Source organism: Coffea arabica, chromosome 4e, assembly GCF_036785885.1.
Source record: "Coffea arabica cultivar ET-39 chromosome 4e, Coffea Arabica ET-39 HiFi, whole genome shotgun sequence".
NCBI classification, from domain to species: Eukaryota; Viridiplantae; Streptophyta; class Magnoliopsida; order Gentianales; family Rubiaceae; genus Coffea; species Coffea arabica.
Window position 1 is genome coordinate 5,006,036 of NC_092317.1, and position 275,107 is coordinate 5,281,142.

The 275,107-nt window shown below is 36.9% G+C and overlaps 34 protein-coding genes, 5 long non-coding RNA genes and 1 other non-coding gene across 64 annotated transcripts; 25 read left to right on the plus strand and 15 right to left on the minus strand.

Annotated features, from left to right (window-relative positions):
* The first annotated feature begins 3,289 nt into the window (after positions 1-3,289).
* Positions 3,290-4,710, plus strand: LOC113742488 (probable transmembrane ascorbate ferrireductase 4). The gene is made up of 3 exons (XM_027270320.1): positions 3,290-3,332; positions 4,251-4,285; positions 4,384-4,710. Exons 1-3 carry the CDS (start codon positions 3,290-3,292, stop codon positions 4,708-4,710), a joined length of 405 nt encoding a protein of 134 aa, XP_027126121.1.
* Positions 4,711-9,841: 5,131 nt separating this feature from the next.
* LOC140005949 (actin-interacting protein 1-2-like) lies at positions 9,842-15,068 on the plus strand. Its single transcript, XM_072047329.1, has 6 exons — positions 9,842-10,337; positions 10,738-10,899; positions 11,521-11,707; positions 12,447-12,866; positions 13,761-14,168; positions 14,697-15,068. The coding sequence occupies exons 1-6, from the start codon at positions 9,943-9,945 to the stop codon at positions 14,952-14,954; spliced, it is 1,830 nt and encodes a 609-aa protein (XP_071903430.1). The 5' UTR covers positions 9,842-9,942; the 3' UTR covers positions 14,955-15,068.
* A 3,991-nt stretch (positions 15,069-19,059) lies between these two features.
* Positions 19,060-22,539, plus strand: LOC113742317 (beta-glucosidase 44). The gene is made up of 11 exons (XM_027270139.2): positions 19,060-19,400; positions 19,565-19,623; positions 20,317-20,392; positions 20,484-20,555; positions 20,639-20,726; positions 20,838-21,090; positions 21,179-21,294; positions 21,458-21,675; positions 21,791-21,822; positions 21,910-22,012; positions 22,098-22,539. Exons 1-11 carry the CDS (start codon positions 19,109-19,111, stop codon positions 22,370-22,372), a joined length of 1,584 nt encoding a protein of 527 aa, XP_027125940.2. The 5' UTR covers positions 19,060-19,108; the 3' UTR covers positions 22,373-22,539.
* Positions 22,540-23,908: 1,369 nt separating this feature from the next.
* LOC140005951 (exonuclease 1-like) lies at positions 23,909-29,282 on the minus strand. Its single transcript, XM_072047331.1, has 12 exons — positions 29,106-29,282; positions 28,959-28,995; positions 28,664-28,838; positions 28,493-28,571; positions 27,521-27,565; positions 26,982-27,131; positions 26,760-26,874; positions 26,365-26,465; positions 25,547-25,644; positions 25,354-25,446; positions 24,577-24,800; positions 23,909-24,370 (listed from the first exon to the last, which is right to left on the minus strand). The coding sequence occupies exons 1-12, from the start codon at positions 29,181-29,183 to the stop codon at positions 23,955-23,957; spliced, it is 1,611 nt and encodes a 536-aa protein (XP_071903432.1). The 5' UTR covers positions 29,184-29,282; the 3' UTR covers positions 23,909-23,954.
* A 512-nt stretch (positions 29,283-29,794) lies between these two features.
* On the minus strand, positions 29,795-34,868 carry LOC140005950 (alpha-dioxygenase 2-like). Its single transcript, XM_072047330.1, has 10 exons — positions 34,431-34,868; positions 34,064-34,324; positions 32,945-33,094; positions 32,503-32,636; positions 32,028-32,241; positions 31,538-31,683; positions 31,059-31,286; positions 30,577-30,779; positions 30,220-30,463; positions 29,795-30,127 (listed from the first exon to the last, which is right to left on the minus strand). Exons 1-10 carry the CDS (start codon positions 34,521-34,523, stop codon positions 29,902-29,904), a joined length of 1,899 nt encoding a protein of 632 aa, XP_071903431.1. The 5' UTR covers positions 34,524-34,868; the 3' UTR covers positions 29,795-29,901.
* A 1,285-nt stretch (positions 34,869-36,153) lies between these two features.
* LOC113742068 (uncharacterized) lies at positions 36,154-38,531 on the plus strand. Its single transcript, XR_003460790.2, has 3 exons — positions 36,154-36,604; positions 36,693-36,756; positions 38,267-38,531. It is a non-coding gene; the product is annotated as an uncharacterized lncRNA (long non-coding RNA).
* Positions 38,532-42,788: 4,257 nt separating this feature from the next.
* Positions 42,789-50,614, minus strand: LOC113742489 (uncharacterized). 3 transcript variants are annotated; one of them, XM_072047332.1, is made up of 15 exons: positions 50,424-50,614; positions 50,257-50,305; positions 49,691-50,115; positions 49,478-49,562; positions 48,983-49,369; positions 48,614-48,711; positions 48,265-48,326; positions 48,061-48,131; positions 46,797-46,873; positions 46,567-46,645; positions 46,087-46,483; positions 45,734-45,834; positions 45,348-45,412; positions 45,169-45,248; positions 44,567-44,806 (listed from the first exon to the last, which is right to left on the minus strand). In XM_072047332.1, exons 1-11 carry the CDS (start codon positions 50,597-50,599, stop codon positions 46,115-46,117), a joined length of 1,878 nt encoding a protein of 625 aa, XP_071903433.1. In that variant the 5' UTR covers positions 50,600-50,614; the 3' UTR covers positions 44,567-44,806; positions 45,169-45,248; positions 45,348-45,412; positions 45,734-45,834; positions 46,087-46,114. The 3 variants fall into 3 exon arrangements, with proteins under 3 accessions (XP_027126122.1, XP_071903433.1, XP_071903434.1); XM_027270321.2 differs by adding an exon at positions 42,789-43,099 and having other exon boundaries at positions 44,532-45,412; XM_072047333.1 differs by lacking the exon at positions 45,169-45,248.
* Positions 50,615-53,075: 2,461 nt separating this feature from the next.
* On the plus strand, positions 53,076-59,619 carry LOC113741432 (uncharacterized). 3 transcript variants are annotated; one of them, XM_072047334.1, is made up of 11 exons: positions 53,076-53,615; positions 54,392-54,547; positions 54,620-54,852; positions 55,073-55,272; positions 55,860-56,030; positions 56,602-56,916; positions 57,109-57,267; positions 57,344-57,493; positions 57,597-57,803; positions 57,908-58,132; positions 58,233-59,619. In XM_072047334.1, the coding sequence occupies exons 1-11, from the start codon at positions 53,228-53,230 to the stop codon at positions 59,038-59,040; spliced, it is 3,012 nt and encodes a 1,003-aa protein (XP_071903435.1). In that variant the 5' UTR covers positions 53,076-53,227; the 3' UTR covers positions 59,041-59,619. The 3 variants fall into 3 exon arrangements, with proteins under 3 accessions (XP_071903435.1, XP_027124761.1, XP_071903436.1); XM_072047335.1 differs by having other exon boundaries at positions 53,137-53,615; positions 54,392-54,516; positions 54,702-54,852; XM_027268960.2 differs by having other exon boundaries at positions 54,392-54,852.
* Positions 59,620-60,858: 1,239 nt separating this feature from the next.
* LOC113742155 (small ribosomal subunit protein RACK1) lies at positions 60,859-63,204 on the plus strand. The gene is made up of 2 exons (XM_027269895.2): positions 60,859-61,850; positions 62,892-63,204. The coding sequence occupies exons 1-2, from the start codon at positions 60,960-60,962 to the stop codon at positions 62,991-62,993; spliced, it is 993 nt and encodes a 330-aa protein (XP_027125696.1). The 5' UTR covers positions 60,859-60,959; the 3' UTR covers positions 62,994-63,204.
* Positions 63,205-69,840: 6,636 nt separating this feature from the next.
* LOC113743031 (peroxisome biogenesis protein 3-2-like) lies at positions 69,841-75,983 on the plus strand. Its single transcript, XM_027271088.2, has 7 exons — positions 69,841-70,121; positions 70,487-70,648; positions 70,800-70,999; positions 71,114-71,244; positions 74,044-74,171; positions 74,897-75,124; positions 75,446-75,983. The coding sequence occupies exons 1-7, from the start codon at positions 70,117-70,119 to the stop codon at positions 75,675-75,677; spliced, it is 1,086 nt and encodes a 361-aa protein (XP_027126889.1). The 5' UTR covers positions 69,841-70,116; the 3' UTR covers positions 75,678-75,983.
* A 2,692-nt stretch (positions 75,984-78,675) lies between these two features.
* On the plus strand, positions 78,676-82,574 carry LOC113741326 (pre-mRNA-splicing factor SPF27 homolog). Of its 2 annotated transcripts, XM_027268837.2 has the most exons (7): positions 78,676-78,978; positions 79,533-79,708; positions 80,429-80,512; positions 81,518-81,587; positions 81,679-81,812; positions 81,907-81,962; positions 82,207-82,574. In XM_027268837.2, the coding sequence occupies exons 1-6, from the start codon at positions 78,730-78,732 to the stop codon at positions 81,959-81,961; spliced, it is 768 nt and encodes a 255-aa protein (XP_027124638.1). In that variant the 5' UTR covers positions 78,676-78,729; the 3' UTR covers position 81,962; positions 82,207-82,574. The 2 variants fall into 2 exon arrangements, with proteins under 2 accessions (XP_027124638.1, XP_027124640.1); XM_027268839.2 differs by lacking the exon at positions 80,429-80,512.
* A 2,108-nt stretch (positions 82,575-84,682) lies between these two features.
* LOC140005952 (uncharacterized) lies at positions 84,683-86,157 on the minus strand. The gene is made up of 2 exons (XR_011813491.1): positions 85,789-86,157; positions 84,683-84,923 (listed from the first exon to the last, which is right to left on the minus strand). It is a non-coding gene; the product is annotated as an uncharacterized lncRNA (long non-coding RNA).
* Positions 86,158-88,309: 2,152 nt separating this feature from the next.
* LOC140005953 (uncharacterized) lies at positions 88,310-98,366 on the plus strand. 4 transcript variants are annotated; one of them, XM_072047337.1, is made up of 19 exons: positions 88,310-88,519; positions 88,626-88,667; positions 88,768-88,848; positions 88,996-89,064; positions 89,252-89,347; positions 90,101-90,212; positions 91,838-91,883; positions 92,112-92,183; positions 93,190-93,252; positions 93,357-93,511; positions 93,603-93,667; positions 93,895-94,045; positions 94,667-94,772; positions 94,888-95,023; positions 95,607-95,671; positions 95,785-95,949; positions 96,469-96,541; positions 96,632-96,707; positions 97,960-98,366. In XM_072047337.1, the coding sequence occupies exons 1-18, from the start codon at positions 88,516-88,518 to the stop codon at positions 96,688-96,690; spliced, it is 1,560 nt and encodes a 519-aa protein (XP_071903438.1). In that variant the 5' UTR covers positions 88,310-88,515; the 3' UTR covers positions 96,691-96,707; positions 97,960-98,366. The 4 variants fall into 4 exon arrangements, with proteins under 4 accessions (XP_071903438.1, XP_071903441.1, XP_071903439.1 ...); XM_072047340.1 differs by having other exon boundaries at positions 88,364-88,519; positions 88,765-88,848; positions 97,960-98,117; XM_072047338.1 differs by lacking the exon at positions 88,768-88,848 and having other exon boundaries at positions 88,385-88,519; positions 97,960-98,117.
* Positions 98,367-100,058: 1,692 nt separating this feature from the next.
* LOC113741199 (uncharacterized) lies at positions 100,059-102,230 on the plus strand. Its single transcript, XM_027268688.2, has 4 exons — positions 100,059-100,359; positions 100,616-100,798; positions 100,902-100,961; positions 101,678-102,230. Exons 1-4 carry the CDS (start codon positions 100,102-100,104, stop codon positions 101,966-101,968), a joined length of 792 nt encoding a protein of 263 aa, XP_027124489.1. The 5' UTR covers positions 100,059-100,101; the 3' UTR covers positions 101,969-102,230.
* Positions 102,231-102,364: 134 nt separating this feature from the next.
* LOC140005954 (uncharacterized) lies at positions 102,365-105,148 on the minus strand. Its single transcript, XR_011813492.1, has 2 exons — positions 105,056-105,148; positions 102,365-104,430 (listed from the first exon to the last, which is right to left on the minus strand). It is a non-coding gene; the product is annotated as an uncharacterized lncRNA (long non-coding RNA).
* Positions 103,204-104,683, plus strand: LOC113741198 (loganic acid O-methyltransferase). The gene is made up of 3 exons (XM_027268687.2): positions 103,204-103,345; positions 103,457-104,116; positions 104,217-104,683. Exons 1-3 carry the CDS (start codon positions 103,277-103,279, stop codon positions 104,541-104,543), a joined length of 1,056 nt encoding a protein of 351 aa, XP_027124488.1. The 5' UTR covers positions 103,204-103,276; the 3' UTR covers positions 104,544-104,683.
* A 401-nt stretch (positions 105,149-105,549) lies between the features above and the next one.
* On the plus strand, positions 105,550-112,858 carry LOC140003900 (uncharacterized). The gene is made up of 5 exons (XM_072047341.1): positions 105,550-105,928; positions 109,335-110,349; positions 110,463-110,618; positions 112,303-112,335; positions 112,420-112,858. The coding sequence occupies exons 3-5, from the start codon at positions 110,505-110,507 to the stop codon at positions 112,804-112,806; spliced, it is 534 nt and encodes a 177-aa protein (XP_071903442.1). The 5' UTR covers positions 105,550-105,928; positions 109,335-110,349; positions 110,463-110,504; the 3' UTR covers positions 112,807-112,858.
* Positions 109,427-110,501, plus strand: LOC140005828 (uncharacterized). The gene is made up of 4 exons (XM_072046790.1): positions 109,427-109,713; positions 109,894-110,038; positions 110,158-110,349; positions 110,463-110,501. Exons 1-4 carry the CDS (start codon positions 109,427-109,429, stop codon positions 110,499-110,501), a joined length of 663 nt encoding a protein of 220 aa, XP_071902891.1.
* A 717-nt stretch (positions 112,859-113,575) lies between the features above and the next one.
* LOC140005955 (cyclin-dependent kinase D-3-like) lies at positions 113,576-117,265 on the plus strand. Its single transcript, XM_072047342.1, has 7 exons — positions 113,576-113,816; positions 114,079-114,377; positions 114,473-114,581; positions 114,933-115,058; positions 115,926-116,161; positions 116,228-116,542; positions 117,017-117,265. The coding sequence occupies exons 1-7, from the start codon at positions 113,715-113,717 to the stop codon at positions 117,078-117,080; spliced, it is 1,251 nt and encodes a 416-aa protein (XP_071903443.1). The 5' UTR covers positions 113,576-113,714; the 3' UTR covers positions 117,081-117,265.
* Positions 117,266-118,017: 752 nt separating this feature from the next.
* On the minus strand, positions 118,018-121,773 carry LOC113741230 (protein DETOXIFICATION 16). 2 transcript variants are annotated; one of them, XM_027268721.2, is made up of 8 exons: positions 121,096-121,773; positions 120,058-120,602; positions 119,836-119,922; positions 119,643-119,699; positions 119,221-119,459; positions 118,790-118,908; positions 118,613-118,699; positions 118,018-118,485 (listed from the first exon to the last, which is right to left on the minus strand). In XM_027268721.2, exons 1-8 carry the CDS (start codon positions 121,387-121,389, stop codon positions 118,426-118,428), a joined length of 1,488 nt encoding a protein of 495 aa, XP_027124522.1. In that variant the 5' UTR covers positions 121,390-121,773; the 3' UTR covers positions 118,018-118,425. The 2 variants fall into 2 exon arrangements, with proteins under 2 accessions (XP_027124522.1, XP_027124521.1); XM_027268720.2 differs by having other exon boundaries at positions 119,598-119,699; positions 121,096-121,537.
* A 9,622-nt stretch (positions 121,774-131,395) lies between these two features.
* Positions 131,396-134,555, plus strand: LOC113742092 (alpha-1,3-arabinosyltransferase XAT2-like). 2 transcript variants are annotated; one of them, XM_027269795.2, is made up of 5 exons: positions 131,396-131,676; positions 132,141-132,227; positions 132,414-132,488; positions 132,867-132,938; positions 133,206-134,555. In XM_027269795.2, the coding sequence occupies exons 1-5, from the start codon at positions 131,538-131,540 to the stop codon at positions 134,408-134,410; spliced, it is 1,578 nt and encodes a 525-aa protein (XP_027125596.1). In that variant the 5' UTR covers positions 131,396-131,537; the 3' UTR covers positions 134,411-134,555. The 2 variants fall into 2 exon arrangements, with proteins under 2 accessions (XP_027125596.1, XP_027125597.1); XM_027269796.2 differs by having other exon boundaries at positions 132,417-132,488.
* Positions 134,556-137,874: 3,319 nt separating this feature from the next.
* LOC140005829 (alpha-1,3-arabinosyltransferase XAT2-like) lies at positions 137,875-139,797 on the plus strand. Its single transcript, XM_072046791.1, has 3 exons — positions 137,875-138,019; positions 138,245-138,331; positions 138,626-139,797. The coding sequence occupies exons 1-3, from the start codon at positions 137,875-137,877 to the stop codon at positions 139,795-139,797; spliced, it is 1,404 nt and encodes a 467-aa protein (XP_071902892.1).
* Positions 139,798-142,337: 2,540 nt separating this feature from the next.
* On the minus strand, positions 142,338-152,985 carry LOC140004525 (DExH-box ATP-dependent RNA helicase DExH3-like). Its single transcript, XM_072047343.1, has 19 exons — positions 152,114-152,985; positions 150,818-150,972; positions 150,644-150,731; positions 150,270-150,506; positions 149,718-149,813; positions 149,081-149,269; positions 148,826-148,985; positions 148,595-148,725; positions 147,863-148,030; positions 147,511-147,783; positions 146,891-147,085; positions 146,545-146,748; positions 146,295-146,364; positions 146,005-146,153; positions 144,331-144,636; positions 144,085-144,144; positions 143,784-143,936; positions 143,560-143,670; positions 142,338-143,422 (listed from the first exon to the last, which is right to left on the minus strand). Exons 1-19 carry the CDS (start codon positions 152,504-152,506, stop codon positions 142,952-142,954), a joined length of 3,609 nt encoding a protein of 1,202 aa, XP_071903444.1. The 5' UTR covers positions 152,507-152,985; the 3' UTR covers positions 142,338-142,951.
* A 733-nt stretch (positions 152,986-153,718) lies between these two features.
* LOC113742550 (T-complex protein 1 subunit delta) lies at positions 153,719-155,745 on the plus strand. The gene has a single exon (XM_027270405.2). It carries the CDS (start codon positions 153,855-153,857, stop codon positions 155,469-155,471), a length of 1,617 nt encoding a protein of 538 aa, XP_027126206.1. The 5' UTR covers positions 153,719-153,854; the 3' UTR covers positions 155,472-155,745.
* A 2,832-nt stretch (positions 155,746-158,577) lies between these two features.
* LOC113742493 (WAT1-related protein At3g18200-like) lies at positions 158,578-160,843 on the minus strand. The gene is made up of 7 exons (XM_072046792.1): positions 160,636-160,843; positions 160,445-160,507; positions 160,232-160,348; positions 159,909-160,152; positions 159,142-159,300; positions 158,867-159,018; positions 158,578-158,743 (listed from the first exon to the last, which is right to left on the minus strand). Exons 1-7 carry the CDS (start codon positions 160,827-160,829, stop codon positions 158,578-158,580), a joined length of 1,095 nt encoding a protein of 364 aa, XP_071902893.1. The 5' UTR covers positions 160,830-160,843.
* A 1,946-nt stretch (positions 160,844-162,789) lies between these two features.
* LOC140005956 (probable protein phosphatase 2C 8) lies at positions 162,790-167,501 on the minus strand. 2 transcript variants are annotated; one of them, XM_072047344.1, is made up of 10 exons: positions 166,999-167,495; positions 166,778-166,886; positions 166,604-166,640; positions 166,429-166,473; positions 165,793-165,845; positions 165,075-165,236; positions 164,549-164,632; positions 163,854-163,943; positions 163,714-163,761; positions 162,790-163,098 (listed from the first exon to the last, which is right to left on the minus strand). In XM_072047344.1, the coding sequence occupies exons 1-10, from the start codon at positions 167,328-167,330 to the stop codon at positions 162,988-162,990; spliced, it is 1,071 nt and encodes a 356-aa protein (XP_071903445.1). In that variant the 5' UTR covers positions 167,331-167,495; the 3' UTR covers positions 162,790-162,987. The 2 variants fall into 2 exon arrangements, 1 of the variants encoding a protein (XP_071903445.1); XR_011813493.1 differs by lacking the exon at positions 162,790-163,098 and having other exon boundaries at positions 163,608-163,761; positions 163,854-164,290; positions 166,999-167,501.
* Positions 167,502-168,667: 1,166 nt separating this feature from the next.
* Positions 168,668-176,050, plus strand: LOC113742151 (nuclear poly(A) polymerase 1). Of its 3 annotated transcripts, XM_072047345.1 has the most exons (14): positions 168,668-168,894; positions 169,009-169,109; positions 169,366-169,712; positions 169,822-169,899; positions 169,994-170,101; positions 170,925-170,987; positions 171,081-171,242; positions 171,723-171,836; positions 171,925-171,987; positions 172,084-172,413; positions 173,168-173,332; positions 173,431-174,375; positions 175,269-175,336; positions 175,873-176,050. In XM_072047345.1, exons 3-14 carry the CDS (start codon positions 169,596-169,598, stop codon positions 175,922-175,924), a joined length of 2,265 nt encoding a protein of 754 aa, XP_071903446.1. In that variant the 5' UTR covers positions 168,668-168,894; positions 169,009-169,109; positions 169,366-169,595; the 3' UTR covers positions 175,925-176,050. The 3 variants fall into 3 exon arrangements, with proteins under 3 accessions (XP_071903446.1, XP_071903447.1, XP_071903448.1); XM_072047346.1 differs by lacking the exon at positions 169,366-169,712; XM_072047347.1 differs by lacking the exons at positions 169,366-169,712; positions 169,822-169,899; positions 169,994-170,101 and having other exon boundaries at positions 168,669-168,894.
* Positions 176,051-179,507: 3,457 nt separating this feature from the next.
* LOC113741729 (uncharacterized) lies at positions 179,508-182,269 on the plus strand. Of its 3 annotated transcripts, none has more exons than XM_072047349.1 (2): positions 179,508-179,945; positions 181,494-182,269. In XM_072047349.1, the coding sequence occupies exons 1-2, from the start codon at positions 179,784-179,786 to the stop codon at positions 182,058-182,060; spliced, it is 729 nt and encodes a 242-aa protein (XP_071903450.1). In that variant the 5' UTR covers positions 179,508-179,783; the 3' UTR covers positions 182,061-182,269. The 3 variants fall into 3 exon arrangements, with proteins under 3 accessions (XP_071903450.1, XP_027125133.1, XP_071903451.1); XM_027269332.2 differs by having other exon boundaries at positions 179,519-179,945; positions 181,503-182,269; XM_072047350.1 differs by having other exon boundaries at positions 179,812-179,945; positions 180,289-182,269.
* Positions 182,270-191,040: 8,771 nt separating this feature from the next.
* On the minus strand, positions 191,041-196,148 carry LOC140005958 (uncharacterized). 3 transcript variants are annotated; one of them, XR_011813495.1, is made up of 3 exons: positions 195,954-196,137; positions 194,915-194,998; positions 191,041-194,696 (listed from the first exon to the last, which is right to left on the minus strand). It is a non-coding gene; the product is annotated as an uncharacterized lncRNA (long non-coding RNA). The 3 variants fall into 3 exon arrangements; XR_011813496.1 differs by lacking the exon at positions 194,915-194,998 and having other exon boundaries at positions 195,954-196,148; XR_011813494.1 differs by having other exon boundaries at positions 191,041-194,998; positions 195,954-196,148.
* Positions 196,149-221,114: 24,966 nt separating this feature from the next.
* LOC140005691 (lipid phosphate phosphatase 2-like) lies at positions 221,115-223,151 on the minus strand. The gene is made up of 7 exons (XM_072046720.1): positions 222,909-223,151; positions 222,702-222,789; positions 222,493-222,602; positions 222,309-222,402; positions 221,767-221,955; positions 221,615-221,674; positions 221,115-221,349 (listed from the first exon to the last, which is right to left on the minus strand). Exons 1-7 carry the CDS (start codon positions 223,125-223,127, stop codon positions 221,195-221,197), a joined length of 915 nt encoding a protein of 304 aa, XP_071902821.1. The 5' UTR covers positions 223,128-223,151; the 3' UTR covers positions 221,115-221,194.
* Positions 223,152-226,565: 3,414 nt separating this feature from the next.
* LOC140005959 (uncharacterized) lies at positions 226,566-229,574 on the plus strand. Its single transcript, XM_072047351.1, has 2 exons — positions 226,566-227,855; positions 228,359-229,574. The coding sequence occupies exons 1-2, from the start codon at positions 226,666-226,668 to the stop codon at positions 229,206-229,208; spliced, it is 2,040 nt and encodes a 679-aa protein (XP_071903452.1). The 5' UTR covers positions 226,566-226,665; the 3' UTR covers positions 229,209-229,574.
* Positions 229,575-229,951: 377 nt separating this feature from the next.
* Positions 229,952-232,974, plus strand: LOC113741336 (uncharacterized). 3 transcript variants are annotated; one of them, XM_027268849.2, is made up of 5 exons: positions 229,953-230,212; positions 230,316-231,176; positions 231,325-231,433; positions 231,965-232,157; positions 232,483-232,974. In XM_027268849.2, the coding sequence occupies exons 1-5, from the start codon at positions 230,154-230,156 to the stop codon at positions 232,593-232,595; spliced, it is 1,335 nt and encodes a 444-aa protein (XP_027124650.1). In that variant the 5' UTR covers positions 229,953-230,153; the 3' UTR covers positions 232,596-232,974. The 3 variants fall into 3 exon arrangements, with proteins under 3 accessions (XP_027124652.1, XP_027124650.1, XP_027124651.1); XM_027268850.2 differs by having other exon boundaries at positions 229,956-230,212; positions 231,965-232,100; XM_027268851.2 differs by lacking the exon at positions 232,483-232,974 and having other exon boundaries at positions 229,952-230,212; positions 231,532-232,051.
* A 1,625-nt stretch (positions 232,975-234,599) lies between these two features.
* LOC140005961 (uncharacterized) lies at positions 234,600-238,979 on the plus strand. Of its 5 annotated transcripts, XR_011813498.1 has the most exons (10): positions 234,600-234,886; positions 234,978-235,055; positions 235,654-236,067; positions 236,193-236,401; positions 236,588-236,690; positions 237,396-237,496; positions 237,603-237,777; positions 238,202-238,374; positions 238,466-238,566; positions 238,652-238,979. XR_011813498.1 is itself a non-coding variant. In XM_072047353.1 (8 exons), the coding sequence occupies exons 3-8, from the start codon at positions 236,315-236,317 to the stop codon at positions 238,472-238,474; spliced, it is 648 nt and encodes a 215-aa protein (XP_071903454.1). In that variant the 5' UTR covers positions 234,600-234,886; positions 234,978-236,067; positions 236,193-236,314; the 3' UTR covers positions 238,475-238,979. The 5 variants fall into 5 exon arrangements, 1 of the variants encoding a protein (XP_071903454.1); XR_011813500.1 differs by having other exon boundaries at positions 234,978-236,067; positions 236,193-236,406; XR_011813497.1 differs by having other exon boundaries at positions 234,978-236,067.
* A 202-nt stretch (positions 238,980-239,181) lies between these two features.
* On the minus strand, positions 239,182-243,420 carry LOC140005960 (uncharacterized). The gene is made up of 5 exons (XM_072047352.1): positions 242,322-243,420; positions 241,424-241,579; positions 239,873-239,971; positions 239,616-239,771; positions 239,182-239,508 (listed from the first exon to the last, which is right to left on the minus strand). The coding sequence occupies exons 1-5, from the start codon at positions 242,973-242,975 to the stop codon at positions 239,374-239,376; spliced, it is 1,200 nt and encodes a 399-aa protein (XP_071903453.1). The 5' UTR covers positions 242,976-243,420; the 3' UTR covers positions 239,182-239,373.
* Positions 243,421-249,906: 6,486 nt separating this feature from the next.
* LOC113743010 (uncharacterized) lies at positions 249,907-251,046 on the plus strand. The gene is made up of 2 exons (XM_027271066.2): positions 249,907-250,200; positions 250,633-251,046. The coding sequence occupies exons 1-2, from the start codon at positions 249,966-249,968 to the stop codon at positions 250,827-250,829; spliced, it is 432 nt and encodes a 143-aa protein (XP_027126867.1). The 5' UTR covers positions 249,907-249,965; the 3' UTR covers positions 250,830-251,046.
* Positions 251,047-252,759: 1,713 nt separating this feature from the next.
* LOC113741193 (uncharacterized) lies at positions 252,760-256,568 on the plus strand. Its single transcript, XM_027268678.2, has 4 exons — positions 252,760-253,084; positions 253,727-254,125; positions 255,312-255,723; positions 256,033-256,568. Exons 1-4 carry the CDS (start codon positions 252,850-252,852, stop codon positions 256,232-256,234), a joined length of 1,248 nt encoding a protein of 415 aa, XP_027124479.2. The 5' UTR covers positions 252,760-252,849; the 3' UTR covers positions 256,235-256,568.
* An 838-nt stretch (positions 256,569-257,406) lies between these two features.
* Positions 257,407-259,774, minus strand: LOC140005962 (uncharacterized). The gene is made up of 2 exons (XR_011813501.1): positions 258,334-259,774; positions 257,407-257,974 (listed from the first exon to the last, which is right to left on the minus strand). It is a non-coding gene; the product is annotated as an uncharacterized lncRNA (long non-coding RNA).
* TRNAL-CAG (transfer RNA leucine (anticodon CAG)) lies at positions 258,291-258,371 on the minus strand. Its single transcript has one exon. It is a non-coding gene; the product is annotated as a tRNA-Leu (tRNA).
* Positions 259,775-260,863: 1,089 nt separating the features above from the next.
* On the minus strand, positions 260,864-262,557 carry LOC113741867 (reticulon-like protein B9). The gene is made up of 5 exons (XM_027269513.2): positions 262,258-262,557; positions 261,881-262,061; positions 261,536-261,677; positions 261,376-261,445; positions 260,864-261,292 (listed from the first exon to the last, which is right to left on the minus strand). The coding sequence occupies exons 1-5, from the start codon at positions 262,358-262,360 to the stop codon at positions 261,123-261,125; spliced, it is 666 nt and encodes a 221-aa protein (XP_027125314.1). The 5' UTR covers positions 262,361-262,557; the 3' UTR covers positions 260,864-261,122.
* Positions 262,558-265,183: 2,626 nt separating this feature from the next.
* Positions 265,184-269,850, plus strand: LOC113740560 (L-Ala-D/L-amino acid epimerase-like). 2 transcript variants are annotated; one of them, XM_027268106.2, is made up of 7 exons: positions 265,184-265,797; positions 266,891-267,001; positions 267,183-267,399; positions 267,636-267,969; positions 268,267-268,328; positions 268,457-268,529; positions 269,446-269,850. In XM_027268106.2, coding segments are annotated over exons 1-7 (1,299 nt in total). In that variant the 5' UTR covers positions 265,184-265,296; the 3' UTR covers positions 269,447-269,850. The 2 variants fall into 2 exon arrangements, with proteins under 2 accessions (XP_027123907.1, XP_071903455.1); XM_072047354.1 differs by lacking the exon at positions 269,446-269,850 and having other exon boundaries at positions 265,186-265,797; positions 268,457-268,533.
* Positions 269,851-275,107: the final 5,257 nt, after the last annotated feature.

A 275,107-nucleotide genomic window follows, 5' to 3' on the forward strand; every position in this document is an offset into this window, starting at 1 on the left:
TGCTGAGTTTTCCATGCCTGAGGGAGAGAAATTTAGGCTCTTAAAGGGAATGATATTTGCAAATGTTGATACTTTTAGAAGGGTGCTATATGAATATAAAATTCAGTGGGGTTTTCCTCTAATTTTTTATAAAAATGAAAAGTCTAGAGTTACGGCGCATTGTGGCAATCAAGGTTGTGATTGGAGAGTACATGCTTCTCCAGCACCTGATAAGATGACATATATGGTAAAAACATGCACACCTGATCATACTTGTGTCATGAGTGAAAAAATTGTTGCTTCTGCCAAGTGGATTGCAAGAAAAATAATTGACCTATTGAGGGCAGATTCCACTGTTAAACCTGAGCTATTAAGGCATGAATTGGCTAAGTATGGTGTTTTTCCTACTGATATGCAGCTTTATAGAGCAAAGCAAAAGGCACAGGACATTATTGATGGTAGCCATGGTGATAGCTATAGCTTGCTGCCAAAGTATTGTGTCATGATTATGAATACAAATCCTGGTAGTATAGCTAAGATTCAATTTGAAATGACTTTGGCATCGGCTGTTCCTTCAGTTAAAGGAATGTTTGTGGGGTTAGATGCACTAAAGAAAGGATTTTTTGATGGCTGCCTTCCTTTCATAGGATTTGATGGATGTCACTTGAAAGGGCCGTATGGAGGGGTTTTACTTTCTGCAATTGGTCTAGATGGAAATAATGGATTGTATCCTATTGCTTATGCCATTGTTGAGAGTAAGAATAAAGAAAGCTGGATGTTTTTCTTTGAATGGTTAGCTGCAATGCTTGATGACTTTCCAAGGGATAGGCCTTGGACTTTCATGACTGATAGGCAAAAAGTAAGATCTTAACAACTCATTCAATTAATCAATCACTGATTTTGGGATTTTAACACATGTATTTTTTGACGTTTGTAGGGACTGATTGAAGCCATTAACTCTAAGGTACCATGGGCAGTGAACAGAAAGTGTTGCAGGCATATATATAGCAATTTTAGAGGCCGTTTTCCAGGAGTTATGCTTAGGCAATTATTTTGGCAAGCTTCAAGGGCTTACACTGAAGTAAACTTTAAGGAGGCTATGGCCAAAATTAAGGATTTAAAACCTGCAGCCCACGAGTGGCTGGAGAAAATTCCTTATCACTTGTGGTCTAGGCATGCTTTCCTCACAGATTTGAAGAATGATCACATCACAAACAACATTGCTGAATCTTTCAATCATTGGATAGGAGATCTAAGGGGTAAGAATGTGTTAACATTGCTGGACAATATTCGATCTAAGTTGATGAGTAGGCTGCTAAAAAGATTTGAAAAAGGCTGTCTTTATAAGAATAATGTGGTTTCAAATGTGAAAAACAGACTTAATGTACTTGCTAATGAATGTAGAAAGTGCACTATACTGCTTGCAAGTGGTAACGAATTCCAAGTGAAGGATTGTAATGTTTCTTACATTGTGAACATCAATGAGAGAACATGTGATTGCAAGGTATGGAACTTGTCTGGAATACCATGCAAGCAAGCAACAGCTGTTCTTATTAACAAGAGAGCAGATTTGGAAAGTTATTGTGATTTTAGCAAGACAAAAGAATTTTACATCAGAGCATACAATGAAGTCATTCATCCAATCCCAGATGTAAAGTTTTGGCCACCTATTGAAGTGAATCCTTCAAAAGTACTACCACCAGTACTTAGAAGAAAAGCTGGCAGGCCAAGAAAGGCCCGGAGAAGGGAGCAAGGAGAAGCACCAGCTGTAGGCCAAGGAAAAAGATCATCCACGCTGAAGTGTAGTTTGTGTCAACAATTTGGGCACAATAAAAGAGCTTGTGAAGGTGGTCCAAAGAGGGATAGAAAAGGCAATTTCAAGAGAAGAAATGTGGAGTGCACTATTCAAACTCTTACATTCTTACGTACCATGGACTGTAATCTTAAGCATTTTCTAACCTTGTTTTCATTCTTACTGAAGTTACTTGGTCAGACCAGTGGAATGGAACCTCGTGTATCTACTGGAACTAGCAGACCAACATCTACTTATTGTCCCACACAAGAATCAGTTACTCTACCTGCTGGAAGTACACAACCTCCCATTGAAGTCTCTCAGGTGACTTCTAATGTCATGTACTCAAATTCTCATATTTGTAGATTTTGCTAACTATAAACATGCATGAAATTGTAGGGAGAAAGCAATACTAGACATGTTGCTTTATCTCAAACACATGAAGAAATGTTTGGGAGTTCAAGAGCTTCAAATCTACTGGGCAAAAATCTTGCTGCTATGGTCATTGGAAGAAGATCAGTTGCTGGCAACAACAATGGAGGGTCAATATCAGGATCTATTCCTACTTCAGCACAACCAGGGCCTACATCAACATTGCCAGCAACTTCTGAAAAAAATTCTCAATCTAAATATGCAATGTTCTAGCCTTCAGGCTTTGTTTACATATGCTTTTTGTTGACATGGTTGCAAATGAAGATAATTAGGATTCTCAGTCTATTGTGCTTGTACTTATTAGACTTTATGGCCATGTTATGGTCTTGTTGTTCTGTTGACGGTTCATAGCACATATGTGGTGCTGATACTGATAAAACTCTGTGACCAGTGTATGGTCTTTTTGTTCTTTTGATGATTCATAGCACAATGGAACTAAGTTTTGCTTGTTTCTCTGTTTGTTTTCACTAGCTCTTTTCAAGTGCTTGGTATGAGATATTTTAGATTTTATGCAAACTGTTGAGTGCAGCTGAGTGGTCACATATTGCATGATTTTCCAGCCGGATTAGATACAATTTGGGTTACCATTGAAATAGGAGAAATATTTTAGGAGAAAGCCAGAGTGAGTCGAGAGGCAGCAGCCAGGGTTATGCGGAAGAGACTCAGGTTATTTTGCTGAAATGGAGTACGGTCTTGTGGGGCTTGTTATTAGCTTATGATAACATAAAGAAGAAAATAAAACATAAACGTCACTTTATAAAGGCAAGTGGTACTTGCTGTCTGTGTATATACCACAGTCTCATTTGGATTCCGTCCTCCTTCTCAACCTAAATTCTCAGCTTAGATTTTTATTCCAAACCCCTCAATTTTCTGATCTACGGCATCCAAACCAAGCCCCTCAAGATAACCCGACTCATGTCTTCAAGCCCCTCAAGCCCTTCAAGTCCCTCAAGCCCCTCAAGTTTCTGATCAGATATTGCTAGTGTTAACCCGACCCACGTCTTCAATGCCGCCGGCGTCACGGGTTGTCCCAACGTCGACTCACAGGTTGTCCCACAAAGTTGAGACGATCCGGACAAGTCTTCAATGCCGCCGGCGTCACGGATGGAACCAACGTCGACTGGTGCGGGTGAATTTTTGAGTATGATGCGGGTCGTCCACTCGGGTCGGGTGTTGGATTCAAGGAGAAGGAAAAACCTGCAACTTTTTGGATCTTTCTATTCCAAGATCAAAGCCATGGTGGGTTCTCTTTCCTTTTATCTTTTCATTCATTTTTGGTTTCCTATCTGAAATTCTAATAATTTATGTTTTAATTTTTTTATTTTTGGAAATTGTGATTAACTGAACTCAAGTTGTTATTTGGGTGTTTTCTTTTCTTTATATGGGATATTATTAATCTGTTTCATTAGATAGTGGATAGGCTGAATGGTTGTCAAGAACAGCATGCAATATGGTTTAATCCGAAAATGAGAAAGAATTGCGAATTGTGAATTTGTTAAGCTGGTGCCAATTTGATTATTGAAGAATTGTGAAGAATTGTGGTTTAATCTGTATCATTTGATTATTGAAGTTTGAGTTTGGAACTGAAAGATGAGACTGGGAAGAATGTATTTCTGTATCCGAAAATGTTTTTTGTCACTTTTTTTGTCACTTTTTCTTTAAGAATTTCCGGGATTGAAATTTACTCTTCTTGTACCTTTGGTGATAGACATTCAAGTCATCTGAGGCTTTTAGTCTTCTATATTTCAGATGTGGTCTACTGTGCTCTCAATATAGTGCTTGATTATGTTGATTATGTTGATTAGTGGCGCTTGCTACTGCTTAGATATACCTTTTCTTGGAGCAATAGGCACTGATTTAGAAAGAATCTAGTCCTGCTGCATATCTCTGCAGGACATGAGGAAACTGATTCCAGCTATGTAGTTGTTTTCTTTAGAGGATGTGTGCTTGTTTTCTCCTTGATTTAGTGGGAACAAGAGTATCTAAGTAGCTATCCTACAAGTCATTAATATGTACCATTCTCCCTAAATTGTATTTTGGTTTTCAGGTTGGGAAGCAAATGCTGCTAAAAAGACTACTAGGGTAAAAAGACTACTGGGGTAACTATGGCTCCAGTAGGAGTGGTAAAAAGACTACTGGGGTAACTTTGCTTGTTATAGACGTCCTGATCTCGTTTGCAGTGGTTGCTGGGATTTCTGAACTTCTGGCATAAAGGAGAGGTGCGAACCACAAGGGTGAGAGTCTTGCCATGGCATGTCTTTCTTGGCCACTACACATATGCTTTGGCAGTGGTAACAGCTGAGACAGGGCTTCTGGAAAAATTGACATTCTTGCAAACCAGAGGAGATGTATTGAGACGTTGCACCGAGTCAATGGTTGTGAACGGTTTAGGACTTGGATTGGCCCTTCTGAGTGGTATTGTAATATTAGCAGCAGTTTTACCAAAGCATGAAGCTCCACACTTTAAGATGATGTACACAAACAACAAATGCTTGTCTTCTCAGTAACAATTATCCAAGTCTTTGTTATGAATAATTATTTTAATTGTTTGCATGAAATGAAGTAGACTATAAACAACTCGAAACAACCAAACGTTATACCACTGAAATAACACTAGAGGTTCCATTTCATCCAAGAACATTTACAACAAATCTTTGTAGCATTTTAAACTAGACACAAAAGACATTTCCATCAGCTAACACATATGAGCCGTGAAAATCTAGAAAGCCAGAGATATTTCATTTGCGAAGCAGAGAGATATTTCCGAAAACTTCACTCTCTACTCAAGATGTTTACATTTCATCATTCCCTTATGAATGAATTACTATCTCATCATATATTAGCCAATTTTCATGGCAATCGATGTTGTACCAGCTTATTCACAGACCCAAATGCAAGCTTCTCTAACTTGTCTAATCTCATTTTCTCAAATTTCCTTTGAAAGATAGTTCATTGCTTTCCATTTTCCTCCTGCCACCAAATGGTCAGGATCAACTGATGTAACCCAAGCAGCGGATAAACTCTTGCAGCAATCTGGGCCAAGAAGGTTGTATTAAGAACATTGATCTGAGGATTTATTTAAGTTCCTTGCACAAAACAGGAGTGGATACACACCAGGAAACCTAGCTTTCCTTTTAGCTGCCGTAGTAAACATCTCTCTTCATATGTGAGATCACAAGAAGAAAGAGTGCTGAAGGAGCTGGTCCATCATTTAAAGATTCTCTCCCTTTCAAGAGAATAATGAGTAAAGAGAATCTGCAGTTGAAGCAGCTGATTTGCTGTCATTTGAAATTGGAAGTAAAATCAAATACTACAGTGGTAAATTACATACCGACGCTAGGCAACAATAATAGCAGGCGCAAAAACAGGTTCCCCTAAGTCTTATTCTAACAATTGCACAATAAATGCTTGGAAAAGTTGGAATCCAAAATCTATTGTACGTTAGATGCTTTGAGTGATTCTGGCGCTTTACTCTGGAAGACAGAATTTCCAACGTGTAAGAAATGGTTGAATGAAAAATCTCCAGAAAGCTTACCAAGAATGATACGAGTAACCATAACTCCTCTCAGACAGTAGGATCACCCCATCAACAGGCCATAATTCTGCTCAGCACCAAGGCTCTATAGACGACTTCTGTTGTGGGTGATGCTGCAGTAGTTGCAGTAAGTAAGTTGCTCTGTACCTAAAAGATAACAAGCACAGTAGACACAATGCATATTTGGTAGATGCAACAATCTGAGAATTTGCCCCTTTTTTTTTCATTTACCACTCAGATTTCCACATAATGAAGTAATAGGCTTAAATATCAACGCAAGTTAACTCTGAGATCTGAGAATTCTATGCTGTCCAATCTGTAAACTATGCAAGTAACATTGCAACATGTCTCGTGCTCAACCATTTTGTGCCAGTTCAAATGCAAGTAATCCAGATATATAACATCGCCAGGTCACGTTTCTACTTATGTTAACTCACCATTACATTATGATTCGGAACCAGCACATGCTTACCTGATGTAGCGGCAAGTTGATTTTTACGCAAGTAGCTTGATTCTCTCCAAGTTTTGTTGTTGTTGTTCTCTTGAAGTTTTTGCTCGTTAAACTTGGGGAAAATGGGCTCTCTTTTTGTCCAGATAAAGGTAGGCAATGGGGATGTGTTTTTCTTCTCAAGTCAAACGTGATTGGGATGTAAATTATATATTTTTAATGAAAAGGGTATTTTCGGAACTATAATTAATCTTCATGACAGCTGGATACAATAAATGGCAATTTCGTCATTCCAAGTTTTCTTTTTCCTGATGTCAAGTACAATGACTAACGTCTCTTAACAGTAGGCGGGTGATTGTTAAATGTCTGTTTATTCAAAGGGGTGAACTGTTATTTGGTCAAATCTCAGGGATCAATTCGTTATTTGGTCAAACCTCAAGGGAGGTAAATGTAATTAACCCTTAAACGTACCCTGAAGTGCGAAAATGCAGATAAAAGGGAGATTTGGAATAGAGATCACGGTTGACTTGGGAAAATACTTGGGTGTGCCTCTAATACATGGGAGGGTAACGAAAAGTACCTTTCGACCAGTTGTGGAGAAAGTCAAAAAATGACTAGTAGGCTGGCAAAAGCAAATACTGTCATTTGCAGGAAGGGCAACTCTGGTAAAGTCAGTGCTAGCTGCAACTCCATTATATATCATGCAAACGGCTATGTTGCCATGTTCAGTTCTAGATGAAATAGAGAGATGTGCAAGGGATTTTTTATGGGGGACCTCAATAGAGTACAGGAAAATTCATCATGTGAAATGGAGTACTGTGACAAGGGACAAAGAGGAAGGAGGACTTGGGATACGAAAAATGAGGGAGACCAATAGAGCAATTCTTGCTAAGTTGAACTGGAGAGCTCTGCAACACAAGGAGTCGTTGTGGGTAAGGGTTCTTCGAAACAAATATAAAGAACCGGGAAGGAATGGGAGAAAATCCTTTGTTTGGAGGAGTATGGAGGAGGGGCAGAAGGTTTTGAGCAAAGAAGTAAGGTGGAAAGTGGGAAATGGGGTGGATGTTAGATTTTGGAAGGACATATGGTTAGTAGAAAAGCCGTTAGTGGAAATGAGCGAAAGGGAAATTCCACCAGGAGAGATGCATAAGAGGGTCAGGGACTATTGGGTACTTGGGGAGGGTTGGAGTATGGATGAATTGGAGCTCTTCTTACCTATCCGAATGTTAAGTAGGCTCAGGGACGTACATTTAGAAGAAGAGGGGACCAACAGGGATTTGCCAGTTTGGACTCTGGAACCCGGGGGAGTGTTTTCAACTAGAACTGCGTATAATCTGGAAAGCAATGAAGAAGCAGTCCCGGATCAAAAAGGTTGGGATCAAATTTGGAAGCAAAGAGGACCGGGCAGATTGCAGTTCGTAATGTGGTTGGCTAGACACCAAAGACTCTTAACTAATGCAGAAAAGAAGAGAAGACATCTCCAGAAATGTAGTTATTGCAAGATATGTGGGCAGGACCCGGAAACGCAGCTCCATGCTTTAAGAGACTGTCCTTGGGCTAGAAAGATATGGTACACTCTAGTTCATCCAAAATTTTGGGCGGAATTTAACAGCAATAGTGGAGAAGACTGGAACCTGAAGAGAGGTAATAAAGGCAAATGGGATCACTTCGACAGGCAGGCAGTTTTCCAACAGGTGGTGTACTCAATATGGGGGGGCAGGAATAATTTTTGCATTAATATGGACAGCAGTAAGCTTGATAATCTAGATAAAATGATAGTGACACTGTTGGAATCTAATCAAAGAATGTTAGACAGGGAAGCTAGGAGCAGGGAAAGACAAACTATAAATATCGGATGGACTAAACCGGAGAGAGGTTGGATAAAGGTTAATGTAGATGGGGCGTATAGTTCCAGGAGTGGTGTTGCAGGGGCTGGCGGGCTCTTAAGAGATGAGTACGGAACATGGATTGGTGGTTTTTGGGCAAATCTGGGCCAGAGGACCAGTATTGGAGCTGAACTGTGGGCTATCTGGTTTAGAATGAAGACAGCCTGGGACAAGGGGTATAAGAAAGTAATCATTGAAACGGATTCTAAAGTTAGTTTAAAGCTTATTGACCGGGAGCCAAATGAGAGCCCGCTCTTGGAGCAGATCAACCAGATTAGAGGGTTAAAGGGGCGACGATGGGAATGTGAGGTAATACACCAATGGAGGGAGGGTAATCTGTGTGCGGATTGGTTAGCCAAGAGAAGCTTGAGTCTAGAGCCAGGAATTCAGGAGATTGCGTCCCCACCTGAGGAGTTGAGGAAGTGGTTAGCATATGATGTAGTAGGTGTTACTATGCCTAGATTAGTTACCTTGTAATGGGTCTAAAGCCCTCCTATCTAACCAAAAAAAAAAAAAAGAATTCCACAGACCTCTTTTTGAATTCAAAATCTCTCATTTATGGTTTTGAATTCAAAAATTTCCACTTACACTAAAAAAAATAAAATCCATAGAATATCCTCGAGACATCAAAATTAACTATCACATTGAAAAGACGCATTCAAGCGCTGCTCCATCCCACCATAGTATGCATATATCAAGTTTAATTAAAACTGTGAGAAGCTGATGGATACAAGTGAAGCTTCAAATATCAAGTACAAAATGTGAATATCATTTTATATACCATCGTTTAAATTGCTTAAACACTCTAAATTATGGACCTTGATCAATTATGAAACCAACATACGAGCTTAAAAACTTATTCTGTAAAATGAAATGTCTTATGCAATAAACCGGTTAATAATTATTTTAAAAAATGCTACTAGAAGAGAATTGGCAATGGCCAATAGGCAGTAAAATCCTTGCATGTTATTGGATAAATATGTCTTCAACATTTTGTGAATCCTTAGTTGTTCTACATCGGATAGAAGAATCAGAAACATGGTCCTTTGAGAATAGATCGGTAGGAAAGTATTCAAAATTGCATCATAAATTTCCGGTTTTGAATTTTGTTATTGTGGTTAATTGTGTTCTTGAGATGACTAGCCATTGATTAGAAATATAGAGTACATCAATTCATCGTGCACTCACTCACAGTGACGAGGACTAGATTTCTCTTCATTGTATTCTTTATAATACAATTCAATGAAATTAGTTTAAAAATTATTTTCGAAAATCAACATCATTCATAATATATTTCATCACATGTATTAGTCACGTACAAAGTTTTGTATGAAATTGACTAAGTTTTACCATCCAATTAATCATTACTAATTTTATTATATTATCAGTTCATTTTTCATCATTCAAATGCTCTGTATAATTGATTGTCAAAATATTTTTTAAAAATGTGAATTTTTAGTATGTTAATTTAGAGATCAAAAGAAAAGTAATAGGAGTAACATAATTGGATGATTTCATAAAATTATAATAATTTAGACATAAATAAATAGAGAGGTTTCTAACGGAGAAGAACAATAGGAAAGTACCACCATTTCAATCCAAAAAGGCCAAAAAAAAAAGAGAGAAAATTATAAAGAATAAATGTTTTGCAATAATTGCAAGTTAATCAAACGTAATAATTGCAACATCAACCCCTACACTAAGCACATGTATTGGTCCACGTGGCAATTCCTCAAAGCGAAAGAGAAAGTTAAAAAAAAAAAAAAAAAAAAAATTTGGTGGGGTTCTCAACATTCCCCTTTTCCCAGCTCAAATCTTCCTCAGACAGACTTTTCAGTTTTCACCATCCCAAACAAAAGCCAGGAAAAAGATGGCAGCTCAGCTCACCGAAACGTATGCATGCGTACCCTCAACAGAAAGGGGTCGGGGCATCCTAATATCGGGTGACCCGAAATCCAATTCCATCCTTTACACAAACGGCCGATCCGTTATTATCCGGTACCTTGACCGCCCGCTTGAAGTCGCCGTTTATGTCGAGCACGCTTATCCGGCTACCGTCGCTCGGTACTCCCCCAATGGCGAATGGATCGCCTCTGCTGATGTTTCGGGTGTGGTTCGGATCTGGGGGACCCATAACGACTTCGTCCTTAGAAATGAGTTCCGGGTTCTTTCGGGTCGGATTGATGATCTTCAATGGTCACCTGATGGGTTAAGGATCGTTGCCTCTGGCGAAGGCAAAGGAAAATCTTTTGTTCGAGCTTTTATGTAAGTGGGTTTTCGAAAAAGTTCTAATTTTTTTTTGGTCGTTTGAGCTTTGTTGATGGAAATTTGCCAAAGCTCTTTTGTCATTTATGCGAAATGTTTAATCTTTTGCACTCTTTCTTAATGTACTGTGGCATATACTTGTACCAGTTTTCTTGCATTGCTAAATTTGATAAAGAAGAAAGCTACTCTTGCAAAACTTTGTAGGAAATCGGTTAACGGATCATGTATTTTGATATATTTAGCAGGACCCTGAAATTTAATCCCAAACATAGTTGCTGGTTTCGCTCATGCGTTCAAGTCAGTGCCTTTGTTTGTATCTTATTTTTATGGTGTTTGTGAAGGTGGTCTCGAATATGTATGTGTTAAGTTGTAGTAATAAACGCTGAACTGACTTGTGCAGGTGGGATTCTGGAACTAATGTTGGAGAATTTGATGGTCATTCAAGGAGGGTTTTGAGTTGTGATTTTAAGCCAACAAGACCATTCCGCATTGCAACCTGTGGAGAGGACTTCTTGGTGAACTTTTATGAAGGACCACCATTTAAATTCAAGCTATCGCACAGGTTCTTATCATTACTGTTATTAAGTGTTAGAATCAGTGAACGGCTCTAGCCTTCTAGATAACTTTAGAAATGATTGGGGGCATTGTTACTGCTACATGATGCATCTGATCAGGTGATATCCGCTAATCTGGGACAAGAGGAATTTGCAATCATTTTGGTACAGACATTGAGGTTATACATGTAATAGCTCAACACTGAGGTAGGCACATAGAAGGGTGTAGAAGCAGGTCCCTCCTGTGCAGGAGGCCATAGTGAAACAGAAGTTTGATGCTAACTAGGGGTCCATACTAGAGTTGACCACAAATAAAGGCAAGGGGGAAATCAAATCATCTTAACTTTTTTGAAACAAAGCCATTTGATAAAGAGCTTTTGTGCTGAAATTAATGAACTTGTATCCATTACAAAATTTGTGAAGTTCAACATTTAGGATTCTCACATACCACTCTGGCAAAAATCTCCAACACAGAAGCCTGTAGGTGTGTATTATGTTTCTGACTGATGAAGACCTTTTGCTAATGCATTTTAGCATATAACGTGCTTGAGCATTTCATCAAATAGCTCTTGGTGGTACCACAAAAATGAGTATGCTTTTCATGTATTGGTCATCTTCCTAACCTGCAGGGATCATTCAAATTTTGTCAACTGTATAAGGTTTTCTCCAGATGGCAGCAAATTAATTAGTGTCAGCTCTGACAAGAAGGGCATACTCTATGATGCCAAAACTGGGGACATTTTAGGAGAGCTGTCATCTGAGGATGGTCATAAAGGTAGTATATATGCTGTAAGCTGGAGTCCTGATAGTAAGCAGGTAAACCTTTTCTCCATTTTCAATTGCTTTATCTTGCCTGTTGAAACTACAGCAGTCCCCCCGTGAACATTGGGAAGACAAAAAGATACAGGGATTATTAGTTTCAACTTAAAATGAAGCTCACTAACATCCTAAAATATTTTAGGTTTTTCAATATTAGTTTCCAAAATTAAATCTTGGAGCAAAATACTTGCTATTTCTTTGCACTCCACCACTCTCCCCCCTTAAAAAAAAACCAAAAAAAGGTCCCTTTCTCCAGGACTTCCCAGATTTAATCCTGGAGAAGGGTAGAAAATGTGGAAATTGATGGTTCTGCTGCCCAGTTAATTGGTCTTTGATGCTTGCATCAGCTTCCATCATGGAAGACTATGGCATGAACTTGATCTATCAGGTACTTCGTCATGTGGATTGACAGGCAATTTATTTGGAAGAGGGTAGTTTAGAGTCAAGGGTCAATAATTCGTACATCATTGAACTGCTCCCATTAGTGTTTTATGTTCTTATCAAGGATGTTGGACAAATATGCTTTTCTGATGAAACAAATCCACAATTGACTTGAGCTACTCCTTCATGCCTTTTCTTTTCAAAATATTTTGGTTTATAAAATGGTTGTCAGGAAATACAGACTTTTAAGAGAGTCTAAGGTTCTTGCATTAGTAAAATTTTGCAGTTTTTCTATTCTAAATTTAATTTTTCTTTCATTCTTTCGATGTACTAACTGATCTTGCTTGCATTTCAGGTACTAACTGTGTCTGCTGACAAGACTGCCAAAGTATGGGAGATTTCTGATGGTGGTAATGGCAAGGTGAAGACGACGTTGACTTCTCCTGGATCTGGTGGAGTTGAGGACATGCTAGTTGGATGTCTATGGCAGAATGATCATATTGTCACTGTTTCTCTTGGGGGGACCATTTCTCTGTTCTCAGCTAGTGATCTTGATAAAACTCCAGTCTCATTTTCTGGACACATGAAGAATGTCAATTCATTAGCTGTGGTTAAGAACAACAAAATCATATTGTCTAGCAGCTATGATGGTTTAATAGTTAAATGGGTTCAAGGCATTGGATATTGTGGTAAATTAGAGAGGAAAGTGAATGCTCAGATAAAATGTTTTGCAGCAGTTGAAGAACAAATTGTTACATCATCATTTGACAACAAGGCAATCTCTCTCTCTCTCTCTCTCTCGCTATTCCTTCTGTCTTAATATGGCCCTATTTTGCGTTTGGATGTTTTTCTGCGTTACTGTTTTTGCTTTTTTGGGCATGGAGCAGGGGAAGTGTGTTTGTACAAGTAGTAATAGGCCCAAATTTAAGGTTTGCCTGCACTCTAAAAAGGCTTTCCAAATGTTTTAAGCGGACACTTTTTTTTTTCCAAAGAAATTATTTCCTGTCACGTCAAGAAATTACTTTTTTGATCATCAGGCATATTGTATGGCTTTACTTGTTGATTTAACAGGTTCATTTATTCTGGTAGCATCCTGTCATTCTTTTGATGAGTTACTACTAATAATGGTACAAAAAAAAATCTTTTAATATTCCTCCACAATTTCGAAAATCAAGTATCATACTTGTTGGCGACATATCTGCTTACATGTGTCATAAATTCAAATTTCTATCCCCGTGTTCTCTCACTTGTGCTATTGTTACTTCTTTAGATTGATTTTTCGACGTATTTCATGCACACTTTGAGTTTTCATCTTTCTAGTCAATTGTTTAGAGAGCTGAGCTGAATATGAGGACGAAATAGACTAGCATCTCACTTAAGAGATCAAATCTTGACCCTATTTCCTTTTTCTACATTAGTATTGTTCAACAACATATATTCTAAACCCTTCCATTTCTGCCTTCTGAAGTTAATATTCTGGTAAACTTTGATTACAGACTTTCTTGATTGTTCAAAAAATATAGTTTAAAAAACTGGAACCTTGATTGTTGTAATCTATGATTTGACTACTGGGAAGAAAGTCAGGCATCTTTGTGATTAAATTAAACGAATTAGTGATGTTAGAGGGCATATAGGTTCTTAATGCTTACTATTCTACTTTCTGGTGTAGATTTGGAGAGTTCCTTTACTCGAAGATCAGTGCGGAGATGGAGATTGTATTGATGTTGGCAGTCAACCGAAGGACTTGAGCATTGCCCATCTATCTCCTGAAGTGGCCTTGGTCTCAATTGATACAGGAGTAGTCCTCCTTCATGGTACGCAGGTGGTGTCAACTGTTAATCTTGGGTTTCCTGTAACAGCCTGTGCAATATCACCTGATGGTACTGAAGCCATTGTGGGTGGTCAAGATGGTAAGCTGCACTTGTATTCTGTAAATGGCGATAGTCTTGCAGAAGAGGCTGTTCTTGAAAAGCATCGGGGGGCTATTACTGTCATTCGTTACTCTCCAGATGTTTCCATGTTTGCTTCAGCTGATGTTAATCGAGAAGCTGTTGTGTGGGATCGTGCTTCCCGTGAGGTACTAAATTGGGATCTTTTTCATCAGTACATAGTTTGCTAAGCATGATCTAATTATTGCAGGATCTTAGCAACTTTGAGTTGAAGTTAGAGCTCTGATATTTTTGTTATTAACTTCAGGTCAAAGAAAACATCTTGAATGCTTGAGCTTTTTCTAATGATAATTCACTGAGGCTAGTATCTGAAAATGATTTAATTACATCTTCATTTAGGTTCATTTTGATGCCTTGAGTTTCATGCTCTGCTAATTTAGGCATTGGATAGCAACTAATGTTGAGTGTGAAAGTTTAGAGAGTGAAGACATATTTAGTGTAGAGAGATTTTTTCTAATAAGTTGCTATTGTTCATGCTTGATACTGGTTGAAACATAAGCTGTTAGCTCCTGACTAACCAAATAATTTGTTTCATATGTCTTTGTGTCATTTGAGATATCCAAATTTTTCATTCACGGAATCATCTTAAATTTACAAAATTTCTTATTGTATCGAATATCTGATGTGAATGCTATTGGGCTTTCTATTTTTTACAGGTAAAGCTTAAGAATATGTTGTATCACACTGCCCGTATAAACTGCTTGGCATGGTCCCCTGATAGCAGCGTGGTTGCTACTGGATCACTTGATACCTGTGTTATTGTATATGATATAAACAAGCCAGCATCGAGCAGGATAACCATAAAGGGAGCTCATTTGGGTGGTGTGTATGGATTAGCATTCACAGATGAACGGACTGTGGTTAGTTCTGGAGAGGATGCATGTGTTCGCATGTGGAGGATAACTCCACAGTAATCGACATGGTTTAGAAGTTATACAGATGCCAAAGTAGCAGACGGTGTTCAGTGTGCCGCTTTCTATTTTCCTTCTGGGTTTTCTCTAGATGCTTGGCTTTGTGGTCAAAGAAAATTGAAATTGGAAATCCAACTGGGCCGAAGGTTTGATATAGCATGCTACTTCAGTTGTTTCATGCTCTATTAACAGCCTTTATAGTGATACAATTGTTTGCTTGAGGTGTGCCACGTTTGCTGCGTGAAGATGGGGAAGATTTCGGTACCATTTGAAATCAATCTCGCAGGTGAAGATTTTGGACACAGACAGAAAAATTGCTGAGTTAATGGCTTGCAGAGATGTTAGAGGTGCAGCACTAAAACCAGTTGCATGATACCTTCGATGAAATGGACTTCAGGTTGAACAATGTAGAACCTCTGGTGATGCAAGGATTTGTATTTCTTCATTTGCTTTTGCATTTCCTTGGGAGCTGCCTCTCAAAATCTCTAGGATTCTGAATTCAAGTTTTCTGGCGTGATTTTGCTTCTTTCGGTCAATTTGTAACTAGCTTCTGGAAAATTGTTGGTAGCGTAATCAAGTATGATCATAGAGTCGTTGCTTAATGCTCAAGTGGATTTCTGGTGCTCCTCGTATCTGAGGCGATCTTGTGTAGTTATGGTTTCTCTTTGGTTTCTTGAAATTTTGATTGAAACTTGCCGATAATCGCAGCCAAATTTTATGGGTTGTTATTTGCAAACTCACCATTTGTTATATCATATAGTCTAATAAATGAAAATTATATAATAAAAATTACAGTGGGAGTGCAAATAAGAAAAGTGTATGTGGTGAAAATTCAAGTACATATCTGGTGGTTGATTTCTATCTTCATCCGTCTGACAAAGGATACTAATTTGCAGAAGAACCTCTCTAAATTTAGAGTACCATCCACCATTCAATGTTGGTGATGGTACAATGTCTTATCTATCTCTGGCCAGCTCTAAAACTTATCTATAATGCTCACTTTCCAGATTAAGTGAAATTTTCATTGTATAAAACAAAAACTACTAATTCAGAAATTCCTTGCCTATTTTTCTGAAGACTGTTTCTGGGTTTATTTTATTTGGTGATTTCTTGAAATCATGAATTGGGATCAGAACTTGCAGCAAATGCAGACCCTGAGTCCCGTCCCGGGCCCCACTCTTCTCCTTTTGAGGCTCTCAAATCTTACCAAAACGGGTTGCAGCATATCTGCCAAGAGGCTTCTAACATGGACAAAAATCCTGTTCATGAATGGACCAATCCAAGCTGCATTATTGCATCTACGCCTAGAGATGATAGAAGGACCATGATCACGAGACCACCACTTTTCGTCCCCTGTCCAAAGCCAGGACCAATTTGTACTCATTCTTCCTATGGTCGAGTCCAGAAGAGTTCATCATTAAATACTGCAAGCTTAAAGTCTTCCCCGGGCTTGACTTTATTTCTTTTTCTTCTTCTTCTTCTTCTTTTTTTGGGTTAATTTGACCTTTACAAGAGCAGAAAGAGGTTTTATTAGGTTTTAATTCTCAAACTTCTTTTAACATGGGATGAGAATTCGATCACCAAACTATGAATACCAATTGACAAATAATTCCATTGTTACCACTTCCCAAGCAAACTCAAGGTCACAAATGCCACACCGCCAAACAGGTTTTTCTACTTGTGTGTTTCATTTTCTAAGAGCAAATGTAACTGAGTGAATCATCCCATCTCTCTAGAATGAAGTGGAACTGAACTACAACATGCTAAACATCACTTGTATATAAATATCTGTTATGATTTCTATTAATATATTTCTTCTATTTTGTGCCCTTAAACCACCAGATAGATAGATAAGCACACACACACAAAAAATGATACCGTTCTTATTTGGTGTCCTTTAAACCATTACAAGCATGGTTCAAAGTCGTGGTCATGGTCCGGACCGTTCCACATCGGTATTGGTATATCAGTCGCGATCTTAGTAAGACGCAAATTTTGAAATATTTAATATTCTAAAAATTGTGAATAATATAAAAAATTATGATAAGCAAAAATAATTAAAATTTAGTAAAAATAATAAAAATTCGAGTTGATTCGAAATGATTTGGAATGACTCGATCGTTTCTATCTATCTATCTAAGACATGTCTCGGCCGTGTTCCCAATAACTCAATCGAGTTCTTTGAACCATGATTACAGGAGCACTAAATGGACAAACCCTTTCTATTTTTATCCAATCTACATGTTTTTGAGGGGAGGCAAGAAACAAGATTGCTCCTACCCTCTACTAGTTCCAAACTCAAAGTTGTTGGGATCAACAAAGCGTTACCCCATAATTGCCTTCGTTTTCTTATGACCAGACAATTATTTCACGTATCCTCAATCAGCTGACTCAAGTCAGTTGGATCATCTATCGGTCAAAAAATGAGGGCCGTTATGCTTATGCACCCCCTTTTTCCTTTGTCGTCCAAAAAAAAAAAAAAAAAAAGGAAGAAGAAGAATAGCGAAAAGCTAATCACCAGAACGACTTTTGCATCAGAGTGAAAATCAAGCTGTTGTCATTATTATTGTTTGTTTTCTTGGGTGGTAAAAGCCATCAACCCAAGTTGGCTAAGCTGATGCTTCTTGTCCTCAAGAATCTCATGACTTCTGTTAGAGACTGAGACGATTGCTACTGGCGGAGGCAGACCATGGCCATGGACAACCCCGCAAAACCGGGCCTAGCCACCAAGTTGCAGAGTTTTACAGGACCAAATGACGGCCGATAAAGTGGAGGACTCAAGATTGATGATGTAGGTGCGGTGCAACGTTAACGAACATGATCATCCATTAGGCCGAAATTGGATAAGCTCAGTAGTACATTGTGATGTGAGACTGCGACTTAGCATTGGCAGTTAAAGGCATTATTCATTCATGCTACTGCGAATTGATGTCATTCTTGAATGCTAAATCTAAATGCATAAACAAGATTTTTTTTTTTTTTAAAAAAAAAACTTAAACACAATAGTCTATTTTTTTTCTGGTGAGCCTCACACATATTACAGTATTAGAATGGATGTACATTTCGTAATCCGAGCCATGCGTGTGTGTATGTATATATATATATATATATATCGTAATCCGAGCCATGCGTGTGTGTATGTATATATATATATATCAACTCAAGGTCATAAACCTTTCAGAAATTATTATTGCTACTATAGTAGTTCTTGATCCAAATTTACTACGTACCAGTACCAGATAAGATTAGATTAGATTATCTTTTTTGATTAAGACTTCCTAAATTTTCCTTTATTTTTTTAAGACATATATTTTGAAGAAAATAATCTGTGTACGTACATATATTTGCAGGTCGCTATACTTTTGGTGTTTTCTAATTAATTATTTTCCTGATAACAGCAGGTTCAGTTAATTATCTAGTCCTTTTCTTTTATTGTTATTTTCTGCGTTTCAACGTTGCTAGGGTCGAATGAATATTGACCTTTGGCAGCTTCCCTACGAGTTTTTGTCCGTTTTCATCAAAGAATATAATGCACAGACAATGAAGTTTGTGAGGAATTATGATCTTTCCTCAACTCTTTCCTCCAAGATTTTACCCAAATATTCAAATAAGTGTATTGACAAATTGTAGAAAAATTTGTCTTTCTAGATGTTTTTGTTTGGATCGTGAATTATTTGTCAAAATTTATCTATTTGCATCGTCAATACATTTTTTTTTAAATCTTACATATATCGTATCAAAAAAATATTATAATATTTTTTCAAAAAAATTATTTCAAACAATCTACTATTCAAAAATGCATGAAACCAAAATCTAATACATGCACATACTTCGTCACATTACCTTTAATTGCCTTTTCAATTAAAACACTTTTACTAAGGGAGGGAGTATTTTTTTAATAAAAACCAAATCTGTAGTGTTAATTTTATTCCAATTTTGAACTTAAGAGACAAAAATCTTTATGTGCTTATCCATGTCTTGTACTATTTTCTTACCCAAAAGAAAAGGAGAAAAAAAAAAAAAAAAAAAAAGGCTATCTTTTTTTAAGGCAAATGCAAGTTGCCCGCTCTGTCATCATCATCATCTATAAATAAGGGACCTCTCACTTCACTTACTTCTCAGTCACACACTTAAAACATTTTGTTTGTGATAACAAAATGAAGATGATGAGTAAAAGCTGTAACGGCAAAATTCTGCTTTTGCTGCTAATAACTACTTCTTTAACGTCAATAATATCGAAAGGTGCTGCTTCTGCTAATAATGCAGACCAAGAGTTGGAGTTTCTGAATGAGGAGAAGCACCACTTTCAATCCCCAAAAGGGATGCTAAGAAGGACTTTTCCAAAGGGTTTTGTCTTTGGAACTGCAACTTCTGCCTACCAGGTTGAAGGCATGGCTGATAAAGATGGCCGTGGACCTAGCATTTGGGATACATTCATCAAAGCTCCTGGTACATAATTCTACTAGGAGTACTGTTTACTGATGCAGAAGAAAAATTTTACTTGCTCTCTGTCCATGAATTATTCAAACCTTTCTTGCCAAATTCTTTCTTTCTTCTCTTGGTTGATCTCTTGATATATATATATATATATGATGTTTTAACTTGATAAACAGGACGTGAACCCAACAATGCTACTGGGGAAGTGACAGTCGACCAGTACCACAGATACAAGGTGGGTTAACAATTTCATTCTTTCTTCTTTTGAGTTTTTTGGCATGCCAAAAAAATAAAGATTAAAAGAAGTGAAGGAATCAGTAAAAGATATCCCCTTGATTTTCTTGGTTACAAGACGTGAAGGAATCAGTAAAGGACATCCCCTTGATTTTCTTGGTTACTACTAGGACTGTTTGCAGTTATCCATTAGTCTAAAGAAGTAGATAAATTTAATTACCTTTAATGCAGTTGGAGATAACATTGCTTTCACAAATATACGAATAAAGTAGACAATTAGAATGTGAACGCCAGCGAAACATGATGGTAGATTTTGCTATTCTGAAAACAACAAAAAATGTGTTTGGTAAAGATACTCTTGGAAATAATTGTGGGAGTGGATTCTGGAAGATTTTTTCATTAAATGGGAGGAGGTTGGTATGTCACTTGTCACACCTAGCAGACAAATTAATATGAGGTTTCATATGTTCATGTTCATCTGGTATTCTTTTCTGCGTGAATAAACCAAAAACAATGCAGAATTGGCATTTCTATTTTCCAAATTGTTTGACTGCGTACAGGCGAATTAATCAATAACATCTTTCTCAACCGACAAATGACTGAGGAAGGAAAACTAAATGTGAATTTACTTCTGATTCTTGTGCTTCTATTTCCTGGAATCTAGTATATATTAAAGTGTCTTCCTTGTGAACAGAGAGATGTTGATCTCATGAAGAGGCTGAATTTTGATGCTTACCGATTCTCAATTTCCTGGTCAAGGATTTTTCCAAGTAACTTTTACTTCTTATAATTCTGCAATTTGAGGGATTTAATTTGTTTGCATTTGGTATGATATTTCTGACACATGTTTATCCAATGTAGATGGAACTGGGAAAGTAAATTGGAAGGGAGTTGCTTACTACAATAGGCTGATAGACTATATGCTTAAACAAGGTAAATGTTGTGACTGGCTTATTACATAGACGAGGAAATAAAGATTGTATTGCATTTGATATGTGGAATTCCCAAATTTGTAGGTATTACACCTTATGCCAATCTTAATCACTATGATCTCCCCCAAGCACTTCAGGACAGATACAATGGGTGGTTGGGCCGCGAAGTGGCGTAAGTTCGAAATTGATTGGCCATTTCATCTATCTCCCAATAGCATACAAGGATAAATGGCCTTGGCACTTGAATATGTTGCCTTTTCTTGCACATTCTAAAATTTTGCAGGAAAGATTTTGCTGACTATGCGGAGTTCTGTTTCAAGACATTTGGAGACAGAGTGAAGAATTGGTTTACATTTAATGAGCCTCGAGTCATAGCTGCTCTAGGATATGATAATGGATACTTTGCACCAGGAAGGTGCTCCAAAGCATTTGGAAATTGCACAGCTGGAAACTCTGCAACTGAGCCTTATATTGCCGCCCATAACCTCATCTTGTGCCATGCATCAGCAGTTCAGAGATATCGCGAGAAGTATCAGGTTAAATCCATGTTATTTCCTGTGATTTGGAATTGATGTTTTGGAATTAGATGAGCAATTATTTGCAGAAAATCTTGTGCAATTACAGAAGCAGCAGAAGGGAAAGATTGGCATTCTCCTTGATTTTGTCTGGTATGAACCTCATACCTACTCAAAAGAAGACAATGATGCAGCTCAAAGGGCAAGAGATTTTCATATTGGATGGTAAGAATTTCTTCTTCTAAAAAAATCTGTGTATTGTGTAGACAAGAAAAGCAAGTCATTTGGATTTCTCATATGCATAAACCACAGTAAGCCTAGCTGATTGCAAAAGGCTTCTGTTGAGATTTGAGACATAGAAGATCATGGCCTTTTATCATCCATACAGGTTTATGCACCCACTTGTATATGGTGAATACCCAAAAAATTTGCAAAACATAGTAGCAGATCGGCTACCCAAGTTCACTAAAGAAGAGGTGAAGATCGTTAAAGGCTCATTTGATTATGTGGGGGTAAACCAGTATACCGCCTACTACATGTATGACCCGCATCGAGGACAGCAAAAAGATCTTGGCTATCAACAGGATTGGAATTGCGGATTTGCTTGTAAGATGCCCATCTTTTCACGCTTTCTGGTCCACGCTTAAGATTTTTCCTTTTAATAAACTTCTGCTTTATTGTCTCTAACTATAAACTGTGTCTTCCCCATTGAACTACATAGATGATCGTAATGGGGTGCCAATTGGTCCAAGGGTAAGTTTCTGCAACATGGTAAATGGTTTTGCGGTATTCTCTTGAATGACGAAAGAATTAATCAGTGTTTTTTTTTAACACCTATAGGCTCATTCTGACTGGCTTTATAAGGTACCTTGGGGACTCTACAAAGCTGTCATGTATGTGAAGGAGAAGTATCAAAATCCAACCATTATACTAGCAGAAAACGGTACGAGTAGGACTTCTGAGAATTCTTTTACAGCCTATTACTAGTTCATGAAGTTTGTGTCAGCAATGGCTGAATGTACGTGCAGGAATGGATGATCCAGGGAACCTGACCCTCCCTGCAGGCTTGAAGGATACAGCAAGAATCAGCTATTACAAAGCCTATTTAGCTCAACTCAGGAAGACAATGGATGATGGAGCTAATGTGATAGGTTACTTTGCCTGGTCATTGCTCGACAACTTTGAATGGAGATTGGGTTACACTTCCCGTTTTGGCATAGTATACGTCGACTTCAAAACCCTCAAGAGGTATCCAAAGATGTCGGCTCGTTGGTTCCAGAAATTACTTCACCGACAGCCCTGAATAGTTTTACTTTTCTTCTTTGTTTTGGTTGGTTAGAAATTGCCTTGTCATAGAATAAACTTTGATTGGTATCCGAGGGTGCTTTGTTGATTACCAACCCGTGACTATGCCTCTTCACCAGCCGTTATCCTTTTAGTAATAAATAATCACGAGGATTTTCTTCTGCATTGTTACTATCTATCTTGCCAAGTTTGACAGCTATTATAATAATAATAATAATTAAGCAATTGATATTTATAATTAAGAAAACTAATAAAGGCACTGCTTTTAAAAAAAAAAAAAAAAATCCCATCTGGTAAGGATTTTCTTCACTATGTACGACTCAGTTTAGCTTTCTTCCTTCATATGGACAAAAAAACAAATTGAGCATATGACTTCAATCTTTAAGCACTCAAGAAATTGATGCTAATTTTAGTGACAGAAAAACAACGGTGATAACTGAGGAAACTGAGCCATTTGCTCGCTAGTAAGTATTTTGGAAGCAAAATGGGTTAAAAACAAAAAAGTCCCCTGTAGTATACCTAATATACAGAAAAATTTCTCGCGGTTTCAAAACCTACAAAACGGCACCTCATATTTTGAATTAAATTGTAAACTAACAGAATCCGATAAACTTAACGAAATTCGATAAATTTAACGGAAAATTTAACGGAGTCCGATAAACTTAATAGTAAACTTACGGAATCCGGTAAATTTAACAGCCGAGACCATCATTTTCGTTAAATTTACCGAATTCTGTTAGTTTACAATTTAATTTAAAATATAAGATATTGTTTTGTATGTTTTGAAACTACGTGGAGCTTTTCTGTATATTAAATATAACACATCAAGCTTTTTTATTTTTAACCTAAGCAAAATTTAATGACAAGAATTACTGTATACAAGTCAAAAAGAAGACAAAAGGACTACATGCCACAATAATCTATCATTCGGGTATGAAGTGGTCTGACATTCATCATGAATGCCTGCTGACAGACAGGACTCAATTACCTGTCCCAAGGATAATTTATATCAGCAACTCTTTAACTATTTTGACCCCTGAAAATGAAACAGAACAGAAGCAATTATTCTTCGGCTATGTTTCTCCTGCTCCATGTGCTCAGTACAGTCGGAAGATCAGGCTTAATTTTTTTTTGCCGAAACGATAGATGTCCTGTAACCTAATTTAGCCTAGTCTAAGGGGAAGGGGAGGGAGTTCGATGTGAGTACAGACTCCATCGATGAAGGTCAATTAAGACCACCACAAATTGTGGCAAATTTATGAAAAGCAGGGATTGAACCTCTGACCTCCAGCATCACCTTTAATGTTGATGACCACTGGACCAAATGACCGGTGGCAGATCAGGCTTATTTGCTTACACACAATTGTTATCGGTTTTGAAATGATACTCTATGGTTTGTGAAACTTTTAGTTCGGTTAACATTTTTACACAAGTTCATTAACCGATGATATCCAGAAAGCACCAGTAAGAATAGTTCTTGTTAGTTGTCATCAATTGAGTTGCGAGTGTTGCATCTTGACTATGGGCGTCAGTCTACTAGAACTAAAATCAATTAATATATTCAACAACGAAAGTGAGAATTAAACTCGGGAAAAGAAGTTCAAAATACTGCTCTTTTGAACAGAACTATGGCAATTACTACTTCTCTTCATTTTCTTCTCTCTATGAACACTTGTGTCCTCTTCAGTAGTCTTGACAGGCTTAGAATCCACACTTTGCTGTGAATCCGGAGTCGGGTACAACATTTCTGAACTTTCAGTCTCAGTAAGCACTGACACTTGTTTAATTGTACTTTCTGTCTGCTTTAGCAGAATATCTTCCATATTTCTTTTCTTGAATGGATTGTTCTCTGGAAGCTTGGGAACTTCTTTCTGGATAATAATTATGCTTTCTTCCTCGCAATCATTCATCAAAGGGAGTTTCAGCTTTTCAAGCTCTACAGCTCCATCTATGTGCTTCCTTCCAACAACAAAAGGCGCCTGCTTATGCTCAGATACTGAAAACAGAAAGATTATAGCATTAGAGACACAATAAAAGTATTAACTCTGTTGTCTGTCCTTGTTGAAAATCATTAACATAGCATCCTATCAACCAGAAGCCAAGTCTGAAAGTGTTTCTGGGTAGTCTTAAAAGGGAATTTTTTGCATGGAGGATTTATGTATCAATGGGGTTTTAACTGGACGTGTGAAGCTGAAAACTTGCCTCTTTTTTCATCTTTTCTGGATTTACATGAGGTAACTGCGGCAAAGCAACCATCTTCTGAAGATAGAGATTGTTTCTCTTGCTTCTGCTTCTTCAATCGATCACATCTGACCATGTTGGTGGAATTCGTTTGACTTGAGGTTGGAAAGTAACTGAATGCCTCCATTGTACAGGGATTCAGGTTACCTTCAGCAATAGCGGTTGCTATTGACCGAGGCAATTCTCTGGTGTCATTCAAGGAGAAAATGCAAACACACTTTTGGGTCAAGAATCATGACTTGTGTTGGCCAGTGTTGCCCAACTGCTTTTGAAAACAATATGCTATCTTCAAATAAGCACAGGATTCCACACTGATGAAAAGCTAATTGTCTTGAAACAAAGCTACATCAACTCAGACAAATCATGCTGAAGTGAAGGGGTATGAAGGGAAGTTTATGATGAAAAGCTAATTTTCTTGAAACACAGCTACATCTACTCAGACAAATCATGCTGAAGTGAAGGGGTAAGAAGGGAAGTTTTTGACCATAGCATGTCTGTGCATTTCTTTCAGCACAAAGAAATGGGTAACAGAATGAGGAAGAACCTAGAGACAATGTAAATATATTCCAACTCCATCACAACAGAGTCTGCGGGTTAAGCTACTAACAAGCACATAACCTGGACCAACCTACGTCTTTGATAGCAGTAGTGAACAGCTGATTTTCATCATAAACAGAACAAGGACACATAACAATCAGGTTGATGTCAGTCAGAATAAATAAGTCAGATTAAGGATACGGCCCTAAGAAGTCAAGTTCTTCATCAAAACTCTTTAAAAGATCTTCTGGTATGGGTTTCATGTGTTTAAGTTGCTTCAAGGCAGCATCATATCTGCAGAGGTAAAAGCGGATGAAGAACAGTAAAGTGCAGTCTGGAAGCAAGAAAGAAATAGATGACAGAACAAATAAAATCGATATTACATTTCACATACATATGGGCATGATGGAAAACTGCAACTGCTTCTCTAAAGGATTTTGAGTATTGTTCAGGCACTTGACTTCCTTTCCCAAACTTTAAAACAGAAAGAACCTATAAATGAAGAGTGAATGTGAATAAAAATTCAAGGTTGCTTCATTTAATGACCTATAAAGCAGCCTTGCAAGGCCACAACTGCTCTTTCTTCTTTTCTATTTACATTTGAAAAGAGTTTCATGACATTGTTTTCTCCTTAAGGACAGGAAACATTGGCTGATTTCAGAATAGTCCAATTGGATTGATCTTATCGTTCTGGAAATAAGCAAGCGATCTCTATATCAGTTTCTAAGTACATTTCAAACTTAATCAGAATACAAGCACTCGTCAGTTTTTATGACTGATGGTTATGGTGGTAAAGTTTATCCTTAAGAACACAAATAAACAAAGCTGCGATCACAAGATGGTATCTATTAGCAAACTTGATCCATGTCCCCAATTTTCTGCTTTAATATACCAGTATTCAGATTTCTCCCTCTAGTAACAACTCTCAGAAAAAGTTAAGGGTGACAGTCAAAATGCAGAAGTTAATTGTTGAATCAATATTTAGGAATTATGTACTCTACTCCCACAAAATGATGCTCTGAAGAATGTTAACTATCTCCCACTGAAATATTTTCATTGGATTTGCAGCTAAGTAAGCATGAAGAAATTAATCCGTTACTAAAAATGCCAAGCAAGTAGTTTTCTTTCTTTTCCTTTATTCAACTAAGTTAAGGGAGGGGTGAGAAGGGTGAGTGGGGTGGGGTTGATGCATGATGAGGATGATTATCTTACACGATCTAAGTTACGATACTTGGAAACCAAACTATGAGCCTTAACAATGCCAATTCCAGGGATAGATGGAAGGAAATCGCAGCCAGCTAAAACACACATACCTGCAAAGAACCAAATCCAGTGACTTTTAGGTGAAATAACAGCAAGATCCTACCTGAAAGATGTCTTCTTTCAAGTTTCTAAAATATAGCACATAAATTGCTCAAGCACACGTTCCCACAGTCCAATGATATGGAGGATCACATATACAACTAGGTTCTGTTATTGCCATTATGCTGAAGTTCATTGTTTTAGTTACTACCTTTGGCTTTTGGCCTCAAGTTTTAGGAGCTTTTGCTTTTACACTCGGTAACTTCTAAAAAAAATAATGAGAAAAGCTTGTTTAAATAAGCCACCTGTGAACAGGTTTTTGTCAAAATTCCTGAAGGAAGGTACACGATCAGAGGAACCTAAAACCTTGTCTAGAATTATCTCTTGACCATTCCCATACCGGTCCATCTTAAAGATGACCTACAAGAAACAGGTGCATATCAAACCAAAACAACTCTAGATTCCGAAAATTAATTGAGTAGAAGCATGATTTAATATTCTATATGACCGTTTGTATAATTTCTTACAGCAGGGCATCCGTAAGCCAGTAAGTCACTATCCTCTGAAACAACAGCCACAATTCCACCTTTTTCTGCTTCAAGGCTTGACAAATATGCCAATTGTGCATCAGCCTCGTATGGAGCCACAACAAACTCAATGTCTTCTGATCTCAAAACCTAAACAAAGACTGCCTTTGTTCATAATCTCAATGATAACTTCAACACAGTTAAGACAGTTGGTGCATCAAATAATACAAAAATCAGTGATCAAGTACTAGACCACAAGGAATTTTATTATATTTTTGGCGTGGCATGACAAGATAAATTTAGTAATGGCATTAGAAATTGCATCATCCATATGGGCAAAGAAGTTATGTGAAGGTTTTAGATTTCACATACAGAAGCAGGATGCAATCACAGAAGTCCGGGGTATGTAAGAACTGTGTGTGATTGTAGCAATAAGACCACGTTTTAGATTTTTGAAAAATCCTTATTATTCCCACTACCTGAAGTTGCAGAGAAATATACAATTCAAAACTATATAGATGAGAGAATTTTGGCAATACCTGAATCAGTTGGTGCGCCATAGAAGGGGAGATAGTAACTGCCCTCTACATGTGAAGGAGCAAAATCACAATATCAATTGGTATCGACTCCCTCAATTTTGGATTTCAAACAAATGTAGCAATCAAAGTTGAGATACTGAATGATGACTCATGCACAATCCATGTTATTGTGATGGCACTAAATGATTGCAATACTGAATGGTGATGACTAGTGCATGATCCATGATAATATTCAGACGGCAATAAATGACCTAGTTAAGGACAACATATTTACTCAATGACTTGTTGCATTAGAGCATATCTCACAGCCTGCTTAGCTATAATACTAGATAACGAAATTCCCATCTTTTGCATCAAATTTCCAAATCTGATGATGGTGGCTCATAATGTTTGATTCAATGACTAATTCTTGAATAGTAACCACTCCAACTCTACAAACTCAATCATTGAGGAAGGCCATCTATAGTGTGAAAAATTAACAAAACACAAGGAGCAGAGTGCTTTGATCATTAAAAAGAGTTTGTAACAATTGGAAGCGCTCTAATTGAGCTACATACCAACATGTTCTGAACTAATTCTATTACCAAATGTAAAGGTTGATTAGAGAAGAAATTTCAGACAACAGAATTCACTAGAAACAGCAAAAAAGACTATAAATTTTTAGTACTCATGACAGGGATCAACTACTAATAGTACTCGACTATATACGCCTGAAGATGACTGTAGCACAGTGAAAATCTTTTAAAACGCTTTAGCTAACAATAAAAGCCCATCATATGCAATTTAGAATTTTCACAAATAAGTGTCATCTTTTTAAATGCTCGTGCATTTGCGTGATTTTACATATTTGGCAAACTTAAAGAATCAAAGAGTACTGTTCATCCAAGTAAGAACTAAGTACTAAATGCTGTAAGTTGAAGAAACAGCAACTGACAAACTTAAAGTTCGAGTAGACTGGTTGTACGATAGTACCTGAAAGAGCTCAGAGGCAGCTGAAACATCACCTTCTTTCAATTTCTCCATTGCTAATTCACGATTTGCTTTTCTCTTCCTGAAGAACCAGTGATTACACAAAAATCAAAACTTTTACTCAAGAAAAAAAAAAAGATTGCAAATGGTGTAATAGAAGTTGCAAAATGGTACCTTTCCCTCTCATCCTGTGTCACCGCCTTACATGGGATGTTTCCTCCATCAAAAACAACAATAGGGGTGATTTTATGGTGCCGAAGTAGATTTATTCGATGCATGAAATATTTCAAATACTGCAATTTCTTGTCACCCTCCATATTAAGGCTTAGCTCCATACTACAAGAATAAGCTGAAAAAACCCAGAAAAAGTCCCAGCATTTCGTTATCCCACTTAAAATCTCTATTTTTAGGGAAAAAAATTAAAATGAAATCACTGAAAATGTGATTATGTTTAGAAGCTCAGAGATACCTCCTTTGTGAAGCCATGAATAAGCATCAATGCCCACCTGTGACAAAGTGAAAAAAAAAAAAGAAAACATTTTAAAATTTCATAAGGAAGAGTTTCATAAATGAGAAAAAAAATTTACTTGGGGTAGATGAAAGAAATGATCTTTACACGCTTGCCGGCATATTTTTTGATGTGAATGGATTCAGTGTGGGGTTTCAAGAATTTTAGAAGATCTTTGATACCCATTTCCTATTTTTCTTGCGAACTTTTCTGGGTTTTATTTTTTTTTTTTCCCCTCTATTGGTTGAAAAGAAGGATTTTGATTTGGTTTCTTGATAAGCAAAAAATGGAGATTGGAGCAGCAGCTGGGAGAAAATGGCGGGAAGAAAAGAAAGAGCTTTGACGAGGTCCCAAGTTTATGCTTACCGTAACTAAAATTACAGCCGAAGCTTAACATATCCGTAACAGCGCTGTGATGGAATTCTCGTAAAAGTCCGATAGTGAGAAAGGTAAGACTCTCAATCTGTGGTCACGTGGCATTTCCCAATCCGTTGTTGTTTTTAATAGCTCACCTCTTCACTATAGGAGCAAACTGTACTTTTACCGCGGGATTTAAAATTTCGAGTCACGTGGGAAAACTCCCGCGAGTATCATCCGCTGGGATGATGAAATGTGAAGGCGTGTAGGTTTAGGAGTGAATATAAATAGCCAAAGATCACGCCTTTGTCTTTTTAACACTAATGCGTGACAACACCAATTCCGAACGTAGTAGTATTTCTACAGAAGTCACGCCTTCATATATACCTCACTTGACCTTAAACTTTCTCGAGTTGACTAAGAAGATTGCAGGAATCAGATACACAAAGGAAACAGGACAGTTTGATTGCATAGATTTAAGCACATTATACAACATTTAGTTCCTGTTTTACTTACATAAGTACAATGATTACTGGCACAAACTAAATCAGGTTGCAGGTCTAAGATAGAGAGGTAAATAGTTCTTGGGATTTGGCTCTGAGTGCCACACTGAGAATGCACTTGAACTAGTCATCCATTTCTTTGTCATTTCAGGAAAGTGTCTGTCGATAACATCTTTCAATGTCTCTGTGCTGTTAACCCATTCCAAGCCCTTCTCTGTATAGGCTTCTTTGTTAAAATTAGTCGTAAAGAACCTATCAACTTCCAGCCTCCTGAAAATATTCAGAGTATGTATCAATGAGGCAGAAAACCTGCTGACTTTGAATAGAATATGGCTGGTGTATTTCAAGGAATTGAGATATACCTTGATGCAATGAGGAGAAATATGAAAAAAGCACTTTCACTGATGGCAAAGCCTTTGATTTTCCGCTCTGCATGTAAACCAACTTGGAGATCTAGCTTCTCTACATCATGTCCGTAGACTTCCCTGAGTGCTTCGATTACTTTTTCATCATCAGTTAAATCTTCCCATTTGCTTATTGGTATCATAAGCAAGTTCCTCCTGAATTCGTTGTATCGCGCAACTCCCCTCTCTCTATCTCTGTAAACTGAATAAATAATGTGTCAGAAGTTAGTTTGACCTTAGATATATAAGAAATATGTTCCGCATGTAATGTAACAAGGGGAAAAAGAAGCTAGAAATTAACTAATAGATGCATACTCTCCAATGCAGCCATGTCTACTGGATCTAGCCTCTCTTCTCCATTGATGTCATGAGCAATGAGGTTCCTCATCCATGATGGAAAATTCCACAATGTGAGAGCTCCTGAGGCCTGATGACCCAATGACAATATCATCTGCTCCATACCAATCTTTGACAGCCTTCCTTCCCCTTCTTTCCCTATCAATTCCCTCATAGGGACCCTGATTAAAGTCGCATACATGGAAATGAGTTATTTAGTCTAAAGATGCAAATTAATCGTGTACACCTTCAAATGCATGTTATTTCTGTTCGTTTCAAACATGGAGCGTCTTATAACTTACTCACTATTGCTGTAGTGCAACCACCAATTTGACCATTACGCATTGCCTCTCAATAATTCAATGATTAATGCTAAAAATAATTGTATTAAAGCTTAAATGAAGATCACTTCCATCTGCAGTAATGTGTACATGACAGCATTCATCAAGAGAAAGACATACTCTTCTTGAATTGGCGGGCATTTGTCTTCTGAGGTTGCTGATTTGACATCCCTGAGAAGAATTTTATCTGGTAAAAGAGAATGTATTCTGTAGACACTAACAAACTCTTCAGTCAAGGAGTAGGGAGTTCCATGATCCCTTGGTTGTCTGAGGCCTACCAATCCACTAAGTACTGGTCCAAACTTGGGTCCAAATAGATCCTTGACTTTCTTTCCCAGAAATCCATACCTGCACCAACCATAACTCACTAAGTTCTTGCTCTGGATGCAGTCAAACCTCATAGTTTGACCTATCAAAACCATTCTAGGAAAATAATCACAATTTAACTGCTGTTTTTCAATGGCAGGTCCAAAACTTTAACAGTCTGCATTGCAGGTTTTATTTCTTCATACATCCAACTCTTTCTTTTATCTCCTTTTGTGAAGGGGAAGTGACAATTTTGATGATTCCCATTGCCTCCATATCAAACCTTGTCTTACCAGTTAATCCTCATTCCTGCTAACAATGTGTCAGTCTTTAGAAGTTCAACTGTCCAATCAATAGTGTGAATTTTTGCAATAACTGCTGAAGTAACCAATCTTGCGTGTTGGTAGAGCTTCTCATCATCCAAGTCAGGGTAATGTTTCTGGGAGAAGTAAAAAACTCCAGGAAGATTACTATATAAGGAAACATGACATTGATCTTACAGAAATGTGAAGAGACTCTAGCTTTTGCTGCTAAATGTGAAGTATTATACGATGTCCTATCTCACTCTAAGAAAAAAGTAAAAAGCAGACAGTGAAAAGCAGTAAGCATTCAATTTTCCTGTCACAACAGAAAGGCCTAGGTGCATAATGTGATATTATTGATTGGCAAACCCGATTATGATATGTAAAGTGTCAATACGAACTAGTTAAGAAGGAGAGACCAGTTTCTCTCACTATATGTGTGTCATGCACTGATGTAGGCATAGGAAAAAGTTCAACTTACTTTGAGCATATCACAAACAGCATTATGCTCTTTGACAAACAAGGCCTGCAAGAGTGAGAAGCCTGCCCATCCATTTCGGACGTCTCCAGATATGGGGATATCCTTAGCATCATGTTCAAGGAGTCCATTACTGGAGATCTTTAATTTTCCATCTCTGAATGTTCTCACCCTAACCATGCCTTCTGTATTGTTCCCATAAATCACACTTCCATCCCTGATTGAGTCAGAGGAAAAAGTCAGAAGGCATTTGTATGGGAACAAGATACTGAAAAAAAAAGAAACTACCTATGCTTGTTTAGTCACAAACTAGATTATAATATAGCATAAATAAACATGATCTATTACTTCTATCATTCCTCTAAATTCTAATACAAGTGCAATATTTCATACTTTTAGTTACCCATTTGCAAAGATTTTCAGTAGCATTAGATTTGATAGAACGTATCATGTAATTAGCCAAAATGGTTTTGCTTACCACCATGGAGTCCTCATATTTAGAAATCCAAATTTGGGATCAGGTGAACCTGTTGGAAATCTTTTGCTCTTCAAGAATCTAAACGACTTCAGTGGACACCTTTCTGCAACTTCATCAGGGGCCCTAAGTTCCATCTATCAATAATTTTAGTTACCATCAGCTTCGCTATCACGACATTACAAAGCACACATGCGTGCATCTTCATCGTGATCTCTATCAGTACCACACCATATATTTCAGAAGTTCATTTAATGAAGAACACAAGTCAAAGCTTTTTGGACCATGTACCTTTTCCGTGCACCTAAGCGATACTGCTTTAGTGCTATTGGAGGTACGAGAAATATTGGAGAGTAAGAATTGCTAAACAGAGTCAAATATGATCCTAGGAAACATTGTGGAAATATTATGTTGTAGTCCACCAAACACTTGCAGTATTTTATACCTGTTTAGTGTCCTCCATGTGGTCAATCCAATCGTGAATCATAAATTGTATCCATGAGCATGCTATCATGTTAAATTGCTTCCCACACTCTATGTACTCTCTTCTCTCAAAGAGCTTTGTGGCTACTATTGTAGGGTGAGGATCCATCAACTGCGATGATTTAATAGTGCTTCTGAGTAAGTGAAAAACAAGTGCAACTAGAGATTAAGAAAAAAGTATAATAATGTCTGTAACAACTGAAGCATATGCATGATATCCAGGAGTCATATATTTGAGGTACGCCTAGAGAGAAACATCTAGGCCCCTTAGAGGGCAAGTCTTAAAGGGTATTGACATCAAGCTTCCTTTGCTTTAACAGAAGAATTCTTCAGTAGATGCCAAACCAACTTGCATCTCATATTTAGCATAACAAGCTGAAAATTGTACACCATGCTTTACAAAAGGAACCAATCAACCAAGAAGGATCGAAGCATGAATCCTCCCAGGAAATAAATTAACCAACAAGATTATCAATGATAAGTTCTGACACTAAAATCATCTGTTGGAGGTCCATGCATATCAAGTCTCAATTCAATGATTGAGACATTTGTTGATGACAAAGTTCCCATCTATTCCAACAGAAGTATGAACAAATTATAGTAGTAAATTTCTCTGTTACCTTTAGCAGAATCAAAAGGCTACAGCAGGCAAAGTCAGAGAAATAAAAAGCGCAGTGCTACGAACTTGACAGAGGGTTGCTTTCAGGGACAAAGTTAAACATAGTAAGACTTAACAGGCGATAAACCAAATGTCCGTGAAGAAAAGGAATCTCGGTATTGAAGTCTAAGACAGCTATCTTAAATGCTTCGCAACAATCATAACTGACCACGTCCACCCCCCAACCCCACCCCAAAAGAAAAAAGAAAAAAAAAAACATAAACCTCCTGTTAAGTTTGCTGCAGTACTGGGGCTTATAACAGACAAACCTAGGCTGACTCCAGGCAAAGTCAAGTAATACAAATCTAGCAGCACTTATTTCCTTCAAATTTCGTCAGGACTGAGTTCAAACTGCAATCTATTGTGCAGCCAACACATATAGTATAAGCAGGAGTAATGGTCAAGTAAAGATGCTAAACTTACAGCATAATCTGAACTTGATGGAGGCATGTTTCGACCAAAAAATGTTCCCTGACTTCCAACCTTATCATCTGTAGGATGATTACACGTTCCATCGGCAGTCCGATACACAAACTTTCCAGTATCATATTTGCCGCCATTACTGCTTCCAACACGCAGGAGATTGTACCTCTGGTGCAAGTGCCTTCTTATACCCAAATAAGCCAATCCAATTAACACTGGCAACCTATGCCATGGAAGATACTTGTCCAAGAAATGTATTATCTGAAAAAAGGGGACAAGAATCATCAGAAGTACATAAACATGGATAACTACAAAATTATGCTCGGAAACAAAAATTAAATGCAACAAGAAAAGAAAAGGAACTTACGCAGAACAAGATTTTGTCAAACAGACACATGTTATCCATAATTTGCCTGAGTTGAGGATGAATGAAGGATGAGAAAAATTGAGAGGAAGCCATAGCAACAAACTTGGAAGCTGCTGCTCAAAGTGGGGTGAGATGAAGTTTAAGCTTGGGGAAGTACTTGAATAAACGTTTGGGTTTGATCCTCTGCACTTCACACACTATCACTCAGTGCTTGAGGGCCATCACAGTAATTGAGTAGCTGATAATACGCACTAAAGATATCATACAACATGGCAAAATGGAAAAGCTAAAGTTCCAAAGCGACAGGGCCGTGAGCCCATATAATTGATAACATGTTGTCTCTATCCTCTAGCTATGTCAATTCCATCCTCGTCAATCATTTTGCCAGCATCATGACAGAAAAATCGGGTAAAAATCTTACCGGACAATTATAAGCTGTCTCTTGACTTTCTTTGGCTACCGTCAAGATATGATAAGACTTTTACTGCACTCTCTAGATATTTTTTTTTTTCCCAAAATGCATACTAATCAAAAGGGGTTCACTATTATTAATGCTTTTAAAATTATTATTCAGTATTCGCCCCTGTAAATTGCAATAGTTTCACGAAAGAAAAAAAAAAGTCAATCCTTCAATGAAAAATTAAAAATTGCAATATTTTCACGGAAAAAACAAATCTACCCTTCAATGAAAAATTAATGCCGGACTTAATTCTTTCTTATAATGCGTCCTTAGAGTACCAAATAGACAAATTCTTCAAATATTCATCTTAGGGAATGTCTAGATTTGGTCTCATTTATCTCTTTTCCCAGCTCCAAAATTAAAGAATGAAACACACTATAATTAAAGAATCGATAATTTGATCTTAATACGGGTTTTTATTCTTTAAGAGGGGCAATTAAGTTGAGATTCTTTAAATTTAAGACGGAATTTATTTATTTTCCTCGCAAAGAAAACATGAGAAATGACATGATGATAAACACGCACGCAAAAGCTTACGTGAGCCATTTATACACTATGATCGAACAAATTTTGCCTCGGGAAACTCTGAGGACCGGAGCCGTTGGGGGTTGAAGAAGCATTTAATTATAAGCAAGTACAAGGCAACGATGGCATGAATTTTCTTGACAATTCTTCTTGATTAGCCTCCTTGGCTTGTTTTTAAGAACAATTCAGTTAACGTAACGAGTGTCCAATTAGTACAAGGGTTCAAGTTTTAATTCGGAAAAATGTCTAAATGCAACGGCTGCGTTAGTACTAGTGTAAATTAGACATTATTTAGAGTCTGATAATGAAAATGTAAAAATTCTTTTTTTAAGAATGCATCATTTATTTAATCATCAAGAGGACACAGATTTTCGTACTCTGGCCCATAAATGTTCAACAACTCAATCTTCAATGACCACGTGTTCCATTTACAAAATGGATATGAGCTTAGCTCAGTGGCCACCGTCAAAGTTGGTAGGATGAGAGGTCAAGGGATCAAAATGTGACAAGCCACTTTTAAGTGGCTTTCAGACGAGTGTGTAGTGTACTCATCTGGATTGGTAAGTGGTTCAATCCTCTCCGATTTTTTCTCGACCTCTTTGGGTGTCGATAAAAAAAGAAGAAGAGTGGATAAGCTTTTTTTTTTGGGGATAAAAATAGTTTATTTAAAGAATGTATATAAACCGGGAAGAGGATGCCAAAACATGGTCGTCCTCCATGTGCATTGCACGTGATTTTGTGTGAGAATTTTTTTGTTTTGATGAATATTCGTGTGTTGGAATCCAAAAGAGACTAATAGAAAGGCTCTTCTTTTGTTGTCTTGGAAGTTGGAACGAAAAAGGTTTTGCATGTATGTATGAAAAGCATAAAAAAGCAAAGCATGCATCTGTTCGGACTCTCTGTCCAATGTGCCAAGTAACACGTTTCACCGCCTCCCCTCTCAGAAACTTTCTCAAAGTCTCTCACTTCTCAAATTTTTTCCCCTGCTCTTCGGTTGCCCACCAGAACAGAATAGAAAAAAGGCAGATGACTCCTTTGTCTCACCCATTTCTCCTCACTTCTTCGTTAATGGTCGATTCCTCTCAAGCTCTCTATTCAAATAATAGTAAAGAGGAAACAAAGATGAAGGGGGAAGATGTTTGATTCATCTCAGTCATCTGAATCATTTTTTTCCCCAAATGTAATCATGGTAAACTTTCACCCTTTTTGCCTATGTTTAATGTCCCTGTTTTCTTTCTTTTTTTTCGGTAACATTTTCCTTCTTTGTTTTGATTCAGTCTCTCCAAACGCAGGAGCAAGAACCATTGTCCCTCTACTAAGATGTGGAAAAATCTGATATAGGTACCCATAATATCTAGAATTTTTTCCCTTCATAAACAATTTTGTTGACAGATTTCATTTTTTGTGGGTTTTGTTGGAACTTTTTTTTCAGAAATATGTGCCCATTTATTGTTTATTTAAAGTTTGCGATTTAGGTTTGAGAATTTATTAAAAGGTAAGGTTTGTATGACCTCATTTCTTATTTTATTGCGCATATATTTTATCTATTTTTTTCTTTCTTCTACTTTCTCCTGAGCTTAGAGCATTTCAAACCATTAATGAAAAATTTTAGGAGGTCTAAAAGGAAAAAAGGGAAAAATTTGAAAGGTTCTTCTCACGTGAGTTGTTTACTATTTTTAATTTCCAATGGTAAAATTCAAGCTGAACAAATAATTTATTGTTTGACAAGTAAATATGAAATGCAAAATTTTTTCTTTCCATTATGCCCTAATTAGTTACTCTCTTGCAGTATGTTTTATATGTCCTTTCTTCCTAATATTTCTTTGGCACATAGCATCTCAGACCATTATTGACAAATTTTAGATAATTTCTTCTCACGTGAATTTCTACCCTATTCTTATATATCAATGGTGGAATTCAAGTTTAAAACGTAATACCTTAACCTTTCAACCAATATTTTTTCTTCAGCAAGAATAACATGCAAATGTCTCGCTGTTGGAGATCCTGTTTTCTTGGCACCTTTTTTTTCCTTTTAGATTTGTTATTAGTTTTTTTTTCCAGTGTTGTAGTTGCATGTTTGAAGATTTTGTCATGGATTACTAACATTCCTTAGTGGATGAATGGTAAGTTTTATGGAACTGAAAAGTACTTGTTATATATTTTCTTTTGATCGATAAAGAAAATAGTTAGCCATCTTTCTTTAAATTTGAGGGATTTCTAAGGCTGTAAATTTTGGCTCTTGTGCAATATAGCAGAAGGTTACTCTATTCCCTAAGTTTGTTCTTGAGCATGGTAAATGTTCAATGCATTTTGGTTGGCTTTGCTTTAGGTGGTTTTACTCCCTAGCTCTTTGGAATGATCAAGAACAAATGGTCGTTTTTGCAAGGGGGCGAGGACCTTTTTGCTTGCATGGTGCTAGATAATTATCCCATTTACCAAGCTTTTATTGTCTCCAAACGAGGCTAGAATCATTGGAGTTCATAGTCAGCTTTCCTAATACAACCTGAGAACCTATATTGTATCCTACCCTGTTTCTTTAGCAAATGCTCTCTCTACCTCTCTCTACATCAGAGACACACACTACATCCTGTTTTTTTTTTTTTTTTTTTATTTCCTTCTATAGTTTCCTTTTTTCTGTTTTTAAATAGACTAATAGGTCATCTGCATGGTTTTCTAAACACCATCAAATGTTCAAACATGTTAGAGATGCTACTTCGATTTTGTTGACTTGATATATGATGAATCAAGAAGCCAATTATATTTTAAGAGATGCTATGCACCTACTTAGATCAGAAGTTGTAGTGGTTTTACTGAAAAATGTTGTTCACATTTTGGTTGTTGATTATTATAGAAATTGACTACTGTCACATTGGCTAAGGCCCTAAGGATGACTTGAGACGTGGTGAAGAGGAGGATGATGATGATGTTGCTATTCAAGAAAAGGCAAGGCAGTGAGATGATTGGAAAAATGATAACCTACATCGAGTTGGCAATAAGAAGCTCAATTCTTATAGAGATTATTTTCATGTGGATGGTAATTCTTGTAATGTTAGTCTTGTATCTTAAAGATAAATAGATAATTTTAACTTCAGTAGCAGTGAAAGTCTAATTATCCATTTCTTAGCTTTTATCATACATTTGTTTTAGTAAATAATAATTCAAATACAACAAACTTATTTCTTTTCTGTGAATATCAAAATTGACCTGTGTCCAGCTATTATTCAATTGTGGACTAACCCTACTAAACATCCTATAACAAAAAATATTATTCTAATTTATGACTTAGTTTTTGTTAAAAGATTAACACATTAACACACTTAAAAAATATTATGCAATTTTTTTCATATATAATATTTATAACTATTAGCCAAAACTGGGTTGGGCATAATTATGATTTTCCACCATGCGCAAGCATGGTGAACATCTGCTAGTATGATTTAACTTTTTGACGGAACTAGAAAGTTACAAGCTGGGACTATATAGTTGGGAGTTGAGGACGGTGGACCATTTATCGTCCTTCTTGCTTCCCTTTTTTTTTTTTTTTTTTTTTTTTTGTCAAGACCTATTTTCTTGCTTCCCATTTGATGACCTATTAATGCACAAGACAAGAGTTTTGATTGTTTGATAATATCACCTTGGACTTTAAAAACGAGCTTAGAAGCAATCAATTTTATGGTTGTTTGAGCGTATTTAGATGCAGCACTTTTCAGTAAATATGTATGTGAAATTTATAAAAAGAAAAAAAAATGTGGAGGATCTTAGTTAGAATATTAAGAAACAAGTTTCAGAAAAGAGTCACCTTCCAATATAACATTTACGTCCAGCATCAAAAGGATTTGGCACATTAAACTTGATGCAGTCCCGTTTGGATTACTATTTCCCGAAATTTTTGTAAATAAATATACTATAACAATTTAATGCATGTGAAATAATTAAAAAGTGTACTCACGAAAGACGTAAAAATTTTTTGACACAAAACTATAATCCGAACACCAAATTTCTTGAGTTAAAAAAAAAAAAAATGCTGTAAATTGGATAGCCATAACTGATTATGCAACTGAAAATTTGGATTAGAATGCAAGTAAATTTGTGATTGACTTTGGTACAAGCCACTATTAAATGGCGGCATCCTTCCCAGATTGCGGTCCGTGACCATCTCATACACGTACTGGTTAAATTATGGTTAGAATTGCCTCAGCACAATAGCAAATTACACTACACCAACTGCATTCTGAATCATGACTCGGAAAGCAACATGTATTCAATGTATTGGGTTTCATCACCGTCCCATCAAGATGATCAAATAATTTTGGGCTATATTTGGTAACACATGCTCCAAAATTATATATACAAAAAGGAAAAAAGGTTTTATTTCATACTTTGATGCATGTACATTTGTTGTGCTATTGCATGCACGCAATGCGTTGCGTTGACATCCCACCAAACATGAAAAATTTTATCCTAAGTAACATACGAGCGACATCGAAACAAATAATTAAAGAATAACTCACTTTCTTGATGTTAGAAATTTTCATATTGATACCTATCGCATAGAAATGCTGTGATCGACAGAAATAAATTAAAGAATGACCGTCTCCTTGATTTTAGAAATTCCCGTGTTTATACCTTTGATATAGAAATGCCGTGATTAGTTGCTTTTTATAAGTGAATTCATCAAACAGGGGCAGAAACCATATACTGCTCGAGAAACACTTCTCCATTCTTGTTTGGTGGATTGTACAGCAAACAGGAAAAAACTTTCGAGCATTCCAAATTACAATTTCATGGATTAAACATATTTTATTCTCGTCTTGAAAAATGAAAAAACTGCGGGCCATTTCCCATTGAAACTGATACCAGGCACACGCAACTCCCTCTTGTTGCATGGTATGACTACTGGAGGACCAGAGGAAGTGCTGAGCATGAATGCAAATCTAGACTTCAATCGCTCTGATGTGTTAGACATCTGAACTGTAGAGGAGGAGAAGCCTTGCTTTCCATTGAGAGCTCGTGCAAAACCTGATCTTCCTTCGTTGTCCAACATCCTCACTATTGCCTTTCCAGGCCCCGTCTGCGACAGAAGTTAATATAATGACTTCATTGGATGACAGGAACTCAGAAAAGAAGAAAGAGAACATGTGTAAAAAGAACCAGGATAAGTTCTCCACAAGCAGATCCAAATTTGCTACCACATGCAAGTAAAAAGTACAAGATGGACAACAATGCATTAACAATTTTGTGAAGCAAATTGCCATGGCTGTGTCTAACTTGATTATCTTTCTTTAATCCTTGAAACTGAATTGATTGATTCTTGTCAACGTCGTCTTTTTCCCACCTGTGGGCGCTGATCAGCCCATAGTCAGGGTGTTGGACAATGTCAATGGACACGCGACTGGTTTTACTCCATGGAAGACAAGGCTTCTCCCCTGCTGCGCAAGCTTTTCATACATCCGGCATGTATGCCATATCAATGGCTGCTGAATCAATGAAACCAAGCCAAAAGAGGGAACTGCAGGTACCAAGTTTCAGTTTCAGTAAGAAGTCGCCCGTCTTGGTTTCATTTATCGGGAGAGGCTTATCTGCTTATTCAGGGAATCATGGCTTTTTGTCCTATAATTTACGAGCGTGCTTCTGACTACATGTTTGGCTTAGTAGCATACTTGTGCTTCTTTATTCCTTCAGCTAACAAGAACAGAAAAGCTGTAAAATCATGAGTTTCTATTTACTGAAAATCACCCGTATCATTTCTACTTGAGTTCTTTTATTTTTGCTCAAATTTTACTGTTCTTATCAGCTGCTTTGCGTCTTTATGTATTAGATCATGTCCTTGAATTTAGATTTCCTTCTTCTTTTTGCCTTCCGTATCTTCAATCAGGTAGAAATTTTGACTCGTCAAACTAGAACGTTGGGCATTTGCTCACTCTTTGTAGCGTCCGTTTTGCAGTGTGGCTGTGCCTTGGCGGTTGCATAAAGAGCACCTATCTTGTTCAGATAGTGAATTCATCTTGGCAAAGGTACGGGAAGTACCAACTGGGGTTGGGCCAAGTGGTAAGCAGCTTGGTTCCGCTTAAGCAGGTCTCGGGTTCGAAACCTGGCGTATGCAGCTACCCTTGTTGGGAGACTCACCCACCATAGCCAGGTGTGCGACCCGGATCGACCAACGAATTAGTCAAGGCAAAGCCCTGGATACCGTGGCAGGCAACCAAAAAAAAAAAAAAAAAGGTACGGGAAGTCAATCAAATACATTTGCCATTTTGTGTTTCCTGATCAAATTGGACTTGTAAACACACTTTTTTGTAGCTTTTTTCAACAAAAGCATCAAAGTAGTGGCAATTGCCCTCATATATCTACCTGTGCAGTTTCCTTGAGCTACAGGGGGAAGACCACAACTCACTCTACATATTCTAACTAGTTTCACCACAAACTTGGCCAAGCTGTGGCAAACTGGATTTCCAAAAGGAAAAGTGCTTTCTTTACATGTACATTAAGACTAAAGTAAAAAGTAAAAGATGCAAAGCTGATGATTTCAAAAGATCACAATGAAAAAACTATTCAGCCAACTTGTAACAATGCAATAAAGAAAAAAGAAAAGGTTTAATGTCACACGAGTCTATCTAAATGGAGTGCAACATGTGCAGTTAGCTAACAATACTTCAGATTCCAGTCGGTGTAATTGAAAACATGCACAGTAGTATACAAATTAGGCAAACACTTGGGTAGACCCAATCTATGTGAACCTAGTGGCTCAAAATTTGCTCCTCACCAATTCAAGTATTGAAGACGTGGCAAAATTTGAGCCACTAGGTCTACAAGACCAGGTCTACCCAAGTTTTTGCCTACAAAAGCTAAGAACCTGCAACAATCAAACGGTTTGTTTGGACAGTGACCATCCAATGTCATACATCCAAAGCAAACAAAGGCATATTGTGCACAATGCAGGTTTTCCAATACCGTTATTTTAATTACTAAGCAAAAGCTCTGTTGGTAGATACATCAGGCATGCATGATGCTTACCACTGTGTTATATAGGCAGTGTGGCTGTATGAATTTCGGCAAGTTGCCCAATGGTTCTTCAACTCCCAAATCTCAACGAAGGGTAGATTTACATTATAAGGCAACGATTTTTTTTTTTTGGGTTGGGGGGGGGGGGTGGTGTGTGTGTGTGAGAGAGAGAGAGAGAGAGATGAGCAAAGGATCATGCTTAACTCTAAATAATGAATTTGCAACTATTGAATTAATCTATGAGATGCCTGCTGCCCACCATTCTGATGATCTGGAAACGGAAATCAGAAGATAAATTTTGTCGCATGAGGCAAGAAATATTGAGACACGTCAATACTAACAGTTGAAAGGTCCAAGAAAGTGAGAAGAAATTGAAAAATAAATGTGTGACTGTGAACTAACAATTGGGTTTTCCATCTGAGTCAACTTGCCATTGTACTTGTGTAATACTAGAACGCAAAGGAACTCACAGATCTAATATTCTGAAATGAGAATTTAGATGGTCATGCAGATATTCCTCAAGTTCCACCAGCTAACTACTAGTGATAAGCCAAAAGTAATTGCCACATATTTACAAGCTACGTACTCCTGACTTTTGCAAACCTGCAGATAGACTAAATCCCTAAGTTGTGTAGCGCATCCTTGATTCATCCTACCGACCAAAAATCTTCGAACTTTACACCTGAAATGACATATTCAGAAGAGATGAGTTGACATCAAGCGAAACAATGTGACATATGCTAATAAGCAAGTTTATATCCTCCCTGTACATCATGTTTGGTGACAAACAACTCAATGCAATGACAGCAATTTTCAAACAACAATCTGCATCCAGCAATAAATAACAGTAACAGTACGTATTACAACTGAGACAAAGTAAGTTCAACAAAAGAGTATCCAGTGAAAGAAGTACAGTGGCAGCATAATCCATGATATGGGAAAACTATTTTGCCATTGCCATGCCAAATGTGGCAGCGACAATCTTTTCTTAGTTCCAATCCCTTGTATGAGAAAAGGTAAAATCCAGAACACCAAAATATCAATAGCAGCTCCAGATACAAGCATTCGAAGTAAAAACGAAGATTCTTCAAATATTTCAAATCCTTCGGTTCTTAACACTTTCCGTTGCCTCTTCTTCCTTTGCTTATTGTTTTCAGCAACCAATACCTTTAGGTGCAGCAACCAGAACCAGTAGCTTTTTTACCAACCAAAACTACAGCCTAATTTCTTTTGATGAGTAGGTATCAGTTTTGAGATCCAAAATTGCACAGAAATGACTGAAAGACGCCAAAATTGGCATGCATATGAAAAAAAAAAAATTTACCTCAACAAAGTTCAGCAAACACTGGAACTTGTTTCACAAAACTAAATATAGTTAGCAACAAAGCAGGAAGCTATTTGGGCATATACCTGGAATGCAAGTGCCAAATTGAAATTGAGATATAAATGAGTTTCCTGGATTCCTAGGAAAACCTAGAAACTATTAGACCTGTAAAAGCTCGGCACCACCATATCCCTACCAGCTACAATGACCAGTGACCAAATCCTTGTCACCCTGCCTAGTTTCTTTACAAACTCTACAGAGAATTTATCATTTCAATCCTTAGAACTTCCTCTGATGACAACACTACTAATTAAGGGAGATCAAACAATATCCAGAAGGTCTCAAGGTGTTAGACTCTATTCATGGCACACAATGTCATCGTTATTTTTGTCCCATGCACGGAATTTGACAACACTGCTCTTAAAAAACTTATGGACCAACCAACTGCTGAATTAACTTCAGAAGCTTCAAACATTCTGAATTTGATGTAAAAATAGCTTCTAGATTACACATATCTGCCCCAAAAATTTGCAACTAGGTACCCTAATTAAAATGAAACAATGCCCTACATGTGAAACAAGTCCTAGCTGGACATCACACGACTTGCATGATAACTACAAGCAACAATTTCTAGACAATAGTATATCGGGGAAGAAGCGAGAATATATAAACAGGCTACTAGCTGCACAAAGCCAAGATGCAATGAACAGGAGAATCCAACATTCATGCATGCTAAAGCTCTGCCATAAGCACTAAGATTAAAAAAGAAAAGCCCAAGATTCGAACTTACCAACTTAAGAGCAGGGAGAATCATAAGCATTTAAGCCCCCTCTTGACTAATAATACAAAGGCGGACAACCATTTTGTTGAAACTTTCTGCATGTTCTGTTCTGCTTGGGCAATTTTGTGCTGCCTCACCTCCCACGGTTTGGCTAAACCAAATGACAAGCTGGCCTTTGTTGAGCATGTGTGAAAGTGCTGAATGTTTGAGGAGAAAGCAGAGGGACGCCAACGGTTTTGAGCAAAAATAAACCTTTGCAGGTGATTGTTCAACCCAAGCATTGACTTTCACCCAAACAAACGAATTTATGGGTCAGGGTTTTTTTATTTTTGGATGGGGGGAGACACAGCAGATTTTATCAGTCAGTCCCACGCAACTATGAAATTAAATTTGAAAACAAGCAAAATAATTCTAAACGTTCAATCAATAACATATGTAGAAGAAAAGGACAATAGCATAAAAAGGCCATGAAACACAAAATAAAGAAACTGTCCCTAAGGGTTTGCAATAAATCACGGGATGCGTATGACTTGAACACCTATCTACTTCAGTTCAATATAATAACTTCCACACATGGTAAGATAAGCACTTCAAATGGTAAAATATGGTTATCTGACGCACGGAAAATTCTCAAGTTTACTCTTACATAGGTATCAGGAGAACCACCTAGTTGTGAATAAGGTGGCATGGTGCAATTTATTTTAGAAACACCCTCTGTTCTCTCTACTGCATCAAAGAAAAGCATAACCAGCCAGAACAATTTCTCAATTACTTTTAGTTTAATGAAATGGAAACTAAGCACCAAAGCATTTAAGAACTAAGCACCATGGTTATCCTTTGAAACTTGAACAGGATGGTCTTGTTGATCCAAGAGCACCTTGTCTGATGCACTGCAAATACAAAAGCCACAACAAAAGATCAAAAGTTAGGCATGATATAGCATCACTTTCATACTGCTCTGCTTAATTTGTACAGCAAGCTTTAGTAAAATTTCTTGACCTATTCCAGGAAGGACATTTCCCTGATTTAGGAAGGCTAAAAAGGACTGATACAGATCCAATCTATCTTGTTTGTCTCGATATAAGTAAATCATTTGAATTTCTATACATTTTAGTTGAATACTCCTCTATTAATCCTGAACCACGAAATTCTTGCATAGATGATGCATTTATGCATATAATCATAATGCCCATAGTTGAAGAATCTCTAACCTGTGTGCTGTACTGCTAAGGTTGATGTCTTCAGACTTCAACTTGTAACCTGCATCAGCAAACAGCCTCTCCATGTCTTGGACTACTTGTTCCTCAACCACCTGAGAGAATACTCCACAGGTTAGTGTTCCACAATTCAGTATAAGAATTTTCACAGAGAAAAGCAACAAAAAGTGACTTCTCTGCTGATAAATGACAATTACAAGGAATGAATGGAGCACATTTCACATGGTGCATCCGGCTGTAACTCCCCAAGTTACCAGAACTTCAAAATTGCCAGAATGCATCTATTATAGACTAAAATCTGACTTTTGACAGTGATCATATCACAACAACAAACTATAGCAACTTACGCCATCAGGCCTTGATTGAAGGTACACCTCAATAGCAGCACCTGCCCCTCTCAAACACATCAAGCAATGGTAGTGTAGGTAGCATTGCCTGCTCCCTTTCCTCACACAAGTCGTCTAATCTTACCAACTCTGGATCTTTTCGGCCCATTAAACAGAATCCTAAATCGAGCAACCCTGCCAATTCTCTCCTGACAAATTGACGAAAGGTGATTGCAGTTTCTGAGCTTGAATGATTTTCAAACCCATAAGCACATACAGGACCCAAAGACTTCTCTCTTGCCACCATCAATAGAATGGCCAGTTCGATAATTTTACCCTTCATTGCAAAATAGCAAGCAGCTTCACTGATATCTTTTTGGTTCAACTCAAGCAAGCGAGCAGTTTCCAGCACTTGTTTCTGTCATGAAGGCAATTTACCTCACATAAATACCTAGCACAAGAATACAATAGCAATTTATCCAAGAACAGCCAAAAACGAACCATTTCAGGGAGGCAAAGCATGATAATCAACTTGAATATAGATTGCTGTGGGGTCCACTGTCGCAATCTTTTATATGTACTACACAGAAACAAAAAGAAAAACTCAAATGTAAACAATGGAAGAAGAAGAAACAAGAACACGAAAAGACAAAATGGTGACATGACAAAACATTAAGGGTCTCTAAGCTAGCAACATTGAAGACCCAGGGAGAAACAATATCACCGCGCACCTTAGTTTTTCAAGTGCTGTAATTAGAGGTGTCATCTTTAGGAGCTCCAAGTCAAATGTATTCCCTCTGAAGTCAGTCTGCATGTCATATACAAGACATCAATTAAACAATGAAGGAGGAAGCTCCTTCAAGACCAGGCAAGCCAAAAAAGGTTTGCGATATCTGCTACAAAACTACTTCAAAAATCTTTAGAAATGTCAGTTTCTTCTTAAATACTTAGATGAGAAAGCAATAAAGGACTGCATCCTGATCAAGGTGACAGTCTCTACTCACACATTCATTATGACTAATAAAACACACCAGGAGCTCCTTTCCTTCTTTTTCCATGGACAAGGACAGCATAGTTGTCAATAACCTTCTCCAATGGCTAAAAGTGCATGAAGCACATATTTAAGCTACAAGTGAAGCGAAGTGCAAGTCTAGTGCTTTTTCTTGTCTGAAGTGGGTCCAGGGCAAATACAAGGCATGGTTCCTCAAGTTCTTCCTTTTATTTGGTTTTGCATTTTTTACAAAAATATTGGATCTCTTCTTCTCTTGTCTAAACCCTTGATAAAAGAGTAGGTTAACATATGTGTGATTGCATAATTATAGGATTCACAGATGAAAAAATTACTATATACATAAGAGCACTGACTTTCAATAAAGCATAATTTAGCATTGTGCTTAAGCACCGGAATGAATTGTTCAAAGATGTACCAGGAAGGACCCTGACAGTTCTACTTAGCTGATTGCTTTAACCAAAGATCCCCTACTTCCATTTGTCTCATATTTGACAACATAACATATTGCTCTCAAAAAGATTAAAGAATAATGAACAATTTTATGTCTAGGAAATTATTTACCTTGAGACTCAAAGTGCCACTGCAGGAAAAGAAACATTTTAAAAATTTCTAAATGACAGTTCCAAATGTTGCTACTAGCAGGCCCTAAATTTTGGTAGAATTAACAAGAATTTTATATTTTCTGACAGAAGTACCTACATACCATCAATATCAATGAAGTTATTGCTTATAACATGAAAAACATAGTGATCTACAATGACAGTTCTCTTTCCCTTTACTTAATGAGATTGCAATCTAGACGCCTTTAAGCTTCTCCAATTACTTCTTTCTTGAAGAAGCATGAATAAGTATTTGGATCATGGCCATGACTGAGTCACTTACAAGATATGACACCGATAAACTTAACTATTATGCTGATGAGGAAGAAAATAAAGAGGCAAGGACAACAAGATCTAAACTTTCCAACTTCAAACTTCTCTTACATCAGTGCGAGTAGAGGTGTCCTCCTTTGGGAACAATGGATTAAGAGGAGTCTCTCCTCTGGATTCAATTCCTGAAATGAATTAAGGATCAATTAGCAATCACACAAGTCAACAACATCTCTGTGGATTAGAGTCCCTTCATAATCTTTTTTAAACAAAAATAGACCAGGATGATGTGTCTGAATAAGCAAATAAATACATTACCCAGGTTGTCCTTTTTTTCTTCAATCGATTCAGTTTGTTCTTCCAAGATAGCATCCTTAGCACTATACCAAATAGAGATTCCACATGTCAATAGTGATGAGCATTGAATTGCTTTAATCTCTTCCCTTCCCCCACCCCTTGAAAAAAGGAGGAAACAAAAGAAAAGAATCCAAGGTGCTAGCTGGTCAGTAGTAAAACGAGCACTCCTTGGAATTATTCCTTTGTCCTTGACTACACCTTCTAAATTTTACTATTTGATTTGTATAATTCTAATTTCATCTATTAGGCAGTTCTGTTGCACATGTATACATTTGATAAAATAAGACACATGAGTGCAGGAATGACAAACCTTTTCATAGTGACTAATCTATTTCCTTGAGAGTTTGGTCTGAAACCTGCTTCTCTAAATAGCCTTGTAACATCTTCGGCAACCTGTTCATCTTGGATCTGCAAGAAAACTACAAGTTTGGTGTTGCAGATTCAAGTTGGTATAATAGTTAACAGAAAATGTTATGTATAAGCATGTCCACCAGGCAATAAACAAAACTGCAACTCAAAAGAAGAAAGCTCACATCCACAACAATGTGCTATCATGGCCCTGTTAACATGTTAATCCCTGAATGAACCAATTAATACAAAGCATCCCACCATAACAAACTTAACCTCAATTCCCAGTTCGGTAAAAAAAGAATGCGCAACAAAATTCATCACAACTTACATTTACGTCCCTCGATTGAACATATTTTCCAATAGCATCACCGGCCTTTTCAAACACTTCAAGCAAAGGTAGAGTAGATAGCATCGCTGACTTCCTTTCCTTGGACAACTCATACAACTTTTTCTCTTCCTCTCCTTTTCTGTACATTAAGTAGTGTTCTAGATCCAATAATGCAGCCATTTCGCTTCTGATAAAATGGCGTAATGGAACTTGTACTTTTGAACCATCCACACATAGACATGAGACGGGGCCCATAACCTTTTCCCAATTGGCCATCAATAGGATGGCCAGTTCAATAAGTGCACCCTTCAGGACATAATAGCAGACAATCTCATCAAGCAATTCTGTGTGAGCCACAAGCAGCCTGACAGTCTCAAGTTGATCTTGCTGTAACAAGGCATTATTGCGTATGCATTAGTCACACTTCAAACATGAGAAACACATTTCAACAATCTACAGATACAAATTAGACAAAGCTACTGCAAAGAACCAAACCAATCTGGGGAAGCAAAGCATGATGATCAGGTCGAAGACTGATTCTTTTGTATTTGGCTTCCATTCCGTCAGAGTGTTGTCACAACTAGAGAAATCCCACAGAAGGGCAAGTCAAACATTAGTAAACAGAACAAGAACCAAGAGATAGAGAGGAATATGCTTTCAACGAAGTTGTGCAGGCTCAAGAAGCAGATGATGAAATGTAAATGGTACCTTAACGTTTCAAGTGCTATCTGGACAGGAAGCAGTTCCCTTTTATCCGAATCAATAGCATGAAGTCTACGATTAGCTTCAGCTCCATGCCGAAGAAACAACTTAACTAAGGAAGAAGACAATGAGCAGGCAGCTTCATGAAGAGGGAAAATACCATCCCTTTTTGCAACATTAAGGTCAATGACCAAACCATCATTTCTTTCCAGCAATAATGCACCACACCGTGCAGCACGATGATAACAAATCCAGTGCAACAGCTCAAATGGGCAGAATTCAGATTCACCAAACTGTAGTTTCACAATGTATCCAAAATATTGAACTATGACTGCACCCTCTAAAGCAGATTGAAATTCATCTCCATCATCGCGTGCAATTATTTCGTAAATGCGCTGATCTTCGTCTGAAAAAGCGTTTTGCTGCACTTCCTACCATTGTTTCAGAAAGAAAATAAAAATTTAAACTTGATAGTTGTCGTGATAAAATCTCTCCAAGATAACAAAGAAACCACTCTATCATACAAAATTCCACGAGGACAGTGGAAAAACAAAGAATCTGCATATGCATACCTTTTCCATTCTCGTTTCAGACAGAATCTCTGTGCAGCAGATATAAACCCTGTGGAGTTTGAAAATCAAATAACTTGCTTAACAACAAATTAAACCACTCCTACTAAATGCATGGTTCAAAGCACGAAAAATACACCTAAAAAACAATAAAAATGTAATCTCCATACCAATCTTTAGCCAAATTTGTCTCCTCAAAAGCCCTTAAAAGAACAGCGAGCTGGTGGACAAGAAGAGAAGGGGACTGACGCTTGCACGAGCAAGAAGAAGGTGAAGGGGGACGGACCTTGGGACTTGGTTTTGTGTTCTTGACGAGGTGGCCGTTGGGTTGGATTGGATTTGGCATTGGGTTGGCGGACTGGACTTGTTTTGCGAACGTTGGCTAAGAAGGCTTGTTGGGCGGGGTGAACAACACAGGCCCGTGTTTGGATTAGCTGTTTTTTTTAGAACGTTTTTAAAAAATCTTACTATAGTAGTGTATATAAAAACATTTTACTATAAAATGATGGCCTCAATTTGAGTTGCTTTATAATTTGAAAAGTCTAGTTATAGAAAATAATTTTAGAAAATACTTAGCAAAGTTATTATTTGATAGATTATGAATTTTAACTTTTTCTAGTATAAAAATTATTATCTAAAAACAAAAGCAAATAATCAACTCAGAAGAAGCTTTGATATGTATTGGATCTTTTTTTTTTTTTTCCTGATTTTGGGTAGATCTGCAACTAAATGCATAAAAATACTCCAATATACTAGGCGAAATATTTCATATTATTGGATTTTTATAGATTCAAAAATTTGTAATGGTGTTGAAAATATCATCATAAAATTTATTCTTTAGTTTTTAAATAAATTTGTTCTTGTTAAAAAGAATAATTGCAAATTTGTCACTTTGAGAATCCATTTGCAATTAGGATCTTAATTGCTTGAAGTAAAAGTTGCTATCTTATCACAAAACCCATGAGTTTTGAAGGCCGAAGTAATATTTTACCCGAACAATGTGGTTGCATAAGACTTTTGTATGCATTGCAGTTTAAAAAGCAGTCAACTACTGTCATAGTGCACCATGTTTATAATTGGATTATTCATTCGCTAATACGGTCATCATGGTGTATGTACTATCAATGAAAGAAATATTCCTTCAATATTGAAAAAGTAACAAAAATTCGTGAAATTCATGAAGAAAGAATGAAGGCTAGAGTTGTTATTGAGTGAAATATTGAAGCCTACTAAAGTTACTTGAGTTTGAGTCGAGAGTTCAATCAAGATCTAAAACTAGTCTTTTGATAAATTTATAAATCTCTTACCTATAAAAGAAATTTTGCAATAAATGGTTATAAAATAATAATATAAATGTGCCATTCATAAGGTTCAACAAGTACTTTGACTTTTTGATTTTTTCTATTAATACTCAACTCTATGAGTAGTAGTTCAAGTGGATTGAATTTAACCTTCAACCTCTAGTTGTTTCAAGTTCGATTAAAAATTACACCCCCACCGAGAGCATATCTTAGTATGTATTTTGATTGATAATAAAAAAAATAGTAAAGTCTTCAAGATATTGCAACATAGGGGGTGTTTGGAACCCAAGTTTTTGAGCAAGTTTGTTTGCTACTAGTTTTTATACAACTTTTACTACAGGAACCCAAAAAACTTCCAAAAAAAACTCACGTGTCCCTTGTTAAACTTTTAGCAAAACAACGTCGTTTTGCCGCATCTTGTTTTGAAACTCCAAAACACTTTGCCAGACAGAAGCGGTGCCCTGTACACTTGGACTGTTCGTCGTTTTTGAGCTCACAGAAGCGGTGCCCTAGACAGCGCCGGGGAGGGGGATTTTTCCACGCACCAGATTGCAGGAAGGGGGAGGAGAGGGGAAGGCTGAAAATTGCAAGAAAAAAAATTTTTGACTGGCTTGTGGAGGAGGTGCGCCTTGACTGCCGGGCGAGGGAAGAGGAAGGGGGAAGGGCTAGGGGGAGAAGAAGGGGAAAGGAAGGAGAGGGGTGGCGGGAGGTGGCATTGGAGGAGGTGCTGGTGAAGGAGCCGATGGTGGTGTTGGAGTTGGAGGAGGTGCAGATAGTGGTGGTGGTGGTGGTGCTGGTGGTGGCGTTGGAGGAGGTGCTGGTGGAGGAGTAGGTGGTGGTGCAGGAGGTGGGGCTGATGGTGGAGTTGGAGGTGGAGCAGGCGGGAGAGTAGGAGGAGGGGCTGGTGGAGGCATTGGTGGTGGTGCCGGAGGTGGAGCAGGTGGAGGCGTGGGAGGAGGGGCTGGAGGAGGCTTTGGCGGAGGTGCTGGAGGTGGGGCCGGTGGCGGAGTTGGGGGTGGAGCAGGCTGTTGGGCTGATGGGAGGCTGCGTTGCTGCATTGTTGCTGCGTCTGCGTTGTTGCTGCGTCTGCGTTGCTATTGGGATGAAGAAGAAGGAGATAGGGAAGAAAAGAAAAAGGAAAGAAAAAAAAAAGAAAAAGAAAGAGAAAGAGAAAAAGAAAGGAAAAAAAAAGAAAAGGAAAAAAAAAAATTTCTACCTTACAAAAATTTCTACAAAAAAGTTTTTCACCTTACAAAAGCTTTTACAAAATTTTTTCAAAAACTTCTACAGTGCACTACAGTAAAGTTTTATACAAACTTCCAAAAAACTCAGGTTCCAAACAGGCCCATAGTGTGTTAAATATAGTAGTAAATCGTTCAAATCAAAAGTTAAATGAGAAAATTCGCAATTTGTCATACTTTAGGGGCGCAAACTAGAATTAATCTAAACTGTTTAATATAATTAAAAAATGGAAAAAATGCACAGAACCCCTTATATTTTCCTTTCCGCATTAAAAGACCCAATGGAAATTGAAAGAACTTGCCAGTGCCCTATGTATATATGATGACTCTCGGCAGCCAGCAGACTCCTCCCCCTTGCCGCCAATTCGTTCTTCAACTTCCCCATTCAATTCCTCTCAAATTCTTTTGTCCAAAACCCCTATTTTTTTTTCAATGTCCTTAAACGATGACGAAGAAGAAGAATCATCCGGAAGCGACGCCGACGATGGATTTGACGAAGACATGGAAGCTTTAAGAAGAGCCTGTCTTCTCACTGGAACAAACGTAGATGACCTCGAAAACCCCTGCTCTCCCTCCCCAGCGGTCACCGCCACTACTAGCGGAGCCGCCGCCACTACTGGTTCCGATTCGGATGCTGATGACGCCGAAGATGACCTTGAATTGGTCCGTAATATACAGAAAAGATTCGCGATTGTGACTGATAATGCATTGGAGCCATTGACACTCGAGCCTTTATACTCGATACATCCCTCTGCGAACGAAGATGATGATTTTGAAACTCTCCGCGCTATACAGCGGCGGTTTTTTGCTTATAGTGAAGGTATATTGAGTATATCTATCAGGTTTAGTTTAAAATGTTGCATTTGGGGGATTTGGTTTGAGGTTTGAATATATCAACATATTTAATTGCTTGAAATTAATTGATTAACACCTGAAAGTTGTTAATTTTGGGAATTTTTTCTGCATTGTTTAGTGAACTAACTTAAATATGGTACAATCTGAAATTCGTTGTCTCTATGTAAAAGTCATGCTTTATCGTCTGTACTGGGTGAGTCGCAGAGACAGAACCACAAACTAGAAAGCATATTTAGATTTAAATATCCTTTTTTAGACAGGAATTTGAGCAGCACAGAAAGAACGCTCGAGTTTGCATAACTCCTAATATAATCCGGGTTTTAAGTTTGAAAGCTGTCACTTTTTAGCAAATGGTGAGTTTTACTTCTTTGGGAAGATTATGTATAGAAGAAAAAGTTGAGGTGTAAGAAATAGAAAATACAATGAGGTGAAGGTGTTGCTCCATCTATAACAGTCAACTTTTGATGTTTTATCGGCATATCATTGAGGCTGGAAAGGGCTAAGTTAAATAGCCAGTGCTATAGACATACATTTATACTAGTCACTGTGATTAAAACTTCATTGAGATTCTATTTGTTGTTGTTTTCTTTCAGTTTTGCAGGTCAAGCGTGATGCTTATGAAGTTTTTGATTGAATCCTATACATGGTTTACTGTGTTTACAGATTTTTTCCTGATGACATGTGCTTTAGTAAGGGCTTCAACATAAGGAAGCATTTAACGTTACTGTTGTTTTAATTCAGGTGGGCTGGGAGAAAGCACGGAAGTTGTATCTCACAAACCTGAGAATTCTAATTTGCAAGAAGAGTCTCCCAGTTATCTGGACAAGATCAACAATGCCACCAAGGATATTGAAGCTTGTAGTAAGGTTAATGCTGGAACCCAGCCTTCTGATTTCAGTGAGTGGCACGATTCTGATTCTGTTAATGCAGCTATATTGCCTGTTAAAGGTTCCTCTTTCCCAAAAGCAGCTGAAGCCTTTGTGGATGCAATCAAGAAGAATAGGTCTTGTCAGAAACTAATTAGGAGCAAATTGTTGCACATTGAAACCAGGATTGAAGAGCTAAAAAAATTGAAGGAAAGGGTGAAAATCCTGAAAGATTTTCAGGCTACTTGTAGAAAGAGAGTTGGCCAAGCCTTATCACAGAAGAAGGATGCCCGCGTCCAGCTAATATCTGTGCCAAAGCTAAGTGCTAATGTGCAGGTTAGTGCACTAAAGACTATTTCACTTAGACTCTCAAGTATTCATTTTTTATTAAGCCAACACGAAAATTGCTTCTTTATAGGGACACTGTTGGTATTTCAAGTTCTTAAATCAATGTTGCCATTTGCACAAATATTTTAAGAGCATATGTTAAGTTGAAGTTTTGTGATATTTGTCAGGAGTCTGAATTTTGAAATACATTTTTCTGTTGCTTTTGCAGCTTAGTCAGAAGAAGTCATCTCCTATGCAATATGGGCCTGCTGAGAATTCTCAAGTTGCTAATTATAGAGAGGCTTTAGAAAAGTTTCCTGTATCTGTGATTCGAAATAAGTGGTCAAAGGAAGAGAGAGAGAAGCTCTCGAATGGTGTGAAACAGCAATTTCAAAAGATGTTGCTTCAAAGATCAGTTGATTTACTAAGGTATTTATTCTACTATGTGCAGGATGCGAATTCACATCAGTACATTTATTTGAATTTTTTACATTTACCTATCATCCTATGTTTAACCTTTAGTTAAGGTTTTTGCATGTATAGTCTTGTTTTCTAAATATAGACAAGGATAAGAACAAAGATTTTTTTGGATTACAGCAATCTGCTACTTGAGCAAAAAGAATATCTAGGTCTATCAACTGGCAAGTAACTAAGTAATGCGTTTTCAAAAAGAATAAAAAGTCATTGTGATGTATATGAGATCCAACGTGATTCATAGAATTTCAACTTGAAAATCAAAAAGCAGTATCATTTGGATTGCTTTGACTGTTAATTTGACGTCCAAAAACAAGTGTTACAACTTGAAGTCCTCCCTATTGAACTAATGTTCCACTCAAATAGTTTTGAGAATTATTAATGCCAATAATAAATTGATAAATGAGAGAGCTTACCTTTATAATCATTTAACTTTATATTAATTTAATTGGTTGAAAAATAAGTTTTTGTGACTAGATTTCTTTTTTGTCTAAGAATATCATGGCTTATGATTGTCACTTCTTTTGATGCTCTGCTCACAGTGATGGAGATGGATCTTTTGATGATTCTGATAATTTGGACAGCATTGTTGCATCAATCAGGGATCTCGATATTACCCCTGACAAGATGAGACAATTTCTGCCAAAGGTCAACTGGGATGAGTTAGCCTCCATGTATCTTCCTGGTAGATCCGGTGCCGAATGTCAAGCAAGGTGAATGCAAAAAATGTTTTGTTGCATATAATGTTTATGCATTTTGAGTACTTCTTCATCCTGGTAGTCGTTGAAGTAGTAGTAATAGGAGTCATAGGGGATGGTGATTTTCCAAGAGCACAAACAATTGAAATGGTAGCAATGTGCTGTGATAGGCAAATTTTAATAAAGTAGTTTTCAGGCATGTCTTCGTAGAGATTTATCCATTTTTTATACAGACTGGCACGTTCTATATTTTTCAAGAGCTTATCATTTGTTTTGTGAGCCTGTAGCATATCAATTACTCTTGATGTATGTAACATTTGTTTATTCTTTCAGTCCAAAGTTACTTTTTGATTGATATAGTATAGTTTATGGATATGGCTTTGAACTTGTCTTGTTGAGCTTGATTGCTTGAAATGTGTTGCATGAGAGTCTATTCTTGTATCTGAGCTACCCTAATGAGGTGGTTTTTTCCCCTTAGGACCCAACCTCCAATAGAAAAAGAAAAATGTTGAAAAAGAGCTTGCATGAAAGTCATCTTCTAATTCTGTTTTGGACTTGTTGGCTGATCCGTTTAAAAATTTTGCAGGTGGTTGAACTGTGAGGACCCCTTAATTAACCAAAATTCTTGGACTTCAACGGAGGACAAGAATCTGCTGCATGTTGTTCAACAGAAGGGGCTTAGTAACTGGATAGATATTGCTGTATCAATGGGGACAAATAGGACCCCGTTTCAGTGCTTGGCTCGTTATCAAAGAAGCCTTAATGCTTCCATAATCAAAAGGGAGTGGACTGAGGAGGAGGATAATCAACTTCGAGCAGCCGTAGAGGCTTTTGGAGAAAGCAACTGGCAGGTCGTTGCTTCGGCTATGGAAGGACGGATAGGTACCCAATGCTCTAATAGGTCAGTTTGCTTCTTAACCTGTATGTTGGTTTTAAGTCTTTTCTTAAGCAATGTTAAATGTTTGTTTGTTGAAATTGAAAGGAAGTAAATTGAAAACATTGGGGTATGGTGTGACATTGAAATATGCGATTCTTTTCATGCTTATGTCAACTAGGTTTTTGAACCCTGACCATGTCTTTTAAACTGATGCAGATGGATGAAATCACTTCACCCAGCCAGGCAAAGGGTTGGTAAGTGGACTCCAGAGGAAGACAAGCGCTTAAAAGTTGCTGTGATGCTCTTTGGGCCGAAAACTTGGAAAAAAATAGCCCGATTTGTCCCTGGAAGGACACAAGTTCAGTGTAGAGAAAGGTAGCTATACTTCTCTTTCAGTAAGGTACTGCTATTGTTTGATTTGCTAATAACATGGCCTTGTTTTTGGAACCAGATGGGTGAACTGCTTAGATCCCTCTCTAAATCGGAATGACTGGACACAAGAAGAGGATTCAAAATTAAAGGCAGCCATTGAAGAGCATGGCTATTGTTGGTCTAAGGTTGCAGCGTGTGTTCCGCCTCGTACTGATAGTCAGTGCCGAAGGTAATATTCCAGTCAGATAGTTTGCATGAGATCACTGTTGGTGTTTACCTTTTATTTTCTCACGAGTCTTGATTCTTCTTGCTTTTATTTTGATTCTAATCAGGAGATGGAAGGTGCTTCTTCCACATGAAGTGCCTTGGCTTCAAGCTGCCAAAAAGATGCAAAGGGCCGCTCTGATTTCAAACTTTGTCGATCGGGAATCAGAACGGCCTGGCCTACTGCCTAGTGATTTTGTCCCATTGCCAGAAATAACTTGTACATCTGAATCTGAGCGTATCAATCTCTCTGGACATCAGAACTGGGGGTTGAGGTATGATGTTTCAATGTTCGTATTTTATAGTGTTCAATGATGAAATGCCAATTTATGTAACACGTAACTTGGCTTGTGTCTAATAATTTCATGTGACTTTACAGCAATCTATGCTCCGAGGAAGTTTTGGCCAGTGGCACTGAGGTGGAGAGCTTCACTGGTGATTCAATCTCAAGAAGGAAGAGACAAAAGAGGAAGTCAAGGAGGACCAATTCTATTGCTTCATCGGAAGAACATTTGTCCTATTGTCCAGATACAATGCATTCTTCAGAAACAATGCACAGTAACGATCTGGAGACATTGGGTGGATTTAATCATTGCCAAAATAGGTACGATCTCAATCTGAATGTGGTAATAAGAGTCTCCTCTGTGATTGCATTTGTGTTTTTTCATTTATTTGATGGTTGGCTTTCTTTTGTCTGTTTATAGAAGCTCACAGAAGTCCAAGGGCATGGCTTCTGGGTACAAGTGTACTTCCAAAAAGAGGGCTAGGAGAACACATCCCAAGAGGGATGGATGTTCTGATAGTGTAGATCGGATATCATCTTCTAATAACGTGAATTCGTTGATTATGACTGGTGGAGAGGAGACAAGGGAACTGGTTAGAGATGATGGATCCGGTACTCAGTGTAAACAAGATTTTGACCAACATCCAAGCTACAGCAGATGCAACAAGTCACTAGAAGAAAATGGAGGTTGTAATGACACAGAAGGTCATCAATTATCATTTGATAATCCAAATTTGTTGTTGATAGCGAAAGGAGAAGAGGCAGTTGAAGTTAATAGAAGCGATGGAGTAGCTACCTTCGGTCAAAAGGCTTCTAAATTACATCCAAGACGGTCTGGACACAATGAACCACCGGATGGAATTCCTGGAATATCCTTTCCCAATACTGCTGAATTTGATGTTGTACATGATACTGTTGTTAATAAGCAGAGAAGTGAGACCAAGTCAACTCCAGAGAAGAGTGAAAGTACTAATGCTGTAGACCATCACTCATCATCGCTGTTGAATTCAACAGTGGAGAAGGACTTGGGTACATCTGGCGTCATTGGTAGCAAGAGAGGCAAAAGATCAAGAAATAGAGATGAGATTTCAGTAGTAGAAGAAACAGAAAATGATGACATGACCCTTGCTGAATTTTGCAATAAAAGATTAGCAGCAGAAAATACAGGGGATGATGACATGACGCTTGCTATGTTTTGCAACATGATTAAGAAAAGGAGAAGAGGTTAAATTAGCCAATGAGTGCATTCTTGCAGGAAAAGGCCATTCCATGGGAGATGAGAACTTTGAGAATACGGGAACTGCATGGGAAACATGGAAGTGTATCTTGCCTATACAAAATTTGGATTATGGCAGGTTGAGATAACATAACTAGGAATAATAGTCCGGCAGGAAGGGGCCATCCCGGGGGAGATGAGAACCTTAGAGAATACAGAACTGCATTGGAGATATGGAATTATGTCCTGTGAACACAAAGTTTAGATGCAGGCAAGTGAACATAGCATAACAAGGAGTAAGAGTGCGTGCCATGATACAATGGGTGATTTTTTCCGTTTGCACCCACCGAATGAGATTTCCCGAGTTTTGCTTGTACAGCAGCGGGTAAAAAAATTTTGTTATTTGAGTATATAGGGTTTGACTATTTTTGCGTCCCCATGTTGCATGAGTTGTATCAATGTCTTGATTTTTCTTGAAGTAAGTTTTGAGTAACTCCTGTATTTTCAGTGGTGGTCGTCTTAATTCCGAAGCAATTCATGAATGAAACTATTCGATCGCAAATGAAAGGCAGAAATTGCACCTTCTTTGGCTTTTGTTTGCCTTTTTTGGACGTCAACAAATGTAACTCAAAAAAGTCCCAAATTAGCTGCCTCACGCAGGAATACCCCGGGTTAAGGCTTGCGGAGTTTTCCTGGTGCTGGTGACTGCAGGCTAAAAACCAATCACTGCCCGAGATTGTCATTTATCACCCGAAGCTAAAAGCCGCATCAACGATGCTATAGTTGCACGCCAATGTCTACCTGTCACCGTTGGGGCTGCGCTATTCAGTTGAAATAATGTATAGGCTCTTCACCTCTGATTTTCCATAACAGCATAATAACCTCTGCCAATATAAACTGGAAATGCGATGCCTTGGCCAGGAATGAGGCAAAGTTTCTTCTCCTCCTAAAAATTTTGGTGACCGATTACAGAGTATTCAGTGGAAAACCTTTACATGCTATGCGGAAGATGAAAGTTTAATACTTACTATTTCCAGTTTCTTAATTTGCCATCTGAATTTATCACATCTTCACAGCATAAGAATTAGCTGTGAAACAGCAAATATTGGTATTCAATCTAATTCGTTTTGACAAGTTAGTGTCTAAATTTTTGTTACTAATTTTAACAAGTATAATGTTTTTCGATTATAGACTGACTATATATATATATATATATATATATATATATATATATATATATATATATATATATATATATATATATCGTGTATAAAACTAATTTTATTTGGGAGTGGAAATCAGACGTAAATGGTCAATTTTCACTCTATTATTAAGATTCACTTTAAAATTTAAGATTTAAGCATGTTGTAAATTTTTTTTTTATAAAAAAATACATTGTCATTTATGCCTTTTGGCATTGTTATCTTTCTCAATTTTTTTTTGTGAAAAACAAAATCATTTTATTAAAATTTATTGAATTTTTGACATTATTACCTTAAGTGATATGCCGTATAAAAGATAAAAAGATGTGTTATAAATTGTGTTTGTGATGCAAACAAATAAATTAGAGCCAAATAATGGCTATCCAAACACACTATGCACCATTATTATTGTATTATATGCCAGAAAATAGACTCACACGAGAAATCTTCCCAAAAAAAAGAAAAGATGACTCAAAAAAAAAAGTTTCGTTCCAATATTCAAACAACCCATCCGAAGCCCGCCCGCCCGCCCACATAAACCATACCCACCCATTTCTTCCCACCTAAAACCAATTCCCTTCGCAAAACCCTAAAATCCTCCGACCTATATATATATTCACGCTTCACTCCCTCTAGGGTTTCTTTTATCTCTCATTTCCCTGTATTTTCCATTTTCCGCCTCTCTCCTCCCAAAAACCCTGCATCCCACAGCCGCTCCTCCTCCCTGAAAATGTCTCAAGATCAGCTGATCCTCCGCGGCACAATGAGGGCCCACACCGACTGGGTCACGGCCATCGCCACTCCAATCGACAACACAGACATGATCGTCACTTCTTCCCGCGACAAATCCATCATCCTCTGGTCCTTGACCAAAGAAGACAAAACCTACGGCGTCCCTCGCCGCCGCCTCACCGGCCACTCTCACTTCGTCCAAGACGTCGTTCTCTCCTCTGATGGTCAGTTCGCTCTCTCCGGCTCCTGGGACGGCGAGCTCCGCCTTTGGGACCTTCAATCTGGCAACACCGCTCGCCGCTTCGTCGGCCACACTAAAGATGTTCTCTCCGTAGCCTTCTCCATTGACAACCGCCAAATTGTCTCTGCTTCTCGCGACAAAACCATCAAGCTGTGGAACACTCTCGGGGAATGCAAATACACCATCCAGGATGCTGATGGGCATACCGATTGGGTTTCTTGCGTTCGGTTTAGCCCGAATAATCTGCAGCCGACAATTGTTTCTGGGTCGTGGGATCGAACTGTGAAGATTTGGAATTTGAGTAACTGTAAGATGAGGGCAACTTTGGCTGGGCATACTGGGTATGTGAATACTGCGGCGGTTTCTCCTGATGGATCGTTGTGTGCTAGTGGAGGGAAGGATGGAGTGATTTTGTTGTGGGATTTGGCTGAGGGAAAGAAGCTCTATTCGTTGGATGCTGGTTCCATTATCCATGCTTTGTGTTTTAGTCCTAACAGGTACTGGCTTTGTGCTGCAACTGAGGCGAGCATTAAGATTTGGGATTTGGAGAGTAAGAGTATTGTGGTGGATTTGAGGGTTGATTTGAAGCAAGAGAGCGAAATGGCTGCTGAAGGCACCACTGTTCAGACAACTGGTGCTAAAAACAAGGTCCAATTTTTGCCCCCTGTTTTCTTAAATTTTGTTGATTTTAGTAGTCAGGATGATGCAGCGAATTTGTTTATTACTTTATCTGTTCGTTTAGTATGGTGGACAATCCAGTATTTTGTTGTGTGATCAAGAAACTGTGTTTGTGTTTTGAGATCATGTGCATTTGGGTAATACTCTTAGATGCTGTGTTGTGGGTTTAAGTTGTTTGATTTAGTTTGCTCCGAGCTTATGCAGCTATGTAAAGATCTTGTGGTAATGGTTTGTGTGAAATATATTGTATGTGTACTAAGTTGAATTAAGGAGCTTGATATGGTTTATAGTTTCCCATTGCTTGCAATGGGAACTTTGATTGTGTTTTTTTTTTTGTTTTCATGAAGCTGTACGTGCTTTCTTACACAGTCAAGGTCCTACAGAAGAATTCAATGTCAATTTGATCTTACAGTGAATTTTTATGTTGTGATCAGCATACGTAATCTTAGTGCATTTTTGTGTACCTTTTGTGTCAGTAAAATTGTTTTTTGATGCCAAACGTGGTGTGCATTTGGATGAAAACATTGAACTGTATTCTGAAGATTTTCCAGTTGTTAGGTTGGAAATGTTGATGCTTCCATGTTAGTTTCCTATGGGGTTCATTTGATCAAATTTTAGCTTGAACTATACTTGAATGCCCTACTCTTTTTGGTTCTCTCCCATGCCATGTTGAAACTTTCTGAGTCTCAATGCTGTTACATTGCTATTATTCTGATTAAGTGGAGTTTTCCTTTCTGTGTAAGTTCATTGTGGAATGCGTGGCACCATGGCCTAGAGTTTATCTTGGGTAAAAACCTGTGAGAGTTTGGTTTGTATTTGCTTTATAGGATTTATTTGCGTGTTGGCTGCCTAATATTATGCTTGTCATACTCAGTTGTCCTCACCAGGCTTTTGCTGCAATTATACAGTTGCCAACATAGCTAGTAAAAGCTGTCCATGTTTTACCCTGGTTTTGACCCTATAAGTTTACTGGTCTATTTAAATTTTTATTTTCTGCACTGTGGCTTGCAGGTCATCTACTGCACCAGTCTTAGCTGGAGTGCTGATGGAAGCACACTTTTCAGTGGTTACACAGATGGTGTCATCAGAGTTTGGGGTATCATGCGTTACTAGAAAGCATATGTGGTGTGGTGGTGCATTCAGCACATGCGTGTCATAGTGAAATTTAGTTGTTTAGATTTAAGTTGAAATGCTGGAAGGATATTTGGATTCTATATTTTTGTTTTGATGATTTTGAGATCTACCTTGTTTCAATTTTGGATATTACTGTAGTCGTTACCCTGAGTTTCCTAGACTCCTATAAATCAAGTTCTTTTACTCAAAACCATGTCAGTTACTTTTCAATCCCCCTCCACAGTCCGATAGATCTCATCCTTGAAATACCAATTTACTTGGGAAAAAGTTTGCATGTTTCTTCCAGTTACTATGTGATTTTCCGCAGCTGTGAACACTGGGTTGTTCATTTCTTGGCACCTCATGCTTCAGCTTCAATCCAAGCTTAAACAAGTTGTCGTGCCTAGTGTTTGAGAAAATGCAACCCTTGATGAAATGGCCTGCTTTTTGGACTCTGTGTATTTCGCATGCGGTTCTTTCTTTTCTCTTTATTGCTTTGGGAGCGGAGGTATTTCCGGATTCAAGGTTAGAAATGATAGAGCGTTGGGTCCTTAAACTTTTTAACTCTACTGCTGTAAGAAGGGTAAACAGTTTTCCTTGGTTTGATTCACATCATTCTAAAAGAAAATGACTTTGACAGGATTGCATACACGCTGTCATGTGAATGTAACAGATATGCACTTGTCTAATTAACAGTGAAATTTATAACGGTATTGTGCTGCCAAGTAAATGATGTGAATATCTCCTCGGCTTTTAAACACAAAGTTTAGTTTAGAGTCACAAAGTGGAAAAAGGTGTGGATGTGCAAAAGAAGCACTAGCCTAAAGCAAAACTAGAAGCGCACTCAAGTAAATAGGGTACGAAAGAGATGAGGAACACCTAGATGCTACTCAAGAAGGCCTTGGGGCATAGATTTAACAGGACATACTTCAAAAATTAGGCCTAAAGATCTTTTGTCGACGTTTGGTTTTGTGCTCTCTCGAGCTCATTGTAATGCTCAATCGCTGTTGCACGGTTCAAAATTGTTGTATAACATGAAGACCTGTTGGATATCTGTCCGAAAATTGCTCAGCGAGGTTCGTCATGAGCCCACTGCGGTGGAGCAAATCTGACCAGCTCAGTGAACTCTGCGTCATATTGTGCGACAGACAGTATCCTGCTCTAGACGGAAAGATTCAAGCATCCCACAAAGAGCTTAAGTGCCTTTGTGGTCCAAGGGCCGTTGGTTCTTCTTTGAACATATTCGAACTATGTGGTCCTGCATTCACCATTTGCCACCAATGGCGTGCAGGAAAGTGGCATAGGCCACTGAAGAAGCACGGAACTTCCCCTGACCGAGCTGACCTGATGAGCTCGGGATGTCGATGGAAGAGCTGGTTCCAAGCCTGCAAAACAGAGGAGTGGACTTACGAGGGAGCCCTGAGGTGGTCCCCGAGGGCACTCCGACGGTCAAGTTAATTTTCCGGTGAGTAGGGTTCCCGGGGATTAACTTAGTCAGAGTGGATTGAGCATCAGGAGTGAGCGTACCTTGGGCAATGGGTGTGTAGCACTATTTATACCTGGGCCAGAGTCCGACCTCCGTACGTTCCGGGACCTTCCTGATATAATCTCAATCCCGCGCCGAGCGGGATCTCCTCCGACCTCTGCGGGACGGTCTCCTGATCCCCCTGGAGCCCTAGCGGGGGTGCGGCCCAGGGCGGTCGCCAGGAGCCTGGGGCCGGAGCCCAGCTCGGCTATACCTGGGCTGCCACGTGTCTAGGCCCAGTACGGGGCCTCTGCACTAGCCCCCTAGATTAGGTAAGACTTCCAGGCAGACCTAATCTATACTCTGCCACGTGGGAGACCAGCGTCGTGCACTGCTCTGCCCCGGTCACCTCTGGTACAGTGCTGTCACTGAGAAAACCGCGCCGATCTCCTGGGTCGAGCGTCAAACTCCCAAGTTTCGACAAACTTGATCAATGCGTGCCGACCTCATGGGACCGAGCATCAAATTGCCACTGACATGGTTTAAGCCCCCAACTTTTAAAGATTTGAGCCTTGCCGACCTCCTGGGTCAAACAAACTCATTCAAGTTAAGGCACAACGTGCCGACCTCTTGGGGCCGAACATCGCACTTTCCGACTTCAAAATTTCAAGCCGTGCCGACCTCTTGTGGCCGAGCATCATACTTTGAAGGCAGTCACGCCGACCTCCCGGGTCGAGCGTCGAACTCTGATTTTAGCGGATATGCCAACCTCTTGGGGTCGAGCATCACATTTCCAAGGCAGTTATGCCGACCTCTTGGGTCGAGCGTTGAACTCCCTGATTTTAGCAGACGTGCCGACCTCTTGGGGTCGAGCATCACATTTTCCAGGCAGACATGCCGACCTCCTGGGTCGAGCATTACATTCTCAGGGCAATCGTGCCGACCTCCTGGCCGAGCCAGCGTGCTCCCTGGTTTTGACAAGCTGTCTCAAAGTAAGTCACGGCGTGCCGACCTCTTGGGGTCGAGCATCACACCTTCAGGACGGTCATGCCGATCTCTTGGTTCGAGCGTCAAGCTTTACAGGCAGTCACGCCGACCTCCTGGGTAGAGCGTCAAGGCTTTAAAGATAGCCCTGCCGACCTCTTGGGTCGAGCGTCAAATTCTTAAGGATAGGCCGCGCCGACCTCCTAGGCCGAGCGTTAGACTTCCAAGGTATTCATGCCGACCTCATGGGTCGAGCGTCGAATTCCCGGATTTCCGCAAACTCAGACTCTAAAGCTTCAAACTGCGCCAACCTCCTGGGTCGAGCCTCGTCGAACTCCCAGGTTTCGAAGCTTTAAACCGTGCCGACCTCTTGGGGCCGAGCATCGTCGAGTTTCTCGTGCCGACCTCTTGGGGCCGAGCATGATAGAACTTCTCGTGTCGGCCTCTTGGGGTCGAGCATCGTCGACCTCCTGGATCGAGCGTCAAGGCTTTAAAGTTAGCCCTGCCGACCTCTTGGGTCGAGCATTAAACTTTAATGGCAGCCACGCCGACCTCCTGGGTCGAGCTTCAGGATTTTAGAGATAGTCCTGCCGACCTCTTGGGCCGAGTATTGAACTTTAAAGGCAGCCATGCCGACCTCCTGGGTCGAGCGTTAAGGCTTTAAAGATAGCCCTCTCCGATGTCCGAGCTCTCGATCTGACTTTCTCTTCAGGCGAGCCGCCTCCTCTGCGTTGGCAGCTGCGTGAGCCGGGGTCAAGAGCTCCTCCATGTCTCCGGGAAGCTTCTCGGCCAGCTTGTAGAAGAGCTCCTCTACCCTGAGCCCGTTCATGAAGGCGGCCATGACCACCTTTTCGTCCTTGTCCCTGATCTGTAAGCTCTCCGTGTTGAAACGGGTCATGAAATTCCTCAACGACTCGTCGGGCCTCTGCCTGATAGCCATCAGGTGAGTCGCGGTCTTCGAATAGGTCTTGGAAGAGACGAATTGGACGACAAACTCTGGCCAGCTCTGGAAAACTCCGGATGGACCCCGGTGCCAGACCTTGGAACCAGAGCCGGGCCTTCCCCTTCAGGAACATGGGGAAGGTCTTGCAGCGGATCTCGTCCGCCGCAGTTTGCAGGCGCATGTGCGTCAGGAAGACCGAAAGGTGATCTTCCGGGTCGGTCGAGGCATCGTACAACTCGATGTTTGGGATCTTGAACCTCCGGGGTAGTGGGTAGTCTTCTATCTCCCGGGTAAAGGGCGATGTCATGTAGTCGTCCTCGTACGGCCGTGGCCGCAGGATCTGCTCGATTTCGTTTCGGACAGGCTTCCACAGAGGGATCGCGCGGCCGGCTCTTGACAGATCGGGTGGGAGAGCGTTCAGACTCGTTCCACGCAGGCTTCCGTGGGGAGGGGTCCCTCGGCCTGCTCCCCGCGGGCCTGTCGCGGGAGTGCCTTTCGCTGTCCCCTACCACCGAGGCTCGGGGGCGAGGGGGAGTCCGTGGCCGTTTCCTCCGGGGAGGCTGGTCTCGTGACCCATCCTCCGAGGGGTCGGGAAGTGGTTCCTTTTCCTTCCCCTTCACCTTGGAGGTATGTGCGCCACCGGCTTCGCCCCCTTCCTTCGCCTGCCGGATTATGTCTTCCAGCATGGGGAGGTTCTCCGTCACGAACTGGAGGATCTGCTGTCTTCGCTCCCCTGAGAGGGCTGAGCCCCCAACGCCCCCGACCGCTTCGGTTTCCGCTCGGCGGGATCCCTCTCCGGCTCCAGGACCGGTGCTTTCAACGGTTCGCTTGGATCGTGTTCTTGCCATCAACACTAACAATTACCTTTCGGTTCCCACAGACGGCGCCAACTGAAGAAGCACGGAACTTCCCCTGACCGATCTGACCTGATGAGCTCGGGGTGCCGATGGAAGAGCTGGTTCCAAGCCTGCAAAACAGAGGAGTGGACTTACGAGAGGGCCCTGAGGTGGTCCCCGAGGGCACTCCGACGGTCAAGTTAGTTTTCCGGTGAGTAGGGTTCCCGGGGATTAACTTAGTCAGAGTGGATTGAGCATCAGGAGTGAGCGTACCTTGGGCAATGGGTGTGTAGCACTATTTATACCTGGGCCAGAGTCCGACCTCCGTACGTTCCGGGACCTTCCTGATATAATCTCAATCCCGCGCCGAGCGGGATCTCCTCCGACCTCTGCGGGACGGTCTCCTGATCCCCCTGGAGCCCTAGCGGGGGTGCGGCCCAGGGCGGTCGCCAGGAGCCTGGGGCCGGAGCCCAGCTCGGCTATACCTGGGCTGCCACGTGTCTAGGCCCAGTACGGGGCCTCTGCAGCCACCTTTTCCTCGTCACTGCATCCGGAAATGTCCATCTCAGATAGGCCTGTCAATGGGCCGGTCCGGGCTGAAATTCATTATTTCGAACCCGGACCCGGCATACCAAATCGGATCCGGATTCGATCCGTTTATCCGACGGGTCTTCTACTCTATGTTTCGGATCCGGATCCGGGTCTACCTCCGAAAAAAATTATGAAAATTTACAATTTCTAATAAAAATGAAAAAAAATATATTTGTACACTAATTTCTAACTAATACAAAAAAAAAAATCAAATAAGAAAATAAATCAAATTGACTTTACTCAAATACATCATCCTAATCAAATTATATTAATAAATATACATATTTTAAGTTATTAATTCATTTATATCCAGATCCGGGTTTAATACGGGTCGGAATATTATATTCCGTATCCGACACATTTTTTTGTTTTACAAAATGGATCCGGATCCGGGTCCGGGTAACGAAATTAAATCCCTACCCATACTATATTCCGTATCCGATCCATTTTTTTGTTTGACAAAATGGATCCGGGTAACGGAATTAAATCTCTACCCATATCTGCAATAATTTCACGAATCCGGGGCGGGTCTGGGTATAGACCCGAACCGTTGACCGGCCTAATATCAGATAACCAGTCATAGGCCGCTAGCTGTTCCGAAGTCCCATCAAAGGATGGCGGTGCCAGTTTCAGAAACTTGCATATCCCGTTTTGCTTGTGCAGTTCCCAAAGCCTGGTGTCCATTTCTTGCATCTTCTGCATCGTCACATGATCTTGCTGCTTGCACAGAGCATCAATGTTCTCTTGGGGAAGCAGACCAGTCTGCATAATTGAGGAGTCTACACATTGGAAGTCATTCAAGTGATCAGATCCCTTACAATGCTGTGATGTCATTTCAGCCTACATCCATGATCCACTTGAAAAGTTATAGAGCATGAAAAATATTAGCAAAATGCCTTCCCTCCTTCAAAAAACAATACCATTAGAAAACTATTGAAAAAAGAAAGAAGGAAATAAATAAAGAGAAATTACTAGTGGTAGGGGTGGTTGAACAGCCATTTTTCCCCGAAAAATTGCATCATTTTTTGTAATTATATTTTTTTATTATTATTATTTTTATATACATCAAATTGCTATAGTAATTTTTCTACAAAAAATCCGAGAAAACCCAATCCAAACAACTATAAAGGTACCTGATCCCAAGTCCCTACTTATGAACAAACTCCAGCTTACACAACATCTTATCTATTTGACATGCACGTAACTTTGTCTTGTAAGCCATGCCGTTTAAATCATCAAAATTCACCAGTAAAATAAAGACTATTTTGCAAAGAAATGAGCCCCTAAGTATTTTGAAATACTAGTAGTCTAATCCACTTTCCACAATCTACAAAGTCCTCCATCAACTAAACCATTCCCAAAAAAAAAAGTACTTAATTCAAAGCAAAACCCCTAAATTTTGATTGGAAATGCAAATATTGGTAGAATAACGTAGCAATATTATAATTAATATCGCAAATCCACTCTAGCTGGAGAGTGTGAATGGAAGTCTGAGCTAAGTTAAAAAAAATGCAGGAACGAACTACTAGTGTAATCAATAATCTCGAAGTAACAAGTGTTTCAGGTTCTCAATACGTTATGCTTGTGGGTTGTTTTTTTTTTTCACTTTTTTTTTGGATGAAATTGTGTGTTGGTTAAATACGTTAATTTCTTTTCTAGATCTTCAGGCTAATAAAATCTAAATTCTTGAAACCGGAAACCATTTTTTTTCGTTAAGAAAACAAACAAAATTTAAAGGCTGTATTATGTTCTTTAACCAAATCAGAATTTGATTTTTATCAGAATGATATCTTTCTATTCAGCTCAGTTGAAATAAATATGATTTCGATTCCAATCCAAATTTAATTTCGATAGAGAGCCAAATACAGTCTTATTTTGAGTTTGTTGAACATTTACAAGTGGACAACAAATATAAATTCTGACTATTTTTTTTTTGGCTGCTAGAAAAGATATAAAATGGACAACAAAAAATAATTAAGAAAAAAAGAAAAAGATATATATAGGCTTTCCTTTAGCCCTGCTCCCCGCAAGCAAAAACGAATAGTCAAGCAAGCATTCAAGGCCTGCAACAAACCACCAATTTGGCAAATTTCTCGTTTTAGCTTATTCTGCTTTGAGCTTTTCGAAGTTTTGCAAAATCCCTTCACCTTTCTTACCCTTTCTTTCCCAAAACCCTCCTCAACTGTGACTTGTTTGTGGGAGACAGAGCACGGAGGAAGAAAAAGGTCTGGCCTTTGTCCAGGCCGATTAATGCTGAAAACCCAAACAAAGCGGCAAAGCTAGCTATAAAAGCAAAGAGATTGAATGTGGTTGGGCCCGTTATTCCTGTTAATTTCTAGTGTATAGAAATCTATCTGAATCATATTGTATTGGGTTTGAATTTTTTTTTTTTTGGATAGCAAGCTAAATGATAATAAAGATTGCATTTTTATGGGGTCAAACTTGGTTTCTCTGCATCAATTCACCGTTCTGAATTCTGGGTTTTTCATGTTTTCAATTATATTTGCGGTTTTTTTATTTTGGAAAATTCGTTGTATTTTTGCTCGTTAAATTTTAATGTTTTCCTTCTCCATGTGGGTTTCGTTTGTTGGTTTTATTGATGTTGGGGTTTCAAAGCAGCTATATTTTGGTTTGTAATTTCACGTATGCTTGGTAATTTTCTTGATTTGTACAGGGATTTTTGGAGAAGGCACAAGAGGAAGGTCTATATTACACTTGGAGTTTTAGGAAGTGGATATTTCTTATACAAGCTTTATGATGCTCATAGGAGAAGGATCTCTGATCTGGAGAGAGAACTCGCTACTGAAAGGGAAAACGATGAACTTGTTAAGGCCCAGTTAAGCATCAAATAACACAAAATATTGCATGTTCTGTTTTATTGTTGTATTGCAATGTTGCAAAGAATAAGTTTGACAAAATCCTGCTCAAAAAAGAAAAAATAAGTTTAACGAAATCTTTTTTTTATGGGAATTTTATTTGATGGACAGAATGCAAGAACACTTCGAGAATGTACAAAGGATTGCTGATTCGACAACATTGCCGCATGTGATGCAATACTTAAGTACTCGGGTAGCTGAAGAGTTAGACCTTGCTCCCTTGACTGAGAGGTTAATGCGAGGGAAAGGTCAACCAAACACACTAACAGCTGCAGAGAAACTTGAGCTGTGGGATAGACTCAAAATACTAAGTAAGAGTTGCAGTGTCTTTTTCTCTCCTGTTGAGATGCAGCTTGCATTTTGTTTTGCCATGGAACGGTAAAGCATTGTACTTGGCTGAAATTTGAGTCTCTGTCATTTTCCAGGTTTTACGAGAATGGTCTTGTCTGTTTGGGCAATGACAACTCTAAACTTATTTATTAGAGTTCAAGTCAATATACTAGGGAGGCATCTCTATATTGACACTGCCCGTGGACTTGGGAATTCTCATCTACTTGTAAGTACTTCTTTTCCAGTGTAAGAAAATTTGTATGTAGAAAATGTTGATTCACTTTGTAAAATTTTTTGAGTTTCGGTTCTCAAATCTGAAAAAATCTAGCCAATAGATGAATGCGATTTTAGAATAATGGGAGGATTAAATACTATGTAAAAAGATAGTTGTTGATATTCTAATAAACTGGATCAGTTATGCCATTGATTGCTAACTGTGGAGGAGGGGTTCAGACTTGTGCTCTGTGTTGATCCTTTTGTGTCTCATGAAGACTCGCGTTTCAAAACTTTGTGGTGATCCATTCCTTTCCAATGGTTTCCTTTACTCCATTAACCACATATCTTTTTGTGCTTGTTTATAAAAGATCTTGTTACACTCAATAGTTGAAGGTCATTAATTACCAGTTCCTCTATGTACTTTTCTTTTTCTTGTTAATGAATCTCTTTGCTCCAGACTTGCAATTCTTAAGTGTAAATCACAGTAGCTTTGACATGTTCTCAAAGAAGATAGAAAATATGAAAGTACTCTTATACTCTCTTTACTAATTACTACATACTTGGCCAAATTTGACCAAAATTTTGGCTGAACTTTAGAAATGTGAAGTTCACCGATAACAGGTAGTGATCTTTTTGAAAGGCACGGTATACAGAAATGGCATATCATTTCATTTTTTGAAGTCATGTAATGTAGTGTAATCAATCAAAACCTCCCCTTTGACCATAAGGAGAACAACCACAGCGAGTGGCTGATGGGTCCATCATAATTCACTCAAAAACTCCGCCCATCTGATTCTCTTACCTAAACCAACCTACCTCCTTCTCTGCCGTGCCTTCCGCCTTATCATGCAACCTACATGTGGATCCCTGCCTGCTCATCATAAAATTATTTAAATCTCTTCCACCATTATCAAATTTATTTACATTCAACATAGGATAGTGACACCACACCCTAACTTGTAAATTAAATGTTCATTTTTTTTGTACATGGGTACAAATGGATATAAAAAAAAAATTAAGAATGCCCATACGTATAAACCATTCACTGAAAATGAAAGCGTTTAGATGGCTTGACTAGGTACTCTCCTTCTGTTATGTCATGTGGAACCATCCAACCAAGTTGACTTAGCAGCTTCAAAACTTCAATATTTTGTTCCCCCTCATATAGTGGAAGAATCACCATGTGTTAGCGTCCTGAAATTTAACCGTCTTTTACATGACTCCCATACCATAGCATCTCTTTCTATCATGGATTTGTTTTATATGTTTCCTGAAGTGAAGAATGCAAAATCGAATAAATTGGAGAGGAATTGGACTCTGCAGGTCATCAGGGACCAGCAATCCTGGCCCACAACTTTTGCTTTTTGTGGAAATTATCACAGAACACTGTAATTTATCCATTCTTTCATGAAAACATACAAAATTGAAGCCCATACTAAACGACCATATGAATTTGTCAAAAAATATTACAAAATTGTCAAATCTAGGACATGTGAAGAATGTTAGAAACTGAAAGTCATCGGATGCCCATAACGACCTTGTATTTTCATTTCCTTCTTACTGCCTTTTCCCTTTTCCTATCATAATTGATCAAGTTAGTTAGCATGACTCAACCAATTATAATTGACTGAGGTACCTTATTTAGTAGTATGTATTTTAGTAAATGCTTTTGCCGATTTTAGTTGATATTTAACAAAAAGATTTTTTTTTCCTTTTTATAACTAAAAACTGATGTGATTGGGGAAATTTGGTGTTGGGAAGATGAGGGGACAAATGAATAGTCCAAAAAGACATGCAGAAAAGGAACCTGGTTTCGTACCTCTTTACGTTTCTTTTGGTAGGCAAATCCCACCGACACTGCAGATCCTGTCAGAATTTCTTTTTGGGTGTTACCTTTTTGACAAACTGGTGCTTAACATAATCCATAACAGGATTTATTGTCATTTGTCAGGATGTGGACTGTAAAACTTTAGCATTGCTGTTCTCATATATTGTTAGTGAGTTTCATGAATGAATGGCTATATTTTTAACCTGGAGGTGGGATAAATTTATTACACTATGCTCTTGCTTATGTTAATCCCATGATGAACTTAAGACTAACCTGACTCCACGGGGTTTGATTAGCAGAGGCTGTACTACTTATTCATTTGTATTCCCGCAGGGGAGGGTGGGGGGAGGGATGTAACGTAATACAAACACACTATCACCGCCAATGTTAGCAAGTTTTTTTGTGTTCAAGTTAATAAGTTGTATCAAGTACAAGAAATTGGTGGTTAGCTTTTGAAAGCATTTGAGCTTGCATTTTGTCATAAAGCATAGAGTTTTACACTTTCTGTGTCTAATTTTTAGTGGCTCTGTGCATTGACATACTTTGCTTTCAGTGACGTGACATTTCTGATACAATTTTACCAGTTGTCTGCCAGCCACCTTGTAGTCATTACTGCCTAGTGATTGAGATTGAGTACTCTTCTAATAGCTAACATCTGTAGCATTATATTAGTTACTTAGAAATGACAGTTGTGGCTCTTGTTAGACTCTGGTTTTAATCACATTCTATTATGGGAATTGAGTTCCTCTGGAAAATGGTGGGGTTGACACTCTTTGGGATCTCTTGCGTGCTATTACTATGAGTAAGATTGGTGTGTGTCCTGAAACTTAAATGGCATTGATGTAATTAAAGAGCATCCGGGTCAAATGAGCTCCTTGTATGGTCTCAAGCATCTAGGGACTTGTTAACCAAATTGAGGTTGTTCAATTTTCTTCCTGGCATGGGCTTCATGCTCATTGGAGCTTCTTTTTCTTTTTCCAGGACGAAGCTGATCTCATAGATAGAAACGATGAGCAACGGTTTCTAGCCATTGCAGATTTCCTTTCCAATTATGAAATACCAACATTGATTGCCAGCATTGAGGCAGCCACTTCTGAAGTGCTCAAGGGGTAAGACATATCCTACTATTTGTTGTCTAACATGTGTTTCAACCTTGACTGCAGTACTGCTTCTAGGATTAGATTAAGAAAACCAATGCTGATGCCAGTCAACCAGATTCTGCTTACTACTGTTGTCTGTCACTTGTGCACGTGCAAAAATCAGAGAGAGGAGTGTTTGATGCTACTAGATTTCCATTTGGACTAAGTGGGCTACTTGAGGTCACATTGCCCAAATGCAATTAATGAATAGACTGGTATTTTGTGCTATACTGTGGTAAAGGAGAAAAGTACTTTAACCAGTTTATCTGACTTGTTTGTGTTTAATATTCTATGTTGCATCCTTTACCTTCTTCATGTATTCATCCTTTAATAGTTTACCTTTGATCCTGTAGACATGAAAAACAATGTATTGCTCGCCATAATAAACCAGAATAAAAACGTGAAATATGGTTTTGCATGCTGAGTTTCCTATAGAGCTTCTGGAGACCCTGGTTAAAGTTCTTGATTACCACAATGGCCTCTAACATGCCATAAATGTAGGACCTTTGAGTAACAAAAAAGATCTGTCACAGTCAAGTTTTCTCCTGGTAACTCTTACGCATAAGATAACCATTTTTGCAGCTTTGCTCATTTTGCAGCTTTGCTATTAAGATTTTAGGATTTTTATTTACTAAGTGTTATATTCTCTGAAGTTACAGGCATCTTTGATTGACTAATTGGCTTATTACTTGCAGAAAACAGTTGAAGGATTACTTCAACAGTTCTGTACTACGTGAAACTATTGTGCAGATATTGGACACATTCATGAGCATGGGAAATCCTCGTCAGTGGTTAGGCTACTTGATTCCGGAGGACAATAGGATATACAAATTGGTTGAACCCTCTGGAAGTGGGAATGAAGTTCATTCGCATGCTAGCAAGTTCGAACAACTTACAGAGGAGACACGTGCAGTGTTATCAAGGTTGATCATTCTCTTCATTATATAACAATTTATTAAGTACTAATAGAAGTAAGAAAGGACATCATCTCATCTCTGGTTACTGAAAATTCAATCAAGGCATATTGCAGTTGATAAACATCTGTCAATCCAACTGAATTTACCATTTGCATGGCCATGAGTTTGTTCCTCAAAGCTACAGCCACCCCATTATGAGCGTTACTAAATAACTCCATGTCTTGTATTGTTTGTCAAATTTGATGAAGTCTGTTAGTGCGAATAAACTTTGCCTTCTAACTTGGATTGTGCGATTCCTCATTTATTTTGCGGTGTTCTTGTTCTTAGTGCTGAATTTGGGAATATTCTTGACATCTCATTGAAAGTTGCGGTGGATGCAATCGCTGAGGAAATAGATATCCAGTCAGCAATCCCTCTAGCGAAACTTCTGCCTCGAATAGCTCAGATGGGCCAGATTCTGCTGGAGGAACCAAATAGGCAAAGGTATATCCAGATCATCCGAAACACACCAGAAGTTGAGCTATTTTTCACAGTCCTATACTCAAGCATGCCGTCTTGATAGTAGTGTAGCTCATTGATATGCAATTCTTGAACTTTTTCTGCTTCAAAACAGAGCAATAGTGTAATTGTATGTTAGAGAAGGTGCATGGTTCTCTAGAGTCGAGAACTTCTGAACAAAATAACAAGAGAGGTGGAGATAATGGGCATTTGTTAGATTTTGCTCCAGTTGTATTTTGTCATTGTTATAGTAGCTGCCCAAGTATTGTGGGGTATTGATGATAGTTGTTGTGTCAGGAAAAAAGAAGGGCTTGGTAAATCATTTGTTTTTTTTCATTACTAACGAAGAGATTGTCGAATTTCACTTCGTGCTGGCTAATTCAATCTATAGGTGAATTTGGTGTAAACTTGTGCAATTACTGACAGGTTAACGAGAAGTTACCTCATTCATCAATCAGTACCTGAAAAATTTTTACTCTTTTTACAATATATATGTAAAATACTTGCCCTGTTTATATTTCAAAATTTTGTGGGAAGTTTTCAAATCACTGTGGAAATGATTAGAGATAGATAATCATGGTTTCCTGCAAAGAAACGCTTTCGTTTCCTGATACTATCATATCATGAAGTCATGCAAATGAATGTAGCTTAAATTCTTGAAAATGCAAGGAACCTAAAAAAGCAAAAGAACTATTATTTTGTGAGCCTGGAAACGTAATTTACAGTCCAGTGTTGTATCAGCTGAATTCTAGCTGAAGAACACGATTACGTTAAACAAAAAAGATCACTGTTTTCTCAAGCAGATTACTAGTTCTAAATTCTACCAAGAGAGAATATGGGCATATAAGCAAATGATTCCAATAACAGTCTGTGTTGAACAAGATGGCCATGTCGAACGACAAGAGATATTGCTGATTATCCCAATAAATCAGCATGCATCAGTTGACCAACAAGCATATGCATATAACGCAACTTATAAGAAAACAAGCTTTTTCATGTTTATTAATCTGGATCCTCTAGGGATCAGAAAGGGTGAAGGAAACCCTTCAGTCCAAGACAAGACAGCAAGAATCGACCCCGGCTCCTGCATCATTGGATCAGAAACACATCCATCAAAATCTTGCATGCTTCCATGCCTCCAACGTTAATCACTGAATCGATGTGCTCATGAGCCAACGAGTCAGCAGCAGAGGTCGATCTCCAACCCCAACCATCTTGGTTGGACGGATGGAGTTTCCTCCGCCCACACTACTAGTGTTTAGTCCTCTCTATCCTCAACGAAACATTAAGGTTAGGAAGCTAATGGATGAGATTAAGCTGTACTAACTGCAAAGGATTGTACAATGAATGCGGAAGTTTGAGGCACACGGGATTCGCTTATAAACATGTAAAAGTCAATAAGCGCCCCTTGTTTCTCGCATGATTTCAAGGAAAAACTTCTGTGCCTTTTCCTTTACATTTCAACATTTGCTGTGGCGTCTTATCATGGCTTTCCTAGCTAACAGGTCATATAAACTACATATTCCTTTTTTTGTTTATTTTGCTTTTCTCTTGCTTTTTCTCGTGGTTGGTCCGGTTTTAGGTGTTGATGACCACGGATCCATCACAGAATTGCTGCTCTTGTTGTCATGATCACTACGTGTTTTATCCAAAACATTCAAAGCTGGTTGGCTTCTGGGGGCCATCTTCTAGTTGACGTTTTGATTTGCTTTGTATCCTAAAACCTTAAACTATTGCAGGATTTGACTCATGAGTGAAGGGCCAACAAATTGCCACAACCAACATGCCTATATTTTACTGATGCAAACCTAAAATGTGCTTTTGAGCTGGTTGCTTAATGGTTGAATGCCTGTATATTCAGAATATGTTTCAAAAGCTGATTTAAAAATATATATGCCTTTGATCTTTAAACATCAACATCTGCAGATTCCTGGTCCGATCTTTAAGATGACAAAGTCATGTGATATGGCGGTAATTGACCAAATGGGAAGACAAGGTTCAGTTCTGCAGGAAAAACCACTGATGGATGAGGGAAAAATGCAAGACATTGATACCTTGAACCTGCCTCGTAAACATATATTCTATCTCAAAAGGCCAAAAAGATAAAAGTGTCGAGCTAGCTGGCATTTTTCCAGCAATTTTAATGAGCTATCTGGCTGTCTAGGGAAATTCTTCTACCCAAATCCTGAATCTAGAAGATTAACAGGAAACTAACTTATTGCTGTTACAATTCTTTCTTCCTTCCTTCCTTGTCTTTGGTTGATGATTTGGGATGATTTTGACCACATATTACTCCAGGTTCATGCAAAACAACGTACATGAAGAGATTGTTTAAAATCCTACCACTTATATTATACCTCTTTCCCTTATCCTTCTTTTCACCAATACATACTATACTAGGAAAGGCTAGACCAACTACAAGAACATTAGCTCATATAAGGTGTTGCTATCCATTTGAAAAAAGCCAAGATCCAAGAAAGTTGATTTATTATATCTTGGTCATTATTATTCTCAAACAAAATCATTGGTAAGGCTTATGTTTCGTGTCTTGCTGTTTTGTTTGTGGAATTTGACAAACAAAAAACAAAAAATGGTGTTTGTTAAAATTGTTCGTGTTTTTCAATAAAGAAAAACATTTATGAACATGAGATTTACATTTAAGACACCAAATTGTTGTTTTTAACTATTTAATGAGAAATCAAGATTGTCAATTGTTGATTTATCTTCACTCAACTATTATTTATTATCCCACATTATCTCACTTCATTCTAATTGACAACTATCACCTAATGAAAATCTAGTTGTTAGCCGAACTCAACACATACAAAGCTCACACAATTATTTGTAGGATTTTAAAATGTGTATATATAATAATAAGTAAAAGATACATTATTTAATTAAGAAAATATTGCTTAAAGATAAATATTAGAAGGCTATACTTGCAATATTAGATCATTAGATGGCTTAATGAAAAAACTAATGGGGCCTCAATTAATAATATATCCAAAAAAATGGGGAGGTAAATATAATTTTAAGTTAATATACTTTGCCGCCCCGCATCCAAACGGCAGCATATCTTTAGACACTGAGAAGGTTGGGGTTTTAGAGAAGCAATGGCGACACAGACGGCGAACGCAGCAAACGGCGACATTTTAATGCTGGAGGCGCCACCTTCGCAGCGCCCGGCTTGGTCTACCGGTGCCGAAGTCATCGATGCTCTTCCCTACATCGACGACGACTACGGCAACCCCAGGGTAAAAGCGGAGGTGGACCGTTTAGTGGATGAAGAAATGCGTCGCAGCTCCAAAAAACCCTCCGATTTCCTCAAAGACCTCCCTCCCCTTCCCAAATTAAATTTCGAGGTCCGAACTTGACACTGATTTAGTCTCCTTCTCCACATGTATGATGTATTATCGCTCAATTCTTTTTTTTTTTCTGAATATAATTGGTGTTTTTGGATACCTTTAGTGGAACTTGCTAGGGCTTAATAAGAGGGTTTATGTATTAGCTAAATTTGGAGGAATTTTTTTTTTTTTTTTGCTTTTTTAGATTTGTAAATGGGTGTCAGAAAGAAAATGCATTGACAAATGGTAAAGATGGAAAGAAAGTTTAGGGTTTGTTTGAAGCTGGATTTGTAAATATTTTGTTTTGTTGGTTTTGAAGGCAAATGAATAAGAAATTGACTTGTTACGAAAGATGAGGAAATATTGCTTGAGGCTAAGCTTGAATTATCCATGCCGGTGGCCGAGTTAGCATTTCTTGCCCCTTACCACAAGGGGCAAATGAGGAAAAAAATACAATTTATCTTGCTCTCCATTGAAAATTGTGCATTCTTTAGCATTCTTTAGCGTGTGTTATTGGTTTAATTACCTTGTGTAAGTGTTCAATTTTGTCCATGTTGGGCTCCATTTTTCAGGATCATCCAATGCTTGCAAGGGAATACGAAAGGGTTAGAGCAGGGAAGCCCCCGGTCCAAATGGACACGTCAAGATATGGACTTGAAATTCCGCCAGCGAACAAACGGAATGATGAAACTGCATGGAAGCAAGCACTTCAAAAAGCTCAACGCTTACTGCAGCATCAAGTTATTAGGTATGTTCTTTATACTCGTACTCGCAAAATGATATTGCTTTTCTTTTATTGGACAAAAGTTTGAGTTTCGTCGGGAATAAAGAAAAAATGGGCAGAAGGGGGAATCCGTAAACTAAGAAGATCTGTGCATTTCAACTGAGACGAGGTGGATCTGGCTTCGGTTTATTTTGCGGTAACTATTAGCAGGCAAACATTCAAAAGTCCAACTTTTACGCTTAAGTTTTCAGTGATCTCAATGAGCTTTGAAGATATTCTCTTTCCATTTTTTGTACGAAGTAAATAACATGCTAAACTATTTACCACCAAATAAAGGAACAACTTTGTAAATCTTTTTTGTTGGGAATTTGAAATTGGTAGACTACCAAGGTTGCAATGTTAGTAACCCCAATACAAAATGATAAAAGAAAAAAAAAAAAAGGCAAACAGTTGTGCCCTTGATGCATCACTTATTCTGTATCACCTTGTCTTTATTGAACATTTTCCTTCTGTGGCTTTGGTTGGTAACTAACTTGTTTCTCCTTTTAGTTGTTTAGCATCCAACATTTAATTGTAGTTATTGGGTGGAATGGTTTGCTTTTTCATTAGATTATCATAATAAATAGAAGTTCAGCTTTATAGCCATACCTCTCATTTCTTTTTTCCTTTGCTACCACATCTTAAAGTTTATTTTCTTCCTGCAAAATTTTGTGTTGATGTGCTTATCAATGTTTACTGTTGTAGGCTAGAAAATTTAGAACAAATGTCGATGCACGGTCCAGAGGTGTGGAAGATATACAATAAAAAATTGGAGGCATTGGTATCCAGGTTTTGTTTTATCAAATGCATTTCCTTCTTTAAGTTTCAACATAGTTCTACCTAATTGTCCTTGCTTGGAGAGAGAGAGACAGATATTTGCATTATAAATATGTTTTTTTTTCCAGTGCTAAAACATTGTCTAAAGCTTTACCTAGAATATTAACTTTTTCGGATAGTTTGCAGTGCCTTATATTTATAGAAATGCATAGTAGTATTAAAGTAAAAGAACGAAATCTAATTGAGTTTGACAAAAAGCCTTCTCCATATTATAGGATGTTATCTAAATGTTCTTGCCTCTTATCATGTTATCATAGACATAGATGACAAAGTGCATGAAGGACTAATGCTAAATTATTTATCTTAACTCCTCCACAAGCCCCCATAACTGTTGATTGCACATGAATCAATAAGCTGGTTATAGAAAATAATTAATTAGATATTTCTAAGAGTGGGTTGAAAGAGTTCTTGAATGTATGACTTTTTGATAATTCAGTCTTTGTTATATGCCTTATATATTTAATCAAATTGCACAGCTTGATTGTCTTTGTAATACAAAAGACGGAAGTAACAAATCTGAACGTGTTCAATGATGTGTAAACTGCATCTGTTTGGTGAGGTTGTTTTGTGGCCAAATAGCAAGGTATGGGAACATCGGAAATATGGCATTCTGATGCAAGTTTATATTGCTTTGGGCTCTCCCACTTCAACATCTAGCTTTTGAGGCTTCTCTCCATAATTGCATCATCTTAGAAGGCCATAAGATTCTGGTCACTTGTAAATCAAGTTTCGTTGACACTGGCGTTCCTACACTTAAAAAAATAATCAGTTACAGTATGCATTGTATAGAATTATGCCTAATCAATGAGACAGTTCCTAGTATTCTATGGACTGTTATATGTCGCCTCATTTCAGTCTTCAGTTACTTCATCTTCAGTTTAAGTTCTATTTGGTTCATTCTTTTAATGTTTTTAGTAGAGGGAGCAATATGCTCAAGTACTTGAATTATTTTTTCAGGGCTCAATTACAAGCTGTGGAACTGAATGAAAAGATTGAAACTGTAAACCGTGAAAGAAAATATCATCAGGTCAGAGAACGTACCTTATTGTCAATTTATATTCCCAAGTTGGCAGACTCAATGATCACTAGGTAGTTATGTTCCTTCTGTCATTTATCAGCAAAACACAGCTTATGAACTTAACGCTTTATCTTCACAATGGAGGGAGCTTTGCTTTAAAAATATAGAAATTCAAGCTGCACGTGCTGAAATTGAAAATCAACTTGAAGTGATGAAGAAGGAAGCTGTGGAGAGGTGATATCTGATAATGCTACTTCTGATTTGCATTCTTCTATGAACCTTTTTCCCAGTTTCTTAGCTGATATATTTTTTTTTTCTTTTCATTCAGGGGCTTGAATTTGGATGCTAGCATGGAGAATGGCTTTATTACACATGTAGAATAAGGTATGACCCGTAGTCTTGCACTAAGGTGAAAATAAAGGAATAGACCAAACAACATATCTGGAAAATTTGATAGGAGGTATAAATCATTCAGATAAATATAGTTGAACCAGAGGAGGAAAAGCAAAGAGTGTAAGACTGGAAGGAAACTTTTTGATGCGTATTCAGTGATTGATAGTGCTATTATATGTAAACGAGAAAGATAAGGTACTCATGAAGATCTATCATGGTTTTTGCCTTCTTTCAGGTTTTGGGATGATTGTTATTCAAAGGGGCATGGAATGTTTTGATGTCCAGGGCAGTGCTGGATGTCATTGCTGTTCTACATAGAGCACTAGGAGCTGCAAGCCATCTAGCACATATGTGCGAAGGCTCTTCATGCTGCGCCATGAATTTAATTGAGTTAATTGTATCCTTAGCAACTTGTTTCTTGTACAATTGACTGAGCCCCCGACCTCTCCTTATGGTAGCCGACATTCGTATGCCCCAATTAGACATACTACCAGTGAGGTTGGTGGGAAGCTGGTCTGGTGAGAGACTCAGAGGAGTGAATGCGATCTGTTCTATCTTATTAATAATAATAATAATAATAAAAAGGGTATCTGTTCTCGGTTTTCCTTAAGGGGCAAATTTTACGTTTTCAGTAACTTGTTCCTGAGGTCCATAATTAAAATGCCAAGCTTACCTAGCAACGATACAATCGAACTTTAGAAGCAATATAAATCTTCCTTAAGAACTTTCAGATTTGTCGCTAACCATTGCGAGCCTGTGGTGATCTTCAGTTTTATTTGCAAAGCCTTGTTCAATATATTTTTTCAAATGAAAGAAAATTAAATTAGATCCTGAAAAGTGATTTTATTGAACCACAATGTGATGTAGATATTATCAGAATGTCATAAATTTGAAGTAGGGTAGTGCAGATGAATATGTTTTACTCCACAGTCAACATCACTTTTTTGTTTCTGACTATTAATTTTCCTTAGCGGCAGGTAAGAAGAAAAGAAACCTTTCCCTTCAAAGGAGAGAGGGCACAGAAGTCGTAATAAATTTGAAAATGTTTTGGATATTTCATTATTTCAAATAATATTTCGTTTGTATCATAAATACATTTTTCAATTAATCTTTTCATATTTCCAACGAATCTCATATACATTATATCATAAAAAGTACTACAATAATCATTTCAAATAATACTCTGTCCAAATAAATTATTATTATATTCAAACAGTAAATGGTTCTTTTTGTGGTATGAGTTGAAAATCAAGTGAAGCCGCACAGCTTTCATTTACTCCAAACACTTGCACAACGAATCATTAAAAGTAGAGTTTAGCTCCCTAATGTCCTTTTCATTAAAAATTTCAACCATTAGCTGGATCCCTCATTTGTCGTGAGCCCTATTTGGCAAATCCATTTTTGTTAAGTAGTAGCTATTTTAACATCCCAACGAACCACAAAAATGTCCTACTAGCAAAAAGTTACACTCCATTACCACGAATTCTTACTCAGCACAAATAGTTCCAAATTGCATTTAGAGAGATGATAGTAGTATTGTTGAGGTTTAGATTTAATCCGGATAAAATCTAAATTCAACAAAACATTTGGTTAACGATTTAGACCTACTTGTGACTACAATTATGTGGTAAAAATGTAATTATTAGAGTTAATTTTTTTTTTGGGTCATAATTCTATAAACACGATAAACTTCTCAGAAATGTGCTGTACAACTTTTGGAAATATATCACCTGGCAAAAGTTGACAAGCCTCAAACTAAATTGAATGGATTACCAACGGAACCCCCTTGTTCCTCCAGCATACAGATAGGTGATACAAATCATCTTCCAGTATTGATAGGTACTAAGTGTGTTTTTTCATTGGGCAGGGTTACGATTGTTCAATTCATGGAAATTGAGAAAATATAAGCCTGTAATATACTAATCCCAAGTCCCACACCGGATCTGACAACTTCCGTCCATAAAGACTCGGTTGACTTTGACAAACTCTAAACAGGCAATTAGGTTTTGCGTTCATGAAGATTAAAATCAGGAAACAAGTGCGTCATTTGTGGCTATTCTGAATGAGAAATATATACTATCTTTGTCCATTCTTTTATAGAAACCATAGCAGCAAATAGACCGGAAAAGAAGGAAAAAGAGAAGATTTGCAACTAGAAAATGAATACATGATGGAGTCCACGAGTTACAACCTTCGCATGCAGAATATACAACAGAGTGGGCTTCAAGCACGACGCAACCCTCTCCTCCGGAAGCCATTAGGGTTTTCAGACAAATTATCAGCGCTTCGAGGATTGCTTTTTCTGGCATTTTCCATGTAAAGTAGGGTTTTCCTCCTTGCCCTCACAGTTTGAAGATTGAGAGCAAAGAGCTTTTAGCATTTTCTGGTTTCTGCTCTTCTTTTTCATTTCTTTAACTTGACTAGTGGCACGCAGAACTAGCCAATATATATGCTTAAGAAGGTGTATAGGTTTCTCTCTCGAGAACAAGAGAGAACCCTTTTAAGAACTAGCAAGTATAAATGCTTTTAGGCAAGATAAGACAGTCGAATCTTGAAGAAACCACACAGAAATTCGGTAGAGCAAGAGTATAGAGACTCTCTTGACAAAAAAATAAAAAAAAAAAGAGTAACAGAGACTCTCACACAAGTTGTTTGTCGTGTAAATCCAACTTCAACCAGGATAATGGTAAGAACATAAATGCACCCGTAAAGAAAATTGAAATCGTACAAAGTATTCATTATTCAGTTAATCTTACTCTAATTTCCGCCCATTGGGCCTGATTAGAAATGCAGTAGCATTAATGTTTCAGGAAAAAGGGCAAAAAAAAAGAACTATTACAAAAACCAATTGTGTAGCTACAATAACAGTTGCTATATTCTACAACGTTCCTTTCTCGGGGAAAAGCCTCTGATCCATCTACAGAGACAGAGGGCAATAGATTCGCTGGATCCCTGGGGAAAGCCACAAGTTAAGAAACAGCAAGAAAAACAGCAAAAGTTAAATTCAGTGACAGAAACACTTGACCCTCTATGAGACCAGAAATAGCAAAGGCAAATTAGAACACTATGAAATGGACTCTCAATCAAATACCAAACCGCAAAAGAAGTTAAAAATGTTCAAAATCAGGTACAATCATGTAAAACCGAAAAGGGGTACTGAGATCTTACTCATAAACTGAAACAAAACAACAAAATTTAATAAGACAAGAAACAAACTAGTGATACAGCAGAAGAATGATGAAATGATTATCAAGTCAAAAGTGTAGAGCTCCCTTCAATCCAAAGAAGGATCTAACATGAGGTAATGCAGCTCCTGACATATGCAAGCCACAATCCTACCCACGCAAAACTCCAAAGATGGGATAGGGCTGAGGGATCCATAGGTCAGCAGCTCTATCTTCCCCCGCTAAGATCCTCTATTGGACTTCAAGGAGCTCCACTCCAAAACCCTAATCCCACCTCCGACAAAAAAAGTCAACCCCTCCCCCAAAAGCAACGAAAAGACACCGCACAAAGCTCACTACCCCATAACCCGAATCAGCCTAAAAAATCTTCATCAGCTCAAAAAACCCTCGTAACCACAAACTGGATCGATCTACCATCTCGTCTATATCCTTTAAAAAGGAGCCAAAAGTAAAGGACGAGAAAGCAAAAAGCTTTACATCCTCCAAACCCTTTACTTGTATAGATCTACTGGTTGAGTTTAGAGAGGAAAAAAAATGAATCTAAAAGATCTATGAGCATGAATCTAGGAGAAGTTGAAGCCATGGTTATTGAGCTCAATCTCCAAGATCAAACCAGTTCTTAACAAGCAAACCTTAATCGAGGAAGAGGTTCCTGAACAAGAAGATTAGCTGGATGCTATCACCTAACAGCTTGCTTTTAATGGAACCACGAGTCTGAGAAAATCAGAATGACAAGGGGACAATATATAGAGACTTTGGAAGATGAGAAGTGGTGGGTGGGGGGGTCGGCAAAGGCTGTTTATCTTGCATCCATTATCAGTTATCACTGAAAAGTCTCGGGAAGCGTCTTTTTGGGCTTGGTAATTGATTAGATTCCCTCTGGAGCCTTTGAAAATCACATGCTTTGTCACAGCCTATGCTATACTACCAACCACAAATGCATGTATACACGCTCAACCTCAGCCCTCGAGTCACAAACGCTCCCATTTTTAACGTTGCACAGTCTACTGTGTCTATTACCTGTGAATAAAAGGTATTTTCTCGGGTAGGAAAATAGAAAAATACTGGTCTCCGAGAGTACCTTTTTAACATTAAAAAACCTGTGTCCTACATTATGGAATGAGGAAAGTGCATTTGGTGCGAAGCTTTTCCAACTGTGTTGCCTTGTCCTAAGCATTTAAAGGGATTTGAAGACGGGGATTCGTTTCGTGTGGGATGGTCTTTGAGAGATGCTGTGTTCCTCGCTCCAGCTTGTCGATGGATAAATTTTGGAGTTGCACTAATGGGGATTCTTAACCTTGGTGGAAGACAAGTTTCGCCCGGATTTGTCTAGGTGGAATTGATTCATGCCGCACCAGAGTAATGGTAAATTTCAAGTCTCATTTGCATAAATATAATTGTATATGAATTACAGGCAGTATTGATTCGTGAATTAAATATTAGTTAAGATTAGAGTTATGCTATTTTGCACGTAAATTTACTCTGTCTCTAGTTATATTATTGTTTTATAAGTGAATTTTCTCGTCGTAAATAATTTTTATACAATTTACTTATATATATATACTTTTTACCTTTTCTATTAGTATTATTATTACATATTATGAAGTCTGTTATTTTACTAGTGGTTTGAAGGGAAAAAAAAGTACGTCTGTACGCCCGAACGAAATAAATAATAGAAGAAAGTAATTAATCAAGTATAACTAGTCATAAAATCCCCATAATAGTGATATATAAGCTATGGCGTTCTTTTTAGATTTTTGGAAAACCAATAATGACGACTACCTCAAAGGAAGGGGGTAAATAAAGGCGAACTTGACTAAATCTCAGGGTTAAGCCTTGAGAGACAGAACAAATAAAGGAAATTGTTTGGATAGTTTCATTATCTCAAATAATATTTCGCTTGTATTATAAACACATTTTTCAATCCACCTTTTTATATTTTCAATCACCTTTTTATCTCACATACATCATATCACAAAAAATGCTACAGTAATTATTTCAAATAATATTTTAAATAATACCCTGTCCAAACAAACCCTTGGCTTCTATTGGGTGAAGTCACGGTACTAACGTAAGATTGGTCGCAGGCAAACAAAACCGACAAAATCTAGTCTTAGATCTGCACAGGTACTGGCGACGGGCGCTGATGACTATACCTAACCACGGAAATAACCTCACCCACATTTCTTCTTTACTCTCCTGGTCTATCCTGACACGTGTCAATTATAGACAAGGACTGCGAGATTTCCAAATAAAGAGGAAAGTTGGCCCACAACATAATTCTTCTGGACTTTCCAGCTGTCGAGGTAAGATGGGCTTGGGCTTTTCACTGGATATCCAGTCAGAATGGATACGGGCAACACCTCCACGTTCCAATTCCCTGTCTAGCAGTACATCGTTCAGCGTCAGAGACCGGCCCGGGATACAATATGTGTGCCCAATTTTATTGGACTTGGCTTCTATAATCCATGGTGCATCCTAATTCATCTGCTCGACCGATATGTTGGATTCTTTTACTTTTTATGTTTAGATAGAAAAAAAAAAGTTGTTTGTTTTCCAAGGAAAAAAGATATTTTGGCAGCAATTTACCTCACTTTTTGGTTCTTTAAATTGTTGGAGATTTACCACATGAAAATAGTTGGAGCTTCTTATCTCATTTTTTGTAATTTCTATTGAAACTCTATTGTAAACTTTTTAGTTGAAAAAACACTTATTAGTAGTTTCATATATATATATATATATATATATATATATATATATATATATATATATGCGTGTGTGTTTATAAACGGTTATGTAGTTGATAGTGCGAGTTAATTTAGTAAAATTTAGATTTTGGTAATCTACAAAGTATTTAATTATTGTAATTAAGGGATTTTTTTTTTTTTTTGCAATTAGCATATTGGAGTCATTTAGGAATGAGTATATATATATATATAAAAAAAAGATAAGGAAAAAGGGTTTAAAGTTCTTATGATTTTTGACTTAGGTTTGAAATTGGGTAACCTTTTAAGCAATTTTAAACCTATTCCAATTTTCCTTTCCAAAAAAAAAAAAAAACCTATTCATTCAAATATTAAAATCAGAAATGCTATGGGAATGAAAATTGACAATGACAAAAATGCACAAACTGTATGATTCCCAAACCCTCGTAAATAACAAACTACTCCTTAGCAATTTTGGAAGAGAATTTCGCTAGGGTTTAATATCCCCCATTTCTAGGCTATCTTCTTCTCCATTTCCTGCACAGGACACCTGAACCCCTGCTCCTTCTCTCTCGAATCCATCCCCGTATCGAAACCAGCCAATCCGAATCTTCATCGAATCCCCTTTCTTGGAAGCTATTACTTTCCTCTATCATGGGTAAGATTCATTTTCGGTAAATCTTTGCGTTTTAATTTTTCTGATCAGTTTTTTTTTTCCTTGGATTTGGAAGTAAACTTGAACTTTGAATGGTGTATATGCGTAGATATTGAAGAGGAGATTAAGGCTCTCCAACTTGACTCCTCTGGTATAAGTACTTCAATTTTTAGTACAGTTAATACTTACTTTTTATTTTGAATTTCTTTTCCCATTTTTTAAATCATTTTTTGGTTCGTTGTTGCTAGCAGAAGATATTGTTACTGGTAATGCTAATGGCGAAGAAGATGCTAAGCCAAACGATGTTGTTAAACCTGATGAAAAAGATGAAGGTGGATAAAATTAATTGATGAATCACTTTGACTGATTAGACTTGTTTTTGCTCTTGGCATATGATGGCTTTTTAATATGCTTAGACATAGAAGAATTGTGAAATTGTTGTGTCTTTGTGGTTACGAATTCTTCTGATGTTGTTGTAGGTTTGAAAGATGTGGCAAATGCAAATGCTCCCCCCCCAGCTGGTGTTGAGCTGAAAGGCACCTCAGCAGGTCTCTCTCTCTCTCTCTCTCTGTGTTTTTTGTTGGTTCTTTTCTTGTCTGTTCTACCACTCGCTGAATGTGGAATGTGTACCGTTATATTGAAGAAACTCTGTGGAGGTCGTTGTATAGTTTATACTTGTTCTTTCAATTCGATAAGCTTTTCTAATACTTTTGGTACAATTTCTTGTTTATTCAGTGAAAGAAAAAGAAACGCCTGCACCTGAAGTTGTTGAAGATGAGGTGGAAGAGAGCACAAAGCGACATTTGAATGTTGTGTTTATTGGTCATGTTGGTAAGATAAAGTTTTCTTCATCAATTCTAATTATATAGTTATTGAAGGCTCTAATTCTTTTTTTGACCATAAGGAACCCTATTGCTTGTTACTAAGGATGTTGATTTTGTGTAGGTGCTCGACTTCGTCATTTGTACTATCTTGGTAGTGTAGTTGTAATTTACTAGATTGTTTTTCTCTTTCTTTTCCTTATTATGCTCAATTAGGCTGGTTTTTTCCTATTATTTTGAGGGGGAAAGCCATTCACTGACTGCCAACACTCTCCAATGCACGAAAACTACCTGAAAATAAAGAAATGCTGTCACAGGGATTAATGCAAACTTTTTATTAATAAACTAGTCAGGACATTTTAAAGTTTTTAGGTAGATCTTTCCTGAGTTGATGCTACTGTACATTTTTCAACGCTTAGTAGAATATTTATCTTTCTCTGATGCCTTTTATCTAAAGTCAGTTTCAGTCAGTTTCGGAGATACTCCTCTCTTGTTATGCTATGAGTTTTTTGTAATCTGCAAACTGTATGCTTGTTAGTGCCGTTAGTCGTGGTTTGATGTGAAGTAACTATGACTCTGTTTTTCATTGGTTCTTTATTTAACTAAACAGTCAGTTGTTTTAGTTGTCTAATGACTTTGAATTGCTTTGGATTGTGCATGCCATTTCCAAGTATCTATTTGGGCTTCAAAATAGAAAGTTTGGTTAAGATTTGAACATTTGTAATATATCAGGGAGTTACCTTAGATTGGCTTTGAATTGCAGATGCTGGCAAGTCAACTACAGGGGGACAGATATTGTTTTTAAGCGGTCAAGTTGATGATCGAACTATTCAGAAATATGAAAAAGAGGCAAAGGACAAAAGCAGAGAGAGTTGGTAAGGCTCATTTGTTTCTTAGTTGTGCTTCTCAATCCTGATTGTGAAAAATGTCAAATGGATGTTTTGTGCAACTGCTATTTCTGATGGAGGAGAGGGAAACTCTGGAACAATGTTCTAAGAGTCCTTTTGGATTGGGTGTTTCTAGAAATTTTACTGTACATTTTGTTGATTTAAAAAAAAGGATGGATGTTTTAGGGGTGTATTTTGAGGCATTATTGTGCCTCAAAATTAAAATCCCACCTTCACTCTTTGGCATTATTGTGGCGAACCGCCATCCCTATCATGAATCTCCCTCTCAACCACCTTCCCTACCGCAATCCTCCCTCTCTCCCATCCCAATCCTCTCCCCCCCTCCACCACCACAATTTCTTGCGACCCTCCTCTGCCCTAGCAGCATCACTAGCCGCTCAGTGCTGCTTCCTTCTCCCCTCCATCTCTTCTCTGTCCTCCTCCCCCATCTTTCCACTCCGCAATGCCCTCCATCTCGCAAATCTGGTCCTGCAACCAGATTTGGTCTGGGGGAAGATCTGTAAGGGGACGGGGACGGGGACGGGGAAGAGGAGAAGGGAGGGGAGGGGTTGTGGATGTTGGCGGGATGGGGAAGGAGGAAGGGAGAAGAGGTGGTGGAATGGAGGGGAGGGTGGCAGGGAAGGAAGTGGAGGGTGAAGGTGGGGATGGAAGGAAAGAGGGGGAGGAAGGGGCGGTAGTGTTGGTGGGGGGTGAGTGAGGTTTGTTTTTTGGGGGGGGAGGGGAGCGAGGGAGGTGGCGGCAGTATTGGTGGAAGTGGGGTGAGTGAGATGGTGGTTGGGGATGGTCTTGAAAGGAGAAGGGGTGGTATTCTGTTAGGGTGGTTGTGTGTTTTATGGGATGTTTTTAGGTGATTGGTGTGTTGTCTAGGTGTTTTTTGGGAGGTTACTGGATTTTGTTGGAAAAAAACTTGCTTTTAAAAAACTTCCAATTCAAACCTAGCCACTATAAATTTTTATTCATTATTTTTCCTTCACATGTTTCAACTGCATTTCACTTTGCCAATAGTCTCTCAGTGCCTTTGAACTTTGTTTCTTGTGTTATTAGCCTTTTACCTCCAACCTCTTTTGATAATTTTCTTCGCTGCAACAGTGTGCACATTTGCCATATATGCTATGGTTGTTGTGCATGGCTATAAGCTATGGTTATGTTAGACATCTTATTTGTTTGTCATGTCTTTGACAGTACTTGCTGTTTCAGGGCTTAATGCTTACTATGCATGTCGGAATAGTTGTGATAGATAACTTTACCTGAATTGATGGTATGCAAGGAATAGAGAGATTAATCTTTTGTGGCGAGTAACTTTCACTTTCATATTATTAGAATTCAATATATTAATTATCTAATTGAAATGGGTAGTTCTGGTTTCTTTGTGGCTTTCTTATTTGAGATGCTGTACGAATGTCAAGTTAATGTGTAAAAATCATTGTTTTGCCTTATTTGAGATGCAGTACGAATGTCAAGATAATGTGTAAAAATCATTGTTTTGCCTGTTTGTTAATTGCTGACTTGTTTTTGTTTTAGTTTCTTTGTCACTGTTGATCTAATACAAGCTTGCTTAAATAGTCTTTCTGACAGTCGTTTCCTTTAACCAGGTATATGGCTTATATTATGGATACAAATGAAGAAGAGAGGGTCAAGGTACAAAATTTTGTCTCCATTGCCTGTTTTGTTTTGCTGGGAGAATTTCTGTTATTCAAACTTTTGTTGCAGGGTTTGCTGTTTTAAGTAATTAGTTCATTTATTCTTTTTTTGCATACTCTGAGTTTGTTTCTCTTACTGTTGAATTTATTATTGCTGGTTTTAGCAGATTCTTGATTTGTTTTCTTTGGAGGTTGTTGTTTTATCCTTGTTTATTTCTCGTTATAGGGAAAAACAGTTGAGGTTGGACGTGCACATTTTGAAACAGCGACGACTAGATTTACGATTCTGGATGCTCCGGTATACTGCTTTTCTTTTCTTTTGAGCTTCTTATCTGTTCTCCTTTGAAGCTTGATGCACAAATTCTGAAGCGTGTATGCAAATATTAAGCACCTCAAATTAACAATATCAGAATTGCATGAAGTGCAGAGCATAGTAACAAGCTATGAGCTATTCCAATGTGCATATCCACTGTTTTTTAATTACTGCCTCATTTTGTCCTGTTTGGTTGCAATATATCGAGTACTTTCTGTTCATACCTTTTTGTTTGATAGTGTATCAGTGTAGTATTTATTTCTCAATCAATGTGAGAAGTCCTGCATTCTGATTCTGAATATTGACCCATCTCACGAAAATCAGGAAGTAGGAAGGCAGTTTTGGTAAATTAGAGCATCTGCCATCTTATTGGAAAAAGAAACTTGTGACCTACTTAATCTAATTATATATGCATAGACAATGGTTAAAAGTCCCTGTCACATATTTTTACAGATTTGTTTCTTGTCTATATGTGTGAATGCTCGTCAGAACATTCCAATTGAGATTTTACTACAAACTCAAAATTTATAGTTTCTGTTTCCAGGCATTTAGTGTACTTTGACAAAATTGAAGTTTTCAATTAGATTTGGACCTTTAAGCATTTTGTGCAATGTTGCATTGCATTGATCTCTTACAATAATCGTTGGCAAAATCTGGAAGTATGCTGTCCTTTAAGGGTTTCAACTGACTATCTGATTAGAGGCAGTTATTCAAGCAGGGGATGAAAAACTGTTGGACCTCTTTCTTAAAACCTGTAATTCTGGGGAAGATATTTCTGCAATTTCTTTGAAGAGCAATTTTATAGTTAGTATTATATTCAAAAGAAGACATGAAAGAAGATGAACTGATTAAAGAAAGGCTTATAGTGCCAGAATTTGAGATTTGGTTTGTTGATTGTGAATATTCTATTTTCCTTGATACCTGCTTTGAGATCCTTTCAATCTATCATTCACAAGCAAGGCTAATAAAAGCTTGTGTGTCTAATTTTTAGGGTCATAAAAGTTATGTCCCCAACATGATTAGTGGAGCATCTCAAGCTGATATAGGAGTGCTGGTAAGTATTTTTTTTGATATGTCTGTAGTTCCTTATTGAGCTTTGACAGATTTTCCATTTGTGTTTATTGATCTATCCCTGCGTTCAACTTTTGTTCCATTCAGGTAATATCTGCTCGAAAGGGTGAATTTGAAACTGGATATGAGAAAGGTGGACAGACGCGCGAACATGTCCAGCTTGCAAAGACTCTTGGAGTCTCTAAGCTACTTGTTGTTGTAAATAAAATGGATGAGCCTACTGTTAACTGGTCAAAAGAAAGGTGTTTTCTCAGATTATGCCTTTAGGGTACAGATGATACGTGATACTGTATAGAATAGTTTCCAATATTACTCCCTCTTCCCCTTTTTCAGATATGATGAGATTGAGACAAAAATGCTTCCTTTCCTGAGATCTTCAGGTTATAATGTCAAGAAAGGTAATGACACATTTTTTTGGGTTGTTTAATATATTGCTTTACTGTATTTCTTGTTTTCAACGGATCTGTCTGCTCACTACTTTGTATTTCTTGTCAATTATTGTGAGAGATACATCTATAAAGTTGGTCATATAACCTTCTTCTCCATATGTTAATGTTATGGGCATTTCTTTATTGTTTATGTTTATTTTTTGGTTATTTAATTTTTTATTGTGTTTGAGATGTAGATGTACAGTTTCTCCCGATTTCCGGGCTTGTGGGTTCAAATATGAAGACAAGAATAGACAAAAGTATATGCCCTTGGTGGAATGGCCCTTGCCTTTTTGAAGCTCTTGATGCTGTTGAAATTCCTGCACGCGATCCCAAAGGTCCATTTAGGTACAGCATATGACCTAAATTTTTTAAACTTGTCTAATCTTCTTCCTCTTCTTGAGGGGTTATATGTGCTCCCAATTTTCCTGTCTTGGCCAGTCATTTTATTTCTTGTCTCAGTTTTGGTACTTTAAACTTAGATTTAGGTAGAAAACAGGAGTTTATCTGTGATTAGAATCAGTTTTTGATGCTTTTGTTCAATGCCTAAAATTAGTATCGTCTTGTCTATTTTTCTGTGTTGCCGTATTTTTCCTGTGTTGCATCTTTCACTTAAAATGCCTGTCTTACTGCGCCATTGGATGATATTCTCCTGTCAGTTTCTTGAAAAGACCAAGGGTCTACAAAATCAGGTCCTTTTTCAACTGAGTCTCATCTAAGATATTTTATCTCAAATTTTTTGCACCTGTTGAATTTATGTGCTTATGCACAAAATAAGCCATTGATTTTCCTTCCTTTCTCTTACAGAAGTATTAAGGTGATTTTGTTTCAGTAATTAGGTCTGGTTAGGACTGCTGTTTGTTGTTTAAATTTCTTGAGTGTGTTTTCTTTTTGAAAGCAATTTCTGTTTCTTATTCTCTTACATCACTAGTAACATTTTTTTCAAACTTCTAATGTTTGTCTAAATAGAATGCCTATTATTGACAAATTCAAAGACATGGGAACGGTGGTAATGGGCAAAGTTGAATCTGGTAGCATCCGTGAAGGGGATAATTTGTTGGTCATGCCAAACAAGGTGCTGTTTCTAGCACTTAAATGATCTCTCGTATTGATTTCTGTGGTGTTTATTGGGTGGAAACAGTTTGAAAATCAAGGAAAATTTATTATGTAACATTTGTCTAAAACTGCAGGCTCAGGTGAAAGTTGTTGCCATCTTCTGTGATGAAGATAAAGCTAGGCGTGCTGGACCTGGTGAAAATTTGCGGGTGAGGATATCAGGGGTTGAGGAAGAGGAAGTGTTAGCAGGGTTTGTTTTGAGCAGCGTTGGTAAGTTCCTCGTACATTATCTCTCATATTCAGGAAAATCATCTTGGATTTTGAAAATGTAGTCTTCTTTAGTGACGCAGCGAATCAAATTCTACTTTAGTAGTATGATTGTGTGGAGAGCTACAAACTTGTTCTAAAGCTTCATGTGATATGTGTTAAGAACTTTTTGAAGGAAAAAAGGCAACTCCTTTGCATTATATTGGTTTTTGTTGTTAGGAGTTTGATTTGCATAGGAAGTGGATTTGCTTATTTGCATTTCAGGGACATTCATTCATATTTGCTTATCTTCTTTTGGCTGAGACTAGACTTATTTGGAATTTCTACCATGTCTATCTACTAGTTCATTTGCTCGGTGATCCAAATGGATGCAGTCGTGCTAAATGAGTTCTAATCCAGAAAAGTCTTTCCTCTCTCCAAATCAAATTTGGCATTGGTCTAGCTATCGATGTTCTTATGCCAGAAAGGGCTTGAGAAAAATGTCAATGTCACTGCTGTTTTACCACATTCAGCTATTTTTTTTTCTTGTAGCATTGGTTCTTGTTAGGTAGCAAACTTGGTTTTAACGCTGTTTCTGCATCTGCAGCCAAGCCAATACCTGCTGTATCTGAGTTTGTCGCGCAGCTACAGATTTTGGAATTGCTGGATAATGTATGAAGTAAACTCGAATTTATTGTTATACTCCTTTTATCTTCCGTAGTTTTTTCCTTCATTCACATGTTTTGCATGTAACTATATTGAACGCGATTCACATTTTTTTTCAGGCTATTTTTACTGCTGGTTACAAGGCTGTATTGCATATTCATGCTATTGTTGAGGAATGTGAAATTGTTGAACTAATGCAGCAGATTGACCCGAAGACAAAAAAGCTAATGAAGAAGAAACCTCTTTTTGTAAAGAATGGTGCTGTTGTCGTTTGTCGTATCCAGGTTTTATTAAAATGATTAAGTTTACTTCTGATGAGTATTTCTGTATTCTTTGAATGTTTTACATCTTTATCGCTTACCTTCAATCCGTGTTAGTAAGTGACTTGAGCATGTCTTTTAGATCATTCACAATCACATGTCACATGAGGTGTAATGCTGTTCAGTTAACTTTGAGCATGAGGATATCAAGTTTGGGAAGGAAGTCAACTTTGATTAGTGAAAAGGAGGTTAAAGAGAATTAAGCATCTTTTTTAGTTGATATGATTAAACCAAATATCCAAGTTAGCACAGGGTTTCAGACTTTTCCACTTGTCAATTCAGGTTTAGACAAAATGTGAGAGAATCATTGCTTGGGGGGAGAGTGGTAGAGAGGAAGAGAAGGGGTGGGATTAAAGTAATTATGCATTCAATGGTGTTTTTATGTTCATATGTGAAATTGCTTTTTTAATTGCATATCCTCTCAGTTTTATGCTTGTAATTGTAATGTTTAACTTGAAGTTTGTGTTAAAATGTGCTTCTCAGGTGAATAATTTGATGTGTGTTGAGAAATTCTGTGATTTTCCACAGCTTGGACGCTTCACTCTTCGAACTGAAGGTGACAAAGTCTTTCCTTTTCTTGGTGGTTTTCACATATATCTTATTCTCTGTTGCCTGTACTCTTGACATTAATTTGAAATGTCTGCAGGGAAAACTGTTGCTGTGGGAAAAGTTACTAGCCTTCCATCCATAGGTGATCGTGCTTAAAACAATTTTGACATGAGGTAGGAAGTTTTGCTTATTTTTGCCATGTGAAGTTGAAAAAAGAAATGAAGGATGAAAACACTTATCAAGAGAAAACTGCTAATTTTCGGCCAATGGAATGAACACAAATTAGTTATCTGTTGCAAAAGTTCTGGCCAGAAGACTCCGGGAAATAGGAAATGTCTATAAGCATCAAGGTTTAAAAAGTTCTCTTGGTCTTTGGTGACTTAAAGAATGCAAGGAATTAGGCTGAACTGAGAGTTAAGAAATGAGAATGCTGGTTGCTGGTTAAAATGCTGACCTTGGAGAAGTTAGAAATATGTGGAAAGAGTAAGGGGAACTAGAGAAAAACCACCTGTAATTGTTGAGATCAAATAGAGAATTTCATTTTGTTGGTCAGTAGAGGTTTGAGGGACGGAGAAGATTGATTGCATAAATTGGTTTTTTTTTTTTTGGACGGTGCAATGTATTTTTGAAGTGCATATTGGGTATAATGAGTTCAATATCCAAATTTGCTGACCACTTGGAACAGTCCAAAGGAATAAATGTTGTTAATCATGATGTAGTTATCAGTTAGAATGGTTGAAAGACCAATTCTTTTATGCTTTGAAGACAATCTTGTGTAAAGACCTGCATGCCATGTTCTCTCATTGTGAATCAGGAACATGCCCCAAAGCTTACATTTAGACAGACAGTCGCTAAAATCATAGAAGCCATCTATTCTTTGGTTTAGTCTGCTTGGGCTATGCACCTCTCAACTTTTTGTATGTGATAGATGTTCTCAGGCTGTGCTTTGCAACTCAGGCACTAGGCTCTTGCACAGACATCATCCTTTTGTAATTAACCTCTCTGAGAGACCTCAGTCTTGCCTCTGTGAGAGATGTCAAATATCCAGCGCATGGTTATTTCCAACCTGTTTATTGTTATAGACGGGGTATGGGTAATTCAGCGAGACGTACACATTTCTGAACTATCTACTGTATTTAATCTGCTTTCTTCTGCTGCTACACTTGGATAATAAATGCATATGCTTGCCTGCTTGTTCCTTTGTTACCTATGGGATTGATAATGTAGTTGATTATTCATTTTGTTACTGCCTTGAGGATAACAGCGGCTTCAACAACTGTCGTGATCTCTGGCATATGATCCAAGGGTAGATGGATGTCTGTTGTTTAATTTAAATATGATGTCTATGGACTAGGGTCATTAGCTAACTTGATTGTATAGCTTTTTGTGAGCCAAAACTGAGACAATTTAGCGTTGGTCATGCAGGCTTGGCTTCGAGTGTAAAATTTGAACATACTAGTGCGGCAGCAGAATGAGGTTTTTACCTATTATGGTATCGGTTGCAGATGTGGAAGAAGGTTCATTCGATGGCTCGTGAATCGTGAGACTTGTTATTTTAGTCTGGAATCTGAATAGATTTTCTACTCTTGTGGATGCTCCCGTCTACAATGGTTGGTTGGTTATTGCATTCAGCTGTCATTGGGGTATTTATGTGAAACATAGAAGAGTTTTGTATCTGTATTTGAAGTAAACCTGCATTTACTCATATCGATTGGTTTTGATAGTAGGTTATACCGAGTAGCATGCTTTTATATCATGGTCAGTTTTTTGACCAAATATTTTTCTGTTCACGAGATTAAAGTTTATATTTAACACAGTCAGAGTTATATGTATTTCCTTCCTTCCTCCTGGTGTCTTTTTCCCCTTTGTCCTTTCCCTTTTTGCTTCTTTTTGACGTAATTTTCCACAAGTTAAGCAGCAGAAATTAGATGGGCGTAAATTAGCACTCATCACAGGCCCCCTGCTCTCCTAGTTAAGAGGAATGCCTTGTTTGGATGTTCAGTGGATCAAATTGGTGGGGATACCATCAGATGTCGATTCTCGGGCGCAAGCTCTCAATAGTAGTGTTAATTTGAAGAAGATTTCGAAGATCGTAATTAAATTTGATAAGCTTGACCAGTGGCAGTTGGGGACAGCTAATCTGCGCGAATGTACAATTTGCTTTTAAAATGCAATTTTTTGGTTTTTTTTTTTTTTTTTGGTTTTGAAATAAGCCTTTATCACAAAAAGCCACAAGTCGTTTGGTTTTTTTGAAACATAAAAAAAAAAGCAATCTTTGGAGAAAATGTAACCCATTTCCCCATATTTTCCGTTTCTTACTTGGGAAATTGGATAATTAATAATAATGGTAAAAGTTTGTAGGAATTCGATGGCTCGTGAATCGTGAGACAATTGAGTCAATTTTCTAATTTCAAGTTTTGCCCGTATTGATCTAAGAATGACAGAGAAAATAACAAGCCTTTCTCCCGTATAAGTTCCCTGGACGTTAGTAAAGGATAAAATGGTTAAATGAATCCTAATGATAATCAGTAATTACAATGCCTTTTTTTTTTGGAAAAATAGTTTTAAATGTACCTCACATTTGTAAAATGACTTCTTTCGTCCTTTATTTTTAAAAGTGTAATTTTACTTTCCTTACAAATTCACATTAGTCAAATTTGGTCCCTATCTAGGTTTTCGACTAGTTTTTTGGCCGAAATCCACAATGTGCCTTGCACGTGATCATTTTTTAAAAGCAAAATTATCAAATCAAATTTCACGAAATTCGATTTTTTGGTCCCTTACATTTTACAAAATGAATTTTTTCATCCCTCACATTTTAGAAATGAATTTTTTCATCCCCTCATTAATCATGTATATGGATAATTTTTTTTTAAAGTCATGTATATGTCTATTTGATTTCACCTGAACAGTACGAATAGTATGTAATATATCTCTATTTGATTTCAACTACAACTATAATTAACTTATTCAAGTGAAATTAAATAGAAATATATTACATGCTATTCGTACTGTTCAGAAGAAATCAAATAGACATGTACGTGAGTTTTCAAAAATAAGAAAAGACTATTCGCACATATGATCAATGAGAGATCAAAATTTTCATTTTGCAAAATGTGAAAAACAAAAAAAATTATTTTGGGAAAATTAAGGGACAAAAAAATTCATTTTGTAAATATGAGGGACTATGGATCAGATTATATGAAATGTGTTTGACAATTTTACTCTAAATAATGATCATGTGTAAGTGGTGGATTTCGGTTAAAAATTAGTCGAAAAACCAGATAGAGAATATGAAATGTGTTTGACAATTTTACTCTAAATAATGATCATGTGCAAGTAGTGGATTTCGGTCAAAAATTAGTCGAAAAACTAGATAGAGACCAAATTTGACTAATGTAAATTTGTGAGGGACGTAAAATTACATCTTTAAAAGTAAGGGACGAAAAAAGTTATTTTATCCCTTTTTTTTTTGGTTTTCTTTTCTTTAAGATTTAGCTTTTTATCCAAAAAAATCTTAGAAGTCCCAACAGTCAGCGGGCAACAGAATTTGATCCACTCTTCAACATGTTCTCCTGGTCATCGTCCCCCTTGAACTGGGTGGTTCCCGCCCCAGCTCACGCTTTCCTCAAACCCTCCAATTGCCCCCTGCAAACTCCAAATCATGTCAAATTTATAGAAACCCCACTTTCCCGAATCTCAGCCAACACTACACTCAAATTCCCCATTGTAAGAACCAGAGCTACCGTTGATGAGAAGGACCAGACCACAACTAGACCTGTTGTTCTTGATTCAAATGAAAAAGAAGAGGGACAGCCCACCAAGGTATATATATAGTTCTGTTCCTTAAACATGTATACGTTAAGGTTTCCAAGATTTCTGCCTTCTAATTTGCTTAAGTAACTCAATTCTTCCTACCTTCTTCAGTTTTTGGACATGGGGATTCTTTTTTGTCCTGTCAGTACTTATAGTATCAATTGATTTGATAAATCAGTTCAAATAGTGCTGCATTGGCAAGCTTTTTTCTCTCGCGGGTTGGCTAGTTTAGGTAAAGTAATTGTCATACAAATTCGTTTTTTAGGAAGTTGAAGAGAGTGTGAGAGTGCTGAAAAATGCAGCCAAGACAAGAAAAGTTCCAGCTGAGGATATATTGTCAGCTTTCTCTGTGATTGAGAAGGCAAAGCTTGATCCGTCGGGGTTTCTTGAAACTCTTGGTGGAACAGAATCACCTGGGAGAACATGGATGCTTATATTTACTGCAGAGGTTGTGATCTGTTTCTGTCTCTACTTCTTTATCTTTTGTTTTTGTTAGTAGTTTACATGTAACTTTTGGTGTCCTAAAGCTAATTAGGCATGTGATTTTGCAGAAAAAGCTGGAACGCGGTAAATATTTCCCAGTTACTGCTGTTCAGAGGTTTGATGCAGCTGTAAGTTCTCATAGTTTTGCTCATTCTTTTCTTGTTAATGAGATGTAAAATCTTAATGACAGATTGACGAGTGATGATTTGATATTAACTCAGTAAAGATTATGTGGAATAGTTTTGGTTACTGGCTCATTGCAATTTACCCTATAGAATCTTTAGGAAGAAAATGAACCTCAAAGTAACAATTATGATGAAAATATGATGTAAAAAATGGTCCTTCTAGGATTGTCAATTGCATCCTTCCAAGGGTTGTCCATAAATATGTGATTCTTCTTAACCAGATGCGATTTACTGTTCCATTATGGAACTGAATGGCACCTCTCTTGAGAAACTCATCCTGTACCTTGCGAAGTTGCGAGGCAATCCACTAATTGGGACATTTGGTTCAGATTATCCACTAATTGAGACATTTGGTTCAGATTATACACTGTTCGCCTATTATAACCTTTTATTCAATTCTATCATTAAGTCTTCTGATAACCAAACAGTAAAGTCTATGTAGATTAGCACAAGTATTGTTGTTTAATATTGCTGTGTCATGTTCATTTATCACCTGCTTGATTAGGGGATGATTAGCTTTCGTGTGCTTTGCGTTTCAACTTTCAATATTGTTTTGAAAGAATCTAGATGATTTGTTGAATGATATTGAGTGTAGAAGGAACAATTGATTTGGTCCCATTGAACCTGAGAGAGTAAATTGCCTTGACCTGAATTACTAGGGGAGGAGGATTGAGAATGGAGTGTTCCTGGGACCTCTTGGATACTTGACATTTGAAGGAAGATTTTCTTGGAAGAACAGAATACTTGCTTTCATATTCGAACGACTACGGATAAAAGTTGGACCTTTTAACCCATTCGAAATCAACCTCAAAGGAAAAGATGAAAGAGAACCAAGCAACAAGGATCCATTTTTCATCTGGTTTTACATTGATGAGGAAATAGCTGTTGCTCGAGGTAGAGGTGGAGGAACAGCTTTCTGGGTTCGTTGCCGGCGCATCAGCAGCTACTGATTCCTAAAAATTATGTACGTAATATTTACATGTATATTCTCCAGCTAAGGTACACGAGTCTTTTTTATATATTACTTAATTGAGTTAATTTTTGCAATGAATTGAAACATTGCAACTTTTTCTTCAGCTTTATGGTACTGAAACCAGATGTAAACTGGAGACTGGCCTGGGATATAGAAACAGTGACCAGACTCCTTCATGAAAGTTGATATTTGTTGTCTTGACAATAATTCAGCAACTGTGCTCGACTGCTTTCTAAGTATATGATACAATAATGCAATTATCCTCAAAGATCTGAAGAAAAAAACTGTGTTCATATTATGTTTTATGCATCTCAAAGTGCTTAAACTCACAGGTGTTGTAAAAATACATATTAATCATGCTTACTAACAAGAATGTCAAAATGCAAAAGTGAGATTTCAATCTGACGTAATTGAGCATACAGACATACAACATTGAAAACCCTACTGCATAAACTGAAGCAGGATATTGTTGCTATACTGTCTACAACACCTAGTAAATCAAGCTTTGGTGGCAGCTAAAGAGCGCATGTAGTCTATGGTAGCTTGGAAATAGTTGAACACAATCTCTCTTCATGTAGTACTTTCACGGATGGCCGGAACCTGAATGAAGTCTTCAGTCCATTTTTTGAGTGCCGGATGCCTGTGTTGGTCAAGTAGCTTCATGCATCCAATTTCTTCCATAAAGCTGAGCCAATGAGTCATCCATCCTACAACTAGATCTAGATAACCTATATGCTGTCCATTGAAAGATGGTTTACCATGAATCTGTGTCTCGACTATTGCTAGTAATCCATGTGCATCCTCTATAGTCCTCTCCTTTTCTTCTTCTTCGGCACGATAAGCTCCCCACACACCAAATATACACTGGAGTACACAAGAAATTCCATGAAATAAACACCTCATAAGCTTGCTTGATCTAATCATAAATTTCATTATTTCGTGAGCATGCTTGATCTAATCATATGAAAAGAGAGTCGAAGTTGATTGCCTTTTCATCAACAATTTTAGCCCAGAACCAAACCATGGCACATTTTCAGAATACAAGTGTAATAACAATTTTCAGAAGTTTGGCAGCCGCCAGTTCAATTTTGTCGGCCAAGCTTCCCGGAAAGTGATTTGTAAAAATCTATGGATGGGCACACAATGACACCATCTCTGTTGCAGTTGTAAACTAGTCAGCAACTTGAGATCGTCTTGTATTGTACCAGGGAGCGATATATAAATTGACCATCCATTCACCTAATCAAAACCAAGTGACAAAAAAAAGAAGAAAAAGGAAAAGAAAATGCAGGTTGAACCAGAATCAGATGCTATGGCTGGGGAACACAGCGTCTCCGAGGATCCTTCTAGCCAGGTATGTGTAATAAATAATAGTACCAATAATATTTCTCTGAATAGACAGACTGATTAAATTCGCTTTACACATTCGGTTTCGCTTCTGGACATTTATTAATTTTCTACCCAGAGCGCTATGCAATTTGGAGAATACAAAGACTCGCTCGTTGCAACAATCTCTCAGCACTTGGACCTAAAACACCATTGCACTTCTTCAGCAGCATATCGGATTGCTGATTTAGGCTGCTTTGTTGGTCCTCATACTTTGGATGCAATGAGGACCATAACCGAAGCTGTAAAAGACAAATACAAAGCTGGAGGACAGAGCTTTGGCATCCCAGAATTCTTTGTGTACTTCAATGATCGTGTGACCAATGATTTTAATGCTCTTTTTGCTAAATTCCCAGAAGACAGACAATATTTTGCAGCCGGGGTTCCCGGCTCTTTTCACGGCAGATTGTTCCCAAAAGCTTCTCTGGATTTTGTATACTGTTCAAAGGCAGTGCATTGGCTCTCTAAAGTTCCCGAGGAGGAGTTAACAGATCCGAATTCTCCCGCTTACAATCCAGACAGGATATCTTACATTAATGCACCAACAGCAGTTTGTGATGCGTATTTAGGCCAATTTACTAAAGAAATGGAATCTATCCTCAGTGCTCGAGCACAAGAGCTGATTCATGGAGGGTTGATGGTGCTTGTGATCCCAGGCAGAGCCAATGGAACACAGTACCCATCATTCAGTCAAGTTTTCATGCCACTAGAAACTATTCTTTTGGACCTGGCAAAGGAGGTACCTACAACTTAAACTTTTCAAAACACAGTCAAAATGCCTGTCATTTAATCAAAATCCCTGTCAAAACACAACAGCATGTTAATCTTTATCTTTGCAGGGAATGGTGAGCAAAAACAAGGTGGATTTGTTCAACGTGCCAATGTATTTTCCCTCGCCGGAAGAGCTGAAGAATATTATAATACAAAAGACTGCGGGCTTTGAAATTGTAGAACTGAGCACTTTTACCAGAAGTTCTTTGCCAGTTTTTCCTACTGAAGTACTAAGAGGAGCCTTCGGTGGATTGTTGACGAAGCACTTCGGCACTGAGGTAGCTGAAAAAGTATTCGATCGATATGAGAAGGAAATTCCAACCCTTCGCCTACGCAACCCAGCTGAGGGCAACGGAGTATTCATATATGTTACTATCAAATTCAAGAAGTCGTGAAACATTTGCAGTTTTACTCTTACTCAAAAATGCTTGCCTTTTGGATTCCTTGTTCTGTTTCCTTTCCTACTTGCCTGATATGTATTACTCCATAATCATCTCAATTATTACCAGCTGCTTATCCATGAAGTTATTTCAAACACGGGATTCATTCAGCTTATGTTGAAAATCAATACTCCGTTCATCGGAATAATTTAGTCGTTTAAACAAGAAATTCCACTTCTACGCTTATCAATATGATGTATTCAGTTTACTCAATTTACAACAAACATATTCATAGTACAGAAATTAATTAAATCAACCAATCATTCCGAAAACGAAATCAAATATACATATGGCGACGAATAAATCTTGTAAATGAAACCCAAAAAAAAATCCAGATAATTCTTACAACGATATTAGGAGAAGAAAATCAAATGAAATAATGGTTTATTTTCTTTAATTAATTTGCTGCAACAGAAAAAAATGGAAGCACCAATTGAAAGTGGATTAGAAAAGTAAGAGAGTTGTACGTTGTGTTTGTTGTAGTTGTACTGACGCCTTAGGAGTTTTAACACCGCGGCACTGGCGGCTGCTGCTGGTCAAACGACGTAGTTGCACTTCTGTCTAAGTACGTTTGGTTTAAATTCATCATGTTCATGGCTAGTCAACGCCAATTACCTTTCGCCGCCAATAATTTAATGAATTCAAACTTCAATTTTTAGACTTCAATTTTATCAAACACACTCTTGCTCTTGATCAATGATTTTTTTTGTCAAAGACAATTGATTGTCTTTCAATAAAATTTTTTCCTAATCCAGCAAGTATAATAACATTACATCATTTTTAACATTACAAGAATCATATGGTCGTTAAAAGTTCAACTTTTCGTGCAACATTGACTACAATATAATAGAGGATATGTTTAAAACTTTGAATTTTTTTTTTATGATACAAGGGGCATTAGTGCGTTACAAATATATGAAGCTGCACCTGAAAAAATATTTAAAAAAAAATGGAAAACGAAAGCCTTGGGATCATTAAGATTATCAAGGTAAGTTCAACATTGATCAAATTGGGCCGAGTTAGACTAGGGCGTTTGCAGTCCATTATCTTAATGTTTGAGTATGACTAAACGCCGCCGTTTCGAGGCCGTTCTGTCTGGTTCTCTTGCTCCTCCTCCTCTTCCATCATGTTGGAGAACAGCTACGGAGTATTAAACGCGGCAAATGCAGAATTCTGTCTACGACTGTTATGCTTCCTTTCCCATAAATCCAAAGTCCATGGAAGTGCATTCTCCTCAATCCCCAAATTTCCCTTTTGATGAAAAGCGTGATTTGTATCATGGGGTAGGGGAACAGTGGGTCTATCGTTTTATAAGGTGTGGAATTCCTCTGCAGATTAAGGTAACATTGTACTAGTTATGTTCCCATGTTGTTCATTTCGACGGTTAAGCATGCTTCCGGTGTGTAATATTGTGTGTGAGTTGTTCCTGCAGTAGAAAAGATAGACTCTTAATTGTTTTAGTTGAGATTAAAGTTGCATTCTTCTGGGAATGTCTATAAATCCTAGAGCAAGATTTTGTTTCCTTTTTAGTTACGGTTCGATGATTATTCACCTTAGTCTGCTTTGGATTGTCATGTTTACGTTGGCCTATTGCAATCAAAGAAGTTATAAAAAAAGATTGAATTTTTAGCCAAATTTGAGTTTAAAACACAAATTATGCTTCCCAGAGCCTAGAAAGAGTTCTTAGTGTTTGTTAAGCTAATGGACTACAGAAATATTTCGTGAATACGAAAAAGCTGAAGCTGTTAAGCTGTTTTAGCTTTTGGTTTTGTTTACACAAAATTGCAGTAGACCTTTACATGTGAAGGAAGAGATCATCATGCCCATTTGGGTTATTTTCGTACATATATTTTTTTCTTTTTTTGGGTTATCTATTCAGTAGGTTGAACTGTTCTTGAAATGAATGTTTGCAACACTAATCCAAGTCCCCTTACACTGGAGGATGGCTGCAAGCGGTTTGTGCACAGGCAATGACCTTGGAATTGTAGTTATTTCCCTGTCAACTGGTGGTAGTAGCATCAACCTGTGGTGTTTACACGCTAAAATAAGTAGAATTGATCCATGGAGCATCCACATTTTAGGCTTAGATGAAATTTTTGTGGAGGCTGTGAAAGGAAAGAAAGAAAAAGTCAATTTTGGCATGTGTGCTGTGTCTATCTTCCATTCAAGTCCTTTAACAGATTTAAGGGTGGCTGTTAATATTTAATGCCAATCAGATTTCCTATCAAACTTCAGATCCCGGCTTGTCTTTGGCCATTAATAACTATAACTGTTGCTCTTAAGCAAGGATGGAAGTTCACAGGTCTGGTTTGTCATTCATGTCTTATCTGTCGTCAACTTATCGCTGATAAAACCTAGGTGGCAATAGGAATTTCTCCAAAACATAAGCACACAAATTTTGATTATTAGCGTATCTTTGGCCAACATTTTTCTGTCCCTTAAACTCTGAAAGGCATGTTCATATGGCACATATTATGCATCACATACAGCAGTGAAGTAAAGTAGTTGTGCAAATGTTGTAGCTTGAGGAAACATATGAAACTGTCAACTAGCATTTAATTTATCTAACGCAATAATTGAAGAGACTACCAACTTCTTCAATATTGTTTGAGAGAGTGCTGATTATCATGTTATGGCATCTCCTAATGTTTTTTGTGATGTAAACTAGTTAATTAAAATCAGATAAAGAAAAGCCTACAGCCTATGTAGTCTAAATCAGTTCATCCTTGAAAAGGCTAGGCTCCTTCTTCTTTCCATTTCATGTTATTCTTGCCTTCCTTTGAGATTAGCTTTGGATATAGAATTGATCTGAAATTTTTCTAGAATATCTTTTCCATGAGACCACTAAATTTTGTCAATTTTCTGGTCATGTCTGGTACAATGAAGATACATGACTGAGTACCATCAAATTTGCTGATGCAAAATAGAGGAACTTGAAAGTTATCGACAGAATGCCATCAAAGACTTCAGTTGACTGGAAAGTTTTAGCCCCCTTCCAGTTGTCTTTTAATGGAGTTAAATGTTGCAAATTGGTGCATCTCGTGATATGTAAGCATATGTTTAACATATTTATGTAGTTTATAAAGGAGTATGTTTGGGCATTTGCTACCTCATTGGGTTAAATGTGAGCAAATATATGCCATGATATCAATTTTCTTGCATGGTGTGGGCAATATATGATCTGGGCATGGTTTTCACATTTCAGTCCTGTCGATCTTCAGTTCAATCCCCCTTCCAGTTGTCTTGTAATGGAGTTAAATGTTGCAAATTGGCGCATCTCGTGATATGTAAGCATAAGTTTAACATATTTATGTAGTTTATACATGAGTATGTTTGGGCATTTGCTACCGCATTGGGTTAAATGTGAGCGAATATATGCCATGATATCAATTTTCTTGCATGGTGTGGGCAATATATGATCTGGGCATGGTTTTCACATTTCAGCCCTGTCGATTTTCATTTTCAATCCAGACCTATGTAATGCTCTTGAAATTGTTCAGAACTCCTAATGATCCAACCTGCTTGTTGCCTTGTGCCAAGTTAGCCAGGAACCCATTGGCTGTCCCGTCCAAGTAATTGCCATTAATTACTGCAGTTAGTTGGTCAAACTAGGGAAAATTGGATGAACTAAATTAATGCCTGCATCTTTGAACAAAACACACCAAAGTTCCTATTTCAACTTTAAACTATTAACTATTCCTTTTAGATTTATTCTCATCTCTATTTCCTCCTTGTTGTCATCTAGATTTGGCACTATCCTTAGTCCCTCGCAGCCACCACCCAGTCTGCCTCTGCATCCTTCTTCACTTCACACTCTTTCCATTTACCTGTACATCCGATGCTGTCCTTTCTTTTTTTCCTTTTCTTGACCACCACCCAGTCTGCCTCTGCATCCCTCTTCACTTCACACTCTCTCCATTTACTTGTACACCCGATGCTGTCCTTTCTTTTTTTCCTTTTCTTGAACTTTTGCTTGCTTTAATAGGCTGGTTGAAACAGTATTGGCGTAGTAATTCCTGTGGAGTTGTTTATGGGATAATTGAACTGTTATTGTGCCTTATCTTTTTCTGTTTAGATTTGTAGTCCTTTCTTTTTTTTATAAGAAAATTTATTTGTAATTTCCATAGGTGCTACATTATTTTTGTTTTGTATTCTCATATTGAATGTGTTCTTGACATACAGCAAATTAAGCTATGGAATTAGTGAGGAAATTTATGGTATTTCCTTGCTTCCTTTGAAGACCATTGTGCATGCCACTGTATCATATATTTCTTGTTGGAATATATTGGAATGGAAATTTAGCTAATCTTATTTCTACTGTGCTGATATTGAGGAGAACCCTTACCACATTAGCTTCCCGAGCATTCTGATTATGGATCTTTATTACATATAAGCTCCATGTGCAATTGAATATTTGCAATGATCTTCAGTTCCTGACGCTCCATGGTCTCACTCATGGAAAACAGCATACCTGCTTTTGTTAGCCAATGATACCTATTGCAAGAAGGTTATTTGATGATAGGCACTTAGGAAAAGTGCAAGTTTGAAACTATTTTCATTTTTGTCCAATTGCTCCTCAATCTCCACATCTCTTTTCCTTTTTATATTTTATGGTTGTTTGTTTGTTAATGTCCAACTCCATATATTATCAAATGTACAGGATATTTTAAGGGATAATAGTAATTTAGTAAACTATGTTTTCTGCTTAGGATTTACTATCATCCTAAACCAACAACATTTCATCAGTTTCATGCAGAGGACCTTAGGGTTTGGAAGAGAGGGAAGGGTATTAACCACACTGGCACTCGAAAAAGAGATAGCGTTCCATCAAGAACGAAATGGAAGCTGGGAACACTTCAACCGCTGTTGTGCAGGAGAATTCTGTGCTGAACAGAGTCCATTCCAACATTGACCGGTTGCCGGATGATATCCTCATTACCATCTTATCACTTTTGACAGTTGAAGAAGCGGCAGCAACTAGTATCCTTTCTCGCAGATGGAGATATTTGTGGATGCACACTACTGGGTGTTGGAGCTTTGATTTTTCTGAGGAGGTCAAGGTGATGGTTGATAAAATGGGCGTTAGTACGGTTATGGACATACTTCTGCATCATTCATTTGGAAGGTTGTGTTTGGTTACTAATGTCACAGCTTTACATCGCGGCCCATATCTTAACGAATTCAGGATAGTTGCTTACCTGGATTCAAAAACTTGAATTGGACTTCAAGAACTGCTTCGTATTCCGTCCATTGAAAAGATATAGTTTTCCCAATCTTGAGGAATTCAAACTTTTGTTAGCAGCAGGTGTTATGAAATTCCTCCAGTGCCAGCATCATCTGAGGGGGGTAAAACTCGGGGTTCATCATTTAAGGGGCTTTGGTTGTCTAAGAGCCCTTTGTTTGGTATGTTGATATCTCTGAAGAGGTTCTGGACTGTATCTTCTCCAACTGTACATCACTTGAAAGTATATCTCTAGAAGAATCATATGAACTAGTGAATCTAAAAGTTCACGGCCTTCATTTGAGGTATTTTGAGATGATAAACTGGTTTAACCTGAAATCTCTGGAGATATCTGCAGCGAATCTTGAGTTGTTTACTTATTTAGGACCCAATATAGATGTTCCTTTCGGAAGTGGTCCTCATTGCCTTTTGGAAGCAACAATCGGAGGATCATTTGGTGAATCATTTGTTTTTGGATCTGCAAAGCATTTGGTTTATATTTCTCAACTGGAAACTCTTACCTTCGATGTCTCTTTTGAGGTAAGTTAATGACGAACATGTACTTGTCTTTGTTTAATTTCTTATGGTTTTTTCCATTCCATTGCTTGTTCATGTGTTTGATCATTTCTCTTTGCTGTCCCTAATCTGGGCAGGTTAATTTGAGAATTTCCAGCTTTCCAAACGTTTTCTGAGAAATGATTAATCTCAAGCATTTGGAACTGAAAGTGAGGCTTTCTGGTTCACAAAGCCTTCTGCCTTATACAACTTGTATAAAGGCCTGTCCTTTCTTGTCTACATTCAGGATAAAGGTTAGTGGGTCTCCTTTGCTGCTTATAAAACATGTAGGTTTGACTCTGAAAAATTCATGCTTGGATTTAGGACTTTTCCCTGTATAATCATATTCTTCATCATATTGGTCATGCATTTTGCAAAGGTGGATAGCACCAAGTACAAACCCTGATAAACCTAGGAATCACATATCACTGTTGTATTTCAAGTCTATTGGGCATCATTGTACTTCATTCTGTTGTTATGTTGGGTTCTCCTCATATACTGTCTTATGTATTCTTGTTGTGATATCATGTTATGAGATTTCCGTGATAGATCTCACTACTAATACGTGTTTATCATGTCATGGTTTTGCCATTTGTTTCCAACTATACTTCTTTAACATTTACCTAATATAAATGCCTGTATGAATTTGATTCAAATGGTTGATTTGTTTAAGGACTTTAATTTTTCATGATAATCGTGGTCTTTGTAAATGCTATAAAATATTATAAAAAAAAAATTGGGCATTTATTAATACCAAGCATATTTTGATCTTTTCGAAGTTACAGCGATCAGACAGTTTACCTTGGATTCTATTTGAAATAATTTTCTGTATTACCTTGCTAATCATCTCACATTTCCTTCTTCCAAATGGCAGAACTTCATTTTAGTGTCAACTCAATTTACTTGGTGAAATAAACCAGTAATCTGGAAATTCTCCCCTGTTATCCATAGAAACTGAAAGCAATTAGAGGTCCGAATTTAACATTTGTTATTCCACAAACTGTTGTCATATCTATGTTGGATGGACAAAAGGACTGTACAATAACAAGACCAATTAACATTTGTCATATCTGATCTTCATAGTGCTGGGAATGGACAATAACAAGACCAATTTTGTATGGGATTTTAACATTTCAAATTCTGGTTAATAAGTGATATATTGCTTCATTTAAGTTGGAATGACATAATGCACGCATTTCGTGGCTTTGCTATTAGTAAAGCTATGAATTCTAGCAATAGGATTATCCCTGGATTTATTATTAATTAGTAATACCTCATGTGCTTTCGCCAGTGAATATATGTTCCCAAAATATAACATCTTTAATGCATGCATTTTGTGGCTTTACTATCAGGAGAGCTATGAATTGTAGCCGTATGATTATCCCTGGATTTTGTATTAGTGCCATTATTTCCCATTTTCTTCTACCCCAACTTTGGCTGGCTAAGACATATAAGATAATTCATCAGTTCTTTGACTGGTTATTAATTTCTAAGCCTACTAAGGTGTGATTGAGCACTATTTCATAGCTATTCAAGGATTTTCCCTCTCAATATCATACTTTTGGCTATACAACATTGTCTTGAAGGTTTTCTGCTTGGTTGTTTTCTTTCTTTACAGGCATGTTCGAATGTTTATCCTTTTTTTTTTTTTTGCATTTTTACTTTTCTCTCTCTTCAAATATGGTTGTTAGTTAATGAGTGTACATGAATGTTCAGGTCATGTTATTATGATGCTTCTAGGGTTAATGGTGGGTTAAAGCTGACAGGTCTATTTCACAGTATGGTTGTAAAATATGCTCCTTTTCAGCTATTCTTTTTGCTTTTCCACTTATTTGAGCTGTTGGTTTGCTTTGTGGTAATTACACATTTCCTGCATAACCCTTCACAATTTATTATCCACTTAAGTAGCATAATATGACTATTCTTTTCCTTCTGCAGTACTTCCTGCAGTGGCCTTTCACTCTGCATCAGGTAGGGAAAGAGTTACTATTGTGAACTTCCTGGAGCTTGCAGTTACAAGTACATAGTTAAAATTATATTTCTTTATGTTGGCAGTCACTCATTGGGGTACATCCATATCATACGAGAAGGTCTGAAGCTAATAGATATGCTCATCAACACCTTGAAGTGGTGGAGTTGATTGGATTTCATGGCTGTGCAAACGAACTTAACCTTGCCACCCGCTTGCTTCAGATTGCTGTGAACCTCAAGAGAATGGTTTACAGTTTCATTCTGAAAAACAAAAAGAAGATCGCTCGTCCAGGAAGCTTGTTGCAAGGTTTCGAAAAACTTTACCTCCAGCAGTTGAGCTGGTGGTTTGCTGAATCATGGGGGACCTTTTCAGTCACAAACTTGGGAACCAAAAACATTTGTTATATTAATAATGCTGATACATTAGAAGTGTATTGCAGGCAACTATGTTATGTTCTAATTACTATTTGACTGTAATATGTTTGCTAATGATGAGATGAAACATAGAGACTCTTGGAGTTTATACTGTTTAGCAATGCTTGAATGGGTGATTATGAATGCTCAATATCAATGTAGGGTGGGGATTGTCTTCGATTCCTCATAAGATAGTACAGGAAATCGGTAAGTTGGAATATGATCAAACAAATGCCGTATTTCTTGGTTTCTTTGTTGCTATCTATGAAGGAAGAATCTGTTATAGCGCTTGGATTTAAATGGACAACTAGAAAGAATGGTAGTCTACATTATTTAAGTTCTTTATGTTACTTTCAATTTCTGTGGTGCTATTTATATAAACTAAAGGTAGAGCCTATTTGCAGCACTTGGATTGAAATTAGAGAGGAAAAAAAACCAATATTAGACTTTTACTTTTTGAAAATTTTTTATGTTTCTTATCAATGAATATTAATGCAGTCAAGTGCAAATCTCCCACCTTATCTTACAAGAAAATCCTTTTCATCCCTTGTTGGACTAATATCAATAATCATCCACACAAACATCAAAAAATCCTATCAAAAAGCACCCAAATTAGAGAGGGAGGTATATACAAGTTTGGAACAAATAACTAGGCTTCAATGCAATATCCCTAAAAAGAGGAATTAAAATTGTAAACAGAAAAAACCCAACCAAACACTGCCTTGCCCGCCTGTCACCCTCTCTCTCTCTCCTTACTCAATAGTCTGTAGACTCTTTTACTCTCTATCATATATTCACCTCAACTCTAACTTTAATGAATTTAATCCAATAATCTAGGCATCTTTATTTCATTAATTTTTTTAAAAAATTTTCTGGGTTCCAAAAAATGAACGTTAATACTCCATAAACTACTCTCCATTGAAGACAGACTTCCAAGCACATCCTCCTGAGAAATTTGATTAAAAATGTCTGAAGTTGATACTAAAAAAGTAGCCGATCGTTACCTCAAACGGGAAGTCCTCGGAGAAGGTACATACGGTGTCGTTTACAAAGCCATCGACACTAAGGTAGGTGCCTACTTACATTTCTGTTTGAAAAATTTTTAGGGTTTGTTTTTGTTTTTTTCATTTCTTCAACATGTTATTCTCGAGTCTTGAACTGGGTTTTGTTTAGTTATGTCTTCTATGGACCCAGTTGGTGAGATTTGGTAATGATAATAAAAAGTTGAAAATTTTGATGGGTTTTCGATTTTTGAAAATGGTTTGAGGTTTTGGATTTTCTTGATTTTCCGTAGAATTGAAGTTTGAATCTTTGGTGGTGATGGTGCAGACAGGGCAGACAGTGGCAATTAAGAAAATTCGGATAGGGAAGCAGAAAGAAGGAGTAAATTTTACAGCGTTGAGAGAAATTAAGTTGTTGAAAGAGCTCAAGGACCCGAATATTATTGAGTTGATTGATGCTTTTCCCCATAAGGGGAATTTACATCTTGTGTTTGAGTTTATGGAGACTGATCTTGAGGCGGTTATTCGAGATAGAAATATAGTGCTTTCACCAGCTGATATCAAGTCATATCTTCAGATGACACTGAAAGGGCTTGCGTTTTGCCATAAAAAATGGGTATTACATAGGTACATTTTACATTTTGAAGTTACTAGTGATGTATAGGAATAAATTACTGGGGCTTAAGACAGATTATAATAAAAGTTTTATCTGTTTGCTGCAGGGATATGAAACCGAACAATTTGTTGATTGGACCGCGTGGGCAGCTTAAACTTGCGGACTTTGGATTGGCACGGATCTTTGGCAGTCCAGACAGGAGATTCACTCATCAGGTATGTTTTTATTCGTTACTTTGAGCGTACATATGAGTATAAGTTGAGCACCTTAAACTTCTAGACATTGATACTGAATGCTGAGTCTTGAGTTAGTACTTGATCCTGCTCTTAGTTATGTACTCTTAGACAATCAATTTGTTTCTGTTTCCTAGACGTGAATCTAATGCTTTCTTTTCTAGTAAATTATGTTTAAGGGAGAGCTAGATGGCTAACTTTTAACCTGCACAGTAATTTTGGATGGTGTAAATAAGTCCCTATGACATGATTTGTTAGTTGATTTTTGGTTTGTCCTTTTGTATGACTTAAAGAGATACTAAATTTTTGGCGACCTTGTATATGTGCAAGTAGGTATTTGCCCGTTGGTACAGAGCACCAGAGCTTTTGTTTGGTGCAAAGCAATATGGTCCCAGTGTTGATATCTGGGCTGCTGCTTGTATATTTGCTGAGCTCCTACTACGTCGACCATTTCTGCAGGTAATTCGGTCTTTTTGTTACGAAGATTGGGGCGGTGAAGTGGTTGTTTTTGGTCCTTCTAAGATGTGAATGTAGTTGCTCTTCTCTCTTTAAAAATACCTTCTCCTGATCAATTTTAAAACTTGTTTATTGCTTTTTTGGTCCTGAAGAAAGTAAGCAAATATTAATTAGTGTATAGATGCAGTGTGAATCAAGATAACTTAAAGAAAGGCCCTCTAAAAGTATAAGTTAATTGCATAGCAGAACTAACCAAAAGAATACTATGGCTTCAGTGTCTACTGAAAGAAGGAAACGAGCAGTTTTGACACATTGCACACTACCTTGCCATATTCCTGTTAACTGATTGCAGCCATGGTTCTATATATTTACTAATTGATTTGTAGCTTTCATATCTTTTGAGTTCTAGGGAATTTAGTAATTATATATTCCTAAATCAAAAGAACTAAGTCTTACCGCTTGTCTTAAACCTCCTTTTAGGAAAAAGGCTGCATCCAATGAAATTAAAACCTTTATTTGGAGAGAAGTAGTTTTACTTTCTTCAATCTCTAGAAGTCTGGATTAGTTTGATTCCATTTGTTTAAGAGTCAAAATGAAAGTCCCAGAGGCGCTCTATGGAATGGTATAAATCTATGAATAAGAAGAAGATAAACGTGTAAAGTGGAATTTCCATGCTTCTTGTAATTATTTCTCTTCTACTGATTTGGCCTTTATCTTGGTACTTAAACTTTCTTACCTTGTTGTTACATCTCAATTTGTTTAGGGGAACAGTGATATAGATCTATGAGAAATATCTTCTTGCCTTGTGGTTACAGTGATGTGTTGGTACTTGGACTTTCTTACCTTGTGGTTACATATGAATTTGTATAGGGGAACAGCGATATTGATCAACTGGGAAAGATCTTCGCGGCTTTTGGTACTCCAAAGCCCTCACAGTGGCCAGATATGATTTATTTGCCTGATTATGTGGAATACCAATATGTTCCAGGACAGCCTCTTCGTACACTTTTTCCAATGGCCGGCGATGATGCTTTGGACCTTTTATCAAAGATGTTCAATTATGACCCAAAAGCCAGAATTTCAGCACAACAGGCATTAGAGCATAGGTACTTTCATTATGATAGATATATATTATAGTTCATGATTACAGTATTGACATTTTCTACTTCTAGGTACTTCTCATCTGGGATCCCTCCTACAGAACCAGCTTTGCTGCCAAGACCTCCCCCAAAAAAGGAATCCGTCACTTCTAAGGGTTCAGACTTCAATCCACTTGAAGGTCCGACAGTCTTGTCCCCTCCAAGAAAGTCAAGGAGGGTTATGCCAAATCGTGAAGGATTTGAAGGGAACACCCATTTAGCTGACAGGATGGATGACCACGAATATGAAGCTAGACCATCAGCTGATGAAAGGAATGAGCATGTAGCAATGTCATTAGATTTCTCCATACTTGGGACGAGACCTCCTAGTAGACCAACAATTAACAGGTAATAATGCCCTGCAAGGAATTTTCTATGTCATTTTATGCAGGTTTTGTTCATTTTTGCTATCTGTTCAAAATGGTGGTAATATGCTGCAATTTCTTTTGAACAAGTAATTGTGCAGGGTATTTCTGCTTAGACAGCAAATATTTCAATGGGGGGAAAAACTATTACACTTAGATAAACCTTCAAGTATTTTGCAAATTAGATGTTTCCTTGCTGTGTATTAGTTCTTAGACTTCCATGACTTTCTTGTCAAACGCTGTTTGGTGTCCAATCATTTCATGGTATTAGTTACCAAAATAGATCTATAAGATTCAGTTAATTGGATTGAACAAAGTTGTATTTCTGTGGTTGAGATGGTGGAAATTTTCAGTTGCATTTTTGCTATAGAAAGTGCTCGTTCCAAGTATAATTTAATTTCTTATTCATAAGATCATCAGGCAAAGATGCACCTAATATTTTTCTCTTCTTCTGCAGTGCCGACAGAACACACTTGAAGAGGAAACTAGATCTTGAGTTCCAGCCAGAAGAAGAAGATTGATCGACTGATTCATTGATGAACTTGGATACTTATCCACCATAAGGGGAAAAAAAAAGATTTTTTTGACTAGCTGGTTATTATAGTGATATCGATGACTGCATGATACAGAGTGTGTTTGAACAGCTCATTTTTGGAAAACCAAACCCCCCCAACAAAGAAAAAAAAGAAAAAAAATGTTTCTGACACATGTAACGAGAAAAGATTTTTGCTGATGGAATGAGTTTATGTAGTCCATGTGAAACAGGAAGATATCCATGGCAAAACGTGATTTCGTTAATTTATTTACTGCAACAGGTTTGTTCGATGTGAATGGAGATGATGGTTTTGTGAATGAGACGGGCAAACTGTTTACTTTGATCTTCTAGAACCCAACCAATATATTTGAGACTTGGATGGTTTACCATTCATCAAGCAAGAATGACTGATATATGCACAATAAAAGCTGCATGCACCTTCCAGTCTGATAATCAAACTAACAAGAGTTTCCAGTATATCCTCAAATTTTTTTTTAATATATAACATTGACTCCGTTCATGTTGTTGTTCCCTCAACTTAACTTCAAGCAAGTTCTTTACATATTAAAACTTGTGTCTGCTGGAGGAATTTTCCTTCCTATCCATTAATAATTGGTTATCTTCAAAAGCTGAAAGAACCTATTAAGCGCACAAGCAACCTGATATGGATCATGGCCTTTCACGTTGCCTTTGAGTTTGTGCAAGATAATTGCTATCTCTTTGTTGCAAATTTTTATAGAATGCTGATGGATATGAATCCGAATTACCTTGCAAATGGAGTAAATTGATGCCGAAAAAAAATAAAGTCTCTTTAAATTATGCCCATAATCCATTATGCAGGTATGCCAAGAGATTTGCTTGCAATGCAATGAAACTAATCAAACATATCAACAGTTTTTAAAAGAGATTGGAAATGCAGAATATAAAAAACAGAGGCTGTATATGGAGAATAGGATCCCTTTTTATCGGATTACTTTATACTACCAGCACTCCACTGAAGAATGCTTCAGAAATTTTCTGCTAAAGATACCACCACCGATGGTGGCATAATATGGCTGAGCACAACTTTCTGTTATTTTGTAATTCTTTCTTGAAGGAAGGAGGATTTTCAACCATGATCAATAAACTACGAGACCATTTAGTTCTGCCTCTGCAAGCCTGTGGTGCAGAGCTGAACTAGAAACCTGAGAGTTTCAGTTGAGGGCCTTGTGAGCTTGCCTTTTGGTTTGTCATTGTTTCTAGGATGCATGCTTCCAAAATCTTGACCTTTGCATTAACCAATATTGCTCAAGAAGTGGTGCGGCTGCTATAACAGAACAAAGCCTGAAGCTTCAGGAGACAGTCTCTACAGGGATTATAGAATCGTGAACTCTTTCCAAGGCCTTCTTTGCCTAGGCATAAAGCAAGTTTATAAATAAAACAACTGCATAAGCAGATAAAGAACATGCAGAAGAATTCCAATTTCTTCTCAGAATTTAAGAGCTTAGAGGAATTCGAATAAAAGGATAGAATGCTTACTTCTTTTGCCCAGTTAGTGCGCCAGGTAATGATGAAAAGACACAGTACTTGGACAATCAGTGCACATATTATCCCCAACCAGAGGCCCTAAGACATCAATTTACACAAGGGTAGTGAGCAAGGATACAGAATTGGAGATAAATTGGAACTTGAAAGGGAAATTTTGCAAGCATTTACCTGTCCTCCGATGTGGAGAACAAACGCTATTAAGACAGCAGCAGGAATGCCCACAAGGTAATATGATCCAAGATTAATGAATGCACCAATCTTTTGCCAGCCGCATCCTCTAACAGTACCTGAACAATAACCACGTAAACTTATATTTCTAAGCACGATTAGCTAGTTAATGTTCTCTTTCTAAATTCTAAGCTCCCTTCTGCTGAGTTTATGATGTATAAAAAGTCCCTTCGTAAATTTGATGACCCCAAAAATTCAACAGACACACATTTTGTGGTTGAACAGCTTGTATTTTTAATTTTTGCATGGAAGTGCACTATAGAAGGGGTTGTGCATGGGTTACTGTACTATAATTTTTACTGGCTACACAGTGCATTATCTTCCATGGATAGTTTGTGGTAATGATAAGGAGTGAAGTATCAGTAGTTTACCAGAGAGAACACACTGGAGCCCATCTAATATATTTGATGTTGCAAGTAATGGCACCATCCTTGCTACATAGTTTACCACTTCTTTCTCATTGCTAAAAGCATATCCCAAACCGTTACGTATCAAGATGAGGACTAATCCAACCAGAATGCCCACTGTTATGGCCATGAAAAAGACGACACACACTGCCAAACGTGCAGTTCTTGGATGACCAGCCCCCAGTTCATTTGACACCCGTGTACTGCATAAAAAACTCAGCAGGTTAAAAATGGACTATTAAGGAGGTACGATAACTTGGTCATGTTGGAAAGGGATCCTCAACTTATGAACAAGTGAACCCTGATAGAACAACACAATAAACATGTGAGGATGATTTTACCCGTATGAACAAAAATTATATGTTTTAGTCGTGTCTTTAACTGACCTCACAGCACAACTAAGTCCAAAAGGAATCATCCAAACAGTTGCAGCTGTATTAAGGCTGAAAATCAAAAGTTCAATCAGTAAGTGGTCACAATTCGCATGCATATTATCAGGAAATTGATTCAATTTCCTGTCAATGAGAGACAAGAGATTTTATATAACGGGGTATGGGGGTGGGCATGAGTATTTCTTACCAGACGGAGAGCACTGAGGTTTCCAACTGTGGATTAGGAAGAAGGCCAGAAAGCAGAACTGTCATCTCAAATGACCAGTTCTCCAAACTGTTGAAAATTAAAGACGTGAACTGTGTCAATATTAACTTATATAATGAAGATACTAGTGGACGTACAAATGGAATAGGATTTGCTGATTCTCATGAGATGCGACTGTGAAACTTGAAAGTGTAAAAAGTTTACCAGATCATGATAGTTGAAGGGATTCCAAGTTTAAGGAAATTGGGAATATTATGCAGGGCTTCCTTCGAAAATCCAGTCCACGTTTTCTTACATGAAGTAGAGAATTTGACATAAAATGCAAGCAGAAGAAGGTTGATCCAATAAGAGATGCCATTCGCCAAAGCAGCTCCTTTGAAGCCAAGGTCAGACTTAAAAACCAGAAGCCAACAGACAAGGACGTGCAATAATGTTGTGATTCCAGAAGTTAACATCATTGGGAAGACAATGTTCTGGCTTTGTAAAAATCTCACATGACACTGAAGAAGGCCATACCCAAAAAGGCTTGGGATTATGAACTTGGCAAATACCCCAGCTTGGTCTGATATTTGAGGATCCTGGCCTAAAAACTTTAATATGTGACCAGTGTTTCCCCAGACCACTGCAAGAGGTATGCTTACGAGTAACACAACTATCATAGCTCTCTGCATATGGATACCCAGCATATGGTATTGCTTTGCCCCATATGATTGACCACAAAATGTATCCAATGCACTTGACATTCCCATCTGTTCAAAAGGGAAGCAGTCAGAGAAGCAAAATTACTTCAGAAGAAATCTATACTTAGAAGTTCATATCCAACTTCAAGAAAGCACTGAAGCATTGCACCATCACCTTAGATGGAAAATCATCAAAGTTAAACCACAGGGCCAGATTACCAAGAACACATCAGATTAACTACGCAAAGGTTTTACAGCATAGTTGCAATTATATAAGAAGCCAATAGCACAACGTATAGATTCTCGAAAATCATTTTAAGCATCGAAAATCCAGTCTTAACTCGCAGCGAACGAGCAAAAGATTAAATGTATCAAGACAAGTCGGTCAAAATCAAGTTAGACATTAATGAAATTCTCAAGTTTGCTCTATACAATCTTAAAGAACTATATTTAACATCCTGCTCTCGAAAGCATGTGCATCTTCAATGAAGAAAACTACAAACAGTCTTAAGATTCATCAGTGAATTAAGTAATGACGATCATGAGTGAATTGCCAACTGACCAGTAAGCTGAAACCGGTGACGGATGCAAAAGATGTGGCCATCGAAGCAGCAGATAGAGCTAATTCTCCAAGATGTCCCACAAACATCACAGAAATAATCTGTAAACTGAATTGTAAAAGGCTGACACAGATGAGAGGCCCCGCTAGCCATATCTGTTTCTTAACTTCTTCGACAATTTCTTTCTTGTTAAAACTATTTTCTTTATCACACAATCCTCCCTTCCACCCCACTTTTTCAGAGGTGTCAACCAATGGTGCACTCAGGATTGCTTGTTCTTCATGTTCTCTCTGCATTTTTCTTCCTTTCTTTGAATGCCTTGTAAAAGGCTCAAACAGAACACACACAGAGAACAAAACTGAGTCACCCTCTGGACTCTGAGGCAGAGAGACAAAAATGGATTTGCCTTTGCTAGTTTGAAATTTGTAGCGGTGAATATTCTTCCTCCTTCTTGGACCCCCAAAAAAAGAGAGAGAGAGAGATAAATTCCTGGATGCCTATTCTCCCCACAGGGCACAGCTTCTTATTACAAGATATGCCCCTAATCTAGAAAAAAGTTTTTAACATGTCTGCCTATCCTCATATCTGTCTATCTAAAATAATCCTAATCTTGCTATCATTCCTCAAAATCTTTAACTTGATGGAAGAACACAAGGCTAAGTAGATGTAGATGCGCTGAAAGTCGATAATATGTAGAGTCTGGTTGTGTTTTAGAGGACAAGGACACGGAGCAGCAAAGGGGTAAAATGGTAATAGAGGAAACTCAAGCGATATACTACTACTATTCTGGGATACTGCGTGGAGGGGAATGGCGGCGTTCACAGATTGATTACACTTACAGGAAGGCAAGAAGACCAGAATTTTGGACTATTTGTCGCGTCACCTCTGACCACGGCAGTATTAAATCCTGTCATTAATTGACCATCCGTCACGAGCGTTTGTGGGAGCGGTGGGTTTGGTAATGAATCACATGTCCGAATCTGAAACAAGATCAAGAAGGCGCCTAAAGTTTACTTAGAGGTTAACGCCAACGAGAAAAACACACACGGTTTTAAGGCCAATCTCTGTTTTCAAACTCGGACCGGACCGGCCGGTCGAACCGGGAACCGGCCAGGTAGTCGGTCCGAGTCACATTAAAAAACCGAAAATTTAAGACTCGGTCAAAGCCGGTCAAAAACCGGATTTGACCGGGTTTGACCGGGAAAAAATCGGTTTTTCCGGTTCAACAGTAATTTTTTTTAAAAAAAATTCAAACTTTTTAATATTATGTTTTGGCCCCCTAAATTGTTAAAACTTATTGATATACCTCAAATATTTGATACTTTATAAATGTTGTCCTAAAATTTGATGTTATTTTTCAATTAAATTCATAATTTTAATTCTAAACTTGTTAATATTTATTAAATAATATAAATTGCTACTTGATTGTTCTAATTTCTTTGTATTTTCTTGTTAAATATATTTGAAACATCAAATATATATGAATATACCTTTATTAATATCAATATATTATTAGATATTATATATATAATATTTTAATTTTTAAATAATTTTTATTTATGACGTCATCCGATTCGACCCCTATCGACCCCCGGTCGAACCCATTGACCCCTGACCCCTGACCTCGGCCGAGTCGCTATCCGGTCCGGTTCTGAAAACATAGAGGCCAATAGTGAACCGAGTCCATGTACGTACAAAATTACAAATATTCTGTCAGGGACCTAGATGGAATCTGTCGTTTTATTCATTAGAGTGTGCGTTTCAGAAGTAAGCCAGAATAAGGCTCTGACCAAAACGGTGCCATTGGAATAATTCTGGCAGTTAGTTAGATTAGTTCATTCTGTTAGTTCACGTTGGATTAGTTTCCTCCTATTAGTCACGTTATAAATAGCAAGCTTGTAACAGAATCAATACGGAAAGAAATACAGATTCATTAATTCCCCCCTCTTGCTTTTGTCTATCCTCTCTCCTGCATCTCTCTCATTCTGTTTCCCTAAAATAATCTTCCTCAGCTCACTCTCCTTCTCTGTAGCTCGCAAGCACAAACCCAGGACCCTGACATCTGGTATCAGAGCAGCCGATCCTTGGCTGCATTAGATACTTGAAATGGCGGAGAACACTAGGTATCGGTCTTTGGAAGATCAGCTCAAGAAGTAAGATGGTTGCTTACAGGAGGTGGTGGAATCGATGGCCGATATGCAGGCCGCTTGCCAACAGAGGTTTTAGGAGGAACTAGAGCAGAAAAGCTCGCGATTGGAAGCACTGGTAGGAAACTTGAATTAGAGGTTCGACTCGATTGAGCAGAAGTTCAATAGCTTGCTGAATGTGATGATGAAGGAAAAAGGCTGCTCAGAACCGGAATCGAGGATCTCAGAACCGCTGTTGCCAACTCCACCTCCGCATATGAAGCTCGGAAATCAGAATGGTGTTCACTTAGCTCCACCAGAGATCAGGGGTAAGCATTTCAACCCTATTTTTGCCAAAATTGGAAATGCCTATGTTTGCTGCTGGTAACCCTAGGGAGTGGCTTGGAAAATGCCAGAAATACTTCCTGAACTACCAAATTCCTAATAATCAAAAAGTAGAAATGGTAGAAATGTTCTTGGAGGGGAAGGCCGACAACTGGTTTCAAGAAGTGAAACTCGAAAGACCTAACCTCTCCTGGACAGAGTTTAGTGACCTGTTGTGTGAGAGATTTGCCAGTAAGGCTTCTCGAGATGTGGTGGAGGAATTCAATAAACTACAACAAAGAGGAACAGTAGAGGAATATGAAGAGAAATTCGAGGAGCTAAAGACTCTCATGGTACTTAGAAATCCTAAACTGGACGAGCTTTATTTTGTCTCCAGTTTCATCAGTGGCTTGAAAGAGGAAATTAGGCCAATGGTGAAGATGTTTAAGCCACAAACACTATCAAAGGCCTTCGAGATAGCTGAACTACAAGAGTGTTCCTTAGAAGTGCAGGCGAAACAATCACGAAGTACTAGTAAAACTATATTGGAGTCCAGATTTGGAATGTTTAAGAATCAGCCTAATAATCAGAAGTCCCCCAGTTCCTATCGTATCCCTGCAATTACTCCAAACACCAATAAGCAGGAAAATGTGGCTAGAGAGTTTTATAAAATTTCTGCAGAGGAAATACAATATAGGCGCAAAACATGACCTGTGCTATAGGTGTGGTGACAAGTTTGGGACAGGTAATCGTTGTAAGTCAGGGAGCTTGAACTGCATTGATATGGAAGACGGAAATGAAACGAACTTTGAGGATGCTGAAGGGGAACAGGACGAAAGCACTGGAAAAGTAGCGGAACTAGCTGAGGTTTCACTGAATGCTCTAAATGGAGCCATGAGCAGGAAATCTATTATCCTGCTAGGTAATATGGAAGGGTTACCAATAAAGATCTTGGTGGACACTAGAGCTTCAAACAGCTTCATTCACTTTGGGTTGGTTAAATCCTTATACTTACCTCATCAAGAGGTTACTCTTTTCACAGTAACCTTAGCAGATGGTACGGATATTACTAGTGGTGCAGTTTGTCCAAGAGTAAGATGGCTAATAAAGGACTATCAGTTCCAGTTTGACTTGATTGTAATGGATTTAGGGAATTGGGATATTATTTTGGGGGTGGATTGGATGTACCAATTTAGTCCCGTTACGTTTGACTTTCATAGTCTCAGCATTGCTCTCAGTAGTAGTGGAAGTTTGCTGCACCTACAGGGGCTTATCAACCAACCGGTGATGGAGCTGGTAAGAGGTAATGACCTCAGGTCCTTCATACAAGAGAAGCACAGGAATTGTGCTGCTTTACAAGCCGAATCACCGGAGCACCAGCAAGGAGATATCCCTGAGCAAGTAGAAAGGGTATTGCAATAGTACTCGCAAGTATTCGCTACTCCAACCGGTCTACCCCCAAAAAGAGAGCTAGACCACCAAATTACTCTCAAACCTGGAGCGGAACCCTTCAAACTAAAACCTTACAGGTACCCTCACGCCCATAAAATCGAAATCGAGAAGCAAGTGGCTGAGATGCTTTTTAGTGGTATTGTTACTTACAGTAGTAGCCCCTTCGCCTCTCCTATTTTACTGGTCAAAAAGAAAGACAACTCATGGAGGTTATGTGTGGATTACCGGAAGCTAAAGGAGCTGACTATTAAAGACAAGTTTCCCATACCGAATATTGATAAACTACTGAATGAGTTGCATGGGACAAAATACATGTCTAAGCTGGACCTTAGAGTTGGTTACCATCAACTAAGGGTTAGGCAATTAATACACATAAAATTGCCTTCCAGACACACCATGGTCATTTCGAATTTTTAGTCATGTCATTTGGGTTAACGAATGCTCCAGCTACCTTCCAGACCCTGATGAATCTAATTTTTCAGCCATATATGAGGAAATTTGTGTTAGTATTTTTTGATGACATCCTAGTCTACAGCCCCACCCTTGAAATACACATTCAACATCTCCAAATCATCCTTGGGGTCCTGGCAGACAACCAGCTATACTGCAAAAGATCTAAGCGTTCATTTGCCATACTTCTGTGAAATATTTGGGACATGTGATATTTGAAAAAGGAGTGAGCATGGACAAGTCTAAGGTAGAATGCATACTCTCTTGGCCCTCCCCCAATACGGTGAAAGAATTGAAAGGATTTTTTGGATTAATAGGGTACTACAGAAGATTCATTAAAGGATATGGGGTAATCAGTAAACCTTTGACACAATTGTTGAAGAAGGAAGGGTTTGCATGGAATTTTGAACTCAGATAGCCTTTGAAGATTTAAAGAAGGCCATAATGACAGCTCCAGTACTGAGCATGCCAAACTTTGAGATTCCTTTCGTTATTGAGACTGATGCTTGTGGAGTGGGTATTGGTGAAGTTTTGATGCAACAAGGGCATTCCATAGCATTCCTTAGCAAAGCTCTAGCAAACCAAAACCTGGGAATGTCGGTATATGAAAAGGAGCTCTTTGCGTTGGTGCTGGCCATCACCAAATGGAAACATTATCTAGTTGGTCATCGCTTCATCATCCGAACAGATCACCAGACTCTCAAATACTTACTCAAACAGAGACTCACACATCCGTTACAGCACAAATGACTGACCAAGTTGTTAGGCTTGGATTACGAGATCCAATCTAAGAAAGGCATTGACAATGGGGTGGCGGACGCATTATCTATTAAAAGGATAGTGGACAGCAGTGAGAGATGTTCAACCAAGTGCGGTACTCTGAATGCTATCTCATAAGCGCAACTAGCTTGGATACAGGAGCTATTAAACAGCTATGTAGGGGACGATATGGCTCAAGAACTTATTCCCCAGCTATTGCTGGATCCTTCCTCCAACTCTGACTGTCAATTGGACAAGGGTCTGCTGAAGTTCAAAGGTAAATTGTATATGAGGACTTCTAAGGGGATCAGGGGTAACCTTATCAAGGCATTGCACGCGTCTGTCATTGGGGGACACTCCGGCCAAGGAGGGTGTCTATAAAGGGTGCAAGCACTGTTTCACTGGCCGGGAATCAAGAAGGATGTCATGCAGTTTGTGAGATCTTGCGACGTGTGCCAAAGAAGTAAGTACGAAAATGTCCCTTACCCCGAGTTGTTGCAACCACTCCCAGTTCCTCAGCATGCATGGTCCCAAATAACCATGAATCTTATTGAATAGTTACCTTTATCTCATGGGTTTGATACTATATTCGTGGTAGTAGATCGTTTCACTAAGTTCAGCCATTTTAGGCGACTTTCGCACCCTTATTCAGCTCAACATGTAGCTATGATTTTCCTTGATAATGTGTATAAGCTTCATGGTTTACCTGAAGTTATAATTTCAGACCGAGACAAGGTGTTTCTCAGTGGGTTCTGGCAGGAAATATTCAAGTTGTTGGGAACTAAACTTCATTATAGCTCCTCCTATCATCTACAGTCGGATGGGCAAAGTGAGAAAGTTAACCAATGCCTGGAAACGTACTTAAGATGTATGTGTAGTGAGTATCCAACGCAGTGGAGTGTGTGGTTGTCCACAGCTGAGTTCTGGTACAACACCAACTTCCATACCAGTTTACAACTCTCCCCCTTTGAGGCATTATACGGGTACAAGCCAACTCATATTCCTTTGGGACCCTTCCATGATAGTGTGATACCTGCTGCAACTGATATGGTGCAGGAAAGACTATAAATCACATCACAGATCAAGAAAAATTTGGCCAAGACTCAGAACTGGATGAAGCACTACGCTGATAAACACAGGACAGAAAGGACTTTGCAAGTGGAAGAATGGATTTTCCTAAAGTTGCAGCCTTATATGCAGTAAACTGTAGCTATCAGAAGAAACTTAAAGCTGTCGGCCAAATACTTTGGGCCTTTTCAAGTCATTGAGAAGGTGGGGGCAGTAGCCTATAAGTTACAATTATCACCTGGAGCTAGAGTTCATCCGGTATTTCATGCTTCACTTCTTAAGAAGAAAGTTCGTGACACTCAGACCCCTGAACTAGTCTTGCCCAAGTTGAATTCCTCATATCAGTGCTTGCTACAACCTGAGCAAGTGATTAGACGCAGGGTCACTATGAGGAAATCTCAACCAGTTATACAATATCTTGTCAAATGGAATCAACTGCCAGACTCTGAGGCTTCCTGGGAGGATAAAAGTTTCATTGATAAAATGTTTCCAGATTTTAAAGCTTGAGGACAAGCTTTCTTTATGAGGAGGAGATTGTCAGGGACCTAGATGGAATCTGTTGTTTTATTCATTAGAGTGTGCGTTTCAGAAGTAAGCCAGAATAAGGCTATGACCAAAATGATGCCGTTGGAATAATTCTGGCAGTTAGTTAGATTAGTTCATTCTATTAGTTCACGTTGGATTAGTTTCCTCCTGTTAGTCACGTTATAAATAGCAAGCTTGTAACAGAATCAAGATACGGAAAGAAATACAGATTCATTAATTCCCTTCTCCTGCTTTTGTCTATCCTCTCTCCTGCATCTCTCTCATTCTCTTTCCCTAAAATAATCTTCCCTAGTTCACTCTCCTTCTCTGCAACTTGCAAGCACAAACCCAGGACCCTGACATATTCGAATAGGCAGTCAAGATACTTATTAGAAAGCCAAATAGTACATTGGTATGTCCTTATGTAGTAGAAACGGGAACCTCACAGTAGACTTAGGTCTCCTAGAGATCAATAGTAGCCAATTAATAGATAGATTTGTCTATTTTTTCCCCTAAATTTGGATGGAGAGATTTGGTTCTAAGACATAATTGTTTGTGTGATTTTATAGGTTCAGCGATCAACATCACTTGTGATAGTGTTTACACTGTAAAGTATAATTGACACCAATAATTGTAGGATTTGAGATTTAGTCGAGTCATTGTCCCAAGTGCATGGACAATGAAATCGAAAAAAGGTCGTCACGTCTGCTCTGTCTGATGCTTGTATGGTTTGGGGATCATGATTAGACCAATATTTTATATTATTATCTTTTTTTTTTTATCAATCGTCACTTGTTTACTTGATACCTATTTCTAATCCTACTCTAGCCTATTCTAAAAGGAAGGGTCCAACTAGACCTATTGAGAAATTGACAGAGGACTGAACCACCATCGGATCAAATGGATACAATGCACACCCGTATGAATTTAAGTCATTTAAAGTGGTAAACCATATATAATGATAAGATTTGAACTCTTGAGTTTCTATCCCACCAAACTTTAAAAACTATGGTGGTGGCCAATAGTCATTTCTTTTATTGTTATCGGGTAGAAACTAATTGGGCCATGTTGCAGGAAGCTCTTGCAAGAACCAAATAATGAAAGTGGTTTCAAAGAGGTATTGGTACAATTCCCTGGGACCAGGCCTGGGCAACTGATATTCCTAGCCAATCAATTTGCTAATTATGGAGATTGAGGATAATTGAGAATCCTACAATTGGACCAATCAATATGCTATTTTTTGATGGACTATCTCACTATCTGAGTTTTTCCAATTGGACCAAGTTAGTGCTCAAGGGTCGGCTAAGAAATATGATAGAAGAAGCCTTGTTTTGAATTAGGCCCAAAACTCAAATTTGAAGCAATAAAAAAAAGAAAAAGAAAAAAAGGGTTTCACTTGTTACTCAAGTGAACAAGTTTAAAATGTTAAAGACTGTCAATTTGGGTAACTCCATATAACTAAGATTGAATTTTTCATACCTATGCTGTATTTTCTCAGCTCTTAGTTTTGAAGGTGCCAAAGAGAACTTATTGGGAGAAACTTGTTACTTATAACACCACATAATAATTGACGGATTTAAATCAATCAGTGGTGGAAACTTTTTGTGACAAAAAACCAAATCGAAATCCGAGGTTTCGTGTAAAACTTGATAGACCCCAAAACCCAAATGACACGTCCAACTCTTGAGACTTGGTGACATTATCTGGAATTTCTGACATTATATATGGTCCCAAATCAATCTTCAACCTTGGCCTAAGTTAATTAATGATACCACAACAATAAGCAAATAGGAAAATGGGGTAAACAAGTCGGGCACGTTACATTAATCCAACCCTGCTCTAATTTGCGACCGACAAGCATTCTTCACAAGAAAGACTTGACATCTGTCGTCCTTTTCCTAATCACCAAGTGCAGCAGATCACAGGCCCGTAGTTTAGTAATTTTAAAGAACTTTTTGAGGTTACTGTAGATAAAATTGTTAAAAAATTCGTAAAAGAAAACTTGAAGAAAAATTCGTTTGTCAAACAGGTCCATAGTAGTTTAGTTATTAACCCTACAAAATTATATAATGATGTTAATATCTTGCTCTTCTTGTAATATAATCGAGAAATTTGTTCGAAATCTTGGAGTGTTTGCCCCTAGGCTCCGTAAGGAGAAAGGCTATACATGATGCTTCAAAGAAAATAGGCCAAATTGTAACATAAGTATCGCATATCAGAAGGAAGAATCTAATACATCCATTTTACGTAATTTGACAGCAATTTACGAACAAAGCAACCTCTTGCAAACTGCAAGACAGAGAATGGGTTTAGACGTCCCCTTCTGGTGCTACCCAATCTTTGCCCATTCTCGTGTAAAGAATGCAGAGCAGGTAACAAACGAAATCATGTGTGCATATATACGTTTATTTTCTTGTGGAGTGGTTTTGATTCATGGAAATCAAACCTGGAAATGATTGAGCAGCTTAGACATAACCACCTAACTCTCAGTTTAGTGAGAATTCAGCAGAGTTGGTAATGTCAGATTTAGCAAGTCGGTTTTTGTATTAGCCCTTTTGCATCCATACCAGCATTTTGAAGAAAAAACTATTATTGGTTAATGTCATGTTATTCTAGCAAGCGATGATGATGGGCCATTTCCAAGACGCAACAGAAAATTTAGGTACATTTCATCCAGATATTGAGCCAAGAAAAAGAAAAAAAAAGGGTCGTCAAATTAACAAAGCCTAAGTTTTCTGGTTTTATTTTGGCTACATATTACGTAAAAGATATTTGTGAAGGCAAACTATCGTGTTTAATATTAGACAGCAACTGCAAGTTTTACCAGTTTAGAAAATCTTCCAAAGCAGAAAAATTAAGCACCAGCAAAGAAGATTAGCACAAAAGCTAAACCCCAAAAACCAAGACTAGCACCTGACAGAGATCATTAATCCCCTTGATGTCCTTTCCCTTAATTTCATTTATTGATTTTATTTTCAGTGTGCATTGTCTACTGCCCACAACTTCATTTTTTCTGTTTACAAAATTAAGTGAAAGTTTTTTTTAAACTGAATTTTCATAAATAAATTAAGTGTTAAGGTATTTATGTTATTAAATTAAGTGGAAAGACATCTATGTTTAATTTCCCTTAATTTTATTTGTCCTTCCAAGTAGTGACAAGTACTTGTTCTGTTTTTGTAGTTAAACCTTTTAATCTGTTTTATTTCGCAATGGCTTATATCAACAGTCAACTTAGATACTCGAGATTATTATTAGTCTTGTAGTTGCATGCATATGTGGCTTTCAGTTCACTCTTTCCTAATAAAATCTAATATGATGATTAATTAACAACAAATTCAACTGTATCTTTCCAATGATTCTATAACAACTCTGGTTGATATGTTACTTTCAAGGATGAATACAATGACCGACGTTTTATTCAGTGAGTTAACTAATTAAAAACGTTACCTAAACAATAGAAAAACGAGTATATGTATATATGACGATTGTCTCACTCTAGGTAAGCAAATGTCTCTTTCCATTCATCAACCATGCAATGTCCCTTTATACATAAAGAAGAAACAAGGCCATTAGGACGTGAAAATTGCGAATGGTTATATCATTTCTTCATGGTCCTCCTAATCTTGACCCCAATGCCAAATTTATCAACTTTTTAAACAAAGAAGTAGCTAGCATGCTTTATATTTCATTAGTGTCTCAGTTCTAGTGACTAGTGAGTGGATTTTGCTTGTCATCTCAGGATGTATGATCCCATATTTGCTAAAAGCTTTAGCAAGTATGAGCAGAAACGATTTGGATTCTGGGCAATTCTCATATGTACGATTATGGCAGTGAGCATTTTCTTGGAACTGAAGCCTGGTTTCCATCCTCTAGCAATCCGTAAGTCCTCTTTGTTTGCTATTATATTAATGCATGGTTCTATAATTTAACAAAGTAACTTCAACTCGTTAAATCATCTTCTTCTTCATTTTCTTTTTTTGAGCTGTTAAGTAATCTTCTTAAGTTATTGTAGTGTGAAAGTTGGTTCTCTACTCCAAAGTGTTGCTCTTACAGTCATGCTAGCAGTCTCATATTCTCACAATTCACACAAAGGCACATGGGAATTTTTTTTTATTCCAAGAATTTCTATATACGAAAGAATTTATTTAAGGATAAATCTTTTATATACTAACAGTGTATATACTAGCGAGTCTAGATGCATGTCACATATACAAAATCTGATGTTTAAATTCAAATGATGTGGCATTCATCCAATCTCGTTAGTGTATACACTGGCAGTGTAGAAAAGATTAATCCTTTAAGGATAATTAATGATCACTTTCTTGCTTCAATCTTTGCTTCAGTTGGCAATGCAATGAATTTGCAATTATCCATCGATGCTGCCCAAGACAAGTTAGCAGTGAAGGACGAGGACATCTCCCCACCATTAGGTATGCATGGTAATCTTTCATAGTAACTAGATTTTGGCTAAGTGGAATATAGATCTTATAGATGTACAGGGCTAATATAATGACTAACATTTGTTAGGATAAAGTTCAAGAAAAGTATATGATTTAAAAAATTTTAGTTTTTCGTTACTTATACTTTAAATCGAATTTTACTTTATTGATCTGCAGCAGTTGATCAAGCAAAAGAGGGGGAGCAAACTGATATGTTGAGAGTCAATGACATGGGCACCTCTTCTCCATTAGGTATGCATGACAATGCTTTCCTTATAATAAGATTTCAACTTAGTGGAATGCATAACTTTGATCATGGAAAGTTATATCATAGACTGTTAGCAAGAGACCAGCCAGAAATCAAAAGTAGGGATGTGGGAGGGTGCTTAGTCCAATGATACATATCTATTTCTGAGAGTCCATAAGGATAATTGAAGACTATCATAAAATCAGGTTGTATATGATTATGGTATACCAATTTCCAACTAACGAGTCATTTTTTTAGTATAAGCGGGAGGATTCAAAGTCGGGATCTCTTGATTACACTCATCTCTTCCGTAAAAGAATGAGTTGATCAATGACTATTCTGGTATCTTGTATTCCTAATCGAATTTCACTATAATTATGCAGCAACTGAAGCAGTGGAGTCGGATCCAACTAACACCTCGATAGTCAAGGATATCGACACCAACCCTCCATTAGGTATGCAAATTGCATTACACGGTAAGGTTGTTCTGTATTGTAAATGAAGAAAATGCAACGAGCATTATGGTTCCTTTTTTTTCCCCCCTTGTTTACTTTCTGAACTTGCTACCAACGACTAATTTCTTCAAAAACGTTAAAATTGAAAATGGCTATTTTTGTCCCGATGTCAAAGAGCAAAAAATTTCTTCTGCAAAAGCAAGCATTTTAACAAAATTAATGTTCAGTTTCGAATAGTGTGAATCTAAATTCAATTAAATTTTGTAGCAACTCAAGCAAAGAAGGTGGAAACTCGATCAGAGGAACTAGTAGAACCAGCATGCAATTTCTTGGGACCCCTCTCAGATTATTGTGAGATCAAAGGAGATATAAGAATTGAAGCAAATTCCAGCACCATCTTCATTGTTTCGCCTCAAACGACCATTGCAGCCAAAAATAAGTCTTGGAGCACACGGCCTTATGCCAGAAAAGGCAATGGAGGAGCAATGATCAGTGTCAAGAAATGGACCATAAAATTAGTGTCACATAATGAGGACAATATCCCCAGGTGCAGCATAAATCACAGCATTCCATCAATCTTGTTCTCTACAGGAGGGTTTTCAGGAAATCCATTCCACGATTTTTCAGATTTATTGGTTCCAATTTATTCAACTTCACAAGAATTTGGAGGTGAGGTACAATTTCTTGCAACTGATCATCAACATTGGTGGATATCAAAGTATCAAATGCTTTTCTCTAGGCTCTCCAGACACGAAATAATCGCCATCGATAAAGAAAAGGAAATCCATTGCTACTCAAGAATGGTTGCAGGGCTTAAATCGTATAAAGAGTTTATCATCGATTCATCAAAGTTTCCAAATGGTTTGTCCATGAACCATTTCAGGCAGTTCCTGAGGAGCACATATTCCCTGAAGAGAACTAGAGCGATCAAACTGAGGAAAGGGGCCGGCCAAAAACCACGATTAATGCTAATTTCGCGAGGTAGAACAAGAAGATTGACAAACGAAGGTGAAATCACTCGAATGGCACGAAAATTAGGCTATGAAGTTATAGTAGCAGAGGCAGGCATTTCAACAAACTTGACAAGTTTTGCTCAGTTAGTCAATTCTTGTGATGTCTTGATGGGAGTTCATGGAGCTGGACTAACCAACATGGTTTTTCTCCCAGATAATGCAATTTTGGTACAAATAATTCCCTTGGGAGGCATTGACGGGCTTGCCAGAGTAGACTTTGGAATCCCCTCAAAGGATATGAACATAAGATACTTGGAATACAAAATTGAGGCGACAGAGAGCTCTTTAATTGAGCAGTATCCCCTTGATCATGCAGTTTTTAGAGACCCATCTTCGTTTCATAAACAGGGATGGGGTGCAATTAGATCGGTGTACTTGGATAAACAGAATGTGAAGATTGATTTGCATAGGTTTAAATCAACTTTGGTTAAAGCCCTCAAGCTTCTACGCCGTCACTAGTTAATTAGAGCTAGATGTGTAATTAAGCAAGCATCAGTCCTTTTCTTTTCCCTTTTTTTCCCTTTATGCTCCTTGTTTTTGTCAATATTTATTACCACTATATTTTTTGAGCGACAAATTGGAATAAATTTTTCTTTTTATCCAATTGCCGCTTTTTTCTTTATCTTATCAAGCAAAAGAAGATGTCAGAGCGATCCATGAAAAAAGTTGGTTAAAAAAAGGGCAAAACTAAGATTTTTTTTTTTTTTTTTTTGTAGAATTTTTTTGAAAGGATTTTAAGTTGATTAAATTCTGTGTTTGAAAGATGCCCTCAGACAATTCACTTAGATGGGACATTGTTCTGGTTGCAAACATGTCCAATTGTATTGGTTAAATGGACGTAGGCTATGCATCCAACAAAAATACTTGAATAAGTTACTTCAGAAATTGGAAGTTAATTATTTCTATCTCATCTGGGGTGCTTGAAAATCGTCATGATTTTCTTGATTGAGTTGATATTGATCAAGATTTGAAAATGCATAAAGAAGAGCCCTAGGATAATCATCAATGGACCGCCTCCCAAAACCATTAGCAGAACTCTTTTTATGCTGGGATTCTAGTTTTCTTGCAAGGAGTACATACCATACTAATGTGTAAGGATATGAGAGAAGACTAAGGATACAATCGAGCGGAATCGATTTTGAGTAGTATACTAAAATTTGGACTCAAGTTCGAGCTCGAACTCGAACTCACTGAGCTCTTAAAAATCGAGCTCGAGTTCGTTTTGCCTTACGCAAGTTCGAGTTCGAGCTCGTGCATATAGAGTCCAATCCACATTAATTCGAACTCAATCGAATTCATATGAACATTTTTTTTTCTAGCTGCAAATTGCTGGCCGGATTTTGAATATAATTGAACCTAATCGGATTTAAAAAATGTAAATTTATATTTTATATAATTTTAAACAAAGGACAAAATAGACCTTCTATACTAAAAAAAATATAGAAGACAATTGTCAACAAAACAAAATCATGAACTACCGATTTATGGTTGGAAGTTGGTAAATGTGTGGTATCACGTATATTTATATACGTGCAGCATCTACAAAAAGAGATTGAATACTACCATTTTCGAGGCACACACGTTTTGGTTCGGACTGTAGAGATCCCCAGAGGAATATCATTGATGATAATCATTTAAGTTTATGCCTTAATAATGGTAATCGGTGATCCTAGCGGTTCAATTATTTTATCATATCATCCTTTCGATACTTGATTAGACGAATTTTTCGTATTTGTTAACATGTCCAAGTCTTATAACCACCAAAAAACAACTTTTTGGACCCTTAAATTCAATTCATGCTCTTTGCATAGTTGAAAAGACAATTTATGCTTTTGCAAATAAATTCTTTTTATTTCTCTACCGACTGTACCCACATCCTGTTGTCCAGCTTACTCGCTCGGTGGACTATTTCCGCCCCCGAAAATCAGTGGCAGACCCAGAAAAAGGAAGTAAATCAGTAGGAGCACAGTTTGAAATAAATTCTTTCAATTATGTGAATAAAAGTAGACTTTTTATTTTTGTAACCAGCTATTCGCTAATTTATTTTATGTTGTTCTCCGACTATACTTTCAATCACATTTTACTAATATTTTCATCTCACATACAACACTTCACGAAAGTTTTATCAACGAAGGATACAAAAAAAAAAGAAAAAAGAGCACCTAATGATATTCACATAACAAGGATTAAGGAGTAACTATACTTGTATTTAGTAAATAACATAAGAGGATATGAGGAACCTACACCTACTAATTAATGTGCTACATTTCTTTAAAGTACACTCGTAGAAAAACACATTCGCCGACTGAATTCTTTAGAGCATTAGACTTGTAATGATCATTAAGAATGAAAAATTATATCTATTTGCTTGTTTAATTAATAAAACAAAATTTTTTCCTAAATTCAAACACCTGTTTAGTCAGTGGGGCACATTTACGTATTAATAGGGTACATTTAAATTTTTTCCTAAAAAACTACACCTAATTTTGAAAGGATCATGGTTTAAGCAGAAAACTATGCCAAACCTTAGTTGGTTGAAAGGATCCCCGTTCCCCAGCTTCCAAAACCCATGAAATTCGAGTGGGAGTACTGATTAATTACTGACATACTCCATACTGCTGTTATTTAGATTGGACTTTTTGGAGAATCCTTTTTCTTTTAAGGCACTTTTGTTTAAAAAAAAAAAAAGGGGCAAATTACACTTTACTCCCTTGTGGTATAGTTAATTTTCACATAACCCCTCTCTAGTTTTAAAAACTATATATAACCCCCTCATAATTTGGATTGAAGTGTCAAAATGACACAAATGATCATTCGTAACGGAACCTGTAAAAATGTCGAAATTACCCCTATTTAAAAACTAAAATGGTTTAAGTGACCAAAATATATAAACATAATATGCATGACACTTTAATCCTGTATAGTTTTACATTTTACCATATAATCCCTTTATACTTTAGTGTTTTACCATATAACCCCCTTATGATTTTCAATAGATACATAGCCCCTTGTGGTTAATAAATAATTTTTAACTTTACATAGGGGTATTTTTGACATTTTAGTTGACTTTGTTATGGATTGCAAATTCTGTTATTTTGACACTTTAATTCAAACAATAAAAGGGTTATATATAGCTTTTGAGATCATAGGGGGTTATGTAATAAAACACTAAACTACAGGGGGTAAATTGTAATTTGTCCAAAAAAAAAAACTGTTGGCCAAGATCATGAAGTGTACTGATTTTGCTGTTAGATTAATCATTTGCTGATTAGTTAGCAGGATAACGAAAGAATGACTTGCAAAGTAAATTTAAATCCACGCAAAATAAATCTTTATGATGCAAAACAAAAACAATTTATTATTTTATAATAAGACAAAGTTGGTAGGAGTTTCATGTATTTATATTCAATCTGCTAATTTCTTTGACTGGATTTGTCATGATTTGGCAAATGGACACTATTCTTGCAATTCAAAATTGCACATTGATATATCATCTCTCAAGGAGCATTACCTGAAAAGAAAAAAAAAAATCCAAGGAATGTTTTTGTTGTCTCACCAGTCAACCCAGAAGTCGTTTTCAAGAAAATAATTTACATTTGTTCCCAAAAAATAAATTATTTTTTGCAAAATCAATGCAGAACTATGGAAATCGTGGGGAGCAAACACTCCCCAAAAAAAAAAAAAAAAAAAGGCACTTCAACTTCCCTTCTCCATTTGTCATTGAAATCTCTTGAAAACCTCACTCTACCGTCCTCTGAAATGCAACGCGACTTGCTAATCCATGACAGCTTTATAATCCGGCATTCGGTTTCCTTTCCATGGGCTCTGAAAGTTTGAGAAAAGGGAAATCTCCATTTGTGGAACAGCATTCCTGTTCTTGTTCTTATTGGCGATCATTCGTTATTGCTAGGGAAGAAAATAAGATGACATATAATACTATGCTTGCGAGAAGTTTCAGTTGGCATGAGCAGAGAAAATTAGGATCTTGGGCTTTTGTTGGTTCCTTGGTCATTGCTGTGACAATTTTCACTGTTTTCAAACCTTACATGTCCAGCAATCCACCAGTCTGTAAGCTTCTACACGTACAAAAGATTTATGCTAGATAGCGATATGTTTATACTTTCGGAGTATAGCTTATTTGTATATCTAGACATCCTTGGTCTTCAATTTGTCAATCCTTTAACGCAATATACACCACACCTGTTAACTAGGTGCTAAGTAGTAGCACAATTCTGATTATCCAGCTTTAATTTCTTTGTTAACTTGGGTATACATAATGCATGCATTTTGCAGTGAATTTGCATTTGCAGTTGTCAACAGGAGCTAGCCTCAACATGCTGATGAGAAGCAAGGAAGCAGCAGTTGAACCACGGCAATCATGTAAGAATATAAGAATCTCTCATATAAAAATTATCATGTTTGAGCATTTCTAAATGGATGCAGAGGCTGAACATTTTCCGGTATTATGATTTGTTGATTTGCCAAACTGATTAGAGCTAATGTTAAGCCTCCAAATGCTCTGCTAACTAAACAATCTTATGCTATTCCGAAGCAGCAAATTTTTCGTGAGCTTATTTTGTTGGCTGAGTTAAAATTTTTGTTGTAAAGTTCATATAAACTCTGAAGCACAATAATCAATTAAAAGTTGGTTGTTTCTTTTCTTGGTAATTTCAGATTTTGACACAAAGGAAGTGAAGCCAATGTGCAACCTTACACGACCAAGATCAGATTTTTGTGAGATGAATGGGGACATACGAATTCATGGTAACTCATCAAAAATTTTCATTGCTTCAACACCGACTCAAATGCCAGTTGGCAAAGAGATTTGGAACATAAAGCCTTATGCCAGAAAAGAAGATGGCATTGCAATGGGACGAGTCAGGAGAATAACAATTCAACCAGCACAGGTTTTAGGGGGCCTTCCTGATTGCAGTAGAAACTACAACATTCCCGCGGTTGTTTTCTCCACGGGAGGATATGCAGGAAACGCATTCCATGACTTCTCTGATGTCTTGATTCCACTATATTTGACATCTATTGAATTCAATGGTGAAGTACAATTTCTTATAACCGATCATCACTCCTGGTGGACAGACAAGTACCAACCCCTGCTACAAAAGTTATCCAAGTACGATTTCATCGATATTGATCAAGAGAGTCGAGTGCTCTGCTTCCCCAGAGTCATTGTTGGTCTAAAAGCCACCAACAAAGAACTTGGGATCGATTCTTCGGAGTCTTCATATTCGATGATGGGCTTCAGGCAAATCTTAAGAAGTGCTTATTCTTTGAAGAGGGAAAGAGTGGAAAAGTTTAGAAATGACAAGAAACTGGGCAAAAGACCACGACTTCTTGTAATTTCAAGAAGCCAAACAAGGCGGCTGATCAACACAAGACAAATTGCAAAAATGGCTCGAACAATAGGCTTTAATGTTGTCATTAAGGAAACAGGTTCGAATGTATCATTAGTTTCGGAGATGGTCAACTCCGTTGATGTTATGGTAGGAGTACATGGGGCTGGACTCACTAACATGGTTTTCCTCCCAGAAAAAGCAGTGGTCATCCAAATTATACCGCTGGGAGATATGGAATGGATAGCTAGGACATTCTACCAAGAGCCTGAAAGAGATATGAACCTGCGGTATTTGGAGTACAAGATTAGTCCAAATGAAAGCTCATTAATACAACAGTATCCTCACGACCATGAGATTTTTAAGGATCCAGGTGCAATTTCTAAGATAGGATGGCGTTCTTTCAGATCAGTTTTTCTAGATAAACAAGATGTAGATCTTGATTTAAACAGGTTTAAGGAAGTTTTGCTAAGAGCCCTTGAGTTTTTGCATGGTTAAATTACTTGACTGTATAAAGATAGATTTATGGCTGCTAAGTTGATACTAGATTTTTTTTGTTTTTTTAACATTATGGCTATTATAATGAAAATTTATACTATTAATGATATGGCTGCTAAGTTAATAATAGATTTTTTTTTTTTTTTTTGGTTTTTACATTATGAACATTATTATAATGAAAATTTATACTATTAATGAGGTTACTTTAACTTGGTCTTGGTCCTGGTCTCTTGTTGATTGCATATCCTCACGCTTTTCCTGAAATATCAGCATAGTTAGCGTTTGTTGTCTGATTCTTTTTTCCAAATTTTTCTCCAGATTTAGGAAGTTAATTTACCAGCGGAAACAAAGTCCTTAAGTACAATCTCCATTGGAACGTTGGATGTGAATATAAACAACTATCCGTTTCTGGTTTGAGCACAGATAGAGATAGGGGCTACAATTTACATGAACACTCTCTGGTGATTTGCTTAGAAATTAGCTAACAATGGCCAACCAGTAGCATTTATACAGCTAAAAAGAATTCCAAACCCGTCCAAACACGTCGATTAATTTTCAATGGGTCTACATGAGTACCCAATAAAACTCATTTAATTAGCGGATAGAGAGTTGACTTGACTCATCTATTTATATTCATTTAAAAATAATTATATATTTAAATTCAACTTTTAGTGAGTGCTAAACAAATAAATTTAAATTTTTTGCCAATCTAATAACAATAAAATATCGTTGTTTCTTATCCAACAACATGCGAAAAAAATGAGTAGAATTTTAAGTGACTCATAAATGGATAATTAAATATATCCATATCCATTTATGAAATGAGAAGATCGAGTTTGTACCTTCACTATCATGTATTACTGCCCATTGGTTGTCAACTCTAGAACAACATTATTGTCTTAGTATATTTAGTATTTCCCAATGTTTTAACAAGCGTTTGCATGGCGAGCCCAGGGCGAGGTGTTCCAATATTGCCCTGAGCAATCGCATAAGGCGAAAGTGTTCGGCGGCTTACGTCCAGCCGTCCAGGCGTTTGGGGTTGCCTCTAAAATGGGGGTGTTAAAAGTGTACGCCCACAAATTGTCTTAAAAAAAGATTTAACTTCATCAATTAAGTTTTTATTTTTTTAATATGCAACTGTATTACTAATTTACTATCTATTAAATTGAGACATTGAGTGAATTCGATATGAATTTATTTGAAATATAATATATGGTTAGACAAGAAAGATAAAGAAAAATAGATTGTTACCTATAAATTGGATCTTGTGATGTGATGAAAAGTTCGGAACCATCATCAACTATTGGAAGAAAATTACCTAGTGTATATATACTAGATGAAGATGATGACACGGATGATATTGACTTTGACGAATAGTATCATTTTATTTGTCAGTTTGTTTCTAATTATTGGTGCTATTCCTTGTTATGTATTATAAGCAATATGGTTGCTAATTTGGTATTGTATTTTTTATAGTACTAGTTAAGTGTGTTGATTGAAACAATTAACCTTTGAAATTTGTGTCCACTTGAATTTATGTGTTTGTAATTTCAGTGCTTGATAATGTGGTGACTTCAGAGTTGTGACTAGTTTCTTTCTAAAATTGAACTTTTTGTAATGTTAATTGTTCTGTTTTTTTTGTGCAGCTAATATTAATATGTATGTTTCTTAAATTATTAATTAGAATTATACAATGATAATTCTTTATCTGTATAAATTTTCTTAATTTTATTATATTATTTATATCTCCAAATGACTTTTTCATAATATATATCATATTTATATATATTTAAAAAATAAAAATTAACAAGGCTTACGCCTTATGCCTCCGGACTTTCGCCCCGTTGGGACGGATACTAAATGTCCCGTCTAACGTTTTCGCCTTTTAAAACATTGGTATTTCCCTCCTCCTTTGTCTCCATTGAATACGTTTGGGAATGAATATCATGCTAGTTGATGTAATGCCCGTTATTTAGTAGAGTAGCATTCTGGTGGCTGATGTGGAAGGACTTTGATTCCCACAATCTGTACACCATTAACCTCATTAATCTTAGGGTAAATTACATATAACCCCTATAATTTTGTCTATTGTCACATAACCTTCATAACATTTCAAGACATCCATTTCATCCCTTGTAATTTTATGTAAAGTGAAAACTCAATGAAATATAACCTATATAACGTCATTAATTGAAATACTAATAATATTCTTACTTAACTGTTAAATCAATCGATGGCTTATCTAACTTGTATAAAAATATAAGGAGTTTATGTGGATATATACAAAAATCACCCAGTTAAATAAAAATTAAGATTTTATCACACACTTTTAGAGCACGTTTTGTATAAACAATATAACTAATTATATATTCTATCCATTTTTCACTTTACATAAAATTATAGAAGAATTATGCGCCTAATTTGAAATCTTACAAAAGTCATCTGGCATTATGTAAAATCACTGGGGTTTATAAGTAATTTACCCTTAATCTTATGCTGCTCATCTTGCAAAGTTGTGTTTCAACTTTAGTCAGCAAGAGTTTTCAAATAACAACATGCAAATTACTTGTTATAATTCTATTACGTAAAAGAGAAGTCCCGGAAACTGAAGTCCCGTAAAACTGAGTTTAAGCAATACATGGACAAGAAGGCCAAACTCTCAGTTTTCCGGGACGAATCCCTGCCTTCCGCATCCCAATATATCCCCGTCCCTCCAAATCTTCCTTTTTAGGCGGGATATACACTGTTTTACCTCTCCAAAGAATCAAAAGTAGTAGTATCCATAAGAGGTCGCTACACTAATCAGGGCTTCCCTTTTGAGACCAAGTATATATACAGCGGGCACCACCTGTTGCTGATGCCATAGTAGTTTCAGATTAATAGGCCTTGAGCAGTCAACGCCAGCAATTTGTGTAGCTACCTCCGTCAATCAATTGGCTGTGGTGGAATGGCCAATTCCAGCACCAACTGGTGACTCTTTCCTCTACAAGGACTTTGTACAATCTTGAGATCAGCATTTATCCTCTGCAAACTAAAAATCTTCTCCTTGAAGATTTTCCAACTTGCAGTTCACCAGAAACCAACGATACTGGAAGCAAGAGCACCTCTTGGTGGAAACAAAGATAGGTAACATCCTTTCAAGTCTTCGGATTGATTACCTCCACCTTGCAACATCAAGATGCTGTTTCTTCTTGCTTTTCTTTAGAATGGCAGACATATTATCAATTGTATCGTGGGTTGATTGGGATTCACCAGTCAACCACTGCAGAGCCTCAGCAGCAGCATCTTTTTCTGCGTCTTTTTTGCTACCACGAGGCTGACCAACAAAGTCCAGTCCACTGAACATGACACTGGATCGGAACTTATTATTCTTCAGTTGCTTTGTTTTGTACATCGGTGGCTGGTATCCTGCCCTGGCAAGCAATGTCTGAAGCTGAGATTTTGAATTATGTCCACCACCCACACTTAGCGTGCCAGTTTGTTCTCCAATTTTGGCCTTTTGCAAGGATGTTGGCATCTGGCGGCCAGAGACAAATCTACCTTCACATTGGTCCTGTGAGACGAGGAATCTCACTACTGATAAGAGATCATCATGACTGCTTATATCAAGCTTAGGATCTAGAAGCTGCCAAATGAAGACCAAGCATACGATCAGAGGCAGACAAGTTAAAAGACAACGAATATGAATAAAACAAGGATATTAAATAAATGGTGACACTGGAAGAGCACCAGCACAGAGCTACTTTATAGCGTCCTACATACCTTTTTCTGAATGAGTTCATCAAGCTCTTTCTTTAGGCTTACATACATACTTGCTAAAGTAGGTTTCATGAAGAACTCCAAGTACCCTCCCAACATTTTCAAGTGTCCATCCTATGAATAAAGGAAGATAGTCATTAAGCAGTGGGAAAATTTAAATGGCAAGGACACTCGTCAACATCAATTGCCTGACTATAATGATTTTTTACAGTAGGCATGAAACTTACTAGCCCCCCTTGAGAGACATTCCCTCCAAATAAGATAACCGCAGAATCAGACACACCAGTTGAATCTCGCAAAAATACTGCATTCACCTTCACTTTTTCGTTGAAAACTAACCATGGATATGGGATCTTGGGTTCTTGGGAGTTCACGGAATTCTGAGCAGAAAAAGCACCAGCAGAGAGGAAAGAGACAAGGGCCAGCATTCAAAAAAATAATTATGACTCTCATAAACCGATGACATGCCTGTTCTAATGGGCTTAATATAATAACGAATTGTAAGAAATTAAGTTGAATGAAACTTACAGAATGCAAAAGCACTAGACCATCCTCCATTGTTTTGAGAGAAACTGACTTCTCCTTGTTCTGCAATCATGCAGCTTCCCAGTCAATGATTTGTAAATATGTGCCAATCAGTCATTAAGGGGACTTTATTTCCAAGAAGGGAAAAGATTACTTTAACATTCGACAAAGGCTGTTGGGTAAGTGGAACCAACAAAAGATCAATGTGAAAACACTCAGTGACAGGAGGGGAGGGAAGGAACAACTTACCACAATAGAGCAAATTCCAGGGAAGAGACCGGCACAGATAACTGCTCGAATGAGATGCTGATCATAGCTCCACTGGTTGCAACTTTCAATGTCATCAACAAGACCAATATCCTTGAGGAGATGAAAGAACTGCTTCCGAAGGGAATCAATTGCTTTCAAGGTCTGTGCAGAGAGAAAATTTCTCCAACAGTACTCATATCCAGATTGTTCTTTTTCAGCTTCTTTCCAACCTTCAAAAGCCCGGACAAGGGCAAGATGATCACTGAATTCACGGGCAGAAAACTGGGCTTTAGCAGACTCAGCAAGCTGCAAGCAGTGAACAGAAGAACATTAAGGAAATTCATTTAATCTATATTTTAAAATTCACAGAAAAAATTAAATGACAGATGAAATGGGTATGATGAAAACCAGATATACCAACTTCTAATTTGATATTTCCTTTAATTATCCTTGTTATTTGAAGTTCTTTTTCTTGGAGTTGTTGGCAAAGTTCAAAAGGAAATGAGAAGATGATTCAAAAGCTGAACACAGACCTCCATGCTAAGGAACCCTCTTCGTTGAGATGCAAGACAACTTGATGAGAATGAGCACATGCTAAAACAACATTTTTGGACTATCTTTGGATCATCACTCATTGGGAAAGCAAATAGAAATTCAAAATTGAACATGTAGCAACAACTTATCTCACACATTCCAACTGTTCAACCTTCCAAATTCTGAAACCCTTGCTTATTCATTCAGATAAAATTCAGAGGTCAGAAAAAAGCAAATTGTTTGTCAAAATATCCTGCACTAAGAAACTAGACTATTTGCTGATCATATTAGCTACAAAGGTAATATAAGCAAACTACAGATTTCCAAACAACTTCACCAAGAGATAAAGCTTGTGCAAAGCTCATCTTTCTCCATTTGCATAGCTCTAAGGAAGATGGCTAATAGCTGGCAAATCGATTTCTAGAAAGGCAAAAGTATCTTACGACTGAATAGTTGTTGAACTTTATTCTTGACTCAGGAACAATGACAAAGAAAAGATCAGCCAATCTATAAAGGGCCACAGAATGTTAACTGACCTTCAATCAATGTTAGACATATTAGACCAAGAAGACATCATAAAAGTGCATATAGAAGAACATATGCTCAGAACCAGTTTCCTCCATTTTCAAAGTGTGTGTTGCAATGGCAACGGGGTGCCAAAATAGACAGTGTTAAGACTTGGCAACTGAAAGAGTAGTAGTTTCTGGGAAAAAAAAGGGGTACAGTGACGAGAGTCAAAAGCAAGAGCTTAGTTTTACACCTTTAAGCAATTAGTGGATATAGATTTAATAACATCTAGTAGTGAGTCTTCCATTTTCAATTTCTATGAATAACAACAGAGATGATCAACAGTAACCACCAATTCTTACATGAGGCATACCAAGAGAGTCATTCTGCAATCTAGATTTGTCTACTTAACCAGCAACCAAGCTAAGCACAAACAATGATGCCAAAGTTTCAATTCGGACAGCTTAAGTAGACATTTAGAGCAATACAACAATGGAATTTCTACCCCCCAAGAGGAAGAAAAAAGAATTCAAGCCGAAAAAGACAAATAGCATCCTTGTGAAATGGAAATCTCATGTTACATGAGCGCCAACACAAGACAAAGATAAAGCATCTAACAAATCTTCTACTTACATCCTTCTTGTCAAATGGCATCAAAAATGGATCTCTAACGCTCAAACCAGCAACAACTGTCAATACTGGACCTAGACAGTTGAAAATAGACCCTAAGATGAGCATTTTCCCTAACTTCGGCTCCACTGGAAGCATTGACAAGTTTTTCCCTGCAGAAAAAGTATATCTTAGTACGTTTATTTTTCTATAGTGACTCCAAAAAGGAGTTCAATAGGGGGAAGAAGAAGAAGAAGAAGAAAGAGCAATACAAAGAAATAGGACACGAAAAATATTTATAACTTATATTTTACCTAGCATAGTAAGATTCTCATCCTCATCTAAAGCTCCAATAATCTTAAGATATTCGATAGCATTTTGAACCTGAAATGAAAATATTAGGATTGGTGGAAACAGAGAAATAATAGAATGATACTGTCCAAGAAAAATAAGCTTCATTTCACAACACAACCAAACAAGTGTGGGAAAAATATTTACAAACTGAACATGCATGTGCCCCTACAAAAAAGAGGCTACTTCAAACGGATCTAGGTAAACACTTACAGAAAGTAGCTCTGGTGGCTGTAGAGCTTTAGACAGGAACTCTGATATGCTCCCAAGTTTTAAACTTTTAATTTGTAAGCACAATGACTGCAACGGAGTTCTAAGAAGTTCTGGCAATTGATAATCTGAAAAGGCATCATGTACACATCTAGGATACAGATGGTAACACTCGCCAGGTTGAACACGCCCAGCTCTTCCTCTCCTCTGCAAAATAGGTAAACGTTTTAATATGAAATAAAACATAAGAAATTCCAAATGTAACCAACTAAAATAATTTCCATGGCACACACCAGAAACCAAAGTAAAGCTACGTACTACAGCAAATGCAAATGAAAAAGAAACTTACTTGCCGAGCAGCAGCCTGTGAAATCCAAGTTGGAAGCAAACATGGAGTGTTGTTCAGCGCATCATAAGATGTCTCCTTTGCTTTACCACAGTCCACAACAAAAACAACATCATTAATGGTAATACTTGTTTCTGCCATGTTGGTAGCCAGCACTATCTTCCTCACTGCGCCTTCAGGTTTATTGAAAATCAATTTCTGATATTGCAAACCAGTCAAAAGTCAGATTTGGAAACTAGACATAGTGCTTATAAAATCAAACAAAAGAAAAGATGAAATTCTGCTATCAAATAGGTTTATGATCCATAGACTTCAGCAAAATGGTGCTTCTCTAAGAAAGCCAAGAGGCTTACATTTTACATCAAAATTCAAAACAACAAATAAAGCCAAAGAGTGATCTTATGTCTACTCTCAAAGTCAATAATCTTAGAGAAAGTCTTAATTACACTAAACAGTGAGCAACCACAACACGTCTCAGCTTTAGCAATACTGTGAAAGATATAAGAATGTGGCAGATCATGATTTTACTCCTTGAATCAATTAATGAGCTTCCCCAACCACCGCAGAGGCAAATAAAGGGAAAAAGGAGCTTTAAAATGAGAAAATATGAAGTGAAAAACTACCTGTTCAGCACTGGCCATGGAACCATGGCAAGCAAGTAGCAAAACTCTGCTTGGATCACCCAAAAGTGGATGTGCTTCAAGTTGATCCTTTAGAGCATTAATATCATCCCAACCAGTCATAAAAACCAAAATGGCACCAGGCCTTTCTCTTTGACATATGTGGCAAAGTACATGCTCAATAAGATTGAATCCAATAGAATCAGGATTCCAACAAGATAGTGACTCCCGAGTCCGAGGACTATATTTCTTAAAGTCTGCAGCGTCAAGAGCATCCTGTTGCAAGTTTAACATTCAAGATGTGACAATCCAAAACAAACAACATGACAAGCAGACAATAACCTCAGAAAGATACCTCCACAGCAGAAGCAATTTGCGTTTTTCTTTTCCTAAGAGCCTGCTTCTGCATTTTCCACATCTTGTCTTGGCCATAATTATCAATTTGATTATAAGGAGTTAATCTATACCCAATTGTTTCCAATATGTTTTCCAGAAAATGACTGCGAACTGGGTAGGTAAAACCCTGAGAATCCAAAAGTGGTGTCAAACTTAGCCTACTGAAAGGCGCACACACTTCAGAAGCAATTAAAATATCCAAAAAACCACAAAATGTTAGATTGGTTCCACACAGAAATAATGTAGGAGTACAGAGTCCCTGTGGAAAGAAAAGCAGAACCATGCACAAAGATCAGATCAAGAAATAAAAACCATTGGCCACTGCACACAGAATTGTCAATTCGTTATCTTACAGACAGTCAAAGTACAAAAGGAAAAAATACTCAATATTGTTTTTTCTCACCACAAATATTGTTTTATCTTCACCACAATATTTCTTATCCTCTTATATATAGGGCAAAGCTAAAGGGGCTTCAACTCACTATACCAACAGACAAGTTCAAACTCTGAAGGATATAAGCACAAAAAAAATCAAGATATTAGCACAGGGCAAAAAGTCAATAATGGATTTTTCATAGGATAAATAAATTGACATTTCTGCATCACATTCGCAGGTAAATTCAAGAAATCAGCCCGGAGGAAAAGAAAATGTCGCAGTTGATAGATGCAACAGTTTAAGCATCATACTAACCGGAATATGGATCATTGGAGCACCACCAAAGTAGGAGGAAAAGAGCTCCGCATTAAGAGTTGCACTCATCAATACCAATCGCAGTTCTGGTCGACGAGGAAGAAGATCCTTCAGGACAATTAAAAGAAAATCTGCAGCAGGTGAAGACATGGTAAGAAACACTCTCTTTTCTAATGACTACAGAAAGACCACAAAAATACAGAGCAAAGAGGGCATTAATTATGATATTACCTTCATTCATTCCACGTTCATGAATCTCATCCACAATAACATGAGTAACACCTTGCAGATTTCTGTCAACAAGTAGTCTCCTCAAAAGAATGCCAGTAGTGCAAAACAGAAGGCGAGTATCTCTTCCTTTCATTCCCTCAAGCCTAACTTTATAACCAACCTTAAAAATGATGAACCAGCAAATAGAAGAGAGTTACCAATGAAATCCCAGGATAAACTACTTAAATTAAACACCAGAATGTCCAAAGAGCTCACAGAGTCTCCTAAATTCTCCCCTCTTTCTGCAGCAACTCTTTCAGCAACAGCCATTGCAGAGATTCGTCTAGGCTGGGTACAAATAATACTGCAAAAAGCCCCACGACTTGCTTCAGTCTCAGATTCTAAAATGTACTGAGGCAATTGTGTGGTTTTACCACAACCAGTTTCACCAGACACAACTACCACCTGCAAAATAGATTCAAACACAACCATATCACCTAAGAAATCCTGTACTCTACTAAAAATATGAATAACGTTAACGGGGGGAAGGGAACAATGAGAATGAAGATCTTCATTGACAGAGAAAATATCATCCTACAAACAGAAATTCCCAAATTTAAGTAGCAAATATGTTATCAAAAAGAAAGTGGGACGAAAAAAAGCATCATGAAACATGACACTATACTTATGAGTAGTCATCGACATGCCTCGACATTGACCATAATCCTTCTCTTTAGTTATCGAGCAACATAATACCCACACAACGCAGGGAAATGAAGACTAACAGATGCCAAACTTCCATGATGACCCAATTAGTAGCCATGAGAAATTAAAATACTGAATAAGAATTCTGTGTTGTTGTACTTATTCGAAAAGCAACATGCAGCATATCGAGCGAGCAAAAAGCAATAACCTGATTTCTGGAAATGGCATGTAGCAGTGCCTCTTTTTCTTTATAAGCAGGCAGACTCCTTCGAAACTCTAGCATCTTTTGGCCTTCAGAAGATTCCTGTCATTAAGACAGAAAAGTAATGAATTAATCATGCTTGCAGGAAGCAGATACGCAAGGCAAATTGACATTAAGAAAAAAAAAAAAAAGAAGTAAGATCCTACAGTTTCATTGACTAATTTTTTAATTAGTTACAATACTTTGAGCAATATTTTGGTAGGAACAGGAAAATGCATGACGTCTGAATCTCTTCAGCCATAATTGAATGACAAGGAGTACCATCATGTTTGTGAGAACTACAAAAAAACTTGGACCGAAATCAAGTTCAATGGCACAAAACTATTAGTAATGGGCTTAATTGAGCAAAAAGCTTATTCAACAAATCAACTGATTTGCTTAAAGAAGGATGAAAAGTTGAAAATTTAGAGACAAGGAGTACGAAGTAAAAGTCAATTTTATTACAGCACATAAATTCTAGAAGATATTATTCCTCCAAATTCTAAGGATAATGAAAACCTGCCAATCCTGTTGTCTATTACGCATGTCCAAGCTACGTCGCTTGAGAATTCTCTCAGCAACAACACTTCGTGTAGGGGACTCCTGACACTCTGAAAGATCATCATTAGCTGAAAGCTTGTCACTGCTCCTTGGAAGGGAACTGTGTCCAAAGGTTTCCTTATTCTTGGCCTTTCTAGAAAGGTATGCTTTTAAATAAGTGTCAACTCGACCTACCAACCCAGATGGCAATACCACCTATAAGTATTAAAAATGTGCACATTAAGTACAAGAGATTTAAGGAATGGGGTCAACAGAATCTAAACCTACTTCTGTCTCTGACCTTGCAACAGGAAGCAATCTAAGAAATGGAAGAGTATTGCACCACGACATACCTCCCTCTGTGGTCGCTTGTCATCAAGGTCTGATCTGTAATTAGGCAATGGGACTTTGCTGAAGGCAATTACTTTGGAGTACTGACGACTGCAATAAGATAGCCAAATTACATTGAAAACACAAAGCAGAAAAAGAAAAAAGACAAATTTATTTGTAGGAGAATATTAACATGCCTATATAAGCCCATTCTTGTTGCCAGGACTGAGAGGTGCTCAAAATCTCGTCGATCTTTCCTCTCCCTTGATACCAGTTCTTGTTGATCTTCATTGTGCATAAGCCTGGTAAGCTTCCTCCTCCATTCTTCAATATTGTCAAGGGTTGAAGCACACTGGTGATGAAATACAAAGCATTGGAGGAAAATGTGCTGACAATCCATATGACAAGTACTTTGCTTCTAGGAACATGTTTTTTTTTTCTCTTTCTTTTTCCTTTTTTCTTTTAAGTTCATGGTGAAGCCATAGTGAATAAGATGAAAACATTTTGTCATATGTCATACTAAATCATATAATCATAATAGTCTATTACAAGTAAGCACACCAAATGACTACCATTATACCAGTTCAAATTGCAGTTTTCCTGCCTAAAAGAAGCAGACATTCAACTGAAACACAAATTAATCTCTCCAGTTATTGAGCAGAAATAGCATTGCAGAGAAAATGAGTTGTTCTCGTCAGAAAATATGGAGGCATACAGAAAGAAAACCAAATCAAGCAACTAAAAATGTAGGAGTTTATAGCTTCAAATAAGCTACCATACTCTTAAACTCAAAAAAAAAAAAAAAATTTTTTTGCGTTAACATTAAATGTAAAATAAATGGGACGCTGAGGAAACTTTTCAACTTCAATTTTCTCAAACTGTCTCTTTTCCATGAACATACAAATTCCAATGTTAGATGTCCAATGCTTTAGCAATTACCTTTCGTTTTCCAATTTTATCATTCATGTATAACTTGTATGGCAACTGTTATACCTCTATTTGAAGAGCTTTTTTTGTGTGTGAGTTTAAAGACGACATAGGAGGAGGGTGCAACACTTGAGACACATCCGTCAAAAACATTTTAGAATATCTGCTCCAATTCCAGATAATTAGTCATCAAAAGCTATAACTTTTATCATCTCATATCATCAAGTTCATCATTTTACTGTTTCAAAAACTTCCAATGGCCCAAAAAGAAAAGAAGAACAACATCCAAAATAGCATGTCAATTCCCATAAATATTATAGCTCATTCCTATAGCAACCAAACATACCTAGACCAAATATAACTACATATCAGTAACTAACACATGCCAAATCATCACATGAGGAAGGAAGCTCGAGTTTCCGGACTAAATGAAAAAGTACAGATGAGCCCTTCGAGTCATATTGGCATAAACAAAATTAAAAGGAAGTAAATGTACAAAAAATGCACGGTATAACTAAATTTCGATAAACCCAATTCAGCACAGCTTATGAAAATCTAGAACTCACCATTTCTCTAGACCCATTTCCGCGATCAGACTCGTAATCATCCTCCTCTGAAGCATACTCATCATAAGCAAACCTCCCGTACCCCGCACTCTGCTGATAAAAATAAGGTGGGGGAATTGAAAAAGAAGAAGAATAACCATCTTTCCTAATCCGCTTCACCACAACAGAGCCGGAAGAAGAAGAGCTGGAGGCAGAGCAAGTGCAACTAGTTAAGACCAAGCCAGCCCTGAAGCTGTGGTTTTGAGGCACGAGACGACGGCGCAACAGAATAGGATTTTGAGAATAAAAATGGCACCCACGATTGATTAAGTGGAAAGAAGACATGGGTTTGGTCAGAAGTGGGATGGCCTTGAGTCTTAGACCACGAACTAAAAATGGAGAATAACTAGGCATGGTAAAGTGACTAAACACTCTACAAAGTTTTAATTTTTAAGGGCTGATATTCTTCAGAGTAGTTTCCATTGAGAATTTGAGCTGATTAATATCACTGTTGTGGGTTTTAGGCCCCTTAGGGTTTAAGGGAGGTGGGAGAGGGGGGGATTTGAGGATTGAGGAGGGAAGCAGGTGGTTACAGGCAGTTGTTGGCTGGCTCTGGTGTTGTGACTTGTGAGTGCTGCTGCTATTATACTTTGGGCCTTAGGATTGGGCAGATGAAAACACCAAAATTTGAACTGATGTGTAATCTGCAGGATCACTTGCTGTTCTTACCCATCACTATTACTTCTTTTACATTTGGTTGATGATTTTTAGATTATTTTCCTTCTGGTGGGATGGATGATCATTTGGGTAAAATCCTAAGTAACATTTATTTAGGTTACATCCTACTAACATTTTCCCTATGAATTTCCTAAATGCTCCTCTTTGTTATACGTAACCTGCTTGCCATTGCCAGCTCTAGACTTTAGCCATCGTTTTGGTTCTAAATTGGTACATGGAAAGTTACAACAAAGTGTTGCAATGAAAACGTCTTAGAATAACTTAATTGTACTCGATTTTTGAACAATTCAAAGACTCAGAATTATACAAGTCAATCAAATATCTCGAGACTCAATCAACGAATACGTGAGCTTCCCGTGGGTAGCTCGGCTGAGACCGGTAGTCTGTAGTTACAGTAAGATCTCAGGTTTGATCCCCACGTGCCATCATTACTGGATATCTTTGAAGCGAGCTCTGTTTAACCTGAGGTAATTAGTCTGGATAATTTCGGGATATTCTTCAGATCCGAAAAAAAAAATCAACGAATACGTAAAGTTTTATTGAACTTTTTTTTATAGTATTATAAGAATTTTTATCTTTTTTATATCATAGAATAATAATAATAATTCAAATTTAATTCTAGATTAATCTTATATATATGGTCAAAACTTAAACTTGATTGATATATAAAATTAAAAAATTAATTTTATATATAATAACAATATATACACTAACAAAATTTAATTGTAGAATTAATCTTATATACACCGACCCAGCTCAAATTGAATTATCCAAATTTTTTTTGTCAAGAATTAAGCTTGATTAGGTTAGGAGTCAGGACACACCTTAGCCCAACCCGCCTACACTGCATCATTGCAAGCCCTCAGTTCGGAAATTTCTTGGAGTACCCAAATTGCCCCCCAAACCCCCAAAACGAAATTTTCAATTTCCAGAACCCTCCGCTTCTTTTCCACTCTACACGCTCTCCCCTCTCCCTCGCTGAAGTCTAGGGTTTTTCTCCACTCTTCGATTTTCAGACTCAACAATGGCCGCTCCGGCAGCAGTCGCCTCCGCCCCACGCGCATCCTCATCAAAGACCGATACTTTCGTCGACAACAAGCGAAAAGACGACATCCGAATGGCTAACATCTCCGCCGCCCAATCTGTGGCTGATGCTGTTCGCACAAGCTTAGGCCCCAAGGGCATGGATAAAATGATCTCCACAGCCAACGGCGAAGTAATTATTACCAATGACGGCGCCACCATTCTTAACAAAATGGAAGTCCTTCAACCCGCCGCTAAGTTCCTCGTCGAGCTTTCCAAATCTCAAGATATCGTGGCCGGTGATGGTACTACTACCGTTGTCGTTATTGCAGGAGCACTGTTAAGATCCTGTCTCTCCCTCCTCACATCCGGCATTCACCCAACGATCATCTCCGATGCCCTACATAAAGCTTCAGTGAAAGCTGTTGAGGTCCTCACAGCGATGGCTGTTCCAGTTGAGCTCTCGGACAGCGAATCGCTCGTGAAGTCAGCGAGCACGGCATTGAATTCGAAGGTAGTTTCGCAATATTCCACCCTCTTAGCTCCTTTAGCTGTTGATGCTGTGCTTTCTGTTGTGGACCCTGCTAAACCTGATTTAGTTGATTTGAGGGATATCAAAATTGTCAAGAAACTAGGGGGTACGGTTGATGATACTGAATTGGTGAAAGGCCTAGTTTTTGATAAGAAGGTTAGTCATGCTGCTGGCGGGCCGACTAGAGTTGAAAATGCTAAGATTGCTGTAATACAGTTTCAGATTTCGCCTCCCAAAACTGATATTGAGCAAAGTATTGTGGTCTCAGATTATACCCAGATGGATAGGATTTTGAAGGAAGAGAGGAATTATATTCTGGGGATGATTAAGAAGATTAAGGCAACTGGATGTAATGTCTTGTTGATTCAGAAGAGTATTTTGAGGGATGCAGTGACAGACTTGTCATTGCATTATTTGGCTAAGGCAAAGATTTTGGTGATCAAGGATGTGGAGAGGGATGAGATTGAGTTTATCACCAAGACGTTGAATTGTCTGCCAATGGCTAATATTGAACATTTCAAGGCAGAGAAGTTGGGCTTTGCAGAATTGGTGGAGGAGGTCTCACTTGGAGATGGTGGGAAGCTTGTTAAAATTACGGGGATTAAGGATATGGGAAGAACTACCAGTGTGCTAGTTCGTGGATCAAATCAGTTGGTCATTGATGAGGCTGAGAGGAGCTTGCATGATGCCCTGTGTGTGGTTAGGTGCTTGGTGAACAAGAAGTTTTTGATTGCTGGTGGCGGGGCACCTGAGATTGAACTATCAAGACAGTTGGGTGCTTGGGCAAAGGTATTGCAGGGAATGGAGGGTTACTGTGTGAGATCATTTGCTGAGGCTCTTGAGGTGATTCCTTATACATTGGCTGAAAATGCTGGGTTGAATCCGATTGCTATTGTTACTGAACTGAGGAATAGGCATGCACAGGGTGAAATTAATGCTGGTATCAATGTGAGGAAAGGTCAGATAACTAACATCTTGGAGGAGAATGTGGTACAGCCACTGTTGGTGAGCACTAGTGCAATTACCTTGGCGACAGAGTGTGTGCGGATGATTTTGAAGATTGATGACATTGTTACCGTAAGGTAGAGCTGAACAGACAGTGAATGTGGTCCACGAGAAAGCTGTCTGTGTTTTGGTTACTTCTGCTGATAGTACTAGTGGTTTCATTACTTTTTTTATTTTATGTCTAAAAAGGGATTTTGGGGTCATTTTTGTCAGCTATTGTTGAATCTGACCTCTTTGTTGCTTTAATGATCCTCATGGTTACTGTTTATTATTGTATGCTTAGGATGTATGTTTTTCTTTCATTGGCTGGATGAATTGCTCAAATACAAGCTTGGTGGAATCATTTCAGATTTCATTCTCTTGTTAATTTTACTTTCTTCGACATGATTAATGATTATGACATGGTTGTTTTTCAACTTTTACATGGATACACAAAATTTGTATGTTGTAATGTATTTGTATACAAGTAAGGTATGTGTTACGAGAAGTAGGCTATTTTCTGCAAATGCTACTTGTATGTTATTGTTGTTACGCAAATGACATAGAGTAAGAGCTGAAATATTTTGTTAGTTTCTTCTTAGATAGGTGGAGTTGGGAATAGGATCTTCTAGCCCAGTCATTTGGAATGTTTCTCCTGATTGTCAGATGCTATGGCTTTCAGATTAGTCAGTGAAAGTAGGTACAATTTTTCAAAATTTTGTTTCTAAGTGAAACATTTAAGATCTTTGAAACTTCCACTTGTAAGCATATGTTACATGGAGGCAGGAGGGTGCTTGAGATCTGTTCTTGAAATATATTTTAATTAACATTGTAGAGGCAGAAGTTAGTTAAATTATCTGAAGACTACTTGGTATAGCATATCATCTTGTAATCTGTGTATATGAATGAACATATACACTTTTGACCAAATTTGGATTTCGATCATCATGGTTTATTTTCATGGTGTCATTGCCTGGAAATGAGACTTTGTTAGGTTAGTGTATTGTATGTGTTTCTATGTATGTATGAGGGCAATCTCTGTAATCAGGGGTGTAATTTCACTTCTGCAGGATGTTCACATCTAAGGGTACAACTTTATTAGCCTTTTTATCTGATTGACGTGTTTAGAAGCAAAAGTTATTATAATTTGTTTCAGGAGTCAGTCTTACGAAATTGTTCACATGATTTCTTTCAAAGATATTTTGTTTTCTTCAGCTGCATCAATATTGAAATAAGTGTCAAGATGGTATTTTCAAGTTATAGTGTTGTACTTGTCTACTGTCTAGGATCGATGATTGGGATCACTCTAGATAGTTTGTATATGACCCAGAGCAAGAGTTGTGTCTAGTTTTTGCGGCGGTTTCCCAACTGTAGTTGCTAGATTACTGCAAAATTTTGGTGATATTGATGGTCTGGGGCTAGACCTACAGCTTAAAGGTTGACATAGCCTTTTCTTTCAAAATTTTTGCCACCCTTTTATATACCTCAATATATGACATACGTATTCCTTGACGGATCTGAAATGTATTAATGCTACTGGGACTTGGATATCTGTTATCATCTGTACCAGTAAAAAGTTTGACCAAGATCCTTTTTCTCCCCTTCCTTGAATGTGTTTGCATAAAGCTTAGAAGCACCTTACCATCTGTAAGTCGGTGGATTCTCTTGACCTATCTGAATAAGAATTCTGAACTATGATCAAGTGATGAGACTAACATGGCTTCGGCTATTCGACCGGTGGTAATGGGCGTTATGTGATTGTTGCTATCCGTCGTCCAAAGAAAAATGAAAATTAAAAGAAGCCCACTTGGACTCGAAATTGGATTCTGAGGTCTGATACGGTCTGTTGGCGACTTAGCGGCTAGCGCATGCTATTGATGGAACAAGTGCTTAGAGATTTGGTTTAGGGACTGTTGACTGATATATTATTTCATTAATTATCATACAAAGATATTTGTGTTTGTATGTTCATGCATCGAACAGAGGACAATCAACCATTTCAATTATTTCGGGTTAAGCTAGCATATACTAAACTGTTAGACATCCTTTTTGAAGAATTCGTCAGATTTTTCTTTCATATTTTCCACATTTTTAAACGTCTCCCTTTTGATTTATTGTTATAATTATTGGACTTATATTGGAGCTGTAGACCTCACACTCGATAACTGAAATGAAGCCAAATATGAAGCTAGTTTGATTATTAAAATTAATGATCCATGCATGAATTTAGTTCTTGTAAGGTTTCGCAATGAAACTGCCATTCTATTTTTCATAAGAAAATAATCACTTGAACAAACCCTGTTCTCTGTCATCATGTTAGTTCCTGGTGTTTAGTCTTGCCGGGTAGTTTAAGGATTTGATTGTTGGTCATTGAGAGGAAGAACGAGATTAATGGCTGGAGTAACCTCCTCTTGAGGAGTTGGCCATCACGTCTTATGGAGTGGGAGGTTAAGGGTTTAAAGCTTATTTTTCATCAAAAAGTTGTCACTTAATGTGGTTTCTTTAAAATTCATATAGGTGTTTAATGCATCCGTATGGTTCGATAGTAGTTCAGTCTCCGTCGATTTTTCGCGGTCCTGTTGGATCACTCCTCTAGTATAGGTTAAAGTATGACTAGGAGTAGGCGTAATTGTAGACGGTGACAATAGACCAAAAAAAAAAAAAAAAAAAAAAAACCATGAAAACAAGAACGATCAACCTTCAGACAAATAGTAAACTATGTACAAATCCAATCCAATCACATTCAACTTTAAAATAATTGAAATTTCTTTAATTCAAGAAGGTACAAATACAGATGTCTTCTGCAAGACATCAAGGAATAAGTAAATTTTGCAAGTATATATTTCGAGAACGAATTTTACTTCAGTAGCTTGATTTATACAGGGCAAACCAGCTAAATCAGACAATTTAATTGCAGTCTTCAGTCAATGGGATATCTCTCAATTTTCGAAGACAAAGGGGAATACGAGAACACAATGATCGCCTTAAGCTCTGTTCATTGCACTTGCACGCTTAACCAAGTCAGGTTGATCATTTTGAAAATTATTATTACTAATTCGGTAGGTCAAAGAATCCACTGAGAGTTACATGTTGAGATGCTGCTACTTTTTCACTGACCATATGGATATTTCCTTCCAATATCATGATCAATAATATTCATGTCCAGCAACATCCTTTGGTTATTGTAAACCTCTATGGAGTCGATATCCTATGGAATGTCAGATTGAGCAACGGGATTTTTGGATTTATTGCTGTCATCAAGAAGATGTTTTGTCAATGTCTCGTTAGCATCTTTGTTTTCTTGTTTCTTCTCTTCAGTTTTCCCCCACAATACTAAGTACAGTCCAACGACAATAAGAGCTGCTCCAACAATCCTGCAGAGAAGTCGAAAAAAGTAAAGAATTTGGAGATACAGAAGGAGTTTGTAGAATCTGGAGATACATATTGGAATGCAGAAGTTGCATTTTGTTTTCCTTTTCGCAAAGTCTTTGACGTACCCTCCGGTGTAAAACTGATCCCCAAGAATCACATATGCCATAAGAGCTACTAATACTGTTTGAACTGGTTGGAAGATGGCTACGAAGACTGGACCTCCTTTTTGAATACACCAAGTTTGAAGAGAGATCACGATCCCCGAAGACACAATTCCCTAAAGTAACAAGTATAGGAGGTTAATTAGGTTGTATGATTGATGAAGGTTTTACATCAAGCTCCTAGGATGGAGAACAGTGAGTATGAAACAGTACTTAAGTCATTTGATTTGAAACATTACAGCATAAAGGATAGTGAAAATCTCCTCCCCTGACTGGATTTGCCAGTGATTGGGATCCCTTTCTGCAAAAGCTGCTATGATCAGAAATTGGATCAATCCGAAGAAGCATGTAAATGAGATCAGTGACAACTTTGCTGGATACTTCTTAACAATTGGAGCCTGAAAAACAGTTCAAGTAGCAATTAATAAGGCTAGATGCTGATGACATAGAATGTCAGACTCTTTTTTTTTTTTTTTTACGAAAAAGCTTGGGTGGGTTTGACTTCGGTCACTACCACGGGTCAGTGCATGCCTATAAGTCGCTTATAGAAATTTTTATAGATAGCCCACCAACATAATTCTCATATCGATAACGAGATTCGAACACATGACCTTTTTATGAATAAGTGGCCCGTCCTTACGAACTGAGCCAACTTGTGTTGGCATCAAACTAAATTTCTACAACTAAGGATGTTCCTCCAATTCAGGATTGAGCAACCATATTGTTCACTGATTTATCTTAAGCTGACAAAATGACTAGTAATGATCATTTGACTGTGAAATCTGAATATCTAATGCCTCTTCAACAATCAGTAGCATTCTAGTAAGGTATTCCCATGATTAGATAAAAGACTTTCCCGTGATTCAAATTCATCCGCGTTTGAATTCTCTCAATACGTCGATTTATGTGACATAGTGTTCAAGTGTATCAACAGCAAGCACATGATTGTAAGTGTAACATTAGTATGAACTGCAGAATGAAGCAATTTATTGAGTTTTAGGCACACCTGAACCACCATCCAGCCAGCCCAAGATAAGCAGTGGCCGAGAAGGCAGACACAGCCCCATGTCCAATTCTGCTTTTTCATTGAAGAGAAAAGCATGTCCTCTTCTAACGATTTGCTTTCCGGGCTGTGGTGGAGAAGGGGAGGACCTTTGTAAAGGGTTATGATTGTAGCACCACTTACACTTGCTATGGTCCCCAGAATCTTAGCTAAACCATCCCTCCTCGCAACATTAACTTGCTCGAGTCTGAATGGAGATCCAATTTGTTAGAATTTGTATTTGAAACTCTGTGCACTCAGAGAACATGAAAAGTAATCTTGCTTACCCCAGAGCAGATGCCATGACAAATGTAATCGCTGGAACTGAATTTTGCATAGCGGAAGCAAAGGTTGGAGATGCATAGTACAAACCTAGGATATAAAATCCTTGGTTTGCTGTGATCCTGAAGGAGAAACGTCAAATGATCAAAGACTCAAGAAAGCCACAAATCGACTTTAGTTGCACTTTGCTTGATGCTTCACATTAGTGTAACACTTACCCCACTAATGCTAGGAGGAAAAACTCAACCAGCAAGGAGAAAGTAAGAGGTGGTCTATCTTTCCTGTGAAAGGGAGACAGAAAGCACAGTTATGAGCAACCTGGAACAAGAAAAATCGAACTATCAATTGAACTCTCTTTTCAAAAAGAGATATCAAATGACAAACTGTGTTAGGACACTTGAAGTCTCACTTTTCCATAAAATAAGCAAAGGGTCCTAGTAGAAGCAATGCAATGATATTCCTATAAACTGGGTATACAATTTTGCTGACACCAATATTAAGTGCAACTCTTGAGACAATGTGAAATCCTGCAAAGCACAGCTGCAAAATGAGCAGTGCAATAAGCAGCTTCATTTTCTCAGATGAAGGGCTTCCTTGTCCCATATCTTCTTTTCTCTTTTGTTTCTGTAGAGGGTGTTAGATCATAAAGTACTGCGAGGACAAACGGACTAGTGCTAGATATATACATGCATGGAGGGACAGCATTAAGGAAAATGTGTACTTATTTTATGCATGATGGAGGCTAAACGTACAGCCTCACTATCATATGCTGATTAATCATTTAGAGTTATTATAAGATGTAAATGGCATCCAAATAATGCACAATGTGCATTGATTGCGGGGATACATATTAAAATGTATGTTTCTATTATGGCTTGCACATAATCTTTTGATTATGGAGATTTTGCTTTATCTAAATCTCATTGGATTATTGACTGAAAACTGAACTTTGTTAAGGAGACAATGAAGAGGTGGAACGTGTTGGCAAGTTAGCTGAAGACTTGAATGGGGAGCCTGACCTTTTAAAACATTGACCATAACTCCATTTTTATTTTCTTTCATGTACTGTGAGCTTGACAAAGTTAATCGAAACTGAAACAGTTTAGGTCTTCGAGCTTAGTAAGTAAAAATGCAAAATAGTATACTTTGTACCGCATAAATGAGTTGATTTTATAGAATCAGTCATACATGATTAAGCACATATAATTTTATTTCACTGAATTTAGCTGCAAATGATTAAATCTGAGGATGAGAACTTAATTGATGTCAATTTGTCTATTTTACGGTATTAGTAGTTAGTGCTTGTTAATTGGTTGATGACCGGAAAAATCAAGATGAAAGAATCCTTCCTTTTTCACTTTGGCAACTGCAACTTTGTAAAACGGTGGATAGATACTCGGATCAGTTGGCAAAGACCCCATAAGAGAACAAGAATTAATGCATGTAACTGCATTTAGACGTCCAATTTTAAGGCTACGCTTTTTAACGTAAGATATATTCTGCTTGGGAACAAATACATCGTATCTTTAAAACGTTAGAACCTCTGTACATAAAATATGTGTTCTGCTGCTTCTGCAGGGGGTGGCTCCCCCAAAGCCACGACTAGAGTGACAACCCATGTTATGCAAATCATTGAATTTTCCAATCAGGTTCGATGTTTATTCAGTTGTTTTGTGGATCATCATGAACCAGACAAAAGTTCATATGGTGGGACTAGGGATGTACGCGAGCCGAGCTACTCGCGAGTAGCTCGGTCAACGACTCGGCTCGAACTCGGGTTGACTTCTTGTTCGAATGAAAATCGAGTCGAGTTTCGAGTCGAAATAGCCCAGCTCGAGTCGAGTCGAGTAGCTCGACGAGCCGGAGTTATTTAAATAATATATTTATAATTTAAATAATATATATGTATTATAATTATAAAATGACCATTATGGGTATAAGTTATATGAAATTTACAATATATCCTTCTTTATAATAAAATCCTATAATGGCAAAAAAGTAATAACATAATTGTAAAAAGACCTAAAATGAAAAAAATTTAAACCTCGAGTATCGAGTCAAGCCTCGAGCCTAAAGGAAATTTTTCGAGTCGAGTCTCGAGTATCGATTTTTTGTTTTCACCTTGGAAGAGTCGAAGCCTTTGAAAGAGGATTCATGAATAAGGTTAAAAAACTGTGCCCAAGGGAGAATCTCTTTCTGCGCTCGATTGGGATCTCCCCTTGTCATCTTGATGTGAAGCGAACAACTTGATGGAAAAGTTTGGTTTTGGTGGATTCAGTACAGCAATACAATTGCCTCGGCTCTGCTTCAAATCAGAACTAACATGCACGGCCATTTAGCATCACCGACAAGTGACAACCCATCTGCTTCTTTTTCTTTTGTATTCTTGCCTGTATATCTTAGTATTTTTGCATTATTTTACCTCATTATTCCCATGCTCATCACCGTGGAGGTCCTTGTTTTGCTACTCTTTTGCACATCTTGCATCCAAAGGAAACTAAATGCAAGCAGAATACGAGTGAAAAAAACGTAACAGTAAACTTGAAATTGTAGTACAAAACTCTTTCTCACAGGCAAAGTTTTCCCCTTCTCAATGGAATGGCACATTAAACAGAAAGATATCGTACAACCATGCTTACAGTACAAGATCAAGGAAAAAAACAGAAAAAAGCTATGTTGTCAAACTGCGCGGAGCAAAGAGGACAGAACTACTCCTCTACAAGTAGCACCTCAGTTGCACATTTCTAACAGTTATAGCAAGCTATTTTTTCCTAAAAACGATAACAATTGCAGTGCAATTGTCTTTGCACCGGCGCTCACGGACTGCTTCACGAACTAGGTGGCGGCTCACCACTGCAACAGGTAAACCATCCTGCCAGAAGAGCACAAAGGTTGAACACGCTGCAATCCTAAAGCCTTCAAATTCTTTCGCATGTATAAACTTTTAAAGAAATATATTCCACACTACATATTTTACAATAATTCAGAAATCAAAATGTGTGTTCAGATAGGAGATTATTTGGGATGTTTTTAGAATAGGTAGTGTAATACTTTTTGTGATGTGATATACGTAAGATAAAAAGGTGGTTGGGAAGATAAAGAGGTGACCGAAAAACACAGTTGTCACGCAACCAAAAATTTTTTCCAAACACACAACTCTTAACACCTTATGAACTATCTTCATAGTTTATGTGCATTGAGCAGGAAAGAGTCTAGACTATTCACATGAGCAGGGATACAACGTTGGGAAACAGGGAAAGAGCAACTGAAGAATTAACTACTGCCAGATGGCAACTTTTATAACAGCTCACATCCTTGTCACAGATAGATACAACTCTAAGCGCACCACTAATTGGGCATTTAATCGTAATGAAATGCTCATTAGCCAAAAGCTCATCAGTAGTACATTATATTGATAACACAGGTAAGCAGCAATGATACAAGTTCAAGGCAGAACAAATAAAACCAATATGTACAAGTTTCAAACCTGTAACAACTTGTGGACAAATTCAACAGCATCACTAGGTCCAAATACCTAATGATAGCAAATAGTATCAATAATGTATGCCATTATTTTGAACCAGGAACCTCAAGGAACTGATAAAGGAAAGTTTCTAATGCACATACTCCCCACAAGCCATCACATCCAAGAATGATGAAGTGGTCTCTCTCTGTAAGGTCAAATGAATGAATATCAGGGGTTGCAACCACACCAACCTGCATGGTAAGGCAACTAAATATCATAAGTGCCAACAACCTACATAAAACAAAAAAAAGATACACCTTGTAATCCTTCAACATCACAGTTATCCAAAACAAAAATCACCTAATCACAGAAACTCCACCTGGATTTAACCACCATTTAACAGGAATTTAAAAGAAAAAAAAAAAGAGTAAAGAAGAAAAGACGCACACACACACACACAGAGGACTCAAAATTGCACGTCCCATGGCAAAGAGAAGTGATAAAACAAAAACAGGAAGACTCCCTCATTCATCAAGAAATCCCCCATTAATAACTTACTTGAAAGCATGCTTATGTTTGCCAACCTTTCCACTACTTCCTGGCAATCAAATTACCAGCACAACAAAAGTTAATAGCCCCAGAGAAACGCTTCAATCTTTGGAACAACAGAATCTAAAAATATCAAGTTTTGATGAGTTCAAACATGCAGAACATATGGACAAAAAGAAGGCTTGCATATAGAAACTATAATATCAACTTCCTTAATATGAATGCACTTTTGAAGGCAAGAAACAGAACAGATCAAATGTAGGTGCAAAAGAAAGTTGTCCAGGAGGCAAGCAGTAGCAGTAAAAACCTTCTTGAATTGCCGATCTCCAAAAGCTCTAGAAACTTCAAGTCGCCCTTGTAGACGCCCATTTGAACTTACAGTACCGCCAGCCTAAAGAGCATGGATATTCATGAGGAGAAACTTTCGATATTCACAATGTTGATATGATCTGGGTTAATCCAAGAGGGCAAAATAATTTTAAAAAATTTTTAAAAAAAACTCAAGCATAGGTGATCCAACTCTTCTAGGAGACCATCTACTTGACCCAGCAAATGCAGCTTTTGATGACTTGAAGCCATCTAAAACCGTCAGTTTCTCCTAGCATCAACATTAACTATTTTGGCAAAGCTCATTCAAATTATGGAATTTGCCAACACATGCATTCAGTTTTACTAATTTTATTTTAGCAAATTAACCAAAAAGATAAAACCGCAATACCCTGTTGAACTGAAGTTCTAAGAAAGTTCCAAAAACTACAACTACCCAACAACTCACCATATCATTTTTTTTTTTTTTTTTTTTTTGGGGGGGGGGGGGGATTTAACAAATATACCTTTTGGATGCGTGCTCGTTCTTGTGGGTATATGGCTTTATGTTCCCTGGTCAACACAATGGCCTTTAATGAGTCTGTAGTTGTAGAGTTGTGTTGCGATCCATCCACAACAGTTGATCGGGCTATCACTGCCTTTGCATCGCCAACATTAGCAACAAACACCTGCAAATATTTTGTGCCGTTATAGAATTGCAACTGATAGGGGGGCAAAAGGATCAACATCTTTTAATCCAGGGGTGGGGGGAGATTAAAACTGGAGAAGGGGAAACAAATTTCTTTTTTTTTTTTTATCTCCGGCTTCATAAATCTTTCCATGTGCTAATTTACAAATTACTTTTTAAGCATTAATCTGCCATCTTAGTTTCTTTTTTCTCATATGAAACTGTCCCTTATATTTCCTCTTCCTGCCAGGTAAATCTTCAAACAAAAAGAAAATGCAAAAGTTCTTAAAGAAGTTAAAGAAAATCAAAGTAATAAAGTACTTTAAAGAAAGTTTACAAGCCTAGAAGATCTCTGGTCTATTGTATATGGAAAGTACCATGGATCACTGCATACACAAACAGGATGGAAAAGGGCAGAGAATAAGTCTAAGAACATTCACATAGAATCAAAGAGTTTCCAATTTCCAAAGTCACATCTAGGTAAAAGCTCTTGATGGGGTACATCCCCCAACTACTGACTTGATTTGACACAGTTAACAGAGACGATAAAGACATACTGTTTGGCCTAAGACCCAAACGCATACGGCTGTAGCACCATCTTGCCATCCTCCTGTCAAGCGTGTATAATACCACATCAAATGCAGCTTAATCACTGGTAGCAGTTCATCTAGTGAATTTGCAATGGCATGAAAACTATGCAAGGCATATAAAAGGATTCAAAAAAGGAACATAATTTAGTAACTAAAAGCACACATAGGATGTAAAAATGTTGGCACCACATGATCTCAATCTCATATTTCAAGGATGCAAAATGTAAATGTAATAATCCATAACAAAGCACAAGAAAAATGAGATAATGAATCAAAAGATGATTCAACATCCCAAATGCATGTAGCACCAAGGCTATCCCAACCAAGAAACTGGAAACTGTGACCATGCGAATTACAAAGAATTTTCCATAAATGCATTATAAGTCCAAGTGGAAAGTGAACATCAACAATGCATCAAATGTCACACCAAATCAATTAAGCCCTTAGTAATCCTCAATCCTGAAATAATGTTACTGGGTTGCTGTATCCAAGTACAAGTTGGTAATCATAGTTGCAGCAGTACCCTCTTCTCCTCAATTCATAAAATGCTTAGTCTACAGAGATCACAGAGTCCGTAGGTGAGAAGATAATTAACAGGATTACCTGCAGTGCTTTCTTGAAGAAGAGACTCGTCAGTTTTTCGAAACCCTGTCTCCCAGAAAAGCAAAAAGCCAGAAAGCAATAATTTAATAAGTGCAATGTAGTCTAAAGAACTGGCAAAATTTTAACTTGGACATTCAACAAAGGTCCTGAAACAGGAAAAGAAAGAAAAGCCCACCTTCAAGTATTGCTTTCTTCGCAGCTTTAACATCCAACTGTAACGTTCAACCAAAAAGGAACAAACAAAAAAACCAATTATCAACCAAGACAGCACATTATCAAACAAAGAAAACCAAAAATTAAAGGAAGGACTAAGTAAGGTGAACATATACAAGACCAAAGCAAAACAGACCAACTCACGTGGTAAGCCAGCTGAAAGAACATTTCTATGTAAATTCTTCTTCGCATATTCCGCCGCTAGTCGACCTCCATGTCCATCATATATCGCAAAATGGGCACACCTACAAATTTTTTAGATTTCACAGAAAGAAGAAGAAAGATTCAATCTTTAAAAACAGGGAAGAAACAACACTTACGCATTATCAAAAAAGACCCAAGAACAAGAATAAAAACCTTAGTTTCCCAGGAAAATCCAAGCTGGCATCCTGAAGAACAACCCAAGCATCTTCCATAGTATGCCTCGAACCTTTATCTTCAGCTGCATCAGCTTCTACAGCAAAAGACAACCTCCTTTCTTCAACATTCTTGTCTTTATGTTCATTCTCCTGTGATGAATCAGCGTTTTCGTTACTACTAACATTGTTACTATTATTATTGGCCTCCGAAGTCTGTTTCTCTTCTGCTAAAGTTCTGGGCTTTTTCGAGGCTGAGACTAACTCGGGTAACTCGGCTTCACGTTTGCTATTCACATCAGGGCTGGTTGTCGTTTTTGAATCGTCCACCATTTCTGATTGTATACGAGCAAAGAGCGGGGACAGCTTTGAAGAAAGTATAAACCCTAACTTTTGTGGTAGAAGAAGGAGATAATGACGTCAGGACTCGGAAGTGACAGAGAAGTGAGATTTGAGAAGAAGTACCACAATGGATCAACTTCGCGGGACAGGTCAACTAACTTTTTAGTTTTTATACTACACTCCCCCCGAATTCCCTTTTCTCCACAATAAAGGTCACAGAAAAGGAAGTAATAACTTTTTGATTCCTCAATTTGTTTGAAAACTCATTAACACACTCAGTTTGCCATATTGTTCATGTTTTTATCAGATCTTTTATAATATTTAGCCAATGATTAACAGCTAAGGCTAAATAAATCATCTTATTTTTGGAATTTTTGTGATAATTTAGATTTAAAAAAGATGGTCATTAAGTCAATCGACATTATAAAATTTCTTATTGATCAAAATCAGCATTGAGTTGAAAATCAATAATTTTCTTTTACATTTATAGAAGGATAATGTAACAATTTAGATGAGAAGTGAACTATAGAATTATATGAAATTGAAATGTAAACCCTCCTATTTCACTTGAAATGCCCTCATGTATCTTTTCTTCAATCCTTAATTTCAAATCTATCTGTCAAAACTAATAGCTCCTATCTCTCTTCTTCCCCCTATAATTTTCTATCTTTTAATCTTTGTCAAATGGCCTAATTTGATTTACAACTAAAACATGTATGTTAATTTTTATTTGTACCCACAATGTACAAGTACATTTTTGTGCATTGTGTGAATACACTTATTTTTAATCCACTTTGGTCAAGTACATGAAAAACAATATTGTTTTGGGACATGATAGTAATTTTAGCATATCAACTCAAGCTATAGTTGCTTACCATCTTGAGTTTAAAAGGTTCAAAAATTTCAATGGACTCAACCTCAATCAAATATAAGTCCAAATGGAGCCACATGAATACTCGAATAATTTGTAAGTTTGACTTGTATAAGTCCAATCAAATATAAGTTCAATTAGAGTTACATGAGTATTTGACTTGTATATTTTTTAAAATTTTATAACGTGTTATTATTAAGCTATATACAAAATAAAGTATATATATTCAGCTTATTTTGTACAAAGTGATGTTAAGGTCAAGTTCAAGTGCTCCAATAATTTGTAAGTTTGATAATTCAAATATTTAACTCGACTATTAACCAAAAAAAAAAGAAAGAAGAAAACAATAAACTCAACTTTTAGCATGGATAAAATTTTGTGGGGTAAAAGTGGAAATCCTTGAAAACTATAGGGACGCAAAGTGGTAAGGGTCCGCCTAGATAATACTAACAAAAAAGGGGTTTGTTAGCCAAACTGGGACAACTGGCCAATATCTTCTTCCCGTGCCCTTGGCCCCAGTCCTGGCCCCTGCCCTTGCCACGGCCTGTAGAGAAGTAGAACTCCCCACAACAGAATCCGTTAAATGCAAGATTAATCCAATTTTGTCTCTATTCACCCCAAGATTTATTGTGACTCCATAAATTGGAAGCAAAAATCATCCGTCTCTATCTATCTCCTTGCTCCGTAAGCACCAACTTTAGCTCTTTTTCAGTTTTCTCTTTAGGAAATATTTAATTTTTGCATCATAAAACCAATTAATGGCTCTCTGGGCTTTTTTGTTCATGATAATTATTGCAGGGTTCCAATAAAGAAAGGGCTTTTTCATATAAGCAATTGAACTGGAGGTGAATTTTGGCTGATTCAGATGCTGGGTCGATCTCTGAATTGGGGTTTCTAAAGTATTTCTACTTCATCTTGCTTTACTTTTTGGTGCAAATTATAAATTTTAGGGATTTGAATTGTAGAAATTATCTGGGTTGGAAAGGGTTGTTCACTTGAGTGATTCTTGTACTGTTCTTTGCCCTGTTAATATATTCATTAATGAATTAGAGGGATTTTTTTCTTTTGAGTTTCCTGAACAATATTTGAGATTATATACGCTGTAGAAACAGTAATGGTGAAAACTTTTTGATTTTCTGAATTTCAACTTTCCAGTTTGGATGTTATTGGTTTTGTGCTAGAAGGCTTGGGAGAAATTTTTCCCCAAAAAAAAAAAAGAAAGGAAAAGAAAAAATTTGTGTAAAGAGTGGTAGAATTGTAATTCATTGTGAACCACTCTATAAGCCCCAAAAAACAAAAACTAAGTGTGAGAGAGAGAGAGAGAGAGAGGGAAAAGATGTTATTTCAACGAATCCGCTGAAAATTGGAAAGTGTAAAGCAAAGCAATGGCTGGCCCTGGGTTTGGCAACCAGAGTAGCGGGCAACGACTTGGCATTACCGAGCCAATTTCATGGAGTGGACCAACAGAATATGATATGATCAAAACCCGTGAGCTTGAAAAGGTTATAGATGAATTTCTATTTATAGACACACAAACATGCATGTTGCTAGTAGGAGTAATTGTTTTGTTGAGGATTATTCAAAATAGGTAATGCATGTATGCGTTTGCAGTTTTTAGCAGATGTTGGGTTGTACGAGAGCCAGGAGGAAGCCATCAGTAGGGAGGAAGTGCTTGGTAGACTTGACCAGGTTCGCTGGTTTAATCAACGCCAATTTTTGTAGTTTTGACAAGTTTGTGGATTATGATGTATACGGCTGCTGTGGTTGTTGGGTATTTGAGCAGATTGTAAAGACATGGGTGAAAAATGTAAGCCGTGCCAAGGGTTTAAATGAGCAGTTGGTGCAAGAAGCAAATGCAAAGATATTTACCTTTGGCTCATATCGGCTTGGGGTATGCAGCTTTTTTTTTTTTTTTTTTCCTAACTTCTTTCCCACTTCCTGAAATCTGCCGCTGTGCAAACACACACAAGAATGAAAAACAAAAATAAAAGAAGAAAATTATATCATTTTTGTGGGTTTTATGCTTAATGGTTGACAAAAACTTAATAATACACTGAAAGTTCTAACCTTCAAAGGGTGGTTGTGTCATTCTATGGGTTCCAGTGCAGTATCATTTGGAGCTTTTATTTAGGGTTTAGCTGCAATTGTTTGTAGATGGTTCGCAGATCCTCATGATAGTGCCTTACTAAATGTTGATGAAATGACTAATAAGCTCAACGTACTTTTGATACTTGGTACTGGGACAATCTACTTGATGGTCACATGTCAAATTCTTTTACCTAGGGATAGAATTGGAGGCTAGCTGCTTCATGCGCTAAGATCTTCCTTAATGGAGATGTACTTGTACCATCACTCAAAACCCTTTTTTAATTTTCTATGAGATTTTGTTGTTAATATCAATGACTTTTGCTGGTTTATTTGCAAGGTGCTTTGTCTGGATTAATTAAAGTTAACATATTCCACTATAATTTGATTTGACAATCTCCCTTTATAGTGCATATGACCCTTCAAATTCATAGCATACTTTAGATGAAGAATTAACCTTCTGTATTTTATCTGGTTTTGGTTTAACAACTGTTGGGAGTTATATAGGCTTTTTGTGTTTGCTGTTTGACAGTGTTTGTAATGTTGAGGATCATTTGCACTGTTGTCTATCTGTAATATACGTACATTTTTCCCTTCTGCTTTTTCTGAATGCTGCTTATTTGTATTAGGTACATGGTCCTGGGGCGGATATAGATACACTCTGCGTGGGACCCAGACACGCAACAAGAGATGTAGGATCAATTCTACCCTATTGTGGTGCAGATATCTTTTTTGGTTCAAACTTGTTTTATTGGATTGTTATAAAACTTTTGTTACAAATGCAGGACGATTTTTTTGGTGAGCTACAGAGAATGCTGTCAGAAATGCCTGAAGTTTCAGAGCTGCATCCTGTACCTGACGCTCATGTCCCTGTGTTGAAATTCAAATTTAGTGGAATTTCAATAGACCTCCTTTATGCAAAATTGTCTCTATGGGTTATTCCAGAAGTAAGTGCCTGTCTTAGACCTTTCTAACTTCATGAATTCACAATAAGCAGTCAATACTAAATAACTGTTGAGCTCTTCAAACTTCTAATTGGAGATTTATTGGGGTATATTCTCGGTAATTATTAAATTAAAGTTCTTCACCAAGTAGAATGGCTAATATTGGTGTATTAGGTTTCTTTGGTTCAATTTTCGTGGTCATATAATAGGCGTCTCAGTGCATGTTATTTGTCTACCTTTTGTAGTCTGCTGCCTATCGCGGATAGTGCGTCTTCATTTTCTTTGAGCTAATATGTTGAAGAGATAAAGATTAGATTTTCATTTCCAAGCTGGTGGTTTGATTATCTTCATGGTGCCTAGAAAATTTTCCTTGATGTTAATAAGTATTTTTTTTAATTCAGTTATATATTTTTACACTGTCAACTGTCAAGTACTCAATAAGTAGTCTGATGTTTTCCTTTTTTCATAACTCTTCTGCTACAGGATCTTGATATCTCACAAGAGTCAATACTGCAGAATGCTGATGAGCAGACTGTACGCAGTCTGAACGGTTGTAGAGTTACTGATCAGATTTTACGATTAGTGCCAAATATTCAGGTCTTAACCATTTGTAATGCATTATTGTTTATATCAGAATCTCCATGTTTAAGTATAGTTCTAATCAAATAATTTTGTGCTGATGCAGAACTTCCGCACAACATTGAGATGCATGAGGTATTGGGCCAAGCGTCGCGGTGTTTATTCAAATGTATGGGCTAGTGTTCTAGAGATGCCAAGTTTGCAGTATTCACATGCTTCTTATTACATATTTTTATGTAGAGCATTAAACTTTTCTTATGGTCAGGTTGCAGGTTTCTTAGGTGGTATAAATTGGGCCTTGCTTGTTGCTCGCATATGCCAGCTTTATCCTAATGCATTGCCAAACATGTTAGTCTCACGGTTCTTCAGGGTCTACACACAGTGGCGCTGGCCTAATCCAGTTATGCTCTGCGAAATTGAAGATGGATCACTTGGACTACCAGTTTGGGATCCTAGAAGAAATCCAAAGGACAGGTTCCACTTGATGCCCATAATAACTCCTGCTTATCCCTGCATGAACTCTAGCTATAATGTATCGTCAAGCACTCTGCGGATTATGACAAATGAGTTTCAAAGGGGAAATGAAATATGTGAGGTACAGTTCTTCTTGTGGATGTTCTAGTTTGTCTTGTCTTTATGTTTTTTATTTCTCAGCCCCCCTAGCCCCTCCCCCTCAATATCTGCATTCCTGTGGCAGACTCAATTTGACATGTTTGTTATCTTGTGGTGTCGGGCAATGGTCCTACTTTCAAATTGTACTCAAGTCCTTATTTCCCTCTTTCGCTCCTTTTTCTTTTTTTTCTTTTTGGGTTTTTGTTTGGTTTTTTTTTTTTTTTTGTTTTCGCCCCCCCAGGGGGGGGGGGTGTTTCCGGGATTTGGATATTTGTGGATTTCGGTTGTGTTTAGGCGTTTTCATTAGGGCTCATTGCCAATTCATAAGATCTCTTTTAGTCCATTGGATACTTTGATAAAATAATAAACTTTATTGCTTTTGAGACTTTTGAGGTGATGACTGCTTCTTCATATTTTTCATATTTCCTGTCTCTCTAAGTACAGTATTCTTGGATCTAAGTCTCATTGCATCTGTTACTCTGTCCTGCATAATGTAATTATTATGTATGCTATTTGATTTATAGACAAATATATTTCTGTGGTGAGCTTTGGCAGCTATTGAAGCCTTGATCCAGTTCTGTTTGCATGTTTTTCTTGGTTTTGGTTATGAATTCAGTCAATTTTGTGAGAGGGACCATCTAAAAAGAACTGAAAATTATTCTAAAACTCCTGTGGCTATATATTTGTTACTCACTCGTGCTGCCCTTCTGCTCTATGTAATTTGCTCTTTCCTTCAGGCCATGGATGCAAACAAATGCAACTGGGATAAACTTTTTGAACTTTATCCTTTCTTTGAGGCGTATAAGAATTATCTGCAGATAGATGTTACTGCCGCAAATGCTGCTGACTTGATGAATTGGAAGGGCTGGGTTGAATCCCGCTTGCGGCAACTTACATTAAAGGTCATTTCTATTAGTCTTACTGCTTATATGTCTTACTTTATATGCACATATACAGATTTATTACTTGTCCCTGACACGTGGGTCATTCTAACAACTAGATTGAGAGGCATACTCTTAACATGCTTCAGTGCCATCCACACCCAGGGGACTTCTCAGACAAATCAAGACCATTTTATTGTTGTTACTTTATGGGTCTCCAACGGAAACAAGGAGTGGCTGCCAATGAGGGGGAGCAGTTTGATATTAGGTTGACTGTTGAGGAATTCAAGCATGCTGTTGGCATGTATAACACGTGGAAGCCTGGAATGGAGATCCGTGTATGCCATGTCAAACGTCGGAGCATACCTGCATTTGTGTTTCCCAGTGGGGTTCGGCCTCGTCCCACCAAAGTAGCTGGAGAAGGTAGGCGTCCTTCACAAACTAAAGTATCCAGTCATACTGAAGATAGTTCTCTTCCGAAGGCATTGAATGGTGGGAGTAAAAGGAAAAGGGATGATACTGATACAGCGACCAGTTTAAATGCAAAACGTATAGCTGGTGTGGGGGAATCAGGTGAGCTAGTGCATGAGGGTAGACCATCTGGTTGCATTGGTACTTCGTACTTGGGCAATGCTAGTTTAGAAACGCCAGGAAAAATTTTTAACGAGAAGGTTGAAGATAATATGGGTAATGGATTAGAAAATCCCATTTGTCTGCCTCAGGCCTCTTCTCAAAATGGTGGAGAATCAGATGCATCTTTAAGGCTTGATCCATCTACACCTGCTGATTCCATTTCATTAAGCTCCAAAGAAGCTGAAAAACTTGCAATCGAAAAGATGATGTCTGGTCCATATGTTGCACACCAAACATTCCCTCAAGAACTTGATGAGCTTGAAGATGATCCTGAGTACAAAAATCAGGGGAAAATTACTGGTGGGAGCATGAAAGGGAGCTCCATGGAGTCCTCAGCTACAAAAGGGTCACTTATAGTTTCTCTTACCACTAGCACAGCTGCTGGTTCTCGCTCCAGCTTGCAATCGAGTGGGAAATTAGAAGAACTTGAGGTATTGCCTATGAACGTACTGTCTTGTAGATATTGAGATTCTTTTTTTGGCTTGGTTGGTTTTTATTCATTTTGATATTCTGAATGTCGACATACCATCACTGGTATCAATACTTGCAAACGGGCTTATTACTGTTTATGCTTAGAAGTTATTATTTACTTGTCACTTGTATGCAATCGAATGGACTTTTTTATTTAATGATTTGCTGTAATAGCCAAAAGATCATCTATAGATTTAGGTTGTAGTAATTGTGGATTCTACACAGCTGTTGTGTTTAATTGCAAGAAAACCTTGAGTAGAAGATGCTAGGGGAGTTATCAAATCTCAGACACATTAAACTGAACATGTGACTGGAAAGGACGGTCCAACTTACATGCTACAAGAGGCAGGAAATAATATTGGACTTTGTTCCTTGTTCTGATTTAAGAGCATAATGTTGCATCTTGTTCTATACTGTTTTTATGAACTTCCTTTTGTTGTTTATACTGTATTGCTATTGGAGAGACTCCAAACCTGAAAGCGTCTCTCTCTTTCTTGCATTTGAGTTTCTTATATACCTTTCTTTTGTTTTTTAATCTGCTATTTGACATACTATTGATCTTTTTAACCAGAAATTTGGCCTTGTAATGTGCGGCATTCCTTTTTTTTTCTCCCCTATTCTTTCCTCATTCTCAGAATGATAAAAGGCCTCTCTGACCTTCCATTGGACTTGTATGGCATCTCTATGCATGGCTGTGTCTTTCCATACATCAGCTGTTATGCATTTGGTGTTCTCATCTACTTTCCATGGATAAATTGAGGCGTGAGTTGAAAGATTTGTTTACTTGGAGTGCCTCTGACATTATTTAGTTTCCTCTTTTCTTTCTGGGTTCAATTTTGCTGTTACTATGAAGCCACCTGAACTTCTGCCTCCAGCATCCAGTCTGAATTCAGCTACTTCAGCACCAAAGCCTGTTCTCAGGTAACATGAGTTTAATCAGTTCTTTAAATTTGATGCATTGGACATTTTTGCTGCGATGCACTAATTTCATGTGTGAGAAACGTGTATTGCACTTGTGTTATAAGCAAGAACAGTTTTTGAGTGTCTCCATGAGGGAAGTTGAAAATTGGGCATCTTAGGTAGTGTTTCTTATGATTCTTGAGAGCCGTAGTTTTAGATGCTGCTACCCGTACAGGAATGTGACTATGAGAAGCATTTGAAAAGTTTGCAAGGTTAGCTGTTTGAGTTTTTTTTTTTTTTTTTTTTTTTTTTTAAGAGCAACAAAAAATGTATCCGGAAAGTGTATAACAGATATCAACATATTTTCTTTTATTGGAATTTCATTTTATGTTGCCATTATATTGGTCCTCAAGTCTTGGCTAAATTTCAGTTTCATACTTGTGTTGATGAATTCTATTCTTGCTCCATTGGATGGATTTCTGTAAGTTTTTATGTCTCTTACACTGTTGATCCTATCCCTTGCGTCTCTCCCTGCCAATTGTTAATGCTGTTTGCAGGTTTAACTTCACCTCCTTGGCTAAGGCCACTGGCGAAAGCACTAAGACCTAAAGATATCCATCTCCGGAAGAGAAGCTCCTTGAGAGGAGTTGTTCGTATGTTGTAAAAAATGATGTGGATTTCAGCAAATCTTTTTCTCCTTTTGTAATAATAATAATAATAATTACTTTTACCTTACCTTTTTGGATTAATGATACTGAAAGATTCAGGTCTATCACCTTCTGGAATTTTTTACCCCTTTTAACTTAACTTTGGGTGCGTGCACTCAGCAAAGATGGAATCAGATTAACAGATACTACTTGTAGTATTTCTCGTGCTTGTCTTTTTACTAGTTTTAGTCCAATCTCGTCGCAGCTTGCTTTTAATAGAAGCCGCCACACAAGCTAAGAAAAATAACGCAATTCATAGCTGATGATTACCATAAATGCAGAGTGTGCGCCTGAACTAAGCTTGGTCAGTGACGACTTGCCTTCTAAACTATTGATTGTTTAAAATAAGGTGATGTGATAAATTTGTCCTAATTAAATGAAATGACGACCACCTCAATTTTCCACATCTCTCCTCTAATTTTTCACATATCTCCTTCTTTCTCCTCCTCCAAACCACACCTGACCTGACACCACCAAGTTATTATCTATTTCATCCTCCGCATCAAACTCCTTGACATGGATCGCTTTTCACCTTTCCCACTCAAATCAATCTCTCGAGTCCCTAACCTCACAAGCCCCTTCTTTAGAGCACCGTCTCTTTGAATTTCCATCATTTCTCAAATTCCAAGATCACAGCCCAGTTCAAATCTATCAGCCTTCATTGCTACTAACCAATCTCCTAGCACTTCTTGATTCAAGAGGCCCAAATCTTGTCATTTACTATCCTTCTAATTTCGATAGTTGTCTATGTTATTGAGTGTTTTTTATTTCTGTTTGCTACATATTGAAGTTTTGACTCAGTGTGTGTGTGATTGCATCTACATATGATAAGACTGTTTTGCTATTTGAAGATTAATTGGTGAGATGTATCTTCAATTTTTTTGCACGGATGACTGATGGGTTTTTGGCCTTGATACAAAGCTTTGATTTTGCTCTTGTTTTTATATAATCTTGTCTTTGACTTTTTCTTCTTCTATTCTGGTGGTTCAATGGTAGGTATTTTGGTGTAGTGATAATGGGCAGAGGAATAGTAAATTACTACTACAATTGATAGTGTCCGTAGGCAAGTTGCTAACTGAACATATATAGTTTGAGGGTGCAATATTTTGCATTTATATGGATGTCTCCTGCTATCATATTTAATAAAATCACTACAATTTTTTAGAATGAGTAATGATCCTAAATTTGATCTTAAATGCAAATTAGAGCGAACACAATCTTCTTTAACATGGGACAAAAATGTCTTGAGTTTGAATATATTTAGCTCCCTATATATTTTTATATCAATTGTTTGTTAAATAATTGTGAAAACTTTCTTTGTAGAAATTTGGGAGTTCACATTACATGTCACTAGAGTTGGCAATTATACCCAAAACCCAACAACTCACCCACTAATTTGAGAGGTTGGGTTGGATAAGTTGGGTTTTGGGTTAATTTTGGATTGAGTAATAAAAATCTATATATATTTTGGGTGGTCTGGGTATTTGTGTTGGGCACCAATTACCCAACTTAAGTTAAAAAAACAAATTAACAAATTAAAATCAAGAAACAAAAAAAAAAAATGACCAGCCTTGTTGGATCAAGCAAAACCCATATATGTACTGGTATGTATAATTATCATATATATACTACTACTACACACTGAGAAGGATGATCAACGAGTAATGCTTAAAAAGAACAAAAATTGAGAAATGAACGGTGCAGCACAAATGTCAGTAGGATTTTTTTTTAAAAAAAAAAAAAAAAGAAAATCCTTGTACTCTTCGCTCTTCACATCCATCCTTTTGCCGAGTTCCGGAAAAATGCATCCTACTGTTCATCTATTTCTTTTTCTTTTTTTCATTCAAAATGAAAAAACAAGTCCCCCCCCCCCATTTATTGATCACTTCATCGAGATCTCTTAGTTTTGTTCCACCCAAAATTGTTGCTTCGATCTCTTAGTTTGGACCAAAACTATACCCAATTTGAAAATCCTTACTTGTATAAAAAATAGTGAGTTCATCCAAGTAGTTTAAATAGTTAGTATGTGTGTGTATTTGTGAAAGTATATTAGTGTGTATTGTAATTTGTATGTGTAAAAATAACATATTTCAAAAGAGTTTAAGAAGTGAGTGTGTGTGTCTATAAGTGTTTTAGTGTGTAAAAATATGTCTATCTATGTGAAAATGTGTTTATGTGTGTGAAAATTTTTTTTTGTATGTGAAAATGTATTTGAGAGAGTTTATGTATCAAAATCTATTAATTAATATATTGGATCATATTTGGGTCATGGGTTTGAGATGACCTAATATGACCCAACCCAAAATTAACCCAATCTAAAGTTGGGCGGATTGGATGTCACCCATTTAAATGAAAACCCAATATCAATCCGCCCAAAAACCGCCCAACCCGTCCAATTGCCAGGTATACATGTCACCATTTCTTTTAAAATACAAAGACTTTCACCATCATATATCTCAACCAATATCTTTAGGATTAACCACTATTTTATTTAGTTCCAATGATCTCTATCCAAAGTATCGTAGAGCTAATTATAAATTTTCAATGACATTTTATGTTGACATTATGATCTACAGAAACTTTTTTTTTTTTTTTTTTTTTTGTAGTGTATGTCATTTGGTTCTTGCAATTCTATGTCTTTCTAGAATTCCGGTAAAATAAACTGTGGAATGGAAATTTCAGTTTTAGCACTTAGAACCCCCAATTAAAATATAATGAACTTCATAAAGAACGTTCATTACTATAATTTTTGGTCTTCCTTTTCCTATCCTTTTTTAATGAATTTTCACGGTCTAAAAACAGATGTAGTAGGAGCTCTTCTCCATTGTAAAGCTGAATTTGCACATCAATAAAATGACAGTTGGCTTGCGAAAAAAAAAAGATTTCTAAAAGGTTAGTCACAGTTAAAAGTTTGGATAGAATAAGGGTGCGTTTGATAAAATTGAAATTTGAAAACTGAAGTCTGAAATCTGAAATATGAAATTTGAATACATTAAGTTATTGAATTGTTAAGTATTAAATCTAATATATTAGAGTGCATATCACACGATCAGTAAAAAGTGAATAACTTATCACTTAATTTTGAGAGCAAATTTTGTCTAGAAATTCAGTGCCACCTAATTAATTCAGATGTTCAATTTTTGGTTATCAAACGGTTATCAAGCCGGACCTAAATGTTTAACACTTCCATTACTTATAAACCTTTTGTCTTAACTCAAAAATTTGTCTTAATATTCGTGTATTATTCTTGCTTCTTTTTTTTTTTTGCATTTCTTAATCAATTGTATCATATGGTATAATGAACTCAATCATTAATTAACTTATTGTCTTTCCAAATCAAATATTCAAATATGATATTTAACAGTGAACTCTGATTATCCTGAATTAAAAAAGTTCACAACGTGAAACATCAATCATCAATTATTAATGGCCTGACGGGATAAGAAACAACTGAGAGCAAAACAGTTCGTATACTCCCACGTAAGTATGTAATATAATTTATGCCGCGTCATAATCTAAAATTCCACATAGTTCGGAGTGGACAACGAACTTCTAACAGCTGGGATGGAACCGCTTTTCCACTTTGGGGAGTCGACTAGTGCATTTATGACTATGCTCAGGCGGTCATAAGATGGTAAAGTGGCCTCACTTTGGCCATCGGATAAGCTATCTTTATATTTTTTTCATCCAAAAATAAGAAAAAGGAGAGTAGATAGATTTCTTGAGGATTCTCCAAAAGCAGAAAAGGAGTACCTGTTCAAATGGAGGAGAAGCAGCTGGATTATGTTCTGGTGCCTCTGGGGATGTTCATATTCCTGGTTTATCATGTTTGGCTGCTTTACACCATTATATACAATCCCAGGAAAACTGTTGTGGGACTCAATGCTGAAAGCCGTCGAAATTGGGTTTTCTCCATGATGAATGTTAGTTCCTCAACCCTCTATCCCACTTTTTCTTTCATCAGACATGTTATATGCATGTGATGTTAATTATATTAGCAATTATCAGGGAAAAGTAGTAATATATCTTTTGGTGATAGTTAGGAGTTTTCGCGTGTTTTTCCCTTGTCTGCTGTTTATGATCGTAAATGGGGTGATAGGGATTAAAGTGGTTCGGCTGCTTTATTCTAGTAGAAATTATGCAAACAGGCACATATGCTTATTTTACACGCATGCTTGTGTGCTTGAAATTATGCTGGATGATTGTAATTCGTACTAAAAATTCTTATACTGATGGGTCCTGTCATCGATGGGATGTTATTTCAAGATTTGCACTGATGCCCTCCACGTTTAGGTATGATCTTTTCGTCTATTATTGATGTCAGCTTATGTTTCTAATTTCCTTTGATTTCCCCTCTTCTGAATTGTCCTCATTAGTTAGTGTTCTACCTTTACTTTGATCATGTTGCCCATGATTTTTTTGATCATGTTGCCCATGATTTTTCCTTTCTTAGTGAGTTAAATGGGATGGAGGATAATTGATTTGAGCATATAGATCAAGGGCAGGTGATGGGGAAGGGAAGGGAAGCGATGAAAGCAAGTATTTGAAAGTGGTGGTGGCCGCCAGGAGAAGCAAATGCTCCTATTGGTTCATAATGGAGTTGAAAAACAGAACAAAGAAATTTACTCCTGTTGCTTTTTGTCAAAAAATAGTCTTTGCTCCTATAAAATGAGCTTGGATTAAACTATTTTTATCTTATGTTATTCAGGAAAAACATTTGTTTCAAATCTTTCGTTGATACATTGGTCGATGCCTCATTCATTAACATCTTTAACCCAAATGCTGTCTTCTTAACCTTATTGAAAAATCAATCGCAAGAAAGATTGATGATTATCATCAAAGGGGTTGATTACGGGCTAGAGTTTCTGCATACTTTTATTGGGTTCTTCAAAGTCAAATTATGATGCAACATAGCTGCTAAATTGTCAACAAAAAGCAGTCATAACCTACATAAAATTCAGCAGGCTGAACTCCTATGGAACATGTTTACGACTGTTTTGGATCCCAATTTATAGGCTTGACATAATATTCATTTACAAGTAACTTCAGTAAAGTCTCGATAGGTAGTTTTCAGAGAGCGTACTTGGGCAATTTACCTCATGTTAAGGTATCAATCTTAAAGCGGTATATAATCCTTTTTTTGGTTGAAATTTCACATAAGAAGCACACCCCACTCTTTTTTTTTTTTATACCCTTCCATCCCTCCCCACATCCTTCCTACCCCCAGGACATCCCGCTCTTGCAAGTGCACCACCCACCCAGGAAAAAGTCCATTATAAGGATAGCTTTTACCCTTATATTAGGTAGTCCATTACTGAAAGATTGTGTTCCACATATTTATGACACATTCCCCTCTTCATTGTCTCTAATCTTTAATTCTGTTTCCCAGCTTGTCAAAATGGATAACATGTGATGAGAATAGTAGGTCGTCTTTAGTTTGGCATTATTTATCAGAATTGATTCATGTAAAGTGTTTGCAGGATCCACTTAAGAATGGTGTTTTGGCAGTCCAAACTTTACGCAACAACATAATGGCATCAACTCTATTGGCAACAACAGCTATTACTCTTAGCTCTCTGATAAGTGTCTTTGTAAGCAATGCCTCAAATTCTTCGTCTTCAAAGTTAGTTTATGGAAATAAGACTTCATTTTTGTCTTCTGTCAAATTCTTTTCTATCTTGCTTTGTTTTCTTGTTGCTTTTCTTTGCAATGTGCAGTCTATTAGATACTATGCACATGTTAGCTTCTTAGCTACTGTGCCTACCTTCAAGGACCAAAACGACTGTATTGAGTATGTTGCAAGAAATTTGAACAGAGGAAGCTTCTTCTGGTCACTTGGATTAAGAGCATTTTATATGTCATTCCCTCTTTTCCTTTGGATTTTTGGACCTATTCCCATGTTTGTCTGTTGCTGTATGATGATATTTCTTCTTTACTTCTTGGACACAACTACAAGCTTTACGAGAGATCTCCACTGTAAGTCGATCAAAGAGGAAGCAATAGCCAATGATGTGGAATCAATTCATCATTCATTGTAGTGGTTGAGAAGTAAAAGGCCCCTAGTTGGTCATGAGGTTTTTGGAGCATAGCCAATCAAAAAATGTCTTGTATCTGTACTAGAACCTTTAGTTTCAGTGTAATATTTTCCACAGAGAACGACCAAGGTGCTATGTAAATAGTTCTTATCAACTGATCTCTTGGTCAACAAGATGCTATTCAAATTCCGCATGGTTTTCATATGCTTCAATTGAACTTTGGCTATTTATAAAATTGTTATCATCCTCATGAGGAGAATTATTTTTGAGACTTTGAGTATAGCAGGCACGTATTTTCAGAGTGAGCTTGGTGACTTCCATGGAATACACTCATTTTTCATTCACCATGCATTATAGACAAATGCACATATATTTTCCAGTTAGTATCATGCATAAAATTAGGCTCCAAAAGATGGCTTATTCTTGTTTTCCTTGGTTGAGAATGCTCCTAATTGATGATGTGCTGACTGTTTTTTTTTTTTTTAATATTGTGAGATTTTCTTCCTTTTTCCTTGGGTATTAACTCTAGGACGTGGAAAGTGAGGAGGATCCTGCTGTTTTTTTTGGTTGTCATCCTATAATATATTTAGGTGCTTGAAAATGCAGCATATCCTCTGAAACTAGACATTCTACCGGGAACTGAATTGGTTTTGGATAACAATGTCTTGGGTTAAGAGTCAAGACTATGAAACATGGTATCAGGAGGAAAGTTTAGTAGCATCTTTGCTAATTCATGTTCTGTATTCACTGGAGAGAGTTTCTTTTCCTTATAGAACCAGAAGGAAAGTTTCCTGACTGACTGTGGGTGATTTATTCTGTCCGGTGCTATAGTACAATAGAAACACCATATGCTTCTTGCTTTCTGATGCTTGAAGCTCTATATCAACCGATAGTTTTTCCTTCACTGACAGCAGCATAGAACCATAGGTGAGGGTGAACATTTTATCGACTGGCTTGAACCCACCCTGGGAGTAATGAAATCCTTATGATCTGACGCATGAAATTAATTCTTTCTGTTGTATTGTGAACGTTTACAGATGTAAAGACAACCTTAAGGTGTATATTGATATTGAAACGGACTGATAATGCCTTTTTCTTCTCTTTGTAAACTTTTTGCCCCAAATTTCTCGATTACTTGCTTCATATTTTTCGTTTGTACGTTACTCCAGTTACTTAATTTGTATTACCTGGTTGAAAGCGGGCGTGGCATGAAATGTAGAGGCCTTCTACGTTGGATGTTGGGTTTTGAACCCTTGTTCCAATGTACAATAATCTTCCGAGGGTGTGTATTTGGCTTGAACGGGACAGAAGGGGTTGGAAACCTCTCTGACCATAATTGCTGGTACAGCATGTCTGCAGATTGTCCATGTTTACAGGGGTTAACCATGTGTGCCAAATTGACTGGAACAGGACATTTGAGCCCCTGAAATGACATCCGTACAGTATGCTTTTGTTTGTGTCTTTTGCTATTTGTCGCTGTTTCTGTGTTTTTTGAGCTCAAATTCAGACCAAGTAGGATGTGGTTCTTTGATAACAGAAGAAAGACAATTAGTCGCGTTACGTCACAATATTTGAACGCATACCGAAATATCCCATGCTTTACCAACTGTGTTTCTGCCTTGTATTTATGGGCATGTTGGATATGTGGAGGCCTACAAAGGGTCTTGTTTCTTTGGTGAAAGCGATGGAAACAATAAATTTCTTGATTTTTGGTGCAAGAGAAGCCAATAATTAATGCCCCACTTGATTTTGACAAATGATCTGCCCCATCTAAATACGCAGAGACCAAAAAGAAATGGACCACTTTTGCATTTGTTGCTGCTATTCATCTTTGGCCTACATTTGCCGTACCAGATGATCTGTCTAGCATTCCATCTTTGTGGTAAAATAGAGTACACCATGGTTCGATATTTTAAAGCAAATTCAGAAAACCATTTATGGTGCCATGTACCAATGTCGCTAACAAATTGCTAAACTGATGCTGGTGGTGCTGCCGATGTTGATAGCTGACAGTGCCATAATGCATGCAGTGCACTACATTGATCCATCAAACCAACCCCCTTACAATCTTTGAGTAAGTTGATAGAACTGTTACTGTACCTTTACACTCTGTCTTGATGATGATCTTGTTTTCTATATTTGTCGTTACCAGAGTAACTACCAGATCTGTCTTCCAACTCCATTGTGGAACTGGAACATGTTGTGTTTTCTCATTTCTCCTGTTTATGTCCTTGTTGATCATTGATGGCATCAGCTGTCAAAGTGTCAACACCCATAATTATTACTTGCTCTTTGTCAGAATATGATCCTCTCCTTTGGTGCTTATCTCCTACCTACACCTTTTGTCCTTGAGATAGAATGTTGGTACCGCTGCCAATGCACTGATTTTTCCTAGCAACCCAAAACTTACATTTTAGTAATAAAATCCCACACCTGTGAATAGAAAGGCATGAAGAAATAGGATGTCCTCACCTGGATATGGAAAATGTTTGCCGTGCAAAATTTAGCAGCTTCTTCAACAACTTGGCTGCACCGTTGGAACGAGTTTTCTTTCTAGGATCATCCACAAGGCACTGTGTGTTTATAAATGCTTGCCTTCAGGTTGACTTTGGTTGATGAGTGATTGAACTACCTGACATTGGTAGGACCTTGGTTATTATTGTTTGATATTGAGCTTCCTCCCTAGTTTTTCTTGGCTTCTACCGACTGGAAAGCCAGTCCAGCACCAGTCACTGGGTGTTTATAAAATACCTTGATTGGATGTATGGGACCTGGTTTCATTTGCCCAAGACAAAAGCAACAGATTCTTGCAAAATTAGTGTTCGGTCTTCGATTGTTTTCAAGGCATCCTGCATAACTTTTTTGACATATATTTTAGCTTGTGTTTAACTGGAAAACGCCACTGATTTTGGTTTAAGGACCCTTTAAACCGTGTAAGACAGTTTTGGAGAAATCAGATTAAACCCACTTTTTAAGAGGCATGGTGCAAGAAAAGTCCCTACATGTATTGATGAACTAGCATCATTTTGTATAACCTGTTCTCCTACCTGTCCTAGAAATCTTGGCAGGGTGGTCTAAAATCAAATAGGGTTTTTCATAAATATCATAGAGGACAAAAACTAATGGAAAATACTCAGAGATTGAGATCAAAATCTCCATATCTACCTATAAAATTGTAATTTTACCTCTCACACTTCAATAAAGTTGCCCCCACTATACCACTAAACAAAATCTAAGTATTAGAGAATTACCCTTTGCCTCCATTGATCCCATCAAAATCTCCATACCTACATATAAAATTGTAGTTTTGCGCCCAGTACTATTCAACAAAACCTAAGCATTAAAGAATTACCCCAACCAAAATCTGCATATATGCGTATAAAATTATAGGTTTGCCTCCATACCTGAATGAAATCACCCTCACCCTCACCTAAAGTAGTAATACACACTTTGTTTATATGTCTTTATGTCCAAATAATTTGACAACACTTAAAATAAATTATACCACCACCTTGTTTAAACAAAGAAATAGATTCCATTTGCATTTATTCTTCTTCTTTATCTATTCTAATGCGCTCCCGGTGCAAACCCATTTAAAAAAAAAACTTTTTCACTACACATTAGAACTGACAATTGCTCATTTTTTATTTCATCTAAACAAAAAATCCAGATTAAATTTATTAGGGTTGTGAGAGGAGAAGTGGAAGAATTCTTTATTAGAAATTTGATATTTGCTTTATTACTAAATTGGCGTATATTATTATAATTAGTAGATTGTTAGTTAAACATATTTTTTCATATCATAATTAGTAAAATTTCATATATTAACTTTGCCCCCACCGAATTTCTTCTCTAGCTTCGCCCCCGAAAACACCCTATCTTAACTAAATTAAAATCATATATGGTCTCAATGGAACAAGAACAAGCAAGAGAACCCTAGAAGTGTCAGTTGATCTGTCAATTTCATTTTACAATGCGGTGGGCCTAGTATTGAAAGTTCTGGAGTAATATAGAGCCTCCATGATTTAGTTGTCTGCTTATCCACTATTCTTTGAGCAGTGATCTTCAAGTGCTAAAGTTTGAATTTATCTAGCCAAAAAAAAAAAAAAAAATTGTATTCTTTGTTGAAGAAAATAGTGGAAATTATGCTTAGAAATGTTCTTGGGAAAGAACGATCATTTGGGTAAAATCTAACAGTAGACTAGTATTTTTCACAACTGTTATTAAATCTAAACTTGTGCTAACGAAATTCAAAAAGTTGATGGGAAGATCTTGCTTTGGTTAACCAGCTAATGATTGGTACCGACAGTCTGTGGTCAATTTGCACGGGGAGATAAGATGATTTATTATCTTATCCATAAAGCTATAGGAAACCAATTAAAGAAGAAAAGGACAAAAACCGACTACCTCCCCAAGACGTTGCTTCCAAAAGTAAAACAGCATTTTGGTTTGTGTTTCTCAAGTATGAATTTTTTTTTTTTTTTTTTTTTCAAGAATGGACAAAAGTGAAAAAAAACTCATCTAATGTGAGATTGGTGGGATTTATCAGCCCTTGTCCCATGGTATATCTTGGACTAATTTCAATTTGTGCTTCCAAACTTATACTCTTATATTTCAATTTTAGACACTTTACATTCTAAACTCTCGTATTTATATCTTTTTAAGTCCAATTGATAATGACTTTAGCAACATCGAAGGAACGAAGGGCCGTACAAATGATTCACCTTTTTGCATGACTAATAGGGATTGTGAGATGATGATATTACACTGCTATCCAGTAAAGTGGTTTAGGTTCATGTCGTGTGCAAGTCCTCTATTCTGTTAGTTTGCTATGACTAACGTCGATCAATAGGATTTAAGTGAGACAAATATGAGAAGTTAGAGTACAAAGTGCCCTTAAAATTGTAAGTCTAGGGATGCAAAATGAGAAAGAAGTACAAGTCCAAGAGTACGAAGTGGAAATAATCCTTAAATTTTTAGTATGGGATTGAAGTTTTACTTCATATATAGGAGAAGGTGGAATGATTTATCGCCTTATTAAGAAACCATCTTATTAAGAATTCTTCAATAAATATTATACAACGTCTTTTGAGATTACGAATGTAACGAACTAAATCGTTTGGAATAGAAGCATATTCCTTATTTTGAAACCCTTTTACCAAACACCTCCTTTAGTCTCCGCATAGTCAGATCTCATCTGACTCGTGTATGATGTTTTTAACAAAAAGTTTTCTTTTCGTCTGGGTTTTTTTTCTTTTTTAGGGGTTTTCTAGATTCACATTTCATGTACTAATGTACAACTTGAAATCTCAACATCCTAAGGTATGTATGTCGTGTGCATCTAGTTTTAAGTAAAGGGCTGACAGAAATTGTTGAAGGACTTGCCCCTTTTGTGCAATCAGTGAAGAAATCAAAATGTCACAAAGAAGTGCGGAATTAGGTTTCTCTTAGGATTTGTTTATTTATTGATTTGTTGCTATGATGTGATATGCTATGACAAACAGATAAGAGTGGATTTAGTTTGTTTTCTCCTTTCACTGTTTCTACAGAAAAGTGAAGATTTGGCATATCTTTTCTCTTCTAGACTTCTAAAAATCCTTCCTACTTGTAAAGATAACAGCCACCATGCAATTTTCCGAGAACCATCCATCCGTTTCAAATCTAAACTAGACTTTTGTAGAAGATCATTTCCTACCATACAAAAATGTGGAAATTTTTTTTTTTTTTTTTTAAAACTTAGTCTCATAATATGTAGTCAATTGGTCATATACGATAAGAAAGGGGTACATTCGAGTTCCATCTGGAGCTTGGAATTGTTCAGCCAGTCTCCCCTGTCAAGGACCAAGAGGGAATTAGATGGTCAATCATGATAAAAATGAATCAGGATCATCTCATCTCATCCGATCCAAGTGGTAGGGTCCGACGTTGAATACCAATTCCACGAGCATGTCCCCCAATTTGGCCGCATCCAAGGAGAAAAATCTTGAGGCACATTCTGCTTTGGTGGCTACTTGCTACAACTTTAACTTAAAGGTCTGCATTGCTATACACTTATTTGCCTAGAAAGGAACATTTTCCCTGGCTCTCACGAAATATTTTATGGTCTATACTCAATTCTGATAATGGATATTCCTAAACAAATGTCCATTCTCAGAAGGCTAATGAGAACAGAAGAAAAGAGATAGAGGTCGAGATATCCTTCCAAAAAATATCAACTGAAAAAGGGGCTCTAATTTAGAAGAGAGAGAGAGAGAGAGAGAGAGATTGTGCTGAGCGACCAAAATTGCAAAAACCAATTTGTCTGTATGTGTATGATAATATTCTTGCTGATTAGATTTAGTCCGCAGGAAAATCATTCGAATAAGGATGTTTAAAATATCGGTCTGTCTAACGAATATCCTGTAAGCACTCGTTAACATGTATTTCAGGTGTTAGATTTTTAAAAATATAAGATTAATTAGAAAAAATATATAAATATAAGGAAATTAATTAGAAAAATTATATAAATATAAGAGAAAGTAATAATCATTAGTGTGTGTGTGTATGTACACAATAAATTGGGTAGAATATAGGTATGTTAACGAGTGCCACATAACATCTGTTAAAAAAAACCCTTAAAATAACATGGCTAAGTCTACCTCTGTCAAACAGATATTGACTTATCTGAGTATTTATAGTAATTCTCACGTTATACTTGAAATGGCTAAAGTTGAACTTTGTTTTCAAAATAATAAAACCACCTTGTGAGTATTTATCTTAGGATTAATCTTGCATGCACAATTTGGGCATCTGGAAATTTTCTTTTGATCTTTATATTTTATGATCACGTTTCTGTTTTCTTTTTTTTTTATCAGTTATTTTGGGGTTTCTTTTTAGATGGTTTCTTTTTGGGATTAAGGATGTATACTTTGTTGTTTTGCATTTTTATTTCTGACTTTGAGACAGAAGATGGAGTCTTCTGCTCACTTATAGGCTTCAATTGTAACTGGCTCGGAGTTTACATGTTATGGAATGTGATGTAATATTCTTCAAGAATGAGAAAACATCCAACAAATTTCAGTAAGGCACGAAGATGACAGCTAAAATGTCTTCTTCAGCTCCTCAATCTTTGATTAAGAAAAAATTAGATGAGTTGTACAAAATGCAAGCATATGAATGTCAAGATTAATCTAAAAAATAGGGAAAGAATGAAAATAAAAAAATAAAAAGATAGGTAGAAAAAAAAGGGCATATTGGAAAGTGTTATTATCACTTTATCCCCTTAACATTCGGTGCCACTATCAATTTCCCCCTTAACGTTATCTTTTAGTTACTTTACCCCCAAGACTAACGGTCAAATTTAATGGAGTTTGTTAATTAAAGTAAAAGGACAAGTTTAACCTTTAAAGTTATTATCATTTTACCTCCCCTAAACTATAGTCTCATTATCAATTTATCCCATAAAGTTATTTTTTAGACAATTTATCTAACAATTAAACCAACTTAGCAAGTTAAAAAACTTTAGAAAAAAATACCCTCATTTTTGTATAATAAAAATAATAAAAAATTTAGAGTGGTTCTTCTCCTCTTTAGTATAAAAAAAGTCAAAATATTAATTTATTTCTTTTTGGAAAATTAATATTAAAAAAATAGAAAGATAGGGAGAGGGGGAAAGAGAGATAGATAGAGAGAGCTCAATTCTTTTTTTAGAAAATACAAATAAGAAAGAATTAAATACTTTTATTATTTTAAAATTATTTCACTTTACTGTTTACCACGAGATTTCAATCCAAATCCCAACAACCTTAAATTAATATGATAATGTTAGACTTTTTTTTATCTTTTTCTTTGCAAAATCTAATTTTCTGTCTCTTTTTTTCCTATCTCTTTTTCTTTTCCTAATATTAATAAGTGTGAAAAAGAAATTTGAGAAAACCCTTTTATTTTTATATTTATGGATCTCTTAAAGTGAAAAAAAGAAGAATAATCATTCTAAATTTTTTATTTTTAATTATATATATAAGGGTAAATATATTTAACAATTTTTGACCATACTAGTTAGATTAACGATGAAATAAAATTCCAAGAAAATAAAGTTAGGAATTAAATCGATTATATCACTATAATTTAAAGGAATAAAGTAATAATAACAATGTAGTAATACTATAGAATAAAAGGGTATTTTTGTCTGAAATTTCTTAACATGTTGAATTAAATTACTTATGGGGGTGAAGTAACTAAAAAATAACGTTATGGGGTAAACTGATAGTTGTGATACAGTTTAAGGAGGTAAAGTGATAATAACCCTATTAGAAATCCAAAACAAAAAAGGAAAAGAAAAAGAAGACGTGGAAAGACATTTACTAACTGACAAGCGTCAGGCAGGTGTTAGTAAGTAAAATGATACCTGTCGTTTCCCAGAGGGCTCACATTGCTGGTCCGTCTCCGCCATTTCCAAATCTAGCAAGCATTGACCCCACCTTCCTCCAATCATTAGAATCTTTACCTTCTTGGCAAAATTCGCCCTCTTACAACTCAGAAAGGATCATTCTATTTTCTAAATTTTACAACTTCTTCTGCTACTTCATTTGAGTTATTTTACCATTTCTATTTTCACCACCTAGAGAATACTGCAAGTTATCCACCCACTCATTATCCCTAGACCCTAGTTCCAATTCATGCAAGTACTAGCAATCCCTTCGTTAGAGATGAAGTCACCAAAACGACTTGGAAGTGCAATGTCCCAATGTGACTAATTAGTACTAATAACTACCATTAGAGAATGAGACCTAATTAAGCTTAGTGCAAAAATGTGTAAGGTAGATGGGGGAAAGAGTACAGTACTTTCGGCACGTATCTTGTTCTGATTTACTTTCTTTTCGAATGAATAATGTCTGTTTTTTTTTTCTCAAATGAAATTTGGTTCAAATTTTAGATTGTTTATTTGTCAAATCAAGTTTGAACTAATATTTTATTGAACTTGAATGTTAAGGAATATAAAGCGTTGTTCAAATTTGACTTGACTAATCAGCGAATCAATTTCGAACGAGTTCTTATTACAATGAGTGTGACTTGACTAATCAGCGAATCAAGTTCGAACGAACTCTTATTACAGTGAGTTTAATTCGAACGAGTATCGAATAATTTGGTTCATGTTTTCGTCCAAATAGCAAAATGACATCCTCCCTTTCCACCGAGGGCTCACATGGCTGGTCCAGCATTTCCAAATCTAGCAAGCATCGACCCCACCTTCCTCCAATGATTAGAATCTTTACCTTCCGGGCAAAATCCGCCTATTTCAACTCAGAAAGAGAAAGCATCATTCTAGTTCTAAATTTTACTACTACTACTACTGCTTCATTGAGACATTTTACCATTTCTATTTTCGCCCTGGAGATTATAATTTATCCACCCCCCTTATTGGCCCTAGACCCTTGTTCCAATTCAGGCAAGTACTAGCAATCCCTAAGTTAAAGATAAAGCCACCAAAACAACTTGGAAATGCAATGTCCCAATGTGATGGGTACCAATCGGGGGCGGAGCTACACTCTCTTAAGAGGTTGCAATTGCACCCCCTCAAATTTTTGAAAATTATAAAATGGCCTATAAAAAATTTTAGCTTTTTAGTGTTGCTTCACTTTTGCCCCTCTTGAATTTTTAAAATATTCCATCTAGCCCTATAATTGCCCCTCAAAAGTGTTGAAATTTTCTATAGTTGCTCTAATTATTCTTAAAATCAAAGCTTCAAATAAAATACCATGATATTTTTGTTCCTTTCTAATAAATCTTTTTTACTTAAAATTGAGCTTCACTTATATGCCCAACCATACAAGTTGAATTACATGCAAATTTGATATTTATTTAATATTTTAATTGTGAAGATTATCTGCCTATCCTATCTATTTTAGAATGTACACCTTATAATTTTGTTCGTAATATTAACTATGATTTTATACCATTAGATGACTAGAAAACTCCTGCACATAGTAAATAATAAGCTATATAGACAATGCTTTTTAATTTTGTTGTTGTAATACTGAATAAATTGGTTCATGCCGATTAAATTTTTAATAAACACTAAGTTGTACCAAAAGCTTACAAATCACTTCAACCTAAAATTATTTCACCCTCTCAATAATGGTCCTAACTCTGCCATTGTACCAATAACCAATATTAGAGAATGAGACCTAATTAAGCTTCGTGCAAAAATATAAGGCAGACAAGAGAAAGAGTATAGTAATTTAGGCACGTAACTTAATTTGATTTCAAATGAATAATATCTTTTTCCTTTAAACATAAGTAGGAGGTATCAAACTTGGGATCTTTCACTCACACCTTCTCACCCTAAATCACCCAACTCAACCCTCTCCTCGCAAACTGAATAATGGCTTAAATGTAGAGCAAGCCAGCAAGGTCTGTACATACATTTTTTCAGGTTCCAAACGAGAATTGCAATTCCTCATACCATAAGAGTTGATAATAGTATCTTAAACTCTAGATGCTAGTAAACAATCTCAAAAATAGAATTATCAAAGACGAAGGCATAACAAATACTAAAAAAGGTTTTTTGATAAACGACAAAATTTCATTACAATAAATCTATATTAATATCAAAGAACAATTAAACATGCAACAAGTATAAATAGATTTGTAATCTACAACAAATCTGAAAAATCAACAGGGATACACTATAGAACTCCAAGATATCTTTCAAGATCAAATGATTCACTGGAGCCCTAACAATAAAAGCTTATTAATTTTATGTGATTGCCAAGTTACACTTGATCACATGCACATCTAATCTTTGCCTCCTACTTTAAAGCTTCTATTGTCATCAGATGATAACACATATCCTTGGTCCAGCTAAGGGCATCACTGAAGCTTTTTGTGATTTTTGTAAGATGATTTTTAGAAGAAATATGATTTATAAGTATTGGCTCTATGCCATAATATGCTTTTTTGACAGCTTTTATACCAAAAAAAAGGAAAAAAAAAAAAAAGAAGTTACTGCTAAAAAAAATGCTTACTGGATTTTAGGAGCTAAGCCTGATATAGGAGTTGTTTGCAAAGCGTAAAAAAGAAAAAAAAAAAGGAAAAAGAGTTAACTTCCATATATGAAGCAGGAACATCTAGGGCACTTTATGAAGGAAAATTTTTTTTTTTTAAAAAAACACAGTGTGCAGAATTATATTCCACATAGGTCCACTTCCTAAACAAGGGATTCTTTTTTTTTGGAAGGTTTTTAATCTGAAATCCCGGATCAACCTTTTTTTTTCTCTTTTGTTGTGTTCTAATCCTAAAAATGGAAAGAAAGGTAAGTAGTTCATTTGCAATCATATGCAGAAAGTAGTACTTAAGTCACATTAGTTCCTATCTGGAATGACTTCATAACATCTAGATGATTTCAAGGAACGTAATTACATTTAAGTTCAAGAAGGAAAATAATTTTTGCTATATCAAAGAACTTAATTGTATAATGCACCCTGTATCTCATGTAAACATTCTTCAAAAAAGGTTCCCTTCATGATTCCTCTCATGTTTACATCATAGTTACCATACATCTCTGGTATTCATTGCTAACAACAACAAAACATCTCGGATTCGCCTATTTTAAAGATATATATATATATATATATATATTTCAATTGGGGGTGTCCCAGACTTTATTTGGCCAGACTAATTCCCTAAGGCTAGTACAGCCCCGCCCAAGGATGCCTATGTTAAAGATATTTGATATTGAGAATTTGACATTGCTAACATATCCTATTTTGTGATTTTCTGATTCTGCTCTTAATTACATGCCCGGAGAAGATTTTCATAAACTATTGCACTATAAAATCACATTTCTAACTAGCTTAACATTGAAATCACAAGCCAAACTTCAAGACAGAATTACAAGATGTTGCCTATTCATACATACTAATTACTAAGTCCCCAGTTTGCTGGCTAAAATCACATGCTAATTGAATATGATCGTGAATACATCTATCTTTACATGTGTTATCTGAACGACCATTAAGCTCTCAAATCCAATGAATCATACTAGCTAAGAATAAATCCATAAATCGTGGTTTTTCAATATCTAGTCTAGTTAAAGCTCAAGGACTTTCTCATTGTTATGAAATAGATAATCATAGTTGATTTTCTGATTCAGAAGGAACTAAGATCGTGACACCTATGACTACCATAAAACATCCTTGCCTAAATTTTCCAGCCCCATTAACTAATATAAGCATTACATTTCTTTTGTAATTTTTAAAGATGAATTGTATGCATTATATATAGTCTTCCTTCCATTTGGCAACAATTAAGCTTTAAGAGTAACATGGCCCCAATTATGCTATCATTTCTTAGAAATAGAGTGATTTCAAAATATATTCCTAGTTGGCCCTCCAATATTACGGACCACATGTGGCAAGTGGTACTGACTTTTGTCAGAATCACTTCAGTTAAGATATCTACCATGTCATCAATGGGTTTGAACCAAAACAGCAGAGAAAAAGCTCCTCAGATACAAAAAAAAAACAATGAACGAGAAATTAATTCCTTCAAATGGAAATGACCTTAATAGTGGAGACAAACTCTCTTCCTATCCATATCCAGCTTCCAGCCTGTTGAATTCGCAGCTGGTTTCTACTTGTCCTTGCCAAAAAAATGCTCCTGTAATTGGTAGCCAATTTGGACAAATATGTCTTAAGTGAATGAAGAAATTATCAAGATGAAAATAGAATATGTTGATATATAGCCCATATCAAGAACTTCGTTATGTTAAAATTTACTGCTCTCTCGGTCAGGAAGTGAGGGGGAAGAAAATACTAACTCACAAAGGAAATATATCAACTATGGCCACAAGAGATGTGCTCATCAGAAATTATAACCTGCTTCTTGATTACAAATATTCCGGGCATGTTACCGCTCCAGCTCGGTCAAATTTCTCCAAAAAACCCATATGATTTTGGTAACTAGTAATGCAAAATCATAAAGATGAATCAAATAAGCATGAGAATACGTGTTGGCAAAGAGGCAAAGCCACACTAAGCGAGGATTTTAAAGGGATTTCTTGATTAGCCATAGAGAAACCAATCAGAAATTGCTAAGTCAACATTAAAATAAAATTAAGTCCATTTGTTCCCCAAGGAAGGGATAAAAGAAAAATCAAATTCCCCAATGAAATCATGACAACACAGCAGAGGAAATGTATCCATTGATCTAGCACTTTCCAAGATATGGGAATACAAGGAAGCCCAGATTCATTTACCTCCAGATCTTGTTCAGATATCATGACTCAAAAACAGCATAAGATAACAACACAGAGGCACAAACTGTGACATTAGACTGCCGTAGCATGCAATAATCCAATCAATGAATCCCTTTTATCCCTCATCCCAACTCGAAAAGGAAAACCAAGAAAGCAAAACACAAAATTGTAAAGTATATGAAGAAAAGATAGAAATTCTCAAGTCTATGACCATGTGGGGGGAAATTCAACTAAAAAATCTGGGCAAGAATATAATTGTCTACTAGTAGTCTACTGCTAACTAGCAAGATATACATACCTGAAGCTAGATAGCTAGTTGAGAAGGATAGAATGATGAAAAGCGGTAGAGGAAAAAACTAAAAAAATGGGGAGAGTGAGCGGCTGAAAATGATGACAGAAGCATAGAGAGCACAAAGGAGTGAGATGCAGCAAGACTCCATGCATTTCATCATCTGTGCTCTCTATCTTCTGTCAACAAAATCACCTTTACCTTCTTCTCCCATCCTTATAAATATATATATATATATATTTTCCTTTTTAAATTCCTTTAATAACTCTTTGCACCAACAGCAGAAAAAAAAAGTTGCAGCTGCTAGCAGCAGCAACAGCAGAAGTTGCAGTAGGAAAAGAAAGGAAGGAAGTAGTTGCAGTAGCAGTACCGTTTGTTCTAGAGGGGACTAGTAATGAGAAAGAGCCGGATGAACAGAGATTGAGAGAGAAAGAAAGGGAAAGAGAAAGGAAGAGTTTGTTTGGTTTGGAGTGACCTAGCCAGGCTATATCAGGGGCCTCTTTGCGCCTCTATAAATAGGAAAGAAAGTAAAAGGAGGGGCAGAATACCCCTGGTATTAAGGGTACCACAGTACCTGTCTCATATGTACTACCACTTATCTTTCTTCTTGTAACCGTTCTTTCTTTCACGAGGTGAATGAAGGAAAGGACATTAGTACACTTCCCACAGTTAACTTCTTTTACTCTAACAACCCTAGATTATCCTTCTTAGTCCTTTCTTTCTTATTCACCTTGCATGCTTTGCGCATCCAAATTTACTATTTTGGAATTAGAAATTACAGATTGTTACCATCCAATCATCATCAGATGATTGTGCTCTTTGATTATGATATTTTTACTGTACAATGTACGAACTAGGAATTATCTGTCAAACTAACAGACTTTTACCTTTTCAACCTGATCAATAGTACTCTTCTTATCCCAAATTAAAAAACAATATATACAAATCAATGGCTCCCTTTGGTCAAATAAGTTTATAGCCAAAAAAGAATTTTTTTCTATTATTCTCTAAATAAGTTTTGAATCATTGTTTTGTCTTACATACATACGTCACGTCACACAAAAGTATTATAATAAATGATTAAATTTTTTTAAAAATAATCTTCAGCCCCATCTTTTATTTTGATGTGGAGGTTATTTGCACCTGACCAAAAAAGAATTTTTTTCTATTATTCTCTAAATAAGTTTTGAATCATTATTTTGTCTTACATACGTCACGTCACAAAAGTATTATAATAAATGATTAAATTTTTTAAAAATAATCTTCAGCCCAATCTTTTATTTTGATGTGGAGGTTATTTGCACCTGACTAATTAGGCTCTGTTCTCCTTACAAAAATGCATTCCAATTTTACATAAAGGTTGCATGCTCGGTATATGATTTTTCTATGTATTCATGCGCCAAGAATTGGCCTATTCATAGGGTTTGTTTGTATACGTCATTATTTGGGAAAAGAATTTATTAGATCATAAATATTTTTTTAATCATTTTTTAACTTTAAACCTAAAATTTTTCAAATAATTTTCTATCTAAAATGCAGAGTTAACCCTTTTGAATATCGATAACATGTTTCTTGTCATCAAATAAAACGAAAAAGACTTACCATTCAGCACTCGTCATGTAAGTGGTAAATTATACTCCATCTTTGTGGGTGGTTGCGGCTAGTTTCTGATTCTCATCATCCAAAAGTTGAATAACTTTGAAGTCACAAGGAAATATAGCTTCAGATGGACGTTGAACAATTCATTAGTACATTGCATAGCCCGCTGTCCAAATCCACAAATCCTGCAGCAGCTTTAGTTGATATGTACTAGACGGTAGGATTTCTTGCAATCTTTCATGACTTTGTCTTTAGAATTCACAGCGAGTAGTCACTCACATTTGGTGTTGGTTAAAGCATGAAATTCATGCCATATCCAAGTATACAGTAAGTTGTTATGCAGAAATCCTTCACATGAGTCATAATCAAATTATAATTTATTTTAGGCAGAGAGTAATACATGATTTTTCAGTCATCCTCTGTGTATGTTTTAGATGAGATTGGTGATTCTTAACTAGTATTTTGAAAGGCGTATTTGGGATTAGCCCTGGGGCAAGGCGCTCCCGAATTGCCCCTGAGCGGTCAAATGGGACATTAGTGTCATGGGGCGGGCGAGTTTTTTCTTTAAGGCGTAAAAAAACATATGCATTTAAAATACAAACACTTTTTTCCCTTTTTTTAAGCTCCAGAAGAACATCCAACCTAGATTTTCTCGTCCTTTGCTTAACGAAGTTGAGACCCTCAATCTGAACTTGCAATTTTTTGAAAACCTTTCTTATGTAAGCCTACAAGTTTAAGTTGGCGAACACAAATGTTAGTTTAGAATTTAATGATGCAAAGGAGGTGAAATTTTAGACTTTATGCCTCACATTGAGGATACTCTAAAGAAATAGGAGAAAGACATTCGCTTTGATAATCAAAACTCACAAATATTATTTACTAGTGCTCTGAAAAAAAGTTTTAGCAACTGTGATCATTAGTTTGCTGGATGATATCAAACCTTTTATGCAATTAATCATCAAAATTTACAATAGTTTGTTGGGTTTCTACTCATGGCATGGCATTGGTCATATAAGCATGTTTTATTTTAGTCACACAAACAAGTTTTACTTTTCTTATGAAGGCATAAGGTTACAATTTTTCTTTATTTTATCTAATCCTTTTTTTTGGTATTTTTAATATTATAACACACACGTGCATGCATATATATATATATATATATATATATATATATATATATATATATATATATATAATATTTTTGTATTTTTATATTTTTAAAATATTTAAAATATAAATAAAATTTATGGGACTTACGCTCCATGCCTTAAGGCTTTTGCCTCGTCTGGGTAGATACGAAACGCGGTGCCCAATGCCTTCACTTTTTAAAACACTGTTCTTTAACTTAAGGAAAAGATCTAATTGTTGTTCTTTCATTAGCACCAATTTTTTACCTTCTTTTCTATAGTATACCACCAAAGCATCCTTTTATTGTGCTTTGGTCAATATGCTGTCCTTCACCATGAATACATCTGTTAAAAAATTCCTTATTGATTACACTTTGACATTCTGTTGTTCAATGCTACCAGAATAACATGCATATATCCACTTTTTCTTTTTCTTTTTAATTTTTTTTTCTCTTGAAGAGATCAATTTAATTTCTCAAAGCTAGTAGTTCTTAATCTAATTTTCTAAGAGCTTAAATTTATGTTTTCATTTTGGAGATTTCTAATAGATTTTTAAATTGGATACATTTGAATAGACCAAGAGTTCTTTTTTGATACAACTGTCTAGCAACTCTACTGTCCAAGTTATATCCTTATTAACTCAATTAAGACGTATATGGCTGGATATAAATTGAGATTCTGGTATGTTTTTGTATGCGATAAATAAAATGGGTACAATTGGTGTCGTCTCATTCATTTGGGCATATGCTAATGTTATTATACTCCTTACAATTATAAATGACCGATAAAATCATATTTCTGTTAACAACGGTACGTGTTGGTCCAAAAAAAAAAAAACTAAAGCTTTATTTACCAAAGAAAACACGAATAGTTTACATGTATGTACAGCATATTGTCGCACTAGAGGGGAGTGCCCACATATCACGCAAGTGTTTGATACCTGTAGTTAAAGAGAATTTTTTATTGAATAAATAATAGTATATCCTGAAAAAAAATAGTTATCAACTATGACAAAATTAATAATAGCATATTCTAATTGCAACACACACTTGTACACTTTATTTTATCAATACTTTTACAATTTTACCGTTTCTAAAAGGCCCCTACAGATGTCAATTGAAAATCGTCCAAAAGCAGATATAAGCTATCTCACAAAGAAATATCCTTCAACGGTTAGTTATAGCAACGTGTTAATTGCACAATGTGTTAATATGTTTTTGTGTTAATTGTACAACAAAAGCTGCACTTCAATTAAATGTGTTTATAACATCATTTCAGTAATTACACCGACACATAAGCTTATATGAGTTCTACTCGATGCAAAAACGGTTGCAAAATAATTTCATATTCCAGAAATACTCAAATGTCTCCATAAATCAAAGTTTTAAATGTACGAGAAATAAGGGCATTTCAATAAATATATTTAAACACATGCTGCCCTCGATTGCATCAAAAATTTTAAAAAAACTACACAACATTTCACATTCCTAAAAAGCTCCTATCTATGCGGTTGAAATTAAAATCTCACTGTGACCACAACTTATTCTTATATAGTACTCCCTCCGTCCCACTTTGATAGTCCTGATTCTTTTTTCACACAGTTTAATAAAAAGTAGTTAACTTTGTTGGAACAATCAATTTAGGTAGCTATTTTCCTAAAATTCCCTCACATTAATTAGAGTACAACTTTATGGGAACTTAAATTGATGGTAAAAAAAGAATCAACTCTCATTAAATGGGGTAGGTTTATAGTAACAACAACTTACATTGAATAAAGATATTTTAGGAAAATTAAAATACAACTACATTCTTCAATTGAAAAGTGGACTACAATTTGGGACAGACGAAAAAGGAAAACAGGACAATCAAAGTGGGACGGAGGGAGTATAAGGAAAAAGATACAGCGTATTTTTTTTTTTTGGTATTTACCAAAGAAAACATGAACAGTTTACGTGTATGTACAGCGTATTGTCGTATACAGTCTAGTTTTCTTGTATATCGAGCCTTCACACTATCTTTCAAGATTTAAAACAATATTGTATAAATAATATTTTAGAAATAGAAATTAAATAGCTCTATGTTCTGATATTAAAAAACAAAAAAAAAACACTCATATTTGGAAGATGCAGTCGGTCCCCGGGCCTTCCAACGACCATATGGGGTCCGCGTCCAACCTTGTGAGGAGTAGTACAGTAAAATTGCTCGAAGTTTGCAATGATCATTTATGGAAACATACCTTTCGATTATGGAAGCAAAAGGAACTCCCTTCAGTCGGCATATTTTTCAAATTCTTGTGGATACTGTGAAAGGGATCATGTCTTCAAAATTGAAGGGTCAAACTAAGGAAAGAATATAGATTATTGTGATTTCGTTTAGAAGCAAGGTCCTTGTAATTACGGCGAAACATGAAGAAGATCAATTTATGTGCCCTTAAACTACATTGAAATCAAGAAATTTCAGAAGCTATTTTTTTAATAAAACAAATGAAAGTATTCTGATTTCATGGTTTGATTTTTAACACGAGTAGAACCTTATACAATCAATCAAGACTATTCGGACATGTTCTCATTACACTTAATCCCCGTAAGATATACCATTATTATCACTTTAACCCCCTAACATTTATTTTGTATCACTTAACTCCCTGTGAGACAAAACTATCTTTCTATTAGTATGATTTACTATTTCTTTAGTCATTTGTCTTTTTTTTTTTTTGAACTTCCATTTTTTACCTTCTTTATTTTTTTTTCTCTTGCTTCTTCTTTTCTCTTTCTTTTCCCAGCCAAAGGTTCATCTCCAAATTAAGACCAGGACAATATAAATTTTTTTTGGGAAATCAAAATAATAGACAAGTCACAATATTTTGTGATCACATAACAGTTAATACTAGAGTAATTTCGATTTCCAATTTTTTGCAACATATATAAAAGTTCTATTTAGAATATCAAAGCTCCAAAGCAATTTTCTGATTCAATCTATTGCTGATAAAAGTGATTAGAAGTTAGGAGAGACAAAAAAGAAAAATATATAAGAAACCATAATAAGAGAGGGGTACTTTAGTTTTGCAGGAGATTATTTGTAATTAACCCTTTTTATTTCAAAGAATGAGTCCAACCGGATGAACGAATCTCAGTCTGCCCAATCACAATCCTACCCTTAACATATATAATCATCAGCGCATTTTTGCAAATGATTATTGGTTAGACCTTTTTTTTTATATGTATAATAGTCATTATTTGCATATCTTCAAGTCGAAATAGCTAACTACAAAATTAAGTCTTTTTGGGCTTCAAAATAGGTCAAATTACTGTCTAACAATGCATTGAGATGATCAAAATGGTTATGAGCAAAATACAATGGAGAATCAAGACTTAGTAACATCTAAAATTGGTCAAGTTAAATTAAATGGAACCCTCGTAGAGCAAATATATAATTGACCAATTGCTTTTAGGTTAACATGATTTGATTTTGGCTAGAACCAAATAAAAACTGAATAGTGATAAACAGCCATGATTATGATGCCATCCTTTTCAATCTTGAATTTGATAGTGCTGGAAATCTAAGAAGATTAGTCTGCTTCTGTAATATTGCTCTCAAAGTTATTGGATTGGCTAGCCGCAAAATTTTTCTACATGAAAAGCCAAAAACATTGTGTACACAAGATCGTAGTTGTGTTTGAGAATATCCTATATGAAAACGAATACGTCATTATAAATCACAAAAACAAAAAAGTAAAAGCAAATACATGGTTGGTTATGCAAAAGGAACAAAGCTTTCAACTGGAAGAGAATATAATTGAGTACTGGTAGCCCCATTTCCTTTCTTTGGTAGTTTGGTTTCAAAAGCTATTGGTCCACGCCTATAAGATACATTGTCTCTTGCCATCTCCAGCGAAAAGGAATTTGAAAGCCATATCTTGCTTTATATGGATATGAATAATGATATTCTCTCGAGTCCAAGATACTGAATCCCATGTGCATTACTTTGTTTTTTTTTTTAATTTCCCCACTGTTTACTTTTGTTTCTGATTAAAAAACAAAAATGAGAGTTTTGTACCTCCTGCAACTTGTACATTTCCTTATCTGGGATCAATGCCGTGATTCTTGTAGAACAAAGAGATCAGAAGATAGTGAAGGAACCAATCATCTTTTCTTGGGAATCTGGGATTATGCAGCATAACTTTTTTGCCGAGTCGATCCCACGCCCTACTAAAACTCAGAAATATATTACTTTGTAATCTATGAACTGATGAATTAATACCTTGAATGATTCTAAAAGCAGGATTTGCACAATGAAAAAAATTTATATGCTAGCTGCTACTCTCAACTACACACAATGACAAAAACCTTAATAAGTATACTGATCTAAATAATAATAGTGTAACTATTTCAATGTAAGCACGGATAAATCCACGTCTGCGCATAAATCCACTTCTGATAAACCCACAGGATAAGGATTGGGCAATTAGACTTCCTCTTTTGTGGTATTATCCTCTATTGTATCAATGTCAGTCATCTTTTATGGAGAATAAGTTATTTTAAATAATAAATAGAGTAGAAGAAGTGAATTATTATTCTTGCATCTACAGAGCAACTTAAATTTCTCTATGATGTTTGCCAAAGAAAAGAAGGATTAATCTTCTATACACTGACAGCATATACACTTTTAATGTTAGATGCATGATACATAATTTTAATTTAAATTTGAAACTCAAATTTTGCATATGCTCGTATATCCAACCGTGATAGTGTATAAAAGATTACTCAAAAAAAAAAAAACCTAGATGGAATAACAAAAAAAGGAATTTATAGAGAATGAACTAGGACAAAATAGGTCAAAATATGAATGTGAATTCCATGACTTTTGTCTCCTTTTACCTTGTAAGATGAAGCTTTGGACTCTACAAAATGTAGGATAAAGGGCATTACCGTCTAGTTGTTTAATTGGGCAAGTTAGTGTGGAAAGATTGGATCTAGGCTTTTCACATTTTCTTTTTCTTTTTTAAGTTTTCTATTTGAGGCGTAGTAAAGTAATATATATCGTTCTACTTTATCTCCTTCTCTTCACTTTTTTTTTTTTTTTTTGGCAAAATTCGAACATCAAGGCAGATGTTCCCGTCACAAATTTGTATAAGGATGGGCATATGCTCTATAATTAAGAACTTCTAAAGCAATTTTTTTTCTAAACCCTCATGTCTAATTTGTGTTGGTTAAGGAGTTTGAGGTGAGAATCGAATCCATGTTCAAGAACATAATTGGATAGCGTACTTCCAACAGCACTCCCCCTTGCCTCCTTTACCTCCACTATGGTTTATGTAGATGCCGACTTAAAATGATGGCGAACTGAAATGTTTGTCAAATTTAAAGAGTGAGCAAATGCATGCATCTAAGGGATGGAAGCCGCAATTGGTGGCAGACCTAGTTGCACAACTGATGCAACGTAAAATCAGCTTTTCATTTCAACTGTTACACCCTAATCCGCACGGGGCCGAAATTTCTTGTAATTCAGCAATGATAGATATTTTTGTTTTCTTGTTTTTTTTTTCCCTATACTGCAGTGGTCCTGCAACCCCTGTATCTAATCCTGAGAATTAATGATCGGATTTTGGTATATTTTCTATTTATTGTTGGTGCATAAGGGGGTAACGGGGGATTTTTGTGAGTTGATAGGAGAGGAGCCAGAAGACTTGTGGGCGTCAAACATAAAGAATCATTGGATGTTTGGATGTGCATGCTCTATTGCCGGTGTGGTGATAAAAAAGAGATGGTGATATGGAGAAAAAGAGGTTTGGTTTGTTGCCATTTCAGTAAATTGGCAATGTTCCCAGTTGCCAAGAAGCATGGAGGCCAAATCAACCCTCAACACACAAGCCTTATCCAGACCAAACTGCTTTCCTTATTAAAAGCAGTGATGCGTAGGGAAACAGACAGTCATATGGAGCGGTGAAAGGCACATTTGATGATATGTTTGATATATTCTTCCAACAGCTTGATATAATCCTGCTTAACGTGTCAATACCCCACTGCCTCATTCACTTATTGTGGGGCTTTCTCCTTTGATCTTCTTAGACAAGGATAAAAGAGACTTTGATGCTATGTTTACAAAAATCTGCAACGCTGGCAATGTGGTTGTGGAATTACCCAAACTCGTTGAAACCCTTTTCTCTGCACCCTCAAAGCACACAAATTGATGCATCTTTTAATTTGCTTTATGTAGAATTGTATATAGACACCTATATTTTAGTTTAGGACAAATTATCCCTTTGACCCTTGAACTTTTAGTTTAGGTAAAATTAAACCCTCTAACTATTTGTAGTCAACTTTTAACCTTCGAACTTGTAAAATTGGAAACTCGTGGCCTTTTGGCTAGTTTATCCGATTTTGCAACCGAAAAGCCAAATCACACGAATGGCAGTATGTTTTAAAGAATAATCTTTTTGTCTGCACAGAAATAAGCAAAAGTGAACAACTCTATTTTCTTCCCTTTTCCTAAGCCAAATCGCTAATAGATCTCAATAGACAAATTGCGGAGGGAAGGGAGAGAATTGTGCCATGAAACAAGCAAAAATGCGCAAATATCGCAGTCCTCCATTTCCTATTTGTCCCTACAGTAAAGTTACAAAGATGAATATTTCGTGGACTGATTGAAACCCAGAAAGAAGGTACTCCGTTTGCTCACAAGAAATTGGTAGCTATGGGTATTAGGATTAGATTAACGAGGAGATGTGCCGTCGTTCTATTAAGTTGATACAAGGCTTTCTAAGAAGGATCAATGCAACAGAAAAGCAAAAGGAGGAATTTGAAACTGCAGCATCAAGATCTGAGGCAAAAACTACTAAGTTGAAGGCAAAATTAAGAGAAACAGAGGAGCATCTACGATGGCAAAAATAGTTGAATAAGTTTCTTGTAAGGGTACTTATGGTAAGTTGGTTGGTTGCTGTAATAATGATGCTTACAGAGAAAAAAGAGATGGAATCTCTGCTGAAATGCTACAAATGGAGGTAAATGTACTGGGATGATGCTACAAATTCGTGTGATTTGGCTTTTCGGTTGCAAAATCGGATAAACTAGCCCAAAGGGCTACAAGTTCCCAATTTTACAAGTTCAAAGAATGAAAATTGACTACAAATAGTTTGAGAGGTTAATTTTACCTAAACTAAAAGTTTAAGAGCCAAACGGATAATTTGCCCTTTAGTTTATGCAGTAGTGAAATGCTACAACTAAGTGTGTGAGCTGTGTGCATGTCCCACACAGTAGGTCGCTCTATGACGATTAGATTAGATGATGATGAGAGGAGATTTGCCCTCAAGAATTTTGTGGCTGCAAAAAGTAGGCCCAACTGCATGCCTAATTGCCTAGCCCTTTATGGGGCTTTTTAGTGTAAGGAAATATGAAATACCATACTTCATTATGTAACCATTTCATGAGCAGCATCTACAATTTGTTGCCCTTACCCCCCTTTATATGTGTCCTGGTTCTTTTTTTGTTTCCCCTATTTTGAGCAGTGGAAATGGAGGACACTACAAATTAAACACGGTCAATTGATCCATTGGTGCTTACTCATTTAGATGGGACCTCAATTCATTTGAGGCTGGACATGTATAATTCGATTCTCAACGTTTGGTGGCCAAGATATGATCACGAGTGCCCATTTGGAATAATTGCAGCTAATCATAATGCTTAACTACAATTTTTTGTGGGATTTACATCTATTTATTAGAAGTTCATAACCATTGACAGAGACCAGGCCCTAGGTTGACGGAAACATTTAAAGCCAGAAACAATTTGAAACTGTACATAAACATTCAACAGAAAGTTAGGTTGAATTTGAATTCTGGAGGGAGCGAAACAGAAGTCTCGTAAAACCACTGAACTTTGGTTCAATGGCCATCAAAAAGGGATTAAATTCTTCATTGGACTGTAGGTTAGGATTCGAATCCTACTTGCAGTGAAAAAAATCCAAAGGAAGTGCTAAAATACCATTTTGATCTAGTTAGACTTGTATACCTACTAGCTCCTTACACGGTCTCTTTAGGTTCCCCTCCTTATAGAATAAAATAAATTAGGTTATATAAATGTTATCGTTGCCGAAAAAGAAAAAAGAAACAGAAGTGTTGTAGGTTATACATATGCTTTTAATTTTCCTTTCTAAAAATGCCATATAATGCTTTTTATTCATTTAATGGCTGATACTATTAGTTTTCGTGAAGTTCACAATATTGTGGATCCGACGCTTCTATAATTGCTCATTTCAGTTACAACTTACAATTTGTGTGACAAAATAAATATATATACTAAGACAAAACATGCAAAAAAAAATTAAATCTTATTCTCACTAATCGAAAATTGTGTCTCACGATCAACTCTCATCCGTCTAAATCAAAGTAGATACGCATCCAACAATGGCGTAAATTACTCGATCCCCATATTAGCATCCACCAAATCACTTGCCTTTTCCAACAAATCAAAGACTCGTTCATGGACAAAGTCCAACATGAACAAAAGTAGCGACTTGAAAGGGAATAAACATCATTTATATTCTCCCAATCGAGATTAAATTCTAAATTTGTAAGTGCAACGTAAGATTCCAAGATTTTGGGGATAACTGCCCCTTTTCTTCATTTTTTTTTTTTTTTTTACGTGTAGGTATATAATAATCATCATCTTAGCCGTAAAAATGTCCGTAGCTTGTGCATTAGTGGCCAAAACGTAGAAAAGTTTTCCACATTCCAGATCCTTCACGCATCAAACATAGCGGGTATCTTGCATCTTCCTCCATATGAAGAGGGGCCGGAAGATAGAACTTTCTCCCAATCTTTATTTGTTCTCAAGCACCTTTGCCCATCAAGGATCAATAATTTTGACTGGTCTTAGATATTCTGATGCTCACGCGATCCACTATTAGCGTGAAAACCACGCCGCAACCTACTGGGTTGAATCATAGGTGGGCACTTAAGCAGCGGGCACTAGCTTTCGTTTCTTGTTCTGATACTCCATGTAATAGAGGACAAGTTTCACTTTGCCATCAAGAATCTAAAATCTTTGTTTCTGCATTATGGAGTCTGCATTTACAGCTCAGAATGAAGATGCCAACTTTTGGTAAGAATTAATTTTAATATGTTGAGTTACTTGGATTAATTTTTGAATAAAAACCATCTCTTCTCTGTCAAGAATTCACCACTTTCGTTGTATGATTTGCGTTTTCATCAATTTTAAGAATAATAGTGTATTTCTCTGTGACATAAACTACTCCATAAAATGACCAATGGCATTGTTATACTGTTAGTCTGTTAGTACTAGTTATGAGGTGAAGAGGTTTCATCCTTGTCACCAAGTTGGATTTAGGATCCACACAAAAAGTGCAGAAGTTTAAGGGTTGAAGAAATAGGATGCTACTTTGACAAAAGGTAAGAATTACGAGGACTAGACCATCTTAACTACTGTTGTTGTCTTCTTTTTCCTTTTTTGGTAATATAGTACTTAAAATTTTATGATAACTGACTGCATTTTTGGTAGCCTAATATATGGATTGTGATAATTGATTGTATTTTTGGTAGCCTCGTACCGCTTCTAGTTCAATTCTTTCGAATTCATTGGATCCCTTTCCGCGTTCGAGAATCCCTTCCTTTCTTACACTTCGAAGAGTAAAGTAACTAGAACTAATTTAGTCACCTTTTCATGTTTCAATTGAACACTTTCTATTTTTTATTATCCTCAAGAGAGAAGATTATTCTTTTTAACAGACATATACGGGTCCAATTATGATCTTATAATAAGAACAAGAGATCTTTACCCCTCATTTTTCGAGAATTAAAAAGATCCTTTTCAAATTTGAATTTGTTTATTTGGAATCTAGATTGTTCTACTTTATATTTATTTAAATTTAATATTTGTCCTCTCTTTTTTTTTTTTAATATCATTCTTTAAGTCCCATAAGTTTGATCCTATAGAATTTGATCCATTTTTCATTGAACAAGGGATACGAAATAAAATATTAGAAAATGATTTGATTGGATAATAAAATGGAAGGGATTATAAATAAAGATGTCTGACTTTCAAATATATGTGCGGGCGGCGGGCGCGCGCAGGCATTGCGAAAATTCAAAGTCCCATTGCCTTTCAATTTGGACCAGTCAAGGACGCCATTCAAGAAAGTTGACCAATAGTAATGAAGAAATTCAACGGAAGTCCACGCGAAAGGTAACTTTCAGTTCAGCATTCAGGGATTCAGCATTCAAAGGAAGTAATCAAGTTACTCTTGAAGTCATGTTTCATTCATTGCCTGTGTAAAGTTTTTTCCCTTCACGAATCTCAATTCAATTGAGATCGAGAAATATAAACGTCCGGACTTTGTCTATAAATTATAAAAGAGTAAATCTTATATACACTGTCAGTGTATATATATATTCACCATTAAATATATTACATGTGTAAAATTTAAATTTGAAATCTAAATTTGTTCATTATATTATCCATACAATCATAATAATATATACGCTGACAACATATATAAGATTAATCCAACAATCACTTCTCTTCAAAAACTGAGAGCTTGCAATTACATCCTTATCTCCTTTTTAAGTAGTTTTATTGCATCACTGATTAGTCAATTTTAATCAGCTGTGAACTAGTGTATCACCCAAATGTTGAAAAAGGAGTTAGCCCACTTGAAAAGTGGAAAAATTAATAATGCATGGTTGTAAATATCAAGGGCTGACCGCAGACATAAGAAAATAATTCATCTGAAGTAAAGTCCATCTAAAGAAAAGGGCTTCGATTCTTTTATTCTTTGGAAGAATTGATAAGTTCATGGAGGGTAAAGTCCAGGATGAGAGATTTTATTTATTTATTTTTTTTGAAAAAAGACAAAACCATTCACATGGCTGATGGCTCATACATGTTCCAAAACCTTCGTGTGCCATACTGTTCCAAAACCTTCATGTGCCGATGTGTGGCTGCAATTGCATTCTATCGGCAACTGGTAGTGTCCACTGTCTTGTCAACTGCAAAGTCAAATTTGTGAACATACAAGTATATATCCGGATTCAGGATGCAGCATTGAATTATTGAAAGCTTTGTCTATCAACCTGCCGAAGGGTAAAGACAAAGGAACAAAAACAAAAACAAAAAAAAAACAAAAACACTAGAAGGTGCTATTGAATGATTGGATTGTAGATGTAGCGCCCACAAGCCAGCAATTGGTTTCATTATAGTTTGTTGAACATCGCAAAAATGAATATCTAGTCGAATTTGAATCTCCGTCCCACTTCGATTATGGGTTCTTCAACCTGAGTTTAAAGTTCTCAGCCGCACCTCCTGTCACCAATTGGTTGGATGGTGTTGATTTGTGGATCCCCCTTAAATTAGTCTCTGACTCAATTTGGCGATGATTTTCTGAGCGTTCTAATCTAATGGGGTGTGTGTGTTTATTTCTGTCTATGGAAAAAAAAAATAGTCGAATTTGAATCCTATATTAATTTATTGAATGAAATTGTACCATATCTCGTGTTGATAATTGTTGAGATGCTTTTGTTCTTAATTGGAATGATACAATTTTGCATCCCTAATGTTTTGCGCGCAGAGATTCTGAATTTGTACCTTAACTTTTATTTTGAAAATTCTGCACTCTAAAGTTATAAATACCTATTATATTGCACGCCGAACTTTTATTCTAGACAGTTTACACCCTAAATGCACCATTTAACTTAGAATTCTTATAACCTTGAGGTGTTAGTTGAAAATAGCTGAAAATATAAGGGGTACGAAGTTTATTAAACCCTTCTTAATTTTCAAACACAATTGGAGTAAGTAAAACATGCGAGTCACTCGTTTATGCTTTCAATTTTGGATTGAACAATCAACAAATTCATTTTTCATGCAAAAGCAATTTGTCCCTAAAAAAAAACTTAAAAGAAGAAAAGTAAAACGAAGTAAAGAGATTTGAGTAGTCTAAGGGTCTGTATAAACTATAGCAGTACAGAATTTTCCCCTTAAGGGCTATTCTCAGACTTAACAGGTCAATAAAAATGATCAGCCAACACGATTGTTATCAGTCAAATAAGATAAGAGGATCGCTTTTGATCACCTTAGAAACAATTGAATGAGAGAGAGAAATATAAGTAATCTTTAGGAAGGCGGTGAAGGGGAGGGTGATTCCCCCGGCTTGGGAAGATTATGCTGCATTTTGTTGTGAACTGGAGGGGGTGGGCTTGGCAACACTCTATCCACAATTGGATCATAACCTGCAATTTCAAGGCCGAAATTTGTTGTCATCGTTTTCTTGACCCAAGAAAGAAAGAATGACACCAAAACAAGATGTTTTTATTCCAGCTTTCTGATACTCAGTCTCGGAATATATTAATGCTAATCAGAATGACTATTAATTCTCGTCAAGAAGTAAATGATCTTCATGATTTTCATTTTCCAGAAACTTATTACCTGATATATTTTTTTATCTGAAAACGGGAAAATGATTTAAATGGAGTACAGTTTGTTCATCCTAGCCATTTATATCACTATATGGGAAAATTTGCAAATATTCTAGTTTACTTATAAGTTTGGTCGTGGAAGAAACAGAAAAAAAAAAAAAAAAAATAGCAGCAGAATAGACTAAGGTGGTTAGAGATGATAATTCATACCTGCTGTGACTTGATGGAGCTGTTCTGCGATGAAAATTATCACAATGAAGATCCTCATAAATTTAATAATTCTCGAAAGGAAAGAAGGATATTTCTTGTTTATGCTTGGATTGTGCTCAAGTGCTTTCTTCCTCGACTGAGATACACAGGAGGGAGCCATGACGGGAAAATTGTGGTCTTCTGGCCTTCAAAGTTTACGGTACTGTCATGTATTCACAAACTCTTTCTTACCTTATTAAAAAAAAAAAAAAGATAACTATTACAGGCTACTCTTTTGTTTTGAAAGAAAATAGATAATATATGGATTCGTTTTCCCTATCAATACTATTTTCAATTGAGAACATTTTCTTGACTCACAAGTTGGAATTGAAAGTTTTTTTCTGAACTACTAACTCAAATATGAAATTCAAATAGCCTCCAAACGAAACTAATTTATGAATCAAACATATTGAATTGTGAAAAGTCGACTTGATTGAAATATCTGCATAGCTAGGCCCTTAAACCCTTTGCAGAGATGTCAAACGTTTATATTTGTAAGCAGCTTAACTTAGCTATGGTCATCCAAAGTTTGTTTGATTTTCTTGATCAGAGTGATCAAAGGATTTTCCTGTTCATCCTCGAAGGCATTTATTAGTTTTAACTGAAGTCAAGTGTTTAGACATTGGTCATGACTCGTGAGTCGTGACCTTGGTTCTTCTTTGTGTCTCATGGTCAAAGTATGGGAAAACGTGTTGCCCTGTTGATAATATTATATTCGTTTGGATTACTATTTTCTGAATTTTTTATATAATAGCGATTTAACATGTGTAAGGTAAAAAGTTATTCAAGAAATAATTTGATCATAGAAAACATAAAAATTGTTCTGAGAAAAACTTCAATCCAAATGATAACACGTGTCAGTATGAGCTTGACTCGGATTGGTTCTCATAATTCTGGTATTTTTATGTCCCAGATTTATATATCTACATTAATTAAGCGGCTTGGAAATTGACTAGCTTTTCAATTGGTTCCCACGAGGATTGATTAAATACAAGCAACTTCGGTTTCCTTTTTCTTTTTTATGATCTTCATGATTTTCACATTCCAGAGAGGTACAAACCTGATTGTTTCTGAAACTAGGAAAAGTAATAAAACGAATTTTTCTTCAAAAACAAAAATGGAAGAAAAGAGGGTTCTGTTCATCATTCATTTGTTAGAAGAGGAGTAAAATAACTAATAACATCAGTCATATATCGTGTTATATGAAGAGTGGACAGATGACTCTTTCAAAGAAAAAAAATTAGTTTATGAAAGAAAAAAAAAATTTAAACTGCTTTTGAAGACAAATAAATTAAAATAGCCTTCAAAGAAAATTAATTTATTCTTTTCTATTTCAAACCTTTCGCAGAAAATGCTGAACTGAATTAGTCACTAAACCTAATCAACCATGTGAAAAGCTGACTTGCATGAATGAAATATTTCGGACAGCTACTAGTTCTTCGGCCCCCCACCTCTACACTGAAGTCAAACCTTTATCTTCTTATAATTGCTCATTCTGATACTGATAGATAGCTCCAACTTCCGAGTGTTTCTTCTAATTTACTGTTTATCTTCTCTCTCTGTCTCTCTCTTTTTTTTTTTGGTCGGTCCTTCTAATTTGTGTTCAGAAATAGTTATATGCTCAGTGGAAGTAAAATAGGAGCAGTTTTTAGCACAATAAATACATTTTCCTTTGCATTAAGGGATTTAATAAAGAATTTGAAATTCTCTCAAATCTGGGTCGATTTTGATAGATGCTTGGCACGTAATTCACTAATTATTTTGATACGTTTATAAACTGAACTGTTTTCTCCAAATCTCTCGATTCAAACGCAACCAAAAGAATTCTATTTTTATTGGTCCCACTTCGACAGTAGAGTAGAAAATTTTCAGTCATCAGAGCAGCATTGTCATTATTTGAAAGAAATAATAAGGCCATCATGCCACCATTGCATATTATATTCATCCAACCAATTTTGCAGACAAGCAAACATCCGTATAAATTGACGAAGCTGAACAGGATGTTTTGGGATTGATGTCTGAAAACTGGATTAGGCCTTGTCAACATCCAAAAGGACGTTAATGGCAGAATAATCTATTGGGTTGTTGTGGATTAATCATTAATCTTCTCCTAACTACACATATCAGACAAAGGGTTAGATATCACTCATTATCATGTTCTTGTTTTTTCTTTCATAATAGAAACACCATTCATTCTTGACTCTCTACCTTTTTTGCTTGCCCTCAAATTGAATCTTTTATTATTGTTTTTCAAGACAGAGCATAAAACAAAATGATTTTATTTTGATTAAAATATTGACATATTGGATTCCATTAATTTCCATGCATAACACCAAAATTGCACGAATAAAGAGAGTACTTTGAATTGAAATTTTTTTTGTAGCCACTGTTTACATGTTCTTTAGATGACTATTAATCATGATATCATAAAAAAAAAAAGAAGCAAAACATGATGTTATTTCTTTTATTCCGTTGGATGTAATTCTCTCTTCTTCTTTTTTTTTTTTTCTGTTTTGTAGGTATTGTTTACATGCTCTTTAGAAAACAATTAATCTCGATATCATTTAAAAAAAAAAAATCATGACGTCATTTTCATTTTCTTCCGTTGGATGTATTTTTTCCCCCTTCTTCTCGCAACAAATTTTACGTCATATGCGTTAATAAAAGATAAGCGTCTGGTGGTGGGCAGCAAGCTTGCTGCTTTTGTTGTTAACGTCCATCTTCTTTTTGGATCCTAAAGTCCAAAGAATTAGAACTTGGGCTTTTATCCCTAGAACAATTCCAGAGGACATATTAAGACATTTCGCTTGTACAAGTCACCAACATGGGCCGAGTTTAAATCCAATTGCAAGAGCTTATATTGGCCATTTATAGGTAAAAATACTTTTTGATTTTGAGTAAGTTTTTTATACATCATCAGTGTACGATTTTTTTTTAAGACTAACAAGTTTAGATCATGTTACTTAATATGAATTTAAATTAAAATTTAAATCATACACACGTGTCGTCATACATCCGTTGTTACTAATGTAAAAAAATTACTAAACTATCAGTGCATAAAAAGTTAATCCATACTTTTTTTTTAGCTATGTATTAGCTTAGAGTTCATTTCATTACTAAAAGAATTTTAATTTTAAATAGAGTTTATATAAGTGTCGTTCATCCAACCCGCTAGTCGAAAAACTAATTTTAAGCTGGAAGGTCATTTTCTTCTAAAAGCCAATTTTAAGCTAAAATGCATTTCCATTGTGTATTATTGGATTATATGAAAAACTTGAATTGTTCTCCATTGGAATATGATGATCTTTTCTTTCATCCTTGTTATTTTTTTTCCCTTTAAGGTGGCAATCAATACGTGCATGAACGTGTAAGTTGCGTGTGTATTTTTGTCTTTGAAATATTTTTCTATGACCTTGCTCATGATTTTTCCTCCATTTCTCCCCCTTTATAGCTTCCCTTTTTTCTTTTCTAAATTAAAGTGTTCCCACTAGTACGTAACTTCCTCTTCGTTTATCAACTTATTCCATTAATTTTCATTTTCAATAAACAAAATACTATATCCCTTTACAACTCTCACAAATTTTTTTATGCCTATCATAATGAAAATTGCATAGTGAACTACTTACTATACGTTATGAGAATGAAATCGGGTGGTTTATGAATATGGAAAGGATTATGGAATCGGATGGCAAGTATTCTACTGAGGGGATAGAAACAAAAATGATAAAAATATCATTTTATACGAATTAAAATAAATTGAAGAGAAATGCCAAACTGGTTTTTCTTTTTTCTTTTTTTTATACTGCACAAAAAACTTTGACTAACAAATTAACTATATACCAATTGGAAGTCTGAGGTAAAATCAAATGTTGTATTCATTGATAAACTCTAGCTAGTGCAATTCACATTGGAACGTGCAATTTTCGTTCTACAAAGCATTAGAGGCATTTCCATATCTTTTCTTTTCTATCCTATACTCCCAAACTGGCCATAACAGTCCTTAAATTTTATCAGGGTGGAGAGCAAGAGCTAATTTCCCATACTGTTTCTTTATTGTCTCATCAATCACACCAACCAAGGACCTCATACCAGTCCACTTCTCCATTCACCTTTGTCTCAGAAGCAGCATATATAATATAACAAGCGTCTCCCGAAAGACCCTCTAGTTCAAGAAACAGGCTTTGAGCCTTGGAAGCAAATCTCATAGCTCCTCGTATCGTATGTCATTCTCTGCCAACTTTTGCTCTGCCATTTCTTTCGTTGGTTAAAAAGGTAACGAAGAAAAAAGCATAAATGGCCGTGCTGGACACAATAGATTTACTTCCAAGTCACAGAAATTTTTCTTTTGGGTCATATAAATTTGTCTTGATATAAATATCGGAAAAAGCCAAATTGGTTTTTTTCTCCCTGCACGTGGATTGGGGATTTTTTTTAAAAACAAGTTTTTCAACTACAATACTACAGTAATACTGTAATACACAAATAAAAATAACCTTAAAAACATCAAAAACAACTTCAAAAATATCAAAAATACAAAAAAAGCAACCTCAAAAATATAAAAAAAAAACTTCAAAAATACCAAAAACATAAAAAATAACTTTAAAAAAATACCAAAAATACAAAAAAAGCAACCTCAAAAATACAAAAAAACAACTTCAAAAATACCAAAAACATAAAAAACAACTTTAAAAAATACCCAAAATACAAAAAAATAACCTAAAAAATAATCTCATCTACAGTAAAAGTTTTTCAATTACATTGTTACAATAAAATATTTCAAAAACAGCTCATCCAAACGGAGATCTTTTGGAAGTCGTGAGGTAAAATCAAATGTTTATAGGTACTTTTCATTGATAAACTCTAGCTAGTGCAATTCGCATTGAAACGTGCAATTTTCGTTCTACAAAAACATTCGAGGGATTTCTATATCTTTTTTGTTCAAATTAACAAGATTCACTCCTCACACTGGTATTACTTGAAAGAGTTGAGGGAAAATTTTGAACCCACAAAAAACTACTAGTACTTGTAACGAAATACGCATACCAGCCAAGGGTTTATGTGCAAAGCATTTTCACCTTCGTTAATTAACTTGTCCATGTGTGAACTTGTAGGACTAATTTAATTGATTACCGGACTTGTATTTAATTAAATGGGTTCAACTTCTGCAATTTAAAAAAAAAAAAAACCCTTTCTTCGTCTTGGAGTTGAAAATGATGTAAGAGTCATCTTCAGGCTTGTCTTTTAGTTGACTAGTATACATAGAGCTTTTTATTTTCAACTTATTTTAGCATTTATAATTTTCTCAACTAGGAAAATAAAAAAACAAAATAGAAATTTTAGTTCTGCTACATCTGCCAGTTCTCTGTTGCTCAAAAACTAACAGTTCGTTTGGGAGATGGGAAAAGAAAAGAAAAAGGAAACAGGGAAGGAATAACTTTTTTGGCCATGCTTGGATTGCTTGTTTCCGTCGGAAAATATTGTCGTTTTTCGTGATCACATTTCCCTATCATCTTTTTCCCTCACATATATTAAATTGTTACAGTAATTTTTCCATGAAAAATGACGGAAAATGCAATCCAAACACAAAGTTTTTTGGCCTCATTTGTAGGGCTGCTACAGTTGAAAAACCTTTTTATCCACTTGTGAGCTGATTTTGACAGAAAGTTGTAGAAAGTCTGCAAATTTAAAAATAAAAAAACAATTGTGTTCTTAAATGAATACTAAATAAAATTTTAATGTCATATATATCCAAAATCGCTCCGTTTGTTTCTCAGACTCCTAAATAACATCAATATCACTTTCATTCTTTTCTCTTCTCTTCTTTTCTTTCATAATTTCTCATCTTTTTCTTTTATATCCTATACTTCCAAACTACCCATAATAGCCCTTAAATTTTTTTTATATTTCGGCTTTTTCTAATTTAATCCAGCAGCCTTGTTCTTATCAGGGTGGAGAGCAAGAGCTAATTTCCTATACTGTTTCTTTATTGTCTCACCAATCACACCAACCAAGGATCTCATACCAGTCCACTTCTCCATTCACCTTTGTCTCAAAAGCAGCATATATAACAAGTGTCTCCAGAAACTGCGAAAGACTCTCCAGTTCAAGAAACAGGCTTTCAGCCTTGGAAGCAAATCTCATAGCTCCTCGTATATCATTCTCTGCCAACTTTTGCTCTGCCATTTCTTTCGTCCCTGGCAAATTGCCTCATCTTTGTTACATTCCATATCCACAGGCCAGGAATGAAAGATTTTGTTGGATACAAAAACATGTTACACTCGTAGTTTCACTTCATTTTTTGTTGTATAGCTAAGTTTTTTTTTTTTTCCCATAGAGGTTACTCCAAAATTCAAATATTTTGTTAAACTACTATTAGGTTGTGAATACTGCTCTGGCACGCGGTGCGCACGATCAAGCGTGACAAAGTATACATTGCTACTTAGAGATCTTTTCATTCTAAACCATGTCCATTGTTATATTATCATCTAGGATTAATATTGTTCTATGAAAATCTCATTCAGCAAAGCTCCTTAGTAAATATTACTCACATACTTTGAAAAAGTTATCTAGCAAGCTTGTTTCTGTCCCCTCAAAATAAAAAATATTGATACATACATGACCCCAAAAAAGGATACTAATCGAGTAAGAATTTTTTTGTAGAGGACACTAGACTTTTATGTTTGTTCCCAAATTACCACTATATTGAGTAAGATTGTGTTGAGGTAATATGGGTAGTTATGACAAGATTGAACTTTATTGCTCTTCTTTATTTTTTTAGAACTTTTTTTGATGGGTTTATAAATTTAGTTTAAAATTACATTACTTCCCTTCATGGAGACTTTAAGTTCAATATTGGATGAAGGTCTTTTTTTTCATTTTATACCAGAACGGGAAGTATACGTAATTTTTTAAACTTGAAGGATACTGATTGAAATTGTCATAAACCTTAGGGAAGGTTTGTGAAATTATCCCAAACAAAAAACCTTTCTTCGTGTTGGAGTTGAAAATGATGCAAGAGTCATCTTCAGGTTTGTCTTTTAGATGACTAGTGTACATATAACTTTTATAATCTAATTTTGCATTTATAATTTTCTCAAGTAGGAAAAAGTACAAAAGAGAAATTTTAGTTCTGCTATGTTTGCCGAAATAGCTCCGTATAAACTAGCTAATTTTGAAGATGTTTTTCAAAAATTTTACTGTAACAGTGTCTGTTAAAAACTTCTCTATTTGTCAAAAACTTAAATTCCTTAAAAATGTTTATATTTCGGCTTTTTATTTTAATTTAATCCAGCAGCCTTGTTCGTATCAGGGTGGAGAGCAACATCCAATTTCCTATACTGTTTCTTTATTGTCTCATCAAACACACCGACGACCAAGGATCTCATACCCGTCCACTTCTCCGTTCTCTAGAAACTGCGAAAGACACCCTAGTTCAGGGAACAAGGCTTTGAGCCTTGGAAGCAAATCTCATAGCTCCTCGTACATCATTCCCTGCCAACTTTTGCTCTGCCATTTCTTTCCTCCCTGGCAAATTGCCCCTTCTTTTTTACCTTCCATTTTCACAAGGCCAGGAATAAAAGATTTTTCTGGGCACAAAAACACGTTACCCTCGTAGTCTCACTTCATTTTCTGTGGTATTGCAAAGATTTTTTTTTTTTTTTTTTTTTTTGGGTCATAGAGGTTTACTCCAAAATTCAAATATTTTGTTAAAGTAACATTGCCTTATGAATACTGCTGCGGCACGCGATGCGCACGATTAACTGAAACAAAGTTTACATTTGCACTTACAGATCTTTTCATTCTAAGCCATGTTTATAGTTATATTATCATCCAGGATTAATATTGTTGTATGAAAATCTCATTCAACAAAATTCCTTTGGTAGCTTATTAGGTTGTTGGAGATTATGGATTCAAGATTTGTGTCATCGTTTATCAAGCTCTTGGTTGATTCTATGTGATAGCAAAGTTACAGAAATTAATCTACCCAAAAAAAAAAAAAAACCAATAATAGAAATTAAAGGTATTACCTGCTAACTAGAATAAGGTTTACTATAGTCCTACTTTTTTATTCTTCTTCCTGCAGAGACATGTAAGGGTTGGTAATTTGTACTATTTCCGTAACCAATGAGACAAGCCTCAGTCTCTTCTAACATGCTTTCTAGTTTCTACCCGTTCTTGAAGGAAAGGAAACAAGACGCTAGTTGATGGAGAAACTAAGCCATAACTTCTGCAGTGTCTACAAAGGGTGCAATGACGTTAATTAGAGGATGGGATTATTACAATCCGAAAAAATGTACAGAATGATGATAGAATAAGTGAGTTCAGATTTTGGACTCTATGAAGTGAATTACATCTACCAAACTCCTCTGATATTTCTTGGAAACTTATTAATCACCTCCTTTTAATCAATCGTGAAGAAAAGAAAAAAAAAAGAAGAGAAAAAAGAGACGACAAAAGTTTTTACATCGTACCTATAACTTGGTTTTCACATAATTAAAGAGTAAATTGATACCATATAACAACAAAAGAAAATTTTCAAAGTAGGTACATGATTATCTTGTGTAGTGGTCCAGGAGGTTTTGATTTAGCGGCTAAAGTTGAGATACCAGAATTTAAACATCTTGGATTCAAATATTTTCTCTCCATTCCTGTTTCTTATATCTCACTCTTCTCCTGTTAGAAAAAAAAATTAAAACAAATCATATTTATCTAGTGTAGTGAAGAAGTACACGCCTAGCTAGCCTCTGTAAAATCTGCAAGGATGAGATTCTAATGCACCAAAATTTAGTTGTTGCCTTAAACTCAACTGTCGAAAATTTTTCTAACTCTGTTCATTTGTTTTAACCAATACTTTGACTTGTTAATTGGGTATATATTTCATTCTAGACCATAATCCTAGCAAAATCTTAAACCAGGATTTGGATGAATGTTTCTTTGGATATAATCATGAGACAAAATTTCATAGGGATACGGATTTCATCAATTATTGAGATCTTCTTTACTAATTCTAGAGGATGGAGCAATTGTTTTATGCATCAAAAACTAACCCAGGTCCTTGTCCTTTTTGTATTTCAGTAACCAATACTGGGGAATGCATATGCTTTCTACGGCCAAAATTCTACCCTTTTTCCTTTAGTAAATGAATGTGCTGTTTACCCCCCCAAAAAAAAAAAAAAGGCTGCAATTGAAAGTGGTAATGGCAAAGTCTTACTCACCTAACTTGCACGGGTATCATGCATCTGTAGTTTTAGAAAAATTCAATGCCTGAATTTAGCATTAGTGTAACTGGGCTGACACATCTTATCTGAACTTGCCGCATGACATACAAACATCCCAAGATTTCTTAGCCCAAGTCAAATAGTGGATCTCCTTGATGATGGGCTCCAAGAACTGGTAAGCCAACAAATTGTGAATTTTGATCGAGTTTGATCCTAAGCAATATATTTCATCTGCTCTTTCAGACAATTTATATGTTCAATATGTTGTGGATGGTTAAATAATTCTCTGCACAATTTACATGTGGCAGTCTTGAAAGCAATGAACATGGCAACAAGATACCAGGTGAATCCAGGACAGCAAATTTTGCGGGTACACGGGAAAAAGTTTCTATCGCCGTTTGGATTACTATTTTCTGGAGTTCTTTGTAGAAAGATATATTATAACGATTTAATATACGTGAGATAAAGAAGTAATTGAAAAATGTGTTCATGAAAAAACGTAAAAATTTTTGAGGAAAAATGGCAATCCGAACAAGGTAATTTAATGTTCAACTGTATGATGAGTAGCCTTTCTGGCACATTAATTGCATGTTAACAGTTGGATGTGTTCTTGTTACCTGCTTTGAACAGCTTATGTTCTCCCTTTATCAAACTTATGTGAGTAATCAGCTTTCTAGACTTCGTACTTTGCAACATCCAATGAACCATAAAGAGAATGTAATAATTCAGGATTCATGTCAAATCAAAATTGAATTTAAGCAATATCTGCATAGCTACAGAAAGAGCCCAAAAGTGTGGGATAATTGGCGAAGGGGGATAAGGTTATGTGTGATCTTTGAGGCTGTAGGTTGTACTTGATTCTCTTACCGCTTCTGATAACCAGATTGAGATTTTACAAGTACAAACAAAGAATTTGTAGAAGCTATATATTGATAATTCCTATGTAGCAGCCAGGTCTAACATAATATGTACTGAATCTGAGAATTTGCAATCAATATCTCCTTCCATTTTCCATTGCATCTAAATCTTGGCTTCTGGATTCAGGAGTTGCTGTTACGTGGTTTCGCATGTGATCCATTTCTATGTTTGTTGAATTCTTTGAACCATTTTCCTCCAGCAGTCGAAGAAATGTATGAGTAGCCCCCCCTGCATTTTGCAGAAAGAGTAAGAGAATCAAATTACTGAAGAGTTCCTATACAATATTTATTCAGGATCAAAATGGACATTCGAAAAACAGAATTATGGATATTCGAAGTTAATGTACGACTTCGAATGCATGCTTTGTTTTTTCTGATAAGCTGAACATTTCAATCAACAGGGACCAAATGCGTAACTTATTAGCTGAAGGGATTCAGCTCATATTCTGGAAAAATGACTTTCCCAGAACCACGAGCAAGTTGTTTAAACTCACCATTTATGCCATGTGGAAAGGGGAAGAACTGCAGGTAGCACAAAGAGCAAACTACTGATCCTGCATTTTGCAACAGGTTACTATTAAGAGATCTTTACAGTGCTTGCTCAAGGAAGAACTCTTTCAACTTTCGTTTAGTTAGTTTGACAAACCTATTAAAGCTCCAGCAAATACATCCGTCCAGTGATGCCAATAGTCATCCACACGTGAAATACCAATTAGCGCAGCAACAAGAAGAGGAAGAATGACAAGGCAGAGTTTTGCCACATGCCCCCTCTGATCAAATGCTTTAATTTTCCCGCATAAGTACCATGACAAGAAACCAAGGCCAGCAAAGGACCCTGCATGGGGAAGGTACTTCGATTAGATTATCAGAAGTTAATTAGATGGAAGAAAGAAACATGAGCACAATTACGTTTTGTGTCTGTAGACTCTAGTCAGATGTGACCTTTTACTTAAGGGGGTGACCTGTACCAAAAACACTACAATTACAAACACATTTTCCAAACATATTAATTTGTCTACAAATGGTGTCATGAACTGGTGACAAGAAAAGAGCATGTGCTATCTGTTAAAGAGATCAAAAGCAAGAAAGCTTGAATGAGAAATCACAGCTCATTATTGATGAACTGAAGGCAGATTTTTGATATCCAGACTGAAGAATCATCTGATACTGACAGGTATTCTGACTTACATGAAGTATGCCCGCTTGGAAAGCTTTTGTATCCTTCTTTGATAATACTTTGGTCTCCTGAGCACAGCACATCCCCATTTCCCTTCTTAAACACCTAGACATTAACAAGACAATCCATTTAGCAGGTAATACATAAAGACTGGCATAAGCATAAGCCCTTTGCTGAGCAATATATAGTACGCACCGGCACTCCATCAGGGAAGCACCTCCAGAAAAAGTCAGGGCGTGGTCGACCAACGGCATCTTTGATGGAATCCGTGATGACTGCAGTTACGAGTATCGAAAATAGAATGCCTGCAATAGGATTGCCCATCAATGACAAAATGAACTACTTTAGATGAGCAAAAACCAAAGAATAATGAAATCTTAGTTTCAGTTAACTGTAAGTATTACCTAATGTAGCATGATGCAAATCATAAACATCCCTTCTGATGAGATAATAGATGAGAAATATTGTGCAGGGGACAATTATTGCAAAAATCTGTTATACAGAGAGCATGATCAGGAACACGACAGGCGATAATATTTCATAGAAAGCTACAAATTCCAAAGGCAGTTTTGCGTAGGCCAAAACAGGATTTGTAGGATTGGCTTACGTACTGGAACTGCCCAAAATGGTATAGTGTCTGGAATTTTCAAGGGGTATTTCAGATCTGTCATCATCTCAGGCCCAACGTAGCGATGAAATGGTTCTATAAGATTTAAGCCAGCATCTATTAGTACCAAGAGCAGGAGAATTATCCAGTCATGCAAGTGGACTCTTGCAACCTTTGTTCCATGGGATTTCAAAGTGTGCCCCCCAAATTGAATTCCTGGCATCTTTACAAGTAATCTGCATCAACAGAATTGAATTGTAAACACTAAAACTTGACAACAAGGAATAAAGCATTCAATTAGCATCTTAGACGTGTAAGAGGGAAGCTAATACAACCATGACAAGAACTCAACTAAATTACAAAGAGGAAGTTCTGGTACTTTGATTTCCATAACAGCCTTGAACAGGAAACTTGAAGCATGAGATGGAAAGTCCAAAATGCACTTCTTAAGAACTAAGAACTGTATGCAATAATGCAAAAGTGCATGTCTTTCCTAGGGGTGAATGGAATGAAAGGACTCTGTGAAGGTTTTAGCATCAAATGTTTATTGCAATACATGGATAACTATGCAGATGCACTTAAACTGTAACAATATCCTTATTGCAGTATTAAAGTCCTTTTTCAACCAGAATGAACTGTGAACCAATTCTAGTGTTTTTCACAATTAAGGATCAATTGATTTTGTAAACAAGCAAAAACAAGAAGATACGTACAATTTAGTTAACTATATGTAATCACCAACATTATGTCTATATGGTAGAAATGACCTGAGCTGAAACAGCATCAAATTCAAGAAGAATTAGCCCCGTATGACTTCTGAGACAGATGAATGGACGATTTTATTCTTGAAATAAATTTATGCGAGGAGGAATAGCCTCTCATATCCTCAAAGAAATCCAGTAAATCATCAACCAAATCATAAATGCTAAGCATTTCTGCATCTGACATTACTAAAATGAAAGAGGGAATTCGTACTTCACGGAAAACTAATCCAGGGATTGCAGGAGCACGCGAACATGGGGGGACTCCTCGGAATGTGGCTATGAAGAACACATGCAATGACCTGAAATTCAATAACTGAATAGATGAATAAGATTCTCAAAAGGGTTTATGGCATAATTGTTTAAAAGTTGGTTATCCATTGAAATCGGCAACAAGAAGAAAACCTGAATAGGATGCTCGAAAATCTTGTAAATTTCCTAAAAATTTCTTAAAGTGCTGACTTTTGGGGAAAAAAAATTAAGGTAACTTTAGCATATATCATTAATACATCCTTGAAAAATAGTGTAAGCGGAAATAAATTATTGATGCACCTATGATTGTGGCTAGAAGAAAGGATCCAGATCCTGACGTCCAACACATTCCAGAGAGTGTCCAGGATTATTTCTAGTGGGGGAGAGTTTTACGTGCATGTGATACTTGGATGCTGCATGCCAATTAATTAGTACTGCTATATAATAGGAAGCCCCCTAACCTTAAATTCTTTATGCCCATATAGTACTTGAGGAGGTATGCTAGCCTAGCACCCATACTATCTGAAGACAGCATCTAGTCCTGAAGATAAAGAAGAAGATCATTTTAGAATGGCTAAGCATATTGTGTTTGGTAGAACTTACTTGACGTGTCTATTAGGATACATCTGCAGGAATTATGCATATCAAAGGTTGGTATGGTCAATATTTTTTTTTTTTTCACTTTTTGATCTCATAATCCTTGCTACATTTTGCTTTATCCATTTGACAACAAAAAGATATATATCCCATAATTCACTTCATTCTATTTAGTGATAGGAGAAAAGGTGAAAAGGGATAAACAATATACTGCTAATTAACGTCCTCTAGCTACTAGCATGATTTTCAGCGTTTTTACTCGATTGTTTGGTTTAAGCCATAATTAATCACTTGACACCATGACACCGAACCTATGATTATAGCCCCTTACAGGATACAATGGCTTGTGGTTTACGCAACTATTATTGCAAATGAATTAAACATGCAACCATGAGGTGAAACCTACTAAGTGCATGCAAATATGTATATATTTATTTGGTTTAAAAAAAAAAGTTTAGATTCTTATTAATCGCTTATCAATACAGTTCTCGCCTCGTCGACAGCAGAATTCAAAACACATGAATTTTGTTGAGAAAGTGGCTCAATTGTATACTCTTTTTTTTTTTGTGTGTGTGATCAAACTCAGAGAGATTTGAAAGTGTTAACTACCAATGAATGGGCTATAACATCCTTAAAGTACTAGCCCTCAACAATTAAATTTCGGACAAGGGGCACGGACGGTTGCAGGTACAACCGTCCCCAACGGTTTTGGCCATTTTCAATAGCGCGTAACTTTGATTACACACGGCATAACTTTATTTGCACAACGTGTAACTTTAGTACAAAATTTTGCGAGCCCCACACACAGTGTGAAAATCGATGTACAGTTTGTTATTTGAATCGCACAAATTTTTTTGGCCAAATCATGACCTTTAACTGCTCAGGAACGGTCATCAGAATGACCGTCCCTGCCCCATTTCCTTAAATTTCGAGTTTCACCAAATAGATTGGGATGGTTCCATTGCCCACTGGCTGGCTACTGTGTGCAGTCTTCCCTACAAATCGTTAACTCTCTTGGGATCCACTCTTGACTCAACCATCACAAGTTCGCAAATCTTAAGGAAGCACAAAGCCAGAAGATTTCATAGATTTGAGGATTGCTTTAATTGCCCGCCATTTTACTCACTATTATTCATGCATTTACCATATTTTTAGGTCACCATTCATCTGCATCAATTCATTCTTTTATCATATTTTCTGTTGTACCACACGTGATCCTTTCTCCTAGCGTGTTTTTCTAGCCTATTCTTTCTTGACAGTTGTAAGTTGATCATACAAGTATTATATCAATGTGGGATCCTATATTTCTTTTGCCTAACATGAAGTTTTTTGTTTCGTGTGGATATGCTATTGAGACTTCAGAGAGAGTAAAAAAGAAAATGAACTTTAAACTTCAAAGAAAGGATCACAAAATACGTTTTATGCTACTTGCACTACTCGTGAGAAAGTGGCATATGCATTCTTATCCATGATTGAGAAGTGAAGCAAGATTATCCATCCAATTTCAACTCAAAATCTCCAGAAAATTACACAAGTTTCATAGTTGATCAATATGTGATTTATGTGGATCCAATGGTTTTTTTTTTTTAACCGAACTTAGAATGGCACACCACATTCAGCAGAAATTAACAGTAGTTGACAATTACATTCCCTTTCCTTTGTATAGCAACTCAACCCCCCCCCCCCCCCCCCCTAGAAAAAAAACCCACAAATTTGTCAGCTTAAGATCAGCTGAACCATGTACATTTTGTTCATTAGTTTGGTGAAATCACTTTTATCGTGCTCGCCATTTCTGTTGTTTAGTAAGTAGTAAATTTTTGTGTGCTTTTTAACCAACCCTCGAACAAAGCAAACAAGCTAAGATGTAAACATGGTGTGGACTTTTTTGCTGCGTTAAGTGCTAAGCCTCACTTGCAACTACTAGATGTAAATTTAAATTTACTTTGGATTGTGAAGATAGGCAAGCTGTATCCATTGAGTAATCCAAAAGCACTTTTAGGAGTTGTCAAAAATAGTACAGGACATCAGTAAAAATCAAGCATTCAGGATTCAGCTGGTCCTTGTACATCTTTTACACTAGTGTTCCCCATCTAAAAGGTCACAACCCTTTTTTCTTTTGTGAAAAGCCACCATCCTTTCAACACCAGGCTGATGGATCCACCACCCCATCCTTCCATGATACCTGCATCTATTCAAACTGCTACAACGACCAATAATCACCAGATTCACCAGAACTACCCTGATTCAACGAACTCTTCGCCACGGTCTCAACATATAGATACATGGGATGAACCTCTACCACCAGTTCCGGGTGCCAAATTGCGCCTGATGTGCAGCTATGGAGGTCACATTATTCCTCGTCCCCATGACAAGTCTCTCTGCTATGTAGGTGGTGATACACGCATTGTCGTGGTGGACCGCCATGCCTCTCTCTCAGACTTCCATTCGAGGCTCTCCCAGACACTCCTCAATGGCCGCCAATTCGTTCTCAAGTATCAGCTTCCCAATGAAGACCTGGACTCCCTTGTCTCCATCACTACTGATGAGGACCTGGAAAACATGATAGAAGAGTATGATAGAATAAACTCAGCTTCACCCTTGAAACCTCCTCGCCTTCGCTTATTTCTCTTTGCTTTCAAGCCTGAAACTGCAGCTTCAATGGGATGCCTGCTTGACGATGCAAAGTCTGAAACGTGGTTTGTTGATGCTTTAAATGGTGCTGGTTTGCTTCCTAGAGGACTTTCAGATTCAGCTGCTGTTGATAAGTTGCTGGAACTTGATGAGCCTCGAGTAAACGTGGATTCTGGTACAGTTATAGAGGCTCAAAATTTGACTTCAGGTGGCAACAAGCAAGCGATTAATAACGCCATTCAGGATGTACAATCAACATTTTCTGATTCACCTATGGTGGAAACAACCTCTTCATTTGAGTCTAGTGTTTCGTCTCCGTCCATGTCGAATCTTCCTCCTATTAAGGTTAGGATTGATGAGACAAATGCAAGATTGGGTGGATTGGATGAACAGTTCTCTCAGATGAATGTTGCTTCAAATGCACAAAAGCAAGATGATCGATCCATTCATATGGGAACTTCACAACCACCTATTCCTATAATCGTTGGTGGGGTTGGGGTGCACTCTGGAGCTGTTACAGGGGAGAATGTGACTCGCATTATCTCAGATGATGAGAAATCAGATCTTGGAGCACCACCTGGTGGACCCCGGAAACCTCCTCTGCCTTTGCAGTCTGTACCAAGAAAATTTGGAGATGCTTATAATTTGCCATCACCAGATTCGAAGCATGCTGGAGGTTACAACTTGCCTTCACCTGATTCTGTAGCCAGGTAACACAATCTCTATGATGTTCTCTGTTTCTTGAGTACCTTATTTTTTTCGGCTGAACAAGTTCATAGAGGACTAAATAGCCTAAAGGGATTATAGAGGCGGCTCAATCAGACTCACAAGCTCGTCTCCATCACTTTCAAATATAACAGCTGTAGAAAAAGTCTCAACATTTATCAGATCTTTTACCATTTTCTTCCTTATGCCACATTTGCGTCTCGATTTGTTAAAAGTAGAAATGTAGTTATGTAGCATGTGCTACAGACAATCCTCAAATTAGGGTGAGACCATTCCTTTTAGGAATTGGGACCCAAAATTTGATGGATGGAACAAAGTGACATATACAGGGGTATTTTTTCACAATGGTTTAGGTATTGTTGGAAATGAACCAGAGATTGGAGTTCCTAATTCTATCTGACAAGAAAAATCTGTTGAACTTCAGGATAATTTTCTCTTTCTAGCATGAGACGTTTCATTGACTTACATTAACGATTTCATTTTCCAGTGATTCAAGCATTGCATCTTCTGCCTCTCTTTCCAAACACACAATTTACCAGGACCCTGCTTCCTCTGCAACCAGAGAGAATAGAATTCCTTCTTCTGGGGTTGATCACCAGAGTAATATTACGGATCCAAGCCCTCTATTTCAAATGCAGCAAGTTCAAGAGACAATGGTTCTGCCACCCTCGCAGCAAAACCAGCTCCAACAACAGTTCATTCAAACCAGTGCACATTATATCCAGCATGCTGCAACGGGTCAAGTGCCAGTCTCATCTTACTATCCCGTTTATGCACCCCCACCGCAACAGGCAATTCATCAACAAATTGATCAGCAGTATCCAGTGTACTTGCTCCCTGTTACTCAAACCCAACCTTACAACCTAGCAGTGCAGTCCAATATAGTTGATGCAACATCAGTAGCCGCAGCCCGACCACCAACACCAACTCCAAACTATGTTCCTTCCACTGCTTACAAGGAAATTGCTCCACAAATTTACCCTGCAAAAACAATTACAACAAAGCCTGAAGTGCCAGCCAATTTATACAGAACAGCTGGTACTGCAACCCCAACATTAGTTCAAGTTCCTGCCAACCAGTTTCAGCAACAATACTATAGCCTTTCTCAAATGCCTCCTCCATCACAGTCCATTCCAGGTGTTTCTGCATCTGTTACAAATTATGGCTATGAATATGCTCACCCAACACATGATCAGGCATACTATGCTCAACATCCAACTGCAACACTACCTCAGTACCAAACAATTTCCCCAGCTGCAGCAATAATGTTATCACAGACTTCTACTCAATTGGCTACAGACGACACCTCACAACAAATAAGTAGCACACAATTATAGATCGAACGAGGATTCGATTGAGGTGCTCCACTTATTCAGGCTCTGATTGGACAGTTTCTTTGCAGGCAATGTGGTAATTTGGATTGGGAGTTGTGGGCTGTTTTGGCATTTTGGATGTGGTTGCAATAGGATTGTGTCTTTCATGTGTTAGGTGGTGGTGAATGTGGCTGCTAAATTATTGTCTAATTACGTATTTGTCCTTCATAATCATTTGTGCCCTTATGGTTCAGTTGGTGGATTATAAAATAATAATTAATGGTGAGATAATGGGTACTAGCCTGGTATATTTTTTACTTTTTATGTACTCTTGTTTGCTGTTGGTTTCAATTAGCATCAGACTCCAAGTTTTCTAATTTAACGATTGGCTCTGCGTTTCTTCGGACATCTGGCACTTATTGTTGAGTTTTAATTTTTGCATTTGTTCTTGATTGTTGTTTTACGAGACTAGTATTTTACTGTTAAGTTGGGCTGTGTTTGAAGAGAGTCCTCCTCAACAGGAATGAGAGTAGCACCAATTAAACCAGATCCGTTTGGGACCGTAGCATACGTTAACAAAAGAACCTCTTACAGCATTTACTTCACATGTACGACCAACATATGTTATGTTATTGTCTGACTATTCCAGTTCCAATTTCCACACTCCCAATGAGGACGTGATGCAAAGAAAGCTCATCAAGTATAAACAACATTTTTTTTTTTTTGTTGGGGTACGATGTATAAAGTATAAACAACATCTAAACTTGTACTTGGGGACCCATCCATGACTAAAATCCTAAGAAGAAAGCATGACTTTTGTAGTTTTTGAGTTCTGTCCTCATGATGATACAAATTGGAATCTAGTAACATCTGGATTTTAATCCTTGGAAGTATCAAGAGCAACCCCAGCAAACTGAAAGTGAAAGATGTTTCACACACTAGTTCACCTTCAATTTCAGACACTGTAAAATGGCAACCATTTCCTACTCTTTTTCCACTCCTAAGCTCTCAACGCTCCACTATTCCAGGCAAGCTCTAGTCTTTCTGAAAGTGCCAAGTTCACCATAACAGATACTTAAAAGCTTCAAATCAAGGTAAACTAACCGTTTTTTTCCTTTTCTTCTTAAGCAGGAATTTCAAGACCAACAGCTGTCTTTCTCTCAATCAACCTAGTGCAAAAACCACCAATGCCTCAGCAGCGGCAGCCGCCTCAGAAACTCTCAAAGTTGCATTCGCCGCCGGTGGGACCGGAGGCCACATATCCCCCGCTGTGGCAATTGCAGATGAGCTTAAAAACCAAAACCCTGACATCCAAATCCTCTTCATAGGCACCCCAACCGGGATGGAAAGCGCCGCCGTCCCCTTCGCCGGCTACCCATTTGTCGCCATCCCGGCAGCCCCTTTAGCCCGCCCTTTAATCTCTGTTCACAACATCTTCATCCTTCCTTTCCTTCTGACAAAATCCCTCGTCAAAAGCTTCCAAACCCTTCAAGAGTTCAGCCCACAAATAGTAATCGGCACTGGTGGCTATGTTTCTTTCCCCATTTGCCTTGCTGCAGCAATGAAAGGTTTAAAATTGGTAATACAAGAGCAAAATTCAGTTCCTGGAATTGCAAATTGGGTGCTTTCTTTATTTGCTGAGAGAGTTTTTGTAGCATTTAATTCTAGTGTGGACTGTTTTTGGCAAAGGAATAAGTGTATAGTCTGTGGGAATCCAGTGAGGTTTTCTTTGAGCAAGAATGTGGTGAAGGCTGATGCAAGAAAGCATTTTTTCCCTAAGGCAGTTGAGGGTATAGGGAAGGGACAAGGGAAGGTAGTTTTGGTTCTTGGAGGATCTTTGGGTGCCAGTGCGATCAATATTGCATTGTTGAATTCTTATTATGAGATGTTGAATCAGCGTGAGGATTTATTCATCATTTGGCAAACTGGGGTGGAATCATTTGATGAAATGGAAAGTCTTGTCAAGAACCATCCTAGACTGATTCTGAAGTCGTGAGTTTTTGTTTCTCTCGAATGCTTTCTTGTTTTTTTATTTATTCTTATTTGCTTGGATTACGGTTAGTCCTTACATCGTTTTAGGGCTAATGTTCTCTGTTTCTCGTTATTTTTTTGGATTCTGATTAGCTTTTGTATTGTGAAGGTTCTTGCATTCTATGGATTTGGCATATGCTGCAGCAGACCTAATCATATCAAGGGCTGGGGCAATGACTTGTTCTGAGATTTTGGCAACCGGAAAACCTTGTATTCTGGTATTAAAGAATTCTTAGTTGTCTGATATGTATCAAATGTGGTTAGTTGATTTAGTTAAATGATTCATCGTGCCAAACTATGATTTCTTGGTTGCCAGGTTTCCAACCCTGAGAATTTTGATGCCACTAGGTTGCAGCTTTGGTTCCCTTCACCTCACACACCCCTCTCCTCTGGACCCAAAGATATCCCCCCTACTTCTTGAATAACCTTAGAGAAGACACATGATTTCTTCTGATAGTACTATCCTTCCATTCGAGGACAACTATTGCATGCTCATGACGATTAGCAAAACGTTGCAAAGTCTTTGATAGGTTTCTCTGACTGCAGAAGTTAAGCTCTGCAATTTGTATTGATAACTAAATACTCCTTCATTACTAATCATAATAGAAGAATTTCATGGGAATTTCATTGCTGATCTATAAGCTGTAGTTGTGGTATTTACATTATTAGATACTTAGAAAAACAACTATCCATACAAACTCTATTGGTGAGTTCAACCATGATTGTTAACCATCTTTTGAGTTTTGTAGATACCATCACCCAACGTTGATGAAGGGCATCAGCTTAAAAATGCATTTTTGATGGCTGATTTAGCTGGTTCAAGAGTTATAACAGAAGATGAACTTGACTCAACAACCCTCAGAACTGCAGTTGAAGAAATTCTAGGTATAATCAGTTTACCACCCTGTAAGATCCTTGCTACAGTAGTTCAGAAGAAAAAATGTGAGTTATTTCACTCATGCAGTTGTTTTGATGGCTCTGACATATTTATGCTTCTCCTTCTGTCTTTTGAAGGTCATGTATGCGCAATCTATCAGAAAATCAGAACGTAGTTATTTTATCTAGTGTCTGCTCCTGTATATTTTTGTATATATTCGTCCAAATGCAGCTGTGTTCTTGCCAAAGAGAACCCTTAGTATAGTCCTAGCATATTTGTTCAGTAGCAATATTCCTTTGTGGACTGAATATCTTTGCTTCCATAGCGATCCATTTCCTTACTCCAACAGTGCTATACCACTGAATAGTGTACATACTTCGATATATGCAGACAATGAGAGCTTGATGGTAGAGATGTCTCAGAGGGCTCTCCAGGCTGCAAAGCCAAATGCCTCCATTGAAATTGCTCAATACATTCTTTCTGTTGTCAGTTCATCAAAGTGAACAAAATGAAGGTGAATCTGTGAAGGATGTGAAACTTAATGTTCAACAGTTCTGACAGAATCAAGGTGTGTCAACTTCAGAGACTGCCATTCTTTTGACCATTTAAAGTGATTAAGGATTCTTGAACCAATCAGATAGGTATCTCACTGGAGGTCAGAAGATTTGTCCCGAAGACTGATCTGCAAGTCTAAGTTTTGAGATGGTTGTTGAGTATTCCTGTTCGGTGAGACTCCTTGCTGTTGCTGGGCTCAATCTACCAATTTAGACACATTAGCAAAATTGTGGATCTTGCTTTGATGTTTTTCTTTTTCTTACCACGATGAGAGATACGTATACAGGAAGAATTTATTAATCATTTCAACTGATTCGTTTCTTATCATGCTTGGTTTTGTCCTGATTGACATTTTGCTTTAACTTCATGATTATTTTATTACATTGTATCTAATCATTGCTTTAACAACATAATACCTTTTTAATCATGGCTAATTAATTTGTGTGCATTGGATTAGATCCCAAAACTGGCAGCACTTCCAAAAGAAGAGAATTTAGAGGACTAACGAGAAAAAACCAGGTACAATGTATGAAAATTGAGTATATAATGAAGTATGGGTGGACGTGTTTGAGCTTTTCGACAAAGGAGGTCATAAGCCAAGAAGTTATTCAACAAGTTTCGTCCACCAAATGTACTAGGACACAATTGCTATAGAACTTGCCAAACTAACCCAGAACTTAGTATATTAATTATCTAAATTTGGTTTAAAATATTCTAACACAGGTTTTTTCTTTTTCTTTTTTTTTGACAATTTCTGAGGACATTTTTTTAAAGGCCTGGCCTTCTTTTATTTCTAAAATTTTCCAAAGATAAAGAAATAAAATACTTCTAAAATTGCTTTGCCTGTTTTGGTCCTTTCTTTTCTTGAATCTCTATTTAAGAAAGCTAGAACTTAACCTGTTATGTTTTCGTACTCATTAGGTATTTCATTAGCAGATTCAAGTACACCAAAGAAGTGCTTCAAAATATTACCACTGCCCAAGTGCCATGACAACGTTTGCAGAGACAAGTGCGTGAAAGTATTTGGAGTTTCACATGCATACTATTACTTAGTTTGTCTGCAGTTGTTTTCATTCAAATATTTCCTGCCAATGTGCATTTGATTGCCCCTATTCCACCTCCTACCAACAAACTGAAACAATTGACTACTTGATGATGCCTGTTTCAGTCTCCAGCCATAGTGAAGAACTTATTACTATGGATCATTAACCTAATTTATGATTTTCTAATGCTGAGGGTTCTTATTAATTTCTTTCATATTAGAACAGGAAGAAAACAATAATGTAATGTACATTATTACATTAAGCATCGACCCAATTGAGCTCATTGAAAACCAACGAGAACTAAACTATTATCAGATCACATGAGTGCACAGACGGTACACATATGATGGCAAATGATGGGAGACAAAGAGGCAAGGTTTAAACTCTTGACCTCCTATCCCATCGAGACTTTAAGTCTTAGGTGATGGCTAACAGCCCAAACAGCCGTTGGTTAATAGATAGTACTACATGATAAGCTACATTCTAAAAAATTAGAAACAAGGAGGTTTAACATCTCTACTTCTATTAAATGCAATTTAATTGCTAAAATTAAATGGAGAAATAACTGTCAGCCCTTTACCAAAAGATAGGTGTTATTTTCCCTTTTCTTCCTACCTTCAACAAATAAATTCACTTGTGTCAACAAGCAAGTTTAATAAAATTTTGTTTTGACTTAAAAAAAAAAAAAAGAAGTTAATTCCACTTCAAATTTTAGATAATGATTTGTACGCATGAAGAAAATGATTTATAGGTATGGTAGGCCATGTTGCGACCATGCACGTAATATCTCCAGAAGCAGTAATGTTGGCTGTCCCCCAAGCAACTCTACCTCTTTCTTGGAAAAAAAGACACTTTACTATTTTCTCCACAAATATCTACTAACTAATGAAGAACCAATGCACATTTAGATTTGAGAGAACTTGTAAAAAGACCCAATCATGAAACATGTTGGTTTTCTCCGATTGGAAGTGCGGTCGCAGACCCACTTCCCAGCCGGTAGCTCCAGACCTGATGCCCCTGTCATCGTGCATTCGGCGGCGAAACTTAACATGCGAGCTGTTAGCAGCATTGCCGGCGCCGGCGGAAAGGTTTCCGATAAGCCCTCCATTTGTACAGCTGACGAGCTCCACTACGTACCGGTGCCGGACTCCCATTGGCGCCTCGCTCTATGGCGCTACAGGCCCTCCTCCCCTGTGGTATGCATTTAAATTAACGTCCGTTTTCTTATTTGCCTTTCTGCACTTTTACGAAATTTAGTTTTGTGCTGGCTATCTTTTTCTTTGGTAGGGGATTAAGAGGAACCATCCCCTGTTATTGTTGTCTGGATTGGGAACAAATGCAATTGGCTATGATCTTGCTCCCGGGGTGAGTTTCCTTGATTTTTTTCTTGGCCTTTTTTTAGCTTTTTCTTTCTGTTTTAGCCTTCTTTGGGCTATTTTCACCTTGATTGCTCCTTTTTTTTTAAAATCCTTATTACAAAACTGCTGATACTTATTTGCATGAGTATGTAGACGTCTATTCCTCAGAAATCAACTTTAAAGTTGAATTGGTACCAGTTTTTGGCCATTCTATTGAATAACTTGGATTTATGTTCATTTTTTACCCCTGGTGACTATAGATGGATTTGTGGAAAACAAACATTTTTCAGTTTACTAGATCAAAGCTGACTCATTACCGTTCTTTCATTCTTGTTGCTCGTGAAAATTACTAGTACTTCAAGGGCAGAAAATTGGTTTGTCAACGCTTGGAATTGGATAAGAGTGTACACTAGAAATCAGAACAGCCATGCTAGCCATCTCCACAAGAAGCGCTCTATTATCCTGTATTTGTAGATTGGCATTTTGCTGAGCTTTGTCCTTTTACTGCCAAGCTAACTGCTAGCTGACCTTGTCATTGCATGTCATTGTATTGTTTTGGGCATCATGTATTTACATTCTTCGGGCATGAACTAACCTTATTGCAGTCTTCTTTTGCACGCTTCATGTCCGTTCAAGGATTTGATACTTGGATTCTAGAAGTCCGAGGTGCAGGCTTGAGTGAAAATGATGGTATCCATGAATTAATACCTGCGCTTCAATGCTACTTTTTATCAAGCTGCTTCAAGTATAAACATTACGCAAAGAACCAATCATCCAAAGAAATCATATGGTTAACTTTCCCAGCTAATTTTTTATCCAAGTTGCTTAAGTTATAAACATTTCGCAAAGAATTACTGGCAAATATTAATTCCCATGCTTCTGAAAAATCCAGAAATTTTGTTCACTTTAAGTACAGAAATCAGAAGCAGTGAATAGATCTGATGATTTTCTCCTAAGGGAGAAACTGAAGGATGCTTTTGTGCATATAGCTGAAGGATTCTCTAACTTGCTGAATGAAGGTGAGGCGGTTGTGTGCTTTAGGTGTTTGAATGAAACATAGAAGTGCAGAATATAGATACTAAATTATCAAACTTATTAAAGATGCTCAGTAGTTTGAAACCAATTGCACTTGGCAACCTATCAGGCTTAGCACGAGCTAGACAAGATTCTGCTGCAAACCAAGTAAGGAATTGGAGCCAAAAGCTTGGAAAATTCTTTGCAGGTGGTCAAAAATCAGTTGGTCTGCAGGAGCAGTTTTCTTTGCTGATGGATGACTTTCAGAAACAGCTTGATCTCATTCTCAAGTACAATTGGGACGTTGATCACTATCTGGAGGAGGATGTGCCTGCTGCGGTGAGGTGACATTTCCCCATTAGTGATGAGTTTAGACCTCATACAAACTCTCTTCTTCTGTTTAAGTTATATTTCTATTTAGTACTTATCTTGATTTTAAATATTTTATATGTGCAAATTCAGGAGAATCTTGATATTGGATAATATTGTATGCGTAAATTCAAGTTAAAGTTTCTATTAATGCAGATGGAGTATGTAAGGACCCAATGTAAACCAAAGGATGATAGGTTGCTTGCAATTGGCCACTCCATGGGAGGCATCCTGTTATATGCAATGCTTTCTCAGAATGGTATGATTTTATGATTATTTCCTCAATCTTTTTCCTGTCCATACCGTTAAGAGATATTGATGCAATTGTTAAGTTTACTTTTGAGGACTTTGTTCTGCTGATTTTCAGCTTCAACGGAATATAATTGCTCCTGTGTGCTGTCATGATTGTTATTCTTTGGTAGTATTTAGCACATTTTGGCCCCTCAATTTACCTTAATTCAAAAGGTCATGGATGTGATATGTTAAACTCAAATGTGATGGCATAAAGTGGGAGAGTTGAAGGTCCAAAACGCAAATGCTCCAGTGAAACTCTTTTCTGTATCCATCCATCTATTTATGTGTAGAAATTGCTCACTTGACTACAAAAAGAGAAGAAAGGAAAGCATGAAAGAAAGAATCCTTTTTTAACTTTTCTAACAGACGGGTTGATCTTAGGAGGTTGAAGTTCAATATTCAAGCCCTAATTTGACGTCAAGAGATGACTAAAGAGAAAGGAATACACGGAGCCATTTAGCAATATTAGACACTGAAAGTTCTCATCGCAACACTTTTGAACATTCTTCATATAATGCACACCTTATCTGATTTTCCAGAATTTTGATCTCTTGGCTTTTCAACATGGACATTGCAAACCCGGTTCATAGATCTAAAGATATCCTCTGTAGTCTGCTAGTATTTTATCAAATTACGTTGTTAAATAAGCAATATTTATTCACTCCCGAAGGTTACAAAGGACGGCACTCTGAGTTGGCATCAATTGTCACGCTGGGATCATCTCTTGATTACTCTACTTCAAGATCATCGCTTAGACTACTGTTGCCCCTAGTAAGTCAAAAGAAACATATCCTGCTTCTTCCTACTTCTAAATTTCTCAAGGGTGGCTTCTTTGTGCATTCATCAAACCTTACGAGACGATGGTCTTCTTTCACAGGTAGATCCTGCACAAGCTTTGAGTGTCCCTGTTGTTCCATTAGGAGCATTCATGGCAGCTGCTTTTCCTCTTGCATCTCGTCCTCCATACTTTTTGTCCTGGTTAAACCCACAGGTTTCTGCACAAAACATGATGCGACCAGAGATGCTTGAAAAGCTTGTCTTGAACAATTTCTGTAAGTATGAGAGCATTTTTCTTCTCTCACAACTATTCAGGGGATAATTTATTGAAATCAAACTCGTTATTTGGTGATTGAATGCTGGAAAAAGTTAGCTGACCTTGGCATGATTTCTTCTCTAACACTCTACTTAGGAGCAGCCTTCAAACTTGAGCATTAAGGAAATGAAGTGGCTTCGTGCCTTTGCAAGTGCTTCTGAACTAGTTTGTAATGCCAATCGTTTCCTGTCAAAGCAAAATTAACACCTACAGCTAGTTTTATGTCAACTTGTTTGCAACACTGTAGGCCATTGCACTTAACCCCTTGGAGTTGAAATCCTGTGCAGCCCTTCTACCAAATATTTCTTCTGCTAGTATTTTATTGCACTTATTCTTAATATCATTGTGCTATCATACGCTTTAAAGCTGTGTATGATATGCAGGCACTATACCTGCTAATCTTCTCGTGCAATTAAGAACAGTATTCCAAGAGGGTGGACTACGTAATAGGAACGAAACTTTCATTTACAAGCATCATCTGAACAAGAGCAAGGTTCCCATTTTGGCACTTGCGGGAGACCAAGACCTCATATGTCCTCCTGAAGCTGTATTTACGGTAGAAACTCACTACACTTATCTGTAGGTATTATAGAAGATTGTATCAACCTATTCTTTATGTTCTCTCCATCTCTTTTCACGTTGACTAGAAACTGTAAAGCTAGTTCCGGGAAGTTTTGTGAAATTCAAAGTTCTTGGAGAGCCGAGAGGTCCACACTATGCTCACTATGATCTAGTTGGGGGTCGCTTGGTATGTGTCCATTCTGTAACCTTCCAATTTGCAGATTTATGGTTCCTCAATGCAATTCATTATTGGAGCAAATTTCCAACTGCAGGCACCAAAAGAAGTTTACCCATGCATTGTAGAATTTCTTCAGCATCACGATCTGACTTGAAATCTTCGGGAGACCACAGAGTGCATATGATATCTGTCTCTGTTGATAAAGAGGGTAGCCAAATGAAGAATTGCGCCAGAAATTCTGTACAAAAGTGCTGGCCAATTACATAAATCTGAAAATGTACTGATATCTTGTAATGAAGAATTGCTGGTGTCTATGTCCATCAACCTGTTCTACTTCAACTGCTTTTCCTTCCAACTTGCAGTAGTCTTTTTTGGCTGTGTTATAGCAATGTTTCTGGGGAAAAGTATGATAACCAAACAAACACTCGATCTTCAGCATTCTAATTGTTCCAGAATCCATTAATTCACTTTCAATTAAGGACTTCAAGCCTGAAGCTCTCAAGTACCCAAAAAGCACCGAGTTTTGGTTCACTGAATCTACAGAATGACACTGTATGTCCATCTAAAACACCGAGTTTTGGAGGCATATGGAAGAAAATTTATAACATTTGTAATGCAAGACTATTGAAAGCTCAAGTCATGCTCTCTGAATTTCATAACCACAATCTTACATGATGATGAGGTTGCTGAAAACAAAAAGCTCATCAATTCGCTGAGCATATAGAATTGAGATACCACCTCAAAGAATAACTTTGATTTTCAACATAATGAATTCTATACAATGAAAACATTAACCGTCTGCAAGCTTCATCTAATCTAACCACGTGAAACAGCCTCAGTCTTACAAATAGGACAGGCATTTTTTTGGGTAAGCCACTTCTTTATGCATTGAATGTGAAATTGATGTCCGCAGTTCAGCTTGCCCATCTCATCATCAGCATCATATTCCTCCTATACAAGAAACACAGAAGCAAAATTTACGAAAATAAACAAAGAAGCAGCCGATGGATGAAACTCAAAATCAAGAACTACGGTAACAATATTTTTGCAAAACAAACCTGACAGACACTGCACTTCTTTTCCACTTCTATGATCAAACTGGACCGCAAATTATCCGTAACAGGGTTTCTCGTTCTCCTCAGACAATGAGTTATATCATCTTCTCTCAATCCTGTGCTTACATACCCAATTCTATCACCAAGTTCCAGCAATTCCTGTTTATCCCGGGCCAAGATTGTATATGTGTCAGATGCTATATAAAAGTGAAAGCAAAACCAATCAAAACAAGCGCAATATTCATGATAAACTCTCTCACCTCGTACGACATACTATCAATATCAAGTCTCCAATCCCTAAATCGATCTGCACCTTCTGATCTTCCTCCCATCAGAAGATTACTTTGTAGCATCACAATCTGTATTTAGACATTTAGACTTCAGCTATTACTCGTACACTCAACAGAGACTATAAAACTAGCTGATGATTTGCGTGTTAAACTTAGAACTTCGAATTTATTGCATACAGGGACACGACTTTTTCAAGAAACAGCATCCCATAGAACTTGTGACATCTATATTTATGGAATCAAATCCAACATTAATTCTACCACCTATCAAATACCATCCTTTCTTTTTGGAATCTCATACAATTAAATGATACACTCAAACTTTTAATCAGAAGCGTAGAATTAAGCAAGGGGACCCACATGACTAATTAATCGTGTGGCAGCTTACAAGAGTTGCGGGCCATATCATGAACCTTGGTGTAGGCAAGTTTTTACCTCTTTTAGATCATATAAAGGTAAGTAACCAAAAGGATTCCCAGTCTCCTCGATTGAATTGTGGTTCTCAACTAGTCAATTTTGGACCAATCCTACATATCATGGTTTAAATTATTCTAGAATTTTATTGAATTCCATGTATGGACTGGTTATGCCAAAAACTGTACATGAATTTTGCTAATTCTAACGTTTCCAAATGTCAAAAGGAATGACAGACAAAATATAAGGGATTGTAGGGAGAATAATTGCAAAATAATAATGATAATTGGACCATAGGTTCTTTTGTGCAAGTTAACGTGACACATCACAAAACAAGTTGCACTATTTACATAGAGAATAGGAAAGGAGCCTGAGTGTTGTACAGAAACCATTCATCTATTATATAGTAATTGGGTATGATTTTGCGCTTTCTGTGGATTAGGATTCTTCAATGTATACTGTCTTCAAATAATGATTTAATTGCAAGGAGAAAGCTTTTTGCCATTTTATCTACATAGCTTGCAGTAGAAGCTTCGAGGGAAAAACATATTGAAGCATTTTTTCCATCTTAGGATTCACTAGTTTTCAACTCTTGGACTTGATTTTTAAGTGGCAAGACTGCATTATTGCAATAATGCCAAAACTACACATCTCAGAGGATTTGGCAACTGCAGTCATGGTGGACAACCTAACCTACGATGCCAAAACGATAATGGGCTCATAGAGCTTTGCCTGAAGTGTGACATTTTGACATTCACATGCTCAGTGGCTCTAATCCAAAGTAAGGTTGTCCTCTGCAACCTTGCATATCAGAAGTCCTGTAGTAAAAGTGTATATAGCTTTATCGCACTAATGAATAAATTCCTCACGGGCAAGCGATGTGCCAAGTATAGATGGTAACGGTAGAGGCATTATATGCAAGAACGCTAATCAAGACTGCAGAAGCATGCAACCTCAAGGATCAGTCAGTAAGGCCTCTCTATCCAAATGGAATTTGATCTGCTTCAGAGTTGAAATGTCATGGTGCAAGATATTGAGGGAAGCATTAAAACAGATTTTGTGCTCAACACGGAAAAGACTAAGCAAGGAAACAAAGCATAGACAAACCTCAGCAAGCCCTTCTGGGAAACCATGCCGAGCATGGCGATGATGCCTCGATCCAAATGCATCTAACCGAGAGCGTGGGATGGAAAATGTAGCATCAGAATCAAGAAAAGGGATCTCCTCAGGGGTCACCATCCTCCTTACAGAATATGAAGGACGCTGGCAAAAAGCAGAGTCAGTTCAAGAATACAAAAGAAAGAAAGTCCATTACAAATTCCAAACCACTCAAAACAGTAAGGTCCCACGAGAAGGAAGGAAACTAAAGGTACAAGCCACGAAAAAGGAATCCAAAGATTGACAGTGAATAAGGAATATTTGACAACTGCAATGAGGGGAAAGACCATCAAGTGGAAAAATGCAGTAGCCATAAATTAAAAATTTAGATGCAAAACTAAACATTGACTAACTCGTTGGTGCAGATTGCAAAAGCAATATAGAGTACATAGTAAGGTGATTACCACACGACATGAAAAGCTATCTTTCTGAAATAATTCAAATGGCCTAAAATTACAGACTCCTACAACATAAGAAATTGAAAGAAAAATAACCTAGCCATCCAAAAACAGACCAGTGGAAACAATTACTCAGCCCGAATGGAGGGCCGGAAAAAATGCCTCTTCAAACTAATTAACTAATCCTCCCAAGATTCAATTTTTCTTAAACAAATCCCAGAGTTTAGCTATCATCCTTGACAAAGACATGTCAAGGCACATAAACAAAGTACAAATAAAACATGGGAACCACGTATTATCACAAACCAAGACCAAACGAAGCAGCAAATGGAAACAAAAAATGCACAAGCCCAATTCCTAAGCAAACAAAAGTGCTATCTTGGATACAATTTCTTTTCAGAAAGAAAACAAGAAGAATAAGGCAATTTGCCACAGAAGCCAAAGATTACCTCCCTATGGCTCGTCTTTTCAACATCAACTTTTCCTCTCCCAGATACAGGCCTTCTTGAAACAACACAATCCACAGAAGCAGCATCAGTGGTTAACCCCATTCCAGGGCCACACCAAACATCAGGTACAGCCACACAACTCGAAGATAATGATAATGATAAAGGATTGGTATTGTTGTTGTTATTATTATTATTATTATGATTACTATTGCTGGTGTTAGTATTAGTCAAAGATGCCGTTGAATTAATATTTGTTCCGCCCAAAACGACAGCTGCAGCTGCAGCTGCTGAAGAACTGTGGTCCTTGTTTTTCTTGCTCTTCTGCTTTTTCTTCTTGACTTTCTTGGGGTCCCAATCAGCTGATGTTCTGATAACAGCAGGAACTGAGACTTGTGATGATGCAGTACAGCCCAATCCCCTGAAAGTTCCTGATGAAAAGTTCTTCTTTTTATGAGAGGCTGATGTGTGATGGTCATTGGTGGGGAAAAGTAGAGAGGAAATGGTTGATTTTGAGCGATTTGAGTCGACAAGTGAAGGGATTGGATCTGTTTCTGAGATGGGTTGGTGTTGATTTTGGCTGAAGTTAAGGTTTCTTGATCTTCTATATCTACCGGTATCGCCAATTGCTGAACTTTCTGGTATCACCATTGGCATGGCTGTGTAGGGAGGAAGAAAAGGATAGACAGCACACCAGTTTGAAATGATCTCTAGATAGAGACAGAGGAAGAGGGCCACTTTTGTTTTGATGAAGAAATTGAAAGAACAGAAAAAATTTTATATCTCTCCCCCCCAATAGGAGCCTGTTTCTCGAATGCGTGTAGCGTGCGTGATTTGAAAGGGCGTTTGTGCGTGAGAAAGAGGAGAAATGTTAAAGGGAATGAGCTGCAGTAGAAAGTGAGAAGTTTGTGAGATGAGAAAGCAAGAAAAATGGATGCTCAAATAGTGGAGGAGGAATGGAATTAGAAGCAGGAGGGAATACGGGAAAAGAGATTTGAAGACAGTAGTGGGATGGGGAGGTGGAGTAAAGAATTGGAATTTGTTTGGAGATATGGGATTTCTCTTTATTTGATTAGAGTTGAATTTGGTAAAGGTGCAGAGAAGGATGAGCACATTTCTTTTCTTTATAGATTGGAAACGTCATAAGTGGGCTCAGTTTTGTCTTCTTGTTGGCAGTGTGGGCGACTGAACGACTTAAATAGTGGCCATATATGGCTGCAGAGGTGAGAGGCCTGCAGGCAGGCTGCAGTCCTTAGGTCCTTAGGTCTGAATTCCTGCAATGTACGTCTATTTTTTTACTAGAAATTTGCTTTTGCTTTAGCATATAGCTTAATGATTTAAATTAGAAGGAAAATACTACACTTTAACAAAATGATAAAGACCTGTATCCCTCCCTCCTCTTTATTTGGATTCTGTCTCTTTTCCATACCATACATGTACCAAGTAATTCTCTTGTTCCTTGTGATTTAAATTTTGAAGTTTCTTCCTTTTTCCCGACAAGTCAACCCCATCTAGGTGCATTTGAACTTAAACTTGGAACCTGAATAATCGAACTGAATGTTAAACGATGATCAATTCTAGCTAATTGGATTAAGAGCACACGATAATTAATGTGTTTGATAAAATCCATTAGACTGTCTCAGTTGGGAGGAGAGCCTGCTGCAAATTCGCATCTTTTGTCACATGAGGAAGAAGAAGAGTCAACAATCATGACAAGGGTAAGTACTTAATGCACCATGATATCATCCTCGCAGTTTGTTAGGGAAAGAACAGATTTAATCATGCGAGGAAAGTCTGTATTGACTCTTGGGATGTCTTCAATGGAAAGCATCAAACAAGCAGAAAGGGAGGGTCCAATGAGGCCATGACTCCTGCGTAGTCTTTGGACTGTCATTCTTCTGAGTAATTCCAGCTCTTTTTGCCTTTAGTCGTATTTGAGGACCTTGCTGCCAGATAAGAGTACATTAAATGATGGTTGGAATGCATTGATGGGATTGTTGCCAATTGTTCATACATGAACATGATACATCACTCCAATTTTCCTTCATGCCCACTGCTCTATACTACTGGCTATTTCCTACTTTTATCAAATGACGGTGATATGTGAGCAGTAAAATTTTACTAGTAAAGTGAATTATTTTCCATTATGGACAAGAATGTTTCAACACAAAGCCCTGTTTGACAATTGAATTTTTTTTATGTTTGTCTGAAATTTTACTGTAACTTATTGTAGAAGTTGTAGAAAAATGTTTTGAAGTATGTAAATTTTTTAATATTTTGAAGTGTATAGTTTAAAATTTTTAAGAAGTTTTTAAGGTTACCGTGGTTAAAGTTATTAAAAAACTTGTAGCAGATAAACTTGACCAAAAACTTGCTTGCCAAACAACGCCAAAATCTTCCTCCCTTGAGACTTTAGAGAAATGCAGGTTTAGTCATGTACATCTCACTATCCAAACAAACTCAAACTTGTGTTTTTGGTGGAAAGAAGATAATGATGATTGATGTAAATTTCTTTTTCTTTCAATTGATGCGGTCGTAAGTATGAAGTACTAGTAATTAAAGGTGATGCATCTTTAGTTTGGACCACAAAACTTTCTTCTCATACGCGTTAGTGCAACATGTAAATGCAATTTTGAGATTTTTTTTTTCTTTTTTACTATAATTATGTGAAAAGTAAAGTTCAAAAACGTGTAGAACTAAGGTGCAACTTTAGTTGCAGAAAGAACTTGCCCTAATGTTGAGGCTTCTAACGGTGGAAGTCGGACATATATTATTATTTTCTCATGCATGGCGACATTGTACTTTAGGTTTGTGCCATGACCAGTCATATTGCAGCTTAGACCGTACTTCTGACTTTTTGTACTTTGATCCAAAATTGAGTGATGTCTTTGAGTGAATAAATATGAAACATTGATCATTTAGTGTACCTAGATAGGGAAAATGTATTTATGAGTGAATAATTTCTATAACATTTTTTGCGATATGATGTACATGAAGTAAAAAGATGATTGAAAAGATTAAAAAAATTGTGTTGAAAAATGTATTTATGATGCACGTAATAATTTTTTAGCAGATAATTCCTATCCAAACACACTTGAATTCATTTATTCTTGAAAAGGACCAAAAAAAAAAAACACTACATAATTGGGTAGAGGGAAGGATGGCCTTCTTTCATTTATTCTTCTAGTGTACGTACAATAAAGAACCGGCAAAGCAATAATAAGAAAATGGGGCTCAAAACATTATTGATCATGTTGGATTCATTAATTTGGATGGAGCCATTTAAATTCGTTTATTTATGCCTGTAAAGCTAATTAGACAAGTACTAGTATCCAAGGCATTGCCTTCTTTTTTTCCTCATTCATAAAATAGACAAAAAAGTTTCTTAAGACATTCTTTTGCATAATGTTGAGTGGCACAAAGGGGACACACAAAAATCCGAAAGAGAAGTGTGCAAGTTACCTCCACAAAAACAAAACTGATACTACTGATACTCCCATCCCATGCATTATTGTTTTAGGGATTAAGAACCCGACCCTGTAATTATTGTTCTTTATCCATTGCTTTACGTTAGCAGAAGGAATAAAGTTATGCTTATTAGAAACAAGAAGATTATACATGTCTCAGTTCACTTTCAAAATAATTACACTTCTTTCTGATTTAGTACCCTCTAACTCACTTGCAAAGATATTTCCCAAATTGTTGCCTGGCACTTTTTCTAGTGTGTATTCTGTCTTTCATCAAAGCAAAGCTTCTCATTATGTGATAGAAAATCCAAGATCGAGGTATCCCACACGCTTCACATCTTTTGTTCCGTAGAAGAAAATTTTGTAGCCCAAAAAAAAAAAAAGGTGGGGGATTTTTAAGACCCTTTTATTTGCATTGTTTTGGTTATAGATTGGTTTGAAACTCTTCGGCCATGCTTGGATTACTTGTTTTCGTCGAAAAATATTGTCGTTTTTCGTAATCACATTTCCCTATCACCTTTTTCTCTCACATATATCAAATCGTTACAGTAATTTTTCCTTGAAAAATGACGAAAAATGCAATCTAAACACAACCGAAATCTTTTTTTAAACTTTTGACAAAGAAAACAACCAAACGGTGAAAGTGAAAGTGAAAGTGATTTTATTGACAAATGTGAAACTACAAAAAGAAGAGAAGCTGATTGGTACTTTTCATTTGGTAGCAAAGCTGACGGAGTTAACCATTATTGGTGCTTTTTGACCATTCTTTTTTTTATTTTGGTGATGACAATAATCATATTTTCACTGCTCCCAAAAATGTTTTTTTTTTCCCTTCTTCTTTTTCTAACTTGTCAACACCATAGCTGTAAAAAATTAATCGAGCACTGTGTTATCTTATACTACTATTCTTCGTCGCGATTAGCTTAGAAAGGACAACTGCTTTTGGATTTGTTAGGAATAATTATACTTAAGTAGAAGATTAGAAGAGACATGCATGCTAATCTAAGCTGTGAGCCCGTCTGATAGTTACCTTGGAAGAGAAGTTCTTAGAAAGAAAGCTCGCGTAGAAGTTTTCTATCACAGTTATCGGTATTCTTTTCACTCTATGCTATGCTATGTAGTTTGTTCCACCGTTTTTGCTAGCAATTAGGTGGATTACTAACATACTGAGAAGATAGATGTCAGCATCTTTCCAAATCGTAAATTCAAGAATCGATGACAAAAAATACATCAAACAAATATGACACTAATACAAATAGATTTGAAATCAATAGCAGATTTGTTTAAATGAAATGATCTTTTCTATACATATATAAAAAAAGAATCCATTAATTAAGGATCATCATAGGAATATCAGTGGAATTTGGATTTTGGAGGTGAATTTCTAACCCATTAGGAAACTTTATTAGAACGTCTCTTCATTGCTTATGATGCTAACTAATACAACAGTGAGAGGTGAGACTGTGGGTGATAATCATGACAGGGTTTCATGTGATATTACAGTTGTATCAAATTCATGATAGATGATGCATTCAAATGTGACTGCTGGCTCTTCGGCTCAATCCATTCAATTTGGCTAGCAATGGAATGATCGAATTCGACCGCTTGATGTGTCATAATTAATTTTAATGTGTCTACCTTCTGTAGACTACGTGTGATTAGAAAAAAAGGTCATCTTTTCCAAAAAAGAGCACCGTTCCTGATGATAATGATAATAACATTTCGGTTCCACACAACTGTATCCCTTTTAGCTTCGTTCGGGGTTGCGGTGTTTTTGATAAAAAGTACTTTTAATTATTAAAAGTATTTTTAAAACGTTTGGTGAATTTTATCCCATAAAATTAGAAATAGAATTTTTGATGTTAAAAGCATTCTTTTAGAGCAGCTTTTGTGATTTAAAAAAATAAAATATTAAATTTAATTATTTAATCTTATATTATAAACTAAATAATGAGATAAATACATTTAAAAATTTTCAAATCACACGCTATTCAATACAATAAGTACTTATTGAACTATATCTCCATACAGTATGCTTAAAAATACTTAAATATTTAATAAGTACTTTTATTAAAAGTTCCATTGTGAGAGTACTGTCGCAACTCCAAACGAGTTCTGTACTAATTCTTAAGAGATGAAATATTACTCATATTTGCTTATAAAGATAAATTCAATTTTGTATTTTTTTATCGTATTAAATTAATCCTAGAAATAAAACCACATCCGGCGATGTCAATATCAGCATCCCTCGAATGAAACGCAGCGGTTGGAAGAATAATTTCTTAGCATATCTTGGCTTTGCCTAGTGAATGTAATATGACTTTGGGTATGCTTTGTTTAACGAAACGCAGTGGTTGAACCGATAGATTTTCAAACTGTCGCCTCCTTAAATGTCAAAAATTTAAAGAAAAGATGTATTCTTTACTTTTTGTACCCATCTTTGTTCTTCTTTACAAATTACTGTTTGAAGTTTGAACTTTATAATACTATTTTAGCAGAACCCAGTTTAGAAATTTTCTTCAACTCCATCAATCGTCATTTGCCACCCCTATCAGCAAATCAATTCATAACCAAAATTTTTTCTTTAGGTACATCCAAAGTGTAAAGTAATCTTCTCATACATCATGTAAAGGCAAAGACAAAAAGGCAAGTGACCAACTCTTACCAAGCTCGCAAGGCTCTGAAGTAGTCTGAAAGAGTGAAGAGGCAATTATTGACTAACTGTAGAGTCCATACGTCCAAAAGGGTAGACTATATCCCTTATGTTTCTTCTGCAGAAGGTATAGAAATTGGCACTTTGCACCTACTGTAGATTGGTTGAATAAGTCCAATATTGCCAAGCCACCTGCCTCAGCTGACCCTGATCGAGTTCAAGGATATATACATATGCAACCATACTTTTAATATAATCTGTATGTGTTTAGAAGAATGGACTGTTATGTGCATATTTCTGATTAGTCTCTCTTTTGTTTTCTAATGAACGTGAAGAAAAGAAGTAATAAAAGGTTGCAAGAGATTTCATCACTGAATTAACGATGACAGTTGTATACTTAATTTGGCAGGTCTCTGTTGTCAAATCACGAGGGAATTAGTCTTGCTTTTCATGAATCTCTTCATGGTTTTCTAGGAGATGAGAGAAATTAAGAAGGGAAAGAGTAGTAGTGTTAAAAGTGAAAACAAGACATACTATTTAGCCCAAATATTTGGATGAAATATCTGTTCATCATTTTATTTCAAGTGCATGGGGCAATTTTTTTTAATCAGACGGTAATATCTAGTTTAATTTATTCCTACTCCTACTCCTATTCTAATTTACATTAGAAGAGGAGATGCCTAACAGGGTCCAGAGAAATCGATGGAAATTGAACCACTATCGAATTAGATAGATGCATTATGCACCTGTATGAATTTAGAAGAAGCAGCGTATAATTTGACTCTTTTTGTTTTTGCCTTTTTCTTTCCAATATTGACAAAGGCAGAACCTTGGAAGTCATCAATCCGTGTCAAAGTAGGGGCGAATCAATGGATGCTGTCCTACTAATCTAAAGGGATTTTACCATATGGCAAACAAACCAAATCCCTTGTACACTTTTATCAACACTCGTGGCGAAAGCCTACTAATTTCCAATGCACTGGCGCAGGTCTTAAAACTATTCATGATACTTATAAACTGTTCTTGATAAACTTCAGGGGTGAGCTCCATGTTGAGATTGGGCCATGGGCTTTGTAAGCCTACTAAATTTCTTTAAACTTGTTCTCAACCCACCAAAGTGAAAGCAGTGGGAAAAAGTATTAAGAACTGTTTGCAATTTTTCTTAAAAAAAAAAAAAGAAGAACTGTTTGCAATTTATTACGTTGCAGGTTTCAGTTATCTAATTTTACAACTTAGGTGGCATGGTGAAAATGTAGCAATGAGGCAATTTTGGCCAACAGCAATAATTCTTCTTTCCTTATTTTTTCCTAAATTGGAATTACAAAGTTTTAAATACGCTCATTTTTATTTAAATATGTTTATTTTTATTCTCATTCTTCGCCCCAAAAAAATGTGAAAATAAAAATAAAAATAATTAATAATTAAAATAAAAGTTAAAAACCAGGACAAATAAAACCCAAGAGGACAACTACAAAAATCAAAACCCCTTCTAAAACCCCCGCAAAACTACAGAGGGAAATTGGAACCATGAATCGATTTCTTGCTAGAAACATCTCGTCGTACGCTGCCAATCTTGTTCTCCCTTTCCGTTCCACTTCTGCACCAAACCTTCTTCATTTCTCCTCACCCGTCTGCTCTACTTTCTCTTCTTTATCTGCCTTGAACTACAACAGGCTTTTCTCGTCGGAAGCTTCTAAGCCGTCTGACTCAAATTTGGGCCCATCCCAGGGCAGTGATGATGCAGACAAACTCAGCAACCAAGGTAAGTGTTTTATAGAATTGAAGTTTCAGCTCCACCAATTTGGTACCTTATATTCAAGAAATTGTGAAAATAGAAGGTGAATTAGTTAAATTTCTCGTGGATTAAGTGATGAAAAGGAGGGACTTTCTTACTCTTCTTTTTTTTTTTTTTGGTGTTCAATTGTTTGATACTATGTTATAAGAATTTGATTTTGATATTAGGGTCAGTGATGAAGTTAGTAAATGGTGAGTTTTCAACATTAACCATTCATTCTGTAAGAAAGCTGGCTGCTAAAGATTTTGGAGGGTTGAAGGTGGAAATAGATTTTTGATACATGCTTTTATCCTATGATTTGTTCTCAAATTGATTGATTGACTTTGGGGAAAAAAATATGAAACAATATCGGGGATTAAATGTGGGGTCTTTGTGTTTGCGTGTGTTTTTGTGTTTCAGAGCTGAAACAGCAGATAGAGAAGTTGTATGGCGGGGATGAAGAGGCATTTGCATCAGTTTTTGAAGCAATATTGAGGAGGAAGTTATCAGGGAAGACTGATGAGATAGATGAGGAGCTGATAAAGGAATTGCCGAACCAGCCACGAGTGGATGGTGAGGAGAGTGATGATCAAGAGACTGACACCGATTCTGATTAGATCTTGTTTCTTGATGAATTAGAAAGAGAATTAGTAAATGTTTGTTGAAGTATAATTATCAATTATGGATAGTTTGTTTCTTAATGTATGGTGATGGTGCCTCGTTAATTCAGGATTTTCATTGGACACAGAATCATGTATGAGGTTTATAACTTTCATACTCACTCACAAGCACAGGCTTCATGCTGCATGAATTCAAGGCTTCAAATTTGTCCCCTTTTTTCGTGTCTTCTGGTTGATTATATCTTGGCTGATTTTGGATAACGGAGACATTCATATGCCAACTGGAGCAAAAATCTCCCTAGAGGATCACATTAATTATCTGGTTTAGTTCTTCAAGGCTAATCACAGTGCAGAATGTAGAACTCTGATTAATGTCAGCATGGTTTAGTACCTCTGGTCTCCCCCATTCTTGCCCCCAGATTGAGATGTTTGTTGGCTGGATGAACTCAAGTTACTCAACTGATAATAGAAGTAATTCAGAGTTTATCGTGCATTCATTTTCTTGGCCAAGATGCTGTTTCCCACTTTGTAATCCCGCGTGAATTCTGATTGTGTGCAAATAAAATTGCAATTACACCTTATATTTCTCCTCCAATTGATCATGGAATTTCAAAGTACTAATGCGGTCGGAGATTTCCCCTTTTTCCAGGATGAATTTTAACACATTAATAGTGGAAAACATTCTCCCCAATACCTCGCGTTCTTCTTTTCCAATATTGAGATCACTAGCATTACCACTTTGCTGCTCCGCTCAGTATCAATAATCTATGGGACGCACTTGGTTATCCGTCTTGTAGTTTGTACGACTATCCACAACTCATTTTCTTTTTTTCTTTCTTTTTTTTTTTTTAAATAAAAATTAGGGGAGGATGGGATTTTAGAAACGGAGAAGGGATTAGAGTTATGAAGTTAAGATCTTTTACGTTTAAAATTTTAACTTTAGCTACTAGATTAAACCTTTCTCATCGGCACAACGCGACCAAAAGAAAAAAGAAGCAGTAGCATCTATTAATCTATTTTTCTTCCTCATTTATAACTAGTTATATCATTATATGATCAATAAACTAAATATTATTGTTAATTTCCAAAAAAGGATTTCGAGAAAGGAAGTATGCATATGATTTTCAAGTTAAAGGTCAAGAAACCACATAAAGTAAAACCTCTATAAATTAATAACTTTGAACCCTATGAACTCTATTAATTTAAAGAGGTATTAATTAATCAATAAATCAATGATTTATTAAGTGTACTTATAATTCAAAGAAACACTCATTTAAAATGGATCTAAATTACCTATTGAATTATATGGGGTGAAAATGATAAAAGTTCGGAGATCTTAAGTTTAGAAGAAATTATTGCTAGCATCATTGAAAATCTTGCTAATAATGAAGTTGAGGGTGATACAAAAACTTTGGAGTTTGTTACATACTCAAAGCATCAATAATTTTTCATAATTTCTTATTGCAATATGAGATTTTAAGAAAATATAATATGTAATTTTAGTGAATTATTAATTTATGATATGAATGGAACCAAAGGATTATATAAAGTTTTAAAAAATATTATCTTATTATTTTATTAAAAATATTAATTTAGCTTAGTAGGTTAAGTCGAGACTAGAAAAAATTATTATTTAATAGAAGTTATTAATTTAGAGAGGTTTTGCTGTACTTTTACACTGAGATGTTTTCTTTTTTCCGCAAAAACAAAAATTAGTTAGGCGCGACATCAACACCCTACACAATATTTCCCCTCGTTGTATTAAACTAAATAGACAATTTATTTCCCCTCATTGTATTAAAGATTTTCCCAAATTCACTCCTTCTTTCGCCACTAAGAGGGATTTTTAAAAAAATAAAAAATAATTATTGCCTCCCACTCCCATATTTCCGCTACTAAACGACATCGTCCTTCACTTTCCCGTTCACTATGCTCCAGTAAACAGGAAGCCACTGGTTCACTAACAACCGGAGCTGGGTAATTTCTGGAACTAAAACCCTGAAAAAACCCAAGAAAGATGCGGAGAGCTTTATCTCTCTGTCTTCGCAATCTCCACCAATCTCCCCACCTCAAACTATACCCTAACAATCTGAACCACCCCAAAAAGCTCAGATTTTTCTCTTCTTCCTCAGAAACTGGAAATGATTCCTCTAACCAAACGACCCCTGATCCGAACCCAACCCCACAACCCGAAACCAAGTTGGACCAACCCGAAGAGAAAGAGCTCGCGGTTGAAGATGTCGATAACAAAGGTATATAACGTAGGAATTCAGGATGAAATGTTTAGTCTTTATTATTAAAATTCTTCATAGTTTTTGTCTGCTTTCTGTTTTTAATTGGGATTTTAATGATGCCATGGGTAAAAAGGAAAAAAGATGGGACTTTTATTTGGCTGTGGAGTTATCTTGTCAATTAAGTAGCTGCTTTAAGCGTAATTATTCAAAGTTATTACATTTAGAATTTCAACGGCTTGGTTTGCTAGTTGGGTTTTACTTTGGTTGTGAACTTGTGAACGTTAGAAAATGTAGTGAGATTGGAATTTTCGAATATACATATTTGGGTTATATCTGGGTAAATTACATTTCTCTGGTTAAACTTTTGTTTATAATATGTACTTATTACTGATTTAGAAGGGGAGGGTTGGGGACTGAAGAAATAACTAGGGAGGGGAATAGGGTTGGTGAGAATAATGGATATTGCTTTTCTTCTGCTTTGCTATGTTGTTAGGTTTTTCAGAAAGAAGCTTGTTTAACATGCTTGTCGATTGTTTGAGTAGATTGATTAACATGCCTGTTAAGTAGTTAATTATTCCGAAGTTTTAGTATGCTAATTGAAACCTACTGTGATCTCATGTTCTATTTAATGATGATTCATCTTGTTTTCTCTGGTTTCAGAGCTGAAGCTGCGGATAGATGATTATTTCCAGAAAGGGAATGAAGAGGCACTGCCATCGATCTTTGAAGCGATCTTACAGAGGAGGTTGACTGGGAAGCATGAGGAAACAGATGATGAAGTGATGAGTGAATTAGAAATGCAACCACTTGATGACGTAAAGGACCAAGATTTTGAATCAGATTTTGAGGAGGTCTATGAGACTGATGAGGAGATTGAAGACTTGTACAATGCAAGGGATATTGTGACAAAGAGGATGGTTCAAGATGAGTATTTCAATATGGATGACAGGAAATGGGATGACATGGTTAGAGAGGCAACTGAGAAGGGTTATCTCAAGGATACAAAGGAGTGTGAGGAGATACTAGAGGATATGCTTAACTGGGACAAGCTTCTACCAGGTAGAACTCTCAATGTCCCACAGATTCTCTTTCAATGCAGATTTTAAGGTTTGATTTGACTGTTTAATTGATGCTCATGGAGCTTGAACGCTAGTCCTCCTTGTTTTCTATTTAGTTATTTTTGTTTTTAAAACTTTTTTATGTGACATTTACTTCTTTGTTTCTTTTATGCATGACAATAAACTCTTCTGATTCGCTCTAAGTTAATGTGGCTCGCTGAACTTGGTGTTTAAGATGCTTGGTTTGGCTGTCGAGTTCGTTCTACCAATTTTCATTCTGCTTGGTCAGATCCTGGGCCCTATCTTTTAAGATTATTTATTCTGCTTCAGAGAGTTGTGTTCTACTCCTGTCAAGATCCCTTTTGGGTCTTAGATGATTAAAAATTTGCATTTACATAGAGAAGAACCTTTTTAAGCAGAAGAAGAATACAATGAGAATTTGAATGGTCTTTGTGGTTTGGAGTGGAGTCAATAGGCAATTTCTGAAAAAAAGAGGCTAGCTGACTCCTGAGATCAGATTGAATTAGATAAACAGAGTGAGGTATGGCTGCTGTCTATCTGGACAAATGTGGATTGAAGGTGGAAACAGATTTTACCCAAAGTGCCTACACTTAACCTGGGAAATTGTCATGGAAAGTGTACCATTTGCAAGGAGGCTTGTAGAAACCTTCTAGGGCTTCGGTGAGCATGATCATGTGCTTCTATGCCAGTGTAAAACCTCTCCACGACATCTTCTATTTCATCAAAGGAGGTGGATATTGCTGTTGCATGTGGAGTAAAAATTGTTTTTGCTCAGGCAGTGCTTCAATCTAGGATTACCATGTTCTGCTGTTAGTTTTCCCTTTTTTTTTTTTTTTTTTTTGGTATCATGCTATTATTCAGGGGACTTGTAAGTTTCATCAGTCTATATAATGTTCTTTTCTTTGATCCATTTGCTTGTGATGGTTGGATTCTAATTAGTTGTCATCATATATGGATTTGGGTCTTTAGTTATGTTGCAAATTGGGAGCACTATTACTCAGTCTGAAGCTTAGTAGGGAAATCGAGAGTACCGGAAACTTATGTTTTATGTTCTATAAACCTATTCAACAAATTTATTATGCGTGCGTTCGAAGTAGATGTTGTTTATAAATTTGTGCTGTCCATATTATATTTAGTCATGTTTTTCTTTTCGTATTGACCCTCAGACGAGATTAAGCAGAAGGTGGAAAAGAAATTTTATGAGATAGGAGCTAGGGTTGAAAATGGTGAACTTGAAGTTGAAGAAGGTTATGCTCTGTTCAAGGAGTACGAGGACCAGATGGTCATGGAATGTGCTAAACTAATGGAGGCAGAGGCTCCACAGTTTGATGACAGTACTGTGCCTGATAAGAAGAAGGATTTGGATGATCCACCTGGTGAGGGTCCGATTCTTAGGTGGCAAACACGTGTGGTCTTCGCTCCAGGGGGTGATGCATGGCACCCAAAAAATCGCAAAGTGAAATTGGCTGTTACTGTGAAAGAGCTTGGGCTGTCAAAGCATCAGTTCCGCCGTCTCAGAGAACTGGTTGGAAAGCGGTACCATCCAGGCAAAGATGAGCTCACTATAACCAGTGAGAGGTAAGTCATCCGTGCAAGTTGCTGTTCACCTTATCAACGTAAATGTTTGCACTTATTATAAATTTGTGCAGAACTTTGTTCCGTTCAGATGAAGAGTATGGCTTTGCATCTGGTCTTTAGGTTCTTGCAATACTATTCAGAATCATATGCTATTCAGATTTTGATTTTGGTGTAATTTGACTCTGTATCTACTAATAGTCATGACCTTGTGTCTAGTGGCTAGGTTCTGCATACAGATTATTAGTGCAATACTATTTCTCCCTTGCTTGCCTTTTTAAGAATAACACTCTCTTACATTCTGTTCATCAGGTTTGAGCATCGGGAAGAGAACAGAAAGGATTGTCTCAGGACACTGCTTTCTTTAATTGAGGAGGCTGGGAAGGCAAACAAGCTGGTAGACGATGCTCGAACTTCATATTTGAAGGAGAGACTTAGATCTAATCCACATTTCATGGGGAGGTTAAACGCGAAGATTACGAGAAAAGGGGAATTGAGCCTATCATCTGCATGAAACAGATTGTCTCGACAATGCACTGGCTTTGAAGTTTCAAGTTAAAGATGGACAATGGCTTCTGCTCCTAGTCTTTGCATTACTTATGTGGGAAGTTTTTGAACAGGAATTTTCGAGCATTGTCTCTTTTTGTTAGCTATTTTTTCAGCCCCTCGTGGCTAATTTGTTTGGAAGAAGACTGAAGGGAGACTTGGTCCCTAACGTGCCTGTTGAAGTGAAGTTGTCCTGGGGAGCAGGGACGGGTTTTTTCCAATTGTACAGTAATGTACTGTCCTGAGAATGTCAATTGGGCCTGGTTCCGTTCAATAAAGATGAAGAGCCCATAAAGTATAAATACGGAGTTTTAATTCTTCCAAAAAAAAAAAAAGGGTAATGAACAAATAAAAAAGAGAAAAAGAGATTAGAAAAGTGTGCAAGTTATATAACAGATAAAAGTTTATTTTCAAATTTAAGCTTTATTAAAATTCTTTATAATTTTGTTGTCTGGCTTCTGTTTTTCATTTGGATTTTAATGATGCCATGGGTAAAAAACAAAAACGGAGACTTTTATTTGGCTTTTGTTTTTCAATTGGGAGTTTTTTGTGTTTGGGGGGGGGGGGGGGGTGGGTTTACTTTTGGTTGTAAACTTGTGAATGTTAGAAAATGTAGTGAGATTGGAATTTTAGAACATGCATATTTGGATTGTCTCTGCGTAAAATACATTTCTCCAGTTAAACTTCAGGCCGTGTGGGAGTGGCTATCAAAAGACCTGGATATAACTTCAGGCCTTGAACAATTGTGCCTGATACAGAATACGAATTTCTCTTGGTAGTAGGATTATGGGCCTAAGGTAAGGGCTACCTGCACGGAATATCTTTATCACCATGGAACCTGACATGCGGACGGCAAAAAGATATTCCACCTTGAAACTAAAGGAATGAAAAGGCAGAGAGAAAGAACAAAGATGACCATAAAGTTTGAAGCGTAAAATGTGTTGTTATGATCCTATTTCGATCATGATAGCATTAACACCAAGATATGAGTGATTATGTAGGGAGAACTTCTGAAGGGTTTGATGACATTTGTTAACTTTCAAGCTTTTATCACCCAAAAAAAAAGGAGAAAGAAAACAGAAAAGTGATCAGCTATCAAATATGAACCTAACTTTTGAGGTTAATTATATGCATGTGATGTGGCCTGAAAGAGTGGTCTTTCTCCCGACACTAATTTAGCATAAGGAATGTCAAGGAAATATTCTCTCTTCATGCTGAAGGAATAAAAGCAAGAAAAAGAGAGAAAAAGCAAGTATGATTGAGGGTACAATTTTGAACTATATAATTAATGACATATTCATGCCTTGGTTGCTCAGGAGATAAGCTGCTGCAGTGCCTCTTGGGAGTCTGCAAATGGCTCAAAGGGGTCCAAATTCTTGCTCTTCTTCTGGGCAGTTTTCCTACGCCAGTCTTGCTACTACCACTTCTTCCTCTCCTTTCAAGGACACAACGTCTTGCTGGTATAAGGTGGGGGAGTGCGTATGTAGCATGTGCCTGTTCAGCGTATGCTGTCCATTGTCTACGGTTTGGTGTTGTGTCAAGATGCCTTGCAAGATTGGGTGGAGTTTGGCACAGCAAGCTAAGAAGGGAGCTTCTTGTTGTTTTGGATCACAAAGGAGGATGCATGCATCATATTCATCATTCTCAGATATGGATTCTGATGATTACATGCCTAAGGGGAATGATTCTTGCAAGGACATTATACCTCCTGCCAAGAAGAGGTGGAAATTATGCTCTTGATCCTAAACTTAGCATCCTTGTTCTTGTTAACAAGTAGTTCTTTGTTTTTCTTGATTTTTTTTCTTTTTTTTTTTGGGGTTTTGAAACTTATTCCTATTACGGTATTACCAAAAAGAAAGCTTGCTGCTGTTGATGGGAAAAATTCATTTCTTTGATTTCAAGTTTTCTTCCCAGGTTTCATTAGGAAAGGAAAGGGTAGGGAACGGCATCATTTTTACTTGCAATCCCTTGCTAGGGATTTTAGTAGTTTAGCATCAGCGTGTGCGTAGATAAAAAGTTTTGGATGTCAAGAATGGGATTCGAACCCATGCCCTTTCGGACCAGTACCTGAAACTGGCGCCTTAGACCAACTCGGCCATCTTGACTTGATGTTTAGGGATGCCTCGTGTCTTTATTTCTGCCCTTCCTCGCCCGATTGCATCATCTCAAAAGCGGGAATGCGGACAAAATGGAAGTTGGAATCTGATGTTGGCCCACTTTGGACGTAGGTTGGTATATCATTCGTGTCCACCCAAAGAAACTGTATATACATTTCTTGGCTAGAACTTGAAGTAGCAGTAATTTAGGCAGCTTAGCTTAGTCTCTCATTCACGGCTCGGGATGCTCTTTTTTTTTCTTTCTTTCTTTCTTGATGAGAAGGAAAAGAATCACCAATCTTCTGTAACAAGAAGAAAAGAGGGCTCAAAAACTATCTTCTTGACATCTCATTAGGTTGGTTGCTATAATAAGTCCACTTTAGAAACAGCTTTACCACAATTCCTTCTCCATCAGTTCTTTTCTCGTAGAATATATTGGTGTCAGCAAACATTGGCATACCAACTACAAATTACAATCCCAATAAATGGTTTCATTATTAAATCATGAACTCATGGCGGCAACAGAGCAGAAACTCCCATGGCGAAAATAATATTTGACGTGATTTTTTAAGGAGGAGACTTATTCAGTGCTGCAGTTTGTCTGCACAAGGAATGGTTACTTACATCTAGGATACATCATGGAGACACTGGACATGATTTTTACTCCCAAGAATCACTGCATAAAGTGGACATCAAGACTAAATAGAAGAAAGAAGTAAAGAGAAGAAACATGAAAGGTGTCACTCATGACTGTGAAGTGACATGGTCTAGTCCTCTTGGGTTGACAAAATGACGATGATCGTAGTAGGTTAAGGTGGGGTGAGTGAATCAGTAGAACTATCCTAACCACTGCTGCTGGTCAAGTTTGGGAGATGCTGATGATCAATAGAGGGCGAAGTCAGGCACCGCAGGCTGCACCACACGCAGTAGCACATCCACTAGTAGGAGCACCAACATAAACACTTGATTCTGCAGCATCATCTTTGTTTCTTGGTACAGCACCATCAGCACAAGAGAAGACTATGATTGAGATGAGAACAATGGTGGTAAGAGATAGCCACAAGACAACAAAAACATTACCACCAAAACCATTTTCTCCTCCTCTATCTATCAATTCTTTCCATTCCCTTGCCATTTCTTTATATTTAACTCTCCTTTTTGTGAATATCTCCTTGTATTGTGAAGAGTTGACAAGAATATATAGCCTTTTATAGTTGCTCGAAGAGTCAATTTAACTGTTCTCTAACGACCTTTCCTTCTTGCTAAACGGTTATTATAGATTTATAATCATTGTCTACTCAGACCTTCACGCAAGCAATGGGTCTTCCAAATGTGGGCATTGAGCCTGTGGGTCAATACCACCACTATAAATGAAGTTTCTGTTCGTTGGCACTCCTGGTTCCACTCTTCCTTGTCACTGTGGATAATGTGCAAGAAAAGTAGCAATCTACGACCGTTGTAAAACACTTTTACATGATGAAAGTTAAACAAGGATCACGTTTCTTGAGAGAAATGTGTGATTGGCATCTGGCACTAGCAAGGTTCAATAATTTGAACCTTTTCTCCCCATCACACAATTTGTTTAACTTTATTACCGACTTTAACATGGGTAGGTTTGATTCAGTGTTGGTTGATCTTATCCATAATGAGTGCCTATATAGCCTGCAGACATTTGATTCAGTGCCCTCCTCTAGTCATCTTAAAGTTGGCATCTTTGTAATAATGGGATATTTGTAACAGTAGCAGAAACAGTTCCATGTGTCACCAATTCCGTTGCTTTTAGGCAGGAAATCTTTGGAAGCTAGAACTTGCAGTCTCTTCTGTCTTTGTTTCTTCTTGCCCTTTCTGAATTTATCTCAAATAGTTATATAAAGATCTGACCTTACTTCTACATTTGTATAAAGCTATGTTTCATTCCTGTTGGCACAATAGAGACCTACAGTTACCAGAAATTTTGGTTACTGATAAGCTTAGAATACTCAAATAATAACAGTTACATAAGCGCCGTTTGAGCTTTTCAGAGGGAAATGGATGGTCTATGTACCTCGTAACTTCTTTGATGAAATGGACAAATCCAGAAAAACCTAGTAAAAGATTTTCTTTGTGGCTGTCTTATTCAAAGTGATGGGGATGTGTAGCATATCAGCTGTGATTTTCTTTTTATGGTGATGACTGTACACCCCACAAGGTAGTAAAAACAAAATGCGAAATCGAATTAAGTATGCGACAACTACCATGCAAATGACCTGTATCACTGAGTGGTGGTTTATTCTAGCATTTGCATTCTGGAATAGCCAGATTTCCCCCTTTTGCTAATCATGGAGATCTTGTGAACATGTCTTCTTTTTGGATAGATCCAGTTGAAAGCTAACAATCTTCATATAGAACGTAAAATTTTATGAAGCAATTTTCTCAGACTTTATTTGTTTGTATTGCATCACCTCTTGAAAATTGCACCAGGTCTTAATTCATCAAACATTACGCAAAATCTTCTATGCCAATTTGAAAAGATATTTTCTTGCACCCTTTTGTGAATTGATAAACATTCTATCTTCTGCAACTAAAAGCCTTATAACACAGTAATACTTATGGTTTTGGCATGCTTGTATTGCATGTCATTATATTGTATGTTGGTCCGTCTCAGCAAATAACTTTCATGGACGCAATACATAAACCAATTATGTACACTTCGCTTTGTGGTGATGTGGAACTCCAATTGGAGAACAGTTGGAAAATTCACTCAAATTGTGTCTTCCCATACTAGGTCTCCTTTTTCTCCTTCACTGGTCCTCTAGGTATTTTTGCAAGAACATCAGCTTCAACTTTCCTATATGTGCTCCTCATCTGTTTGTACAGTTTACCAGCAAGATTATCTGCTTCTTCCTCGTATTGCTCGTAGAGGAATGGTAGGGTTTCCGCACAGAGTATGCCTGGTTGAAATCATTGAAAATTCATGACAAAATCAGCTCAATGATCATCACTCAAAAAATGGAGGGTGGAGGAACTTTCTTACTGAAAAACAGGAGGTTCAAGGTGCTTATATAATTCCCTATTACTCCGAGGATCCAGAGAGAAATCAATCCCTGGAAATTAACAAAAAGTGAGGAAGCAGTCATAATTTTTTGCAAGTTCTTGTCTGATGGAGCATCAGAATTATTCATTTCTTCACTTACCAGAAAGAAGAGCTTTGGTTCATTTCCACAGGCTACACGAAGAAGTTCGGATAAAATCTGGTTAAATTTTGAGTGGAAGGTTGAAGCAACTTCTGTAAATGTGGACTCTTTCAATACGGTTTTGGGAATGTTTGGAGGAGTCCTGAAGAAAGATAACCCCAAAGTTAAGTTTCATCCAACAATCCAGATGCAAAAAAAAAAATATATATATATATGATGAAGTAAATTATTTCTGGCAAATTACCCCTTGTGTTTACTCTATTCAATTCCATGAACTTTCATACTTCAAATGCGAATGTAGAATAAAGAGGTGGTAACACGCATAATATCAAGTAAAGAAGTTACCATTGGAAGAAGTTTGCCGCTGTAGACCAAATGAACAATGCTAACATTGAAGTGATCAAGACATGGCAGAGCAGAGTTATGAAGTTGTATTCAACAACCTCAAACAGATACCACACAACTGCAACTCCAGCTAGAACGGCACCTGCAACTCTTTTCTTCCTCCATAACAACAAATCAGCAGCTGCAAACTCAAATCATCATGACCCTTTCATCAATCAAATGCAGAAAAAAGAAGGATTAAACTAAAACCATAGGATATGTATATTTGGCTAGTGTCCATGAATTTTGAGCTAACTGAGTGGAGTTAGCATCCAATGTGCGAAAATAGTACATATTTTCTCGTACCAGCAAGTTCAATGTGCTTGGATTCATAATACCTTTGCCACCTCCTAGAGCATCATGAATTGACCTTTGGCCACGGCCAAATAGCTTCACCTTTGTTGCTGTTCCATTGTCAGAAGCACGCAGACGAGAAGCCATGTTAAGAACGGGAAGTTATGAACCGAGATGGAATTCATCCCACCAAAAGTTATCAGATTTGAGTTTATAGTAGATTGGCCGGTTCCAAGCTTGTTAACAAAGGAAGTAACAATGCCAGAAGAAAGGGATTTCTTGAGCATGATTTTTGTATTAACTTCACATTCCCGCATTTCACAGATTGGTTATGCTTTTTGGTGTCTGACAAAAGGTAACATACACGTCCTTTCCTTGGTGGCTTCTTGGGTCCAGTTATAGAACATACGAGTGACTTTACTTTGTGATTGTTCTACTGCTTCTCTCCATAAAAAACACTAATCCGATAAATGCCAATCTGCTATAAATTACATTTACAAGTTGATCACAACAGTTAAAGAATCTTCCTTTTCTTTGATTTGATCTATATAGTATCAAAAGAATCAACATTTATAAGGTCAAAAGCTATCAACTTAAAACTGGGAATGTCGATTTGCATCTTGCTAGGATGCAAAGATATAAGAAATGGAACACAGCGAAATACAACAGACACTTCCTAACTCCACAACAATCTTCGCCTTTGAAAAAAAAAAAAAAAAAGCTTCAAAACAGTTTCCACATGGTTGCAATTTTCCTCTGTCAACATAATTATATATTTTTTGCCAGACGGGACGGCATTGACGCATGTGAAGACGTTGGAGTCAAGAAACAAAAGGGAGCGACCCCATCTGATTCAGCAGCCGCTTTGTGCCAAAATAGGGATATTAATCGTCGTTCATTATTCTGCTGAACCACATGATCACAAATTAAGAAAGCAGCCTTAGGAGGAATTTAAGAGACATTAAATGATTACAAATTAAGAAAACAGCCTTGGGAGGAATTTAAGAGACATTAAATGACTACTAACAGCTCCATATAATAATTTCCTAAAGGAAAAAGATTAATCTTCTGATCCTATGTCCACCACACTATGCAAGGTTTATGAACCTCAAATCAAGCTGACGGAGAATCCAAAATCAGAATATACCTAGGCACAACAACAATATTTGCCTAGCGAGCCCTGTTTGGATTGTCATTTTCTGCCAGAAAATTGCGTCGTTTTTCGTGATTACATTTTCCTATTATCTTTTCCCCTCACATACATTAAATCGCTATAATAATTTTTTCATGAAAAATAATGAAAAATGCAATCCAAACGGGGATATAAAATTTTGTGTTATTGACTTGAGAGAGTAACTAGGCTAAGCACATTGTGTGTTTGATTATAAACACAATCACTACAGGTCTAATAGATCATTACCTGGACTAGCAAACTAGCATGCAACTCAAATTCTTGATACCATAACTAGGGGGGAGTGCCCGCGCATTGCGCGGGTGTTTGGTGCCTGTAGGGAACGTGATTTTTTTGTTAAACAAACAATAGTACATTGTGAGAAGAAATAAAATTTAGTACGAAAGATAAACGATATAATCAATCAATTCACATAGAGTTACAATAAAACTGTGTCAAATTGAAGGTTGTTGAAAATGCAGAAAGGCAGAGCAACACTTAAAGCTAACCTTATTTCAGAATCCCCACTGAGAGCTCTTTCTTGCTGTTGCTCCAAACCTATAAGATTATAACCAACCCAGACTAATCGGGGTTAGGCGACGAGAAAAATGCTATCTTGTAGCTAGGCAACGCGATAAGAGTCGCTAATTGTAGTTACTAAGAACACATCGACAAAATTAAGGAAGGAACTGAAAAATTAGAAGGGTGAAATCTAACCTCACGCTGAACCACCAGGAGCAGCTGGGATTGAAGAGCATTCTGAGCTGATTAGTATGAAGTCAGGTAGAATTATCTCAATCCTGAAATGCAAACATGGAGAAATTGATAATTAACCGTTTAGGCATTAACATACCAACGGTTCGGCAATTGAATTAGGTGTAATTAATGACGAAATAATAGATAATTTCAGAGTTGAACTCGGATGGAAGAGGAAACGATGAGGCAAATCATTGTAGACAAAGACGAAAAGGGAAAACTTAACTCCTAAAATTGAAAGAGGATAAACAAACGTTTGTGGCTCATAAATGCAAATTATAAATGATAGAGAAATGATTCCTACCATTGATAGAGAAATCGTTGGCACATTTCCTAAATCCGATTGTCATTCAAACGTTTCAGATAAAGCAACATCTCAAACAGTTATCTGCGGCTGAAAAGGGAAATTATTGGTAGTTAAGGGATATTTCGGTAATTACACCAACACACAAACATATATGGGTTGTACAAAATGCAAAAACGGTTGCACACTAATTACACATTCCATCAATATCCGGATGGCTCATCAATGACAACTTTAAATGTATTAAATGGGGTCATTTCAGTAAACATACCCAAATACATGCTTCCTTAAATTGTATTTAAAACTTTTAAACTAATACACAATATTTCACATTTTCACAAAGCCCCTACCTATGCGGTTAAAATTCAACCTATTCTTTGACCAAAACTCAATCTTATATAGTATAAGGAAATGGAAGTATTTTTACTAAAAATAAAAAAAAAGAAAATATTTTAGTTACATTAGCACGGAAAAAAGAAGCGGAAAAAAAAACAGAAAACGCTTTCTTTATCATGACCTTGGCTGAATAATGGCTGCCTTCCTTTCACTGGCACACTAATGATGGTCTTAAGTTCTGGCCGCCGCCAAAGCAGGACAAAGGGCATCGGAAAAACCAGCACATGCATGATGCAACAAAGAAAGATGAAATTTTTATGCTAAAAAACCTCACCTTTTGAATTAAAAAAAAAAAAGCGCTCCACTATTCAATGCTTCCTGGTCACCTAATACAATACAAGAAATTACAGTATATAACAATGGCAGCTCTTCGCATCAGCTTTTCCCTTTCGGTTTCGGAACCCAATCAAACACTCCCGAATCACCCCAAACCAATCCGAAGTTCCTCTATACCAAATGGGTCCAATTGGGTTTTCTCTATGCTCCCCATGTCAATCCCTCTTCCTCTCTTCTCCCCTGCATGCAAGAATATATAAAGCCCCAAACTTTGCGCCCAATGTCAAGAAATCCGCCCCCAGAATTACAGCTTCTTGCATGGAGACGGTGCAGAAAGGTAAAGGTACAACCTTTGGGTTCAAGAATTTGATGGCAACGTTCACAGTTAATGTTCATAGAGCAGAGGGAAGGCGCCTGAATGTGCCTTTGATTGCCCCTTTTACAATTGCCACATCAAGGCTTGATAAAGTGGAGAATGTGGCAATCAGGATTGAGTTGAGTAATGGGTGTGTGGGGTGGGGTGAGGCTCCAATTCTTCCATTTGTGACGGCAGAAGATCAGCCTACAGCTTTAGCCAAGGCAGAAGAGGCATGCGAGTTTCTGAGGCAGAGTTCTGGGAAAAGTATGTGTTTCATATTGGGGGAGATTGGTCAAATTCTTCCGGGACATCAATTTGCTTCTGTGAGTTACAGTACAGTTTATTTGTTTACCAGTATCATTTTCCTATTGACTCAAAAACAATATCATTTTCCCTGTGGTTGATAGTATTGTACTTTAATGGGCATCTGGGATATCTTGGATACCAAAAATAAAAAGACACACATCTGGGCATTTGATTGACAAAATTGGATACTTGGTGATCATCTTGCTGCATTACTTTTCTTTATTCGATGATTTTTGTCTGTCATGAAATTGTTTTAAAAGGTGCACTATTTGCAAACCAATATATCACACAATCTTTGTAGGAGAAAATGCTGTGTTTTTCTCAGTTAATTTATGGAAGAAAGAAGCATTACCATTTTACTGCCTCAAACATACGTCTCTAAGACATCCTCTGTTGCCAGTTTTCTTGCCAAAAAGTAGATGTGTCGAGAGTCAAACCAAGGATCTCTTAGTCACTTAATTTAGTACTAGGTTTCAGTGAGGTATCAATCTATGCTTTTAGTTTGTGGCTGTCAAGTTCTATGTCATACATGTCACAAGAAGTATCAATTGCCTACTACGGGGCTCCTTCTATTCTGTTTCTCCATTGTTTCCAGTTGCTGGCAAACTGAAAAAAAAATTTCATTTATTTTGTTCACTTTTCAAGTATGACACCATGTTGACTAGTTGAATTTGTTTCCCATTAACTTCAGAATTTCACTTGCTACAGTTTCTAGACCCTTTTCACTGAAAATCAGGAGAGAAAGAAAAAAGTGTAATTGGTGAATATTTCTACTTCAGCAAACGAGACATTATTATATAGAATTTCCTTAAACACATGAAGTTTGTTAAACTCGAACTAGTAACTAACCTCATGACAAGCCAAACCAAAAGCTGTCTAAGCCCTTGGAATTACTCAACAGTTTTCACTTCCTTGAAATCCCTAAATGCCTATTGCCACAACCTTTTCTACATTAGGTCCATCTACAAAAATTGCTTGTAAAACACCTCTAGTCTACAATAACATGCAGAAACATTCAATTGGCATAAAATGCAACAAAAAAAATCCTTTCAATCATTTAGTGTTCTGAATGGTTTTGTGGTACTCACCCGGTTACATTTGTCACTGAAGGTAAGAGCTGGAATTGAGATGGCATTGATTGATGCAGCTGCAACCAGCACTGGAATACCTTTGTGGAGACTGTTCGGTGGAGCTTCAAATACTATTACCACTGATATAACAGTTCAGTTATAATTTTTCTACTACATCAACAGTAATATAATTTATTACTTCTATTAACATCAAATGAATCAGATAGGTTGTAGCTGTCAAATGCATATGCTAGCGAATATTGTGATAATGGAACCAAAAATAAATGTTCTTTGATGTATCAATCTAAGTTATAAGCTTATGATCTTTATAGATTCCAATAGTTTCGGCTGCTGAAGCATCTGAGCTAGCTTCAAAGTATCGTACTCGAGGATTTAAAACATTGAAGCTCAAAGTAGGCAAGAATCAATGTGGAGACATTGAAGTGCTTCAAGCTATCCGCAAGGCCCACCCAGATTGCTTGTTCATCTTAGATGCAAATGAAGGCTACACGTCCAAGGAAGCTATTGAAGTTCTGGAAAAACTACATGGTAAAATGTCGTTCAAAATAAGTTATTGTATCCCCAAATGTGAGGAAACGAATGAAAATCTTCTGTTTTGTAGCTGTTCATTCTTAATTTGAAGGAGAAAATGAAAAGATAGAAAAATATTGTCCGCCTGTTTCTTTGTGTGTGGTTGTAACTACTGTGTATGAGAGTAAAGTACACCCTCAGCCATGCTTTTGTGATTTAAGCATCATAACATGACTATCATTGCCATCATGCAGAAATGGACGTGACTCCTATCCTTTTCGAGCAACCTGTTCATAGAGATGATTGGGAAGGTCTTGGTCAGGTTACAGCCATTGCAACAAACAAATATGGGGTGTCGGTTGCGGCTGATGAAAGCTGTCGGAGTTTAGCTGATGTTCAGAGGATAGTGAAAGAGAAGCTTGCAGATGTGGTTAACATTAAGCTTGCTAAAGTTGGGGTACTCGGTGCTCTAGAAATAATTGAGTTTGCAAGGGCATCTGGATTGGATCTGATGATTGGTGGTATGGTTGAGACTAGACTAGGAATGGGCTTTGCTAGTCATCTTGCTGCTGGCTTTGGGTGTTTCAAGTAAGCACTAATTCTCCTTTCATTTTACCAAGTATCTTGTATATTTTGTGATTATATAAAATTCTCATTGAAAGTGTTCGTTGTTCCAAGACATGCACTTATCAAATCAAATTTCTACATACTTCTCAGAGTACATTTGAGCATGGTGGTATTGCATAACTTCTAGCATTATGGGAACTAAGCTAGGTTTGGTGTTTAGGAGATGGCATATGCAATTTTCAAGGATAAATTATTGATTATAAACTCCATTACTAAAACGATTGTTCGTATGTTCTTGTTCTTGTTTCGATGATGCAGATTCATTGATTTGGATACACCCCTTCTGTTAGCAGAGGATCCAGTTCTTGAGGGTTATGAAGGTATATCAACTCATGAAATTTCTTCCGAGTCCATCTGTATGAAAATGAATTGATATTCTTGTGTGATGCTTGTAGCTTCTGCAGTGACATTTTCCTCTAATTAATAACTTGAACTTTTTCTTGGATAGTGTCTGGGCCAAATTACAAGTTCTCAAATGCTAGAGGTCATGGTGGTTACCTTCATTGGAAAAATGTTGCATGGTGAGTCTGTGACTTTTGATGTTCACGTTGACTTCATTCAGAATTTCAAGATGGATAATCTCTGCATGTACTAACATACTTTCATGTTCATGCACTTGCATCACCTATGATTTTAGATATGCTGTCATCTAAAAAGTGTGAATCAGATTACACATTTTGGTCATGGAGTTGAGGATGGTTCAAGTGGCATAAAAGTTTATAACTATGTCGTTTCCTAATCCTAATAGGAGAAACTGATAGCTTGAGTATCAATGTTTTCTATGCTTTTCTGGTATAAGATCAACCAAAAAGTTAGCTACATAATAAATTATATTGACTTAGAAATAAAACTAATGATAGTCAAAACTTGTTCTGCCTTTTTTAGCTCCTGATGACAGATTAAAATTCCCGCTTCTAATCTGACACAATAACTTTGGATCGGCTAACCACAGAATCTTCATAAAGTGAGTATAAGTATGAAAAGATAATTGGATATCTGTACTAATATTTGAAGTATGGATCAGCATTCTATATATACATTCAATCTGCTGCAGTACCTCTTATTTTTTGCTAATATGGCGTCAATCTAGAAGTTATCAAATTCGATTAGACATTGTGTTGGTGGGAGTCAAGTCAGCTGGGGCAGGGCAAGAGCCCACATTACCTAAATCCGTAAAATTATGATGCAAATTACAAGGAAGATATATGGTAAACCTGTGTGTTGTTTGTTCGTTCATCTGTATAACTTACTTTGTGTTGGATAAGGACAATGATACTCTAAAATTTGCTCTAAATTTTAATACTTCAAATTAAAAATCTCTGAAACGATTAAATTAGTATTGTCCACCTCATAATGTGGTATTTGGCATATTTTCCCTTTTATATTCTTGTATTTCAGCAGCAATAATATAACTAATGAACATTTGATGCTTAGCAGAAAAGTGAACTAGTTTTGCTCTCTCTCTTCTCCTGACTGCCAAAGAGCTGTGCTTCTTTGAGATCCAAATGCTGCCTATTTTCAGAAGGTTAGGGCTGGGACAATCTATTGAGGATGGGTTTTCTTACAAATAACTTGGGGTCCGAGGCAGAGTCCAAATATGAAAGTTTCTGTATGATGATGAGTAATGAACGTGATCTGCAAGTGCAGAAGAATCCCTTTTACATGGATAGATCCAGAGACTATAATACAGTTGGAGCAGCTTTTTGTTCCTGCAGATGTTACTCAAATGCAGAGTACTTTCTGATGCAGTTCTCATTTTACTTCAAATCATGGATGATGCTTTCTAAACTGCCCTGTACAAATTATGATGTCTATGTAAAATTTCTTCTATTAACATCCTCATATAGCATTTCTTTTCTGTTTGACTAGAACGATCTCTATGCTCATCCATTTTGTTTGGTTAATGGTTTAACATAAGAATTTCCTCTTTGTCACCGATAACAGATAAATTACCTGCATAACATGTTTTTTCATCTTTCAATGTAAATCTGATGCAAAGTGATTTTACACAATGTTGAAACTACTTATTCATCAATGGTCATTAAAGGCTGGAGTACAAGAGAAATGGACGTTAGACAATCTTGAGGGAGCTGAATTTACTTCCGTGATAGGTGAAAAAGCTGATGTTTTCAATGAACTAGTTTGTCAGGTGCTGGAGAAAACCAAATCCAAATCATGGGTTCTAATGAGTGCTGTACTTTTTGGTGGCAAGCTTACTAAGGTGCCACCACCCTCCAACCCATGGTGTATCAATTGATTCTTACGGCTGTTTAATTACAATTTACAAAGAGTGCTACACATTTTCTATTCCCCATACCAGCGATGCATATCTCGTTTGGAGAAACAATGGTAAGTTTCAATCATCAGAACAAAAGATTTACAATGGGTAAAACTTCAGCAGAAGTATTTCTGACTAGTCTGGTATATATGTCAGAATAGGAAGAGGCAGGAACGGTTGCAACCGTTCCTATCAGTTCATGGTCAAGATTTGGCTAAAAAAAATTGTAAGGTTCAGAGTTTATCTTGTACCTCATTTTTAACAACACGTGTGAGACCCACAAAATTTTGTTCTAAAATTCCACGTTGTTAAAAGTAAATTATATTATATGCAAACAAAGTTACGCCGTATGCAAAATGCACATAACCTTCGGAAATGGTTGTTTCTGCAACCGTTCCTGCCTCGGGTCCATCAGAATAATACCGCAGACCCAACTTTGTGTTGCTTCTTGTAGGAAGTCTGAGGACACTTGGGTTAATTGTAATGCATCAAAGTCGAATCAGAAGGTTCTTCAAATTTACTTCAAAAAATTTTTTTAAAAAGTTGCTGAAAAAATGCTTCCAATAAAGTCGGTGATTTAATTCTCATATCGACATCTGAACGTGGCACTTGCAATCGCCACACTTTTGCTGCAGAAACCCATCGGCAAGTACCATGCATGTAATTGTGCTTGCAGCTAACGTGTCTAGTGCTCCCATTTTCCAGCCAAACTTAAAATCGTGTAGTTTTCCTTCGTTTTAGTACAACATTTTTACAACTGGTCCTGTACTATGGCAAAGGAGGAGGGGAATAGCAACGGACTCAATTAAAGCATTGAGAATTCGGTGAGAACTAAACTATCTCCGAAAATGTTCCGGAAAATTGGGTGCATTGAGTACAAAAAACCAACGATATTAAATTCTCTTGTGAAGACACACTTTTAAAATTCTAGAATGACTATACTATTTAGTAACGTGCAACTCCGTCCATAGTAAATAAAATTATTCCATACTTTGGACGAGGCAAGATCAGATTGGTAATTAAGCAGGTGCCTCTTATTTCATCCCAGTATACTTTGAAAGTGATCTTTCACCACCAACCAAAGGAGAATATTAAATTCGAAGTAACCATTTGTTTCTCGCATGACCATTAACCACATTGATGGGATATTTATTAATGCTGCACGTAAATTATGCAAAAGTAGTTAAACACCTTGCATTTTTTTCACAAGGGGAGGCTAACTTCACCTATAAATTGAGCTCAACAACTTAGCCCAAATGAATCTCGTCCCAACTCCCTACTTCTAGTCCTCCCCCACCTAAACTGAAGCCTCGATCAACTATCAACTTTGCAAAATCCTTCAACAGGGCTAGCTAACAAAAATGAAGGCATCGCCTTTCAACACAATTGGTGCTGTGCTAATGCTGCTTTTGTTGGTTGAAGCCAACTTCTCAGAAGCTGTAACCTGCAATCCAAATGAGCTGAACCCTTGTGCTGGGGCAATCCGATCGTCCTCCCCACCAAGTTCACAATGCTGCAGCAAGATCAAAGAGCAGAAGCCTTGCCTTTGCCAGTACGTCAAGAACCCTATGTTCAAACAGTTTGTTACCTCTCCCAGTGCCCAGAAAGTTGCTAAAACTTGTGGGGTTCCCATCCCTAAGTGTTGAAAAACACGAGACTGAATTAAAGCCTATTCTCGAGGGACTTTGCATCTTATAGCTTCTACATATAGCTGTATGCATGGTTAATGAATCTATCTTGCACAACTCAGCAGTGTTGTGGAAAGAATATCTATGCTTGCGAATAATGGCACACCACATATGGTGTTTGTGAGAAAATTGTGTAACGATGTACCACTATTTTGAATGCATGAAGCATCCAACTTTTCAATTAAAATCTAGTTTGGTCCCTATTTTATTAATTATTACCGGCAGCGGATGCAAGAGTAACAATAATTAATTGTGTAGTAGCAACATCTTTCTTTTGTATCACCTTGGCCAATACTTTGGAGTACAGGTGAGAAAAATATTAATTCCAAACGACAGAAAGAGTGATAACCTGCAATATCAAAGTGAAACGAAGTGGTAAAAAAAAATTTTACAAAAAAAAAATTAAAATCAGGAGCTGATAAATCACTAATCGATAAAGCTTTCTGGCCAAGCCCCAGAAAGCCTGAAAATCTTAAAGGATATCGAGGACAAATTAAGGAGTCAAATATGTCTTCCTCATTTACATGCTCAATGCCTCGACAATGTTTTAAAAAAAATATATTCCAAGAACATGATGATTTTTCTAACCTACTTAACAAATTAAAATAAATGTGAACAGAATAGCCTCCTCAGCCTAGACATGGGGTAAGTGAATAAGTGGAATAAAAGAAGAATTAAAAGAAGCCACCTATCCAACACATTTTGTCTTCTCTCTTAACCCTTTCTTGAGAGGAGTTTGGTAGGGGTTGTAAGTTGTAAGGGAATGTGATAGTCATTCACTCATCTATAAATTGAGGTGAGCATTAGTAGAGGCAAATGAACGAAACTCATCCAAGAAAACTCCCCTCCAACTCTGATTACCGAATTCAGAGCGCACTCTTCAGAAAGCTAAACCAAAAATGAAGGCATCATACCTCGCAGTCTTTGCCATGCTGGTCCTCTTCTTGTCTGATCAGCCAAATGTCTCGATCGCAGTAACATGCACCCCAAATTCAAATGAACTGAGCCCTTGCGCTTCGGCTTTCAAATCACAAGTGAGTCAAACTTGCTGTATTAAGATCAAGGAGCAGGAGCCTTGCTTTTGCAAGTATGCCACAGACCCCAAGTATCGAGCTTTTCTTGACTCTCCCATTGCCCAGAAAATTTCTAAAGCTTGCAACATTGCCATCCCCAAGTGTACCTAAAGATACTACCATATAGGAGAGTCTTCCCCTGCTGGAATTCCCAAATAATTTTCCCTATCTTACAGCTTTAATTTCTAGCTAAAATAGTAGTATCCCCAATTGCCTTTTGTGATGTATTTCACACAATAATGTCACTCAGTTGTGGCCTCTATGCATCTGTGTTTATCTTTTGTACAATGGTGCACTAGCACTAATATATATTACAAAATGTTTGCCACGCGCATTAACAAATTTCTTTAGCAATTCGATACAACTCAGTCCAACTCGCCGATTTATCAAAAATACGCATCAAAACCTTGCAACTCGTCTGATATCGACCGAATTATTGTGAGTCATCTTGAATATAGCTAAATCTGTGATTCGAAGATCAATATCATACTGATTTCCATCGTTCCGGTTATGTTTTGGCCGAGATGACGAACCATGATTAGAACATCCATAAGTGCAAACATAGAAAGAAGTAAAATTTATTTTTCCCCGTATGTCCGCACAAGTTCATCTAACCACAAGCCAAAAAGTAAGTCCATCACAAAAGGCAGAGCCCATTTGAAGAAAAAAAAAAACTTACATAATAGATACATCCTCATGTTTATTAGGTTTTAAGAAATTATAATAGAAGAAGAATTGAGAGTCTGATAAAGCCATTGTTAAACTGAGGAGAGGAGGAGAATAGAAATAGGAGCAGCGTGTGAAGTGATTCTTATTTATGACACGGCGAATTGTGTACCTTTCGACCCACCTGTAGACCGAATCTACTCAAGTTCTTGTCCCAACGCATCAGTTGTATAAAGTTATTATTCAACAAAAAAAAAAAGTTGCATAAAGTTGATATTTCACAAGTAGAACGTTATTTTTCAGACAAAGAAAACAACCAAGACTATATCTAATTTCATAAGTAGATGGAATCACCACCAAACCTCCAAACACCATCTGTACTCTATGCTACGTTTTAGGTGACTAGTTCGAAGCCGGACGTTACGGAGGAGCAAGTGACCCAATTTTTCATCTCAATTGGTGCTCTGCAATCCGTTCATATCTGCAGAGATGGAATTTCGCCAAACTGCTGTGTTTTATTAATTTTCTCCTCCTTCGGATGGTATTTCCTCTCTGCTCTTTATTGAATAATAAATCTTATATACACTGATAACACTGTGAATGCACGGCACATAACTAAAATTAAAATTCTTGATATCAATTGAACAAAAACTTGTTCCGCGGATCGTGTTTTGAGACAAAGAATCAATTTCTACTGACCCATATTTGGAATATTCGCATTTTTATGCGTACGCCTGAGTCATCTCAAATCACAAGTTATACAAACTCCCTGTTTGGATTGTCATTTTCTGCCGGAAAATTATGTCGTTTTCCGTAATCACATTTTCTTATTATTTTTTTTCCTCATATACATCAAATCGTTACAGTATTTTTTCCATGAAAAAGGCAATCCAAACGGGCATTAAAGGTTACTAAATACGATGTCACAGGATCCCCCTACTGCTATACTGTTGTAGGTTTGCTTTCACATATAAATATGTTGTATATTTATGTATAATTATTATGTAGAGAGAGGATGCTGCATGGGAAAAGTCGAATCCTGGAAGGATTTAGCTTTCAGTCTCATACGAGGAAGTGCAAACCTTTAGGAAACTATATGACTCCCGCTCTTTTTTGCACTAATTATGATCTGGGCTTTTACGCCCAACCCATAATCACTCCCTCATGCCTCCTGTTACTTGGGCGTGTTTTCTAAGTCCAAAAAGTGTCGTTCGCTTCATTCATACAGTGTAGTCTAAAGCATGATCGTCGAATAGAATGCTCGTTCAACATTTTCGTTGCCAACTCTTATATTAAACTAAGAATTAAACTCCTATCCTGCCCTAATATTAAACTAATTATAAGTTCTTTACGTATTTCATGAGCAATGTGCTTTTTGTTTTTTGTCACTTCAA

Excerpts from the sequence above, each read along its gene's own strand:
- LOC113742488 (XM_027270320.1), top strand. The coding sequence starts at position 3,290 with ATGCCGCCGGCGTCACGGATGGAACCAACGTCGACTGGTGCGG. Across the intron at positions 3,333-4,250 it reads ACCAACGTCGACTGGTGCGG|GTTGGGAAGCAAATGCTGCT; the intron begins GTGAATTTTTGA and ends TTTGGTTTTCAG. Across the intron at positions 4,286-4,383 it reads CTGCTAAAAAGACTACTAGG|TGGTTGCTGGGATTTCTGAA; the intron begins GTAAAAAGACTA and ends TCTCGTTTGCAG.
- LOC140005949 (XM_072047329.1), top strand. The coding sequence starts at position 9,943 with ATGGCAGCTCAGCTCACCGAAACGTATGCATGCGTACCCTCAACAGAA. Across the intron at positions 11,708-12,446 it reads GGAGTCCTGATAGTAAGCAG|GTACTAACTGTGTCTGCTGA; the intron begins GTAAACCTTTTC and ends CTTGCATTTCAG. Across the intron at positions 14,169-14,696 it reads GGGATCGTGCTTCCCGTGAG|GTAAAGCTTAAGAATATGTT; the intron begins GTACTAAATTGG and ends TATTTTTTACAG.
- LOC113742317 (XM_027270139.2), top strand. The coding sequence starts at position 19,109 with ATGAAGATGATGAGTAAAAGCTGTAACGGCAAAATTCTGCTTTTGCTG. Across the intron at positions 19,624-20,316 it reads ACCAGTACCACAGATACAAG|AGAGATGTTGATCTCATGAA; the intron begins GTGGGTTAACAA and ends CCTTGTGAACAG. Across the intron at positions 20,556-20,638 it reads AGACTATATGCTTAAACAAG|GTATTACACCTTATGCCAAT; the intron begins GTAAATGTTGTG and ends CCAAATTTGTAG.
- LOC140005951 (XM_072047331.1), bottom strand. The coding sequence starts at position 29,183 with ATGGGTATCAAAGATCTTCTAAAATTCTTGAAACCCCACACTGAATCC. Across the intron at positions 25,645-26,364 it reads AGTATCGTAACTTAGATCGT|GTTCTTTCTGTTTTAAAGTT; the intron begins GTAAGATAATCA and ends CTTCATTTATAG. Across the intron at positions 25,447-25,546 it reads GTTTTCCATCATGCCCATAT|ATATGATGCTGCCTTGAAGC; the intron begins GTATGTGAAATG and ends TTACCTCTGCAG.
- LOC140005950 (XM_072047330.1), bottom strand. The coding sequence starts at position 34,523 with ATGGCTTCCTCTCAATTTTTCTCATCCTTCATTCATCCTCAACTCAGG. Across the intron at positions 30,780-31,058 it reads TGCCCGCCAATTCAAGAAGA|GGTCCCTATGAGGGAATTGA; the intron begins GTATGTCTTTCT and ends GACTTTAATCAG. Across the intron at positions 30,464-30,576 it reads AGACATGGCTGCATTGGAGA|TTTACAGAGATAGAGAGAGG; the intron begins GTATGCATCTAT and ends TTATTTATTCAG.
- LOC113742489 (XM_027270321.2), bottom strand. The coding sequence starts at position 50,599 with ATGCCAAATCCAATCCAACCCAACGGCCACCTCGTCAAGAACACAAAA. Across the intron at positions 50,116-50,256 it reads CTGAAACGAGAATGGAAAAG|GAAGTGCAGCAAAACGCTTT; the intron begins GTATGCATATGC and ends AAACAATGGTAG. Across the intron at positions 49,563-49,690 it reads ATAGCACTTGAAACGTTAAG|TTGTGACAACACTCTGACGG; the intron begins GTACCATTTACA and ends GGATTTCTCTAG.
- LOC113741432 (XM_027268960.2), top strand. The coding sequence starts at position 53,228 with ATGTCCTTAAACGATGACGAAGAAGAAGAATCATCCGGAAGCGACGCC. Across the intron at positions 57,268-57,343 it reads CAAGTTCAGTGTAGAGAAAG|ATGGGTGAACTGCTTAGATC; the intron begins GTAGCTATACTT and ends TTTTGGAACCAG. Across the intron at positions 57,494-57,596 it reads ACTGATAGTCAGTGCCGAAG|GAGATGGAAGGTGCTTCTTC; the intron begins GTAATATTCCAG and ends GATTCTAATCAG.
- LOC113742155 (XM_027269895.2), top strand. The coding sequence starts at position 60,960 with ATGTCTCAAGATCAGCTGATCCTCCGCGGCACAATGAGGGCCCACACC. Across the intron at positions 61,851-62,891 it reads CAACTGGTGCTAAAAACAAG|GTCATCTACTGCACCAGTCT; the intron begins GTCCAATTTTTG and ends TGTGGCTTGCAG.
- LOC113743031 (XM_027271088.2), top strand. Across the intron at positions 70,649-70,799 it reads GATGAACTTGTTAAGGCCCA|AATGCAAGAACACTTCGAGA; the intron begins GTTAAGCATCAA and ends TTTGATGGACAG. Across the intron at positions 71,245-74,043 it reads TTGGGAATTCTCATCTACTT|GACGAAGCTGATCTCATAGA; the intron begins GTAAGTACTTCT and ends TTCTTTTTCCAG.
- LOC113741326 (XM_027268837.2), top strand. The coding sequence starts at position 78,730 with ATGGCGACACAGACGGCGAACGCAGCAAACGGCGACATTTTAATGCTG. Across the intron at positions 80,513-81,517 it reads TTGGAGGCATTGGTATCCAG|GGCTCAATTACAAGCTGTGG; the intron begins GTTTTGTTTTAT and ends TTATTTTTTCAG. Across the intron at positions 81,813-81,906 it reads AAGAAGGAAGCTGTGGAGAG|GGGCTTGAATTTGGATGCTA; the intron begins GTGATATCTGAT and ends CTTTTCATTCAG.
- LOC140005953 (XM_072047340.1), top strand. Across the intron at positions 89,065-89,251 it reads GCTGAAAGGCACCTCAGCAG|TGAAAGAAAAAGAAACGCCT; the intron begins GTCTCTCTCTCT and ends TTGTTTATTCAG. Across the intron at positions 96,542-96,631 it reads CTTCACTCTTCGAACTGAAG|GGAAAACTGTTGCTGTGGGA; the intron begins GTGACAAAGTCT and ends AAATGTCTGCAG.
- LOC113741199 (XM_027268688.2), top strand. The coding sequence starts at position 100,102 with ATGTTCTCCTGGTCATCGTCCCCCTTGAACTGGGTGGTTCCCGCCCCA. Across the intron at positions 100,799-100,901 it reads TGCTTATATTTACTGCAGAG|AAAAAGCTGGAACGCGGTAA; the intron begins GTTGTGATCTGT and ends GTGATTTTGCAG. Across the intron at positions 100,962-101,677 it reads TTCAGAGGTTTGATGCAGCT|GGGAGGAGGATTGAGAATGG; the intron begins GTAAGTTCTCAT and ends CTGAATTACTAG.
- LOC113741198 (XM_027268687.2), top strand. The coding sequence starts at position 103,277 with ATGCAGGTTGAACCAGAATCAGATGCTATGGCTGGGGAACACAGCGTC. Across the intron at positions 103,346-103,456 it reads CCGAGGATCCTTCTAGCCAG|AGCGCTATGCAATTTGGAGA; the intron begins GTATGTGTAATA and ends TTTTCTACCCAG. Across the intron at positions 104,117-104,216 it reads TTTTGGACCTGGCAAAGGAG|GGAATGGTGAGCAAAAACAA; the intron begins GTACCTACAACT and ends TTATCTTTGCAG.
- LOC140005828 (XM_072046790.1), top strand. The coding sequence starts at position 109,427 with ATGGAAGCTGGGAACACTTCAACCGCTGTTGTGCAGGAGAATTCTGTG. Across the intron at positions 109,714-109,893 it reads CTGCATCATTCATTTGGAAG|GTGTTATGAAATTCCTCCAG; the intron begins GTTGTGTTTGGT and ends TGTTAGCAGCAG. Across the intron at positions 110,039-110,157 it reads GGACTGTATCTTCTCCAACT|ATATCTGCAGCGAATCTTGA; the intron begins GTACATCACTTG and ends AAATCTCTGGAG.
- LOC140003900 (XM_072047341.1), top strand. The coding sequence starts at position 110,505 with ATGATTAATCTCAAGCATTTGGAACTGAAAGTGAGGCTTTCTGGTTCA. Across the intron at positions 110,619-112,302 it reads TGTCTACATTCAGGATAAAG|TACTTCCTGCAGTGGCCTTT; the intron begins GTTAGTGGGTCT and ends TTCCTTCTGCAG. Across the intron at positions 112,336-112,419 it reads GGCCTTTCACTCTGCATCAG|TCACTCATTGGGGTACATCC; the intron begins GTAGGGAAAGAG and ends TTATGTTGGCAG.
- LOC140005955 (XM_072047342.1), top strand. The coding sequence starts at position 113,715 with ATGTCTGAAGTTGATACTAAAAAAGTAGCCGATCGTTACCTCAAACGG. Across the intron at positions 114,378-114,472 it reads AAAAAATGGGTATTACATAG|GGATATGAAACCGAACAATT; the intron begins GTACATTTTACA and ends TGTTTGCTGCAG. Across the intron at positions 116,162-116,227 it reads CAACAGGCATTAGAGCATAG|GTACTTCTCATCTGGGATCC; the intron begins GTACTTTCATTA and ends TTCTACTTCTAG.
- LOC113741230 (XM_027268720.2), bottom strand. The coding sequence starts at position 121,389 with ATGCAGAGAGAACATGAAGAACAAGCAATCCTGAGTGCACCATTGGTT. Across the intron at positions 120,603-121,095 it reads TCACCGGTTTCAGCTTACTG|ATGGGAATGTCAAGTGCATT; the intron begins GTCAGTTGGCAA and ends CCTTTTGAACAG. Across the intron at positions 118,486-118,612 it reads GCACTAACTGGGCAAAAGAA|GCAAAGAAGGCCTTGGAAAG; the intron begins GTAAGCATTCTA and ends CTTTATGCCTAG.
- LOC113742092 (XM_027269795.2), top strand. The coding sequence starts at position 131,538 with ATGTATGATCCCATATTTGCTAAAAGCTTTAGCAAGTATGAGCAGAAA. Across the intron at positions 132,228-132,413 it reads GGACATCTCCCCACCATTAG|CAGTTGATCAAGCAAAAGAG; the intron begins GTATGCATGGTA and ends ATTGATCTGCAG. Across the intron at positions 132,489-132,866 it reads GGGCACCTCTTCTCCATTAG|CAACTGAAGCAGTGGAGTCG; the intron begins GTATGCATGACA and ends ATAATTATGCAG.
- LOC140005829 (XM_072046791.1), top strand. The coding sequence starts at position 137,875 with ATGACATATAATACTATGCTTGCGAGAAGTTTCAGTTGGCATGAGCAG. Across the intron at positions 138,020-138,244 it reads GTCCAGCAATCCACCAGTCT|TGAATTTGCATTTGCAGTTG; the intron begins GTAAGCTTCTAC and ends TGCATTTTGCAG. Across the intron at positions 138,332-138,625 it reads AGTTGAACCACGGCAATCAT|ATTTTGACACAAAGGAAGTG; the intron begins GTAAGAATATAA and ends TGGTAATTTCAG.
- LOC140004525 (XM_072047343.1), bottom strand. The coding sequence starts at position 152,506 with ATGCCTAGTTATTCTCCATTTTTAGTTCGTGGTCTAAGACTCAAGGCC. Across the intron at positions 150,507-150,643 it reads ACAAGCGACCACAGAGGGAG|GTGGTATTGCCATCTGGGTT; the intron begins GTATGTCGTGGT and ends TAATACTTATAG. Across the intron at positions 148,726-148,825 it reads TGAACGTGGAATGAATGAAG|ATTTTCTTTTAATTGTCCTG; the intron begins GTAATATCATAA and ends CACCTGCTGCAG.
- LOC113742550 (XM_027270405.2), top strand. The coding sequence starts at position 153,855 with ATGGCCGCTCCGGCAGCAGTCGCCTCCGCCCCACGCGCATCCTCATCA.
- LOC113742493 (XM_072046792.1), bottom strand. The coding sequence starts at position 160,829 with ATGGGACAAGGAAGCCCTTCATCTGAGAAAATGAAGCTGCTTATTGCA. Across the intron at positions 160,349-160,444 it reads TTCCTCCTAGCATTAGTGGG|GATCACAGCAAACCAAGGAT; the intron begins GTAAGTGTTACA and ends TTTCTCCTTCAG. Across the intron at positions 159,019-159,141 it reads TTTTCACTATCCTTTATGCT|GGAATTGTGTCTTCGGGGAT; the intron begins GTAATGTTTCAA and ends TTGTTACTTTAG.
- LOC140005956 (XM_072047344.1), bottom strand. The coding sequence starts at position 167,330 with ATGGTGGACGATTCAAAAACGACAACCAGCCCTGATGTGAATAGCAAA. Across the intron at positions 166,887-166,998 it reads GATTTTCCTGGGAAACTAAG|GTGTGCCCATTTTGCGATAT; the intron begins GTTTTTATTCTT and ends AAAAATTTGTAG. Across the intron at positions 166,474-166,603 it reads GAAGAAAGCAATACTTGAAG|GGTTTCGAAAAACTGACGAG; the intron begins GTGGGCTTTTCT and ends TCTGGGAGACAG.
- LOC113742151 (XM_072047345.1), top strand. The coding sequence starts at position 169,596 with ATGGCTGGCCCTGGGTTTGGCAACCAGAGTAGCGGGCAACGACTTGGC. Across the intron at positions 169,900-169,993 it reads TGCTTGGTAGACTTGACCAG|ATTGTAAAGACATGGGTGAA; the intron begins GTTCGCTGGTTT and ends GTATTTGAGCAG. Across the intron at positions 170,988-171,080 it reads CCAGACACGCAACAAGAGAT|GACGATTTTTTTGGTGAGCT; the intron begins GTAGGATCAATT and ends TTACAAATGCAG.
- LOC113741729 (XM_072047349.1), top strand. The coding sequence starts at position 179,784 with ATGGAGGAGAAGCAGCTGGATTATGTTCTGGTGCCTCTGGGGATGTTC. Across the intron at positions 179,946-181,493 it reads GGGTTTTCTCCATGATGAAT|TGTTTGCAGGATCCACTTAA; the intron begins GTTAGTTCCTCA and ends ATTCATGTAAAG.
- LOC140005691 (XM_072046720.1), bottom strand. The coding sequence starts at position 223,127 with ATGCCAGGAATTCAATTTGGGGGGCACACTTTGAAATCCCATGGAACA. Across the intron at positions 222,603-222,701 it reads TTTGCATCATGCTACATTAG|GCATTCTATTTTCGATACTC; the intron begins GTAATACTTACA and ends ATCCTATTGCAG. Across the intron at positions 221,956-222,308 it reads TCCAAGCGGGCATACTTCAT|GGTCCTTTGCTGGCCTTGGT; the intron begins GTAAGTCAGAAT and ends TTCCCCATGCAG.
- LOC140005959 (XM_072047351.1), top strand. The coding sequence starts at position 226,666 with ATGGATCCACCACCCCATCCTTCCATGATACCTGCATCTATTCAAACT. Across the intron at positions 227,856-228,358 it reads TCACCTGATTCTGTAGCCAG|TGATTCAAGCATTGCATCTT; the intron begins GTAACACAATCT and ends TTCATTTTCCAG.
- LOC113741336 (XM_027268849.2), top strand. The coding sequence starts at position 230,154 with ATGGCAACCATTTCCTACTCTTTTTCCACTCCTAAGCTCTCAACGCTC. Across the intron at positions 230,213-230,315 it reads TCAACGCTCCACTATTCCAG|GAATTTCAAGACCAACAGCT; the intron begins GCAAGCTCTAGT and ends CTTCTTAAGCAG. Across the intron at positions 232,158-232,482 it reads AGTAGTTCAGAAGAAAAAAT|ACAATGAGAGCTTGATGGTA; the intron begins GTGAGTTATTTC and ends CGATATATGCAG.
- LOC140005961 (XM_072047353.1), top strand. The coding sequence starts at position 236,315 with ATGGATGACTTTCAGAAACAGCTTGATCTCATTCTCAAGTACAATTGG. Across the intron at positions 236,402-236,587 it reads AGGAGGATGTGCCTGCTGCG|ATGGAGTATGTAAGGACCCA; the intron begins GTGAGGTGACAT and ends CTATTAATGCAG. Across the intron at positions 236,691-237,395 it reads TGCAATGCTTTCTCAGAATG|GTTACAAAGGACGGCACTCT; the intron begins GTATGATTTTAT and ends TCACTCCCGAAG.
- LOC140005960 (XM_072047352.1), bottom strand. The coding sequence starts at position 242,975 with ATGCCAATGGTGATACCAGAAAGTTCAGCAATTGGCGATACCGGTAGA. Across the intron at positions 239,972-241,423 it reads TCCCAGAAGGGCTTGCTGAG|ATTGTGATGCTACAAAGTAA; the intron begins GTTTGTCTATGC and ends GTCTAAATACAG. Across the intron at positions 239,772-239,872 it reads TTGATAGTATGTCGTACGAG|GAATTGCTGGAACTTGGTGA; the intron begins GTGAGAGAGTTT and ends CGGGATAAACAG.
- LOC113743010 (XM_027271066.2), top strand. The coding sequence starts at position 249,966 with ATGAATCGATTTCTTGCTAGAAACATCTCGTCGTACGCTGCCAATCTT. Across the intron at positions 250,201-250,632 it reads AGACAAACTCAGCAACCAAG|AGCTGAAACAGCAGATAGAG; the intron begins GTAAGTGTTTTA and ends TTTGTGTTTCAG.
- LOC113741193 (XM_027268678.2), top strand. The coding sequence starts at position 252,850 with ATGCGGAGAGCTTTATCTCTCTGTCTTCGCAATCTCCACCAATCTCCC. Across the intron at positions 253,085-253,726 it reads TGAAGATGTCGATAACAAAG|AGCTGAAGCTGCGGATAGAT; the intron begins GTATATAACGTA and ends CTCTGGTTTCAG. Across the intron at positions 254,126-255,311 it reads CTGGGACAAGCTTCTACCAG|ACGAGATTAAGCAGAAGGTG; the intron begins GTAGAACTCTCA and ends ATTGACCCTCAG.
- LOC113741867 (XM_027269513.2), bottom strand. The coding sequence starts at position 262,360 with ATGGCTTCTCGTCTGCGTGCTTCTGACAATGGAACAGCAACAAAGGTG. Across the intron at positions 262,062-262,257 it reads TGCTCTAGGAGGTGGCAAAG|CTGCTGATTTGTTGTTATGG; the intron begins GTATTATGAATC and ends TTGAGTTTGCAG. Across the intron at positions 261,678-261,880 it reads GCGGCAAACTTCTTCCAATG|GACTCCTCCAAACATTCCCA; the intron begins GTAACTTCTTTA and ends ATCTTTCTTCAG.
- LOC113740560 (XM_072047354.1), top strand. The coding sequence starts at position 265,297 with ATGGGTCCAATTGGGTTTTCTCTATGCTCCCCATGTCAATCCCTCTTC. Across the intron at positions 265,798-266,890 it reads CGGGACATCAATTTGCTTCT|GTAAGAGCTGGAATTGAGAT; the intron begins GTGAGTTACAGT and ends TTGTCACTGAAG. Across the intron at positions 267,970-268,266 it reads GCTGGCTTTGGGTGTTTCAA|ATTCATTGATTTGGATACAC; the intron begins GTAAGCACTAAT and ends TCGATGATGCAG.